The sequence below is a fragment of the Falco punctatus genome (genome assembly GCF_963210335.1).
Source record: "Falco punctatus genome assembly, chromosome: 3".
Lineage (NCBI taxonomy): Eukaryota > Metazoa > Chordata > Aves > Falconiformes > Falconidae > Falco > Falco punctatus.
This window is the reverse complement of record NC_137582.1, coordinates 15703579-15991936: the sequence shown is the minus strand read 5'-3', so window position 1 is coordinate 15991936 and position 288358 is coordinate 15703579. Positions and strand designations below refer to the sequence as shown.

General features: G+C 40.2%; 2 protein-coding genes and 4 long non-coding RNA genes across 17 annotated transcripts in view; 1 reads left to right on the top strand and 5 right to left on the bottom strand.

Annotated features, from left to right (window-relative positions):
- Positions 1-5159, bottom strand: part of LOC308060457 — a 50010-nt gene extending 44851 nt beyond the window's left edge. For all 8 annotated transcript variants that reach the window (XR_013926733.1, XR_013926734.1, XR_013926735.1 and 5 more), the window contains exon 1: positions 1-5159. This exon is cut by the window's left edge and continues 14005 nt beyond it. This is a non-coding gene — a long non-coding RNA (uncharacterized lncRNA).
- A 4056-nt stretch (positions 5160-9215) lies between these two features.
- On the bottom strand, positions 9216-87414 carry CYRIB (CYFIP related Rac1 interactor B). Its single transcript, XM_080379223.1, is given in 13 exon segments — positions 9216-10096; positions 12771-12841; positions 13636-13762; positions 14891-14970; positions 16027-16143; positions 16242-16319; positions 16958-17094; positions 18160-18265; positions 19991-20112; positions 40222-40258; positions 52192-52263; positions 87087-87203; positions 87205-87414. Coding segments are annotated over 13 exon segments (1323 nt in total). The 5' UTR covers positions 87400-87414; the 3' UTR covers positions 9216-10032.
- Positions 86407-98363, top strand: LOC308060460. Its single transcript, XR_013926743.1, has 2 exons — positions 86407-86689; positions 87691-98363. It is a non-coding gene; the product is annotated as an uncharacterized lncRNA (long non-coding RNA).
- Positions 98364-104870: 6507 nt separating this feature from the next.
- On the bottom strand, positions 104871-111129 carry LOC308060458. The gene is made up of 3 exons (XR_013926741.1): positions 108026-111129; positions 105501-106280; positions 104871-105232 (listed from the first exon to the last, which is right to left on the bottom strand). It is a non-coding gene; the product is annotated as an uncharacterized lncRNA (long non-coding RNA).
- Positions 111130-113900: 2771 nt separating this feature from the next.
- ASAP1 (ArfGAP with SH3 domain, ankyrin repeat and PH domain 1) lies at positions 113901-275200 on the bottom strand. Of its 5 annotated transcripts, XM_080379585.1 has the most exons (31): positions 275003-275198; positions 256116-256202; positions 245423-245552; positions 198126-198198; positions 189085-189230; positions 182172-182246; positions 181739-181788; positions 179384-179513; positions 178577-178662; positions 177728-177803; positions 176820-176906; positions 169302-169402; positions 168821-168890; positions 166341-166428; positions 165157-165205; positions 158937-159100; positions 157266-157399; positions 156181-156272; positions 155246-155432; positions 152659-152744; positions 150480-150595; positions 148121-148188; positions 145521-145628; positions 143976-144204; positions 138406-138459; positions 130405-130566; positions 127454-127520; positions 125220-125278; positions 122458-122960; positions 118534-118656; positions 113901-116562 (listed from the first exon to the last, which is right to left on the bottom strand). In XM_080379585.1, exons 2-31 carry the CDS (start codon positions 256172-256174, stop codon positions 116488-116490), a joined length of 3447 nt encoding a protein of 1148 aa, XP_080235711.1. In that variant the 5' UTR covers positions 256175-256202; positions 275003-275198; the 3' UTR covers positions 113901-116487. The 5 variants fall into 5 exon arrangements, with proteins under 5 accessions (XP_080235711.1, XP_080235714.1, XP_080235712.1 ...); XM_080379588.1 differs by lacking the exon at positions 182172-182246 and having other exon boundaries at positions 275003-275200; XM_080379586.1 differs by lacking the exon at positions 138406-138459 and having other exon boundaries at positions 275003-275195.
- Positions 170047-176541, bottom strand: LOC308060630. The gene is made up of 2 exons (XR_013926815.1): positions 171064-176541; positions 170047-171017 (listed from the first exon to the last, which is right to left on the bottom strand). It is a non-coding gene; the product is annotated as an uncharacterized lncRNA (long non-coding RNA).
- Positions 275201-288358: the final 13158 nt, after the last annotated feature.

The window sequence follows — 288358 nt, the reverse complement described above, 5'->3', positions numbered from 1 at the left end:
AGGGGAGGAATGGAAACTTTTCTGAGATAAGGGATAACCTAACTGCTTGTTGCAGAGTTTCTTGGAACACCCTTGGTCCACCCTGTTCTGGTCATTGTCAAAATCCTGGGCTAGAAGGCTCACAGGTCTGAGCGAGCTTAACAGCTCTTAAATTCCTAGAAAAGCAACCATAACTCATACTTTGCTTGCTACAAACATTTGATTTTCTACATAAATTATAGAAATATATTATTACATAAAATCAGATGTTTTGTTACAGGCAAAACATTACCATAGCTACCTTCCCACTTCCCCGTGCCCCCTACCCCCAGGAGCTGCAATTAACAGTTTGTCTGTTACAAACATCTGTTTTTATTTCTATAATATATATATATACACACACAAATCGGATGCTGCAAATTATTTGTTAAAGTGCTTTTCTAGCATATGAGAAAACAGCTTCCCACCACAGGAGACCCAAGCTCACTTTCACAGATAAGCTGCATGAAGAAAACAAGACCATAGTACTTTTTGATATACAATATGATCTATTCATATCACTGAAACTTTTAATTATTATGTGCAGTCTGCTTTACTTCTCTTTCCTCCATAAAGTGTTGGATCTATTCCTTGTTTCTTTCTTTTTTAGGAAACTTTTTTCCACCACCCATTTTGAATGGCCAAAGCAATATCTCTCCAACCTTGACGGGGTCCTTTAACACAAATGTCTTACAACATACATAGCTATATGTACCCAGGTTACTGTCCCTTCTGCTTTCAGTCTGCTGAGGCAGGAATGTGTGGAATGGTTTGGTTTTTGTTTTTTTTTTTTGGAAGTGGCTGGGTTTGGGCAAGTCATACAGAAAGGAAGGCCAAAAAATAATTCTTACAGTGGGAAGGTTGATGGTGGTCCTCAGATCCACGACCTCAACACAGTAACATTGCACCTCCTGCCCAAACGTGTTTTGCTGTAGCAGGTCACCAAAGGAATTCAATGGCCAACCCCAAACTTCTGTCCCCAACACCCAGTGATCATTTGGATCGCTGCTGGCAGTGATGGCGTGCCTTTGGTACAGACCATGCAATGCGATCTGCAATCCTCGCAGTGCCTGCACTGCACTAGGACAGCCTGCCTAACAAAATTCTGCTAGTGATGCAGACATCAAATGAAAAGAATAGGAGGAGGTTGATTCCTGCAGAATATAGCAGGTTTAGCAACACCAATCAGTCTGTTGGGCATTGCTGTTCACTGTGCAAACTCCTCTACGAAAAATTAAAATTATTTTCATGTATTTTCCTGAACACTCCTCAGCGAGACAGCACGTAATGATCAGCAGAGATGATAGACACTGATGGGATGCGAAGCAGCATTTGCTCTGAGTCCCGATAGGTGATGATCTTCCAGTGATGCTACTAAAGAGTTACCAGCCCTTTCTCCTGGGCTGGGATCCAAAGGCTGTGCTCAGAACCTGAGGTTCAGCAAACGCTGATGCTGTTTGCATGCTGAGGAATGGGCATTTCTGCAATGGGCTGTTGGTTAGAAGAGGTGACAGGACTGCTGAGTGGCTGAATCACTCCTGAAGAAGAAAAGGAAGATTCTGCCTCTAGATGCAATTTGATTCACATCCCCAGAAACTACAGTGCCTGTTTGTCTGCTTTCCCCCTCTACAGCTCAACTCGTGCTTGTCAGCATACACGTTATCTTTGCACAAAAATCACCTTTAAAAGGGCATCCCAAAACTCATCAGTAGCTCAGTCACACAGAGATCATTTGGGCTCCAGAGCCCCACACCTCAACGCTCAGGTGTTGCTTGCTTGATCAAAGCACCAGGCTGCACCTGAAGCAGTGCTCAGTGTGGCCGCTCCTCCGGCATGTCCCCCAAAACCAGCCCAGCACTGGGCTCGGGGCAGCCCTCCTCCACCTCCAGCGCCTTTCTGAGAAGGAAGCGGTGCAGACTGACCAAATTCCGATCCCCTTACACAGCCCCTCAGAGCCGCTCCCCGGGCAGCTCGGTGCAGCCCTTGGCTGCTTGCTCAGAACCAAAAATGTGTTGAAGATGCAGAGCGCCAAACTCTTCCTTTACAAGAAAAATCAAGTGTGGGATATTCCTAGCTTCGGGCTAGTCAGATTCCAGAAATTTCTCTGCTTTGGATGTAGTCTCAAGCTGCGTCTGCTGTTATTGATGTTATTAAAAAAAAAAAAAAAAAAAAAAAAACCAACAAAAAACCCCAACAGAAAAAAAACAACACAAAAAAAAAAAAAACCAAAACATTTTGGGAAAGAACGCAGCCAAAGTCCCAGCCCAGGGGTGGGTGGGTGGGAGATGCAGCAGACGGAAGAAATCATTGCAGTGCACAATATCAGCTCTCAGCTCCTCCCTTACCTGCAACAAAGGTTTTATTGTAAACTTATAGTGTTTACAGTAGTGATATAGTAGGCTATTTAAGAGATACATACATCCGCAGACACACAGAGCACTCTTCATAGCAATAGTTGTAAATGCAGATCTAGGTTCAGACCACAAAAATTTCCCATGGTCTGATCTCTGGCTCCCCCAGACTCCAGAAGAAATCTGTCCCCAGTGCAGAAGGGGTAGGCTTGGTCTCCCTTCGGATCTGTCTTTTAAGGATTTCCAGATCCAAGCCCCAGATGAGCCATTTCTGCGCTGGGGGGCTGCTCGGGGCTGCAGAGACCAGGGCTCAGACCCGAAGAGTAGATTTTAATCCAAAGCGTGGGAAGGGGCTGGGAGTTTGCAGAGCATGGAGCAGCCATTTGGCTGGATGAAAGCAGCCGATGCTGCCCCTGCAAACAGCATCATCCCCCAAAGCCTCGCTGATGGGAGACAGCTATCTCTGCCAGAGGTGAAGTGGAACAGATGCTGAAGATGATGGTGCCTTTGAGGCTGAAGGTCCTTCAGCAAAGCAACTGACTGAAACCCTACTGCTCTGCTCTACCTGCTCTGCTCCCCACGCAAGAGCTTCCCGTGCCACAAGGACCTAGACAGGGCTTTCCATAACCAAACCCACCCTGTAAAACTAATTAAAACACTTAATTAGCTTTTGATTAACAGCGTATTTCAAAATTCTTCACAGACTTGCAGATCGGCAGAGGCACAACTTTGGGGTCTGGGGCTGTTCGTTTTTTAAACGAGTTCCCTCCTTGAGAGCAGACACGCAATTACACCGCGGTATCAATTGTTCCTCATTTGCAAGGCCAGAGCATGAAGCAAGTTGTGTTAATGTGTCGAAATGAGGGGAGAAATAAAGAGAGCAATGGATCACTGAGTCTTTGAAGGGAAAAGTAATATTGCAGTAATTTACAGAAGGGAGAGTTTGTGGGTGGGACGGTCGCTCTCAAAGAACAGTGGCATTCAGCCAGTAAATAATCCCTCATTTGAGAAGAGCATCACTGCCATCTTCAGGACAGCCACCGGTTTCTCTTCCCTGCCATGCGGCAGCTTTCCCCCGAGCATTTTTTGGTTTATGCAGTACAAAAGAAAGCGTTTTCTGCAACTCTGGCCACAGTTATATTTTTAGTTCTTATTGACTCTCTGCCGATGATGGTTTGTCCAACTCCTCCCAGCTTCTGAATTTTGACACCTCAAACTGCCCACGTAGGAATATTTCATAAGCATTCATTTCCAGTACAAACTTCAGTTGAAGACAGAAAAGACCTGGCAGCCAGTCTGGCCCATTTCAGCACAGCAGCGTTTCCTAACAGACACCTCTTGCCCTTTGTTCAGTCTAGTTAGGATGTCTCCACGGAGCCATCCTCTTCCACTTCTCTTGCAAGATGCTTACATTAGCGTAAGAGATGTTAGGAAACTCCTTATGACATCAGCCAACTTTCCTTTCCGCGGCATTAAATCATCCTTCTAGCCAGCACGCAGTCAGTCAGCTGGTAAACACAGAACCAACCTCTCGCACGGGTCGCAAAGCGGCATTTCACTCCCAGGCACTACAAGCCATTTCTGAATGTAGAGTGTATCATCTTAAAAACAACAGTAAGGATGCTAAAGGCAGTGGCTTACTGCGAGGAACTAGCACAGTGAAGACTTCCACATTCCTTTAGCTCCAGTCTTTCAAGTAAATGCACTCTCACCGTGCTGTTAATTACACCAGTGCTGATCCGGGGCCACGCAGATGGTTACGGGGCCATCAGTTTTATACCGCAACGTCTCCCTCCACCCTGCAATTGGACACATCTCACGTGTCCCTTCACATGATGGGTCTGTTTCCAGCTGCATGGGACGAGCTGGACGCACACACACACACACTCCTTTCCCAAGCCTGGACACCGGCCCGTCGTTTGGCCAATGTTTGAGCATCACTTTGACACAATAGGCACATGCAAAATCACGCAATGCAGGAAGATGGGGAGCCAGGATAAAAAAAGCAGCTCGGTTTCTTCCTCGCCTGCATCCAAGGAAAAGATGAGCCACAGATCAGGCCAGATACATGCTCTTGCCAGGCCAGCTCTGACTTGGGGCTGTCTCAGACTCCCGTGACCACAGAGGCCACCTCTCCTCTGCCTCAGAGTTCGTGGTGTGCATGGTTACTAACAAGAAGCCATAGAGGACATACAGCTGTCACCTGCAGCAGAAACTCTCCATGCTTCTGCAGATGGGGACATCACTGATACGCCCTGAATGGCGAGGAAGGGGAGAATACGCAGAGACTCCTCCAGAGACCTTGGGATCAAAAGCCATTTGCTGTCACTGAGGAGAAACCCCACGGTAGGAGCCAGGAGAGGGCACAGCTCTCCAATGTCCCACTTCATCATAATGGTCACCAGGTGCTTGTAACTCCTTGCTTCCTTTATCAGACCCCTCTGCCACCTGCAGCCACATATTGGCTTCTTGATACGGCTCAAGCATGAGCCCAGAACATAGCCCGCCTGGGCAGGAGCCTGCAGGGAGTAGCAAATGGCTGTAGTCGACAGCAAACTGCTACGGTGGAGAAAACAAATAACACCTGAGTTTCTCCAATTCTTTTTGCACAAACTGAAGTCCCAGGAGCCAACCCAGGACCCCTCCTCAATCGTTCCTAATCATAGCAGCACATGGAAGACAACAGACAGCACCAACACATCTCCATATACGTTAGATGAATGCTTTTCTAAAGGAAAATGAAGGGTCTTCCATGAGGCCGTAACTGTGGAACATGCAGACGTGACTGAGCAGGGCTGAAAATAAGTGTTGGCCTTGGGAGCTCCAAGGCCATTCACACACAGGGGCAACCTCTGTAAGCACGTTCGTAACACACCAAGTCTGTGTAACTTACTACCAGCCTAACATGCGCTCAGACATTTACTGGTGAAATAATTACAGCACTTGGAAAGCTTTATTCCTACAGACTTTTTAGTAGGGCCTGTAACGATAGGACAAGGGGGAAAGGTTTTAAACTAAAAGAAGAGAGATACAGGAAGAAATTCTTTACTGTGAGGATGGTGAGGCACAGGACCAGGCTGCCCAGAGCAGCTGTGGGTGCCCCATCCCTGGGAGCTCAAGGCCAGGCTGGATGGGGCTCTGAGCAACCTGGTCTAGTGGCAGGGGTCCCTGCCCATGGCAGGGGGGTTGGAACTAGATGATCTTTAAGGTCCCTTCCAACCTAAATCGTTCTCTGATTCTATTCTACCATTTGCCCAAGTCTTGGAACATCCCCACAGCGACCAGGTGAGTTCACCTCTGCCCCACACAACTCCACAAACACCCACTTCACACTACTACAGCTGCAACAAAATGGGACCAGCACATTGCTCAGAATCAAGCGGCAGTCAGATCACACCTGGCTCAATTTGCTCACCAGGTACAGCCCCTCCTGTGTCGTAACTCCGACAGAAGCAATAAGCCTGTCCAGGCACCCTTGTACCACCACCATAAGACCAGCCCCAAAGGATCATTTGCATCAAAGCAGGGAGAAGCAGCGAAGTACTGCTGCAGATCCAGGGCACTGAGTCAGTGCAATCATCCAGTTTTTAAATATCCCATGTGATAGCAATTAATTACGAAATATGCAAATTGATAGCATGAACTTTATACCAGGATTGCTTTAGTCCTTGCTTCACTGTCCCCAGATGAAGAGCTGCCACTATGGATCAGCCAGCAGACATGATACTGGTCTTGGGAAAAGGAGTGAAAAAACTTCACTTAGGCCAGTAAAAAGACCAAAAGAGAGAGCAAGAGCAAACAGCCTGGTAGTTCAGAGCTAGCTCTCTGTCCTGATAGAAGAAGCTGCTTCACAAAGCAGCGTTTCTCAGAATTCTGAGAAATAAGTAACCCCCCAAGCCAGGAAGGGCATCTCCAAACAGGACTTGTTAGCACAGGTATCTGCAGCACCCAGTAAACATCACAGCGCATTTCTGCACAGATGCACTTTTGAAATGCCACAACTAACCCTAAGCCCACGACAACTGCATAAACTACTCCTTGTCAATAATTTACATTTATTTCACAGGTCTAAGCCTTTTCAGGGACAGAAAAACAACACTAAGTCTAGAAAACCCAAAGAAAAGGATGAGCAGCATCCTTCTACCAAAGCAACAGCCTGAAGAGTCACCCCATCCCAGGCTGCAGAAGCCACGCTGGCATTGGCTTTGCGAGTCAGGAGAAAGCAGCCAGAGCACAGTGCATCCAGAATGAGATGTTTGCCCAGGAATGCTCCAAGTCCACCTGCAACAAGCCATTTCAGGATCTCCCTCTCCAGATCTGCTCCAGCCATAACAGAACTACTGGGAAATAGGCAGCACTCTCGGCAAAGTGAAGTCCTGACGTTATAACCAGAAGATACAGACAGGAAAGGACACTTTTTTAGGAGAAATATTTCCATAGTTCGTGTACTTTTTATGTGACATTTTTAGAACCAAATTAGTATCACATAAGCAAGCTGGTACTAAAGAACTGCAGAAAAAAAATCCAGGGCTGGTGAGCCAGCACACACTATTTATTAGCTGTGTGATCAGGAGGGAAACTGAAGCCACTTCACTGTCTGTGAATGGTGACAGGCATCACACAAGCCACTGTGGACACACTTCTCCCAGAGACCCACCTGCGTCCAGGACTTGAGGCCCGTAAGAATGCAGCGATAGCGTTTATACTTCAAGACACAGCAGCACGAGGAGAAGGCCTTCCACCCACAGCAGCCACAGGGTGTTTACACTAGCTCACCAGCAGAGAAGTATGACTAATTTATTTAAACCATCAAGTGCCACCCAGCCCAGTACCCCAAGACTCTAGGGTATTACATAGACCAGAGTGGTGCCACCCAAAGCAGCAATTTTCCCCCCAAATGTACATAAAAGCTGTTTAGTGGCCAATACTGAGCGCTGAGCCCACCAGCTACTCTTCTGTCCATGACCACAGATAACAGAATTAAAACAAGGACAAGATTAAAAAGTGGTCTTCCAAGAAACAAGCACCAAAGCTTGAGCAGTGAACACACAGTGGTTCCAGTTCAAAAATGCAAACAGCTGATGCCTGATGCACAGGAAGGCCTGTTTTCTCCTCCTGGAAAGCTCAGGAGTAGGGATGCACGCAGAGCTGTGGGCCAGCCGACTCAGAGGCATGCCAGCTCTAATCTGCTTTCCCAGCTGCGTACACAGAGAAACTGCAGAACACAAATGCTGGAGGAAAAAAAGGAAAGCTCCAATTATTCTCAGACCACAAGAACAACGATGTTTAAAAGCAAAGATATTGGCAAGGCAGTAGAAAGGAAGAGCTGTCCAAAACAGTCGACTGAAGAAATTCTGTGTTGTTTCAGCCAGTACCCACTGAGGCAAGACAAAGAAGAAGAAATCTGCTCTATGGCTAGTTCTTTCATAATGGCACCCAGGCTGGATTTACTGCTTCAAGTGTTTTCTAACAAGATTGGAAGTAAAAACTGTCAAATACCCAAGCTGTACTTAAAACCTATTCTCTGTAAATTAGGTTTCCTTTAGAAAGCTGTAGTTCTAAAAAATAACACTGGACACGAGTATGATTTGCCCCTCCTGTGATTATTACTTTGTAACTGTATTCACAATAACAAGGCTGAGATGAACTGTTGTTTTGGTTTTTTTTCCTAGAGGTAAAGAACTCATGAGGACAGTTACCCTTTCAGATACATGCAGAATGGTTGGTTGTACACGGTTTGTAACATTTACAATTCTGGGAAAGATATTTTTTTAAAAAAACCCACAAAACAAATCAAGTTTTGTCCTTTCTCAGCTGGATTCAACTGTGATGCTGCCAAAAGAACTAAAGAGCAGTATCATGTCAAAGCAAGAGTATTTTATTCCTGTAGCCAGCATAGCACATGGTTTGCTTTCTCTGTAGCTGGGACCTCTGCTAATTATCTTTGGCAGGGAGGAAAAATGCATTACCCTGCCTCAGATGAGGTACAGGTACCAGTAATACACACTTGTACCTCCTTTGAACTCTTCCTCAAGTGTCATGATTTAAAATCTTGCAAATATCTTGTTTTCAAAAAACAAAGAAAAAATAAAAAGGTGCAGAAGGTCCGTCCACAAGAAATCCAGCATGGTCACACTGGTACCTTATACTGGGAAGCTAGCATGCCACGTAAAGTTACAAAATATTATTTGTCCAGCAAATCAAGCTGAGGGTGTTCACGCTTGCCTGCAGGTTTCAAATCTCCTTTCCAGAATGCTGACAACTCACTTTAGGCATAATCACAACAGCACCACACACACGAGGTGCACTGTTTGCCCACTGATGCAAAACGTGCCATTTCCCAGAGATGCTCTTTCTAGTAATTCTCAAATCTTGTTTTCTCTTTCAATTCTTCCTCTCCCAATACAGTTTCATTTTCTTCACCAACCTTCAACCTGCATTAAAATGCTAGCTGAACACGAAACATTATTTAGCATGCTAAGATTATTCAGTTTTTCTACACAGTTCAAAATATCTGGATCTACAAGAGTATAAACCAGTACAGAGCGAGGGAAGTTAATCTCTGCACCACTGGTACAGGAAAGGCCAAACCGGTAGCCTGATTTGGAACACCATCCCTGATGTACTGAGACATCAGCACAGGTAGCCAAGATGCAGGTTCTTCAGCAACATCCACTGGGATCTGTATGGACTGCACAAAGTTCTTCCCCCCAAACCCTGTATGAGTAATATTTCTGAGAGTGAAGCAGCAGAGCGCGGAGAGCAAGAACCCTGAAACACGCTAGGCTTAAATCAGTGGATTAGACTACTGGTTACTGGTAATGAAACAGCAGAGTTTTCACTATATAAAATTTATAAATTTATTTTTTTGTAAAAATCCAAAGAACACGAAGACATCTCACTCAAAATACTGGTAAATCAAACCACACTTAGAAAAATGAAAGCCGATTTTATTATCTTATCCACAGCCAATCATTTGACATGAACATGCATACGTAATTTTGCTACGCACACACCACAGTTTAACGTTAGTTATTAAAGGTTAAACATACAACATACATCCTTACAAAAATGAGTCAAAATGCAAACGTAACTTTTAAACAAAACAGTTTTTACTCATTTAAAAAAACCTTTGTGTTGGGTACCATTTTGTACAAACACAGTTAATTTAAACAAATCTGCTTTTAGTTTCCTCATGGTTGCACATGAAAATAAGCTGCAATAGAAAATGAAGTCATCAAGGGATTTTTAAATAGCAGAAGTAGGCAGTCTTGCCATGCAGAAGAAGCAATATTAAATATTAGTTTTTCAAAAAAAGAAAAAACCACAAGTTTAAAAATATTTAGTTCAAGTCACAAATCTTTCCCCAGTACAGAGAAATCCAAATGCAACGCATAATTAGCTGCCACTTAGGATGGCTATTCTGAAAAGTAGAAATACCTTCCAGAACTGGTAATTTTCATTGATTTGGCACAGAAAAGAAGTCTGAGCTTACTTAAGAACAAGAAAGTGATTAAAAAAAAAGGTAAACAGGAAGAGAGAAAATAAAAAGCAAGAATGAACGAGATAGTAGTTGCAATCACTAAAAAAAAAAAATAATCTGTGCATCTCAGTCATTGCAGAATACTGTCTGTCTACAGCAGGTGCGGATTCCAGGTAATTGTTATTGCAACATGGATTTAATTTGCTTGGAGGTAGTCTCATCATTCAAATGCTTTGTTGTGTACCTAAACGGAGAAACAAAAATCAAGTTGAGAAAAGCACGGATGTTACTTTACTTCGGCTTAACAAATACACGATTTCTCTGTTCACGGCTCACTCTCGGCCACTTATCACCCCCAGCTCCACAGTTGTTACCCAATACATAGATCAGACATTCTGATCAGAAAATGCTATTATCAATCAGAACGATAACCCAACAGCCTTGCACCAAGGGGCATTCAAAATAAGCCTCAGCTGGATGATGGCATTTGTGCTCTTAGGACATTTCGTAGTAAATTTACGTTTCCGTATGTGATAAGTAATTATCAGTAAGACTAACTCGAGGTCTCCGGTCCACAGGAAACATCTTCAAATAACACACAGCCTCAGAAACTTCTCTTCAAAACTTTCAGTGACCAAACTTTTCTAGATTCCTCAATGGTAATGGGTTTAGAATGGATTTAATCGCTTTTCTGCCTAACTTCCTGCTTGCTTAAGTAACTGTGCTGCTAAAACTAAGTAGTATAGACATTCTAGCAACACGTTTTCAAGTCGCTACAAAAAACTTAGTAATTTCTTATTTTAAAAGAAAGTACTGTATATCCTCAGTGCTGGCTTCCCTGATCTTCCTCTTCTAACTGTAATGCAAAAGCAAGTAAAAACTTATTTTGCAATTTAAATTTAATATATTAAATTAGCATTTTCATTGTTATCCACAACTGCAGTGACATTTTAGTTGTTCACTTCAAGAATATACAATGACTTTTTGATTTGGAAATTACTATCAATATAGATTTCAGCACTTTTTGGCAATTTATACGTTCCACAAACAAAAGGCCTAAGGTTTTCTAAAAGCCTGAAAAGTTACTGCACTTGGTATTCTGCCCATGTGAAAAAGCTGAACACGATTACAATACTTGCATGAATTTCAAATTATAAACAGCTGATCTCTCTCTGAAATCCATACCACCTTCCATTTGTTTTTGAGACACACTTATCTCTTGAGAAAACACAAGAACTTCTAACATTCCTCCAGAATCTAAGACTTAGTTTCTCATGACATCATCCTGAACCTGCTTTCATCACACACACAAAGCAGCTCACCTCTGCATCTCTTCCTAACAATTCAAGATGGCATTCAGACAAAAAGATTTAAATATCCCACCCAAACAAGTAATCAAATTTACGAAGCTAGGCCTGTTAAAGTATGCATGCATGAAATGGGTTGGTTGTGCTGGAAGGTCAGCATGAGAGCACAGGGTGAGTTTACACTACTTATCATAAAACAACACAGAATGGAGCAAGCACCTGAACTACGCTTCCCAGGTACTTGAATAGTGTCAACCATGATGAGGACAAATGAAGTACCAGTAAAGATCAGTGTTCAGTTGCAGCTGCAATCACAATGAATTAGTCAGAAAATAAATGCTAATATAGCACCTTCCTTCTGGAAGCTTGTGTTTTTACTGATCACCATCTCGAAGACTGATCACATACAGGAGGTTCAGAGATGAGTAACAGAATGATTCAAGCATGGAAATACTCACATGAAGTCTCAAATTAAGCCCAAATTTACTTTTGTTCTTTAGCTAATAATGTGAAAAAACTTTGCAAGTGAAACCATTTATGATGCCACATTATTTCACTTCTTACCACATCTCAACACAAGAATGAGGGCAAATGAAATTAAAGCAGTTTCAGTGCAGATAAGAAAAACGAAGTACAACTGCACTTTTAGGCAAGACGAATTAAAGCTTCCGCATTTCAAAGCGAGCCCATGAATAACAACGTTCAGTTACAGTTAACTGTTACCAAAACGACATGATACCTTTTCAAGTAGGGACAAGATGAAGTGTTTAATTGCCCATCACATTTTGGCACTTTTTGACACTCCTCTGATGCCGGACACACATGAAGAACATGTAACTGACTATAGATGCAGCTTTATGATCGAAAGTAGTGGGTTTTCAGTTTCTATACAGAATCAGTGATTTTTCCTTACCCCTCCAACTAATGTGGCAACTTCTCTCATGTAATCTATGGCAGAAAGATTTAGACTGTTGCCCTAGCACTTTGTGGAAGAAGAACAATTTCTAGTTACATACTAAAAAAACGCAAAACAGAACTACCTGCCCTACATGTTTGAAGCTATCTGTGAAACATAAAAATCACGTAAAACTGTTCTTATATTCTACTAATAATAAACAGAATCATTAAGTCACAGTCAAACCATACGCAGCTGAGGATATGGCCAATGCAAACTTCCAGCCATTTCTTTGGTAAGCTGGCACAAGCCACAGTGCGTACACCATGTGGCTTGTTTGGTTGTTCAACCAGTAGATGTGATCAGTTACTTCTACTTAGCTTTTAGTATGTACTAAACGTTGTCATCAGTTTTAACTTCAGGTACAGTGTCTACTCTGGCACACTTACCTCTACAGACTCATTCTTAACCTGCATGCAGTCCAAGTATGCAAAAAGTTATTTTAGAACAAACAACTGCAAGTTTATGACCTGGCTTTTAAAACACAGTAGCTTCTTCTTGCATCTTGCACCCAGACACATGGGGAGAGAAGCCTGCAATAACCACATTCACCTTTTACCTGTGACACAGACTGAATACTTCGCTGCTGAAGGAAATGCCCTGAAAAATTCATGAAAATTCACATAAAAATATTTCAAAAGAAAAAGTAAGAGTACCTGAGAGCATTTAGAAGGCCTTCTACACTGTTAGGAGGCTGGTCTTTAAGAACTTTGATGCATCCTTTCATCTAGGAGTTAAAAAAATAAGGTTTTTTTATGCTAATACCCTCTAAATTTATAGAATGTTTTATATTCCATTTGTCAGAGAGAAAAGTTTAAAAAAGGCAGCAGTGTAAAGACATTTTCTTAATATTAGAAAGGAATTAAGCTTTCCGTATTACATTTTCCTATGACAACGGCTTAGCTACTTAAAAAAAAAATATCTGTGTATCTTTGGACAATGCCACTTTGATGTCAAGCTCTGCTTTATCAGTCTTAGACAAAAAAGGGACAAAAATCTTCATCATAAATCCATTAATGATTACATTCAGCCACTGAAATATTGACAAACTGTACTAATACAACGGGATAACAACTCATTTGAAACAACCACGACGGAACATACAGTAACAGCATCTATTTCCCACGCTTACTATCGAACAACAGCAGAAAGTTAAAGACTTAAGGACTGGTGGATGATGAACCTAGCTTTTTACCAGACAGTGAGGAACAAGCCAGATGCCATTGTTCTTTCTAGTCGTTCTGATTTGGATCTTTCAACACCACCACTGTTTACAAGTATTTCAAGACACTACCTGAATTCCATCAGAACAGATTTTCCCATGACCTAACAGTGACCATTTATGTGTCCGAAAGCCTAGTTAGTATTTCTCGCTACTTATGTATGTGGTTTGCTAAGAGCTACCACTGTGCATTTAGCATGAATACAAAGTGTACATCTGGTACTAGATCCTGAAGGACAAAAAAGGAGCCCACACACAATTTAAACACTCCAAAGATTATTTAGTAACAATAAACTTACATCAATTTTTGAAGTTTTGGCAAAAGCGCCCACTGGATGCACGTGGTCATAGAGTATGATGACACCCACCATTACCCTCAGACAGAAGGATACTGTTTCCTCATTTGTAAACCTGCTTCTATATTCACTGTAAGATAAGAGTACATACTAGTAATGCTCGAAATAACATTAAACAGAAAAATCCTACTATAAATCCTCAGAGGAAAAAAAAAAACACCAAACACCAAACCCCACCAACCCCAGACTTCTGAGTTTTCCTTTTTCCTTTCAATAACCTGCTTACAAGTCAGACTGCTGCTTAGAAAGTCATCTGGAGATTAACAAGGATTCTCAAACCTACCATAATGCCCTGCTGCTACGTGCCATTTCAGGTTTGGGTTTGTGGGTTTGGGTTTTTTCCTCTCTCAGGGGAAAAAATTAAATCAATACATACTACCTTTGCTTTCAATGATTCCTACCCTTTTCCCTGCCGCCATCTGACATACAACCCAAATTTCTGACTCAGGGAGAGGTAAAAATAAAAAAAAAAGGTCAAAAAAGGTAAGCTTAAGGAGCAACACTTAAGTGTTTTCTTGTATGGGAGAGACCATTCCTAAGAAGTTTAAAAATATTTGGGGATCTTGTGCTCCAAAACAAGTGTACTGCAGTATTTAGACATAAACTTAAGTAAGACATATCTCATTCCTGAGTAATTTTACCAATGGGAAACTACCTAGGAGCCAGAAGAAACAGATAAACCCCCAAAGTTTAGTTTGACTTTTTGTTCATACTCCCAGTGCCTCTCCAATTTACAATAGACAAAGGACTGCCTTCATGCCTAAAACTCTCATAATTCCCCAGGCAGAGTGCTGTAATTTTGTTACAGCCATCAGCCAAACCAACTTGCAAGGAGGTACCACCCAATGCGTTGCCCATAACTCCTCTTTCAGGAGGGCCCTAGGCAATCATGCTCAGATAGTATATTTCCCTGAATTATACATGAGAAAACCATTTATAAAGAGTGCCAAGAGGTCGTCTAGCTTTCATAGCCATTCTATTTTTAAATATTAATACGTTCAGAAAAGTAGACCGCATGATTGCATGGCTAGGAAAATGAGACAAGATAGCTTCATGTCAAGGTAATACAACTAAGCTGGTAAAAAGAAGACAGCATAGTTTCTAATTACCCCAATTATATTTCTTTCACCTTATGCATCACAAGTCATGTCATAAACAGAGATGATTCATACACAATACAAGCACTGTTTATACTCACGGGGTTTCCAGCATGACCCTGCACACACTAGCCATGGTGCTTAAGCAATCTGTAGTATTCTCTATCGGTAAATTTTTATTCTGCAGAAGAAGATAAACAGTTTCCAATTCAATTGTTGTGAAATATTATACCATAAAACCTAAATCAAGCCTTCGTGATCTGCTGGCATGGCAATGTGGAGGAACTGAAAACACCAACACAACTATGGTAAGTCAGGTAGCCTTGCACTGTTTTTTAAAAATGTTACAATACAGACTCATGACTTCCAGAGCAAAGCCTATCACACAGGTTTTGCTTGCTTATTTGTAGTTATAGAAATACACCATTGACACTATTGACTTTAGGGAAGTTTTAAAGGAATCATCTAAGCTGTTCTTTAAGACAGAAATTTCTATAGCCAAATACATGCATATGCTGCAATAGTAAAACTTAAAATTGTTGCAAGTAATGAAAATAAGAGGTTGTTTTTCTCAAGGCATTTCAAGTGTAAAGCGTAACTCCAGAAAAAATAATAAAAAACTAATGTATCTTTGTATTAAACATGTAATGTATAATTATTAAGAAATAGTGTGCATGTAAGACAAAAATCACCAGTTATCAGAAGACAAGCACAATACTTGTAGTGACTGTATTTTACCACTAATACTTAGTTAAGGATAAATAGGGATGTGTCAAAATGTTGGAATACTGTTCGGGTTTCTCTCCTCTTTAAGTATACTTGACTTCACACAGCGAAATAAGTATCTTGGTAAGGAAAGAAGGAAGCTATGTTTTAATTCCATTTCCATTTCAACCACAGAAAATCAAGCTGTTTGCCTTCGAAATTTCTGCTCTAAACCACGACCAAAACGCAGGCAACACACTTACCACTTCCACCTCCCTCCTTGAGGAAAACTATCACTACCAATTTGTAATACTTCAACTTTTGGCAACACATCCACAAGGTGGCTATCTGAACTTATTCTAACCTCTACGGCATCCAAGAAAGATATTGTATGTTCCCTGAGGCTCCAAAACCCAAGTTTGATTTCTAGATGTGAAATTAAGCCTGGTAGAAGAGTTTTGTTTTCCAAAACTATGTCTGGCTCTGCAGTGTTTTGAAGTACACTATCCAAGTCACAAATACACACTCTTACCTCTGACACAAACTTTGTTGTAGCATCACTTAAGGTTTTCAACATTGGCGTTGCTTCAGCATAAAATAAAGACATTCTGTTTGCCAACTCATTATTTACTTCATTTTCTCCCTCTGCCTATAGAACAGAAGGAAAGAAGAACTTAGTTGCTCTGCACATGAAAAAGTTAGGTGGTAGCATAAGCCTGCATTTCATCTCATCCAAGGGTTACCTACTGGGACATTGTTAATCCTCATACGGCTCAGAGTTCTTCTGTAGTAGCTGAAGTCATTCTGTATAGCAGGATTTGTCATCTATATAGACATGGAAGCAGAAGAGTTGTAACAAACTATATAAGGACAAGTTTTCATAAAATGTAAGACTGAGAACGAGAAAACATTCAGCCTTCTGAAGTAAAAAGGCCTGTGACATCTTGGGAAGTGATATGTATGGATGTAGAGCAAAGGTTTCTGGTTAAATTCTCAGATTTTTCACAAGATCTAACAAAAACAAGAAAAGCAGTAGTCTCCTAAACAGGAGTTTGAAATTAGTAGGTTGAAAAAAAATGGATTTGCTTCTTTGCCTCCAAGGATCAGACCAGCAAATTAACATCATTTCAGTTTAGTTCTTTGCACATTAGCAAGAAAACCCATGGACTATGGGTGTGCACATACAAAAAGCAGCACCATTATCCCAAGAGATATGCAAAATTCAGATGAAGAAACATGATTAGTATGAACTGAAATAAAATAAATGCCTAAAGCTAATAAGATAATTCATCAGCCTTCCAGTTAATCTAACTCTAGGTCATGCAAACAAGCCAAGCATAGCAGATACTTGAGGATGTGCGGCATGTTCTATCCTAGAACAGAACACAACTAACATTGCTTCAGTAAATAAGACTTGTTCTCTCTTTGCTAGCTTTTGTGATTACAAAATTACAAGTTCTTACCTTGAGCTCATCAAATCGGAGTGTAAAGTGAAGAATTTCTGCAAACTGCTTAGCAAGAGCCTGCTCTCGCTCCAGGTGTTGTGTTGGTGAATATGGAGTGCTTGTCAGGGCTCCCAACAGACCTCGCAATCCTGCCTCTTAAACGAGAGGAGAGTATTTTGCAATATACAACTGCACCTGCTTCTTGTATCTCTACTGACAGATATTCTGCATGCTAGACTTAAAACACACATCTGCCAAAATAGATGGTAATTAATAATAAAGGGGCTTGATGAATTGCTTCTGTGTGCCAGTGTTACTGTATTTACTTACAAACTGCTGTTAAGACTAGGTCTAATCAGTACTAACAGCCATGAAAACCTTCTTGAAAAGTTTTATTCAAGCTCTGTCTGCAACATTTGTGTAGGAAATATTGCAATAACCCATGTTAGCAGACTGCAGCCTTTAAGATAACACAGAATTAGAGGCACACAGCTACCAGTAGAATATATGGGGGTTTGGCGTTTTTTTTGTTTGTTTTGGGTTCTTTTAAGATAAACCTATAACCCAGTTTCCTGCTTATCTTCTTGAGAAGAACATCTCACCTCTTTAACAAAGCAGAATTTACCTGCAAAAAGCTACCAATTTTTGAACTCATTTTTTCATGAGCTATGCTAATAACTGTCTTGAAAAGTGAGGTAACAATGGATGGTTTGTGAAAAAACAAATCAAGTCTAATAGGTTTTATCAGCTTAAGCACATCAGTCAAGTTGGTTTTGTAAAAGGCACAAAGTGCCATCTTAACTATTGCACCTGCTCAGGCGTTTCCAAGACCAAAACACTTCTGGTGTTTGGGTGGGAATTAAGAACTCTTAGTATCAGAAACATTAGCAGAACTCATTGCCAATGAATTAGTTTACTAATTTTCAAAACAATAGCTAGCTAGTGCTTTCCAGAGTTATTAAAGGGGTAGAGAGAGAGGATAACAAGTACACTCCCATTCTCTCTCTCTCCTCTAAGGTATCCACTGAATTAAGTTTGTTTACATGCAAGAAGGTAGTATGCAGATATAAGTAAGATCTATTCCAAACTACTGAAGGAATCTATGCAATATGAGCTTTTATCCACTAACAAGGGCCTGACCCAGACGAGATCACATCTGAATATGCCAAACGTACTAACTAATGAAGACAAAACCCCCAAGTTAATACCATGCCACGTACCTAGTCTTTGAGAAAATTCATAGAATTTCTTTAGTTTGCCTACTAGTGGAACAACTGCACCCCATGCCTTCTCTTGCAGCTTCTCATCATTGGGATGCTGTATTGCCTGAAATTAGACAAAAGAAAGAGGAAAAAAGTATGCTTAGATTAAGAATAACTGATACAGTACTGGGAAAAAAAATAATCTATGCAGGACAATTGTTTCAAGAGCTAGTAATTAAAAAGCCTACCTACTGAGAAGTTTCCAGTTGAGATACAAGCCTGTACTAACCCATGTCTGTTCCAAAAAGCTCTTAAAAACTTGTGTTGAAAATAAGTATCCTGAATAGGAAAACAACTTGCAGACAGTATAAAGAAATTGCAAAAATAAAACTACTTAAATAAGAAAATTTACATAAGTGTACATCAATTAAAATTAACAGCTTTACTGGGGTACCTCCAAGCAAAAATGTTTAGTGATCAAAGCCCTACTCTAATGTTGGTATCTATTTTGAATTTGCAAAGGGGAAAAAGAAAAATCAAAAATATTTGTTGCAAAATTCAGGCTAAATATTAGACTAGGAACATTTAAGCATAATCAACAACATAAAGTGCTACTAAGGCATGGTGTGTAACCAGAGCTTTGAGGTATATATGCATAGAACTTGTCTTTATAGTAAGCCTCCCAAACACATAGAGCCTTAAATTCAATCTCTCCTTGTTTTCCAGATAGAAACTGACTATTTAGAAGCTGAAAATTACTAAGAAAACAGAGATAAAAATGCTCATAACTCTCCTGCTGCACCTTCACGGTCAAGTCCTTAATTCCAAAATCTGTTGCAGTCAACCCTGGGCTGTGACTTGCTGCGCACTCCTCTGTGGTCCCTATGAAGTTTCCTTCCTGCAATGTCTACCTCCTCTCAGGAATGCCTCTCTTCTTTCTCCACAGATGCTGCAGGCTTCCTTGCTGAGACACACACATTTCTGCCCAATCCTACAGCCTCTCTCTGAACATCCTCCTTCCTTGAAGAGCAAGTAAGCTTCACCATCACCCCTACTAAGGGTTGTGTGTGACACAGTCACCCTTCTTAAATATACCTTACAAATTCAGAGAAAAAAAACTCATGGTACTCTAATGAAAGCTGAATAGCTATAAGTACCTCAAATTCATCTGGAGTAAGCAGAAACTCCTCCTATCTAATAGTATTTCTTAGGTGTATTTTAGAGCGAGTAACTCCTCACTTCAGGAACACAGCAGCCCTCACTGCTGCATCTGAGGAAGAGGGAAAGGGGGTTGAGAGAGTATTTATTCCACCCTTTCTTACATGTAAAGGAAAAATGGAGTGACATGCTGTACAGAAACTTCACTTCTGTTCCAAACATCTACTTTAGTAAATAAAAACCAATTAAAAGGGACTGAAAACAAGATGCCTTTTGTGTTAGGATTACCACACATCAGACTTCTCCAATTAGTGTACAAAAAGATGTCAACACTACTCAATATTGTCGACACTACTCACTGTTGTCATGCCATGCTCCTTTCCAAATTCACCACTAACTCAAGAAGAGCTTACATGGCAATATAAAGAAAAAGCAATAGCAATAGTTCCATAGAAAGTTTGAGAAGCATCATTTGCTATTACATATGTGCATTAATATTGTTGAAACAAGCAACATCTGTTTCACTGTTAAAAAGGGACATTCCAAAGCAGAAATTCAAGACAGCAATTTTAATAGACAACATGCTTTGCCAAAACAGCTCCTGCAAGCAAAGTTAAAATCCAGCAGTATTTGGTTAGGATCAGACAATGAACACCCACAGGTTGTGCACAATCGTAACACTCTAGCTCACCTCTCGTATTTCATGGCCAGCTCCTCTATATGACTGCAAGTCTTCCAGTATTCCTTCTGCATCCTTTAACACTACATTCACCTGATTATAAATTTCCTTTTCAGATTCTGTAGGTTGGGCATCTAAACAGTAGAACATATTAAATATATATATATATTTAACAACAATATGGAATTCAATAGGCATATACCATCACCTATGGGACAAATTCTTCATGCAGCAGCTCATCAAGAATTTCCATTCTCTGGGCTACTACAATTTATGAGGAACTCCAAGAGAGTAATTGTATTTTAGTAGTCTTTTAGCTTCATTTAGCACCCCAAAATTCCACCTGGAATCTATCCTTCCTGACTTACTTAAAATTGAGTTAGGAAAAGAAATCCTGACAAGTCATCTTTATGACTATCATATCAATGTCACCTTAGGGTGCAGTACAGGCCTAATGGAAAAGACCTCATGTAAGCGCTCAAAATTTTGACACCCTTCACTGCAGGTATTACAGGAGGTGTTCGTGACTACCATTATCCAGAAACACTGCACCTGATTATTTTCCATCTTCCCTGCCTCTCCTTTTACTGGTTGGGAAAGGAGCCATATCTTTTACTTCTAAATGTATTTACTTCTCAAAACATTATTTATTGCACTAATTGCAAAATCAGAGCTGAGAACAAGAACTATTGTAAACTCAGTTTGTTTCTTTCCTTTTTCTCCATCCTCTTGAAGAATATATGCTGTCTCCCAGTTCTTCTGTAATAAGCTGAAGACTTCCCAAAAACATATTTGATCACCACTTCAAAAAGCTACATGTACATGTTTAGAGAAATGTAATTCAGTAAGAAGTATGTTTTGAGAAGAAACAACAAAAAGGCTTTAACCTTTAAAGATAATCATCTAGTACAGATATCTCAGACCTGGTTTACCTGATAGGGGATCAATTTTTCTTTTAAAATTCTCATGGAAGCTGTAAGGTTAGTTCCTGTTAGATTGATTTTTTTAAAAAATTAGTTGGTTACTGAAGCTGTTACAAAAAAACCCACTTCTCTGTTTACCTGGGTAAAATATGTTATGAAATAAATACTGTGATATTTTAATTCAGGAGTTCCAATGCCAAAAGTCAGGGTATTAACAATAGATACTTTTTTATAGGGACAAACAAAAGTTATCTACGGACAATATATCCTCATGATTTTGTACAGTTCAAAGTCTGGAAAATGTTTTTTCAAAAGTGTTTTTTCCATGATGCATATGTATAACTCCCACAAACAGTAACGGAAGTTAGGTATGTACTTACATTAAAAAAGAAAAAAAATATCAAAATCACAATATCCTAGTGTTGCACACTGGACAACAGCATTAGAAAACAAAATTTGCATTAGGAGAAAATAAGTTTCATATGCTTTGCCTGTCTAGATTTTGCTGTAATTTTAGCATAATACTTTTTATTTTTATGGTTTAATGCATAGAGTGGGCATTATTAGCAAAATATGCCTATATATAGACCTTGCAACAGTTGAACCGTGGTATTTTGAGAACCATCAAGAATTAGCACAGGTAAAAAAAGCTTGTCACTCCTTTAAAAAAAAGTGTTAAGAGCACCACATTGATTAGGCATCGAGTAAAAGTGGCCAGTGCTTTTCAGATCATCACAAAGGTCACATTTGTAATTTTGAAAGCTGCTGAAGACTGCTGTAAGAAATGAAGACAAAAAAAATGAGGGAAAAGAGCAGACAGGTAAGCACCAGGTGACTGGCAGCAGTTCATGCACAAACATGAAATGCTATAGTGAAATACAGACTAAAACATGAAGCTCTGTAGCATTCCAGATTGTGGTGTTAAATAATGCAATCAAGACTTGCCACTTGGATCGTCTCACGCTGAGTACATCTCTTGACTATTTAATTTTTCATGCTGTTTTTTCTTTACCCTCTCTAGTAAGGAGAGTTAGTTTTTCAACACAGGGGGGCACCGCGGAAGGGCTCACCAGAACTCCTCCTCATTTTGAAACCCATCAACAAGCAGAACAGACGTAGTACAATCAGCTTCCAGGTTCAGAAATGAAAATCACCTTTCGGATACAAATTAAGAGGTCTTCACTGAACAGCTGGCTACGCAAGTCAACACCTTCAATACCTCTGTTCGTGTTTCACTTACGATGTAAATCAGCCAGCTACTGTACTTCATTCCCCTAAAATGTTCCAGGAAACCTAAAACGATGGTTTATACTTAATTTTCTGGAGCGGTGGGTTGTGGTTTTTTTTTCTTGATTTTTTGTTTTGATTATACCAAACTTCTACACATATACATTGTAAAATTCAGTAGGCGCTGGATTATTTCTTTTGATAAGTATTTTATTTTGATGCACCTAGTCCTCTCCAGCAGAAGAAATGTGTAAACCTGATTTGTCCCAACTTAAGTTCCTCTCCCGTTTGTAATTCTTCTGCACCTAGAAAAGAGCTCAAATTTAAAAAGTAACCCTAAACTTTTTTATACTTGCTTCACAATACATTTAGGAAGTTAATAGGATAGATTTAAAAGATACAATATATACAATCTTCAAGCCCTAGGACTGGCTGGCTCAGACCAATTGGTTTATTTGTTTCTCAGGTGCTGGTTAAGGCACCGTATTCTGAAAGCCCATCATAGGGGGAGAAAGGGAGAGGTTCCTCTTCCTAATAGGTGCTGCTGTGATCTTGAACAGATGGAGGTAGCACTCCCACCTATCAGTAGGTACCTTAGGGCTCAAGCTACAGGGCTTTCACTTGAGAATCTCCAATTATGGAACTCATTTTCCTTAGCGTGGAGTGCACACAGCAGGAAAAGGAGTTATACTTCTGGAGTTAGTCTTGACAACTAAGAAAAAGCAACCAGCAATGCCAGGCATCCAAACAGCAGGATGGAGGCATACAATTTCAGGGATTTCTCTTTTCTCCTTCCATAGATGTAAATTCCTGCTACGCCTTTATGATGAGGCTTTGCCTTTACCCAGCAAAGTTTTCCAAAGGAAGAACAAATACAGTAAGCACAGCACCGCTCGCTGAAATGTTCTGAGGTTTGATACTGTTGCCAAAGGAGCAAATCCTTGTTTATTCAAGGCAACTTTCCCATTTTTAATCCAATAGTATGGAAAGTGAAGACTGGGATCCCTCAAGTAAACGGGGAGTTCATCTTTAAATTAACTTAGAATTTAATCAGAATGTTACTGCACTAGATGCAATTTACATTTAGAGTTCATAAAGCTCACATGTTAACGTATTAAAGACGAAAGAGTAGACTTGAAACAATATACGAACACTGTTATGTAAACTAAATGCTATGAAAGTATGACAACATTGCATGTGGGGAACACACACATCTAGTGACTATTTAAAAAATATTTGGCTAGCCTACAGAACTAGTAGGGAGAGGAACTTGGGGTTAAAAGTTTATACTGCACAGCAAACACTATTTAAACTGAGATTTTTCCCAGGGAAGAACACATCAAGTCATCTGAAACTGTCTGGGACAAACCTCACAAGCAAGGGAGAGAAAAATCCCAGACTGCTGCAGATTAAATGATTTATTCATCTCTATCATCATTATTACAGAGAATGCAATCTTTGCGGCTCCTCTGAAACCTAGCCAAGTTCTTTGGAGGTAATGCAGAACACTTTCAGCTCTAGCTTGAGATCGCCATCTGCAACCAGAAGTACTCTGTGTATTAGCTACTATTGGTATATTTGAAAAGGATTTGCACTGTGACAGTAATGACACCAACATATAAGTTGAGCTGTAAGTTTCCCACATTGTAGGTGGTGGTTTATTTTAACAACATGGTCCTCACCAAGCCGTGCCTTTTCCTCTGCTCATTTAAAAGTGGCCCTGCAGAGACTTCGGTAGAATACTTAAGACAACTATTTGTTTCAAACAGGTAATGTGAATGACTAAAGGAAACACAAGCATAACCAGCGTTGGCAAGGAAAAGCCAATGGCCCATTACATCATTCATCAGAGGGTTTTTTGCATGTATTCTGATAGTCACACAAATCACTGAAATCTAGCACCAAGGTAAGTATCTGGGAAAAATTCTTGGAAACCAGTCTAAAACCTTTCTAAATGTGGAGTTTGTATCCCTGTAAAGCTTGATGGACATTAGATTTTTAGCTCTTTATGGTATTGTGCAAGAAATGCTTAACTAGTCTGCTCACTCCAAAAATACATATGGATTTAAGAACCAAAACTACTTCGAAGTATTTATTATTGGGCCAGGCATAACACTGAACTGGCAAATTTGTTTTTAATACAGAGCTTACTTGCTCTTCCACATAAAAACACAACGTTAAGTATCACAAGATTAAGTGCCAAGTCTTGAAGAAAGATCTTGACTGTGTCAAAGCCAAGATCCTGTCAAGGCAAGCTATCTGAAACAGAGTAGAAAGAAGCATGGATACACAGTATTGCAGCAGAAACAAATGCAGGACAGGGTCCAAAATGAATAAAGAACAGTCTAACAATTCAGCCATAATATAAGTCACTTAATTTGACGGCATATGTAAACATTTCATGTCAGCAACCTGCTTACTCTCATGCCAAATCTTGTTCATGCTCAAAACATGCACTTTAAAACAAAACTGATAACTAAAGAATCAGAATTTTCTTAACAATAGCAGCAGTTTTTATTGAAATTGATTTCAGAATTATGCCTCTTATATCCAGCTAACCTGAATTAATTTAGTCCAATGAAATGGTCAGTATTTGCAGATTAAGCTGGAGCTACACAACTCCAATGTTCTCCCACACCAGTTACTCCCTACTTCACTATGTTGCACCTATTCTGCCATGTGAGATCTGATTTCTTTCTGATTCTTGAACACAGCCCTTGATTATCTTCCCTTTATGAATAATTTGCATGGCTATCATCTTCCAATATCAATACATTCAGAAGAGACAATTGATAAAATCAACAGCACAGGATAAGGATTTAGAGAAGTTATAACTTCAAACATCACTGAAGCAAAAACCTATTTCCCCAAGCACTCACTTTCATATTAGAACTAATATAACCAACTGCTCCTGTTTTATCAAACAATTGAAAAATAATTTGGGGGAAGAAAAGATGATATAATGAATCTCAAATTATCCATATCACAATACTTCATCAATTTTTTTATTACGCTATTCCACTGTATTTTATTACATGGTCAAAATGCACGAACATTAGTTTTCTTATTTTATGCTTGCTGAAGTACAGCTGGGTAAAGCAATAGCGTATCCCAAAAGAAAGTAATTAAACATGCATAGCAGCAGCCAACACCACTTACCTGCCATTCTTAGGCTATATTGTATCATGCAACAAAAAATAAAAGCAGAAACGCTAAAAATATGTGAACCTTCCAGAATGTTTGGCATTGATCAGACAAGCTATTCCCCTCTTATTTTCAAAAGCAATTTAATCTCTACACTGCACCCCCCTTTTAAAGAGGGATGAGCTTAACTGTCAAATTTCAATGCCAAATTGAATAAGGTTCACATATACACCTTTAACGTGATGGTGTCGGAGAGCTATGAATAACTGTTGTAAGCCATGTTGTGAGCTGCACATGCAGCATTATTCGGTGGCACACTGGGAGTGAAGAAAATCAGGTTTCATATTCAGTCCTTCCTCTAAGGTGCATGTTATGTTCTTGCAATTTACAGTAAGTCTTAAAAAGTAATTCAAATTCTTTTAAAAGTTTTGGTTAAAAGCAGACGGAATTTTGCTTCAAAACAAGAACCGTATCAAAACCCAACAGTAAAATATATTTTGAAAGCCCTCCCTGAAATAAAGATTCTATATTTTAGAAACAGAGGTTATTTTAAAACAGATTATTGCTTTCTACAAAAGCCTGCTAACAATTATCCATAGCTCAAGCATGCAAAGCTGTTAGAAGAATGGCAAAGTGAAAACATACATTTAATACATGACAAATGCAGTCTACTGCAGGCAAAGAGTAATAGATATATAAAATCATCTTCTCACTTTCAAAATCAAGGAAAAAATTTGGCCCCTGCTCAAGGTCTGTGCATGTCAAAACTTTTAGAAGGTTCCCCATGTTAAGGTACCTGCCAAGACAAGAATGAGAGAAAAGAAAATTTTCTTTTTATAAGAAGGAACAGCCCAAATATAGTTGAATGAAGCAGCGGGGGAAAGAAGACCAGAGAATTCCATCAGGCATGAATCCGTCCTTCAGGCTGCCGCCCTGATGGGTGGAGGGAGATCCCCACCTTGAGGACGTACAGCTGGGTGATCCCAGAGATGCAATGCAGCTTTCCTGTAAGAAGTGACTATATCACCAACATCTTCACAGCTGCCCCTTTGAGAAAGAGGCAGAACTCCAACCGAAGGCCTTGCCAGTGACTAATTCTGCAATTCTGTCCCGGTACACCCTAGCACCAGTGTCCTGAGCAGGAGTACCACACGCTGAGGGCCAAGTACCATATTTTGCAAGCATTGGCATTGTAGCTATGCTACAGATTTTTACCTGATGGGACAAGAAAAGGAAAGAGCTTTAATTTTGTCAGCCCTTAGAATTTTGTCAGAAAGCCATTACAGAAAAACTCATCAAGATACATCATTTCAGTGTGCAGAAAGTGCTAACACAGGTAGGCCACAGATCTTTTACACAAGGTGCCCAAAACATCTGTGAAGCTCAGACAATTCTACTCTGAAATTTTGGATGTAAAAAATGCACATCAACTGCCCCATGAATTACCAAGCCAGGATCAGGAATGACTTGGTACTCACTTTCATCTAAAATAGGATTACAGCGAACAACTGCTCAGCACAGATTACTACGGCATACTGACAGAATTTTTCATTTTATGATAACTTGATATGCAGGCAGATGGATGGACATCACTGACCACAGCGACCCAAAATCACTAAGCACAAGGAAAGAAAACGTACACAGTAGCATGATGGTGGCTTGGCTACTACTGGAGGGAAGAAAAAAAAAAAAAAGAAAAAAAAAAGAGGAAAGGAAAAAACACATGCAACTCTTTGAAATTGCAGACTTGCAACTGAGTCCCCTAGCCTTCACTGCAGCAGGTATAAGCAACCCTACTGTTACCACTTTAAATGCACCAGCTGTGAAGGGCTGACAGACTTACTTTCAAAATCCAAGAAAAAATGAGCTGCATTGTGGTCTATGTCCCTGGTTAGCACCTTAATGAGATTACCCATGCCAGCAAACCTAAAAATAAAAATGGCAAAATAATTTAGTTCCAATAACCATTTCCTATTTTACGTACACGCCTGGGGCTCACTGGAGCAGGGATTCCACCAGGTTTTGCACACTGGATTCATCACAATCTAGTGGGAAGCAGAAAACGTGCACTACACGGTGTATTTCCACTCCCCTTCTCAGGGAGGAGTGATTGTTGAAAAAATTAAGAATTATAGCTTTGACAAAAATAAAGATCTGAATTACTGGCATTTTTTCATCTTGTTTAATACATTTAAAGATTATGTTACCTATGACTGAGCAATTGTTTTGTGTAACTGCAGCAATCCACAGCCAACTAAGCCATTATTGCTTAGGACAAAAGCAACCTCAAATGGAATTGGTGTCATCATAAGCCTTATTTTTAACTCTCTCTCCATAATCCAAAGCAAATTTTGGAAAGCTTCTTAGTAATAGTCATCTGTGGCCAATGAACAATGTTTCCCATCAAATCACAAAGTGACAAGTTGAACACAAGTTAGACTTTTCCAAAAACAGGAGATAATCAAGTTTCAACAGTTCTTCTTATGCTTGCTGTCACATCCCAGCTAAAAGAAATTAAGTGGAAGAAAATTAAACAGTCATTAGATTACTCGCAGTCAGATAAATTAAGGAAACAGTTTTAAACACTACCATAATTTTCAGAAATCAATACCTTCTTCAGTAGGACCATCAAAACTGCATTTCATAATAGGGCAGCCTTTGCAAGGACCCTCCCATGATTTACAGAGGCTGAAAATATACTTCAGAACCACTGCCCTGAAATACCAAGAATTCACTGGAGTGCTGCTGCAAGACAAACTCAAGACACTACCCAAAAATCTGATCTAAAATTATTCAAGAATAAGCCGTCAGCAGTCTGACATTTGAATTCAAGCATAAGAACTAAAAAAAATAAATCAAGTTTCAAATTAGCGTAACTATACCAACCTACTAGTATATGACCTTTTTCTTATTTTTACTTTTACTGAATACTGATGTTTACCTGGAGGCAGGTAGCATGACCGTAAGAATCATTAATTTATTAGGAATCAAGAAAACTGAAGCAATGTGAAATCAAACAAACTCTCTGGAAAAACAAGTTTTCAGAACTTGTGTTGACAGATTTCTTGAGTTCCGTAAGAGAAACACAACTGGTGTGTGAGGAAAAAGCAAAGTAAGAACAGCATGCAATTTATGTTTTAGGATACACAAAATTCACCAATAACTCACACAATTAACAAAAGCTAGAGAAGGAAGGGGAATTAATCCCAGATTGTGGAAAATTACTGTCTTTGAGCCAACAACTTCGACAGAACGACCAAACAACAGTTAAAAATCTAGTTTTAGGAAAGCAACTTTGAGTGTAATCAACTGATCACAGTAGATTCTGCACAAAGAACTTTATCACTAGGTATACACTTGCTTTTTTGCACATTCAACTTTCTCCTTGAACCTCAAGAAAATACAAGTCCTGCTTCCTAAATGGTTGAATTTAGTTCTCTGGAAAGTCAGATCAGATTTCCAAGCCTGTCAGAAACACCCATTATTCAAGGAAGTTTCAAATTAGGGTATCCAGTTTAGACACTAATTTAAAAACTAATCCATTAAAACATGTTTCTTCAAAAAGGCAGCTTTTCCAGAGCTTCCCATTCCATAGCTCAGTGAACTCTTCAAATGCTACATGTGCACCCATGCTGTGTAAACAAGCAACATAAGAAAGCAAAGATACTACTTTTCCGTATCTCGCAAGCATGTTCTGTTAACACAGAACCGAGTAAGGCGCTTTGTCCACTCCCCAACAATGAGGATGTTCATAATCTGGGAAAAGCTGAAATACAGAGGCATTCTTAAACAAGTATTTTCAACAGGGGCAATAAAAAGCCAAAAGTACAAACTGCCTGATGGTGACTGAGTCTGTAATTTCAGATTTAAAACCCAAGCATCAATCTCAGAGCAGTTTACTACATATTTCAATTCTAATGTTAACAAGCAAGTAGCAAATATAGCAGTGAATGGCATTAACCCCAAAGACAGTGCTTAACTATACCTACAGTTAATGCCACGCCTCAGCTCTTCAGCTGCACCACTCCCTCCTCCACCAAAATATTCTCAATACCTGAAGTAAATGCCGCTATGTAGGTTTTGATAATAACCAGTTTCCTAACAGTTTACAGGGTCATGCATGTGGTTTAAATATTGGAGAACATGACTTCTGAAGGTCAGAGTAGGGGCACACTTACAGGGTTGAAATATTTTGAAGGTAAGTTGACAAAAGAGCACTTAGCCACTGCAGAACAGATTGTTTAATTGAATCCCTACCACCACCTAAAATGAGTAAAGGGTCACGGACTCAGTTTTACAATACAAATACCTTCATTCAGACCTCCATCCCCCAGAAAAAATTTGCCAATAAGAACATACGGATTCTTTTCTGGGAGAGTTCAACAAACAGAGAAGCACAATAAAAGGTTTGGCACTAGGGTGAAACAGTAGATAGGAAACAAATTCAAGCAGAAGATGCAACTGACCTCATGGTAACAGTTCAGTGAACAGCCTCTCCGAGAAAAGGATAGAAACTGAAGATTATGAGAACGGATTAATTCAACTACAACAGCAACAAGATGATATATGATACAGGAATACATTTCAATTTGCATGAATACAAAGCTGCATGAACACTTGTTTGTAATAAAAGTTTGTACCAGACCTCTTCCCTCATATATTCAGCATGCCGAAAAAAACTTCATAAACTGTAGCCACATCATAGTTTTGCATAAAAGATACACATTCACATTTGCTTTCTTAGCAGCAGAACATTCGCAGATTTTATGGAGAGAATTGAAATCCAGCTGAAGCAGGACAAACACAGTATTTTTGAAACTTGTATCAAGATGAATTCTAACAGTTATTCAAGGATCGCAAGTATTCCTTAATACTGGAAGATCTGCTGTGTTTTAAGAATTGTGAAAATGACCACTCCTTCAGGTTGCAATCCAAAAAGACTTTAAGCTTGAAAACTCAATTTAGAAAGAAGTTGAGAAGATAACTGATCTAGCATTTTTTTGGGAGGACACTTTCTCTCTCCTCAGCATTCAAGGTAACGAATGCAAGATCCAACAATCAGAATTTACTCTTCTAGCGAGGCTAAGCACTACCTTTGAGTCTGAAACGGCCTTCTAGAAATGAGACCGCAGTGTCAGTGTAGGACCTCCCAGATGCAAGGAAGTGACTGTAGGTCAACATGCCATGGCTCAGGTTAGGTGGCTCTACACTTCTGTGCATTATTTTCCTTCAAAAGGTACAGCTAAGCAGCAAAAAGAGCTGACCTGTTGCACTTGGGTGGAATGCTAGAGAGGACAAAATGAAAAATTACTTCTCTCAGAGGATGCTACGTCAGCAGAATATCTGGATCAAGCTAGAGTAAGGCAACCTAGTTCAGAGATGCCTAATGCTCAGAGGTTTACTACAGATTCTTGTTTTGTTCAAGATAGCTCATAATTTGCATTTCTGCTGGGCCCAAAAGACATGAAAAAAGGTCCACTACTAGCTCTAATACCAAAGACCATGACAATCTGCATGTAGTAAAAGAACAGTCTATGAAACTATCCATCAGTTATCTTCAGGGACCTCTTCTGCTATTTGATGCCCTGTGAAAGCATCACCAGCATGGAAGGTTTTGGTAGTTCTAGGCAGACTTATCTTGGTAATTAACCACCACACTGGCATGCCCACTCAGTACCAATTTACCAAGCAGTCTTCCAATTTCCTTGGAAGTCTACAACTTCAGCTGAAGTAAGTAGAAGTCAGTTTACAGAGTCAGATGTAGTTCCAGTTAACTAGCCCTGGTGCTGAGATACCATTGTCTAGTCAAGCACACCTGCCGGCACTAACTGCACCCTTGTTGAGCACTTTGCCACATCCATCAGCCCCAATTCAAGAAAGATTTAAGCCTGTATGAAGACCAAAGCCAACAGCAAGCACTACTGACTGAGTTTTATATCCTGCAGCTGGGCTTTGTCTCAGAGCCAAATAGCTGACTCAGAACACTGGAGGTGACACTTTCGTAGCTGCTAAAACACCTTTTGACCCACAATTGTTCCAGCTCAACTGGAATAAAACCCACATGGAAGCTGTAAACCTTATTGAGAGGAATTTTGCATACTGCAGTCACCAACATCAAAATATTCCTGTGCCCAGCCCTAAGTACAGTTTAGGTCACTTTCTATTTGTACTTCTACAGCTTCAGATTGTCAACCTCTGTCCAATTTTATTTGGGATTCTCATTCAGAATACAGTACACTTCAAAACTTGCAAACTTTTTTTCCCCAGGGGCCTTATTGATTTTAAGATTTCATAGTGAAGTGTCCAACTCATTAGATAAACTGACACTGTAAGATTCAGTAAAAGTGCACTTTAGACCGCCGAGGTTTTCTCTTGCTATGAATTCAACACCACAGAATCAGAGCAGAAAAACCCCACCAGTCTGTCCAAAAACTGAATGTCCCTGTGAAGCTGCCCAGAGTCCCTCCTGGCATGCTCTGTACTCCAGCACAATAGTCAAGCCATGTGGAGCAGGTTATGGGAAATCGGAGCGCAAGCCAAGAACGTGGTTTAAACTTGACCTACTTGCAGAGGAAGACATACGGAACGCCACATTTCATTACAATGATTTGGCCCATTACAGCCTTATGGGGTTGTATGATGTTGCGTGTAGTGTCATGATCAGACAAGCGGAAAGCAAAGGCATATTTTCAAAACAAGTCTTGCACGCATGCCCTTCCTGCTGAAAACATCCCTGACACATTTCAATTTTCTTTTTTCCCTAAGCTAAGCCCAGGGGAAATTTAATAGAAATACATGATGCAATTAAATTCAGCCAAGCACTAAAGAAATCTTCTTCTCTCCCACCTGAAAAAAAACATACATTAACAAGCATTTTGCTTGTAATTGGTGAGCAGCTGGAAAACCTAACTCTAGTTAAAGGTTAAATACTACAAAGACAGTCGTAAGTGGCAATTTTAATTTTGCTTTGTTCTATCAGAATAGCATGCTTTCAAACTAGTTAAAAAAACCCAGTTAAAGAGATGGAAAAAGTGTGTTTGCAACCATTGAAGAATGCCTGCTTCAAGAAAACATCAGCTCACCTTTTTGAAAAGTATACACTATTCCCAAGACAACCTTTAATGAAGCTTAGCACTGCATAGGAACATCCAGAGTATGAAACCTGAACTCCATGAAAACCTCATAGCCATGCTCTGGAGTCTGAAGGAAGAAGTTAAGCACAACACTATACAGAAAGCACATCTAATGAAAGAGAAAACATTTTTTTCCAGGGACTGAGTTTTACATTTTCCGTTGGTCATATACATGTGACATAAACATCCGACTCAAGAGGTATTTTGGTAAAATAGCAAGTGAAAAACACTTATAGCATGAAAAGTGCAACATTACAGTAAACCACTACAGTGTTATAACAGTGAGTGGTGCTACATAAACAAAAACCTAGCTGAACGTCTCCCTAAACTGTTTTTCTAGAAGGATAAACCCATCAGCCTAGCAATTGTTTCAAGGCTTACTGAACATTTTCTGCCTATAGTATCAAGCCATGAAAGGAGCAGGGGGTGGGGTGGAAGGCAGTGAATAGGTGGCTGCCCACATCGCCTGAATCCAAGGCAGCCCTTAGCAACCCACAGTACCACTGAGCGGTATCACTGAGCGCACAGCCTATCACATCAAGCGTCCTTTTCTCTCCCAGTGAAGCAGTTAAGCTTCACAAGCAGTGAGAATGTATCTGCCCTCAACCTTAAAAGCCAGAGTGCTGTGGAGATGGAAACAGGCTTGTAAACCTTTTCACCCTTTTCAGGTAGTTGTTAATATTTTCCCTGGATCCAAACATGTTTTTCCTAGGCTAACGTGCATTTATTTCTCTTCTGAATAGTGCCAGAGAAGCACAGATGACTTCTGACAGATTCTAATTCCTACTACTGATACTGGTGGCATTTAAATTAATAAAGACCTGTCATTAAACAAAATCCCCAAAAAATAACATACATTGTCCAGACCAGAAATAATAACAAAGGCAAGGACTGGGAAAATGAAGAACCACCTGCTACAGGAGAAGATCAGGTTTGAGACCATTCAAGGAACCTGCAGGTGCACAAGTCCATGGGACCTGATAAGCAGTATCTGCAGGTCCTGAGGGAACGGGCAGATGAAGCGGTTAAGCCACTATCCATCACATTTGAGAAGTCATGGCAGCCCAGTGAAGTTACCACTGACTGGAAAAGGGGAAACATAACCCCCCTTTTTAAAAAAAGGGAAACAAGGAAGACCTGGGGGAACTACAGGCCGGTGAGTCTTACCTCTGTGCCCAGCAAGACCGTGGAGCAGATCCTCCTGGAAACTATGCTAAGGCACATGGAAAATGAGGTGGTGATTAGTGGGGCCATGTACTCTGTCACCAAGGGCAAATCATGCCTGACTAATTTGGTGGGCTGCTATGACAGGGTTAGTGTTGGTGGATAACGGAAGAGCAACTGTTGTCATTTACCTGGTCTTCTATAAAGCATTTGGCACCATCCCACACAACATCCTTGTCTCTAAACTGGAGACGTGGATTCGATCAGTGGACTACTCAGTAGATAAGGAATTGGCTGGATGGTCACACTCAAAAAGCTGCAGTCAATGGCTTGATGTTCAAACTGAGGCTAGTGACAGGTGCCGTTCATCAGGGGTCACTATTGGGACAATGCAGTTTAGCATCTTTGCCAGCGACACGGACAGTGGGATCGAGTGCACCCTCAGCATGTTTGCCAGTGACACCAAGCTGTGTGGTGCAGTCAACACAATGGAGGGAAAAAATGGCATCCAGAGGGACCTGGACAGCCTTGAGACATGTGCCTGTGTGAACCTCATGAAGTTCAACAAGGCCAAGAGCAAGGTCCTGCATGTGGGTCAGGGCAACCCCAAGCACAAATACAGGCTGGGTGGAGAATGGATTGAGAGCAGCCCTGAGAAAGCAGAAAAGGACTTGGGGGTGCTGGTGGACAAAAAGTTCAGTGTGGCCCAACAATGTGCACCTGCAGCCCAGAAAGCCATCTAAATCCTGGGCTGCATCAACAGCATCATGGCCAGCAAGCTGAGGGAGGTGATTCTGCCTGTCAGCTCTCATGAGACCCCACCTGGAGCATCACATTCAGCTCTGGGTCCTCCATCATTAGAAGGCCATGGACCTGCTCGAGAGAGTCCAGAGGATGGCCATGAAGATGATCAGAGGGCTGGAGCACCTTTCCTAGGAACAAAGGCTGAAAGAGTTGGGGTTGTTCATCCTGGAGAAAAGGTGGCTCCAGGGAGACCTTAGAGCAGCCTGCCTGTACCTAGAGGGGTCTACAAGGAAGCTGGAGTGGGACTTTTTACGGGGGCATGTGGTGAAAGGACAGGGGGGGATGGTTTTAAATGAAAAGAGGGGAGATTATATTAGACATTAGGAAGAAATTCATTACTGTGAGGGTGGCGAGGCACTAGACCAGGTTTCCCTGAGAAGCTGTGAATGCTCCATCCCTGGTAGTTGCAAGGTCAAGTTGGATGGGGCTTTGAGCAGCCTGGTCTAGTGGAAGGTGTCCCTGCCCATGGCAGGGGAGTTGGAACTAGGTGGTCTTTAAGGTCCTTTCCAACCCAAATCATTCTATGGTTCTAGTGAAGTAATAGTAAAAAAACCTGTTACCCACTCATAGTCTGAAAGAGAGCGAGACACATGAAGATTATGAACTTCAGCTTAAGGAAGGAGAATCTTGGTGCTATTAGCTTAAAACAAGTTAAGAGCTTGAATAAGCTGGTCTCATTTTCAGGACTCATCATAACTATAGTAACATTAAAGGTACCAGTTTAAATACTGACATTAACTGCTGACTCAAACACATATACAATATTACCACACCAGTCACCAGCTGTGCATAAGACACACAATTTGATTCATTACTGGACAAGTTATTCTAGCAAACATAACATTTAATCAGTTTTTACATACATTTTCACGACATACTTCAGTCTAAACCTATGCGAAGACCTGTGCACTGCTTTCCACTCCTGACACCTAGTGGTTATTCTTCCACAAAAACTAATTGCAAATTAATAGCAATAAGAACAGATAGGCAAGCCAAAAAAAAAAAATAAAAATACACCATTTAATTCCTGGGGCTTCAATCATCAATATCTTATCTGAATAGTGGAGAAACAATTTATACAGCCAGACAGAAAACGTTTTTGTACAGGAAAGTATTCAGGCTACTTAAAAGCTGTTAGAAGCTGCCTCTGATGTTAGTTCTTCTGCTAAAGTGACTTTGATACAATGAACTGTTTTAGTTGAAACTGAAGTTACTTTTTTTGAGATCACACATCATTAATAAAGTCTCCTTTCTGAACAAAACTGAATTCAAAACTTGTCATATCAGGAAAATGGAGGCTTGCCAGGGAAAATAGGCTAGTGAAAAAAGGCTCACATTCCTCAAAACCAGTATTGTAAAGTACGGTCAGGTCAGTGTTTATTCAGTCCATTTTTGCACTTAGAGGAAATCAAGGGAAAGGCACTGAAGAATCCACAGTTTCTTTAGAAGAGGCAGTCTTAAAGCCTTGTTAATTCGGGAATATTTTAGTGGCACAGCTGACACTGAATAACTTATTTGACAGGAGCTACAATAAAATAACTAAGCATGCCCACACAAGTCTGGAATAAACCCCAATTTGTCTGCAAGAATTACTCTTAGTTTTAAAACAGAACTTGTATTGAAAAGGGGAAAGACTATGCTCCAAAAATCTGCTCTGATTTACCCTTCAATGAGAACTGCACAATTCTTCCAAGAGTGAATCTGGAGCTAAAAAATAATTAGATATACTTTCAATTTCAAAATGATACAAGCTCAAAGCTCAACATGATTTCTACCTTAATTCTGCATAATTATCTTTTAAATTCAATTACATTGCAACTACCAGGGAAAAAAATACTTTTTTTTTAGTTCAGGGACATAGACATTTGAATCCAATTTACACTTTGCTTTCTCCAAAGTTTGGAATCTTAAAAGCCCTTTGCAGTGCTGTAACTCCTCCAACAGAGGTCAGTACCTTACAATTTCATCTCCCAGAGAAAGGGAAGCTTGTCACAAATTTATTGATACTATCTTGGAGCTTTACAATTCTTGAGAGCCAGCAACTTTCTTCCAGCTCAAATACTGCATTTAGTCCATGATCTTGTGACATGATCATGGAAACACTGGTTGACCGTGAAGCCTGTCTTTTTTCAAAGTAAGTTGAGAACTTTCTATTTTCATCAGGTACATAAAGATGCAAAAAAACCCCCAACCATTTCACAAGTAACAGATTGCTTTTTATTATTTTACAGAAAAGCTTCTTACTGAACAAAAGATGGTATGCCTATTGAAACTGTGCTATACAACCACATCACTGTAAGTTTCGTATCTCAAGAATGTCAGCCTGTAATTTAACAGCTGTCAAGGTAGTCTCCAAAAAACCAAACCTAACAATAACTTGTATTAAGTCCTTCTGTCAGCTTTTCAACTCAGTAAATAAATAAACGAATGAATGAATAAAAACACCAAAAAAAACCCCGAAGCCTTCAAGTTCTATGTAACTGCTAGGAAAAAAAAAATATCAATCTTTTCAATCCCTAACTTCACTATAGTGTCTAGTCCAATTGATCTGCCACCTTTTACTTGGTATTTCACTTGTGAAGAAGCACACTCCTCTTCAAGCCTAATCTTATTTGGAAATGTGTTTTCTTTCGATATAATGGCATTCTCATCTATAAGAATCAGACTCCCACACATTTCGATACCCAAGCTGGATGAAGTTGCACTGAGGCTCTGGCAAACAGCCTTGGTAACACTGCCACCTAATGTACCAGGACAAGGAGTACAATCATCTACATTGCTCTTTAATACTCAGATTCAATGTTTTCTTTTAGTTTGCCTCTGAACTGTTGCACCCCTTCAGTGCCTCGGCTGGCAAATCCTACACTAACAAGTTTATGACAAATTACCTAGTCATCAAGTTAATGGATATAAAGGTTTGTGGCCTAGTGCTGTGACATTAAAAAAAAAATAATCCCTTGAGACAGAATATGTCTCAAAATCACAAAAAACATGTCTCAAGACTACAAACCTTGTGTGTATGAACTTGACACTGGCTGTCCATCTGCAAATTCAGTTTAGTGACACACCAGCTCTGAACTACCAAAGAGGAAAAAGGAAGCCCTATAGCCTTCCAAATCACATAGCTGGAAGGGCTGATTTCCATATTTCAGGTTAGCTTTCTGATTATTTTGTGGGTATTTTTTTGAGATGCCAAAGTATGTTTGTGCAACGTAGAAGGCTAATGAAACAAATCAAGTCACTGACTGTTCAACAGAAAATGACTAGCAGAATAATATTCCTTCCCATCTCATTTGTTTTCAGAAACAGTACCAAAACATACAGGCATTAGGCAGCGCAGCGGGATAAAACTGGTCTCTACAGTTGTTTGCTTTTTAAAGTTTCAATAAGAGATTTCTTTCAAGATCAAGGTTCTACACAGCCATCTTCATTATTTCTAGTTACTTCTTCAGACAGCCTCTGGACACTTTTCTTGTTAGAAAGCAAGTGTAACACAAAAAAAAAAAACAAAACCAACCCAGACAGCACTGGTCCAAATTCCTCTAGCTGTGCTAAATCTTATCTTTTATCTCATTTTCCATCCTTCCCAACATACCTCATATTTACTTTTAATCTTAAAATCAAACTAAAGGCATCCCGTAAGTGTAAGGTATCACAAGACAACTTATTTTCATCCACCTATTGCAAAAACAGAAGAACATCTGGTATTCTCTGGTGATATTATACAACCTGCAATCTGTTAAGATCAGTAGCAAGTATGCAGAGTATCATGCACAGCTGCCTTCCCGCACCAGTCCATCTGTGAACTCTACAAGTCCATTTCATCTCACAAGGAGTTTGCAGCAGTTCTTGGGGAAAACCAGGTACATATGCAGAACAAAGCCGTTAAAAAATACTTGATGCATTTAATAATTTTATCTGGCTCAGAAAAATATTTGACCTGAAAATACTTACATACTAGTAGCAGAACCACCAATACATGTTTTTCCTGTTCCCACTCTTCCCTAGGCATCTGCTCACATTTGAAGGCTCATGTTTTATTGGATATTAAGCTTTTTTCCACATGGGCAGGGCTTCTGTCAGTCCCTTCAAACCCTTCACACTGGTGACACCCAGCTGGTTTAAAATAGTATTTGGCATCTGCTTTGCCTCAGCACAGCTGGAGAAGGTGAAAGCATCAGCAGTCAAGACACCTGAATTTTAAGGCTGCTGAAGTGGACACCACCACCTTGATTTATAAACATTTCTCCTTCAATACCTGAAATACTGTTGATTCAGTTTCTTCAAAGGAAAGAGAAGTTCCTTCCATACGCCGTAGCTGTTTGCTGGGCAGCCTTCCTCCTTCTGCAGGCAGTACCACTCCCAGCAACGCCCCTTGAGTTTGTCTAGCTTTTCTGGATGACTCTTACCTTCCTGAGCAGAAGCAGCACTGTTCTAGTAGAGGAATAAGTGGGGGATGTGAAAGGATGAGCAAAACCAAGTGCACACACACAGAGGGAAGGAAAATGGCAGTTTCTGGAGACTGTACTTGGCTAGATGGCTCCATGGTCTAAGTTTAGTGACTCTTTACAATGTATCCTTTACAAATGCACACAACACTTTAAATAAAAGTTTGCACTAGTTCTAACTGCAACTTTGCCAATACACTTACCCATTACTTTGGAAGTAAAAGCTACCAAATGAAAAAAGTACTACCACTGTTAGCACTGGGTGTTTTTCCATTAGTTTATTGTAAATTTGGAAAATATTGCTGCATCCTTGCCTAGTTCCTGGACTCATTCCATAATCCCAGAGAGGCAAGACAGCAGCCTAGAAGGATTGTTGGTCTGACCCACTATTGCCATAAGCTCTTCTAAGAATGACAAAAAACGTGATATAAATCTCATCAAAACCAGTGATCCTGTGAAGCAAGTATTTTAATACATCAGCCATGGACTAAAATAAAGAACAATTACTTTAGTAATGCATTTACAATGAACATATACTTTTAATTCCTGAATGGAGTATTCAAAGAGTTTTGGACACAGCACTTGAAAATGTTTTCTACTGTTGTCAAAAAAACTGATGACAAATCAATTTAATCAGCTCCCCAGAATGCAAAGAGCTTTTTGAGAACTAATCAGAAAAGGAAATAAACTCCCTACCTCACATTTGGTAGCATTACTTTCCCAATCTGACAGAAGATAGCTAGCTATGCTGGCACAGCACAATAAACATGAACACACACACTCTATGCAGTAGCTCAGATGACAAGCAGCAGGTTACACAACTAAAAGCTAAAACCTTCACATGAGCATATGCTACCTCTTCAGTCTTACAAGCCGATTCAGACTACTCGTTTCTGGCATAAGGCATCTAGTTCAGAAAAGAAGTAAAGTTACACAGTAACTTTAGTAAAGAGACTGAGAAAGAAAAAACACCGAAACATTATCTCTTCATTCATATGTTCCATGAAGATTAAGCACAATCTTTCAGGTTAAGTTTCTTAAGTGTGACCAAACTATATTCTGTGCGCACTAAAATGCCTTTATTGAAAGAATGGGACTCCTCCACATCGCTATAGTGAAGAGTTAAGGTACTGTGCAATCAAAAACCCAAACACTTGCAACCTGGTTTAGCATCTTTCATCACAGAGATGCACAAAATAGGTTGTAGATCAGGACTTCCTAGTGAACACTACAAATTTCAGAAGTTGTAGAAGCAAATGGGGGGGGGGGGGGGGGGAAAGAGTTTTTGAAGAGAAGATTGCTAATATTCCGCACAGTCCCATTTTCTGCTCTGTAACATTAGAATTTTTGCTGCTTATATGTCAAGGGAGTTTTCAAGCAGGTCAAGTTTCAGTTCTTACCTACAGCCAGTGCTGCACTCTGTTCTTGGCCTCCAGTCTGTTTTAAAAGAAAAAGAGATTATGAAAATTCATTCTTCTGCATTGGAAGTCTTAAATGTAATGCTGTATGACCTTGTAAAAGCAAACATGCATCTGTTCCAGACATTGTATTATTCTTCTGGATCTACTTCATAAACACAGTTCTGGATCTATATGTCACTGTGACTTTTGAAAAATGTTAAAGAAAATAGAATCAAGAACTGCGTTTTGTCTCTAGGTGTATAAATAAATAGTGAACACATTTCTTTGGCAACAAACATGCTTCTAGGGAAAAAAGGCTGCTGGCATTAGATAATCCATATGAACACATAGGCCATAATAATTTAATTACTGAAGAATCAAAGTTGCAATAAAATACTAGCAGTAAGTTGTTCCACCTACATTTCACTTTGCTTTAGAAAGAAACATAATAACACAAGATTTCTAATTTAACCACACAAATTAGCTCTTGAAAAAATTCATGGTTTGGATGCTGACCTTCAAAAAAGGCATTTTCAAGTCACCACTGAGAACCATTTGCTTAAAGAAAACAGCATTCTTAGACAGCCTCAATCTGCTATATACATTCTTAACCACCACCTTAAGACTGGTGAAATAATTATTTTAATAGTACAGTTTAAAGGAGAAGAGATGGGATACTACAGTATCTCATAAAGCTTCATTGGCAATAATAGTGTAACATTAGCTACGGAAGGCTCTGAAGATCTACAGCAGCATAGGCAAGAAGCAGAGCGGAGACCCCACAGAACTCAACATAAGCAAAAAGACAACTGTCAGACACCGTTACAACCACAGAAATTTCTTTCTCCATTCTTTCCAGTGCATGCATCTCTCTAGTAGGCTTCCCCCTTGACCAGGATTTCTTTGAATAGCATCCGCTTTCTTCTTTGCCAGTTGGCTTCAGCTTCCTTTTACTCTCTCAGTAGTAAACAACAGCTAGTACTTCAGGACAACTACCTCACAGGACAAAAAAAAAATGGTTAACAGCACTATCTTTGTAAGAGCTGCTGCAACTTCCTTAAAACCACAGGCTGCTCAATTTGTGCTTTGCAACAAAGCAACAAAAACCAAGCACTAGAAAATGTTGGTTCCTGCAGGTCAGGGATAAACATAGCTGATACTGTGACTAAAGAAACCAAAACCAAAGTTAGACCCAAGACTACTTCAAAAAGCCAATTTCCTGAAAAAAATTTGAAGAAAAATTAAGTAGGACAGAACATTTAAGAACACTAAAAAATTCTACCCAATTTTTTTTAAATTATTTTTTTGTTGTTGTTTTGGTAGTCAAGAGCTCTGATTAAAATTTTGGGTAACAGTCCAACATTCACTGAGCTATAAACAAGAAGTAGTCCAAATTCATTAAAATGACCAGATTGTAGAAGTAAGTATGAAAGTAATAAAGAAAAAAACCACTACAGAAGCAAGGCTAGGGATTTTGTAAAAAATGTTTCCTAAAGGTGTTAGTTCACTATTAAATAGAAATGCCTAAATTTCCAACTGATAAAATCATTAAACTCTAGAATTGCTCAGCTCTTCAAATCTTTCTGGACAGAATACTGCACTTACAGTCACAAGCACTTACCACCTGCAAGAAAAGTGTGCTGATGCTCAGGTAGTTTGTCCTGAAGGCTTCAATGAATGAGCGGAAGTTAATTATTAACGAAGTCTTCCAGGACTCTTGTAATAATGAAGGCATAAGGAGAGAAGAGGCCTAGTAGAGCCATTAGGCATAAGAGAAGCAACCAGGAAAGCTGAGAATTATAGGTCAACTGGACTATCATCAGTAACAGGCATAGAGATGTTAGCACGGGAATCCATTAACTGGATTCCTGTCTCTTAGTACCAATGAGGATGCCTTCATGCAAAACAGATCAGACTGAGCATGTTTGATGCTATTAACTTGATTTACACTGGCAAGCTGATAGATATTTGATTTTTGTACAACGTGACTTCACATCACACGGTACTTTAAATGTAGAGGTTAGCACTATGCGATATAATAAAGCACTGCCTAAATGGGTAAGAAATTGACTTGTAGACCTCTAGCAGTCAGCGGGGAATAATCAGGAAACATCCATTAAAAGTGGCCATATGTTAAATTAACAGCGTGATGGATTCCTTACACATTTTTTGCACTTTGGATGCACCTTAATTCAGACACAAGAGCATCTAAACGATCTATCGTCTATTGTCAGGTTCAAAGTGCATTACTTGAGTTCTCCCACAGTTAGTACAGATGATCTGTAAAACATCAGAGCTTCCTTCTGACTGATTCTCAAGGTCTGGATCTGCAGATTAGTATATAAAGAATACCAGCAGGCACATGATGAGACATGTATACGATATAATTTAATAGCTAGTGAAAATGGAATAATACAGAACCAAGCATTTTCTTCAATTGCTTGTGATTCTGAAGCAGTCAAGTATTTAATGTTGTATTACAGAGAGAACCAGCTCTGGGCAGGAAAACTGCCATTTATTCAATGGGTTAACAGCTCGCAGATTTTGTTTAGCCTTTTTTTAATACCATTTTATGGAGTCAAACAGTAGAAGATTAATGCATTCCATCTTAGGAATCTCTGTCACACACCCCTACCCTCTCTCTTGGCTTGCAGCCGAACTCGACCACAGCAGAAAAAGGCCAAATTATATGCTAACATCTCAGGCCAACTACAACAGCAATTCAAAGAATTGTCACAACAGTTGAAGAACAAGTGGGAAAAATGTTTACAGCCATTAGAGAGGGTCAGTGAATCATCTAAGCTGCATCTATTAATTTTCAGAAGAAAACGAAGTATCATTCAGTTTATCAGAGGAAAAGCCTATATAGTAGACAAATCAACTGGTACCCAAATATAAAAAATGTGCTAAGCAAGCTTGGCATTATTGTGGATAATGAAACTTGAAAAAAAAAAATTAGTAACTGGCTAACTACTGAACAAACCGTGTGTTTCGGGCATCCAGATCATCTTGAACTGATGCTCCTAACTCAGCAGTACATGAAAACAGATTTCAGAAGAGAAAAAGCTAACCATTAATTTCCAGTATGAAACCAACATCTTCTGTCCAACCCTGTCTGACCTAATTAAGAAGCCTTTACACACCAGCATAGACTTGTCAGCAGCTGTCAGTCAAGATTTGCTACAAGAATGGTGATTTTGCAGGCTTTCCAACACTCAAGTTCTTCTGCTTATTAAGAACTGAAAACACTGAGTAGTAAGACAGAAAAATCTACAACAACTTTGCAATAACTCTAAATTACTTTCCATGTACTCGATTGGTAACTCGGCTCATCAGGGAACTTCAGAAAGCATTATTTCATAAAGCTTACAATGTTTATTAAGGAAAGCTTGCACAGGATTCACGTACGGCATGCGAGGTATCAGACACCCAGCCTTTAATAGTAATCTTTGGATCAGAATCCACTTTGCTGCCTTCTCAGACCAAATGTTTAAATTATTTGTTTGAAGTGCAAGCTCGCACTAGGATTTCCCTTGGTAAGCATCACCAACTTGAACTCTGCGTGAGCCAGAGGTAGACTACAGCACAGATGTTCTCAGTCCATGTATCTTAACTGCCCTCTGCATACTGCTGAACAGCACAGGACCTAGCTCAAACACTACACTGCTCCGGCAATTTTTAGACGGTCCTGCTCTCTTGCTTCATTTACAGACTTGAAATTAAGTTTCAGGAAACCACTCCAAGACCTGGTTACTCTTAGAAGCACATATTAAAAACAAGCCCAGTCCAAAACAGAATCACAAGTCAAATACATCCCACATCTTGTGGGTAATAAAAAAAAGAACGCTAAGAAATGTTTAGTAATAAAACTTGATTTTTTTACTTTAGTAACAAAGATGGCTCAACTATAAAAAATAAATCATAGCTACGATCATGTTTCAAAGGAAGTTTCAGAGCATCTGCAGATGAACCCATGGTTCAATGCTAAATGGATGGAAACTCCAAGGATAGCATCAGTGATTCAAAAAGAAGATTCTTCTATATCTTTATGATAAACATTAGATTAAGTCTATGCAAAGGTAGTCTATCACTAGTGCAAAGCGGCCTCAGTTCTTTGTAAGAAAGCAAGTCTGCTGGTTGCCTGCTATAAAACCACCTTTTTGACTTCTGGCAGTAGAAAGCTTCAGCTCTAATCTTTCTTCTCCATTCATTTTGAATGTTAACTGTACCTTAAAAGTCTATGTGTCATATTAATCCTTTCCCTATCCTACATAATTTCTCATTGCTGTCTTATAGTATCTTGTATTAGTTGCTTTGCTCAAACCCATGTTTTAGGTTTATAATTTAATAATAGAAATGGTGATCTAACATGAAAGCTTTCTTGACAGTTCTCAACAGACACCTGCCAAGAGCATGCATTACATTTTCTGTCCTTCAGTCACATATTAAAATGCATTTATGCCAATATAACTCATACTACTGTATGGCATTCAGCTCTTCATACTACACATCCAAACACCTAGTGGCACTCTCAGTTCCACGTGCTAAGGTAGAAGTGCAACTATTTACTCAGCATACTCCAAGTGAGGTCCACAAAGCACTGTTTCAGTTTCTCTGAAGCTTAGCCTAAAGATCTGGCTTCAAGAGGAATACAGCAAAGAGCTATCAGGTCTGCTTTGAAGAAAATATTTCAAGGAACTTTAGATGCTGCACTATAGATTAACAAGGGGAAGACAAGGTTATATACAAAAACCCCTTTTAAAAACTAACAAAAAAAAAAAAAGGGAAAACCACAGATCATTGAGAAGCTTGTATGGCATAAGAAAATGTTTACACATACAAACACATACAAAGCATGAAAATTTCTACTTCATCCACTTACAGGCATGTTTTCCACAACAAACCATTACTTTGGCTTAGTGGAAACAGTAAAATGGAACTACCATAATCCTAATTTTTGCATCTCAAAGCTTTCCATAGGAAAAAAAAAAAAAAGCTGCAAGTTGAAAACTAAATACAAGGGATTTTTTTAACCAAATCAGAAAGTTAGTTTAAACGCTTCCAAATAAACTTTTTCACTTCTCAAAGCAAGTGAGAATACTTAAGTTTTGGGTAACCAGAAGACAACTAAGGACTTTTAAGAAAACAGAGATGTGACTTCTTGGGTTGTTTAATTTAGGGTTGGTTTTGGGCGTTTTTTTTGTTTGTGGTGGTTGCTTTTTTGGTGGTGGGTAGAACTGTGATATTTTAGTCCAGGCTACACAACTTCCTCTTTTACTGCAAAGAGGGGAGAGGGGGAGGGAAAAAAAAAGCCTGCAAGAATTATTGAAGCAAGTCCTGTGTCCAGCAGTCAATTATTCAAACAACTGAATTTGCTATTTCTGGTGGCATATTATCTCCTGTATTTCTTCTGAACCTTTATAAATCTACACCCTGAAGTGATTTAATACTGGCATATAACATGAGCAGAATTTTGAAGAACTCTCTAGCATTCAGGCTTTCACTCCTCAAAAAAGTACTTAAGTATTCCTAAGATATACTGCATACCTTTACAACTTGAAATGATACTGCCATTTGCTGTCTATTGCATGTTGAATTTCCCTATGACTACTTAGCATTGCTATTTTTCTGTAGTTGATGCTTCCTTTGATGTTAGGCTGTTAACACCCAGTTGTGAAGTGCTCCTGAATACCAACCAAGTGATTCAACAGCTTTTTTATCTAAGCTATACACATGATATAATTTCTTAGGAATATGGCAGAGTTTAAGACTAAGAGTTCTGACTCAATATAGCATAACAGAAATGAAACCATACCCCATCCCAGGAAGTTTGCCGCAACACTCATCCACTTGCATAATAAAAACAGTAAGAGAAGAAAGGTCAAAAGCGCTTTCCCATTCAGCATTATTAGTAGTGTGCTATCAGCTCTGAGCAACCCCAAGACCCCATAGCCCTATTCAGTGACACTTAAACAGAGGAGTCATTATTTCTTATACTCTAGATTTCTATGCTTAGGGTAAATCACTTTTCTTGGGACTACATTAGGTCAGAGAGAACTTCAATCCTGAAAGGAAACCAGCCAGAGAAGACTAATTTACCACCTAAAACATCTTTTTACTGTTTTTAGCAAGTTTAACCATAAACTGCTTCCTTAAGAGTATTAGAAATTGAGAGCTGAAGCCCCAGTTAATGCTCTGATAGTTAAAACTGTAGAATTAAAAAAAAATAAATTAAAAAAAGCTGCTTATGCTACAGCTACAGAAGTATCACAGACAGCATCTCTGCTGCTCAGAGGCAATTTATTCCAGATTTCAGAACACAGATTAGCTTTTAAATAGCCTGAAAAGCCCTTCCTATGGAAACCAACAGCAGCATGTTTTGCCATACACTTCTCAGAGACTCAAGGGCTGAGCAGGTTACAGGGGATACCCAAGGAGTTTGCTTTAACTCCTGCCACCGAAAGTCCCTAGTACAGCTCCACTAAGCAAGTCTCAGCAGAGGCAGCTCCTCCATACAAGTCAGGAGGTGACTCCATACAAGTGCAAGAGTGACTCCACGACACAGCCTTGGGACAAGCAGTAATTTCTGCCTAGATCGGGGGAGCTCTGCTCTGGCCCCAGTAACAGTCATATAGCACTGAGACTCTTGAAAGTGCCTCCAGCTTGCCCAGGAATGCCTTGGGTGCCACGTACACAGAATGAGATCTGTGATGACTTGCTTCAGATAAATTAAAAGAAGGGGGAGAAAGGAGAAGGGGAAAAAATGTTTATTGGGTAGCATTTAATTGGAAGCATGCACAAAAATACAGAATACAGGGTAGCAAACATAAGAGACCTAATATGGGAGTGTCTGGGCCCAGCTCCTAGGGACCATTGTATGTATTCACACAACAGTGTACTCCAACAGTCAGGAAAAAAAAATAAATCCGAAAAGGTCAGGAGACATGTAATAAAGTCTTAATTCCTGCATTGTAATTCAATCATACCGAGTCTCAACAGCTGCACACTATTTCTGCTCAGTAAGTTCCAAAATTAAATTCCACAATGAGCTAAAAGGAGGCAAGCTGCATCAGGGGAAGTTCAGATGAGACAAGAAGAAAAGGTTCTTCACTGAGAGAGTGGTCAGTCACTGGAACAGGCTCCCCAGGGAAGTGGTCATGGCACCAAGCCTGTCAAGAGTTCATGGAGCGTCTGGATGATGCTCTTAATCATACGGTTTAGTTTTAGGTAGTCCTGCAAGCAGCAGGGAGTTGGACTTGATGATCCTGATGGGTCCCTTCCAACTTGAGATATTCTGATTCTAAATAATAAAACTGCAGTTACATGGTGAAGCAGTAAACTGAATATTAACCAGATCTGAAGGACTATATGTCAATAGTCCAAGTCCCCACAAAGTTAAAAGAAATAACCAACAACACCCCACCCACCCCCCCCCCCAAAATCTAGAAATGTCCTTTAACAAGCATTTGAGAGTCCTTCTGTAAGTCAGGAAGTGAACTAAGTAACTTCTGACATTAACCTAATATAACAGACCACATAAAACATCACACAAAGTCCGATCACCTGTCTCAACAAGCACAGCTTTTCAGGTCAAATGTCTTTGTGATGAGAAAAGTTTACATATTTTCCTAGTCTGTTTAAAAGTGACTTTCTGAAAAGTCAAAACAACCCTTCAATTAATGTCTTTGAATTGAAGGTTCATTGGACAAACAGAATTAAACAGCTTATGTTGCCCTCAGCAGTTATTTACAGGTGGAGAAAAATAGCAGCTTTACCTTCATAAACAAATTGGCAGGGCTGAAATCTCAAGCAGAGAAGTTTACTGAACAAGCCATTAAACCAGATTCACAACTCACTTTTTTTTTTAAACTTACTCTAACAACTGCTGCAGTAAGACTACTGTGTGTAAAGGAAGGATATTTTGGAAGAGCTCTACACTGAATTCTGCTCAATTACAGTAAAAAAACCCTGTCATTGATCGTTTGCAGATTACTACTACCTTCATTGAAAATTTTAAGTAATTTTATGTCCACTGTGGTAGAAAAGATACCACTTTATGTTGCATCAGGACAGGCAGATTATTTACATTCATTACTAATACATACTATTAGACTTTAAAAAACACAGGATTGCACAAAAGCTTTTAGCCCCTCAATCCACCCCGATGCTATTGCAGGCAGCCACATTAAACAAGCCCTAAGACAAAAGATAGCAAATAAATAGGAGCCAGCTCTATTTGTCTTAAAAAATTGTCAGCTATTCTTCTTTCTTGCCTTGGATATCAGCATTAAAACAAAATAAATGCATGCTGGCAGAACATCGCTAACATAATCAGAATTTCTACCAAAATATTTTACAGTGAGTGCCAAGAACACAGAAAGTCCTTAACCTCCACAAACTAAGAATGATTTCAACAAACCCACTTTCATATGGACGACAAATCAATTCAAGAAGCCCTACTGAATTGCAAACAGAATTTATAGGCAAACCTACAGCAATATATTTAGAGCAACACTATCAAAGGAGATTGTTTTTAACTTGTGGCACAAATGGGAAGTAAAAGTGGTTTCAGTTGTCAGAAAGACATTCATTATTCTTCATGTATCCTCGCTGTGACTGATTATTCTTTCACCCTTGATGGCTCCCACATTACCCTACTGTTGGTATCTGGTAAGCTCTGCGGTGAAAGCTTTTCAAGTTGCTCAGAAGCATTTGTAACTTCACCGCTTTCTACACTGGTTAAACAGACTTGCCCAAACAAAAAAATCCTTCTGAAAGCACACATTAAATGCTGCGTATTTTTTAACACCTGTTCCCTTGTTTACTAGCAGAAACATTTAGCACTGGTCAAAACAAAACAGAACTTGGCTTTATACTTCTTGCAGTACATCTGAGTTTACATAAACTTCCCAGACAAAGCCAAAGCCATATGTAAATCCCTAACACATGTATTAGTATTATGGCCTTACTCAATACAGTATCTCTTCTGAATGAGGTACACAGGTATGGAGACAAATAGAAACACTTTCCTGCTCTTTGCAAGTTTAACACATACTAAGCAATTTGCACTAAAAGGCTGAAATCCTTACCAAAGAGATTTTAAAGATTCTCCCCACAAGGAAACAACATTGAAAGATATGTCAGCCAGACAAATGCTACTCTTATAAGAGCCATACTAGCCACAACAAAGAGTTCTCAAAATTAATAAGAGAATGACAGGTATGCATTTGCTTCCACTTTGCAAACATAATACTGGAGGTGTTTTCATATTTATTAAAATTAGCACAAAATGCAAAACCTGTTAATCCACAAACACTGCAGTATCAGTGCTGGAACAGGGACTCTACAACATGTTAAATCAGCTTGCTTGGAACATCTCCCCATCATAATTACAGGGGAACAATTGTAAGTTGCATGGAAAGATTTTTAAATCTTTAAGCATGCAGACAAGTTCAAGCTGCATATGAGAGATAAAGCTATAAAATAAAAATGAATAATTATCAGAGATTATATGCAAAAAGCAGGAGAAAATTATCAAGATCTTTTCCAAATGACTGATATGCTGGAAAAATAACCCATACAAGAAAGTTAACATAATGAAAAAGAAAAGCTAATACAAGAAAAATAGGGCAAACACTGAAGTGTTTTATGTCCTTCAGTGTCTGTGATAACGGACAGCTGAAACATTACAAAAGAAATACCACCTGGATAAAATAGGCATACATGTCCTATACAACCATTTGGACTAGTCTGCCCCACACCACAGTCCAGCCGGTTTAATATTTCTATCTTGGTACCAGTCACACAAGACCCATACACTCTGCCCCAAGGGATGAGGGGTCTGGGCACCACATTCACTTTTCAGCATACTCTCAAAGTTGGGAGCTTGAGCTGAAACCTGGGTCAGATCTAAATCATGGCACAGCTCAGCAGGCTCTTAGCTCATGTATTCCCAGACGAAGGTTAATGTTGGAATCAGTGAAATCCTGATTTAGCGCAGCACTACCCCTGAGCTGAAAAGCACTTCTTGGTCCTAAAGGAAATGCTGATAAGATAACCACCACAGTTGCAGACCAAGAGCTGCTTTCTAGAATTACCCGGGATCACTCAGCGCAGTGATCCTGTTAAACTTCTCTCTCAGAGAGAGAGGAGGGATGATGGGGTGGGAAGGGAAACTGAAGTAGGGAAACCGACAGAGGACCCCTCACTACTAGGCTAACAAGCTTTATATTCTTCTGTACAGTGCAAGCTATGCACTCGCATTTAGTGACAGACATATATTATTTATTCATACCATATGTGATCAGAATAATCCAAGGGGTTAACCTAAAAATTACTACCAGATAGTTACAATGTGGTTCAAAACATGTTGATAATACAGTGCTTTGGTACCTCAAATTGTGACATACCATACACACCACAGGTTCTTTCTCCTGTATACGGAGGGACATGCATTTTCAAACTGGGTATTTGGGAAGGAGGCTCACATGTTTTAGTTTCAGGAGCTGCTATTTTAAAGCCACGCAACAAAGCCCTTTAAATTATCACTCACAAATAGATGTACTATAAATGTCATCTTTATAGGAAAAATGACTACATGAAGTCAAATGCTGTTATCACAATGTCATTTCTGACAGATGCACATTATTGACCACTACCAGTCTTCAAAACTTTCCTACCATTGATCTAGGTTCAGCAGAGCAGCAGAGTAACAGAACAAAGTATTTTAATATTCGCTATGAACCCTTGTTATTAGCAACAGCTACACAACACGACTTCACGAAGTTACACTCCATTGCTTATAAAATTTCGACAAATTAACTGGCATGTGAAGATTAACAAAGCTTCTGTAAATATTTGGGTTATAAATGCTTAATGTTTCCTTACTGGCTAGGATGCTGCTTCTTTCCGTGTTCATCCTTGGATCCAGCTGCATCACCCCATTTACAGGCTAAGAATCCCTTTCCTGACATGAGTTTACTTAGCCCTGTACCTCAAATCGTAGCAGTAAATAGTAGGGCAAGGATTCAAGCTTTATAGAGGGTATATAGTAAAGTATAATCACAGAGGAAAACTGAATGCATACTTAGTTTACAACTTTATGGATGTCTTCCCCCGTATCAAAGACTACTATTTCATTTACAAAAATCAAATATTTGAGAGGTGAGCTGTACATCTGGTACCTATTACCAACACATGTACGCTTTAGCTATGTCAAGACACACTCAGACATCCTAAATTCTCATGTTCCCTTATGATTGCCTTCTAATAGTGTAGCTCAATGACTTAGTAGCTGTTTACCAGCCAAAAAGTCGTCATAGCTCTTCACTGATGATCTATACCTGTGAATCACAATACATCCTTAGTTTTATTATCATACATTGTTTTCACTGAAAATTAGGCCTCAAACACCACAGAATAATTACAAGCACTTTAATGACATCTTCCAAAGCACCTGGACACTAATATTAGCATGCTTAGCCACATTCAACTTCTAACCCAGATTTTGTTAAAGCTTCCTTTTTTTCTATCTCTCCAGGCTCTGCAATATCAGATTTGAAGTTCTAATGTTTGCACTACCACACTTCAAATAGTCTTTATATAGTAAGAGGTACAGACACATTGTATTACCAGTTGAAAAGGCAAACAGACAATGTTTAACATCCCACTACAGCAAAGAGGCTAGTCTTTTTACTCCTACTGTGAGAGAAGGAATTCAATCACTTCGTATTCCTATTTAAATACCCATGTTATCCACTGCTACTAAGCCTTTTATCTGGTAAGCTAGTTAATTAAAAAAACCAAAACCAACCAAAACCAAAAAAACAGTAACATTGCATGAACTACTACTTGCTTTCAGTAGATCAAAATACCTTGTACTCCTTGGCCTAAAATACTATGGAAAACAAAGAAACATTCCACAAGCAAAGACACCTAAGGAAGTGTTTACCAGTTGGGAGAATCGTTTACCAGTTGGTAGAATCTTCTTGCAGTCTTAGAGAATTCCCTCAGATTACCGATGCAGCAGCTTGTCTTCAGAATCTGAACAAATAGAAAAATCTCATTAAACATAAATGATACACAGTATTTCAATTATATAAGCCAATGCTGGAGTAAGCCAAAGTTAAACCTGTAGTGTCAAGGAACCTACATAATTCTTTAGGAATGCAAATAAAACATGCTGACTTTATAAACAGTTGTGATTTTATGGAAGTGACATTACCAGCAAATAGAGGTATCCTTACAAACTCTTCTGTGAGTCAGTAAGGCAATTAGCTATCCATGATCACAAGCATCAGAAATAGAGCATTGCATCTGAGAATTACTGAGAAGTTACACATAGTTACTGCACAAAAAAAAAATAGAGCATTACATCTCTGCATTACTGAGCCAAGTTACGCATAGTTGCACCAGAAAAAAGTAGGTCTGGATTCAAGATTTATTTACAGTGTCATATATATTGCACACAGCTAAAAATGCTTCACTGCTACAGTTTTCATCAGTTAAAGCCAAATTTGGCCAATGGCAGTTTTTTACCTTTCTGAATTCATTCTAGAATTACTTAGATCTACTTCAAAACTAAGTTTCTTGTTTTGAAAACTAGCATATATATGTAGGGCCAGACAGAACTGCATTTCCTAGGGAAATGTGGTACTGAGATCTACTGCAAGCATTCCAAGGGTGTTTTCTTTGGGGTAGGTTTATAAAGCAAACAGTCTACTTTTTTTGGTGCAGTAACTGGATGAACTGGCCAAAACTGCCACTTTTCTGTTGTTGCGAAAGGTTCATAAGCCTCTTCCACTTGGGGCTTTGTAGGCTGCTTCTATTTCAATTCAATTCAAATACTCGAGTGTTGTCACTCAACCTGTCTCCAGTAAAACCACTGTTGCTCTTACTTCAGGTATTGTTTCCAGTGTCATGATTCCACCCTGCCAATACATCACATCTCAAGGTTTCTTTTAAGGAGTGATCTTCCATTTTGTACACCAGTTCTCTTTCTGCTTTTACAAAAAAAGTCAAGCACATTCTGCAATGCATCTGTTTTTAGCATAAACTTGTTTCAGAAATATAAAATCCCTGTCATGTCATTGCAGATCCAGCTGAGATGCATGAAGTATTCAGCATTAATTTGTATTTAATCAGCTATCAGCAGCAGCTCTTACATCAGATAATCCTGATTAACAGGCATTTAACAAAAAATACTCTGCTTTGCAGGGAAATTTCTAATCACAAAGGCCATAGTATTACTGATTTGTTCCACCATGGGAAGGGTGGAGGGAAGGGGAAGAGCTACACAATATCGAGGCTGGGTAATGATTTTAGTTACAGTGAAAACTATCACATACTACCCACTCCCTCCTGCCCTGTCTGCAAAAGAAAAACTTGCAACCTGAACAGCAGCTAGGAGAAGAGAAGGCAAGGTCTCCAAGTTACCATGCAAAATTTAGTTGACAAATAAAATCAAGGGCTCCTATTCAAAGCTACACTGAAGCAAATAGTTGCAATAGAGAGCTCAGAAGTAAAAACAAAAGAGAGTAATGTTAGTCAAAAATATTTTTTGCCAGTTTGTGTCAAGGCAGCATCTAAAATAAGCAGGTGCTTGGGAAATTAAGGTGGTTTTGGGTCTGGTGGTTTGGTTTTTTTCCCCTGCAAATGTTGTATGAAGTACTACTACTCTCTCTTGCAGAAGAGGAAATCTAACAAACATCCAAGAAGCCTTATACACTTTGCTAAAGCATACCCTTTGCTTTAACAACAGTTCCACTACCCTGTTTCAGTCCCTTTCACTGACAGTCCTTTTGCCAAGCATCCGTATGAAATTAACAATTCAGTCAAAAATTTCTGAATGGCAGCCACAACGTCTTATCCTCATGTGCTGCTCGGTAAGTTGCTGAGCAGAGCAGCACTGTCCCTGCCTACATCCCACTAACAGCATTTGAAAGATCTGTCAGCTGAGTGACAAATTATGCAATTGCAACATGCAGTTTCCTTCAACACTCAACAAAAATACTTCCTCCTGCCCTGCTATATTATAGTATGAAAAGCTTCCTATGCAGTACCAGAGAATGGGTTGGTTTTTGGGTTCCCCCCCCCCAGGCACAACTGGTCATTTCATTAAACGGAAAAACTGGGTTACACTTCCACTGGACCAATGCACATATATACCACCATGGTGCCAAATTTCAGTGTTTAAACTTCCTCATAACTACCTGGCATAGCAAGCAGGATTTTGTTTTACTGAAAGCAGTAACTATGTCTGCTGGAGATCGTTCTGCCCCTCTGGTCCCACACTGCTCTGCACCGCTGCCTCTCCTGGCTGCTCAGCATCTCCCCTGCTGTAATTCCTCCCTGACAGCCCATTCCTGCCGACTGGCCTTCAGGTGAGAAAGGGAAGCAAGTGCCAGCAACTACAGCTGCACACTACTTCCATATGGAAAAGTCAATCTGGCAGAACAGCAGTAGGGACAGTGGACTGGAGGGATCATGGAAGCATCCACATGTACAGGAACTATGTAACATAGTCTGATGCGACGGGAGGAACTAGAGAGGAAAGGGGCTGCTGCACAGGCACGCTTGCCAGGAGCGACTGGGCAGCACTGCACATCGAAAGGACAAGGGGCACTGAAGCAGGGGCACACACAGAAAGCTGCAGACGTGGTCCCTTTGGAAGATCTTCCCAGCTTTCAAGGCAACAATTCCTTACATGTGACCTACATTAATCTGCTTCTGTTGACAAAACCTGAACTTTATTCCTTTTTAAATAATGGATATCCTGTAGTATAAATAACAGAGCTGAGAAAAACTAAATTAGCTGCTACCTTAGTTTTCAGTCAATATTTGTTCAAAAATTAATTTTCTTTACTTCAATAGACCTTTGTGGAGTAAATTAACACTTCTTTGACAGGCTAATGAAAATAGCAGGTGAACAACAGAATAGTAAGCTCATTCTCAGGAGATATCCTTGCTTGCCCTCCACACGCTGCGCTGGCATAGCTTTGTAGGATGATGAATTCAACAGAAGGAAGCAGACAGTAAACCTACCTGTATATATCCATTGTTATATTGATATATATATATCCCTATAACCTATGGGTACCTACTAGTATCCATAAAGATAAGTGTCAGAAGGCTTATGGCAGCTTATAACGAATTCTGTTGCCAGACATGTAACAGCACATAAATTGAGCAGTCAAAATAATCCCTGCAGAGCTTCTGACAGGTTACTCTTCATAGTAAGGCAGCTACAAAAAAAAAAAAAAAAAAAAAAAAAAAAAGGCACAAAGCAACATATCCAGTGTCCTACAAAAGTCCAGGAAGTTAGGGACACTTCACCTATCCATTTAGCGACCATCACTGACTTCATGACTTATTTAGGGAGAAGGTGGAATTACACTCTGAAGTACAGCACCTGATTAAATCTTGTTCACCATACAAAATTCATGCTTAAGAAAAGCGTTAACCATAAAGATGCAAAGTCTTCTGTGAATCGCACAGTGTTAATTTTTCTCTGGCATACCGGTTTCAACAGGCAGAATCACAGCCACTGCTCCCCAAGCCTCCAAGTTTTGCACTCATTCGAGCTTCAAGGAAGAATACTTCTGAGAAATTTATTAATGGCTATGTTCTCAGAAGAGAATGATAGAGCCAGTAATTCAGAATCATAGAATGGTTTGGGTTGGAAAGGACCTTAAAGATCACCTCGTTCCACACCCCCTGCCATGGGCAGGGACACCTTCCACTAGACCAGGCTGCTCAGAGCCCCTTCCAACCTGGCCAGGAACACCGTCCCACGGATGGAACACTCACAACTTCTCTACAGCACCTGGTCCAGCACTTCACCACCCTCAAAGAATTTCATCCTAACATCTAATCTACATTTCACCTCTTTTCATTTAAATCCATTCCCCCCTGTCCTTTCACCACATGCCCCCGTAAAAAGTCCCACTCCAGCTTCCTTGTAGACCCCTCTAGGTACAGGCAGGCTGCTCTAAGGTCTCCCTGGAGCCACCTTTTCTCCAGGATGAACAACCCCAATTCTCTCAGCCTTTCTCCCTAGAGAGGTGCTCCAGCCCTCTGATCATCTTCATGGCCTTCATCTGGGCTCTCTCCAGCAGGTCCATGGCCTTCTAATGACAGGGACCCAGAGCTGAATGCAGTACTCCAGGTGGGGTCTCATGAGAGCTGATGGGCAGAATCACCTCCCTTAACCTGCTGGCCACGCTGCTTTTGATTCAGCCCAGGACACTGTTGGTTTTCTGGGCTGCAGGTGCACACTGTCGGGCCACGTGGAGCCTTTCATCCACCAGCACCCTCAAGCCCTACTCCCCAGGGCTGCTCTCAATCCATTCTCCACCCAGCCTGTATTTGTGCTTGGGGTTGCCCCGACCCATGTGCAGGCCTGTGCACTTGGCCTTGTTGAACTTCATGAGGTTCACACAGGCCATGTCTCAAACCTTTCAAAGTCCCTCTGGGCAGCAATCCTCTCCCTGCAGCATGTTCACTGCACTGCTCAGTTTAGCAGTGTCCGCAAACTTGCTCAGGGAGTTAATAGATTTTACGGAGAGATTCAGCATATTCCATGCAAGACTGTTTGCTAAAATCTTGTAGCAAACCAGCTAATTATTGCCAGGTACAGCAGTTTCTACGTACAGGCTTCAAGTTATCTTAAATAATTTTCCAGTCTTTGCCATCAAAGCCAGACTGCCACTCATAGCCCAGGAAAGCCCTGTGTCAGAGCTGGCTGTAAGTCTTCACAAGCAGGTAACAGAGAGGACTCAAGGCTGAGATCCAGAGGGAAACAGGTCAAAGCCTTTCCTGAAATCCTGCACAACCCGCGGCTGCCGAGCCAATAAACCTGTACTCCAGTTCTCTGCCTTGCTCCAGTCAGACAACTCTCCTCCCAAGGATACCACCAAGGTGACCAGCTGGGGTGGCCTGAGATGCCATTTCATTTCCTCTGTGATTGGCAGCTTACACAGCATTTTCTAAAACCCAGATAAATGTAGATTTCACAACTTAACATGCAGTTTATTTCAACTCAAAGGCTTTCTCTAAATTACATCTAGGGCTAACTCCACCTAGCCTATATACCCAACACCATTTTATAGATATGAAGCATATTTAAAATCACGTTGCACACATCATCTTTGCCTGTGCTTGACTTTGCTTAGCACAAAACATAGAAAGTGCAGAAGAGACAGCAATAGGGATTTTAGGTGATGTACGCTCCCCAACACAGGTCACAATGGACTTAACAGCCCATCCAGAGGTTAAGACATATCTGAAAAGCAAAGTATACAAAATGAGTAAAAAAATAAATACCATAAAGATAACTAAGTGTCAGAAAGCTTATGGTAGCTTATAAAGAATTCTGTTGCCAGGCATGAGGCAGCACATAAATTGAGCAGTCAAAATAATCCCCGCAGAGCTTCTGACAGGCTACTTTTCATAGTGAGGCAGCTTAAAAAAAACGACAGGCAGAAAGGAACACATCCAGTGTCCTACAAAAAAAGGAAAACCTATAAATACCAGAATTCACAAATAGCTCCATGGCAAACAAAACTTGAGAAATTTATCCCTTACTAAAACAATACGGACTGATTTTTTCCCTTTACCAACATATATTGCCAAAATTTTAATTTTCAGTTGAAAGAGGGAATTCTCCTGTGATTTGAGGAATTGGTGGTCACAGAACTATTAGGAAACCCCCAGTAGTTCACTTCTACACAGCTTAAAAACTAAGTTCTTATTCCTTTATTTTCAGGACAACAAAGAAAGGGAGTGTTTTAAGATTCAAATAATGACACTGGAACTCAACAGTTTGAGCTTCAATTGTACCTCATACAGTTAATATCAGTGATGCTATGACACAAGTTAAAACTATTTGCTTCCAAAAGACTGTCCAGCTCTGCTTCCATGTAACACCATAGCACTGAAGACATACCCTGATAATTTTCAACATCAAATTATTACTTTCATTCACTAGAACAAGATCAGTTATACTGTGATATTCCTTACAGGCTTGAGCTCAAAAACTTCAAAACATATTCATGTACCAGAAGCTAATTCTCTGAGTAAATTAAGATTGTCCAGTTAATTAAGAGTTGCAAAGATAGAGATGAAAGAGACTCACACATAACCTACTCCTGTCCCCACAGCAAACATTTGGCACAGGTTTAAAGAATTATCAGTACAATACAATGCATTAATTGAAGTGTAATTTACCAAACAGAACACTGACCAGCTTTTCCTCTGTTAATTACTCCGAAGTCACAAAAAGGATTTCCAACTGCAAACAATTACTTCTGTCAGTGCCATATCTCAGTTTTCAAACACTGGACTTGGTATTTTGAGCTCAGTAGTGTCATATGGTTTAGCAACTTCCCTTAAAAATACAGGCTTTCAAAAGAACCAAGTATTACAGAAGGACTGAATCTTAGAAGATGACTACACTTATCAGCTTTTTAAAAAATTATTTAATTACAATTGGGAATAGTGTGTGCTCCAGATTCAGAAGAGCTTGCTCACATTTCCAAAGTCTGACTATCATCAGACCATTTCTCATCTTCAAGCCCTCATTCACCCAGCATCTTGGAGCTCGAGAACCTATGCCTGTATTTATTGTAGAATGCAGCAGTAGGAAGAATGTAGTTCTTATGTAGGACAAAAAATGAAACTGCTAAATACCCATTCCATTTAACCATACAACAAGCACATTCCTTGGTTTCAAAAACAAATGTGGAAGCCAGTCAAATTACTGGCATCGTAAGACAGACTGTTTAACTATGGGCAGTCAAGAATATATTTGAGGCAAGACTTGAAAAAAAGATAACCAATATTTTCTTCAGTTCCCTTTTAAAAAAGGGCTACTCCTTCGAGAGCAACTCAAGCCCTTACAGTAACTCAACTCAGATGAAAAGGCAGTACACAGAGGACGTGTTCTCCAGATTAGTTATGGAACACATTTCCATAGCAGGGTGAAAAGGGCAGGTACATACAGTTACAGGCAGACTGAAAGAGAAGTAATCTTTTCCTGCTCCTGGTGACAGAATGTTGTTGATACAATATAAAGGAGGAGAACAATTAAGCTTGGCTCACCCAACCTATAAAAAGTTGGTCAGAAATGTGCAATCTTTGCAAAAGCTCTGATAATTTTGGCAATCAGATGTCAGGAGTAAATTACTGATATGTATACTTTGACTTGCAAACTTTTAGCCATATAGAGAAACAGGCAGATCTCGGAAGATTTCTTCATTCTGAAGTACAGATGCCATATTAACTGAGATACAGAGTCAAAAGATACATATGCTCACTCTTTGGATACAGAACACCTGACCAAGGGATGGAATTACATTGCAGAAACCAGGAATTAACCCATGGAATGAACATTGGGCCAATCCTTATTTTCCTACTCTCTACAGAGGCACAATAGAAGGAGGACCTTGTGTGACCAGAACCAGCAAACCAGTAGGACTGCTTTCAAAGAGCTACTTCTACTGTTAAAGGTACGAGCAATTTACATGAACTCTTCAATAAGTTAAGACATATAATTGTAATGACAGGATAGAAGCTGCATATCCCAACTACAAGAACTGTAGTAAGATTTCCATTGGACAAAGATTTATTGTAAGCAAAGATCAAACCTGAAGACTTTCCCACTCCATAATAATTCCTTCTTATCAGGTTCTGTTGTTGGTCTTTCCTGGATCAAGTCCTTATCCATAAAGTGTCTCAGCTTCAGCTAAGTGAAACACCAGCCTGGCACACAAGATGTTGAATTAAAGACTCTTCAATAGAGGTTAGAGTTTTGTTTCCCTTATGCTACAATCACTGGGTTACTATGCCACCAACTGCCATTTAAAAACTCTGAAGGGGTGGGGGTGTGTGCGCGCAATATAAAGTCCTGGGTATGGATAGTTGGTCAAAGTATCCTTTTTTTCCTGTTCCCTAATGAGCTGGATTTAGATAAGCTTGTTATCTAGTCTGCAGAGAGGCAGGCATTACTTCCAGCTCTTAGCCACGTTTGCAGTACCTAACTTACTCTATCTGATACTTACTCTATCTGATGTGTAAATAGTTTAAGCTTTTAGCTTAAACAGCCTGAATGATCTTTTCAGGATCCAGTATTTACTTTTTTTTTTAAAAAAAAAAAAAAGATACTGCAGAGCTTAAGTTTGAAACCTTGAGTAGAAAGTCTTACCCTCAAGGTTGTCTGCAGACTATCTCAGCTTTTACATCTGCTTCTCACTAGAGACTTAGTAAAGGCAACTGGACTCCTATTTCTGCACAGGAAATACAATAAATTTTAAGCTATTCTTACACTCCCACATCCTCCTGTTTATGTCTGTATTGAGAGAGCACAAGATCTTTGTTCAAAGTGTACTTGTAGACGACATCATCTCCAGAGGCATTTTCCCTACATTTAATGTGTATGCTACAACCTCAGTCAAAATAGGAGTGTAACGATTTTTACTTATTACCCCATATTTTGAGTCACAAAGGAAGCATTTAAGAACAAGTCTTATATTTTTCTTCTGAAGTGCAATAAAACCCACCAACATTCAAAGTCACATACATGTTCTAGAGGCTGCAACAAGGGAGTCAGTTCATCCTTTTCAAATGAAGCTTTACCTTGGAACAGCAGTCAAGTAGGGAAAAAATCCAAATTTTTTTTGTCACACTGAAACCCTTTTTTTGCTACTATTAGGCTACAAAGATTTGAAGACTACAGAATCTGAAGTACTGTTTTACATGGAAAAAAAATGCAGCCACAAAACTTAAGTTAAATACCCACATGAAACAAAGGCACACAAAAAAAATTACAGAAAACTCACTTTGAAGAGTCATGTCCAGCATAATTCCAGTAGACACAAAGCTGCTCTACAGAAGTAAAAAGTCCAGCAACAGACACACTTACATGGCAGCTTCCCTTCATTCACTTACCATTAAGTTTGCAAGCAGATGCAACAAGAATTATCATCAGTACAAGCACTCCACATACTTTGTCTCAATGCCTGCAGGTCCTAGGAGCACAAATTCCACCAGTAAAAGAATGACAGGGATAAATGGTAGTAAGAAGTGTAACCAGACTTGAAATTAAGCTGCCTGGCTTCTGCATATCTCCAAATTCAGACCAGGAACTCCATCTGCAAAGTGCTTTCAAACCATGTGACAAGAGTTGCTCTACAGGTGGAGCATGCTTTAGACTGCTCCTTCATGAGAAGCCCACAGGGCCCTCACCACAGTGTGCAACCAGAGCACAGTCAGTGCCACATCTGAGGTTTACCTTCAACAAATGAAAGGCAGAGACTCCAGAGCTCTTTAGAAACATGGCATGTGGAAAAATATTACATGAATTGTGTAACACAAGCCCTGAAGCAACTACCTGAGAGGAGGTTATAGCAAAGTCGGTGTCTTAACCAAGTAATGAGTGACCTGGCAAAAGGAAACAGCCTCAAGTTGCATCAGAGGAGGTTTAGATTGGATATTCGGGAAAATTTATTCACAGAAAGGGTTAGCAGGCATTGAACAGGCTGCCCAGGGAAGTGGTTGAGTCACCATCCCTGGAGGTATTTAATAGATAGGTAGATGTGGCACTTAGGGACATGATTTAGTGGTGGGCTTGGCAGTGCTAAGTTAATGGTTGGACTTCGTGTTGTTATAGGTCTTTTCCAACCAAAATGATTCTGTGATAAACAAAACTGCGTGCACACACACCATAGATGCATACCTTCTAGGAAGAAACTGGATCTATCACGTGATGCTGTAGTACTCATCTGTCCAAGGCCTATGATTCAGTGTCTAGAGAGATGTACAAGGCCTATGATTCAGTGCCTACAGGGCGTGTTGGATTTAGTACAGATGCACAGATTAATTGTACGCACATACGTGTCTGGCTGCTGACAGGAAAAGGCTACACACACACACACAAACTAAGAGCACTGAAGAGGAGTTAAATCATCTGCTACAACAGGACTGATTAAAGCATTCTTGGCCCCAGATTCACACAGTGCAACTACAGGAATCTAAATCTCCGTTGTGACAAGTCTCAGAGTAAGTGAGGTTAGTTAACTTTCACAATAGACAGCATTTAGTTTGAGGCTCATCATACCTAGCATGGGCTAGAACAAATATTACCTACTATGGGATTATTTGCATTGCCATTCATGAATTTACGCAATTTATCAGGGACATTTCATGCAGCAAAGACACTGCCAAAGAACTGGACGATTTATGGATGTTCTTATAGCAGAATCTCCTATAGCAGCACCTTTCCAACACAGCATACATTTGCCAGCAACCTTTGAATACTGGAATATGACAAAAACAAGACAGAGAAAGTGAGAGTACTTACATAACGATAAATCTCATTAATAAAGTTATGCTTGTCACTGTGGCTACGCTAGAAAATTACTCTTGCCTTACGGTACTGTGATGAGCATCATGGAAAGCGTATTAAAACAGGCCAACTTCATAAGCAGTAATGCAAAACCCCTTTGACTGATCAAGAAGCTTTCAGTAGCTTTTTTGTCTTTCAGTAAAAATTAATGTCGCTGGCAAAGATTTAGTAACAAGACAAATATTAACTGATTCAATGTCTTATCACCCAAATCTAGAAATGGATGTTGGCCTTCTGGGCCTCCATCTCCCATATTTTGGTGGAAATTCAGTTATTTGCTTAAAAATACAAGTACCAGCAAAAATAGAATTAAAAAATACCCAACAATGACTGAGATCTGGTAGATCTAAAGAATGAAAGTTTTTCATGTGGACATACTTTCAGTCAAGGTATCATCACAGAGTGGTTTCTAGAGTTCCATGGGCAATTATATCCTCGCTTTTATCTTATAAAAATGTTTTATTAGGTTATGCAACTACAGAAACTCAGTTTAATGTTGCAGTAAGTACAGAAACATGCATTTGATCCCCTTTTTTAACTACAGACTTCCTATTTCCTTTCAGGTAATTAACACTGTTACACCTCAGTTTCTTATCTGTAATGAGGCAAAACATGCAACACCAAGCATAGCAGGACTTCAGCCAGGTCTGTAGTCTTTGAATTCTGCTACAGCAAGAGCCAGTAAGGATGAATCTTGAAAGGGATAAGCATAGCAGTGGCTATTTACTGACCTTCAAGGCAGTCAGTGAGAAAACACTGGGTGAAGCACACGTACAGAATACTTGGAAAATCTCTGCACTACTTCACATTATGAACAGAAGTTGCTGAACCAGTACAGACTCCAAAAATCAGATACTGCATTCCTATCTGGCAAAGATATTAATGTTAAACCCCCACGTGTCAATCTGGAAAGAATGAAAGTTACTGTTTTACTACTGAAAACTTAAGCTTCTTAGGCTTTACAGATAATAAGAAGTTAACTAATCATTTGAGACAGTCCAATCTAATCCTGGGCATAATAAACAGTAACTTCACTTCAGTATGTGGATTATAGCTCTGCCCATAAAATCTTCCATTAAGACTATTTTGAATCAAAAACCCCCATGCAGATGTTCCAAATTACTGATCAAGTCATCCTTTCACAGAGATTAAAAAAAAGGAAGAGATGCACATGTTAAACACAACATGCTTCAGGAGGAAAAAAATATCTAAACAAAACAATCAAACAAGTTTAATCCAGGCCAACCAACTACAACTCTGGTTATTGTTGGATTATTACAGTCAAGTGTCATAAAATGTACTGTAGTTAGAATGTACTTGTTAAAAAAACAATATTGAACTTAACATTAGGACAACTTTCTAAGATGAAAAAATGAGTGTAAGAGTACAATTTGCTACTAGGTAGGTATTAAGTACTAGGTGTACTTAAATTTTAGAAAAAACTGTCCCATAGGGAAGCCTTAGATTCAAAGACAAATTTGTGGTCTTGGCAATGCAGAGCTAGACTCAAACCATTAATAGATCCACAAATTCTATCATATCTCATACACCAAGAGTCTGAAGAATAAACCACCCCTGGAGAGTACAACCAACTCCTTGGTTTGTTGGTCAGCCAGAGTTTTCTCAAACATCACAAACACCATGCTTATGACACGACAGAGAACACATACAATAACAGAGAAATTATTGAGTAGTTCATGAGAATGTGGAAAAAAAGAGTTTTCTCAAGAAACTAGGCAGGAAAACAAGGCTAGTTCAGAAAGGTGGTATCTCTCTAACTCTTAGGTTCCATGTCATGTTCCTAATAGATAGCAGAGGGCATTAGCAGCTGCACTTTCTTTGCCAACTTAAAAACCTGCAAATAAAATGTACCATTCCCACAAGAAACATGTCAAAACCTGTAATTTTTTAAATATTTAATGTAGGTATACTGAACTTGCCCTAGATGGTATCACATCCTACTGATACTGGAAAACGGCAGCAAACACGAAGAACACTGATGAGAACCAATTCATGCCAGTTGTGAGAAACACCGTATTTGAAAGGCAGTTTCTCAAGCCTCATTCACTGCCTTTGCACACATACACTGCTCTATATAAGCAATGCACAACAGGAAACTGAAGCCATTTCTTCATTACCATAACCCCCTGTACACACACTATCAAAGTTCTGATTATCATAAGGAATTACCAAACAGTATTTTACAGACATTTAGCTTCTGCCATTGAGCACTTTGCCCATAATAGGAAAGAGCTGCTTCAGTACTCATGTCAAGGATCACTATTCCAAAAAGGTACATTGGGATAGTGCCAAGCCACTGAAACAGACTTATTTCAGAAAAAATAACCATAACTCTTCTACTAGCCAATAAAAGCTACTACCTAGAAGGCAGTGACTCTCAACCTCCTTCCAGCTGCAGCTCTTTCTACGTTTAGTCATAAACCCATACTCCGTAAGGCCAAAGGCAGAATACTTAAGTTTGAGATGTCTGTATCATTCATAACAGCTGGTGAATGCCAAAAGGGATCATTCCCCAGCACTCAAACTCAAGTAGAATTAAGGCATACCTATGCATAATGAAAAAGACACATAAACTGAAAAGGACAAGTGTACTTAAGTCCAGACAGGGGCAAAAAAACAAAACAGGGTGGGGTGGTGAAGAGGGGGAGAAAAGAAAAAAGGAGAGAGAGAGCAGCCCACTGATGGGTAAACCTGATCTATTCCACTCTTCAGAATGTTTCCGTTGATGAAAAGTTTTTCTGTATGGTTGCTGTACTCTAGATTACACTGGGCTCCCACAAAGCTGCTGTCTCACACACACAAAAGAGCAGCTCTAAAATTCCAGGTTTAAATTGAATTAATTTTTTATGCTATCAATTTTATGTATATCAAAGTTCATTTGTGTGTCCTAGTAAGTAAATAAAATGCTTAAATATGGGATATGCATTTCACATCTTACACCATTTTAGTTTTCCAATGGGGGAGGGCAGCGAAGTAAAGAACCTGAAACAACTCGCTCTCTTCACACAGGAATTACCCTATACTTAACTCAGCCACATCAATACCTTTCACAAGTTGACAGTCAGAAACGTGTTCTACAGAACAATGTCACAGTTCAGTATTTTAATCTGAATTTATCACTGCATTTCATCAGATATCAGAACTCCCCAGAATAATTTTTAACAATAAAACATCTTGAAAGGTTAAGAAACAAGTTTTTAGTAAGATGTATTATTTGTGTCACTGTTCTTGATTTTGAATCTATTGACAGCGAATTTCATCTGCCATCAAACTGCATGTTTACGGACCCCCAACAGGCTTCCCCGATATGCAAGCATTCCTATCAGAAATCAATAAAGCACCCAGAAGCACTGCAACACAGTTCAAAGTCAGTACTATAAACACCAATGCCAGCATGCAAATTCAGTTTTCAGCCTTTTTCTTAGCCTGTAGCCCTGTGTTGAAGAATAAAAACTTATTTTTGGCCTGTTTACACTTTAAAAATGCTTAACTCTGTACTTTTAGGAAAAATAAGCACTTCTACAATGACTGACCTTTAAGACTGTTTCTGCTTACAGAAATTCTAAACAAGTCTACTTTCCCCTCTTTACAAAATAAGATACTCAGAGACTGAAATAGAAACTATTTTAAGTTAGAGAAACCAAAACCTGTCCATATGCCTAGATTTCTTTTTACCATTTCTGAAGGCAGAGAGCAAGCAGTTCCAGATGCTCAGCCTAGGAAAGACGAAAAAACCTGTCCTACAATTATCCAAGTAAAAGAGACCAGGCCAAAATAATACACTACTGGGAGAAATCTCTGCATACGGAAGCAAGTTCATCAGCAAATTATTCAAATATGAGGTCAACTTTGAACTTAACTGAGGTGCTAGGGAGAATGAAGAAGTATCTGCAGCTACTAGCCTTGCTCTTATAAATCTCTTAACTCAGAACTATTCAAAATATTAATTTATACAGCTGTATTGCATTAAGGTTAAGTGCAGGCAGGCTTTCAGCCTACCACTGTTACTTGACTAAAAGGGGAAGTTAAGCAAGACCTCTACTATCTGCTCTGTCAGTCTAGAATAATGTACTACTAGTCTTGGCAGTTTATTCCTTTCCATGGCAGAAAGGAGATAAAAATCTACGACTGCCATTCCTTGATGCTTTCAATGTTGAGATAGCATACAAACTACAAAAGGAATTTTGTTGTACATATATGAACAAGCATCTGCAAAATAAAAATGTGAATGAAATACCTCCTTGTAGGTGAAGGGAGTTTCCCATTATACCCTAAAGTACATCCAAAACTATTATTAAACAAACTGGCACAAATGTACAGAATTCAAAGGCAGGCATCTACACAATCAATCCCATGTTACCTATGAATTCATACTGACTGCAGAGATTGTCACAAAGATCACAGGATTATATCTCCGAAATTATTTAAAGCATTTGCCTTCACAATTTTGATGGAAGAACATCCTTTGAAAGGTATGTGCAAGACAGTAAGTGGTTCCCAGCTTAAAGACCTGTTCTGTTATCATACTGGAAAATGCCCATTTCTCTTCCCCACAAAAGACAGATCAGTTAGCCTGAATGACCAGGGTTGGGTTTTTTTAATTTATTTTTTTCTTTTCTTAGAAAGTCTAAAAGCAGGAATGGAATTTCATAAGATAGTTACAGACATAACCCTTTCACATCCCACATGAGTAACTTGTCAGTGACAACAGTTTATTGAAGCTGGATTAGCAAGAATTATTGCCACTTCTTTACAACCCTGATAACATCAGAAGAAAAGCAGTGATATACATTGACTTAAAAACCTGAAAGTGAAAATGAACATAATGAACCACAAACATAAATGAGAACTGCTACAAATGTATTTAAGCTTAGAGGGAGTAACTAGACAAGAGGTAATGGTAGGAGGTAATATTAACAATTTTATCACCTGTCTCCATTATCTCCCGGGGGAGACAGGAAGACACATCTTTTATTGCTGTTCAAGACAAAATGGTTAGCTGTAAGAAAAGGCAGAAAAAAAAAAATATTTGTAAGAACTGGGAGTAGGGGAAGCCTGTTGTGCCAGGAACAGTTAGAGCCATGCTGTAAATGAAAACAGAACTGTAACTGGTTCCAATAAAGCAGCTGTAGTTACGGGTTATGTAGCAGCCTGTCTTTTTACTGAACTCAAACTTTCATCAACTTCTGTGTTAGGACAGAAGAGTCCTGCCTGTCAAGCACTTGCAGGATTTAATATCCATATACACTTAAAGCTTTCCTCTGTCTAACCTTTAAAAAGAATCTCAACTGTTCACAGGTTATAGAGTCAAAACTGTGATTTTTTCATCAACGTTATTTTCCTCTAATTTACCATTCATATAAATAACCATGCTACAGAGTAGCTCCAATCCCAAGAATACACAGCCCCCAATGCAAAATTAATGTCAGTCAACACGTTACTGTTATGTACTCAAACAGATTTCAGTTTTATTTTGCATGCTTATTCAACACAATTCCTCCCAACTCCTAAGAATAAATGAAGATTTGTCTGCCATTTGCTTTACTCTTAGAAGGCTGCAACAGCACCAAGACTGTTAAGGACTCAAAAGTTCCCTGGAAAACTCAGTTCTGCCACTATGAACACTACACTTATGCAGTGTGACTGTCTTACCTTCTGAGTTTACAGACCAGAGATTTACTCTCAGTGAGTTTTGGTTTGTTTTTTTTAAACCTGCCACTCTGTTTCCCATACGGCTGAACCTAGTCTTTCTATTTAACACAGCTTCCAGGTATATCACAGGAAGAAAAACACTGTCCACTCTCATGAGATGGTTTTAAATGTAGCCATCTGAAGTCAGACCTAATCAAATGGTGCTTAATAAATACTGAGATATCAACAACAACAACAAAAAAGACTCTGTCCATGCATAGAGAGAACAGCAAAAAGAATTTGCTGGAATATGTAAATTTTTTTTCATTTCCCCAGACACCATTCATAGCAGTATGCTAGTTATTTGAACAGCGGCTAGCGCAATAATCCGCTGTACATGTGGAGCAGCACTCATTTCCTGCTCATCTTTGAACACTTGCACAAAAGCTGCTGCTCAGCAAGCAGAATTCTTTTAAGTTGTAAAAAAGTCATTAACAAATATTTCTTTTGCTAAATTACTATTTCAGTTGCATAAACAATTTATGTCAGTTTTATACTAAGCTCAGAATTTTGGGTTTCTTCATGACTGTGAAGCCACTAAAAACATTAGCCTCCCAATTACCTTTAAAAAAAGCAGTTTGTCATAACTGTCTGAGAAGGCTAGTACTTATGTAAAGTTTGCTTAGACACAGCAGTTTAGTAAGACAAGCTCTTAAATGAACACAGTGCAGAAAGAAGTCACGTTAGGAAAAGAATTCTGAAAGAAGCAGAAGTACAAAATTATTTTGAAACAAACATGTAAGAATATCCTATTTAACTCTCTGGTAAGGATTATGTTTAAAATGAAATCTAAATTAGCAAAATTTGGGATTGTTAGAATCTTCCACTAACTGCCAACACTACATATGCCTACAGTTTCCCAAGCTAATTTCACTAGCAGCATAGTGTCACAACAAAATAATAAGCATAATTAGCATATGCAGGTGAGATAAATTCTAGCTTTCCTCAACAGCATGCACTGACTCCTTTTTGATGACCACCAGATTAGGACAAACTGTTCATAGTTTTTAGCTAGGAAAAAAGTTAGAGCTCATTTCAATTTTGCTGTTTGAGCAGGTTCAGCTACGCATTTGTGAAGCTGCTCCTTCTTTATTGACGCTAAAGGAGGCTAAAAGCTGCTCAAGTGATTAAAACGCTCACAAGTCCAAAAATTAACCTGCTCGAAGTTGTTCTTCTGATGCTGATGAACCACTTGCCCATAACAGAGCAAGGTGGAAGCATGCGATTCAGACCATGAACGCATAAAAAAGCGCCAACGCTTTCCAATCACCACATCAGAGAAACACCTGACAACGGGTCTTCCCAAGAAAAAATGACTCCTATTTGGCTGCCGAATAGCTCCTCAGCGCTGGCATCCTGTCTGGGCGATCGGCGGTAGACATCCACTACAACATCTTTTGTTTTCCATCCCCCTAATCCTCATCCAGAGACTAAACCACATCAACGCTAACTGTAAAGGGCTGTACAACCAAACCTCTCCCTTACGGACAGTGCAGTATCTCCCACCGCGCCTGCCCTGCCTACCCCTCAGAGCAGTCTGTCACCCTCCACCCCAGCACTCCGCTCCTGCGATTCATATCACGAAGTCTCACGACCACCAATGACATCGTATCGTAGCTCTGGTGACTGACCAAGGCTTCCTTCTAGCAAAGGCATTTGCAGGCACAGCGCCCCACAGCCGCCTGCAGCGGGGGCCGCGGGCAGCCCAGCCCCGCTTAAGCCGTTGCCTTCCCAGAGCGCCCCGCGGAGGCCGCTGGGGGCGGAGCGGAACGCAGCACGCCCCAACGTTCCACAACCGGCAGCCCCAGAGCCCTTCGCACCCCGCCGGCGCAACGGGCCATGGCGCTGCCACCGCTGAAGCTCTCACTGCGAAGCCCCGGGGCTTCCCCCACGCCCCAGCCGCGTCAGCCTCCGGGCCACTCCAAAACCGTCTACCCGCAAGGTAGGGACCAACCCTGACCCCTGTGGCCTGGGGACATTCTTGGGGGTGAGTGGAGGTGACCACCAGGGCTCGCTCATCTCTCTTGAGGCTCAGCCAAACTGTGCCGCCCGTGCAGGCGGGGGCAGCCCATCCCCACAGCCCGTGCGCCCACCGCAGCGCTGGCACTGCGGCCACCTGCAGTGGGCACGGCACCCCCGGCCACACAGCATTTTTGGCACGAGGGTTCAGCAATCCTGTGTGAATGCCCCTGCCTCACCTGGGTACTGCGTGGCCCAGTAAACACAATTTACAGAGAATTTCCCAGATACCTGGGGACATGTCTCCTGAAGCCATCTCTCCCATAAGCCAGTTTCCTCCCCAGCCTGCAACCCTGTCCCACCAGCACGGTGGCTCACCCCATGGGGGTATGCTGGCCACAAGCTCCTCACGTGCCTGGTACAGACCCGGGCATGTCAGTGAGCGGGGCTGGCTCGGCAGGTGCCCCGGAGAGTCCCCCAGCCCAGCACGCTTCTCACTCGCCCACACAGGTCTGCTGATGGCTCCATGTGGCTGCTTTTTTGACCCTCAAGTCTTCTGTACCCAGTGGACGGACACCAACCTGCCTCCACCAGCCACCTCCACACTGAGCCATCGCGCTGGGTCTCCGCTGGGCACTGCCCTGCGGGGCCCCCTGGGCTGCGGGACACCCCCAGCCTGGGCAGCCCCTGGGACCCCCCAGGGCCAACCACAACACTGTGCGCCTTTCAGCCTCCAGGGGAGAGCTGTGGCCTCAGCCCCCTCAGTGCTGCTGCCGTGCCTTCCTCAGTACCAGGACATGGAGAAGCAGTTGGCACAGCTCAGCCTCTCCGGCACGGCCACCCCCGTGGGGGCAGCCCTGGGCACCAACACCCTCCCAGGCACCAACACCTTCAGCCACGCTGCTGCCCACCACCACCAAGCCATCGGGGGCCCAGCAGATGATCTTCTGCTGCTCCAGGAGATGATGCAGAACTGCTCCTTGGTCAGCCAGGAGGAGCCCAGCAGCATCCCTGTGTATGGGGACGATGGTGACACCGGCAGAGCCATCTACCGCTTCGCCATCAGCTCACTCTCAATGCCCGCGGAGATGCTCAGCCCAGACCACAGCGTCCCTGAGACCACCACCACCATCCCGAGCCCACAGCAATTCAAGACCATCGTGACAGCAGCTCAGGATGTTGCGGGATGTGGGGCCAGGCGTGCCACTGCCCCAGCCTGGCAGGCCAGGAAAGCTGGGGCAAAAGTGCAAAAGCGCCCTTCCAAGCCCATCCAGGAAGCGCAGGGCTTGTGGGGTCAGCACTGGGGTGGGATGGTAAATTAAACCCACAGCAGGGATCGGAGAGGGGAGTAGGAGGGGGGTAGGAAGTGGTGGTGTACTTGGGGGTGAGGAGGGGGTGCGGGGTGTTTAATAGCATTCACAACAGCTTTGCTCTTATTTTTTCATGTGGCCCTTACCCAGCCCACCCTTGAAGTAGTACCTTGAAGGTATCACTACAGAAAACCCCTTCAGCACTAATTATATAATAAATTGACTAGCAAGACAAAAGTGTTTGGCTGCTTCATCTTCTATTCCTTAACTAGCACAACATTTTTAGAGACAAAAAAAGTCTACCATAAACCAAGAGGTTTAACACTGATGCTTGCCACTCTGGCTTCTAAACTTGTACTGAGCACAAATTCGTTTTGGATCAACAGGTAACAGGAATCACCACAGTCAGACCTAAAAATGACAAAGGTGTTCAAGTATCTATAAAAATGGAGGACTAGCAGCATGACTGCCTCCTGTCCACATCCCACTTGTTTGCACATCAGTGTCAACAACCCTGATTCCACCCAACTCCCATCTCATACCAACAAGGATACACAGCATTCTGTTCCCACAGCCCAAGAAAGGTCAGGGGATGGTGGTGTGGGGGGAGAACTGGACTTCACACTCCTTTGCACTGAAATTATTTAAATTAGGGGCAGGTTACCTTTTGGGGTTGTTTGTTTTTTTTTTTGGCCTTTTTTCCTCCAACTTACATGCAAGATGTCATTAACCACAATGTATTTTCATAAAGCCAAGAACACTCACACAACTACACTTTCCCTATTTTCCATGCGCAGCACAGCAGTTCTGCATTGATTTAGTAACAATGTGAGCCCTCTGCAAAGGTTTGCTCTAAGTTCAGAACAGGAGAACAACCTATATTTCATTTCTCCTTCCTTCTGCAAGGTTGAGTCACCTTTCAGAAAGGTAACCAGACACATTAGAAGAAGAAGAAGAATCTTTAATGGAAAGCCTCGTGTTCAAGAGAACATGCGGCACTGACACAGGCCACAGTTCAATTCTTTGGCTCTCTTTCTGCAGCGACACAGACAAGAGAACTGCACAACTTTTTTCCTGTTAGAAGCAAAATCTATTGCTACCCACAGCCAAACAACTTTGACAAAGGATTTCAGAGATAAATGAAAGGCTTTAGCATTTATGAAGACTGAATTAGTGCAAACAAATCCCTCTAATTTACTGTATTAAAAAAAAAAGGAAAAAAAACCCCAAACACCACCACACACACACACCACCCTCACATATGGGATAAAGCAGAAAGTTCAACTACCTTCAAAGACAAAGAGCAACTTCAGTATAAAATTGATATCTGTATTTGTTTCCTTTGGTCTCTCTAGAACTTCAAATAAAGCTTTTATGCTATTATATTTTAAGCCATGACTGCCAGAAGAGACAGTTCTTGCTGTATTTCTTGTATTGTACCAATATGAACACCACCAGATTAATGTGGGTAAGTTCCCTGGTTAGAACTACTATAACCTCACAAGTTGTTGGTTTGAAATCTATACCAGCTTCCCAAGTCTGTTTTGCACAGCCCAACCAGTACACAGGACAGAGCAAGCAAAACTCAAGTTCAAGCTTTAGATAGCTACTTCTATTTGTGTAACGTACTACTACAGTTCATCACACTGAAATGGACGGACCTCTTTAAATCATCTATCTACATTACACACTTGTATATCAGAACAATCAAGCAATTGGGATTAGAGCACTCAGTCAACAAAGCCAATGAAGTAACACCCCAGGTCTGCTGGTATGGTTAGTTTTGTCAGTGCAACTTTCAACTGCACACACCATCTAGCAGATTCTGAAACAGTTACTCACATATCACATAATATTTAATATTATCTGTTTAAATACATATTCTATATTGAGATATTATAAATAGTTACGCTTATACGTACTACACATTAGATTATTCATTACTATCCATGCCTTCCAGTGAGTCAGAAGCTGAGCAATAAGGCAAATGCAAATGTAGTAATTTTCTTACAAATATGATAGTTTGACAGAACTGATCCCTTGTTACCAGGCAAGTAGACTAGACAACACATTTCCATCCCTTCTGCTCTGGATAGGCTAAAAATATATATATAAAAATAATATATATTATAAATATATGTACTGTTTCAATCCTGGTATTTACTGTAGTTTTCTATAAACACAGGTTAGATAAAACTAATACACGGAAGTCAACTGTAAAATGTGCAAGTCTCATTAAGCATGGGACAGTTCCGGGGCTGTAGCTTTCAGAAATGTTTTCCAAAATAATTACTTTGAAGACTAGCTAGCTATTAGAACAACACAGCATATTTTAAAACCATGACTATACCATTTCTATTTAAAGATTAAATCAGTGCTATTTTACAAGGTACAGAATCAACTGTTTGGCACAGGTGCTACAGAGGAACTAATCTGTAAGTTTCTGGGCTGAGGACATGGCTACTGTGTCAGAGACACTTCCCCAAAAGGTTTTCTTTTCATAACCTACAAAATCTGGAGGGGGGAAATGGGGACCCCATCTGTCTAAGAAAAGATCACCTTTTTCAAACTTGTTCAAGTCAAACAACATAAGCCCAGCCAGATTTCCCATATAACTAAGAAATGTACGCCATGATAAAGTCTCAGGCAATAACAGACGCTGACAAAGGAGAGTTGCGTCTTTCAACAGGTATTATCTGCTGCCTATGATAAACACTACTTATCCCAGTCAACAACAAAAAAAATAATAGGAGATGCTGAATTTACTACTTCTGCTCAAATGATACTAGAAAAGCTTGAAGTATGGACCTTGACGATCAGTTTCACTGCAAAAGTAAGAATTTGATCCTTTTTTTCTGGAAGCGCTGGTTTGGAAAGGGTAAGAGTAGTGCTCATAGCTCTTCACAAAGATAAGTTTTCTTTTGCAGTGTAAACTTTACTCAGACCCAAGGGGAGTATCTGTCAGAAAACCAGATACTACAACAAGCACACAGAGTGCCCCAATTACAAGTACTGCGAAACCTTGAGAACCACAGCATAAAGGGAGAAATAAAAAAAAAGCCATGTGCTGCCCAACAAGCCACCCCAACTCCAAAGCACAGTTCAAACAAAACCCAACAGGACTTCTGGTATGACTGGCCCTACCTTCAGAGCTGAAAAACAGATCCCAACAAGTGTGCTTCCAGGATCCCTGAACCTGATCAGTCTGGAGTAGGGTTGGAGGGTATATAAAAAAGTAAAGTTCAAAGACAAAATTCAAGCAAGCAATTTCCTTTTCAGGCAGATCTACCCTCAACTTTGTAGAGATGATTACATGTATTGATGATGCTAAATGACTGAAGCATTTAGGATAACAAACAGAGCTATTGTACTACTGAATTACATGCTACTAGTAGCAGCTACTCTAAACATTGTTCTTTTACCAGTATTCAGGGGAGAATAAAGCAGCGAAAAGTACGGTTGTTAAAAGCAAAAGAAAACACAAAGAATGTTATCTATGTCAGATATTTCCTGAAGTATGAGCAAGAGCTTTCTACACAAATGTCAAATAAAATAGGATTAGAAAGGACAGAGCAGTAACAGTGAAACTAGCTGAGCAGCTGTAAAACAAGAGCATCAACCCTACCTTCCCATTACTTCTACTACCATGTTCACAGGCAGGACGCAGCCTTTGCATTTCCGTCGCAAGCCTACCCTGTAATGGCAGTCTCAGCAATTCATGAAGCAGAGCACAGCTGACAGTAGTAAGGAAGAGATGATGTTACACACAATAACCAGTTGATGAGAGGAAAAAAAGCAAACTTTTATGAGGTGCCCTCTTTCAGTGAAGGGCAGCAGATGAAGTGTAGAAATCTGCACTCTGGGACCTCCCCTAAGGCAAGGGGGGGAAAAGAATAACTTAACTAAACCACCTTTAAATCAAGCATAAAACTATGTAAGAGCACAAGTACTTTAAATAATTAGGTTATTTATAATATATATATTTTTATGAAATACTAAGATGACTATTCAGATGTATCTAACAAGGCTTTCTTCACTCACCATCTTCAATTTTTTTTTTCTTTTCTCTGGACTTCCAAAGATGAGTTGTAACACTAGCTGAAATTAAGACTGAACACTGTCCTTGACAAAACATACACTTAAGTACCAACATAAAATAGCTTATTTTTCTTATCATTATGTTATTAAGTATCTTGAACTGCTAAATCAAATCTGTGTTTGTTTACAACACAAGATAAAAATGAAACATCCAATCCTTTTGCCAAGTACAGCATTTTGTCAGGACTAAAGTAAATACATTTTTTCTAATATTTTGATCCAGAATCAGGAAATAGACCAATTCTAAGTGCAAACAATTGTGCTTTTTATTTTAAGTAAAGCATTTGGATTTCAATTATTATTTTTAACATGCAAAAATACTAAAACCGAAGATGACACATTCTGAGGAAGTTAAAGTTATGTAACTGTGGAAGCTAAACACAAATTACTTGAAGTTAGTAAGTGATTTTTAGTCCTTTTTCTGCAGCTACTGCATATATACATCAACAACACAAAATTAAGCAGCACTGAATCATTCCGGCAGTGCTGTAAAGCCAACACATTGTAAAAACTGAACTATATTGTTCTTGGTATTTTTTTATTTCCTGACAACTGTTAGCAGCACACAGTGTGCCCTGATGAGTGAGTGCATGCATGCTTGTCCCCTGGCAGGGAGGATCTGCCCTCAACAGATAGAACAAAAGCATAAGCAAAGCCTGTATCACTGGTATACCATAACAGAGGCTTGAAAATCACTTAAGTATTTTGGCTAGCAATTAAAATAGTTTCTTAAAAATGCATGTGGGTTCTACATCAGCTCAAATTTGCTTGGGATACAAACTGCCCTACTTGAGTACTGTATTGAGATATAATCTAGCTAACTATACTTAACAGTGTGTGGATGCACATGCAAATAAATAGGTGCACACGTGTTTTTATAGATATATACACACATATGCATGTGAAAATCTATACACATAGAGAGTAACTATAAGATGCAAACTACATCACCTTATTGCATTCCCATCCTCTGGGGACAGATGGCTGTTGGATTGTTGGGGTTTTTCTGTGGCGGGGTTTTGTTGTTTTTTCCTTTTTAAATAAAGTCTTATTATGACTGTACTTCCTTTTTTTTTTTTAGCGCTGCTACTCACAGCTCTCTCCTGACTCACCCACACATAGCTATGCTTCAGCATGTTGCACTTCATGTTCTTTTATGAAGTGTCACTATAATTCTTACTTGAACTGAAGATACTTGAATTGCTTATATCCACCCACAGAGGTAGAGGTGGGCAGAGCTGACAGATCACATAACTAAATACACAAAAAGCCTACATAAGGCCAGAAAACAGCACCTGAGGCTCTCATTGTTTGAAGTCTGTGTGTCCTTTTCCACGTAAAAGTACCTCAGGTTTGAACACCAATGTTTGTCACATACCCAGTATCACATCAGAAGCCAGCTGTGCTAGAACTAGAAACCCAGAGTACTGATTGACTTTTCAGATCAAAAGCACTCCTGTGATCATTCCCCTCCCAAACAAGGGGGAAACATCTCTACCTTAAGACCCGAAAAGAGATTTGCTATCAACAAATGCAAACCTTTCAAGAGAAAATAAGTTTCCACCAAATTTAATCCACAGCAAAAGTGTTCCTGAAGTCCTGCTAGCTGCAAAGCTGATCAGCCAAATATTAACTGAACATAAGCCAACATAGTAGGCCTGGCAAGAAAAGGCAAAAAACCACAGCTCCATCAGTGGAGGCTGCTGTTCTTTTCTTTACCCAGGAGTAAACACTTTTTTTTCTTTTTTTATACTGTTTTCTAACCAGCATAAGCCTCATTCATAGTATTTCCCTTAAAAAAGAAGCTCCCAAGAAAAACTTTAGAGTGACAAGCTAGTAAGAGGATTCAAAACAAACAAAAAAAAAAAACCCAACCCATCAGGGTAGCAAAGGCTTTTTCCCTTCCTTCTAATGACAGAAGAAATAGCAGTTTTATACCTCTTACACTGGTTGATACAGTTTGTCTCAAAGAGAAACTTGGGATGCCACAAGGCTTTACAAAACAGAACGAGCTTACGGTTCCTCTCCCTTCCAGTGGCCACAGCAGAACAGAACTATCTGTCAAATTAAACATCTAAGCAACAGGAACAATTGAGAGACACCCAGCTGAAATAGGAATGAGCTCATTTTTTCTTCCTTCACCATGAAGGAGAGAAATGAATTCATTGCTCACAATTCTGTTAATAAAGCTGCAGCCCCACTTTGACTTTCTCATAACATTTACATACCAAAACCAGTGCCATTTTATAACATGTGGCAGTTTGGCCCTTTAAGTCTGGCCTCAAAGCTGTGTGAATGCAGTCCAGCTAAGGAATGCATCAATCTGCATCAATACGAAAAGTTTGTGGGAATTACTAATACCAGAGTATGAGTTCTTGAGAGTCACACAATGCCAGAATTAATCCTTCATTTCTCTGAACAAGCGACATATTTACACAAGAACAACCTAGAAATAACTTTGCCTTTTTGACAAAATGAAATGGCCACATTCTGCTGCTGCGATAAACAGATTGACCTTGAGCATTGCCACATTCTCCAATTCACTTATGGGAGCTACATGTCCAAAGAGACTAAAAATGAACACAAGAAACAACTGTGAAGTTAGAATATAGTGTTAAAATGGAATCATAGCAAGAGAAAAGCAGCAAGTTCAATGGGGATGTGGCTGCAATATGTAAACTAGCCTAAAAAGACTCAGTTTCCAGTAATTTCTAACCCATGCAAAACTGGCCTAACTTCTCTTCTTCGTGCTTTTGCCTCTCATGTGTAGAATAGGAAGCAAACCACTTCCTCATCTCACTAGACCATTCTGATAATAAAAACTGTACAGAAAGCAGTACCAGACTATCCAAGAGGAAGTTAATTGCATCTCTGGAACAATCTAGCAAGAGCATGACACAATATTAAGCAAGGAAGACAAACTATTCAGCACTTGTTCACTAAACTAGCAGCAGCCACTCCACCTTTGGGATAAAGCAAGGTTCCTAATGGAAGAAATGGCACACAATTAGGTGTTCAAGGGTGCTTTCTTTCTGCAGTTTCTTTACTTTTGAGTCCTGCTTCACAGCCTAACAGAAAAGACCAAGTATAAACTCTCAACTAGGAGATCAGCCGAACAATCTATCCTTGTAGTTATACGACACATCACCAGAATCAGAACCATTTGCTTATGACACCAATTTCTACCACTTTGATATATGTCAAGCTACGATGGTGAAGACATGATGACTACTAATGGCAATGGACCAAAACTCTGTATGTTAGGTTTCATTGTAGCCCCTTCCTTACAGTTTTTCTGATTCTACCATCCTAAGTTCCTTGTCCAACAGACCCATCTGCCTTCTTTATAAAATCCCAGCTTCTACTCTGACTTACTCTGTCCAGCCTTCTCCCCAGCAGCTCTCTTCCATGTATTTTCTTTGTTCAGCAAGTCCCCATTTCCCTTAATGTCCCCAAGATGCCGGGCATGAGGTAGCATCATTTCCACACCGTCCCTTGGTACCTGACTGATACTCTCCACACAGTCAACAAGCTTCCAGCCCAGCCTCTCCACTACTTTTATAACAACTTATCCCCAACTCAAATTCTAATTAATATTATTTCCTGCTTTCAACTCAAAGCAAGCTGACCTTCCTCCTAGTTAATTGCCATCACTCCTCATCTCAGCTGTCCTCTCCATCCAAACCTGTTTCTTTTCCCATGCTGCCCAGCTGGATACATGTTTATTAGAGCATGAGTTTTCAAGGGACTGTAATGGGGTCAAACTGAGGCCCACTCTGGACTAGGGACAGGGAGAGAAGCAAAGCAAGAGGCACAAGCCCTGCAATAACCTCCGCTGTAAAGCTGAGCCACACTAAAGCTATTTGAAGAGCTGTCAAAATTTTAAGACTACACTGTGTTCCCCAGCCTCACTTTCGGCAGCTACTTTTAAGTAGTTTGACTGAAATTCCTTTGAAAACCTGACACAACAGCAATATTATATAACATTATTTGCTCCAAGTATTAGGTCTTAATCAATAGTATCCTACATTGCCTTTACTGTCAGTCCCACCTACAGTAAGTTCCTCACCAGGACATGATTCTACACCATGTTTATTAAGAAGTCATAGTTATAGAAAAATGGATAGTTTCTCCATAACAAGTTTGAATGCTGCTAAAACCAGGAACTTCAGAAAAGGCAAGAAAACAACCTGGATTTTGTTCGGCTAGTTGAAAGCTCTTATAAGGTCATCCTCTGAACTTCGAGTTAGGAGATACCAACTAGGTCATGTTATTCTGTTACTACTTCTAAGAAATTAATTTAGCTCTGAACTCTGAGATGCAAAGGTAAGAACAGTTAAAGCATTTAAGTACTACTTTAGTATCTGGGAGAATATGACTTTAGCCAATTGCACGTGGTAACAAGCAGCAAGTAATCTACAAGTAGTTACCCAAAGCAAAAAATTTGGAAACTACTATTAGAATTCAACTGCCTGTTCAGCTGACAAATTCACATCTCCCCACATAAGGTTCTACACACAAGCAAAAAGTCCAAACTCTTAATTAATTAACTACTATCCATAAGTAATCCTTACATAACACACTGCCTTGTCTGTATGATCTTCATTTGTATAAAAGGTCAGCAATTTTATCTTTGAGATGAAGCCTTATGAAGTCTAGTGGTTACATATTTCACTTCCACATTAAGAAGGAACAGTTTCAAATAACCATATGTCTCAGCACATAAAAGGTGCAAATATAACAAATAGAAATTAACTGGCTTTTCATGCCCAGAATGCATTTTGTCTGAGAAGTTTCACTTTCAGGGACACTAAAAAGGAAGGTTTTGTTTTTAACAAAATTAATTCTTACAGCTTTTTATTTTCCTCTGACTAGCAATGCTAGAATACAGAAAACCACCACCTTTTTTTCTTTTTGCAGTAGAAAGGTCAAACTGATTTGTACATCAGAAGCCAAAACAAACACCTTTGTTGTCCCCAACAAAAAGAATTCGCTTTCCCTGTGAGGATGTTCCCTCAAGACTGATGTAATAAAAAGGAGAACCAGCCACCATCCAGTGCCACACCTGACTGGAAGAATACAGAATTAGATCTAACTTACGAAGTTACTAAACTGCTAGAGCTACTAGTCACAGAAACAGGGTTTTCCAGTCAGCTAATTTACAACTAGGGCTGCTAGGAACTCATCTATTACCTTGTATAGTACACCAGGAAGAAGTTACTCACGCTAACACTCCATTTAATTTAATAATCTAGTACTGAAGGAGAAACAGAATTGCCTCATGGCTGAATTTAATAGTCTTTTGAACTACACCAGTTAAACAGAATTTGCTCACAGGACAGCCTCCTGCTACTGGGGAATGGTTAAGTCTCATAGTCTGAAGTAAAAAGTGCTTTTAAAAATTTATCTAGGACAGCATTCTGCTGCACTTTCTTATACAGAAAGTGATTACTGACATAACACTTTTTTGCCTGGTGGTCACCGATTCAGGTAAAGCATTTGCTGATGGAATCAGCCTTCCAGACAAACTTATTAACTGCCTACAGGATCAAGCTTTAGGTTTTGGTGTGGGTGGCAGACAGAAGCCCTGTTTTGCAAGGCATGCTATTTCCGTAGCTACAGCCACACCAAACCGAATGCACTCAACCTCTCAAGCTAAGCTGCCCCAAACCCAATCATACTATATGCACAGGGACCACCTGTGAATCCCAAGTGCTGTAGATATAAGCCAGAGAATCGGCCAAACACTTAGTAAACAAGACCAAAAACCACAGAGCATTTCCACTGCAGTAAAAGAATAAAAATAAATCCTCCCATATAAACATTATTAGAGTAAACCAGTTTTATAGACTTGAAGATTGTACGCAAGTACAATCTCTTTGTTTCAGAGACAATTAATCTCCTTTTTTTCCTGCAGTCCCACAACAGTTCTGTGTATTAGAAAAAAGGTGCTGGGTTTGGTCAGTCACACAGCATTCCCCAAATGCAACACTACAACTTCAGGTCAGTGCAAGTAAGGCAAATAATCTTTCCTGACGCACATACAAGTTTGCCAATACTTGTCTAGGTACTAGAAATGTAAAAATTATTTTTCTAGGTGTTCAAAAAGTAGTGTTAAAGAACACTTAAAAATAATGTCTGGTACCAAAAGTCTATGGCCAGTATTGACAATTGCAGAGTTGAAGAAAAATAAATTACTAAACATTTCACCAAGACCACTTCATTCTGTAGCAATAGTAAACTAAGATGATAGCATAACCAGATGACAAAGGTTTTAACAGATGCAAGTTCATAAGCCACATACACACACAGCAGAACACTGTCAGCCTTTACCTCACACCTACAACTAACTTAAAACCTACCTTGAAATTCACAGAATCATTTAGGTTGGGAAAGACCTTTAAAATCATCAAGTCCAACTGTTAATCCAGGATTGCCAAGTCTACCTCTAACCATGTTCTTAAGTGCCACATCTATGCATTTTTTAAATGCTTCTAGAGACTGTGATTCCGCCACCTACCCCTGGCAGTCTGTTCCAATGCCCGACCACTCTTCAAGTGAAAAAAAATAATTCCTAATATCCTATCTATACCTTCCCTGGTGTAACTTGAGGCCGTTTCCTCTTGTTCTATGGCTTGTTATCTGGGAGAAGAGACTGACCCCCACGTGCCTACAGCCTCCTGTCCAGGAGTTCTAGGGAGCTGTAAGATCTCCCTTCAACTCCCTCCTCTTCAGGCTAAACCCCTCTAGTTCCCTCAGCTGCTCCTCACAAGCCTTGTGCTCCAGACCCTTCACCAGCTTCGCTGCCCATCTCTGGACACACTCCAGCACCTCAGTGTCTTTTCTTGTAGTGAGGGGCCCAAAACCGAACACAGTATTTGAGCTGCAGCCTCACCAGTGCTACAGGGGTCTGTAGCCAGTCCTGCTGGCCACACTGTTTCAGATTCAAGCCAGGATGGCCTTCTTGGCCACCTGGACACACTGCTGGCTCATGTTCAGACGGCTGCTGACCAACACCCCCAAGGTCCTCTACCCCCAGGCAGCTTCCCAGCCGCTCTGACCCCAGCCTGTAGCGCTGTGTGGGGCTGGTGTGACCCAAGTGCAGGACCCGGCACTGAGCCTTGTTGCACCCCATACAACTGGCCTCAGCCCATCGGTCCAGCCTGTCCCGACCCTTCTGCAGAGCCTTCCTGCCCTCCAGCAGATCAACACTCCCCCTCAAATGATCATTCAAATTATCATGAATGAAAGGCAAAAGAATGCACCACTTTACTTGCACCTTTCAATATGCTTTGTCTATAACTAATTTCACTATTTCCACAGTGAAGGTATTCTCTGGTCATCAGACTTTCATGTGACAAAGACAACAAAATGTCATTTCTAAAAAGAAGAATGCAATTAAAACCACAGGAGATGGGGAACACAGGAGAAAGTGCTGTAACTAAAAATACTTTCAGCTCTACCTAGTCAATCCTAAAACTGCTCATTGTTTGTTGTTGGTTTCTGTTAAGCTCTGCTGTTTATATAATTGCAATACACATATTTCCAGTAAGCACTGGGATTGCAAATGTAAAACAGCGCCTATATAAGAAAGCCTATTACTCTCAGCAAATTTTAGACAGTTTGAAACACTCTGCCAGCTGCAGCAGCCAATTTGTGGCACTCGAGAGAACATTGCTGAATCACAGAAGGGGGGAAACTGAGGTGAATTTATATGAGATCCTGAAATTAAAGAAAATCAAATAAGCTCCTGTCTTCATACACATAAAGAGAAAAGTAGACTTCTCCACACTGGGTATAGGTGTTAAATATTCCAGTCACAAGGAAGAAAATAGTAACACTCTTACATAAAGTTTACATGTCCATAGATATAATATCAAAGGAAGACATAAAGTTTACATGTCCATAGATATAATATCAAAGGAAGACTTACAAAGTATGCAGGAGGACTATCTGTTTACTTGAAAGTGCTCTTGATACATGCAAACGAATGAGAGTAGAAAAGATGTCCAAAGGTACATGCAACTGGCCATCATTTACAGCTGGAAAATTATCTGAAATAAATCTTATCCTGCCTAAAAGATGTATGTATTTCAGGTGCCACGGCTAGCGAGCAGTGCCAATGCTTCACGTTCCCCAGCATTTCACTGCTTTCAGCCCAAGCATAGCTTCCTTCGTATCCCCAGCCCCCTTGCTCTCCCCACCTCTGAAGCCATGTTGGTAAGACTTGATGGGATTCAGATGGACCAAAATGACTACCATGATGACCCTCTGCATTACAGTACTAAGCACAGGAGTTGGCACTGACATTCAAACCTCGTGTGGATTCAGCACATACATTCACTTGGGCTGCATACCTCGCCTGCAGCACATTTGCTTGACAGCTGATAGTCCATGAGATGCAATTTGACAACACTCAAAACATTTCAGCGTTAGAAGATGTATTTTCAAACACTTTTACAATGAATAAGTCTCATAAAATTGATTTATAATACCCTTCAGGGTAGTTAACATTACCTTAACAGACAAGAGTCATTCTTCTCAACTGAAGCCCATCTACATCAGTGACTAAAACTTGGTGTAATTTTAAGAGCATGCTTTTAGGTAGGGCAGGCAAAGTGGTAACCTTGATTTATACTAGCACCATTATTTCTTTAAAAAAAAAAGAACACGCAAAAAAACAACAAACACACCCCAACCTAAATGCTTAAAAAGCAAATCTGACTTCTTGCAAATAAGCCTTAATTTTGCCTGTCTCTACTACAGGGTATGCATTAGTTCCATCTATGCTCCCAGCTGGCAGGCAATAACAAAAAAAAAAAAAAAAAAAAAGGTACCGCTGGCTGTTTGTGTATCTGTATTCTCCTAGATACACAGAGAGGGGAAAAAAAACCCTGCATTTAAGTTCGCCATGCCCAAGCAGCTACAGAAATCCAAAGTGGCCCCTACATATGCTTTTCCAAATGACAGAGCCAATTTCTGCTACTGTATCACTCAATTTAGTAGTTAGCAATATAAATATTCCCCATCCTTCTGTCTCTTTACAGTATTAATTCCAAGTGTCTCATAAGCATCATTACAATTCAAGTTGTCTGTCACCAGACTTAAGTTCCCTACATAACTGCCCCAAAACTAGTTCAGCTACTGCATTCAATTAATTTCAAAATTAATTATTCTGCTAAGATGTATAACTACCGAAAGACATAATAAAAAATTGTTTCCTTTTTATCCAGACATTAAGACTCCCACAAAACTCACATAAGGGGACAAGACAGTTATGTATGCAAGAACAGAACTGGCTAACATGATATTTCTACAGTCTACTGACGTTCCTGCAGGAACGGTTTCAATATGAAGATTCAGAGAATTTCAGAAGACATCTCTTCAACAATCTGTCACCTCAGGTGCTCTCAGCTAAACTGCAAATAATGAAGAAAATCTAGAGCACCTGAAGACAAATGGAAGTCACATAACAGATGGGATCAAATTCATTCCTTACTTTCATACAACCACAGCACTTCTTGACAGGATTATTTTAAAACAGATTCTGGGATCACTTCTTTCTACAGCCCCTACTCTCTGACAGTGAATATATGCAGTAAGAAAACTGACAGTCTGACTTGGACAAAATGCTATCTGTTCCCCCACTGAAATCTTCCATTTCCACAATGGAATACTTACAGTATGCCAGACACAAAAAAAACCCTACTTTATGGAACAGCACTGCCTTATTCACATGGTTTAGGATTTTGCTGGTAAACTTGCTACAGAGAACTGAAGATGTGTTTTGCAAAACAACGCACCTTGCTAGACAAAGATATTTGTCAGGTGGAACCTTCTAAGTTTGGATTCACATTCCAACCTTGACAGGAGTAACCTCAGATCAATTACTAAATGTCTCCTGTCCAACACCCCTATCTATCACAACCTACTATAGAAAAAGCTCGTTAATTTAAAAGATATATTTAAAAGTCCAAGCAGTCAGAGCACAAAGCAATCTCTTTGTGATGGGGGGGGGGGGGGGGGGGCAGGGGGTAAGTATAAGCAAAACAGACTTTGCCGTTTTTAACAACAGAAATGGTAATAAGAAGGAATACAGATTATTAGATCAATCTAGAAAATGTTTTACTGGTGTGAGGATTAACATACATGCTAATCAATACTTTTATTTCCATACTACATTACCAGAAATGCGGAATGACAGATTTTAAACATTGTAAGACTCCGCTATCACAGCGGAGAGACAGCTGTCATACTGTCACTGACATTTGGATCCAGGATGCTGATGCAATGGAACAGGAAAAGAAAAAACACTTCAAAGACCTTCAAAACACATACTCTCTATTTCTTTGGTATCTGAAATGTTTCTGTGAAGAAACTTCTTGTGTTTCATTACTGCATGAGATACGATACCAGATTTTAAAAAGTAACAAAACAGAACTGCATTGCATGTGCCCTTATCCTTGAATCGCACAGGAGAGAATTAAAATCCCATTAAAATTTGATTTTATCAGCTATTTAATGAATAGGTTAGAAACAACACCCTCCTCTTACAGCTTCTGAATTCACCTTAACCCTACCTGTAACTGCAGTCCCAGCATCACAGGTACCGCACACAGAACTGCAGGATACACCCTAACCACGACAAATTCGCACGGATTCCTGTATTCTGCTTAACTCGCTGCGTGTCTCCGCTACAGTCTGAAAGACGGCAGATGTCCCTTCAAGAGGCGTGCTCCTCCCGGTTAACCATTCACACTGTCACTCCATCCCGCGGCACCGACCGCACCCGGCGGGGCCGGCGCGCAGGGCTGCACCGCGGGAGGCTGGTGGCGGCCGCCGGGGCGGACGGGCTGCTCCGGCCCCGCCAGCCGAGGCCGGGCGCCGGGGAGCACACCGGCTCCGCTGCCTCCGACCCGCCGCCGCGAGGGGAAGGAGCCCCGCCGGAGAGCCGGGGAAACACAGAGGAGGGTTATTCAGCACAGGGCAGGTCCCTGGCAATTCGCGTGGTTTCCCCCGGCGAGGCAGGCGGCGGCCGCCGCTTCTCCCCGCCGCGGGAGGCCCCGGCGGGCCGGCAGCCCCCTCCTCGCCCAGCCGGGCGCCCCGGGGACGGCGCTGCGGGGGCGAAGCGGCGGCGGGACGGGGAGGGCAGGGACGCGGGGAAGTTGCGGAGGGCTGAGGGGAGGCGGGTTTGGCCCGGGGAAGGGGGGTGGTGGGGGGTTAGAGCAACAGATGGGAGCCGGGGCGGGGGGAAGCTCCGGCTCCTCAGGGACGGGCAGGGCCCCAGCGGGAAGGCGGTGGGGGTCGCGCCGCTCGGGCTGAGAGGAACGCGGGATGAAGCGCGGCGCCCCGCCCGGCCCCCCGCCCTCCACACCGCTGACACTCACCGAGCCGCCCCGCGGAGGGCGATGCGGACGGGAGCGGGAGCCGGAGCCGCCGCCTCCCCCCGCTCGGCCGGAGGCAGCGACAGCAGCAGCGTGGCCGGAGCCCCGCGCAGGGGAGGGCGCGGATGGCGACAGCGCCGGAGCCGCCCGCGCTGGGGGGAAGGGGGGAGGAGGGGGAGGGGGAGCGATCTGCACAGCACCACAGGGGACTGGCCGTGCGGGCGGGCGTGCGATGACCCGGATGTAGGAGCGGGAAAGGGGGGGGCGGTGAGCAGGTGACTGCGCAAGCGCGCCAGGCTGCCAGCGCACTGCGCATGCACCTGCTTCGACTCTGAGTGTCTCGGGCAGGGGCGGGGGAGCGAAACAGAGGCGGGCGGGCAACCGAGACGGCGAGTGGGTCAACCTCCTTAAAGGGGCCGCGGCGCAGCCTGGAGCCCGGGGCGGCTCGGGGAGGGGGCAGCCATCTTCTCGCAGCTCCCGGGGTGCGGGGCTGAGCCTCCCCGCCGCCTCCCAACCTCCTCTAACGACTCAGTAAAGCCACTTAACAGTATGGCTCGTTGCTTAAGCCAGTTGTGTGATTTTGTTGGGTTTGTTTTTTTTTTTTAAGGCCTGACTCGGGGGCTTTAAATATTTGCAGTTGGCAAAGCTGGGATGGGAAAGAAAATAAGGCTCCTTCTGTGTGAAATGCGGGGTTCCTGACTGAAAGACGTGCATAAATTTCGTACCAGGTGGATCGTGTTGTAAGATTTAAGAAAAAAAAGTGGGAATAAGATCCCTGGGCAAGCTCTGCAGTGCCGGAGCCCCGCACCAGGAGTGTGTCCCACTGCCCTAATGGCTGACACCACCCTGCTCTCCCTCTGCCCTAAAATGCAACAAACCATGGCAAAATGCGTTAAGAAACACAAAAATACATTTTAAGGGCATTTCATGGACTCACTTATGGACTTCCCCTTCTGTGCGTGCATCCCGTTAATGAAGGTTTCGCCTCTTCCTTGCCTGTATCACACCTTGGATTGTGGTGCCATTACATTGGGACATCGCACGCCTGCTGGTGTGGATAGATTCGCCAAAGCAGAGGGATAGCACCAATACCTCGTTTTCAGGCTTGCTTCTTTAGTAAAATTACATGCATCGACGCAGAAAGAAAGAACGAAAAAAGTTCTGCTCATCAATTTTTTTTCTTAAAATAATCTAGAACCTAGACAACGCTTTTCAAAATTGCGCTGTGAAGGCCCATCTGGCCTTGGCCTTGGCGCTGAGCGGCTCCCCAAAGCCGAGGGGCAGCTGCGCCGTGCTTGGCCGAGCCAGGTAGGAGCGGCTCAGCAGCGTGCGGGTACAGCCAAGACAGATCTTGCAGCCTCACACGGTAGAGCATGATCATTGGCAAAAGTGATTGTTCAATCTGAAAGAGGCAAACGAACCACTTGAAAGTCTAACCACTTCTGCTACTTTCTCCTTAGATGCTTAGCACCAGTTTAGTAACTGCCAAATATTAGTGGATACCAAGTTCCTCCAAACCCACTTTGAGAAAGAATGAAAATGGAAAAGACCTCAGCAATCTATTTATTTGTCAACATGTTTATATTTTTTTATTATTTTTTACCTGAATATATGTTGACTTAAAGTGCTAAGCTTTGTGCCTCTTCTAAGTTGGTAGGATTCAAGCTGTATGGATTCGCTACACTAGTAACTTTGCAGTATTCTAGGTAAAAGAGTCTCCTGGAATATAAAGAAGCCATTTGTGAGTATAGTTCAGCTGCAAAACCTGCTCGACGGACTCAAAGGATATCACTGCACTTTAGCTTTGGTCCATGGGTAACATTCAGGCAAGACCAGGGCTGGTACGCCACATACCTGCCTGCTGCCATCACCTAAGTAGGGAAAGGGGAGCACTCAGCGAGCCATGCAGGCTCCCAGAAGTTTGCGTAGATTGGAGCAAATAGAGATGTCCAAGAAGATACCAAAGAAGATTTTCACAGAAGCAGCTTGGGCAGAATGACAGAGGAAGAGAAGTCCCAGTTCTGCTTCTGCTTGATTTGTCTAAGTGGGTAGGCTAAACAAAGTGCTTGACGTAACTTTTCACTTCTGCTATGGCAAGGGCTTTTTGCGACTAGCAGATACAAACTTTGAGGTGTGGATCGATGCACCCTCCTTCCTGAGATGATGGCAGGTCACTACCACATCTCCTTCTCTGAAGTCCTTTGAAAGTCTGTGTGCCAGGCAGGAAGCGATGCAGGTCCCACTGAATTGAATTCAAGGGAAGCAGAATTATGCTCTGAGTTCATGCTGGACTCATTACTGTGTGGGCTTAGAAAAAACTTGGGGGCTCTCACCTCTCACACTACAGAACTTCACCCTGTTACACAGAGCTAAGGAAACCATCAGTGATGAGCGATTTTTGGTGCTCATAACATTATAAACTGCTTGGGACTTGGCAGGGCGGGGTGAGACAAGGGGGATTTCCTATTGCAACCATAAGCAGGTTTATACTACTGTTTACTCTTTAGGGCTCTTCAGAATTGTAAGGTACCCTTGATTTGGATCTCTCATCTTTCAGAAGTACAAGTAAGAAAGGCCAGACCCTGAACATCACTGATGCTTTAACAGCAGCTGCCTACTAAGAAATCCACATCCCACATAATAATTGAAGCATGAAAAATTACTGAACACTCTGGAAAATGTTGCATGACTAAAAAACCCACCAGTTTTCTATTAGTTCTGCCTTCACTTTTAATTTCTTAATTGCTTCTTCTGAACAGAAAATTATTTTACCAGGTTATTACTGTAATAAAGAACAAAATTAAAGATTATATTTGCCAGCTAGTATCATAAAGTAGAGCAGTAACAGCACATAACTGCTTTTGTGCTGCTAAATGCCCATGGACTGTTTTGTTAGTAGGGCTGTGGCTGCCAGGCAGGTATAGCTGACACTTAGGAAAGAAAACAGGTCAGAGCATTTTCACGGAGCAAAGATTATTAAGCTCCAAATGTACTACTACCAGATGTATATGTAGTGTATACATGTGCATATATCCCGGTGACAAAAGATGACTTTATTTTATATATAGATGGCCGGACAGGTAAGTAAAACCACAGAAGCAAACCTGCCCTTAGGTGCCATACACAGAATACTTCGGCTACTTTGAAGCCTAATGGTAGCCTACGGGAGAAAGTTCAAAGGAGAAAAGGAAGTCATCCTTATCCTCTCCCATTTGTACTCAGCTGGGACAATAGGGCGCACTGTCCACTGGTAACAGCCCTGTTTGTCTTCGGGGGGAGGACACCACTAACTTTCCATTACATGGATGAAAATAGAAAGCAAGCATCCTGTACCCAAACATTCAATTTTTAGAAAATTTTCGAGGAGATTTCTTACAGCAAAATTTCAAGAATGAAAAAGAGAGGCAGCTTTGCAGACATCCCTTGTTACACTCTTGTGGTTCATAGCATCTTTCACTTTGGATAAAGCTAACATCAGGTTTTGCCCCCCCCTTCCAGATTTCTCCACTTTCTGAAGTGCACGGCTAGTAGATGAGGGACTGCAGAAGCAGTGTCCTTTCCGGCTTTCATTTTTGATAGTATAAACCCTCTGATATAAATGTAGCTCTTCAGAAATATAAACAGTTGCAAGAAAATATGAGTGATCTACATACATGTTGAAAAGCACAGACAAAACAAAAAGCCAAGGTCAAATCATTGGATGCTTTCAAGATGCCTGAAGTGCTTCCAGATACTGTAATGCCAAACAATTACAGTGTTTTATATTTGCAGGGAGACAGGCACTCGCAATCTCAAAATGCCTTTCCCCCCAAAGAAGGTCACTTTGATATTTAGGTGGCAAGTGGGGAAATCGAGGCACTTCAGAAGTTCATTGGTTTTACTCTGCCAGACCTGATGAAAGTCTGTCGTCTCCTCGTGCTGTGCCCCAGTCGCTTCAGGTGACTAATTACATTAGTCATCTCATCTTCTGCCATTACAAAGTCTGAGATTATTTTCAAGTTTGCTCATCTGTTGATGCAATTGCTCCCTGCAAATGATCAGCATGGCCTCTTCGTACAGGGAGCCTGAGCTAATATATGCACCATGCTTTTGATTGATGAACACTTCTTTAAGTTAAATGATGCAGGAGGATTTAGTGTTGGACCACGATCAAAGATAAGGGTGATTTTACAATATAAAGCTCTTTTCACATTTTGCTGCCTTTCCTCAACAGTACAGCTCACTTGTATGAGATAGGAAAGCAAAAAAAAGGAATAAAGAGAAAACGGCAGCCTATTAAGGCTGCATTAGAAAGAAGACTGCAGACCAGTAAGCATAAGGGAAGGTGGAAAGAGGAACTGCAGCTATTTTAATCATATTTTATCTCTACTGGAAAAAAGAAAGATAAATTAGGGTAGTAGAGCTGTTACAGAATAGAGCAGAACATGGTATTAGACACCAAGATCTTTAAGCCACTTATTAAAGTTTGCAAAATACAGAATTTCCTCAGCAACCACCACACAGACACCATTGCACTGAGAAGTACTTCCACGAATTGCAGTGGCAAAACCTATGCTGCTAGCAAACAGGTGAGCTGGACAGTTAGAGAAAAGGCCTGCTAAGCAATCCAGATAATCCAGCATTACCAGGTTCGGGAGGTCCTGGCCACAGACCACACTTCCAAATTTATGGCACTCAGGTAAGGAAAAACCCAAGATGCACCCATTCTTCAGCAGAGGTTTTCTCAGTGTAGTGGAAAAGCTGCAAACACTTCAGCAGGTGCTGGATCGTCACCTCTGCTCGTATGAAAGGCACCTTTCTCCAGCAAAGCTCCTAAGTGACACTGGACTTCCTCACTTGTGGTAGCAGTTAGTGCCTTTAAGTAAGGGCTTCACTAAGTCAGGGGAGGCTGCAAATTGGAGAGCAATGCAGAGTGGCAGGCATTTTACTTGACCTCCCATTAGCCCTCCATCAAGCCAGTTTATTAAACACAGTAAACCACCAGGACCACAGTAGGAAATAAACCATATATCCGAACTGGAACTTTCTCACAAGCCTCTTTCCTCCCCCCGTCTCAATGTTTCAGATCAATCAGCAGCATAATAGCATTCCTGTTAATGGACAGAATCAATGTTTCAGAGAACAGGGAAGGCAATATTTAAGAGGACTAGCCTGTTTCATTACTCTCTGGAAGAGAACGCAAATTTGTTTGTTTCTTTCTTTCTTTTTTTTTGAGCAATCACAATTGTGCTGCCCTGATGGAAACAAATATTCATTGATTCACTGAGAATTCTGCCTACTTCAGGAGCATGAGACTGGTATTTTACTTTGCTCACATCCTTTGTCGCGATGTAATCATCGGAGGGTTTCTCTTTATTGCTTATTTTTTGCCTTTCCCCCCAAAGTGCTTTATTCATTTGTTATTAGAAACCCTCAGAATTGCATTTGGCTCCTAAGAGATTTTTGGGCTGTGTTTAGGTGTTGCCAAGGGACATTGTCAAGAGACCGTTTCACTTTGTCTCAGCTGTTTCCTTTGCTGCAGTGGTACTTGGTTTCCTCTTCAGATCACAGGGGATGTTGCAGTTTTTTAGTAGGGAAATAGGTAAGTTAATTAAAGCACCTCAGGGAAGGGCTCTGAAGAGTGTCAGTCTCAGGGGCCAGTTTCAAAATTCAGTGAACAAACATTGACTTCACAGAACAACCATGTTAGGCATCGCTGGGCGAGACATGAGCAAGGATAAGCATCTCAGGCTGCATCCCATAGGATGTGTTCCTCAATCTCCGGTGGCACGACCACGAGCTGACAGTGCTTAGCACCCCACAGGGCTGCAGCATCACTGTTGCCACTGTTCTGAACTTGCACCACTAGTTTGGTTTGAAAGGACCTGGCTGTTTACTCCCATCTAAAAAGTAGAATTCAATTTAGCTGATCAAAACCTGGACTGGTTTTGCAACATTCACTTGAACTATTACAAACCAAATTAATCTTTGTTTGTGATCTGTGATATACAAGGCTACGGAATAATGGGAGAAAAAAAAAGACTATGATTTAGTTATTGGCTCACCAACTACATCGAAGTCTTTAAAATAACACTGTTATGACAGAGTCATCTGCTGTATCCCATTACACTGCTACTTTCATGCAATTCCATCAATATGCTCCAAAGAACAGCAGGCATTAAATTAATTTTAGCACACCCAATTGCTGAACATAAAGAACTTTAAAGAAACGCTTTCCCCATCAGTATGTGCATTTTCCTGTAGACCATCCAGTGACCTCATATGAAGTGGGTAGGTAGCACTCCTTTTCTGTGCAGTAAGAAATTCCCAGTCACCTGTCACTCGCATGGTAGGTATATTTGGTTTCCAAATTTGGTCTTCCAGAGTGATCACTTTAAGCAGCCTGGGTAGCTAGAAGGACAGAAACAGTCCTTACTGCTCACGTAAGCAAAAGTCTCTCTGACTGCAAAGAATAGTTTGCTAGCAGAGGAAATGGGAAGCCAGGACTTTTCCCCATACTGTAATCTGTGAGGGACAGACTGGGTGCAGATGAAGGCTGCCATAAAACAAAGCGTTTAGGCATGCACTTAAACACTTCCTTTGCTGAGCAACTGAAACACTGACGTCTTTCTCTTCCTTTTTCCTGAGTATGAATATGGCACCTAGGACTAAATCTAGCACCAGATGCAGCTGTTTAATATTCAGTTAGCAACAAAAGGAAGTAAAGCTGACATTGCACACTGCAATTACTTAAACTTATTCAGAGCTTACCCCACTGATGAAAAGATAGTATTTTTTGTGTCCAGCTGATAAACCCCATGCATGAGCTAGGAAACATTCTGTGCCTGTTTATACCAATCTGGATACAGTCCCATTTGAGACACCTGGGTTCCCGAGTCAGAGCTTAAGTGCGTATTATGTTAGTGATCAGACTAGAACAAGCAGCTTCCCACCGTGACCTTGCTGCCTCTCAGGAATGCATCACAAACCAGTGCTGTTTTGTTTTTTTTTTTAATACACGGTCATATATTCCTTACTCTAAATGATTCCTGTCTCTGGCAGTGAACATGCTAAAAAGTGGAAAGAAGCAAAATAGTCTTCTCTTGTGAGGTAATGGGTTGTAACTCTGAGAAGCTTAGACCATGTTTTTGGCCTTGGACTTCTTGTATGATGTTAAGCAAGATGACTAGGCAGCCTGTCAGTGGTACCTCCCCTTCTGATAACTTGTAAGTGCCTAAAGTGATACAGCTGAACTTCAGTAACTTAAAAAAACTAAGTTGGAAAGATTTGTATTGTGCTTTACAGAAACACTGGTGCAATTCCTGCTTCGAGCATCTCACAGTCTAAGTCACAGATCAGAGGAAAACACAAACACTGAGATCAGTCGTACACGATGGTTTTCTATCACTGCAGCGAGGTGTCCCCATAAGGCAAAATAGAATGTCCTACAGCAGTCACCAAGCTAGTCCTAAACCAACTAACCTGAGTAGAAAAGATGGAGCAGTACAGCATCTCTACTGCGTGCTTCCCAGCAAGGCTGACCATTTAGTGCTGTCTCTAGCTTGTCTGTGAGCCCTTGGCCCATGCCAGGCAGCAATTCTCCCTGTCCCAGGACTTACAGCCTGCCTTCCCACGGAAACCCCGTTTATGATGCTGGACACTAAACAGCATGTGTGTCCTGCCCAGTCAACCTGCACGTGTCATCTCTTGCCCAGCTGGCAAGATGTAGGAGAGAGACTGGGAGGAACTGCAGTGGAGGCTTGGGGAACACAGCAGGGAAGAGGAGAGCTGGGAACAGGGAGAAGTCTGGAGGTGTCACACTGAGAAGGCCCCAGCGGGAAATGCAGGGCACACAGAACCCAAACCAGGAGAAAATTAGGATTCATTAGTTATGCTGTTCACAGGACTCTCTTTTTCAATTACATCTTCTCTTCCAAGAAAAGGCAAATGGTACCTGCTTCTTCATGCTCCCATTATGTTCCAGTTATTATTTTAATCTTAATTGTTTACCTGTTAAATTTTATTTAAAAGGATGGTAGGGGCAGATGTACAGAATATAACATTTCCATGGCTAGTTCAAAGAAGACCATCTTAAGCAGGGATGTGAAAGGGCCTGAGGAACCATGATGGAGCAGAGAGAAATATAAAAGCAGCGAGACAGTCGTAAGTATGCATGCTTCTAAAATGGTTTTAATGGGGTCACTTCTGTCCTAAGGCATAACACACTACCATTCAGATGACAGACTCTGGCTCTGAGCTTGTGAAAGGTTTTGTGGATGAGTGTGACAAGCTTGGGTTTAGCACAGAGGCGATTGCACTCAGAGGACTTGAATGTGGCCAGATGGCAAAGAAGGGGCATGTGTCCCCACTGGAGACTGAATGGCTACCATGAAATATGGCAGAGAGTAGGAGACTGCCGTGCAGGAAAAGACCTTGTGTCAGACTGAGGCTTGGACAAAGGTTTCAGAAGAAATGGATGGGTTTGGAAAGGCTGCAGAGGGATTAAATTACAACATGATGACAGTAAGAAGGAATGGCTGCAGGTTTTTTCTGCAAGAAACCTTTAATTTGTTCAATGCAGAATCTTTTAAAACCTTCCTCATTCTCCAGAAGTACAGCTATTCCACCCAATGAGTCTGTTTTTTCTGGTCATGTTCTTCTGTTATTGCAGAGAAATAGAAAATATACTTTTAAATTAGGAAACTGTAATTGGGTAGACAATAAACAACATGGGGCGGTTCAAACACATAGCAGTTGGGAACTGTCCTCATTTAGAGCCTTTCTTACAAAGGCATCTGTGGAACCCTGTTCTCTCTGCACTACCGTCCATCCCTGCCATGAGAAATTGCAGGCAGCCCTGAGAGAATTTTGTTAGAATTAATCACTGATCAACTTCTTGTAAAGGCTTATTTACTTCTGAAAGGTGCTAAGGGAAAAGCAACACATGCACCCAGAGCTTTAGGATAAAAGAATTGAAAATATGGTCATATGAGTTTCTCAGGAAAAAGTAATATATGCATTTACTTGTCAATAGGGGGTTACGGGTTGGGTTTTTGTCTGTTTGCTTTCTGTAATCTTTAAAAATGCTTAATACATTGCTTGCGAGCTGCATGTTTCACTTTAATGCAGAGTTAACCATTGCAATTCATTAATTGACTTTTATGTTGCCATTAAATGTTGCAATCAATTCAGTCTCAATATTCTACACTTTTATCCCTGCTATTAAAAAAGCTCTATTAGCTTTACTTGGCTCAAAAACAATACAGTGAACTACCCTGAATTATTAATAATCTGCTTCCCCTTCAGTGAAGCTTTCTGGACCTTTACTACAGCCCTATGATATATTTATTTGGTGTGTAGGGTTCAGAGCAATACAGTGCACTCTCTCTGGGAAAGAACCCAAAAATAACTATCTACTTGGTATCAGCCCAAGGGATTTCCTAAGGGAATGGGAGTATCGTTTCAGGGCAGGTCATCAGTGGTTTAGGGGAATTAGACAAATCTGTGCCTGGGGAACAGATGCCTCAGGGTCTGTAAATGTGCGAGAGAACCTTTCCCCTCTCAGTCACCAGTTCAGGTCCATCCAGCACAGCAGTGACTGGAAGCTATTAAACATCTAATGAACTTCTGGGGCCTCCTGAAACAAGTGGGATTCCTAACAGACACGTCTCAGAGCCGCTCCTACTCAAACTGCAGTCTCAACAGTAATACATAGACACAGAAATTGGGAATAAGCATAGTAGAGTGAATAACATTTTAGCTGCTACATGCAGTAAGTAGGCTGCTTCTGGGCCAGCAATCCGAATTTAAGTTTACTACTGGCACTTTCTTGTTCGTTCAAAGAAACAAAATAATGTAGTACAAAGCACTTTGTTATCACCTTTCCACACAAACTCCATCAGAAGGGCCCAGAAGACTTAGAAACCCACACTCGTGGTGTCTCAGGCCTTGGGGAAGATAAAGGAGTAAAGCAGGATTGGATTTCATGCTCGGAGGCCATTTCTGGGAGTCCTGGGAGACTCCCAGAGTGCTACATGCTGCACATTTAGCTTTGATGCAGGTCTGCTAGGAGAAAGAGGAGACAAACGCTGAGCATTACAACCACAAACCACAGCTGTTGATGGGAATTGGCAAGAGACCAGGGAATGCCGGGAAGCGTAGATGGCCTGCAGCAGAAGGTAGGGCTGAGCAGGGCTCTCTGACACTTGAAGCATTTTTATTCAGCTCCTAGTGCTTTTCCATCCTGGCATCTGGTTTCCATGATAGCGCAAGGTGGGGACAGTATGGTGCAATTTTATGGTATGTTCTCCTAGGTTATGTTGGCACTTCCTTTGGTAAACACACCTTAGCACAGGCTCAGGTTCACCATGGCCCTAGGTTCCAATTATTTGCAGCTATACTGTCTGCTTTAGCTTGCTGATAGCTCATTCCAGTTGCCTCCGTATTTCATTTGAATAGGAGGGGGTTGAGACCTGCCAACTGTCCTCTTCCTTTCTTCTAACTTGGGACAGAGCCACACTGAGGAACACAGACAAGCTGTGGCAAAGCCCTGTCAGTTGGCATTGCTGCAACCAGAACAGCGTGTGGTGGGGCTCAGAGCTCTGTGGTCCAGTGCAGGAACTGGTGAAGCTGGAGCCCAGCTTTGCAGCTGCTGCTCAGGTACAAGACCTTGAACATACCCTGACGCTCCCATTTCTTCATGCCCTTTTGAATGGAAGCTCTTCAGGGCTCTCTTTATCTACTCATGGTACGTGATTAAACTGTGCCCAAATTCAAGTGCAACTGTCTGAGTAGTGCAGTAATATGAATTGCAAAAAGCATGCAAGTTTTGATGGCTGAAAAAGGAAGAGGGGGGATAAAAAAAAAATAAATAAAAAAAAAAAAAGGAAAGGTTTTCTGTAATGGGATCCACTGCTCACCCGCTTTTATTACCAGCATGTGCAAATCCATCTATTCCAGTCCATTATATTCAAGAATCTTATAGTCAGCGGCAGGTGAAATGTCATACCTCAGGGTAAATTTTCACTGCAGTAGGCAAAGAATTTGTCCTTTAAACACCCTTAGTATTAATGGGAAATTGATCCAGCAATTTAACCTCCAAGAGATACAAATGCCTCATGTGGGACCATTTTCAAATGTGTTGACATTTTGATTCACAAAATGAGATGCTTTAACAAACAAATGCAAATAAATTTCATTCAGGATTTGAGGTCAGCTGGGTACTGGAAAAGAAATGTGCAATGAATGTTTACTACATTCATCAAATATCTTTTAAAGTGGCATCAGAGAAAGGAAGGGCAATTTCTAAAATTCTCTGTATGAACTGGTACGTTCTCTCATGGGGCTGGAACCTAAATTCACCTACTGCATTTGCAATAGCAGTGTCTAGGGCAAAAGGAGGCTTTGGGACTAGGGACCAAGTTTCAGTGACCTCTGAAAATCCATCTTTCGCGCTATCGGATACGCTTTCATCTCCAAAAACTATGGTCCTGCTGAGCTCCACCTGGGGGAGTTGTCAATGTTTTACTGAGGTCAGTGAAATTCATGGTAGGACTGAAGCCCAACAATGCAGTGCAGGGAAAAAAACAAAAGACACCAAGACACCAAGAGGGGGTAGCTTGCCTCATTCCCAGGCAGAGGCTTTGGCCAGTCTTGCAGCTCAGAAATTTTTCAGCACACTGTGAGAAAGACAATCAAAACAAACGTTTAGGACACATCCACAACTGCCTAACAGATAACAAGCTCCTGGTAAGTCAAACCTTAACGAAATCCAACAAAACCTAAGTGTTGGTTTGGGCTCCATCCTGCAGAAGAGGGTAGGGCAGGCCTGGAGCTTCTTCAGAGAAGGACCAACTTGGCATTAACTGCTACCACCTGCGCTTGGACCAAGGCTTTCGATGCACTGGCATGGCTGCAAGCAGGGCTCTGGGGGCAGAAACAAGGCTCACCTTCCTCCTCTCCTGCCTCTCCAGCGGCTGGTACAGCTCCCAACAGAGGGGAGCAAAACGGGCACGCGCTCCCCATACTGCCCCTGGCAGGCAGGGCTGGTAGGGGCTGGCTCTGATTGCCTCCAGCAGCAAGGACACCTTCTGGCTGTCCCCCGACGTCTCCCCAGCAGCAGGGCTGACGAGAGGCCAGGGCATGCTGGACATGTGGGTAGTAATTCGGATGGGGTGTCTGTTATTATTTCACAGGGGGATTTCACAGGAAGCCCATGGCTCCTCAAGAGTGGACATGAGCCCCCCCTGTTGCAGAGACCCCAGCTGGTGAATGTCCCATGACAGGGAGCATGAGGATTCAGGTCATATCATGCACGAGGAACCAGGGGAGGAGAACAAACACAGGGGAAGTTCCTCACTGAGGTCCCCCCACAGAGCAGCCTCTGCCCTTCCACTTCCTCAGCAGGGCTGGTGGAGAGGGGGTGGCATTTCTGGGAGCCATTGCCCAGGGGAAATCGCACCAACATGGGCACTGACTGACAGCGTGACTTCCCTCACAGACACACGCACAACACTGCCCAACAGAGTTAAGAGGAAGAGGAAAAGCTCAAACGCTGTGCAATATGCAAATGACTGTATTCAGCTCTATGAAAACAACTGCCCAGGAACAGCTCCAAACCTGCACAGTGCTGGGCAACGTGCTGATAAGCCACGACCTTTTAGGTGGCCTTGTAGGAGATGGTCCTCTCCAAGGACTCTGGGTAAGTGCTCCAGCATGCCAGTGGGATCAGCAGGCACACAAGGTTATCAGGATCAGTCCTTTCCTACATGCTCACTCCAGCACAGTATTTTCCTTCTGGGCCCCTACTCCCCTCCCTTGCTTCCTCAACTGACTGACATGCTGCAGGAGTCTGGGAGGGGGAAGAATTTACTGGTCCTGTACCAGCTACATGATCTCCTGCGAGCCCCATGCAAAAGCATGCAAGGCTTGGCAATCTCCACCCCGGGTGGCGCTCCCCTGCAGAACAAGAGTTCTGAGTATCCACCAACTGCTTTTCACATCGATTAATTTATTTTTTTTTAAAAAAAGATGACAGACCAAACAGAACCTCAGCAACTTTAAAGGACCTTTGTTTTGGTACGAACAGCAGCAACAAGTCCTAGGCATAATCATACCTCGAATGAATAAATGTGTTTTAGAGGTGGTGTGATTCATGTTATATCCAGGCACAGAACGGGGTAGCAGCAGACCTAGAACAGGTGTAAGTGGACCTAAAACTATTTTTGCTCATAAATGCAATGACAGCAATGCCAATAACCAGGATGTCTGATCAGCTGTGGATCCTGGGCACAAGAAATCCGAGTTTTACAACTCAGAGCCACTCCTAAAACAATCTCCTTTCAAAGCGATAATCCTGGGAAAGAAACTTGGTCCCAGCCCTTAAATAGAGATGTGACTAGCTTCTTCATTCACATTTGACAGACTGCTGTAGGCCACTGCTAGTGGCTATCTGCAATAGAGCACACTAAAACAAGAACACTGCTGCACACAGTAAATATTTCTTCACTCCTTAACGGAAGCAGGATGCAGACAGATGTACCAATGCACAGAAGATCATATTTGGTCATACGCTAGTCCTTAAGAGGGGGTTAGGATTCACAAGCAGGAGCATCTGCCCTCCTCAGTACTGGGACTGGCAGAACACCCTTAGCAATAGAGCTCCTATTTTCTCCCTTTAAGTTTTGTTCATTAGTCCAGACCCACCACCATGAAAATCAAATCACCCCTGCAGTTTGCAGACTGCAGAGATACTCCCCATCACGCTACTCCCTGTCCCCACATCTCTGGCAAGACACTGAGTTGGGGGGCAACATAAATCATCCATCATCTAACTCTAACCTGACAGCAGCTAGCTGCCCACTGCAAGGAGCACGCTGCTGGGCGATGCCTACAGAGACAGGGCCTGTTGTCCCTCCATGGGGCAACTCGAAACAAGCCAACTCCAGGTCCTCTTCAGGCTGCTGCAGTCCTCCAGAGAACAACCACATGGCTGTTCCCGTTTTGGGACTGTCCCTCAGCACTGCCCCTTGCCTGCAGCAGCCCAGGCACCTCACAAGCCCCCAGCATGATCCCTGCCAGAAGCTGCTGGGCAGCAAGATGCCTGCTGCAGTCCAGCCCTCCCTGGGCTGGATGGGAGCAAGGTGAGAGGGGCAGGACTCCAGCCCTGCCACCGTCACCGCTGGCTGCTGACAGCCAAACCAGGGCCCACTCTCTTGCACTGTTACAAGAGGGAGGTCATCAGTTTAACCGCACTGGAACACCACCAGCCCTCTGAGTAAACTTTTCAAAGATGCACTAAGGCCTTGTTTAATTTGGATTTCCAACTGACCTCCAATTCCTCTGGACATAAGGGTGGAAGACCACTCACTCCCAGGGATTTATCTCCGGTGGTGGGCAGAGGGCCTAGCACAGCAGTTCTCAGGGGAGGGGGGAAGAGAGGCAAAGACCCTTGCTGTTATCCCCTCTCTTAGACCCATCACGCCCAGAGATGAGCAGCCGTATGTCACCTCCACCAGCAGGGCTGAATAACTCAGTCACCCCTCCACTACTCCCTTCTCCATTAACTCAAGGTCCTTTTTGCATATAATTTTCCCTCCTACCAGCAAGTTTCCACCCTTTCCCACCAGTTTAATGCCCACTTCAACTTGTGCAAATAAACCTGTTTGCATGGGTCACACTGCAAATTAAAACTATGCCAAGATGTAAAATGAAAAATGGATCTGCAAAGCAACCTATAGTTATTCTTGCGATGTGCATTATTTCAGCGACTGGTTTAAACTGCAGCCCCATTAACAGCAAAACAATTACCGTGGAGCTGTAAACCACAGCTGGGGAGAGGGAACAACAAGAAGTGTCTTGGGGGCACCTATCTCACTGAGGAAACAGTGGGTGGACCCTGGCCCCAGCATGGGACTTGGGCCACATCCAGGGCTCTAACATGAGCGTGACCTTAACACGATGCATCCAAAGCTGCATTCATGGCAGCCAAGCAGTGAAATTAAAGGAGTGTGGTAAAAACACTCTGGCTATTGCTAACATTTCATGGTGCTGAAAGTAGCATTGGTATTGGCACAAAGTTAGCGGCATCGGTACAGCCCTCTGCTAACTAGTGACTGAGCCCTAAAGGGAAGAGAAGCTGCAAGGACAGGTATGGGACAAGGTGAAGTAAGTGCAAGCTGCAAATCTCTGCTTGCCTTGATCGGCATCAGATGAATATTAATTCTCTGCTGGTTTGCACAGCCACAGACAAGCCTGTTCTTACTAATTTTAGACCTTGCCTAATTTGAAATTTCAGACATGCTATTTTTGTGGTGAGGTTTTTTTCCTCTCTTTTTAGCAGGTTGTAAGCTGTCAGATGCACCCTGCATGGCTGAGAAACTGGTGTTCTCCAAGGGGAGATAGGAAACTTTTGTTAGAAATAAAAAGCAGATAGAAAAACCCTGCACTTTAAAACATGCTATTGAGCTCCAAGAACAAGTCTTGGAGGCAGAGCAGCCTGTCTATGCTGGGCTGAGAAAGGGAGCAGGGCCTCTGGCCCAGCTGCATTCTAGTCTGGAGCATGAACCTTCCTCAAACCTTGCACATGCACCAGCCCTTACGTGCCCTGCCACCTCCCAGCTCCATACACGCAGACATCTCACTGCGCCCTACCCCTGAGCATACATATAACTATCCTCCCTCTTCTGTCTTCATTCCCTCCACCTGTACATCCACCCTACTTACAAGCCTTTGCTCCTCTTGCCCCAAAATACACCTGCACTCAGACCCCCTCTCCCTGCCGCTAGACCTTTCCTCCCACATGTGCAGGCACCTTTCCCCTGCTTCTGCTCCTGCTCTCGCACACCAATCTGCTGCCCGTCTCACAGAGGTGAACAGGACATGAAGTTCTGAGCCTGCCTGCAACGGGCAGCAACCCTACACTAGAAACGCATGTGAAAAAGTGGTGAAGTGAGGAAACATTTGTAAGAGGAAGTGAGTGGGTGGAGGGAAAAGCCTGAAGTGAACAAAAATCAACAAACACCACATTGAAACTTGAGCCCTGAGTGCCCAGGGTGGATAAAAGGACAGTGAATTTACAAAGTACTATACAAATGCGTGTGTTTTACGCTAAGGTACACCTACAACATGCTAGGGAACAAGACGTGTACAAGTACTGAAAATAAAGAGGCGGCTCAAAATAAAAAGAGCTAATGCCTTAACAGCAGCACAGGTAGCCCCTCCAGGGTGAGCAGGGAAGGCATCAGACCGTAGATTATGGCCTCATTTTGGACATGCACCTTACTGGATCCTGAACACCCAGCCAGTAACTGGGAAGCTCTCAATGTCCGAACGGACTGATGCTGTCATACTATGCACAAAGACGGGTATTAGCAGTAATTAATAGACTGCATACCCCTACCCATTTTAATTCAGTATTTTCAAGTAAACCACTTTAAGGTAATATTTATATTAAAAAAAAAAGGAACTTATTTCTAGAACAATCAAACTGGAAGCCCAGCACTGCAGTTTGTTTCAGATAGAGCTGTAGTTCCTCAGTTAAGATTTCTCCCTCTCAGATGTAGCAGTGCAAGGGACTAGGAATATGATTCCCAGTTCTTCAGCCTATTTCTGCATTCCCAACCATAAAACCCTCCTCCCTTCTCTAGCCTTGCAGAGCAAGATTGGCAGCACTATGGTTTCAGTAACACACCACAGAAGATCTTGGGTTTTTTTCCATAAAGGACAACAAACTTGGCCCAAAGGGGCTCTACCAGATGCCAGCCAGTTTGTCCTCTGAGAATCAGCCCATGAAACCTCATCTCACATTGGTGAGAAGTTATTCAGACAAGTCACTCCTCTAATCACTCACCCAGTGAGTTGGTTGCATCCAAGTTGTGGCCACCAACAAGGGGAATGGGTGATTAACAGGTAAACAGCTATTGCAACATACATAGAAAATTACCCAGCTTTGGTTGCATCTCATTTTCCTTCCCACACGTTTCAAACCAGCCTGTTCCACAGGGATCGCCTGCAGAAGAGGTTCACTTCCACACAGAGTAAGACTGCCCATGACACTTTCATTTTGAAAGAATAACAGAAGTGATCTGAGAGTTGTCTGTATATTATTCCCCAAATTTGGCAGTGGAGTAGCCCAGATATACACACTGGGCATGACACTGCTCTCTCTGAGGCTATGATGAGCCAGTGCTCTTGGAAAGCAGGCAGTGAGTCTGTGCCACGGGTTACAGTGATTGCTACTGACAGGTTCTTCATGGTATCACAACAAATTAGGTCACAGATTAGATTTTCATAGCACAGATTACAACTAGTGTCTATATTTTTTTCTTAAATAGAGATAGTTGTGGCCAGAAGGTTTGACCTCAAGACTGGGAACAAGGCAGATGTTGGGGGGTGTCCCGAATTCTGGCTAAGACAAAGCCTGTCCTAAGGAGACTCAGATAGAATTCCTAGTTTTCTGCTGTGGTCAGAAGATTTGGTATTTTTTCCCCTTCTATCCAGCAAACCTTTGAGAAAGTTTTTCCAGTAGATACCCAGGAGTAGATCTTACAGCATTTCTGCAAAGCAGCTGTCAAACTCAGCTTTTTATTAAAATTGCATTTTTGGTGATAGAAAAGCAGCTTGCACCATGTAAAAACCTGCTGGGAATGGAAACCAAAGCTATTAGACTCATCCCACCTTATACCACAAGGTCACACATACACTCAGTTTCTAGACCTCTGGTGTAGAAGGATCTTAAGGGAATAAATTCACGTGTGCCATACCAAAACAAAACAAAACAAAACAAAAAAAGACCACTGAGAGGAAGAGTTTTAAAATATACCCAGCAAGGGCATTAATAGAACTCAGGCACCAAAAGAAGATCCAAGATACATCAAGCTCCACACAGAGCAGCGCAGAACAAAGGTTTCCAACAGCTGAGTAACTACAGACACCATGCAAAGTGCTTTCTACGCATTGCAAGATACAGCCTGACTGCAGATTTGAAATCCCTGCTCCAGCAACTGTATTCCAGGAGACTGCTAGGCCGCCTCCTCCTCAGAGCTGTGCTGCTGCAGGGGAAAGACAGCACCTGGAAGCCAGTGAGCCTGATTCAGCTCCTGGTGGGACCCTGCAGGTCTGCATGAAGGCAGCGATCCAGCAGATAAGCAAGCTCATAGCCATGGTAAGCACTAAAGGAAAACATAAACCAGATGGTTAGGAAGGTAAGTCTTGGACTGAGCTAACCTCAGAGTCAAGCCTTTCTAAGTCAGCATTGAGAGAGCGCTGCCGGAATGACCTTCAGCTAACAGAAACAGTCCTGATACCCATGATGGGATCGCAGTCCTCCATGTACTTCGCTTGTGCGGCCAAGAGACACATGCTGGGTCTCAGCTGAGCCTCTGGAGCATGTATTCAGTCGACCAGAGCAGGCCAGTTTACACCTGCAGACAAACCAACCTGTAGCCTCTAATCAAGTTCTTCAGGCTGTTTGCAGGCAGAGGACGGACACAGCCTCTCTTCCTGTTCCCAGTGAAGCAAGAGGAGCACATGATGCTGTGCCTGTTCCCCACTTGCAGGTTTTGACTGGCCAGTGCTCAGTGCCCTCCACTCTGCCTCAGACCTGAATCACCACAGCTATGCCTCCAGCTCTGAAACGATCTCACCCTCCACTTCAGCAAAAGTTCTTCACAGGAAATAAGCTTTTACTTTCACAATGCTCTTGGCCTTGTTCTTCTCCAACAAGCACAGGAAGTATCTCAAACACCAGTCTTTATTCTTGTGAGCCATTATTTATCCTCTGATACCTCTGAGTAAAAAGAAAAAGCAGTTAAGAGTGACTGTGCCCTCCCATGCTCTAGAGGAGGCATTAAGCTTTCAACTACTCTCAATGCATCAGCTTCTTCCACTGCTCTTACTGGGCACACTCACATCCAGAGACAGAACAAGGCCCAGTTATTTTTTCCTCAAGCCTGAACTGTGCCATGCAGATTATTGAAAATCTATTGCACATGCTCCTTGCTAAGCAGTCTGAACTATCGATCTCAGCTAGAGAAACGGATGCTTTAGACTTTATTTGAAACATTTTTAAGGTCTTGTTGGTATCTGTTCCTGCTGCATCCTGAGCACTTCCTAGTCTCCATGCTGAGCACTGCCTCAGACCTGCTCAGAAACTCCATCGTGCCAGAGGTGCTTCTGCTGAGCCATGGAGGATACCAAACCACCGACCTGGGCCGCGCCCTGGGAAAGCAAGTGGTGACAACTGTCAGAAAACACACTAGGCAAGGCCTCTCAGTCTGACCTGTGCTCGAAGTGAGCAAAGGCAAGTAGCAGGTAGGAACTGCTGCCTGCAGCAGCAGCTTGAGAGCATCCTGCTGCCCAAAGAGGCACAGGCTCCCAGTCCCTGCTGAGTGGGGGGTGCAGCAGAAGCCATGCACTGCTGCCTCTCACTAAGGCAAGATGATCCCAAGCAGCTTTTCTACGCAGGACTGAGCACTGAAATGACCCAGGATGCCTGTGTGCACCCAGGAAGGTTCCTCAGAGCTCACACAGGCACCCTGATTGCTTCCCCTCTCCTCGCAGCAGCAGTACTGGCATCCTCGACATTACACAGGTGGCAGCCTGGTGCCAGGCTTGGTTTCAGTCAAGCACAGAGACAAAGGCAATGTTACACCTCCAACAAAATCCCACATTTCTTCAAAACACTTCTTGTTTCGGGGTGCAGATATGGGGGTTTGCTTTGTTTGAACGAAAAAAGGGGCCTCTCTACTGTTTTAATCACACACCTAACAAAACATGGAATAAATAGTATACCAGTCATGGCTTTCTGGGTCATGTATATTAAAGAATGATTATTAGGGATAAGAATTCCTTTTTGAACAGCAAAAGGGTAACGCTGCTCTAAACCATACAGCCAGTTAATCCTCACGGTTTACGTGTTGGTGTGCGCTATTTCCTCCCTATTTCACCATTTTTTGAAACGCTACAACTTGCTTAAGAGAGGGGCAGTTTTCTTGTGTAGTCACGATCACAACCACACCGCCGTCCCTGCCCAGACGGGGAAGCACTGGGTCCCCCAAAGCAGAAGCGCTCACCTTCTTGCCAGCCAGCCCAGTGCATTTCTGGCTGCTGGGCTGAACTTTGAGATGCAAGTTCGCATGAACCATGACAACTGAAAAGTCTCCAGCCTGGCACCTGTCCGAACATCAGAGGACAGCCAAACGCAACGCACACAGCTCAGTGCAAGAAGCAGCCAGCTAACATCGTTGCCGCTGCTCCCAACCCAAGCCGGCCGTAAGCAGCACTCGTCGTGCACAGGACGCAGCACCAAACCGCGGCTTCCTCCTGAAGGCAACCGCTCCGGCTCACTGCCGCTTGGCTTCAACCTGGCCATTGCTGGAGATCGCGCCGGTTGGCACGAGGGCTGTTACACCACTCGCTGGATCCGTCCCCTCCGTCCCCTGGTCCCAGAGGATCTCCTGTGCCCAGCCTGACACCCCCGCGCTCCTGGCAGACACGCGTGAAGCGCCCTCAGCACCTGCCGGCTGGGGCGGCCTCACGGCCCCGTGCGCCGAGGGAAACTGAGGCGGCGGCTCCGGCCACAAGGCCGAAGCGGGGCCCGACGGGGGCTCCCCCGGCTGCCCGCGCTGGCTCTGCCCGCGGCCGGACAGACGCCCGGTGCCGCGGGCAGCGGGCCGGGCGGGCGCCGGGCTGCCCCGGAGGCAGTGAGCACCCACCGCCGGCCCCGCGGGGCTGCGCCTCCACGGCCCTACGGAGGGGGCAGGGGGGAGCCTTACCCCGGCCCCACACGCCGCCGGCTGCCCCCAAGTCTCCCCTCAGCCCTGCTCCCTCAGGCGACCGCCACCTCCCCCAGCGCCCACCCGCAGCTCCTCTCGGGCGACGCCCTCAGGTGCCCCGCCCCGGCTCCCCTCAGCCGCCGAGGCAGGCGGGCTCCCGCCGCCCCGCTCCCGCCGCCGCCCCCTTACCTGGCGGCGGGCAGCCCGCGGGCGCAGCCTGGCCTTCCGGGTTGCCGGGCGGCGGCGTCACGGCCGCAGGTTGGCTGCCGGCGGCGGGCGCGGTGCCGCATCGCTATAAAAGGAAGCGGCGCGGGAGGAGGGAGAGGCGGCTCCGGCCCCGCCACCGCACCCGGCCCCGCTTCCCCCCGCGCCCGGAGCGGCGGGCAGCCCCCGCGGGGCAGGTGGCGCTGGGTGGGGTGTCCCTGCCCTCTGCGGCCGCGGGGGGAGGCCCGTGTGGCCGGGGAGCAGGTGGGAGCCTTCAGCCCCCCACCCGGGTCGGGGGGCCCGTGGCCAGGGCCCGCGGGGCGCGGCCGGACCCTTCGTGAGGGGCCAGCGATGCCCCCGGCAGCGGGGCAGCCTCGGGCAGGCCGAAGCATGCGGCAAGGCGGGGCAGAGCACGAGTGAAGCTTTGGAGAAGCGGGAAGGTGCCAGCGACACCCAGGAGCACTCAGCGGGCTTCAAACGGTGTTATGCACCAAACCCAGCGGCCTGGGGGCTGCAGGTGCTGCCGGAGCATGGCCTGGGGACGATGGGGCTGCCAGCGGCTTCAAAATGGAAGTGCCGCTCCCAGCATGGCCCTTCAGTGTGTGGGGTGGGCCTGGGTCCTGCGTGGGGCTGCTGCCAGGGGCTGCTCCGGCCGGGCAGCAGCACCTCCGTGCGCACAGCCAAATGGTCCCACGCACCAGATCGTGGGCACGACCCCTGCGTGCACAGCTGGTGCCTTCTGCTCCTTCAGAGGCCCTGGCTCCCTGGCCTGCCAGCTAAACCACCTCAGCCAGACAGCCCTCACCTTGAAGACCCATCCTCCCAAACTAAAGAAAAAACTTCATCAAAGCTGAATTTTAGCTTCACACCCCAACAGCTCCTTCAACCTCTGGAGCTGGCGTCCACACGCTGGAGCTGCTGTACCATCCCTGAGGCACCTTGCTCGGTTTCTCCCCCATCATATGCTGATGACCGACAGCATCTTGGTTGAGTAGCAGCGAGGGTCCCCGCGGGACACAGCCTCCCCATCCCTGCCTGCCCAGCAGGAAGCTCTCCCTCCAGCAACAGATGCTGTTGCTCCCCTGCAGCATCAATCCTGTTCACGAAGGGATGGGGATTAGGTGGGGGTAGCATGTCTTAAGGTATTTTCTCTAAGTGGCATTTTGCTGCCCGGCTTTACTGTCGGTCACTGGAGTGGGGGCTGTGGTGCTTCAGCTTACCCTGCAGCCCCACGCCATGGCACAGGCCTTGCTGTGGCGACTACAAGTCCTGTCTTCAGCTCAAAGCAGATGGAGATGCGGGCAGCAGTGAGGCCAGGGCACTGAGATGTCACGTAGGCAATGGGACCCCTGTGCAGGGTGTGTGTGCTGCCTTTTGTATTCCACCAGGCAAGCAGCTAAAGCTGTGGATCGTGGGCAGACCAGGTGCCTGCTACACATAGACACAATGACCCCAGGCAGGTCCTGATCTAAATAAACATTACCAGGGGCCACATTTTGCATGAAAAAAATCCAGGCAGAGCACTGCCATGGATGGGTGAGAGGAACAAAATCCTCCTCTCAAAGTTTTTTTTTTTTAAGTAGAAGGGGTTTTCCACCCTCACATTTAATATTTTAGTTATTTCAACTTTTCCTGCATTCCAGCAAGGAAGGGATAACAGAAGGAGCTTTTCTGCTGGACCTGGCTGCATCCCACTCAGACAGACCTGGTGAGAATGCAGGTGCCAAGTTAAAGGATGATCCTGAGCAAAATCCATCCCTAAGAAAGGCGTGGTCCAAGTAGGTAGCGGGGGTGCCAGAACCGCGTGTGAGGTGGACTGGGGCCCTGCATGGGGCTACTGCCAGGGACTGCTCTGTCCAGGCAGTAGCACCTCCTTGCTTACAGCAAAATGCTCCCGCACACTGGATCTTGGGCATGACCCCTGCCTGCACATCTGGTGCCTTCTGCTCCTTCCGTGGACCCAGCTATTTGCATAGTGCTGACCAGATGGTCTGACTGCTCCACTGCCTGCCTTCCCCCATCATCATTTGCTTAGATCTTGCTGCTTCTTGTGGCCAAGGGTCTTCATATCACTTTAGTTTCTGCATCACCTTGAGCTCCAGGGTGAATATATGGCCCACCTATAGGCAGTGCTCACTGGGGAGCCACTGACTGCTTATGATTGATCTTCGCATCAATGATGAAGTCTTTCATACTCTTTCAAAGGTGTCAGAGTTGTGGTTTGTGTTGCCCCCATCCCCTACTGTTCTCACACCTCCACCTTGTAGTACAGGTTGAGTTTAGATTTGCTCCCTTACAAATCTTCTGCAGAGTAAGTCCCCATCTTCCAGTGTCACTCAGTGTAAGTTCACTTCGCGCGAAGCTCTGTGCTCCTTGCTTTCTAGATGTCAGGCTGCTAAACTTCCCTTTTAGGCAGGCCAACAGCTCTGTGCACCCTATCGAGGCAGGTTTAGCATTTGTCCTCCTGTTTCTTTCTGCAGAGGTTGGCCCTGTTCTTGTAGGGAGGATAGAGACTGAGGAAACTCTCAGATCACAAATTTGCCCTTCAGCCCCATGCTTCTATCCACAGAGGTCAGAACTACTGCAGTGATCCTGGAGTTGCTCCACAAGGCTTTTTTTCCAGCTCCTGGGTGGGTTTCCACACAATAGTCTCAGCTGCAACAAGAGCACGGGGCTGGCTGCAGCTCACTTACTGCTAAGCTACCTGGGGCTCTTGCTTTCCTGCCTAGAGTTCCTGCAGTAGAGCTGTGGTTCTGAATTCAAAACCTACAGTGAATAAAGGGAAGGCTAGGGCATGTGGCTGTGTGGGTCTAATGCCATGAATGGGATGGCTTGCAGTACAGACAGGTGATTACAGGCAGTATTCACCTTTACTAACTTGAAAAAAAATGTCTGCTTTTGTCTTTGAAGCAGTGTGTGGCTACTGGTGTCACCAGGTCACTAAGGAAGTCTGCAAGCTCCAACGGAAAACCACTGCAAAACCCCTGCTTAACGAACAGACAGCTGCTGACCTCTTCTGTGCACGTTCAGCTTAAGAGGTAGCTTGTCTGTCTTCAGTCTGAAGTTCAGGAGCACGTTACAATCCTTTCCAATAAGTAACTTTTTGATTTTTATTTAAATATTAAGAACTGCAGCTCAGAAGCGTGTTGACACTTACTACCATGGCAGGGATGTGGGAGCAGGGAAAGATGAAAAACATTACTGAACTAGAGAGCAGCTTCAGACAAGCTATTGCACGCTACTCTGTACTCTTGTAAGTTTGCAGGCAGCTGTAGTAAGTTACTCCTGGAGTATTCCTCAGGGAAGAGAGTAAGGAAATTAATTAGTTACTAAAAAACCAAGCCTAATGCTATTGCACTGAACTAAAGTAAGGTAAATACAATGAAACAACCTCTAATGCGGCCATTCTATAGTCATCTAGTTTGAGTGTTCAAGGGCGATTCATCTACACAATGTGTCTGTGAGTAAAATCAGATTTCTAAATTTTGTGTGGTAACTGAAGCACAAGAAACATCTTCAAGTCTTGGGGGGGGGGGGGGGGGGGGGGGAGGGGAGGGGAAAGTAGTCCTGTGCGGGAATGAACTTAGCCCCACACCACCTTTCAGCAAAAAGCAACAAGCACAAGAGAGTGGATGTTTCTGAGCAGGCACTGTAAGAATCAAGACAACATTGCTAAGAACTGCAGAGCAGTTTTAACACTGAAATTCCAGGTAGGCTTAAAGCTGGACTTTGAAGAATGTTCAAAACATTCTTCAGGTGGTACAGCAAACAACCGATCAGCTTCTCCTCTGTTCTGACATGGTTAGCAGATGTGACAGGCAGCTGTCACAAATTGTTTGTCCCCTGCCCCCACTATTATAAAAAGAGACTAGAGCAGACATCCGCCTCACTGCAGACAGGAGGATCTGTTGTGTACTTTGCAGAGGAACAAGGCAGAGCCTGTACCGTGACACACTATCGTTTTTAGTGTTACCCAAACAGCAGCTGATGAGAACTAGTCAAGACTCGCAGGTTTTGTGCATGCGGCAGCACAGGGTGCACACATGTGTGTGTAAGCTTAAGTACAAGTTGACAAACAGCACTTAGCTTATCTCAAGAAGAAACTTGAGCACTCTCTCAGCAGATGACTGAGCTGTAAATCATGTTATGTATAGCCCCCCAAAGTATCGTTAAAACAACTTGAAATAGTTAGTTTGCATTAGATAAGAAAATTTTTGGCTTGCAGCTATATAGATGAAAACATCTTACAGTCCTGTGTGCATTCTGTATCCATCTGAAAAGCCTCCAGCTGTATTATACAAGAGCTAAAGTGTCTCATAAAAGCACCCCCCAACAGCCTTAAACTCAAGAAGGCTAAGTTGAGAAGTTGTCTGCAAGAATTTAAGGTCTGAAGCTGAACTTTATGTACTTAGGGACATTTGCTCCTCTGTCATATTCTGGTTTCTTGGCACAGGAGGGTTACTGGTCTAGGCTGTGAATGGCATGAAACTGTGCAATAGGTAAGCGTGTGGGAAGGCTGGTTGTTGTTGATGCTCAGGTGAACTGTCACAGAGAACTACAAAGCCTGGGGAGGGGGAAGCATCTGAAAACAATGACATGATATTTAGAGGGTTGGAGCGTTTGGGGTTTTGTTGGGCAGAAGGGAGCTGTTTCTGAGCTTCACTAATTGGTGTTTAAGTTTGATACCACTTTCACTGGTCTTGATTACCCATCAGTCTTCTGTTTATAAGCTTTAAGTTTGCCAAGAAAAGGGCAAGCAGACTAAAACTTTGAACAAGGGTGTTCTTTGGGCACACAGTTGTCTTGGTCTCTTCTGCTCCAAACAGCATGTGATACACCCACCTCAATTTTGACTTGCAAAAGGAAATCAGTATGTCACTGAAGAACAAGTAATACAAGTAGGACAGAGAAATGGGGATATTAGAATCAATGGATCCCTGAATGCTGTTACTTGAAACACTGTGACAAAGCAGAAAATGAGGAAGAGCAGAATATTCAACCACTCTTTTCCCTGCCCCATGTCCTTATTTCACACACCCCTCACCCCAAATGTTTAGTCCATGTAAATTTAAAAGCCCAAAACTAACCAGGCAGAATATCCCACAACAAACCCAGGCTATGGGTTTGCAATTCAGTATTCAAGAAGCTATCTTATCACAGTGGTCTCCTGAGCCCTGCACTGTTGCAGTTACTGTTTTTGATACAAACCAGATCTGATAAACTTCACACTCCAGCTTTTCCTCTGGCTAAAGGATGTTCTCATTGCTTTCCAGCAATTTCAAGTGACTTGTTCTTTTTGGAGCAGTTTTGATAGTGAACGGGTCTTAAATGAGAAACTTCCAAGAACCGACTCGGGGAGGGGGAAAAATAACCTCAGCAAGGTGGGTCAGAACTGAAATTCTAAGCAATAAAGTCACTGCATCCAGGAGAAGTTAGTACTGCTTAAGTCGCACCGAGAGCTGTCGTGGTGTTTGGCAATCCTGCCCACCGACAGAGGAAGGCCGCGAACGAGACAGAGGGCTGTGCAGAGCGGTTCTTTCCAACCCAAAGGGCCAGCTGTAGAAAACAAGACACACCGGGCTGGCTTTGCATAGAGGCTACTGAAGCCAGAGAGAAAGGAATCGAAACTCATGGACAAGATAAGTGTTTTGATGCTAACTTTAGTAAGTAAAGTATTCCAGATAAAGGCAATTGCATCCATATTTAACAGCTGTTAAGAGTTACACACATTTACTTGCATTATATAAGGGGTGCTTTATATTCAAGAGAAAACATTTCAAGTGTTTTAGTTCTACCTGTTTGGAATCCAGACTTTCTCCCTAAAAGATATTCCAGTTGACAAAAGGGCCTTGTTCAGATATCTGGGATCAACTGAATACATTTATTTAAAAGCAATTTTAAATATTAAAAAAGTAGAAATTAACACATACAGTACTCAAAAACTGTCACATTAAATACATGTGAATAGACAAGTGTACTGATGTTTTACCTTAACATTCAATGAGAAGTCAAGATTTTAACTAGTGGCATGATCAGATCCGATTTCTGTACACGTTGATGTACTATGTAATAAAAAAATAAATAGCAACTGTTGTTCAACAGTAAATAAGACATCATCTGCAAAGCATACTTCCCCCTCTGGGGGCACCTTCCCCTGCCCCTCCCCCCCAACCCTTTATCAGCTAGTTTTCCATAAAGATTTAGACTTTCCAAATACTATGTCATATACAAAATTGCAGACAGTGGCTCATTGAGTTCAAATATAATACTGTACTTAAACTCAATCAATATCATACACTTTCAGATTTCTTATGACCCACAATAAGCCAGAATAAACAGAACTATTGTTCCCGAGGGAACTAATTTAATTTTATAAAATGCATATGTATACTATTTTAAAGAGTGTAGAAAAGAATAGACATTTGACTCTACATAATTTTACATGCCTAGGGTTTTTTTTTATATGATTTGCTTTTATCAGTTTATTTCAAGATCACTTAAAAATACAATTGACCACAAAAGTGAATAGGTTTTGTTCTTTAATGCAACTTAAAACATTGTAGTAATGGATAAAATGGAACGCTAAATAAACGCTAAACCTGATATCCATTCCTTAAAAAACAGAATAAAGTCTGAAATACTGGAGCTGGTAATACTGAAGATTAGATGCCAGCAGGCTTTGAATAAACTTTTGTTATAAATGATAAAACCATTAAAAGTTGATAAATGTTTTGCATTTTTTCCATGTGGGGTTTAGACTGGTATTTGTTTCTATATTAACCACAAACAGAATTAAATATTCACTGACTACAGTCTTGTAAAACCGAATTAAAAATGAAAGCCCTCAGAAAGGCTGAGATGTGCTTTTGTGAAATGAAAAAAAAAATCTCTCCATGCAGCCAAGACAATCTGCTTTGAAACAGCAGTACTAGGTACTGAAGCCAAAATAACATTTAAAGCAAGTAATACAAAACTACATATGAAAGTCATGGAACCTGCTACAGACAAATCATGAGAAAAACACAACTGCATTATGTTTCAGAAGTTTAAAAATTATGTTGAAAGTCACATAGGAAATGAAAGTTTCCAGTAATACATTTAAGTGTTTTCTGGCAATGCAACTTTATACACCAACTTTCAAGAAACCTCAGGTCAAATGCAGCCTTCCAATGATTTTCTTAGAAATTAGTTTTATAACTGTATGTCTGTTATTTGGCGCTTTGAATTAAGACTACTACAGTTACAGTTTAGTGAACTCTACTTAAACCAGCCTGACACTTGTGATCAGAGTTCTGTCATTAACAGCCTGATCAAATGCATGAGAAATCATCTTAACTTCCACTTTTTGGAGCAATTAAAAATAATTTTAAATTTTTTCCTTATATCACCACTGAAGGAATTTTATTTTAGGTACCTAACTTTTAGCAAGGTTGAAGACAGAGGAAAAAAACCCCCACAAAATCATTTTTCCAAGAGCCAATTTAACTATAAACAAAGACTGTTGCAAGCTCACATTAATCTGAATAGTAATTAAGTTAAAATGTTCTTTTCCTCAAATGTAGCTATATCACTACAGTACTACTTTGTACAAAGGCAGGTTTCAAGTAAGCGTCTAAATGCATGCATAATGTCAACAGTTAACATTTTCTAGAAGTCCTTGGTTACTAAGGATTCAGTGAAAGAAACCAGCAAATTTCACATATATCTACTAAAGAACAATATGACTAATTTTCATTAAAATAAGTTTTCGAATGAAATAATTTTTTAACTTTTTATAGTGAGGTAATATCACAGGGGAACTGCAATCACAGTTTGGCATAGGTCCACATAATATAAACATGAAATGCTGTATGCACGCCATAAAACATTATTGTTATCTGTAAAGTCAGTGAATATTTGTCTTCATAATTACACTTAACTGAGCACTATATTAAATAAATACCGAAGTGGGTTTCATAGCTGTAAACTGCATACACTTATAAACTGCAGACTGATTTTTAAATTGTCCAAAACCATTCACCCATTCTAACTTTCTGCTAATTGTATATTGAGAATACCAAGTTATTAGGAACAGTCATTTCTGTACAGTTACATGGTTGACGGAGACCATCTATGTTTGGAAAGCTGGCAGTTCATACGTATTTTTAACAGCATAGACAGAGATGTAAGTGCTAGATGCCGAGGATGGCTTCAACAAACCCAATAAGGCGTGCCAGGTTCCAAGGCTACCATAATACTGGCAAAGGCAGAATAACACAGTATATTTACAATACATATAATTCAACCTCATGAGGTGAAACTTAAATGAATTCTTAATTTGTAACAGCAGCTATATATACAGTTGTGCACAGGATTACAGGGAGGCAGCAGCGTTCGCTTTTGCTAAAAAGCCCGTCTTGCATGAAGAATGTGCAATGCTCAAGTTTAGGATTTTTTGTTTGTTTTTACTAGTCTGACAGAATGTGCACAAAGGACACTGGAAAGACCCCTTTCCTCTCTGGCTGTCCTTCGATGTGGCCAATCTGCAACACAGGAGAAAAATGTACATATAGATTACACGTGTGTGTGTGTGTGTATGCACAGTTTGTAGGCTGCATTTACTTCCCTCAAAAGCAGCAGATCCGTGTGGATCCTACAGAGCCCTTGCAAGTTCTTGGACGGTTTAAAGCAGACCTTGGGTAACATTTGAATTTGTGTAAAGGAACAAAATAAAACTGCAAAAACATAAGTAAGACAAATTAAGCCAACTAAATCTAAAGAAAACAATTTTATTTGGAAACCTGCATATACCACTGAATTTCAAGATTCTCACCAAACAGAAGACTGATTTTCTTTTGCCTGACAAACTAACTTTCAGCAACAAGACGGGTATCTCTGAAAACCATTCATCTTAGTTAACTGAATAAACCCTAAACATCTCACTCACTCAAGGGAAATGCCTGCTACAGTTGTGAAGTTACTCAGGATAATCTCCACGTTTCACTTAAAGTGATAAAAGCCCTGCTATTGTCTCATTGAATTAGTATGACTCCTAATGATTTATGTGCATACCACTGTTTATAACAAGTCATAATATTGTCTGATTAGGTATCCTTCACGTACAGCTTCTCACATGTTTTGCGTAATAATAACAACTTCTAAAGAAGTGGCCAAGGAACCCCTAAAAAAATTAGAAATAATGGCACCTTCTGTATGAACTTTACATGTTTAAAACACATAATTATAAACAACTGTCAAACTGACAGCACTGGAGTAGCAGTCTTGTCTGACCACATAATGCTCTTCTCATCCTGCTACAGCGCTGATCACCACTTTCAGAATAATAGTGTGCCTCCTTCCTCTTCCACAAGCTAACAAAATGGGAAGGGGAAACATACAGGGCTGGCCATTTCCTCTTGCAGAGCCAAATTTTTGAAGCACATGAGTCAACAGCTCTTGTTTCCCTTCTCAGAAATACTCAGACTGGAACACTTCATGGAACTTTTGGGCATGTACCCAAGGATCTTAAAAAGCCACTTTACAAAACAGATTCAGCAACTAATGCAACTATGATCAGGGACTGGACGATACAGTTAATGCAGCAGCTTTTCACTGGGCATTGCTCTTTCAACACCATCTTTTCAGCTGAAAATCTTCCACACTTAAATGAGGAGTGAGAAGAAACCATGTAGCTAGAACCAAAACAGCAAAGGTTGCCCTGCGCTTGGATTAGGAAATCATAGGCAGCATTGTGATAAGAATTTGTTTTAATCAAAATGAAATCTGTCTCATTTTCCCCAGTAAAAATTCTTAGGAAGGGAAGTATGATGCAGCAGGGCTTTGGAGGCAAGAAGTAGTGTGTCAAAGGATGGCTGGAGCCTTCAAGCAGGGTTGGGAAAAACCTGGTGTTAGGACTCAAGAACTAAAGACAATACGCAGTCCAGAGTGGTGGTGGGGGAGTATGATACAAACCAATGGCATGGGAGGGAAGAAGGGAAAGACAGTGTTAACTACCTCTCATATAACGAGGAAAGCCATCAGCTTACAGCCCCAATTAGAAAGTTTTTCAGATTTCCAGCAACCCCTGTAGGTATAACTTCACATTTCTGGTGAACTAAAGATAATTACATCTCTCATTTTTCATGAAGGGTGTAAGCATGCTAAACAGAGTAAAAATCACCACTCACCACTTCTTCATTTAATGAAAGGTTAGTGTGCATTACAAAGAGTGACACGTGTAAATACATGTTGTTATGAGCCAGTAATAAAGCCAAACCTAGTCAGGAAGGTTCTGGCAGACTCTAAGGAAGAGCCAGACCCCACCTACCTACCAGAGAAAGGGGGTCTTCTCTAACACGGGTTTAAGAGCTGGATGTTAGCTCAGGCAAAACCCTCCCCAAAACAAAATCCCTCCCCAAAACAAACAAAATAAAAACCCACCACCCAGAAACCAAGTAACCACCACCACCCAGTTTGGAATAAGAGGCTTTCCTTTAAAAGGAAAAGATACATACCCACCACTCTTGGTCCTCTTCACCAGTTACAATAATTACTTCTCCTTCAACAAACGTGAGCTCATCATCATTATCTGCCTGACAGTCATAAATGGTCTTCACTCGCCTAACTTTGTTTTTCCCCTAAAAATAGAATGAAGTTTTAGATGAAGGACATGAGGAACAGTGAAAACAGATCTGATACTCATTTTGCCTTTTAGTTATGTTTTATTTTACAAGAAGGTGAAGACTATCAAATTGCTTTCCCTGCAGTCAGGGGCATAAAATCAAAAATCTCCTTCAAGGATATTAAGAAAAAAAAAATACCTACACAGATGTAGGTTTTCTTTTTCCCAAGATTCAGAACTCCCAAGGGACTTTAATGTGTAGCGCATGGCTTAGGTTACCTATGTTGTTTAAACTTCCTTTACCAGTGGAAGCAGCTTTACATTGTTCCAGTCCACAAACACCCTCTTTCTCCTTTAACACACGCTTCATTTAAAAAGCCACCATGAACAGAAAATGAAAGCCAGTCTCCTCTGAATGTTACAAGAGAGGTAAGGGGCGAGGAAAATGCTGCTTTGAAATCCCAGTATTCCTTACAGTTTTGGTTTTGGATCTAGTGTAAATCCTTTGATTTCAGATCTCCTTACAGGACTTGAAATTATTTTTTGTGTGATTTTTTTCATCCAAAATGTTAGCAATTTCTTACTAGAAGAATCTTAATTTCAGATGGCTATTTTCAGTACTATTTTGTGATGATAATTCACAATAGATATCCTCTACTGTTCTGAGTCCAAATATTTTCTAGGTCATACCTTGCTGCATACTGCTAATTCATATGAAAAAGCCTGAGCCATGGACTCCTCCCCAAACATATGTTTCTCACAGCAAGGAAAATGCTTTAAATTATTTCCAAAGAGGGTAAGGAAGCAATATTCACAGCAAAACACTCCTGCTGACTTTATATTCCTGTATTTTCATACACACACTTCTTCCAAAACTACAGGTCCTTCTTTGAACAGAAGCAGTCGGTAACAAGAATGCAAAAAAACAAGAAAAGCACAAGGAGATGAGAAGCAGAAGGGCCATGAAGGAAAAGTCAGCAGGCTGAGAGGAATTTGAGCCAAAAGTAACTTCACAGAGGAAATTTCCTAGGGAGCCTTCTCTTTGCTATTACCCTACCCACTTGAAACTCCTCCATGTTTTGGCAAAAAAAAATTCCCTGCAGATCAACGACTGAACAGGCACAGCAAAGAGCACTCATACTAAACGCATGGTACATAAAAATAACAATTACAGATGCATCTAAGGGACAAAGCAGTTAACAACTGAAGTCTAAAAATCCCCCATACTCAAGGCAAATGAACAGAAATACCTGAAGTGAAGTTCATATGAGATCAAAGGGGTTTTTTTGCCGCAAGGGTTTGCTGCAGCAAGAAGTTACTTCAAAGAATGCTTTCTCTTTTTAAACAAATTTATCTAATTTGAGCAAGAATCTCAGCTATCACTGGGGACTGGAATTCAATATGAATGGGTATTTGGGGACAGCCTCAGCTTTCAACTCCAGAGAACCTTTACAAACTAAGAGCACTTCCAGTCAATTCTCCAGTCATGAAGGGAAGCAACTACTTCTGCCAGATAAAAATTGTCTCATTCAATAAAGACTAAATAAAGTTAAATTCCTCTATACTTAGATAACTGTATGCAACTCAGCTGGTAAGAACACATGAAAAACTACAGCAATTGCTTCTGTTCCTTCAGATTCGTACCACTGATGACATTTTCATATTCTATTCCTTTCACTTCAGAGAGTGGTAAAAAGCCGAATTCAGGACTGAGGTGTATTTAATCTTGGGAAAGTTTAAAGAAGGATAGCTCTAAAGAGAGTATATATTTTCCAGAACATAATTTGGGGCACTGGTGTGTAAATAAATAGAAGCAATTCCAGAAATGTAATTTGTAACTATAAAACAAATACCCTCTGCCGCGCCGCCCCCAACTCCTTGTATCCAATATTACTACATATTAAGAAGAGACTTTTATGCTTAAGACTGACTAATAATCAGCTGCTGTGGTCATGAATAATCCCTCCATACTCTTATTTATGTTCAACACTTTTTTTGTTTAAAAAGTATTTTGTCTCCTTTATAGAAAACACTCACACACACACAAAAGAACACTCAAGCTCTCTGTGTGACTTTAGAAGCACTCAGAGCAAGTTTCATTTCTCTAAAAATACCCTTTTGAGTCCTTATACATTAACAGCATTAATAATTTTTAACCTAAGAATTCTGAGCAATTGATTTGCTAAAACTTCCAATTAAAAACATTGCGCTCATCTATTTAGTGGCTAAATAGCCACACCCAAGAGTGAAGCACCCACAAGTACCAGTGTCTGCTCTCAGGGGTTTTACTGTTGCACTGTGATGCAGCACTTCACCAGTTTCTGCCGAAAGGATGTAGCCAGAGGATGAAAATGGAGGCAAGATACATTTAAGAGGAATTCTTGCACATTACTACTTGAGCAAGAAAGACTGCAGTGAACAAGAAGAGATATAAGTGTGCATGCCATGACGTGTCTGTAGAAAACTGGAAAGTAATTATCACAGATATATATCATACCACTACAAAACAGTGGAACTATTTAATTTACTGCACATGTGAAAGTGGCTGAATTTGAAGGATACCGATTTTTCCCTCAGAATTTTTCTGTGTAAAGGAGGGTGAGAGCTTGAAGAAAACAAAACAAAACCCCAAGCAAACAACTAATCCACTATTTGTTTTCTTTCCTTCTTAATAAAATGAGAAATAGCTGAGATTAAGCAGGCATATGATGCTGGACATATTAAAAAGTACGTAAGTCAAGAAACTAGTTGCAGCCACCTTTTGACCAGATCCCTCCACTATTTTATGTAACCTCCAGAACACTCAGGAAGCCCAAGCAACAACCCTGCCGTTCTCAGTCCAGGTAGGAGTTTACAGGCAACTCCAGGACAGAGTAATGGCTCCAGAGAAAGTGTGTCCTCAGACAAACACAAAGGAGACTCTCTGCTTTCACTACAAGAATGGAAGTCTTATTTACTTCTAAATAAGTGCTCTGCATAGCCAACCTGACAAGCAAAACCATCTCCTTTTTGATGTATTCTTAATGGTGAAAATCTTAAGAGAGCTCTGGAGTTTCACAAAATTATTTCAATATGCATATGCATGAAGAATCCTCTGTTGGACAGAAACTGCACTGGTTAGCAAGATGAACAAGATGAATTGGGGTTTGAACAAGGAGACTTGGAATCGAGTTATAGTTCCAACTCTGCTACTACACACCATCCAGTAACATCAGTTTTGCCACTTCAGCAATATATATGTGAACCTTTGTTAACCACTTAAGTACACTGACATTAAATATGACAGGAGCATTTACTAGTCTGTCACAGTTGACTTCAATTTTTTTATCTCACAACAGGTGCTAACAACCCTTCTTAAAGATTACAGAAGTCAAATATATAAATATTCTAGTAATCTAAGGCATACAAAGCAGTGAGCAAAGACAACAGAGAAAACCACCAATTAATTCAGAATTACAACTGGCACAGATAAAAACGTCCGAGTTCCCTAATAAATCTAAACAGGCTGTCATGCTCCCAAGGCTATCGTTTTACGTTACTAGTATTTGTTCCAGTGTGCAAGAGGCCTTGTAAATGCCCACCATTTGCTGAAGCTGCTTAGGAGCACAAGGAGAGCCCCATCCTAGCCCGTAACGTTATGTTGCTTTGTGTACATAGCTCAAGGGTGGGTTGTTGGTTTTTTTTGGGGGGTTTTTTTTTGGTTGTTTGTTTGGGGGGGGGGTGTTGTGGTTTTTTTTTTTTTTTTTTTGCACAGATAGTTCTGCAGTACCTTCAAAACTGCCCATGGGTACTTTCAGCTAGCTGGCATAATACCTACCATATTTATTTTCCTGGGAAGTGGCACAGGGGTTTCTGGCAGGGTATGTGTTATGTCATTAGACTCTTCAGATGCTTGCCTTTGGACGGTGTCTCTAGCTTGTACATTTGGAGAAAGATCCAAGGAGTGAGATTTTTGATTTGCCTCTGAGGGCTGAGGCTTAGGTGATGCTTCTCCACCTTGAGTTTTACTCAGCAGCTCTCCTAGCTGAGGTTTTGGAGGAAGGTCCTTCATTTGCGGCTTTGGAGGTAAGTCTCCAAGTTGTGGTTTTGGTGGCAAGTCTCCTAGCTGAGGCTTTGGGGGTAGTTCTCCAGGCTTTGGAGGCAAATCTCCCACTTGAGGTTTCTGAGTTAATTCCAGAGGCAGAGGCTTTGGGGGCAAGTCTCCAGGTTGTGGTTTCTGTGGTATATCGATGGACAGTGAGGGCTTCTGAAAGATTTCCGTGTGCTGATGGGATTTATCTATTGAAAGATGATGACTGGTTTCTATTTTTCTTAGTGCCACTAAAACACAAAAGCATAAGAATAGTTTTTCACAATCTCATTTTAGTATTAAAGGACTTAGGCACATATCAAAACTGTAATTGTGTAAATGACCACACGTTCACTGAGCCCCAAGAACTGACAATATGTCCTCCTAGCCTATGAAAAGTGCTAAATAATACGACTTTATGTAACCCTCTTTCACTGAGGTCTCATTTCATTGCTCCTCCTGGAGGCCAAGAGTGCTTAATCTAACAGCTACTAGGTGTCAATTTATGGATCAACTAATTAAAATGAAATATAAAGATTAGCTACTTAAAATGAAGTGATTGCTTTTTGGACCTAAAATAAAAAATATAAGACGTATTTTGCAACCCACTCATGTAACTGCAATGAAAATTCTCTGACATGACAATTATTCATATATACAGTTGAACTCCATATAAAAAAACCCCCGAGTTTCAGGATTAGTATCTGTAAAGTCTCAAAGAGAGTGAGTGAGTATGTATGTTTATACAGTGTATAAAACCCTGTATTATAGACATTCAAACTAAACCTAATCCAACAGTATTATAAAAATTTACAATTTAGTAAAGATGAGAAGTTTTAAAATGTGTATTTCACAGATTTTTATGGAAGAAAATTGAAAATATCTTTTCAAGTGCTTTTTTCTCAGTGTCATGTATTGATTCTACTGCTAAGTTCTGGAAGAAAACTTGACAGAAATCTGCCTTAAAAACAAAACCATAAGAACGCAACAAAAACCCCACAAAACCCTAAACCAAACCACCCTATTTAAAACAGATGAAGGGGGTACAGGAGTGAAAAAAGTTACGGCCCATGATGAAAAGAACATAATTTGACTAGAAGGAATCATTTCCTATTGTATTCATCATTGTTTTAGTATCATACTCTACCAGCCAAAATTTTACTATGAAAGCGACCACAGTCGCCTTAAATATCACCTACTGCAGTAACATTTCCATGCTATATTTATTGGTTATTTATAACAAAAAAGAAAACTTTGCATAATTTCCATGAAAGAAATTGTATAGCTACTATCAGATGCCCCATTAAAAAAAAAAAAGTCTGTGTTGATACCTGTACATGGCTTTGTCTCCTAGACTTACCTAGTAGCAAATGTACAAGCACTGATCATCCACGTTGGTTTCAGGCTTAAGTAAATGATATGAAAAACCTGATCGTAGCCCTTATCAAAATGCTTTGATTGAGCCCATCTTAAATTTTCACCTATATAATTTTAAATCAAGGAAGTGTTGACTTCCTTTACAGTGGTACCTTACTGTGCCACTGGTGTCTCTTTCAAAGGATAATACCATGTCATAATAATCAATAAAGCTGGAATTTCACATTTGCATTTTCTGTTAAAATTATCTGCACTCTCAGTCATCTAGCTTCAGAGGTTTGGTCAGGCATCATTTCTTGATCTTCAGGCTCTATAGTGATCATCCACTCAGTTACAATGTATCTTTAATCGAGTCTGCATCAGACAGAGCTACAAGGTAGGGTCTACTTTCAACTTTATAGTCAACTTCTGCAAGAACTCAGAAAAATAAATAAAACCTGCTGTAGGAGTTTGAAGAGAGACTAACCCCACATTTCCAAAAAGAAATAGCCGTAAGGTGGTCACTGGGATGATGTTCTCAGCAAATCTGTCACTGATACATAAGCGAGCATGTAACAGTACTCTATTCTTGTCGAAGTAGTTATAAGGACAACAACCCCGATTGCCAAAACATGGCAATAGACACAACTTGCTTCAAGGGTATCAGGAACCTGGACTTAGGGGTATTAGGAAGAAAAAAAGAATTTACCAACAGGAGTGGTCAAAGATAGAAACGGAAGCCCAGAGCGATTATCCATGGAGATACTCAGCACGCGGCTGGACATGGCCTTGAGCAACTTGCTCTCACGTCACAAAGTTGGTCCTGCTCTGAGCGGTGGATTGGACCTGCTGATCTCTTCTGGGTTGGATCAGAGACCTGAGGCTTCTTCCAGCTTCAATTAGTTTTGGGGTTTTTGGTTTTATTTTGTTTTGTTTGTTTGTTTGCCTCCTTATGTTCCATAGATCTGACTGGGGTTTTTACTTTAATAAAACCCCTCCCGATCTTCCAAAATCCTTTCAGTTTTGCTAAACTTCCATGGTTTGTGGCCTTTTAGAAATAAAACTTTTACTGAGAAGATCCATATATTTAAAGCAAGTATCTACTTTCACACATATTTGAAAGATATCATTATGAGAATAAAGAGAACTCTTACCTTTTTGAGGTAGTTTGGGAAGAACTCTAGGGCCAAGTGCAGTCTTTGCAGTCCCAGTGCTAAATCAACAGATGTGAATTATTAGTGCTAACAACTGTTACAAAACACACTTTTTCTTTCTCACTTTTCCCCTCGACACATCCACAATTTCAAAAATAATAAAATACACATTTATTTTCCTTCTTTTGTATAATCATCTTGTCTGTGAGTCAATCCCAAAATTCAAAGCACTATTAGAGAATGAACTGCTTTTTTCAGAGAAAAAGACATAGATATCCCACACAGCTTTGATGCTACAAGGCAGATTTATTCTATGAACTATGGAATGTGCAAAAACGTACTCTGAAAGTAAGTGAAGCTGAAAGACCAGCTCAGTGGGTTATATCCTAAACTTTAAGGAAAATTCAAAGTAATTATACTGAAGCATCCAAAACATAGTCTGTCCTTTATATGTCTGGTTTGAAGTTTTCCAGGACTGAGCCTATGCCTTGTAGCCTACCGCATAAGCACGATAATTGTATGACATACAAACTGCAGCTGCATTAGGAGATAAAGTCCCTGCTACTCCAAGGAAATATCCATGATTCTGGGGAAATAACATGTTTTACTCTGTCAACCTGTGTTACAGCCGTGTTAGCTACTCATAGAATACAAACAGGACACTTGTAATTTAAGTACAGCATAAAAATCTGAGATAGTTGCATATTGCCAAAACTTTCTATCTATGCTTTCTGTCTTAGACAATTTTTTTTAGAATTACCACCAGGCTGGCTCAAATTTGCAAACGTGGCATGTGAGGACAAAACATTACAAGTTTCAACAAAGAACTATCAAACTTTTTCCACCAAAAACACACACAAGTTGCTTTTCTAGAAAAGGATCCGGGCAGAGAAGAAGAAAGCCAACTGATTTAAGGCATAAAAATCAAGCAATAAATAATCAAATATCAGTTATCACATCAAAATGATTACTCAAAAACCAAGGAAAAATAAAAATGAGTGAGGAAATGGCTAGAGTATGTTCAAGTGAGCAGAGTGAATTCCACATCAACAGCCTTGATCTGGTATTATTTGCCTCTGAAGCTAACATTTCAAAATTAGTATGACAAAAGACTTTTAATTTCCTACCTTTTTTATAAATAGTCAAAAAATATCATGACAGAAAAATGAAAGAACAGCCAAGCTCAATCCTAATTCAATAAATAATTACCTCAACCTTTATCTCATGCCATGAAGCAAGAATGCCACAGTTTAACCCTTGCCTTACAATCAGCAACTACAGGACCAGCTCTTTGTGCTGTAGAACATCACCACCCTTTCCCTGAATACCCAGTGCCACCTGGATGGATTCAGCAAACATGGCGAGTCAGCTGTGATACCAGCACCACTTCCACTGCCTGTCCTGATTACAGACTGAGGAGTGTCCAGAAACTGCCTACACACCTTCTACTGTGATTGGTGTGATGTTACACTTCCATCGCCAGCCATGGCCACATCACACACCCCGGTGGACATGCAAGGCCTCTGTTACGTCGCCTGAGGCACATGTTCATTAGAATTACCATACTTTGAACCTCGGGACCTTGGAATCACAACGCAGATGAAGGAGTAACACTCAGTGAAACACTCAGTGACATGGAGGTATGGCTATCCTTACTACTTCAGCTATTGAAAAAGTGACTTGTAATGTATTGACCTGATGAACTACGAGCTAACAGCAGTTTGTGATATGACTGTGTGTCAGCATGTAAGCTCGACAGACTGGAAAACAGTTAAGCTGGAAGACCGAGAAGAATTCTCTCCCTTACAGAGCTGTCTTTGATGCCAGCCCGTACTCAGAGTGACAGTTCTGCAGCTACAGGCACAAGACCTCACGCTGAAGCAGATAAAATGAAATGCCAGGAGACATGAAAATAAAACTTTTGTCCTGCTGGACTGTAGTCTGAGGCAACATTCCGCAGCTCAGAGAGCACTTCTGTAGGAGCGGTAGATAGATTCTGGTACAAGTTGTTCTGTCCATCCTACTCAAAGGATGAATTGTGTATGGACAGCTATGAACAAAGCGTAGGAGGCTCAATGAAGCCAAAGTATTTGTATGGTAGTAAGGCATGCATAAAACTAATGAAGAAACATAGCTAGAATTTTACTTCATATGAAAGGCAATTTTTCTCTAGTTTACAAATTAGTACTGTTTAGATACATTTGCATCTTTGCCTTCATATACAGAGATTTTACCTTGACTGCTGAGACATGCCCTCAAACTTGTTTGCAGCCTTAGTTGAAGGTGGGCCCAAATCATTACCTGAGGTGAAAAAAAGCACAATTAAAAAAAATAATATCATTAGGGTAGCTGAAATATAATCAGAAGAGGAGGCAACTCAAAGTGAAGTACACATTCTTCCAAGTAACCTCTATACACCATGTCTAAGGATTTTAAAGATCATTCATTATTAATTTGTAACCGAAAAAACAGCAGGGACCATAATAATCCAGCTTGACCTTTTGTATAACACATTTTAAAACAACCCACTGGTAGCTCACATCTGCTGGCAAACAAAGATTAAATGACATTGCTGAGTTACTGCTGTAGGGCATTTGTTTGGAATATAGTGTTTCAGTTTTCTCTGAATAGAAGGAGATACTGCAGGCCAGTATCAAATAAATTTATCACAGATGTTTACATTTTGCCTTATGTGACACATCTTTTTAGGTCCACCACGAATTTAATTTTATTCACAAAACATCACATTGCTAAGGATTGTTATTTTATCCTACATGAAGAACAGCCTTTGCTGATTTAATGACTAAGTCAGTATGTTACCATAACCTGAATGTTAACTGCTGGTGAAGATCCTGGGTATACTCAGTTCTGTCAAAAGGCAGCAAAATCCAAACCCAAGTGCTTCCGCTCCTTCAGCAAAAGGCTTCTCTTTCATCAGCCATCACCACTCCCAAGGTACAAGTACACTAACTACTTTGTGTTACTACCATTACCATTCCCCCGCTTCTGTCTTCTATTACAGCATGTCTAAACAATCTTAGAAACAATTTCCACAACCATTCGTAAATGTTGTCACTGAAATAGATGCGAAGTGACATTTAATGATCCAAGAACGCAAAATACTTCCCATGCAAAAGAATGACATATCTGCCTAGATACCATGCTTACTGCATTGAAGTCTAAATGAAACAGCAGAAAAGGCTTATGCTGAGCCTTGCTGAAAGTATGTTTATATTTAAAAGTGTGTGTGTGGGAAATATAAAGGTAAGAGAAACAGCAAACCCTTCACATGTAGATCCTGTGGATAAAGCAAGGAAAAACACATCATGGTTGCTATGGAAATCCAAAATAATCTAAACAGCTTTTCTAGAACATCTTTGAATAGTAACTTTATTTGCTTAGACATAAGCTAAGGGTTGCTTTGCTTGAAACTTCAATTAACGCACAGATTAGAAAACAAATGCTAAAATTCAACAGAACAAGAAATATAACAACACAGAAAAAAAAGATTCAGAAAGGCAAAACGGTGAACATCTGACAATATTCTTAAAAACACAAAGGCAAACAGAAGAAACTCCCTCTTTTAAAATCCAAATGGACTTTGAAGTAAGTTTTTGTACAGATCTCAGCTAGGGAAAAAGGGGAGAGGAGGCCCCTCTTCCACCCACTGAAGTTTTGACTGCACGGTACAGCAGAAAAGAGACAGAACAAGCAACGCTCTTCTCTGGCCCTGCTTTGGAAAGGTGTTCTACTGCTATAAGGTAGCACATCTTCAACTCCGCACCTGCACCTTTCCCATGTTTTCCTTTATCTATCTATGTTTTAAAAGAAAAGTTGGCACTAGCTTAGAATCTGCTCCTACCACGCTTTCCATTCTACTACTTTACATTGTATAGTATACTAGTATATGGTATTTTAGGTGCTGGTTAGGACTTCAAATATTTGGGCTTTTTTTAATTTTTAAAGTCCAAACTCTTAAAACTGTCTTTACTACCTCTGAAATAGTACAGGGCCGTTAAGTCTCCAGAACACAGGAAACTTTTTCCATATCCCAGACATCTGAAAAGCAGAGAACTGAAAAGACTGCCATTATTTGTATTCCTTGAGAAAAAGACTTTGCTTTTCATTGGACTCTGTACTTCTCATCGTATTAAATCATAGATTTAAATCACATATTCTACATGAGTACTGCATGATTTACCACATTGAATTCAATTTGCTGGAAACCCCACCCCAGTGCTTTTAAGCCGGCAATTTTTCTTCAGGCTAGTAATTTTGTGTTTATGTTAGAAGAGAGAAAGGACACTCCTAACATGTAAGTAGCGTATGGATGACCCCACTGTGTAAGCACTGGATTCCAGTTCACAAGTTTACAGATTTATGGAAATCCTGCCACCAAGACTAAAATTATAGAAAATCACATGGGGCTGAGATTTATAGGTACCGGGAGAAGCTGACTGCATAGAACAATGTTTATTGAAAAGAGGAAGAATTTGTGTAGTCTGGAAAATAGTTGCTAAAAAAGCTTCTGTCAGAAAGGTATCCTGTTTAAAAAAAAAAAAAAAAAAAAGAAAAAAGGAAAAAAAAAGAAAGAGAAAAGAAGTGCTGTTTCTGTAGAACTTCTGCAGGTAGAAGGATGCAAGCCTATCAGTTTTTGTATAGGTACAGACAACATCACAAAATCCAAGAACATATTAAGACAACACACCCGCAACTAGCTACAGGAGACGCCTGGGCCAGAGCCCGAGGAAACAAGCTCCTCCGGCCGTCAGGAGAACCACACAGGTGCATTGAGGTCTGTCTGTCCCAAATCAAGACCATCTAGAGTAATGAGCTGGCCAGAACAGTAGCAGGGTGAGGAGGCAGGTGCAGAGTAGATGCAGCAGATGAGGGGGCTGCGGCGAAGGCAGCCTGGGCAGCTAGGGTAGAGGGAGGGAGGCAGCAGAGGAGATTGAATTGGGCCCCAGGGGAGCAAGGAATATTTTCAATTTTCTCAAGTGAGACTCAGATACAGAAGCCTGGAAGCCAAAGCGACAGAAGATAGAACTATTGATTTATCTGAGCTGACGTTACATCAAGCTGCAATCATTGGAAAGCAAGCATCAGGTAAAAAGAAACCAGAGATCATGTATCATCCATCATAAAGGTTTTCCCCTGCCCTTTTGTTTTGCATTTCGAAACTCACCCCAAGGAATTGGGCCCTTATTCTGGGGTCCATGAGGTAGTGGGCTTGGTGGGTCAGAGAGGGTTCTTTTGTGTCCTGGGGGTGGGGGAGGTGGTCTCTTCTTGGAAAGAGTGGAGCTGCCACTAGAGGTTTGAGTGCTTAGAGGGAGGGTTGAAGGTGGGCCTGCAAAATAACAAACAACCTTCTTACAAATACATGTGCATAAACGTCAAAGCAGCACTGAAAAAATCACAGTCAGACCCACAGCAAAGTGCAGCAAAAGACTAAAATAAAAAGACAAGCCATGCCAAAACACTGTTTAGATTAAATGACACGTTCACCACATTTTTAACCATCTTAGCTGTGGGAATATAAGCAACTTTACAATAGAATGACATGTGTACTTATGTTTAAAAAAACCCCACATGTTTAATCACTCCAGGCTTTCTAATTTTAGGCATTGTTTAAAAAAAAAAAAAGCATGACATCTTAAAATTAAGTGATATTTAGCATGTGGGGTTAAAATTACTATTAATTTGTATCAGAATGAAATAGCTTTCTAGATGTTCAATTATGTGGGGATTTCCCCCTGCCCCTCCAGAGCATCCCCTATGAATTCTATTAATAAACTGGGGTGAGGTGGGGAATAGAAATCTACCTACAAATTTTCTCTGCATTTTGAAAAATCTGATTGTAAGCTTAGTACGTTTTCATATCATTACTTTCCCTTTTATTCCTGTGAATTAAATACATCAGAGTATGCATTCTAAGAACAAGCTGGGATTAGATATTTAACAGTAGTACTGCTTGTAAGAACTTAGGCAGTCACCCACCCCTACCCTTAAACACTTTATTTCCCCCTGCACCAACCACAAGTATCATTGAACTCAATGCATGTTTTACAGGATATGGGAACAGGTACAGATTAAAAGACAAAATAATCCTGAGCAAAGACAAGAGTTTTCCCTAATCAACTTCACCATTCACCATTAAAAAAGTCTTTAATAAGAAGCTCAAGGAAGCAGGCAGTGCAGGGCGCAAACATGCTGTGAGAGGGACAACTGCTCAAGTCAGCTGCCATTACGACCAAAGGAAATTACTTGTAACACTTCTCTGAATTAGTTCTACATTACCTTAGAACAGCTCTAAGGGTTTTGTTGCCAGGTCTTTTTTTGTTGTTGGTTTGCTTTTTCTTTTATAAATTTAACCAACAAATAACACTTCACTGCAGTCATGACCTCCAATAAGTTTTGCATGTAAGAGAGCTTTGCCAACACAGGCTCTGGATAAATCCAGAAAATAGATACAAAATTTTAAAAGCGAAGTTTATTTATACTTGAAATTTCAAGTCTATCATCACATATTTTGCGCACTATAGAACCAGCGTGCTAACCTATTTGGAACAGTATTTGAGATAAAATCTTCATGTTGTTAATTAGCATAACCCTAACCTGCACACAGAACTAGAGCTGCCTCTTTAAAAATATTTATTACCAGCCTCTATAGGTAGACTGAAAATTACCAAAGTCTGCGTTTCTTCCCAAATTGCCACGTATCATAAAAATATTTTAATCAGTGAAGAACAATCTTTGTTAAAATTCCTTGAGCGAAATAGTAAACACTGAAAAAAGTAAACTATGCCATAAGCATGTGCAAGTTTGCAAGATGTTTTCAGTGGGTTATCTCCCTCTTTCTTCTAAACCCCAAAGAAAAGATTAATAAAATTGTCCAAAATGATTTAATGATTCAATCTATTCTCTTCTAGATTCAAGCCTGGCAAGCCTTTTGCTGCACAGGAGAATCTCTCGACCACAAGCCCAGCAGGTATTTCGGCCCTGGCTTTCCATTAATTACTTACATTTGTAAATCAAATTACATATTTTGCAATTGTTCCTTTCAATTTACTTCCGAGTTCACAAAACCATTAACTGACAAGAAGTCAAATGTTAGTGCAAATTAATGGTTGTTCCCCAATTTGCATCCTTTCTCATTTTAATCTCTTCCTTGAGCTTAAGAAAACAAGCTAAATTAAACGATGCATTGAAATGTTTCTGTCACCAAAAATAAAACCCAAAAACCTTTCTCATGCTAAGTTTTGACTGACGATCCCCTAGACTTCCGCAAGTTATAAATTCTTTAGTTCACTTATAATACATATGGATCAAAGGTTGTTGTATAAACTGTATCTCAGAGTATATCTAGCAGCGGCAAGGGGGAAAGGAAAATCCAAGATCCAGTGTTAACAGTTACTTTTTAGAGCCTATCAAACACACACACTGTATGTCCGTATAGTATTTTTCTCTTGTCCAAACCTCTTGAAAAGGAGTTACACACTTGCAAAATGTCTGCAAGTGGGAACGGCCGTCGTGGCAGAGGCTCTGTCCTACCACCACCGTGTGTCCTGCTGTTTGTACTGCACTACAGCTTTACACAGCCCTAACACAGCCTCCAGCCCTGCTGCAAGTGACAAACAGTTCAGACTTGGCTAAGTGGAGGAAGTGTACTCAAATAGTTTTGCACAGTTGTCACAAAAATAAAACTTCAGACTTGAATTAAAATTTGTACTTCCTATTGCCAATAGAATGAAGAATCCTTCTCTACAGAAATAGCGTTTACTAGGATTAAAAACTCCTTAAATGTGGTTATGTGGATATATTTTAGATGTCATACTACTGGTGTAAATCCAGACATCTCGAAAGAGTTGAAAAACATTATCACTTCACAGATTTCAAAAGTTCAAATGGCACACAACAGTTAAGAGAAAAAAGGTATTAAAGTATTAAAAATAGTACATCTTTTCAGACTCCTAGCATTTGTTCCTATATTAATTTCACAGAAGGAATAAACATGAATTTAGAAGTCATACACTAATGAATAGATGGCTGGTATACAAAATAACTTACTTTCAAATAAACAGAAAATAGATGAAACCATCAAAACATCTTTTCAGAAAGAGGTATAAAGTCACAACGTGTTTTGAATAAAGTAAACATGGGAAACATTCTGAAATCTACATCAGTTTATGGGAACAACTGCTGAAACAATACAATGATCTGATGATGTACGAAGTGTTGGTAAAATTATGAAATACTTTGTATTATAGAATCATAGAATCATTTAGGTTGGAAAAGACCTTTAAGGTCATAGAGTCCAACCATTAACCCAGGACTGGCAAGTCCATCAGGAAACCACGTCCCTCAGTGCCACGTCTGCGTCTTTTAAATACGTCCCGGCATGGTGACTAAACCATGTCCCTGGGTAGCCTATTCCAATGCTTGACAACCCTTTTGTTGAAAAAAATTTTCCTAATATCCAATGTAAACCTCCCTTGGAGCACCTTGAGGCAAATAAATCTTGTATTATCACTTGTTAAGCGGGAGAAGAGATCGACCCCCCCACCTGTCTACAGACCCCTGTCAAGGAGCTGCAGAAAGCAATAAGGTCCCCCCTCAGCCTCCTTTTCTCCAGGCTGAACACCCCCAGCTCCCTCAGTTGCTCCCCATCAGACTTGTGCTCCAGACCCTTCCCCAGCTCCGTTGCCCGTCTCTGGACACGCTCCAGCACCTCAGTGTCTTTCTCATGGTGAGGGGCCCAAAACTGAACCCAGCGTTCAAGGTGCGGCCTCACCAGTGCTGAGCACAGGAGGACACTCACTGCCCTGGCCCTGCTGGCCACACTGTTTCAGGTATGAGCCAGGATGCTGTTGTCCCCCTTGCCCACCTGGGCACACAGCTGGCTCATGCCCAGCCGGCTGTCAGCCACCACCCCCAGGGCCTTTTCCCCCAGGCAGCTTCCCAGCCGCTCTGCCCCAGCCTGTGGCGCTGTGTGGGGCTGGTGTGACCCAAGTGCAGGACCCGGCACTGAGCCTGGTCGAACCTCATGCAGTTGGCCTCAGCCCATCAATCCAGCCTGTCCCCCGACCACCCTGTGGAGCCTTACTGCCCTCCAGCAGATCAACATTCCTGCTCAACTTGTCAGCATCTGAAAAATTCCTAAGGATTCACTCAATCCCCTCATCCAATTAACTGATAAAGCTATTAAACAGAACTGGCCCCAGTACTGAGCCCTGGGGAACAGCTCTTGTGACTTGTTGCCACTGGATGTAACTCCATTCCCCACCACTCTTTGGGCTCGGCTGTCCAGCCAGTTTTTCACCCAGCAAAGAACAAGCCCATCCAAGCCACAAACAGCCAGTTTCTCCAGGAGAATGCTGTGGGGAAACAGTGTCCAGTGCCAAAGGCTTTACTAAACTCTAGGTGGACAACATCCACAGCCTTTCCCTCATCCACTAAGTGGGTCACCTTGTCATAGAAGGAGAACAGGTCAGTCAAGCAGGACCTGCCTTTCACAAACCCATGCTGACCAGGCGTGATTGCCTTGTGGTCCTGTACATGTTGTGTGATGGCACTCAAAATGATCTGTTCCATAACCTTCCCCAGCACAAAGGTCAGGCTGACAGGGCTGTAGTTCCTTCGATCCTCCTTCCTGCCCTTCTTGTACATGGGCGTCACGTTGGCTGACCGCCAGTCAACTGGGACCTCCCCAGGTAGCCAGGATTGCTGATAAATGATGGAAAATGGCTCAGTGAGCTCCTCTGCCAGCTCTCTCAGTACCCTTGAGTGAATCCCACCCAGCCACATAGAATTGTGCGTGTCTAAATGGTGCAGCAGGTCGCTAACCATTTCCCCTTGGATTATGGGGGGTGCATTCTGCTCCCCGGCCCTGTCTCCCACCTCGGGGGGCTGGGTACCCAGAGAACAACTGCTCTTACTATTAAAGACTGAGGCAAAGAAGGCATTAAGTACCTCAGCCTTTTCCTCACCCTTTGTCACTATGTTTCCCCCCGTCCAATAAAGGGCAGAGACGCTCCTTAGCCCTCCTTTTGTTGCTAATGTATTTATAGAAACATTTTTTATTGCATTTTTGTGGCGGTAGCCAGACTAAGTTCTAGTTGGGCTTTGGCCCTTCTAATTTTCTCCCTGCATAACCTCACCACATCCCTGTAGTCCTCCAGAGTTGCCTGCCTCTTCTTCCAAAGGTCATAAACATTCCTTTTGTCCCTGCCAGCCAAAGCCCTCTGCTCAGCCAGGCCGGTGGTCTTCCCTACCAGGTCATCTTTCGGCACATGGGGACAGCCTGCTCCTGTGCCCTTGAGATTTCTTTCTTGGAGAATGTCCAGCCTTCCTGGACTCTTTCGCTTTTCAGGACGGCCTCCAAAGGGACTCTCTCAACCAGGCTCCTAAACAGGCCAAAATTGTCCCTCTGTAAATCTGAGGTGGCAGTTCTGCTGACCCCCATCCTTACTTCTCCAAGAACTGAAAACTCTTACCATTTCATGGCTGTTGTGCCCAAGACTGCCTCCAACCATCACATCACCCACAAGTCCTTCTCAGATCGCAAACAGGTCCCGCAGGGAGCCCTCCCTAGCTGGCCCACTCAACAGCTGTTCCCTTCCAAATGCTGCAGGAACCTCCGGGACTGTTTCCTTTCCACTGTATTTATTTCCAGCAAACATCTGGTAAGTGCAAGCCCTCCATGAGAACAAGGGCTAATGATTGTGAGACTTCTCCCAGTTCCTTATGGAATATTTCATCTGCCTCTTCATCCTGCCTGGGTGGTCTATAACAGACTCCCACCATGATATCTGCCTTGTTGGCTTTCCTCCTGATTCCTACACATAAGCACTCAAACCTGTCATCACCATCATTAAGCTGTAGACAATCAAAACACTCCCTGGTGTACAGGGCTACCCCACGCCTCTCCTTCCTTGCCTACCCCTTCTGAAGAGTTTACAGCCATCCACTGCAGCCCTCCAGTTGTGCAGGTCACCCCACGTTTCCAAGATAGCAACAATATCACAGTTTTCCTGCTGCACAGTGGCTTCCAGCTCCTCCTGTTTGTTGTCCATGCTGCGTGCATTGGTGTAGGGTGCACTTCAGTTGGGCTGTTGACCCTGCCACCTTTTTTGCAGGAAAAGCCCCAATTCCTATGTGATTCCTCTCAGGCACTTCCATAGTTTCAAACACATCAATAACCCTTGTGTCTTTGCTGCCACATGGATCTCCATCCTCTACCTCCACTGAGACAGCAGGCCAAAGGACCTTGCTAGCACACCATCCCTCAAACATTGGTGTGCTGCCCCCAGGCTTATCTGTAGTGAACCTGTTTTTATCCCTTTCCCCCTTCAAATGTCTTCAAAAAAAAGCTCTTTCAATGAGCCCTGCTAACTCCTGTGCCAAGATCCTTTTCCCCCTTTTGATCCAAGTGTAACTCCCCATCTGTCGCCAGCAGGCCTGGTGTCACAGAGGCCAACCCATGAGCAAAAAACCCAACATTCTGCTGGCGACACCTGGCTGGGAGCCAGGTATTGAGCTCCTGGGTGTTCCTGTTTCTTTCCTCATCATTCCCTGCAACTGGAATGATAGGGGAGAACGCTGCTTGTGCTCCTGATCCCTTAGAGATGTCCCAAGGCTCTGAAGTCTCTCTTGATTGCTCTTGTTGCAACTTCATCACTGCCTACCTGAAAAATCAGTAGCAGGTAACAACCTGAGGGCCGCACCATGGTCGGAAGCTTTGCCTCCACATCTTAAACCCAGGTCCCAGGGAGGCAGCACACTTCCCTGATAAGTGGGTCTGGCTGGCACACTGAGCTTTCGGTTTCCTTCACAAGGGAGCCTCCTATGACAATGAGACACCTTTTTTTCTTTATGGAAGCAGTTCTGATGCAAGGCATAGGATGACTTAACCTCAGCAACACCTTCATGCTAGATAAACCATCATCCTCGTCACTGTTCGGTTCCACTTGCAGAGCCTCATACCTATTACGCGAGGGCACCTGGGCAGGTGGGGTGGTCACAGAATTCCAGGCAGGAACTTGTCACCATGGCCCCCAGTTCCTTAAGTCACTGTCTCTCTCTCTCTCTCTCTCTCGGAGCAGTTCCCCTCCCCGGGCACATCTCCCACAGGAGCGCAGCCCGGCACCTGGGTGGCTGCGCGTTCCCACCGCAGCTCTGTCTGGGTGGCTGCATCTGTCATGGTGGGTGCAGAGCTTAGAGAGGCCGTGGCTTTCTGCCGGGTGGATACCATTGCTCCCTGCTCAAGCCAGCTCCAGTGCCCTTCCTGGACACCCTGCCATGACACCTGCTGTGCCACGCCAGGCCCTGCTTGCCCACCCTGCTGGCAGCACTCCTGGTCAGTCCTGGCCCCTACAGGCTTCTTTTACAAGGGGCCGGGGCAGGGGGGAGCTCTTGCCTGCTGTTGCTTCTGGCCCTGACCAGGTCCCCATAGCTGCTGTGGCACAAACGGTAGGCTTCTGGTGAGTCTCTACACTCCATGGAGGTTCCCATGGTTTGGGAACCCCCCACGTGCCAGGCCGGAGTGCTCTGCTGCCGATTGTGCTGGCAGAATGTATGTATGTATGCGTACGGATACACACACATATGTAAACAAAATCTCAAAAACAATTCTTACATGATGTTTTTAAATATACATGGCTAGCTATGTACTTTTAAGCAATAATCAGAGAAGTTATTTTTCTAGATCAAAGATATTTTGTGATTCTAGTCAGGCACCAAGGAAGCCAGCCCTTTATTCTCCAGTCATCCGAATGACTTCTCACATAGTTGCGAAGTTTACATCTCATGAAGAACATTTTCCTCACATAAGCAAAAATATTTATCTTTACCTAGAATTTTTTTGGATTTTGCTTCCATTGGGCTCCCTTTTCTTCAGTTAGCTGGGGAGCAGTTGTTTTCAGTACAAACTGCTGTCATCTTTTATCACTTTTTCATATTACAAGGGTCATGCTTTCATGTGTAAACAGACCAAATAATCTCAAATTTATTGTACTAAGGTAAGTAACTGGAAAAGATTCACAATTAATAGTGCATTGCCCTTCAGCTTTTGTGCAGTTAGTATAGTATCTATTAATCTGTGTACTTGTGAAACCATGCAAAGCTGTCACTATCCACTTAAGAAATGGTGGGTTTAGACTATAAAGTGTCACATTTGTATTTTTTTTACCACTTAATGAGAGATATGGAAGAACCAGTATTCCAGTTAATGGCAGAACAGGTACTGCAAAGGAAAGTTTATATTAAAAATGATATTTTCATTAACAAGTAGCATCGTTATTTTTAACGTTCTTATGAATGTTTTTGCACAGATTTTACTAAAAGCCTTCTTCAGTTTGTCTTCAGATCATTTATTTTCAGTACTGAGAATAAGATCATAAAAAATATCACAATCACTCTGAATAAGAAAACTAATATACCTTGAGTCAACATTACCATTTGAAGCACATTCTATAATTAATGTTAAAAAATGTCCTGTTAAAAAAAAAAAGACAGACCCCAAAATTATATTAAAGAAGGTTGTATTTTGTATGCATGACCTCAAAGGCTGAGGTAATGGAAATGAGATTAAAATCAAACAGTATGCTGGATAACATTAACATTCTACACTAAGGAAGCATTTGTATTATAAATTAAGGACTCCTGTTGAAAATTGCAGTACAGTCTGCATAGTGCCTTATATGCCATAGTATGATGGAATCATGAAAAAATAAATAGGATGAAAGGATGTTTTGATGTAGCATTCCTATCGGAAACAGCAAGGTTTTAGTGCTGTCCCTACACTTCCAGTCACTTGTATCTAAGAAAGCTGATTTAAACAGAAAAGGTATAGAGAAGGGCTAGTATGATGAAAAGGCAACCTGAATGACAGGAAAACAAAAATACTCTTCCATCAGAAAAGGTGAAATATGCTTGGTTTGTTTAGTCAAACAAAACAGACGTGGAGACCTGTACGACTGCTTTCCTGGTAGTGCCCCGATACAGACACCAATGACAGACAAATCAGCAAAGGTAAATGACAATGGTGGTACATGAACAAAGTCATTTAGTGGACTTGAGAAGATTTCTAACCTGTGAGCAATATAGTCAGACAACTTCCAGAAGTTACTGGTAAACGCAGATAAGCTAGTTTGGTTAGAAATTGAGTCCAATCAAATGAAGCAGCAGATTATATGACATGGTGTCTGCAGTAACAGTGGACTGGAACCACAAACGAAGTACTTTTGAGTTTACATACCTAACACTAGAGCTGTGAAAGAGAGTATAACATATGCAAACTTCTACGTATTGAAGGCCCAACTTAACTTCATAAACTTGATCCCTGACCTCTGTGTTCAGCCTATATGTGAGAAATAGGCAGAATCATTAAAAAAAACAGTTAGCAATACTGCTTTCACATTGGATTTGCTATTAAGGTCACGCAAAAGTTTATTTAACTACTGTGCTGAGTTATGCAACTACTTAAATACTGATTATTTTTTTTTAAAGCTTTTTGTAAAATAACACACAGAAGACCTGTTAGATGTCCAGAGCCATAACACAGATGTACACTGGAAAGACTAACAAAAAAGATGATTCTCAGAACGTTACAAACTAAAGACTTGACTGACAGCTTGAGTAAGCTGAACCTGAGTAGACACAGACAGCCCACTGGAAAGGCATACAGGGGTTGGCTTACACAGCTACTGTACTCCTACTGTACTTTTCATTCCATTAGGATTAACTAAACCTGTAGCAGACAGCAGAAAGTAAGATGTATCCACAAATAAGCTAGTTTAGGATAGAATACACTACCGTTCCAGCATTTTTAGGAATATTTTGAGAAGTTACCAAACTGGAAAATCTAAACTTCCACTGTAATTCCGTATGAAGAAACTGGAAAAAAAAATTCCCATATACACATTCTCCATCAATTGTACCTAAACAATTTTAACGATGAAGCAAACTAAGTTTTAGACACCTTATCTGCTGAAAAACACGAGGAAGAGTGGCGCGTGTTATGTAAATTGCTTTAAACTTACCTTCTCTCCCCAACACAAAGTTCAGACTTGATGGCTTCCAGTCCACTGTGGCATCTCAGCAAACACCATGGAACCTGCTACCAAGGAACTTCACCGGCAAATGAAGCCAGCTTACAGAGGGCTAAAGGGAGGTGGTTTTGTTTAAATATACAACGTGTTTTGGAAAAGAGTTTTCTCTGTATGCCTCAAAGTATAAAAACCACAAAACTTTAGAAGTCCTCTGCCTCCTTCTCAAACACAGATCCCACCAGCTATGTGCTCCCTATAGACTGTCTCCATGTTCTAGCAGGATCCCATGGTATCTGCTGGAGCCTCACAGCAGAGCAGGGACAAAGATGAAATGATATTTCGGGACAGAAGGTAAGTTTAAATTTAATTACAGATTCAATGCTCTTCTCACTTTTGCTATTTAGTATTATATTTTGCACTAAGTACCCTAAGTTTTCATATAATTTTAAATCTAATAGGTAGCTATTAAAATGAACTTTTCTAACAAAAAAAGGATTTTGTAAGTAAGCTTGTACTTTACACTTTGTTGTAAGGGATATACTCTATTACGACTAATCTCAAAAGAGCAGATAAATTCCAAAAGATTATTTTTTCCTACAGAAATAAAATTAACTCAGACTGTTTCAAAATTAAGATGTGCCTTATGGAAGTGGAGAGTCTCTGCTTCTTTTTCTTGTAAGCAATCTGTTTGGGAGCCAGAAGCAGGGGAGATAACAGTGTGTAACAAAGTTTATAATGAAGCATAAGTGCATCTGCAGTGATGCGTCTAGAGTGACTTTTCCACACTGATAAATTGTTCTATGCATTCGTCACTTTGTTCCCCTGTCCTTTTGAGTCTTAAATTGCTCCTGTAATACAATTGCACTGTAATACAGTGTTTAATGGAAACTTCTAGAACTGATGTCCTGGTTTCAGTTGGGATAGAGTTAATTTTCTTCTTGTTAGTACAGTGCTGTGTTTTGGCGCTGATGTGAGAACAGTGTTGATAGGACGCTGATGTTTTTAGTTGTTGATGGGTGATGTTTATATCAAGTCAAGGACTTTTCAGTTCCTCAGGCCCTGCCAGTGAGAGGGCTGGAGGGGCGTGGGAAACTGGGAGGGGACACAGCCAGGGCAGGTGACCCAAGCTAGCCAAAGGGATATTCCGTACCATATGACGTCATGCTGAGTATATAAACTGGGGGAAGAAGGAAGGGAGTGGGGTGGGGGTGGTATTTGGCATTATGGTGTTTGTCTTCCCGAGTAACCATTACACATGATGGAGCCCTGCTGTCCTGGGGATGGCTGAACACCTGCCTGCCCATGGGAAGTGGTGAATGGATTCCTTGCTTTGCTTGTGCACACAGCTTTTGCTTTACCTATTAAATTGTTCTTATCTCAACCCCTGAGTTTTCCATTCCTTTCCGATTCTCTTTCCCATCCCTCTGGGTGAGGGGGGAGTGAGCAAGCAGCTGCGTGGTGCTTGGTTGCTGGCTGGGGTTAAACTACGAAAACTGATTAAACACTTTACAATATTACTCAATGAAAATGAACCAAAAATACAGTATCAGTCACTGACTGCAAAAATTTTAGCATGTTTGAAGCACAGAAGCCTAGTGACTTCAACATAACAGTAGTTCCATTTGACCTCTCACTCAGACTTACACTGTGAATCTGGCATTTTCCACTCATTTTAATGTAAAGTTACATTACATTAAAAGGCAACAGTTATCTGTATTTTGTGATAATATATTATTTTGTTGTAATAGAAATAAGGGTTTCTTTTGCATAACCCTTGACAGGAAACCACACAAGAATTTAACGCTTCATTTCTTTCCTAGTAGCTTTGATGTGTTGATTCACTTGTCTAGGAGTTTGCACAAACACCTAGGAAAATACCTGACATTTCTGAATCTTGAATACATACTACAAATGAAATAAGCATGTAAATATTCCCCTTCCTAGAGAAAAAGGCAATTTTCTGAATAACTCAATATGAGAGCTACACTATATAATGACAAAGAAATAACGTTCGTTATAATCCATTGAAAGCTGACAACATACTAAGTACTGCACAGATACAAGACACAAGCTCCTCAGCCTTCTTAAGGAAATGGGATTCATGATTAGTTTCCAGGTCTTGCAACTTCATGACAAAAAGAAATTATCCTAGATCAGACTGAAGGAATGTCTAAGCCAGTATACTGCATCTGACAATTGACAATCAGCAGCAGAATGTTAGAGCATGTAAAAAAGATGGGGGAGAGGAAGGAAAAAGTTAGAATCTTGCAATGCCAACAGGAAGGTAAACATAGTAAAATTACAAGTAATACATGAGTCCCCAGTGAATCCACTATAAAGAAATGTGGATTATGAAATCTCATGTGAAAAATGTATACCCTGGCAAAATCTCTTGGCCTCTTAATGAAGAGCAAATTCTGTTGAAACAAAGAGAGAAGAGGGTTTCATTCGAAAGTTGCCAGTACATGAGAAAAGAACTACTGTTCCACTGTCAGTTTAAGCGCAGCATCTGAACCATGTAAAAGCAGACATCCGATGCCAACACTCTGTTATGTCCCTTTTACTCCTTCACATTTTAGTGAGAGATTTTCTTCTTTTTGTGGTGTGTATGGGGGATTTTTTGTTGGTGTTTTTTTGTTTGGTTTGTTTTTTTGTGTTTTGTTTTTTTTTTTTAAAGCAAAGTTAACCACCGTTGAGAAAAAGTATGATGTTATAGCAGTGCTAACAGAAGGGAGTATCAGCATAACTGCTGAAACCTTAAACTATGCTATAGCCTTCATCACAACTAAAGTTTTCTCTAACAAGTATACCATAAAAACACAATTTGGCTATTTCTAAATTAAACATGTAAACAAAGGGGAAAAGATGAAGAAGATTTTTGTTCTAAAAAGTAAATTTGCACAAATTACCTTAAACAGGTTTTGTTCCATACATGCATCCTCTAAACTTGAAGTTTGTAGCTATCTAGGTCAAAGAACCACCATCCACTACAGCTGCAAGACTAAGTCTCATATGAAGTAAGTTCTTCCTTTTCAAACACTACCAAGAATGTCACTGCTATTACTAAGAAGAAAAAGCATCTGATTAATTTCAACTGTGAATGCAGATTGCAAAACTGATTGATTGAACTGTAGTGCAAACCTTCCTTATGGATAATTTGACATGGTTGTTTCACTCGGGAAAGAATGGGTATTTAGTTTAGACCTTCCATGCGTCAGTGACTTGTTAACTATCCTGCAGTAGGCTTGGCATTTTCTTGAGAGCCCTCTAGCACTCACTACAATGGAGGAGAGTGCCGATGCACTGAAAGGGAAGGAACTTTAAATACCAACCTGCTTAGCACTTCACAGGTCATCTGGGTATTTTTCTTTTTCTACACTGACTGCAAGGAGAAGGAGTCTTCTTGCATCTCCTCTCCTCCAAAGCTTGCTTTCTTCCTCCTCTCTGCCAGACACTACACAGCACATGATCATACAGCACTATGCACCATCAGCCTTTCCTAAAACAGTTACACTGTTACAAGTGAGTTCATTACAAAGTGCCCCCATCTATTTTTTTTTTTAATAATGTTTCAAACATACATTGTACCATATTACCACATCAGTAAGAAAAACAGACTACATCCTGAAACACTGTAGTGTACCTGGCTAAAGGAAGGACAGCTGTGGAAAGATTACTGCTTGCAAGCGTAGTTTGACGACAGACTTACCTTTACCAGCATTTCTAGGAGGAAGAGGAGGAGCATCTGCAGTCGGAGAGGTGGGTGAATCTGTGCTTGTAGATGCGAAGATCTGATTGGTAAAAGCTCCGTAGGAGAGTCTTTGCTTGTCTCTAGGAGTGCTAAATGCAGGATGGGTCATTTTGTCTTGGGGAGAAATGCTCGAAGAGTGACAAAAACTTTGGGGTCTTGGAGATCGTTCTTTTTTTATAGGACTAGGCTGTGAATAGAAAAAACAAATATATTATACAGCTGTGTAAATACTAAATATAATTAATACGTTTGGGAAAGAAAATAACAGAACATATTCCAATGACCACGAGCAGAGTTTCTTTATTGGACAAATAAGCCCACATTCCTCCCTTTCTCAGGGATCAAACCTGAAAGATCCTCTCCTCTAACTGAAAAATCAACACGTACACAAAGCCAGGATTTGTTCTTCAAGCAGTAGGTGCACAATAACAACATACTAAATAATACACTAATAAAAGCCTACTAAAGTTTATAGAGTATAAGAGTAATTTTCAGTTCAAATAGCTCTTTACTCTGACCAGATAGTTATTCTCAAAGATCAAGTATATTCCCCCATTGACGCATATTAGAAATAAATAACCACTTCTGACACATCAGATTTATTTGTTGATTGAACTAGCAATATATTCATTGGTACGGCTCTTTTAAATGTATAGAATTGCTCTTTGAAGAAATTTTACACAGCAATTTTTGACTGCTGTATATGAATAGCTGCATATGGAGCACGATCTGTTTCACTGCAGCTCCGGTTCAGGCAGGCTCTTCTCTCCAATGCAGCATTAGTCATCCTCCTGAGGCTCCTTGCACAGATAATCTTTTTGTTCTCTACTGTCCTTGAGGACATGTTAATTATTTTGGTTTCTGAATTTTTCAGTCCCAAGTGTCACAGAAAATGAAAAGCTGACCACTTTCCCTTCTACAGAACCCATATAAAATGGGAGAGGTGTATTCGCATTTATTACAGAAACAGAGCACAGAGTAATTAACTGACTTGCTAAAGTAGGACACTGCGGCTACATTTTCACATGTTCTAGGATAGCAATTATCCTATGCCCTCAAGTTTTGTCTTTCTGTTACTTTTTTCAATCAGCAATAAAGTGCACAGCACAGTGTGAAAAACAGTTACTTATTCAACAACTAGGTTTTTAATTAATTTATGGAAAAAATAAGTATGTAAGCTTTGTATTTCCTCCAGCTAAAAAGTAACAACCTAGAGTCAGAAGTGGATGAAATGACAACAGTAAAGTGCATGTATTGATTCATATTATACTGTATGTCTTGTCAAAGCAAAACTTCTGAAACTCAAATCCATAACAACTAGGCTGATCAAGTGCTTTCAAAAAGCACTTTGGCAGTCTTTAATACAGGCTGCAAAATCAGCTTCCCACCCCACCCCCCCCAAATCTGTATAGTGAAAAAATTGGTTAAAGTGGGTCTCTAATTTCCATAGAACAGAAAATTTGACAGTTTTTGTACAAAGTCACATCAGTAATTCATGCTTACCTTATCATCTAAGTCATCGTCACTTTCATCAATTTCTTCCTGCCGAAGATTCCATTCATACTCTACATGGACATGTGGGTTTAGCTTTCCTGCCTTGGCTTGAGAAAGCTGAAAGAAGTAACAATTCATGTTAAAATATTTGCTGTTCCTTTGGTGTCACTGAAGTTGGTTTTGTAACAGCAAGCCATCAACCGAAACATTTAGAGGTTTAAAACTTTTGCAGACATTAAAAAAGAAACAATTTCAGGGCAATCACACAAATATCCTTCATTTATTTGAGGTACAGAAAAACTGCTAAAAGGCAAAAAAGGAAGATTTTCTCAAAATGGGTAGAAGTTGCCATGTTTTGAAAGCATTGGAAAAGATGGAATGAAGAGAAGGCATATGCACAAAAGCAGAATGCATCTGGAGCCCTCCTTTCCAAAACGGAAAGGCAAAACTTACTTATGAATTCTAGCACATATAACTATTACCCCTCTAAAATCACAACCCTTATGTTGGAATCAAAATAAAAGGTATTTATCCTTTATTTAAATATCTCCCTCCCTCTCACTTGACAAGGCCAATTTATCTTAAGCACAGAATTCCTCTACTTTGCCAGCCCAAATAATGTATTCACATTCTTTAAAGATCTACTACTTCAACATTCAGCAAAAAAAGCAAAAGAAAAATGCAGTTCATGGATGGTTATCCTGAGGAGTATTGAATTGAAATTCCTTGAATTTAATTCCACCTGAATTCTCCTTTTCAATGCTTTGACTTTCCATCTTTATTTATTCCTTCACATCCTCTGAAATGCAGTCTCACTTGGTACTAGTTGATTCCGGAGAGCCTTTAACCATCTTCCCAAAATAAAATTTGGAAGAAAGTATTTTTAGTCTGTTATGTAAGTATTAATGAACCCACTTGAGTTGAAATTGAATTTAATTACTCAGTTAAGACTCCAGCTAGTACATCTACCATATTCCAAACATGTAGATATTTATTTTGTACTTCTTTATGGGCCATGATAAAGAATACGCTCAATCATACTTCTTTTTTACTCAACCTTATCTCATTGCCACTTTTCAGAAAAATGCAGAAATAATTTTCCTCTTCAAAAGCAACACAAGAGAAAAGGTGTAAATGTTCTATTATAAGTTAACTGAAATAATCAGTGAGGTATTAGTGGAATTTCAATTACTATAATCGAAACTATTAATTGCTAGATAAGCTCACTGATAACATCCACTTGTTTTGTTTGTTCTACAACACAATCAGTTGGTCCACATTAATGGCAGATATTACTTTATTAAATATATACTACAAGGAAAAAGCGATCCATACAAATGGCGTGTTGCACAGCTGATCTGTTTTTCAGCAGACAGAATACTCAAAACCACTGGAAACAGCCCTTACTTACAGAGCAAACATGGGAGCAATTGAGAAGTCTGTGAGAGTACCACTTTAGCAGCCATAGCAGAGTTGACTTGCACCCCCAGAAATACGGAAAATTATGACTTTTGAAAGACAAGCTCTGTTGATTATGCAATCATTAATTAATACATAACAAGAACTTTCCGTTGTCAAAAGAAAGGTACTAAATTACCAGCTGCAGAACAGAGCAAAACTAGATACGCTCCTTGGATCATCAAGAAGAGGCAAAGAAGTTCTGATGAACAGAATTAAGCAGCAAGTAATAGCTCTGGTAAATTCCTCTGGTTTTGTCTTGAAACTGCCACACTACATGGACTTTTTAACCCCTTGATAGTCCTTCACTTGCCTACTAAATGCACGCTGGTGAGAGGAACCTTAGAGGATAAAAAACAAATATGGTTGTTGGTCTACCTGGATAACTGCTTCAGAAGAGTACCTAGAAAAGTCCTTTAACTAACTTGGTTATTTTTAAAATGGGAATCATTTTTCTCGAGTGGCATGTATTAACATTTCTCATACATTCTCAAAATTCCAGAAAGTTTTGGCTTTTGATCACGTTCAGTAGAGGGACAAAGTCCCACAGAAGCTGGTGTTCTACATTTTTTCATACCCTAACTTCCAGACATTAAACTTTTCCTTCTTTCTCCTTTGAGGAGGTTTAAATTCAAGTTGTTCCAATTTTCCTTGTAAGAAGACTTTCACCATCTCTGAGCTATCTGTACCGTTAAATCATCTGTAAAAAGCCGAAGCACGGAAAGTCAAACAAAGATCCAGACCTAACTGGTCTTGACAGATGTAATAGTTCAGGGGTTGTTTTGTACTCCTGGTAGAAACGTCACAAAATAAAACGTCTGAGGTGCTGAAGCCCAAATATCCTAGAATACCAATGCATCAATTGGTATTCAAATACCTGACCCTCCAGTATTTAAGGTCTTCAAACATGCTGGTTAAAATAACTACGTACTTTTAACAGAAGTAAGATCTTTTACCTGAACTATTACAATGAAAATGACTGTTCTGTTTTGCTGTTAGAAGACATTCACCTATAGTAGGGCCTTCGAATCAGCATATGGCCAAGCTGGCAGCAATACCAAGTTTGAGATACAGGGGCAATATGATCTTAAGTAGATCACATTTTTAAAGTGGCAAACATCCTCCCCCTGCCTCCTGCTCCCAGTTCTTACCAGTTCCTCACACTGGACAGCTTTCACTCTTTTTGCTGTGTCCAGAGCTGTCTCTCCAGCTTGGTTTACTAGAAAACAAAAATTTAAAAAAAAGAGTGATTCTTTGAGATGTCTAAAGCATCAATTCATCAAATTTCACTATTTTTATCAGAGTAACTTCTAAAAGTGATCAAAAACGCCTATTTACTCTATAGCAGCTGCAGCTCTTAAGATTCCACTCTAAGTGCCCATTCATTTCACGTATCATCAGGTTCTTTCTGAACAGCAGCATCTGCTGGGACAGTTCCCAAATCCCTGCTAGCCATCCTAGCAGAGAATATAAAGAAATTTAGTCATTTCAACCTGCACTCAACTCCTCCTTTGCCAGTAAAACGCTTACATAAATAAGCAGGAAAAGCAAGGTAGGATAGAATAGTTTTCTTTTTTAAGCTAAGTTGTTGTTTTGTTTTGTTTTTTTTTAAAAAAGGCAAAAGTTGATCCAAGCACGTTTTACTTTGACACATCTTGGTTTGAAGCCTGAATTTGAAGACAGAAGTCCTATTCTAAGATGACATTTGAGGAAGAATAATTTTAAAATGTTCTAATTTTGTCTTTATAAAGGATATCAAGTGGTTTACGTTTTAAAAATAATGCCTGATCATAAAAGAAGGTTGTATCTGAGCACTCTGGAAAGTTCTCTGACACCACATGTACTGGAATTCTTCCTAGATGCGCAGCAGCAAGTCTCAAGAAACAAAACCAACCCCTACATCCAAACCTTATGTGGACAAACCTTAGGTAAAATGTATTGTTACAGTATAGCAGTGAGTGCCACGGAGCTGGCACAGTACGCTCTACATTCGATACAGATGGTAAAAATGTCTGTCATGGGGAACTGAAAACAGTCAAACAGAAATGTTTGCCTATCAGACCTCAATGTGTAATATTACATATTGGAATTCCAGTCATGAATTCAATAAACTACAATGCAGTCATCTAGAAAGGCCTATGAATTTGAGAGTATTAAGATCCCTAGAAGAAGAAAGGCTCCTTATGGGAAGATCTATTTAAGACCGTTCAGGAGTTTTAATACAAAAAGGAATGAAAATACAGTATCTCTTAATGGAAGTTAACATACAGATAGCTTAATAGACTACATAAATTCCAAACTTTTGACATTTAAGTATAAATGTCATGTTTCAAGGCCTGAAGAAGATGCAGTTCCTATGTGAAAGCACTGGGAGGGGTGAGAAGACCCCAAAAAGGTAAGAACACTCTTCTGACATCTGCCTAGGGGAGAGTTCAATGGAAGCACCAATAAACACGCTTAAGCTTATTCAGACAACTTTCCCATTTTCTTGATTAGGGACATATTTTCTAAAAAAGGTCACATAAAATTCTTTGACTTATGATAATATTAGAACATATTCTAAGGATGTATAAAAAGGCCAGCCACGGAAACCAATGACTTCTGCCACGGAGCTATGAACTTAAATTTATGCAACATTTTTTTTTTACTGGGCAGTGGAAGAAAATCATGGCGATGAGGAAAAAGGGAGAAAAAATATTCATATTCCTCAGTTTGCACCAACTGTTCAGAAATATTCCCTCCTATACCAAGAACTGACAGAACGCAGAAGCTGATGAAACTTGGCTCCTGAGCCTGACAAGCAGGATTCATGGAATACCTTCCTACCTCTCAAAATACGGCAGGGAAAGGAGAGCATCAAGGAAACACAAGATTATCCTAAGTGTGAGCAAACGGTTTACAGAGATTCTATTTTTAATTAAACTTTTGGTAAGCCATGATGAAAAACCGACTGATTTAGGTACAGCAAGTGTTATACCTATCTCACACATCTACATGGCAAACAGAAGAAAGGCAGCTGAGAATGCGAATCCCTTCCTTTATCAGCTGCAGTGGTGGCTAGCGCATGCTGGGTGACACTGCAGTGACAACTGATATTAATATTAAAAGAAGAATTAACTTTTGTGTACACAAAGGTCACATACTTCTAGAGTGGAATAAATGTGAGCAGGCATTGGAAGCATTATAACAAACAAATACTAGATAAAATCTACAATATAAACAACAACCCACATTCTGGAACATTTATAACACATCAGAAATAAAACTCTGCAGAAAAACTACGGTTTATCATTAGTATTTCCTATTAGAATTTTTTTGTCACTATTATATTCTAAGAATTTAAGTTCCATTTTTAACTGAATGCTTCCGTTTAGGCTTGTTGGTGGTAAAGTTTTCATCTTCCTAACACAGTTTTATTTTTCCTTTTAAAAGTTTATTTAACACAGTAAGACATAAATAAAAGTGGTTAAAATAATGGATAGAAATTGTAGTTTTAATTAGTTAACTTACCCACATCAATAGTTGGCTTCCCCCTCAAAAGCAATTTCAAACACTCAGGCTTATTATACATACTGCAGTAGTGTAGAACTGTATTACCCAATGCTGTTTGCTTATCCAGGTTTCCACTAAACACAGAAGAAGAAAAAAAAAAAAATCAAGAAAAATACACTATGCTGTGCTATTTGTTCCAGATCTACAGCATCCCTATAAACAATAAATGCATAAATCCTTTACTGTACAAATACAAAGTAGAAAAAATATTTTTAAATTAAACATTACTTTCAAAGACTATTAAGAATAGTTCCAAGCATACTGGAAATTCCTGAGCGGTGGCTGAAAAGGACTAAGCATCTACAGATGCTCATTAAAAAAAAAAAACAACCGGTGTGACCTTACAAAGGATTAGGTTCAAATCTTTCACCTAATCCTTTGTAAGGTCACACCAGTTGTCTTCCACTTGCCACTTTGCTGGAATTTCTTTTTCAAACATACTACATTAGCCCAACAGAAAAATAACTGAAACCCCATTTTGATACAGGTTGAATAGGATAGTAAGTCCCATGCATTCAAGGAACGATGAAGAGGGTGGCTGTGAGGATGCACAAGCGAGTCACGTGAAGGAATGTAAGGATACACATGGAATTAAGGCAAGACAAACTGTGCAAAGGGGTTCACAGGGCTTTTTAAAACTGTACTTTCTTCAGTTTTCAATTTCTAAAACTATGTTTCTCAAGAAAAATTACTGACATATTAGGATCAGTATAATACATTTATGAAAATGGAAAGAAAAGCTCAGAAGATGATTGCTTTTCTTCCACTCAGTATTACCCATATTGAACAGTAAGTGCAAAGCCCATATGGTGCTGAAGATGCTCTAAAATTTGAGACTGAGACAGAAATACAGACAGCTGACAGAAACAAATAAAAGACTATAGTTGTCTGAAGAAACTATGAAGCTTTAACTAAACAGAATAGGTTTAAATAATAATCCAAAATAACAAATCCTTTAGTAATGATCAAAATAGTAAGTTGGGCTTCTATAACATTTTTCAAATTATGATCTCAAACAGCTTGCCAATATTAGTAGCTTATTTTTTATTTTATTTTTTACTTTAATAACATCCCTACAACAGCATTCCATTTAACATGAGGGAGTAGTGGTAGAATAAAGTTTATGTGAAAGTTACACAGCTAGGTCACACAGCTCATGAGATAGTGTTAGGAACATGACTCCAAATTTATGCTGTTCCCAGAAGACCAAATTACTCTCTTAACACTCCCTGTATACATCAACTATTAGAGGGGGGAAGGAAAAGAAATAAGTATTCACTGACTGCGTTTCAGTAACAAGTATGATTTGCTATATGCTAAAGGAAAAACAAAACTTAAAACTGCCCTCAAAGCCTCCCCATGACCAGCTCAACCAAGTCGTGATGAGTCTTCTCTTTCCCCAACCCACCTCTCACCGTTCTGCAAAACCCACAATCTGACACAGCAAGTGACTGCTGCTGCTTTCGCTTAATGGTATATTACACAGGTAGACTGGAACTGATCTCAATTAGTCATTACCCATATTGTGAAACCTATGAAAAATAACGCTGTACCATTAAAACATTTTTTAAAAATATGTTTTCATTAAGGTTTTCACTGTCAGAAGTGTATCCCTTGACAACAAAAGACTAGCTCAGCCAATAAACTAGATATTGAAAATTACTAAGATGACTATGCTCTCAAGAGCTTTAATACAGTTTATTCACTATTAGAATGCTTTTCGAAGTCAGTCTAGCTTCTGTTCAATTTTCTGAGCAAGATACTTTTCTACTCTTATAATTTCTTTACATGCATCCTGTATTTGAAATGTTTCCTTGTCACCCCTCCTCTACCTGAACTATTTGTTTGCATTGTTTCATGTTATGTGTTCTAAAATAACGCTCTCTTTTGCTCTACATAGTTTTTCCTTTCATCTTGTTTTTATGTAACTGCTTGCTGTGTTTTTAAATCTGCACTTCTTTCCCTCTACTCATTAGGAACAAAGGTCAACTCACAGGTATGTTTCAAAATTACATAATTTACTATTTACAGAGAATGATTCTAAGTGATGAGCAAACACTGACCAAAGTACTGCAAGAATAGCTTTGAGCACATATATTTTTCATGCACAATTTAATGAAAAATGAGCAATCCATACCAGTTTTGTACAAGGAAGTCAACCAGATGGAGAGAGGTTTGGTCAGCAGTCCGGACTGCTAAATGAAGTGCTGTTTCACCTGGCTCCTAAACACATGGAAATAGAAGTTAGATTTCTGGAAAGCTTATAGTATCACGCCTACCGAGATATATGTCACCCACTCTTTTACAACAAGTCTTTAAAAAGAAAAGTATTAGTAGGAAATCACAATGTTATTGCCTTTCTGATCTCTAAAAGACCACATGCTTCAAAGGAAATGGCATCACGCTTTCTGAGATCACAGCTTCTTCAAAACCAGTCTTCCTTTTTTCCCAGCTGGATGGAACAATCCCAAGGAGCCTTTAACCATTTTAGCTACTAGCAACTAATAGTGATCCTGTCAAGGAATACTGAGCAACTTTACAGTACTCGCTTTAAGACAACATGGTGAGCACCATGCACAGCCACAACTCCTATTTCCTACAAATCCAGGGGAAAAAACTACAAAAAAAAAAAATCATAGTCCTACACACATTACATCACTTGCAGAATCACAGAATTGTTGGAGTTGGAAGCGACCTGAGGAGGTCATCTGGTCCAACCACCCTGCCCAAGCAGGGTAGGCTACAGCCAGTTGCCCAGGACCACATCAGGTATCTTTTTGACTATCTCCAAGGTCAGAAGGGGAAAAAAAAAACCCAACAACAAAAAACCACATTTCCTGGTGTTCGAAGAGAAGCTCCTGTATTTCAGTCTGTGCCCACTTGTCTCTGGCCCTGTCCCTGGGCACCACTGAAAAGAGCCTGCCTCCATCCCTTCGCACCATCCCTTCAGGTATTTATATACATTGACATGACCCCCCTGAGCCTTCTCCTCTCCAGGCTAAACAGTCCCAGATCTCTCAGCCTCTTCTCACGTCAGGTGTTCCAGACCCATAAACATCTTTGTGGCCCTTTGTTGCGCTCTCTCCAGCATGTCCAAGTCTCTCTTGTACTGGGGAGCCCAGAACCAGACACAGTACTCCAGCTGTGGCCTCACCAGTGCTGAGCGGAAGAGAAGGATCACTTCCCTCAACCTGCTGGCAATAGTTTGTCCAGTGCAGCCTGGGGATACCATCGGCCTTCTCTGTCACAAGGGCACACTGCTGACTCATGTTCAACTTGGCGTTCACCAGGACCCCCAAGTCTTTTCCTGCCAAGCAGCTTTCCAGCTGGGTGGTCCTCAGCAGGTATATATTGGTGCATGGGGTTGCTCCTCCTCTGATACAGGGCTTCACATTAACTTCTCCTTCTCTTTCCTTCTCCTGAACTTAAACTGAATCATACTTTAATTTTTTTTTATATATATATATATAACATATGCATTGATGTATTTAAATGAAAATATAAATGCTGTTTAATTCACTTTAAAAGTTGCATGAGAAATTAATCTAAAACCAGATTTCATTAACTCCTATTGAGCATAAAGGGCATTGGAAAAAAGCGTATTACAGTACTTATATTTAGAACTAAAGTCACAAGTTTTTTTAAAAAATACAACTTTATTAAACATCAGGGAATTTACAGTGGAGAATGTTGCTATAAATGTCCTAACTGCAGAGCACATTTCAGCTGGTGTTCATACCTTTCTAGGTATCACCAACTGTAATAGCTAAGAAATGCTAAGGAGCTAATTCTGTGGTAACTGCTATGGATGACAAATATAGCAAGTTTACCTTTAGTTAGAGAATTTGTAATGTGTTTCCATAATAAGCACTTTGTGATATCTCTCAGGTGCTGAGACTATATTGAACTTGCTCCCTCCACTCAGTACAGACAGGTATTCTGTCCTTTGCCAAGTTAGTATTTTCACAGAACTTGTTGCAAACATTCTCTGGACATCTCTCCAAGTTAGGTTCAAAAGTAATAGGAGAAACCAAGACTGACCAAGTGGTTACAAAGCATCAGTTACCTATAAAAACAGGTTATGTTGCTCCTAAGCAACATTACTACATAGATATTTGAGGTCAACCTGGACTGATTTTTCAAATAAACCCTGTTACTGCCTTCAAAAGGAAGAACAAGTATTCAGAATTTCATCTAAACAAAATAACCACCAAAACCCCCTCTCTTCCTAGTTGAAAGAAATTGTAGTTTTTTGTAAATGTTTCCACAGAAGCTGAGAAAGCATCGGATTTACTCTTTTCTAATACAGAGTGAAGAGACACTTGCATACAGTCCATAATGTGTTCCTTCAGCAATTATTTAAAAACATGTATGATACTGTCTGTGATCTCAGATGACTCCAGGTTATCAAGTCAAGGATTCTCTTCTCTGGGCCTTTTCCTAAAAAAACATACTGCAGAACAGGTACTTTTCAACGTATAGTTGCACCTAAACCAACGTATGATATTACATTTCAGACTCCTTTAGAACAACGGATGACAACAGATACAGTTGCCTTTCTCCATTCCACAAGGATGCCACATTAAGGAAAGGAGGAAGAAACCTCACCTTTTTAATCTGTTATTTATTTTGTTTTAGCATATAAGGTAGCAGCCCCGGGTCCTGGACATTTGACAAATACACATTATTTAAAATACTCTGCTTTGTTTACCTGATAAGCTTACCTGTCCAGGCTCTAACAGTGGCTCCATTAGCTCTACCCCCTCTGCATAGACTTGAATTAGTGCAAGTAAATCCCTGGATTTGACAGCCTCAAGTAATTCATTCAGTTTAGCTGCTGCAGATGCACAAGTCTTCCTAGAGAACTTATGATCTACATATTTAGCAGTGATAAATTCCTTACGTGCAGTCCTGTGGGGTGTGAAAATAGACCTTGGTTTAGAAATTTTTAGAAAAAAAATGGGTCAATGATTTAAATTTAAAATCACCTTGTCTAACCCAGGAGTTGAGAAGGGAAGAGGAAAAAACTGATACTGTTATTTATTATTATGATGCATGTCTTTCTTGCAAACCAGCCTGAAATAAGGTACATATGCAATTTTATCCTACCTTCTTGTTAGATACAAAAATTACTCTGACTCTGGGGACTACGACCAAATTAAAAACAAAATCCCAAAATGTGATTTTTCTTGGATCTACATATCTACATGTTAAAACAGGACAAGCATTAAACAAGCTAAAACCACAATAAATAGGTTAAAAGGTCTTCTGTGGCAAAACCACATCTGTTTGCTCTAACTCCTACACCAAGGAAAAGAAGAGAAAGCTCATCACTATCTCAAGACAGTATCTGAAAACAGTGTCATTTAGTCCAACTCTATTACCGAAAAGTATAATACAAAACTCGAATACATTAAAGATTCAAAAGAATGAATCTTTAAAGTCAAATGTAACATTTTTCTGCACTGAGAGGCTGAGGTAGCAAAAATGTGACCACATGACAAGAGACTGTACTGAGAAACTCCACAGTTGAGCAAAAAACCCCAGTCTTCTGCCATCCCAGCCCTCCTCTGGCTCGGTTACTGCTTAAGGCATTTTACATCATATACATATTCCACAGTAAATTTAATGTTAAAGAATTTAGACAGTCAAAACTTACATATCACTTGATGGACTGGGTTTAGGTGAAGGACTAGGTAAATTCCCTTCCATAATATCATTAAAACTAGTATTTCCTACATTCTTGGCCAGCTGCAATGAGAGGAGAAAAAGAAGTTTTTTATATTTATATATAAATATATGTAGGTGGTGTTTTTTTGGATCTAACAGCAACCTAAACACTGGCTATTAATGTGCATTTTCCACACTATTAATAAAAGATGGAACACACAGGACTGCAAAATTAAAGCACGATAATTACATTTAAATATAAAGCAATTAAAAAATACTTTAAAGTGTGAAACCTATCATCCCAGAACTTGTACAGCAGGCTTCACTGTCACAGCTAATTATTTATACTTCAAGACAATCTGCCTCCAATACAAAAACAGAATGAGGAACTAGCAGCACGAAAATTGAAACAGTGGTAGTACACTGACCAGGAAGCTACTTTTGGAAAGAAGCTCAGACCTACTGGAAAGTCATGCTTAGTAAAATTTGATTTAAAAGAGTAGTACCTTTGCAAACAACTCAAGATTTCAAAACAAGTAGTAGTGCTAATGTTAAACCTACACACAAATCCAGAATTGTCTCCTATCAATTTTCCCACACAAAGTTTCTGGAACAAGTGTCTTCTCACAGGCCAAACACAGCTGAGGAGATAAAACCTGCCATAACTGTATTAAAAGATTCATCCAACATTTTTCTATCGAAATTAGCAATGGTCATTCTCACTTCTCAAGTTAAACTAGCTTTCATTTTTTTTTAATCACGAGATTTTAGTCTGCCTTGATTAAGGGTTAAGATCAGCTAATGAGGCAAAATTCTGATGGCACTAACCACAATGGACGTCAATATTAATTCTGCAAAACCTCAAGAAGCAGTAAGGTCAAAAGCATCGATAATACATAATAGTAAAATCCCTCCCATAAGATACATACAAAATTATCAAGACAATATTCTGCAAAACCTATAACCTGAAAAAAATTAACCATCAATTATATACCTGAATGTTACCTATACACAGGTTAATATTTATATTTGACTTTAAAAAAAAGAACATCAAACCAAATTAAAGAAATTTACCAAGAGTTCAGACGTTCCTAATTTGTCTAATTCCAAAGACTGGATTCGAGAAATATGGACACCCATTTCTCTGTGTATTCCAGAACACTCAATGCAGGTTAAAATGCCCAAATTAGTTGATAGCCATGTGGGATCTGCAGAATTGAAAAACAAAGTATTTAATCAAAGTCCAAGCATAGGTTTTCAAATGGTGGTAAGAAATTCCAATGTATTCTGAAACTATTCTTCATTTAATGTTTTAACAGATGGAAATATTCCATACCTTTCTTCAAACTGCAGTGCAAATTCTACCACAGATTGCTACCAATGGAATTAAGTTTTTCAGATTCAGGGACAGTCCCAAAGGCACTGAATTTAGACTTATAAATCCATAATAAATGATTCTATTTGAATAAATTTAGGATTTGTTTCTTGTAGAAATAAGGCAAGGTTTTGTTTCCTGTTTTTAAAAGGAACAGATCTCCTAAACTCCACTGCTGGCAACCTCTGAAGTTTTAATCTTTAATTTTTTAGCTTTAAACAGTATTCCTTCAAAAAGATTAACCATAGCACTTTCCAAAATGTAAAATAGTAGGAAGTCGTAGAAAATTTAAGGAATGATGGGGAAAAAAATAACTGCTGTCATAGAGGAGATCTGCACATAATATTAGCATAGAACTTGTACTATGAATGCTACATAGGAAGCAGGACCAGTTTTTAAGGAAAAGAAAAAGCTCCAGACATATTTTGCACACATACAGGTCTTCTAATTAATCTCTTCCTTGATCTTAAATAGTAACTGATAAATCATTAAATCAAGAGTTTTAAAGCAACAAGCTTGGGTGCAGGAGTGAAGCTAAAATAAATTAAAAGATGATTGAGAACTATTAATCCACAGTATCTGTAGCTTTACATGATGAAATAGTTGAATGAACCAATTGCAGGATTTGACATAATTATATTCCATTTTATATTTTTATCTAGGTATTTCTTATTTGATCAGTGCTGCATCAGTAAGCATTTTCAAGATACATGCTATCTCCTGAGTTCCAAATGAACATCACCTTCTTGAAGTGTCTCTTTAGATGTGAAAGCTGTAACAGCTGCCAACTACCATGTCAAATTGTCATAGCACTACTGAATTGATGCTTTTCAAACTCTAAGTGACATATAACTGACCTGTAACTCTGTACTTCCGAAGATATTATCTGATAGGATTCCAACTCTGGATCTCATTCTTTGCACAAGACTACTTATTTAACCTCTGAATGTTTTTGGTACTGCAATCCCAGGAGTCTTATGCCAAGATAAAACCTCAGAGTAGGATCCTGGCCAGGTCAATTTTTCCACAATCATTGTCTAAGCATTACTCACTTCTACTTAGTAGCATGCACAGGATCAGTGATGCCAAGCAACTTCCATTCAAGTGCAACAAGCATCTAGAGACAGTGCAACAAGAACAGTTCAAACTCCAGAGGGGCTTGAACTGCTGGAAGTAAGCACAGACAACACAAAAATATTTTAGTGAATTAAACGGAACTAATGTATAAAAATTGTATTTGTTCTTTTAAAAACAGGGTGAAGACTGATCAACATATCACTTAGAAAATGAGTTTGCATTCTACAAACACTTATTTAAAGAAATTACTTTGCTCCCAACAAGAAGTTGATGACATTAACAAATTGAGATACCTGGTGAGCCACAATCACAACAGACTTCATTGCCGGGTAATCTCTGTATGTCATCAATAATGGCTTTTGTCAGATCCTCTAAACTGTTTTCCCCTGTGCTCTGCTCTCCACGGAATGCCATATTTAATGCTTCTTCTTTGCTGTTAGTCAATACTGATATCCATCTAGCACAAGATAAAGACCTTAATGAAGATCTGCATTTGCAAATACAAGTTAATCTATAAAAATGTAGAAAGCTTGCCAGGAACAAAATATTAGTGGGAATATAGGGAAGGGCTGTATTGTGAGAGAGACCAAGTGGGGAAAGAGGGGAGACTGAAATGACGATGTGAGAAAAGGTAAGTAAGAATGAGAAAAGAGAAAGGAGAGAAAGTCTTAATTCTAAAGTCCTTTTGGTGAACAATTTTAGAGCCAAAGCAGCACAGTTCTCAGGTTCCTCAAATAAGCAGAAGCTGTGGAAGAGAAAGGGTGCAGTTAAGCTCCTGTAAATTGAACTGCTTTAAAAGTAGGTGTCCAAGATATTCCTGAAGCCTACCCCATTATTAAGGCAGAAAATTATAACCACTACTTTCTCCAGCATGCATCTCTCTCTTCATAGACAAGACAGCAAGCACATTTTCGAATGTGCCGATGTCTAGTTGCCTTTCAAAATGCAGGTCTCAGTGTGCTAATCACTCAGACAGTAATGTCCAAATTAATCAAAATTACCATGGCAACAAATGGGGTAAAGAAGAGAAGATGACAGCAGAGTAACAATGCTGATAGCCTACATAAAATTTTAAGAGCAACTGTTGACTAAAATAAATCAAGATTTTTTAATGCTATTTCAGGCACTAGTTCACCCCACCCCCCAACCACCCTGCAAGATTTTTTTTACGCAACAATGTTTTAATTAAAAACAAAAAAAAAAAACCTCTCAGTGGCTGCTGCCCTACAGGTGGAAGTAAAGAGAGGAAAGCAGTTACACTAAGAACAAGCACACTGCAGATGCAGTGTTGTCTTATTTACAAAAAAGCACAAGTTAAAAAACAAATAATCCTCCCAGGTATAGTGATTTTATATATTTTTAGATTCCCCTGCAAATACACATGTTTTACACAGAAATACTTTAAATTGGCAGTGGTGTCAATCCATTTCCTGTTCACAATATCCCAGTTATCTGCAATCTTCAATCTTCTGATGCGCTAAAACGGCTATGGTCACCTAAATAAACTAAGAAAACCTCAAACTGAAATCCCTGATTTCTCACTGAAATAATAATGCAAAGATTAAAGGACCTGAGGGAAATTTATGTATATAATCTTGTAATACAGATTCAGATCCTGAACTGGTACACTGGCACTGTGTATTATATACCTGATATGCACATGTTTTTGAAATTTTTATGGGCAGAGAATAATCTGGGAACTTGTACTTAACAGAAAATGCCTAAAAATACTGAAAAATAATCTTTAAAAATAAAGAAGAAACCGAAAGATTTGAAATTTGCTCCATAGTTTACAGATATATTTATATTAATCTCTGTCTCTCTAGTTACATGATAAAATATAAGAACCCACACTAGATGGCATTCTTCTGCAATTTTTCTGATGAAATCCAATGTTAAAGAAATAAGAGGCGGCAGTGTCTTGTTTCTAATACTGTACTAATGTTGGGTTAAACACACAGAGTAAAATAATCATTAAACTCAGACAGACAACATTTATTCTGACATTTGTTGACAACTTCTTTCAGGGTTACAATTTGATTAGTTTGTTAAGAAGTCAGAATTTTAATAAAACTCAACTATGCAGTAACAATTAGAAAAAATATTAGATGCAATTAAAATAAACACAACATGACTGAGCCAGCTGTTAGTTTGATACGGATTTCTGTATTACAAGTTTCTAAACTGTAAGAGCAAGAATGATTTGGCTTGCATTTTCCCAGCTAAAAGGAACTTGCTGTAGCCTTGGGGCTGCCCATCATTGGTGTCATCTCTGAAACAGTCACAGCAAAAAGCATCACAGTGTCAGCTCCTCCCAAACATCAGGAGCAAGGCCAGTTTAACACACACACATCCTTAATCACTGGTATTAATTATATAAGACGACCCAGTTGGTCACCAGGCCTTCTTGGCAGGCTGTACACTAAAAAATAAGCAATTCAAATCAGCAATTACAATATATTAATTCAATGTTGATAGCTATTAAAAAGTGTCTTATGACTGCTGCTCTTACTCTTTGTCTTATCTGTACTAGTCTCTCCCCCTCCTTGCCCATCCTTTTTTTTTTTAAAAAAAAAATAAAAATAAATAAATAAATGTATTTGCTCTATTTCACAAGACCACCAGTGTCAAAATAACAACCAAAAAGCTTCTGGTAATACTCTGATATTTCAAATAATCTTTCAAATAATTTAAAAATTACTCAAGTCTTACAGAATCACTCTGTCTTCTATATAATACAATAAGACAGGTTGTCCAGTCTTCTACTACACTTCTTTTTCTGGATCTCAGCAGTTTCTTGTGATCCTTTAAAGCATTTTGTTTGCTGGAGATCCTCTGTTTTGAAGAAACTCAATAGGCTAAACAAAAATCTGGCATCATGGTTGACTTCTGGATCCAACGAATGAAACAGAAGTCTTCATTAATCTCGGGTGGCCAGACTCTCACTCAGATTCCTCTTATTTTTCTTCAGTATTTCTAAGCTAATAAAAGACCCTTCCATCTCCCCCAAGAACAACCACCAGTCTAATAGTTTTTTGGTTTGCAATAATAAAAAAAAAATAATCTCTGTCTCTTCTGACAATTGCTACTGCAACATTGCTGTTGCCAGATAAATGCATAAACAGCACAAGAATACCATAATATTTTTTCAAATATTCAGAAACAATTTTTTTGTGAAGCAACAGATAGTATTAACTCAGTCTTCTTAAAGTAAAAAATGTCTGAAGACTGTTGCTGAACATGAGACTGAAGTTAGACGTGTGCTTCTTCATAGCAAAAATTCCGAATCTAGCTTTGTTTATAATCCAGGTATTTCCTACAGAAATGGATACACTCTTGACCTTCAAAAAAAAGGATAGAAAAGAACTAAAAGGTCACATCTAGAATTTGGCCCTATCCACAATTATAAAAAAGCAGAAAGCATCTATTATTGTATGCATTAAAAAAAACTAAATCTGGTTGTTTTAGAAATCTGAGGTTATGTTCCTTATAATATACACATAAATATATTTATGCACACACACACTTTCCCCCCTAACCCCCGCACACACCTTGCTTCATCTACTAGAGAAACTAATAATCCACTGAGAATTTAAGGACAGTCAAGCAGTAATTAAAAGGTCAACAGACAGCTAGCTGGATAGAAATCAAGAAATGCACTGGACTAAAGGAAATGTTTGAGGGGAAGCAGCACTAAAACCTATAGCAGAATGTAGGCTTCAGTGATTCATATTTTAAACCATCTGCTTATTTTAATTATTATTTTTAGGTAGCTTAAGGAGCTATTTATGGAAGCAGTTTAAAATGATCACTAGGAAAACATGTGCAAGGTCAGTTGAACTAGTGTACGAAGAAATGCATCTTGCTTTTTCCTCTATTTAGATACGAGCCTGGAAGGAAAGCAATTTGAGAATCTATGCATTTATTTTTTTACTGCTGCATGAAGAAAACAAAAGAAAGACAGAACAGAGGCAGCACTAAAACTGGGTGGACAAAACACAAGATGGAGAAGAAAGGGTCAAGAGAAAGGCACACATATACAAGTCAAGTGGAAACTGGAACAAGAGGATGACCACTCTGAGGAGCTACATCACGTAGTTCCTGCAGAACACTCTTAAATCAATAAAGGACAGAAGTAAAAGGGTGCTGTTCACATGACACCTGAGATAATAAAGCTATTTAGGACCTACTCAGTGACTGCACAAGAAAAACAGAACACTTGGTTATATTGCAGTTTTTCATATATTAGCAGTCATTATGATTCGTGAATTTCAATTAACTGAAATTACTGCAGAAATTTTCCTAAAGAAAAAAAAAGTTGTGCACTCAAAGTACACCCCTCTGAAACAGAACACTTGTCTCAGTAGCATTACAATACCTTTTTGTTGGTGACCTACGGTGCCAATACAGAAAAACGCACTTAGCATCTATTTGTTTGTCTGTATGTATTCCAACACTTGGATGCAACTCGTATCTTTTCAGCTAAATGGAACTTTTCAAACTTGCAACAACATAAAAGTACTACACTCCACACTGCAGTGGTGTGACTCCACCTTGAGTTCAGAGTGTAGTTTTGAGCACCTCAATGTGAGAACGATGTCAAACTATTAAGGTGTGTCCAGAGCAGGGCAACCAAGATGGTTAAAGGCCTCAAGCACAAGACTTCTGAGGAGCACCTGAGGTCACTTGGTTTGTCCAGCCTGGAGAAGGGAAGGCTGAGGGGTGACCTCGTGGCAGTCTACAACTTCCTCAAGGAATGGGGAGGTGCTGATCTCCTCTTTCTGGTGACCAGTGATAGGACATGAGGAAATGGAATGAAGCTGCATCAGGGGAAGACCAGATTGAACATTAGGAAAAGGTTCTTCACTAAGAGAGTGGTCAGTCTCTGAAACAGGGTCCCCAGGGAAGCGGTCATGGCACCAAGCCTGCCAGAGTTCAAGCAGCATCTGGGCGATGCTCTTAGTCATATGGTTTAGTTTTAGGTAGTCCTGCAAGGAGCAGGGAGTTGGACTCAATGCTTATGGGTCCTTTCCGACTTGAGATATTTTATGATTCTGTATTCCAGTATCAATCATTTTCTCAGCCATTGGACTTTAAAGCAATAAACCAGACTTCAGTGGTAAACAAATAGGAACTATGCTTCTAATGGGAAACAAAACCAGCCTGGCACTTCAAACCGTTCCAACAGGCAGTCAGCTAAACCAAATTTATTGACCTGCCAATCACAAAAAGAATGTTATTAACATATTCTTCCCCTACTGTGCTCACGAGTTAAACCAAAAAAACCCCAAACAAACAGAAAAAACCTTCACCTTTTAAAGCAACAAATATAGTAAAAACTAATTCATGGCAGAGACACAAAAACTTCTGACTCATCAAATGCATTACTGGTCAGAAATGAACTGTATTTTCTTCTCGACTGAGAAAATTACTGGAATAATTAAGTTCCAGAATGAATGCAGTAAGGATGATTAGCGAGTCAGCTTTGCACTCTAAGAGACAACATAAAGCTGTTGGAGGCTCTGGAAGGAGGCAGCTGCATGACGAAGAACTCTCCAGCCTTCTCATTTCACCCATGCCTCCCAACACTGAAATGTCAATGCCATTGCCTCCCAACACTACCAAACACATGAAATAACTACAAACATTCCCTGTACCTTTAAAACACACATGGAGCAGCAGCACAGCCTTCTGTTAGAACATGGACATGTAACAAAAGAGTGCAACAGTGCTGAAGAATGAAGCAGCCTGGGAAGGCTCAGGCTTGCTGCCCTCTTCACTAGTATCTTTACTCCCCAAATTGTCAGGTGATTGTAACGTTCTGCACAACACATGTCTGATGACACCAGGAGCAATATTCAGGAGGAAAGAAGTGGTACATGGTTCTCAAAACAAGAAGTAGTTCTGAGGTAGCAGGATGCAAGATTGTTTTAAAGGAAATATGGTTGGAAACATGAATTAATGAAGCAAGTTACTGGATTCTGAAGTACAAATCTCAAAGAGATCTGCTTTGCTGTTTATTTCTAGGCCTACAGTAAAAAAGATGCATTACCTGTAAATATTTTTGTGTTACATGGAGATTTTTTATCTATTTATTATTTTTAATTTAAAGGACAAGGTAGGATCAGGAGGAAAAGTAGTACTGCAAAAGAGTAACTGCAAAAGAGGGTTGACACAAAAGATTTAAGAATTTTAAAATATTTCATTTGAACCCTCATAACCTGACCTACTATATCATGCTAATATCAACTGCACACGAACCACATGCTGGCAGGGTAACACAATCTAAATGGTTTTTTGGGGTTGGGTATTTGTTTTGTTTTTAATGTTACAAGGTTTTCAAAGAGCCCTGTTGCGTGATACAAAATAGTTTGCATTTCTAGATTAACAACAGCAGAAAAAACAGACAGTAGGCACTACTGCATTAACTGAGAAAACTATTTTAAACTGTTATGTGTGATTTTATATATCTCTATTGGCAAAATAAACTTGATTAAATGTAAACATTCTTACGCTACGTATTCCTGTTCGTCTTCTGCTTGAAAGTGGTATGTTCTGTTATCTGAAATAAATAAAGACATCTTTTAATTTAGCACATGATAAATTTTAAAATATCTACATATTTATTACTAAAATACATTTGGGAACTAAAGCCTTTAAGAGCAAGTGCTCTTAATCAGCAACATTAATACTTTACTCATAGCTATGGAAAACGATTCCAAAAAACAGAGAAAGAGGAAATGGTGAATTTTGATTTACAGCAAAAGCATGTATTTCAGAAGTCTTTATGTTTAGAAATATTAAAGAAAAACAAGCATAAGAATCAAATTCTGCCCTGAATTTCAGTCAAATCTGAAATATAAGTAGCAGAAAAGAGCAAAAAGAATTTTTTTCTATTATATACTTTTCCCTCCATTTGGGTTAAGAAACTTCTTGTTACTAACCAAAGGATGAGATATGAACTGCGTATTATGACTCACATTCAAAGGTTTCATAGACTGTCCTTGTAAATATAGAATATTGGAACTGTTTGCTGTTTAATGCTATACATGCAAAGACTGAAAACAGTAAGTTGACTCGTTGACTGCAAAAGTGGTTTAAAAATTAGACTGCATAGGAATACCTGTTATACAAGACCAAAACAGGAAGAAAGGAAATCACAGGAGCTTTAACGCTGAGAAGACAAGTCACTATCAATTTTAGACAAACAGAAGCATGTTTTAAAAGGAGGATAAGAGAACAAAAGAAATTGGCTCTTTCCTGCCTTCCTCAACTCCCCCTGGCCCTCCCCAACAGCACTCAAAAAGCAGAACAGACAATGAAGGAAAACCAAGATGAGGCCAAAGGCTTGTCCGCCTCCTGGTGGATATAGCTCCTGCATGTTCCACTAAGCTGTTAAACATCTCTCTGAACTTCGGGGAACAGTACATACGCTGCATTTCATGGCTGGTCACAAATGAACGGCATTTATGTCATACATACACACACAAAAAGGTTCTTTATTCATTTGTCCATTCAATCCATCTTCAAAACTAGAAGGATCTGAACATTTGTGAGGTACTGCATGTATCTGGATACAGCCTGAATTTTGAATGGTAGCTTTATTTTTACTCAGATTATCTTGTAATGACATTTTTTAGAAATCCCACATAACGCAAGAGGAGGAGGAGGAGGAGTACGCTAAAGTTGCTACATACGTGATATTAGGTCAAAAGACTTCTTATCTTCAGCATTTGGCTTCACCTGGCAGGTCAATAAATTCAGTTTAGCTGGTTGCCTGTTGGACTAAAAGGAAAATTTGTTTTACTTCAAAAATGTCTTGATTTAGGACTATTTTTCCTTTCTGGGGAGTGGGCGAGTGTAACATGAGAGCATGGGCATGCATACATGTACATCCCCAAAACTTCTGAGACCAGCATGACTTTGTCTGACTTGGTCTGTCAGAATGGACAGATGGCTACTTCTAAACGAAATTTAAAGCTTCACGGAAATTCTTCCCGATTATTTGAAAGGTATTAAAAGAGTAAATCTTAACTTCGAATATGCTAATACTTAAGGTTTTTTATTATTTCATAAACAACAGTAAAACTATTATGCAATTTTTCATTACAGCATGCCCATATTCCAATTTTCCTCCCATTTTAAATAAATTAAAGATATAATCCTAAAACTTAAAAAGAAGTGGGAACCTGGAGCTCTAGAACTTGGAATAAATACAACTACTAATATTCTCTGCTGTAATTATGTTACTTAAGACATGATAAATCAATGTGTCTTTGAAGTATTTTGGGTTTATACAGGTTTACCAGAAACCATAGAGATACTGAATTAAAGTTAATACAGCCAGCAGATATAAACTGAACATGAGATGTCAGTTATTCTGAACTGAGTTTTGGAAGTTGTTCATGTTACAAATTGTAAACCAAATATAAAAGTAACGCAAAACCAAAAACCACAAAAAAATAATCTCAAAGTACATTTCCCACATTGTCAAATGTTTGTCAGAACAAGCTCAACACCACAGTATTTTTCACACTTAAGGAGCAAGAATTCCTTGAAGGAATAAATAGGCAATTGGAGTCTCAGTTTTCCAAGTTTAGCCATGAACAGACTGTCAAGACCTGAACTTTTCATCACTGAAAACAAGAAAACTACTTTCCCCTTAGTACTGCAAGAGAAAAGAGCAAATGGCCTGCTTTTACACAGCTACGTACAGGAAAAGGAAAACGACAATCAGTAGTGTAAGTCAAAGAATTCTAAACTGCTTAGTCTTGAGATTGACAATGCACTATTTTTTTTTTAATGGATATAACCGAACCATTACTAACCTAGGTATAATTTGACTGACTCCTCAAAGGAGGTGAGAATTTCTTTCTTCCTAACCATTAAAAAAAACCCTAACACTCCAGTAAAAAATGTAGCGACTTCCCTTTAACTTGCTTAAGGCAGTTAACTTTAGACACTGATATTGCATGGTCATCAGTGGAATTTGGGGCGAAGGGGGGGAAAAATGTTGATGAAATAGGACTATTTCCTTCAACAAGTGTAACCGGAGTTACTCCTGTTTGCAGCAAGTGTGTGTCATACCGCTGCAAGACAGTTCTAGGACTGCCTCCACTACAATAACATTGTTGCTTTCTTGTGATTTAGCACTCCTAGGAAGTTATTTCAGAGACATGCCCGATTCCTAGAAATCACCATGACCAAAACTTTCCAAAATTTCAACTTGTAGTTGAAAGCACTCAGAATATTAATACATACACTCATCTGTCAGACTATCAATAACACATAATAACAAACGCTTCCCAAGCTTCCAAATTACATGCTTCACAGATATACCGTGACAATCCTTATAAGCAAAACCAGTTAAATATTCATTGAAAAGTCTGTCCAATATATATGCCATTTTCTTATCAAACTATTGATAAATACATTTAAGTATTAAATCAACTGTCAAGCTACAGCATTGGGAAAGGAAAAGAAGAAAAATTTTAGAAAGCTAAGGACGAGTTTACGTACTTCATGCAGTCCACAGGAAGTATTGAAATTAATTTCAAAGTAGCCTTTACTCCTGTTTTCTCACTCTGATCAGATGAACAATTTAATTGTTTTTACAAATTTAATGTGTATGCATTAAAATATTTTAAATACTTAAAAACCTATGTAGGAATAAAACATCTGTAATACAGACATCTACGTATGAGCTAGTTATTGGTCTTCCAGCACAGTCAAGAGCCAGAACTGAGCTTATAACAAGACACTTGACCAATTACCCAGACTCCTTTGACTACACTGACCAGCTCTCCAGTGGCTGAGAGGAGCCTACAGGATCTTGCTCTGATGCAAACAGCTAAACTGTAGACACTTCATTTTATTTGGATGAATCACACATATGCCATATCCCGAAGGTACAGTAAGAACAGGTGTACTGCTCTACTTAATCTGAAGCACTGTTCCCACCAGTACTCAGTAGCAGACAACTAGGAAAAATTTTAACAGAGCAAGTATAACAATATTTCCGTAAGTCATTCTCTAACTTCTGATAATTGATAGAACTTCAACAGTCAGAAGCAGAAGTGTCATCTTTTTTGCAACAGCAGATTAACATCAACAGATTCACCAGGACAGGATAATATTAATGTTATTATTTTAGTAAAAAGGTATAAAAATAACTTACCGTTGCATGTGATATGGTAAGAATCCCATTTTTAACAGTGCACTTTCTTCTTTGCCATACTTTCCTTAACCTACATAAGAATATCAAAAAATTCAGTAACTAGACATGAATCCAAAACACGTTAATCCCATTAACGTTTTGAGAAGATTAGTCTTGAGAAACAAACAGATGCAGTCAAAATTTTATTAAATGCCTCACCAAAAGTAACTTGGAAATCTACGACAGGTCTTAATCACCTTTTACAGACTTAAAGACAATAGCTTTCTTTTTAATTACTTGTATATTTATGATTGCTTGTTATGCTTTTTATGATTACTGTATTAAATTTAGATATGTGTTCAGATCTGAACTGCGAAATCCTTGAGTGCTTGTGGCACATGCTTTAGAAAAATGTGCCTTAAGCACTCAGTAGAAAACAATAACAATCAGTGCATGAACACAGTGATAGTTCTCACTATGTATTATTGCTCCAAGAACATACCCATCACTCTTCTTTAAAAGATAACCTTTCTTCTCACTGCCATATTCCTTATTGCCCTGAAGTTGATGCATACTATATCCTCCTTGCCTGCTCTGTGAATCCTAAAAAAAGGGAAAAACACCATTAACATTTCCTGAGGTGCACAGGAAGTTTTCCTAACCTTCAGGCCTATCCTACTTTACTTCTCTACCACAACTCCACAAATTAATAAAGATTAAAAAAAAAAAAGAGAACTCCTAATGCTTGTTTTACATTCACACATTTGATTGCTTTCACATCATGTGATCTTGAACTAACTGCACATTAAAGATTCAATTACTTCATTAGGCCTTGAAATATAGCATGGATTCAAATATGCATCTCAAAGTGACTTTTTAAAATACAGGAATTTAATATTGTGTAATCTTATAACCAAAGAGTAAAAAGGCTAAGATAAAATTTCATAAAGAAAGCAACAGAATATAGCATGCATATATACAGAAACACACATATATAAACAAACAAAACCAAATGCTAATTTTTTAAAAAAATCCAATTTAAAATATGTATAATTCAGGAATTTTAGTGAATAAAGTCAACTGAAATAACTTTTGGCCTGATCTAGTGGAACAATTAAGTGAAACTGATTAACTTGTTAAAAGTATATCAGAAAAAAAAAAATCCCCAGAAGTTCATTAAAACATTGACTTACTCTCCTAGACTTCGATCACGAAAGGCAAAAGCAACAGAGGAAAGAGAAAGCAAATAGTTTAAAACAACAATTACCATTTTATTTAAAAACCATGTTCCTCAAGCATAAATTTCACAGCCCCCAGATCTAGTAAAACAATGTTTCCCCTTTCAAATTACACTACCACAAAGAATACTAAAGAGAATTACTTTTTTAGGCACACTGGTGCTTTTTCTCATGAAGTAACAAAACATCATAACAAAATTCTGCACAACCTTGCATATATGACATTGGCTCCAAAAAGCAACTAAGATGACTACAGGATCAAATTTTACTAAACGTCTTCCAGTCTTTAATACATTTAAATTGTCTAAGGTTATAGCTATGTTGTGTCCTCCACCAAACTGGAGCAAATTCTGAATTTCCATCAAAAAAGATCAGGCCCAAAGTTAATTTTTAATTTTTTGCAAATCTATATTAAAAGGTATAATTAAGAACACATTGGTAAAGTTTTAAATGTAGCTGTGAAAATTATCTGCAAGACATCTGACAAATCCCACAAAAAAAATAATCAAATCAGAAGAATGAGAAGTTCAATCACTCCCTTGGCAATAATCTTTTCTCTTTCAAAGCAATTTCTTACAATTAGCACAACCAATACACATTTACAATTACTCCCTCCTATTTTATTTAGGGTCCTTACAACTGTTTTTCATTTTGTAACAAATTTGTCATAGGAGTTTAGAGAGAAATGCTTTGGTAAAACTGGCAGTTGTGGTTGGAAGCAGCATGAAGGCTGCTACATGCAATCTGCTGTCAGCAGTGTTAACACCATCACAATAAGGAGCTAATTTGTTATAAGTAAATTTCAAACCCCCTTTGGAATTAGGGTCCTATTGGTATTAGCATAGGAGAGTATGTAATGAGATGTAATTCCTGTTTCAAAGAGCATATCAGATGGAGATTTGGGGAAATTAATGAAAACGTAAAGGAATAGTTAACAAAACAGACACAAAACATGATTCTGAAGACTTAACTATATTCACCTTAAAGCTGTTAAAAACATGATTCTGAAGACTTAACTATATTCACCTTAAAGCTGTTAAGTTACATTTGTACCAGTAATTCATATATAAAACCAGGGACTAGAAGTCTGTATTAAAGGCCTGGTTTCCTTCAAAATTTAAGCTGCTTTACATATAAAGATTTTTCAACATACAAAATAAATACTTCACACATTTAAAGTATTTTTCCCCAAAAGCTTTAAACCACAATTATTCTACAAAGTCAGATAATTTTTGCACAAAGTAACAGAAACTGCTGTCACTTGGTACCAAGCCAGCACACAGTGGCAGTAAGAGACATTATACATAACAGAGCCACCAAGTAAATTGTACTTCCCGTAGCAAAGCTACGGCACCAGCACTTCTGCACCACCCCAGGAGTCAAAGGCTGTCAAGATCTGCTCTTCTAAAAAAGAGGCAATTGCAAAGATTACAGTAATAGTTTTTTTCACTGATGAAAGGACAGGTACCCCAGCAAAATGTGTAAGAGCATTACAGGTGTCCATAATGCTAAACAAACACCTTGAACGTATGCAACAGTGAAGTAACTTGCATTATGAGAACTTGAAAGTGTAGGGAATGAGCTTTGCTCATTTAGCATGTTAGTGTGTTTTCCTCAACAGAAGTATGGGTGCCAAACAGTAATTTTTCCATACATATTATTTGAGATTCAAAACAATCCTAAATGCTTTAATAGATTTAACAGCAATGCAGGAATCTCTTTTGTCATCTGTGAAAGCAAGTCAGTCAGACGAGCAGGCAGCCTCACTTACCAAATGGCAACTCCGCAGAGGTTAAAGGTAGCATAATTTACAATCAGGAACCACCAGTTCCTTCTCTTGCGCAAAAGTGCAAAGAAACTTAAAACTACACACAACCAGAGCCTCAATTTTATTATTTCAAACTGCTTCCCTGCCAAAGTAATTTTTAGTAAGTGTACTTCTGAATCTTTACAAATCCACCCGAGAAAATCTCATTCATTTCATGTTTTTCAATATCACCATTAATCCAAAAATTTTCCATGGAGAGATTATAATGCACTAATATAAAGGGGGTGCGTGGGGGTGTAATGTATTCTTAATCACAACCAACCAGGCCATCTGTCACAGCAATAAAGCCCAGCTTTATAGAGTTGAAGAGTCAGATACACACAAAGACGGAGAGCTGACGGATGAAACTCAGGCCATGTGTCTTCAAGTTTTGTTGTCACTTAACTGAGGACTAATGAATGCTGGCATGCTACTTCTGGATTAAACTACTGAATATCTAAACAAAAGAGACACTGTTTTATCAAGCTCCTCAATATCTGCCAGCATCATTACGCTCTGGCTCATGTAACATGCAGAATCACAAGCGAAAGGCCTCACGGTGATTTTGAAAGAAACACTTGAACATCAATGTGATCAAATGTTAATTCTTCAAAATCAATCTCTCCCCCATGACTTGCCCAAATATCTGAGAATCACAGCATTGCTCCTTTCCCTTCTAAGCCACAATTTCAATTCTCTTCAAGACAAACTATCTTTATATCGACAACTTTTAATATAGATATCATACATAAACACACACAGTTGTTCAAGAGTCCTAGGACTTGTCTATACTATGAAGTCAGAAGAATTGCATAATTTATTGTGGTGATACCTATGAAGCTACTCTTTATTACAACATGTATCTAAGTTTCAGAATTTGACTTGTTAAATTTTTGTGTTTTAAATAAGGTTACTTCCCATTGAAACAGAATAATTTTTACTACAGATCCAGGAAATAATGAAAAAACCAAACACTGTATTTCATTTAGTTATTCTACATCATAATACTCTGTGAGCAACTTTTGAAACTTGACTTGTACTGTAGGCAGCCACATATGTACAATACACAGGACCAAAAGAAGAACAACCCATTCAGCCTACTTTATTTCCGAGAACTAGATGATCACCAAGTCACTTGAACTTAGTAACATACACAGCAATCAGAAGAGTAGGTATTTGTCTTTGCTTCCCAGATAATCAGCTTGTGGAAGAAAAAGGTACCTAAGAAGAGAACAGGTCTTGCTCCGCTGTGTGTTGGGCATCTCTTCATAAAATCACTTTAGAATTTTAAGATATTTCCAAATAGCTTTTAAAATCTAATGTTCTCTGTTTAACTTAAGGAAAACAAGCATGAGTTATGTTCAGTTCAGAATGGTCTAGATACTAGGGAGATTACATATGTAATGCATGTATGGGAAGTATTATGGAAGAGATCTATTAGGTCCACAAGCACACTGGAGATGGAAGGAAATATATATTAAACAGAACCTGTAGACTATGAGATAAGAGAAAAGTGAGTACTAGAACAAGGTGGCAGGTCTTACAATAAACTGGAATCTGTTCAAAGGTGCTCTATAGTGCTCCTGTCATCATTTGTAACATCTGAAAAATTCTAAAAAGCATGTATAGTGTGTTGTAAGGTTGTGTTGTCCTTCAGAACGATGGGATTAAAGATGCAGGGAGAGGAACAGCCTTCTGGCCAAGGTTTATCTGTCATAACGTACATCTACATTATGAAAGCACACAGGCAAGTATTGAAAAAAAGAAAACAACCACCACCACCCTGTAAGGAATAACTAATCAATCATTCCTTATTAACTGTGATTTCACCTGAAATAATTTACTAACTTCAAGCCATTTATCTGCGTGCAGTAGCCATGATCCCAATGTGCTACCTACAAGATTACATGAAAGCCCATAAAAATACTTAGTTGTCCCAGCTATTAAAGTATTATTTTTGAAGAAAATCCAGAAGAATTCCAGAAAAGTAAAGATTAGTAAACTTCACGCCACATAAGGCAGATTAATGAAAACTACCTTGAAGAGTGGAATCATGTCACAGGATGGTTTGGGTTGGAAGGGACCATAAAGACCACCTAGTTCCAACCCCCCTGCCATGGGCAGGGACACCTTCCACTAGGTGTCCTCAAAGCCCCATCCAGCCTGGCCTTGGAACACTGCCAGGGATGGGGCATCCACAGCTTCTCTGGGCAACCTGGTCCAGTGCCTCACCACCTCACAGTGAAGAGTTTCTTCTAAGTCTAATCTAAATTTCCCCTCTTTTAGTTTAAAATCATTCCCCCTTGTCCTATCCCTACATGTCCTTGTAAGGAGTCCCACTCCAGGCCCCCTCTAGTTGCTAGCAGGCTGCTCTAAGGTGTCCCCAGAGTCTTCTCTTCTCCAGGCTAAACAACTCAACTCTCTCAGCCTATGATCATAGGTGAGGTGCTCCAGCCCTCTGATCATCTTCATGGCCTTCCTCTGGACTTGCTCCAACAGGTCCATAGCCACTTTCTGTTGGGAACCCTAGAGCTGAACACAGTACTCCAGGTGGGGCTCACGTGAGAAGAGAAGTAGAGAATCACTAGTAAAGAAGTAGGCAGAATCGCCTCCCTTGACCTGCTGGCCACGCTGCTTTTGCTGCAGCCCAGGCTACGGCTGGTTTTCTGGGCTGCAAGTGTACATTGCCAGGCCATGCTGAGCTTCCCATCCACCAACGCCCCCAAGTATTTCTCCTCAGGGCTGCTCTCAATGCATTCTCTGTGCAGCCTGTATTTGTGCTGAGGATTTCTCCAACCCACATGCACCACCTTGCACTTGGCCTTGCTGAACTTCATGTGGGTAATTAACGAGTCTTCATGAGCACATTTAGCATTACATATAGTGGAAAATCAGTGCAGCTGTTGTAGAGAAAGGTTACGTCTCAAATATCTCCTGGGGTTCTCTGAAGGAATCAATAAGTAGATACACATGAGAAATGAGACTGATACAGTGTACCTGGACTTTCAATTGGCACTTCTGTGTTCCTTATGAAAGGGGAAGAATTACACTGCTGCAGGGCAAGAGGAAAAGCCATCAGATGAACTAACAGGTTAAAGTAGAAAATAAATGAGTTTCACAGAAAGCTGTGCCACCACACGTAGCGTCTTAACACTAAAACAATCTGGAAAAGGATAACAGGAAACTGTCAAAGTTTGCTAGATGGTATTACATTATTAATGTTTTAAGGTTACACAAGAAAGGGTGACCAAGGCATTTTTCAAGGACCTCATGACAATGAGTAACTTCACGATAAATGACAGATTAAGTTCGGCATAAACAAATACGAAGTGATTTAGAGGGGGGAAAAGAAGAAAATGAATTGACTAACAAGATTCAGAAACAGGATGATATGGTTAAAGCTTTACAGCTGATTAAACATTACACACCTCCTCCTCCTCCTCTGCAATAAGCACTGGTCAAAAACGTCAATGTCAGGACATTTAAAAAAAATATCAAAAACGATCTAATGATGCTATTGTAAATATACAAGCACTCACATCTTGAGTAGGGTCTCAAGATCTAAGAAGTTAAAAAAAAATAAAAGGAAAAAGATTTTTTCCACACAGCACATAGCAATGGTAGGAAAGATAAAGCAGTAACAGAAGCTGATAGTGTACACTGCTTCAAAAAGCAACTGCACAAATTCAAAGACAGTAAACTCACAGGAAGGTGGAGAGATTTCAGTCAAACTACTAATGGGAGGATGTTCTGGGGAAGTATCAGTGCGTTTAACTCTAAATATCCATTATTGATTGCTATTGAAAAGTTGGATGACCCAGTACATGTGATTGTAAATGACACTCTTACGTGTATTTGATACTAGCAATACTGCCCAGTCATATGTGGATGCTCATATACATGCAGCAGAATGGCATCTAATATTTAATTGTAACAATACTACTAATTCATAGGTATTAATAATTATTTAATAAGATGAGTAGTCACCTGGAAAATACTAACGTTTTATTTACCAAAGAGAAAACTGAACAGAAGATAAGCTATCTTTTCCTAAAGGAAAGGTACCTCTCTACCCCTGCCCCAACACTGGTTCACCACAGGATATTCAGTATCTCTGACTCTCAGGCACTATGATGCCTAGAAAAAGTCACATTATCATCTTAGGTAGAAGCTGTATATTATTTTATATATATATATGTGTGTATATATATATATCCTATCTCCTAGTTCAAGGATTACTCTAAAACATCTGCAATGGACACTGCATGTTCCCCCTTCGCCTCTGATACCAGCACAGCTGATCATATATTTTCCTTTTTAACCGCCCTGTCTCAGGCACTGCTATCAGGTTAACATACAAATTTTCTTGCTTATGATATAGTATTAGCAAAAGGGGCTTGCAAAGAAGAACAGTAGCACAAAACCCATGTGAGTTGGCAGTTGAATAGCAGTATGGAAACTGTATGTAAAGGCAAGTCTCCCTTTCTCATTCTGGCTCACTGAGGATCATCTAGGTTAGAAAAACCCTGAACACAATCTGGCTGCAGGATGGCAGGACATAAGAAAGATGTGTACATCCCATTCTTTTATATTTTTCCCTTAACATGTATTCTTTATCATTGTCAAGAACAGGATATTGGGTTAGATTAAGCATTTATCTGACACATTACAACTTATAGTTGTAATAGTACATTAGTACTATAGTTCTTATAGTACATTAAAAATATAAAATTACACAAAAAAGTATAAAATTACAGAAAAGGCATACATTTTCACACAAACTGGAAACAGCATATTAATCAAAGTCTTATTTGTTGATATGTAGTTGAATATTCTAAATATACAACTTAATTCTAAATTGTCATTATGTTTAATGTTCAACTCTTCTGAATCAATAACGAAACAAACTGAACATTTCTTAATACAGAATTCATAAATTCACATTATCTCAGAATAACATGTCTAAATTATTTACCTCCTTCTGATCAAGCTGCAGGGAAGATTTTATCAAATCACGAAGAGCAGTAAGTTGTTTCTTTTCTTCATCCTGTGTCTGCTTTATCTATAGAAAGAGATTGCCATTATACGCTTTATGGATGCAACTTGAATTTTAATTTGTTTATGCATCCCAATACACCATTGTAGATGTCCTGAATAACCAGCTCAGCTATTCTGTGCTTCTGTAATATTTATTTTCATAGATTAGTCCACTCTTATGTATTCGTCTTCTATGCATGTAGTACTTGAAGAGCCAGCTAAAATAAATGTACAACTCTGCATGCTCTATTCTGTTAGGCTTTAATGGTTCACTGTAAACAATACAACTAAATCAGTCTCTGAAATATGAGTAACTCAAATAAGCTTGACAGATGACTTAAGCAATGAAAATACAGTTTAATTTAGCCACAGACTACAACAGCAAATGAGATTATTGCAATTCTGATTATAAAACACAAAAACACTTGGGTGACAAGTGGGCTTTGATTCAACATTATTACTTGCCTTCAACGATCATCACAAGTTAATTCATTTAAAAGCTGCTATCAACAGGCAGTTTGGTTTTGAAAAATAGAAGTGGTAGCTAAAATTGGTGATAATAATGCAAGCTGATTCAAAGATTCCCACTTTAAACTAGTTTTATTTTAAAGCAGCACTAAATTAGTAGAATGAAAGCTACTTCTCCTAATAACTGTAAAAACAACACAAATTTTAAGATAGTCAAGATGTTCTTTCCTCAGTCTAGCTACATTCAAATGTTTCAAACACACTTTTCATTTATAAGATACAAATGAAATATACACCCTTGCCGTCATATCTTAAATGTACTCATATAAACAAAATATTTCTATTTTCAGACATTAAATTACTTCCAAGTAAACTTACATTATACAAGTCAGCAGCCAACTTTTCAATATATTGTTTAAGTTTATCAGCTGTTTTCAAACCATCTTGGAAGAAACTATAATGAAAAATACCTGTGATTTCTCAGGAATACATGTAATTCATAACACATAGCATATAGTCTTGTGGAGAAAAACAGCAAAACCAATAAAACATATCCCATTCCTCCCATATTCAGGAACAATAAGAAACACAAAAAACCCCTTCCACCCTCCAAAAAACCCAACAAAACACCCTTTGTAGCAGAGTTTTAAAGTATGATATCTTTCAGCAGTGGAGATACACCATTGGGACTTTTAACAAATATCAAATTAGAAAGAATATAGCTTAGCTTTTTACCACTGTTAGTCAACATGTTTCCCCTTAGTAATTTCTAAAAGAATTTTCCTGTATTTAAGTACAAGTTTCTACATGTTTGCTTCTGGTTCTACTGATGACAAGGCCAGTTTCACTCCAAGGAATTTCAATGAAATTACTGACTTTCACAATGGTTTTAAAGTTTACATAAAGACCTAAAAGCTAATAAATAGAAAAAAAATCAGCTAGTTCTAAAATCACAATCTAGATCTATGCCTCAGGAACTAAAATTAGTTTTGTACACAACAGACAAGGTTTTCCTTTGGCCTTTTTCTTCTCCATCACTCCCTTGCCCCACTCACATTCATACTTCACTGAAAGACTACAGCCTATTAACATGAAGTTGCAGACACCTGGCAGATTACAATTATAATAAAAATTCCTGATGCAACCAAAACAAATTCAAAACAACAGAAAACAAACACTTGTGTAAAAAAGAAAACTGTAAATAAAGCTTAAAAGCATTGCACTTACTTGCATTGTGCATGATAATACTTAATAAGGTTCTGCAGAAGGTCCACACCTTTTTTTGTCTTGATTTCATTAACCTTAATAAGATACTGTATAGACAGTGAAAAACATGTTGATAATCACACTTCACAACCTTCAACAGTTTTCAATCAATAAAACATCATTTGCTCAATGAATTAATTATCTCTGTGTTTAACCTGGGTGCTGACTCATAACCCATCAGTCCACCACAGTCAAGTAAAATATAAAACAGGTAACAGTTTATTTCATCACTCCTAAAAAATTCAAATACTCCAAAACATACAACAAATCAGGACTGTAGTACTTACTGAAATATTCTAAAAATACAAATACTATGCAATTTAAAGTAATTGCCACTAAAATGAAATAAAGAGAGCTATTAATATAAAAAGCAGTTTTATGGAACTAACGTATCACTATCATTTATCACTGCATTAGAAATTTTAGAAGGCTTCAGAAAGCATGTTGGAAGAAAGATATCAAAAATACTTCCTGAACTGCTCAATCATAAAAATGATAAAACAGAAATATTCCCATAGTTTATTTTCAGCCCAAGAACCTTAGCATAATAATCTAAAAACAAAGAAAAGGAATAACTCAAAAAGGAAGCCCAGTTTTGTACAGAATTGCCAGAATAATTATCTTTATATTGTTGTACTATGTGCCTTTTAAATCATTTCTTCCCTCCACCCCCATTAAACAACGAAGCAGACTTCACCCCAGGTGAAAGGCCCACAAGGTACTTTTAAGTTATGGTGTCTTAATGAAAAGCTGAAACTTGTTTCTTACTTCACACATCTGTAGCTGAAATAGACGCCTTTCCTTCTCCATTTCCTCTGCTATCTCAGCTCCTGTTATTTCAGTTCTTATCATCCCATGCTGTTTTGCATGTTCTCTTTTTTCCTTCTCAATTTTTGTACTGAAATTTTAATTAGAAAACATTTTAGAGGATGTTTTTTTCCTACCATCACATGATTTAGTATTATTTAGGAAAAAAATAATCAAGAAATATTAAAGAAGCCATTCTGAAGATCAGTTCATTTATGATACCGAATTCTATTTATTTTTAATCATGAAGCTCCGCTTCCTTCCTCTCATCCTGTAACTCTTTTCTCTAGTTTCTGTGCTACTGGGGGTGGGGGTGGAAATCTCATTCATTCTATATGATGTGCTCCATAGCCTTCATCTCTATATACTGCAGTGTAAAGCACACATACAAGAAACTACTCACTTGGCAGGAAAATAGCAGAATAACTTAATCAAATGTTTCATGCTTGTGAAACAGGAATTAAGAAAAACAACCAGGCAGCATATGAAGCTTACCACCTACACTAAATGAGAAGGCTCGTAGTCATCACATTCTCAGAGAAGGCCAACACTGAAATTCTGAAATAGTGAAATGCAAATATGGAACAAAGAGGCCTGAGACTTCAATTAGAGCTCTACAGCGTGGCTGTCCTTACGTATCTACTTTGCAGAAAAACTGGAAACTGTATTTGTAAGCAAACTTAGACTTCCAGTACAGAGTAGAAAATTCTAAACAATTTTCTCATTTTTTTAAAAAATAGTTTTATTCTCTTGAAGCCTTTTTGAGAAAAATAAACAAGCTGTACTTCTGTAGAACAGGTGACAAAACACTGTGGGGTTATTAGACTGGTACTCCTTGTGAAGGGGGGGGAAATAATTAAGAAGGATTAGTTCATTAATTTTTGAATTCTGCTTTTCTCCAAGAAAGAGGTAATGTTTGCACACAGAACAAAGCACTTTTCAGCACTGTGCCACCAAACTTGATGATATTTGGTCTTGAACAAGTTCAGGGAAATGGGGTTCTCTCAGAAATTTAAGGGATACTTTCTTGGGCTTAGTAAGCCCAAGTGAAATTTGCTCACCAGAGTTGGGGGTGGGAGGGAATCATAACAAGAAAACAGACATCTGTAAACTTTCCGAAGTCAGATGATTCCATGTATTGATGGTATATATGAGATACCTCTGTCTCTTAAGTTGTGTTTAATGGCATTTGATATAAATAGGCTGGCAAAGACATTCCTTGATATTTTTAATATCATATAGCAATTACATATAGCAATTTGACAAGCAGAAATATTTATTTTTTCAACCAGCTTGCTGCCTACAGAAAACTGTTCAATATTTCTGCCAAAACATGCAATATCTGTAAGAACTAAATAACTAAACAGGAAAAAAAACCCCACAATTCTGCATGTAAATCTGAATGTTTAACTGAGTATGACGGTGCGATTTTAGGACAGGCATCTCCTTTCTGCCCTTCCATTATTCGACCTCATCTGCAGTTCAGTTGTTCACACGGATTTACCATTGTAATGAATTTTGAAGGCAAAAATTACTACATTACGTTAAGAAAATAGTGCTGATAATAAATGTTTTAGCAGTTCTTAAGTGGCCTGACTTTTCTTTCAGTGTTTTTTTTCCCTTCCTGGTTAGACATAAATGAAAGAACTAATAATGGGATTAAAAAGGGAAATAAATGAAAGGATACAAAATAATTAACTCTTGAAAGCTCTGGAATGTTGATAAAGGAACGGCCCATCACTTCCTTGAGAGCATTCTGAACCATTCCAATAACATTCCTGCAACTATGATAGTCCTCGTTTCCAACCTTCTACTTTTATAAATCTTTTATATCCACTGAAGACAGGTACTATAGTAAGAAAGCATTTTTTAAACCACAGATATTTCAGAAATCATACCAACTGCACTACAATACTTGCCTCTCAGAAACATGCATTTCCACAATACAGGGCAACAGATAAATCTCTTAACTTTTACTATTGATAGAATTTTATGCATGTGGTTATAAGAATGTGTAAATGTAATCTGATATCTCCACCATTCACTTTACAATGTCCAGTATCAAAGCATTGAAGTACCCTCCTCTACACTAAAGAAACACTGGGCAGTCATTTAACTACTTTACAGAGCATAAAAGATATTTTCTTTCTATTACTGCAGAAGAGAGATCCACAGAACAGATGTCTTGTTCATATTCAAATTTACTTGCAGAGATACAGTACATAGTTAGGGACCAGGAAGGGGAAAAAAGAAAACACACACCCCCACACCCGCCCCTCCAAAAAAATAAAGGTGAGGTAGGGGGCAGATACTTACAATTTGGTTTCATAATCCTTCCAGGCTTTGTCAAAAGGCTTTTTTAAGTCCTTTAGGAAACAGAAAAATTACTTAGAACATTTTTAAAATATTGCCTTTGTAGTTAAGATATCACATTATAAATAGCAACAAAAAATACAGTTTTCTTATAAAACTTTTCAGAGAGCTGTTGGAAAAAATACTATTTTTGAATCTTGTGAAGTATTGCTTTCCTGTGCACATTAAGACAGGGATTTACATTGAAATTCTGAAGAAGTATCACAGTTACACCAATTTTTAATTTGTTCTTTGGACTACGTACAAACTATTAATGGATGCCGATATAATTATATATTATATATATTATATAATATATATATGAAATTATATCTCATGGGTAAGTGGAACACAGCTGAACCTTTCCCTAAATAAAAAGTTAGTTTTCAACACTTACCCCTTTAACACCTTTTAAGTCTCCTTTTAAGAGAGAATCCAAAGTGAAAATAACATTGTGGCTTAAGCCCTGGAGCTAAAAAGAAAAGCGTTAAACTGTAATCATTCAAAAAAAATTATTATGATCTTATCAAATTTGCCAATAGGTCCTTGAGCTTCACTAATGAAGTTGCAATCATGTCAAAATTTCTATTTCTATTAGTAACCTTCCAACCCAAATACTATCTCTAATAGTAAATTTAAGTCTGGGAAAAATTAATAAGCATTCACAGACATAGAAGCATCATAATTAATCTTTGCTAATATATAGAGTGATACAAAACCACAATTATTAAACCAGCATATAAGCAAAGTACCTCAAGGTAATCTTCAGTCTCTCAAAGCAAGTATTTGAATGCTGCTTAATTACTCAGGAAGCAAATTAGGTTTTGGAACAAATGTTTCTTAATGGCCTCCTGACTAAGAAGCAAGAACCTGCTGCGCCTACAGGCAGATAGCACAAGGCACAAAGTTAATTCAACCACAAACAAAAGGTGCAAGGAGAGTCACTAGCTCCTTGATTATTCCCAGCTGTTTGGAAAGACTGTTCCTTTCCTTGAGCAGTGTGGAAATGTGACGTCTCCTTAAACTCTCGAGAGTTAAAATTTCATGCTGTTAAGTTCATGCCTTTTTGACTGCTTATCTGTGGAAACATTCTGTTTGTCTTTGCCAGTCTGAGGGCAGAAAAACCTACTGCTGTAAACCTATCTGAACACATATGGTGTGTATGATTCCTGAAGAGTCATGATCACAGGAAAGAAATGTGTATCAGTATTGTCCCAGTCTAGTGAGAAGTCTGTTGCCTCTCCTACCTTTATCCCTCCCTTTGTTTCTTCCCCAAAATACTCCATGAATTCTTCAGTTCCTTGCTAAGGAAGGACAGGGAGAACAACAGGAAAGGTGCAAGACACCACACCATCTGCTTGTAAACCAAAGGAGTAGGGAAGTGTTACATTAGTGTTTTTAATCTGCCATATATATATATGGCCACATTTCCCCTCTCCTATAAGGTCTTTTGAGCATATTTTAGTCCATGAAACTAATTTTTAAGGGATTTTTATGAAATAGGTCATCTACACAGAAGAGAATATATAAATGATCAAACAGGTTCTCTATGTATTAAGTTCTGTTCACAAACTCCTTATATATTCAAGACACTTATGAAAAATTAAATATTCAAATGCAAAAAAATTCTGTTATGCAACAATAAATACAAAAAGTAAATACATGCACATAAAAATTTCAAAAAATCTCACTCGTATCATGGTTTACTTCTTCCATAGGCATAAAATACAGTCATGATGAAACAAGGTGCGACCTGTGTGCATTTGCTGCCATTTTAAGAGCCAGGGGCTCTTACCAATTTACAAGCAACTTCTTGTATCACGTCATTATTTACAAGAACTACATCACCTATATGTAAAATGGCGTATTTTCCTTCATTAGAGTCACTATCAGTCCTTAACTGAAAATAAAAAAAAAAAAAATACAAACCCAGACTTGCTTTGTTCTCCAAACATCCTGGGCAGAAAGGTTTACTGTTCAGGTCCCCTCTAGATTACCAACAAACCTGGCCACAAAGATCTTGAGCACAGTTCAGCTGCCTGCTGTTCTAACAGACACAAAGCAGTCCTACAAAGCACGATACTCGAACCTGATGTGCATTATCCTCTGGAAAGCACTGGAGTCTCAGAATGGCAGTGGGGAAAGCAGATCTTTTGAACACAGGCTATTATACAGCTACTTAATTATCACCTGATAGCTTGTCAGCCACCCCTCACGTGTTTTTCTTTTGGAACGGCTTGCAGATACCATAGTTGATGAGGGCTGGAGCACCTCTCCTAGGAGGACAGGCTGAGAGAGCTGGGGTGGTTCAGCCCAGAGAAGGCAAGGCTCTGGGGAGACCTTATTGCAGCCTTCCAACACTTAAATGGGGCTTACAAGAGAGACCCGGGACAGACGTCTTAGTAGGGCCTGTAGCAATAGGACAATGGATAGTGGTTTTAAACTAAAAGAGGGTAGATTCAGACATGACATAAGGATTAAATCTTTTACAATGAGGGTGGTGAAACACTGGAACAGGTTGCACAGAGGGATGGTAGATACTCCATTCAAGGTCAGCTTATATGGGGCTCTAAGCAACCCGATAAAGCTGAAGTTGATGTCCCTGCTCACTACAGGGGGATGGACTAGATGACTTCTAGAAGTCTCTTCCGACCCAAACCATTCTGTGATTCTTCTTAGTATGAGATGGATTCAAATTCAGAAAGCATGAGACACACACTTGTATCTTCACATTTAAGATAACTTGACAACTGTTTCAAGTGTCAATATTTTGTATTTTTCAAATTCACAAAATCTTATATTCAAAATTTATTCAAAGCAAGATGAAGGACAGCCACTAGAACATTTTGAGCTGCAGCCTCAAACAGTAACATGAACACTGAGCAAAGGTTCTTCATGGCTTAAAAGATCAAGATTTGACAATGGAGTTTTTCCCTAATTACAACAACATAAGTAATGCTCAAATATCGATTTTACTTATAAAGCGAAAAAGTAACCTGATCACTTTTACTGATTAAAACCACAAAAGATTTTTTACTTTACTAAAGGAGTTTACAGTGGATAGTCTAAGCTATGATTCTATTTAAAGAGCTAGGTTCTGCTTTTCTTTCTACTTGGCTTAAACATTTGCATATGACTGCAACACGCTATTTCGTTACAGAAATAAAAAGGAGCCAGGGAATTTATAAAGGATTATGCCTTTTCACTATTTGTCCTCTGTTGGATTTTTATCTCAATAAATCACAACTAACAAGCCCTTAATAATGTCAGTTTTGTTGGAGGAGGAAAATTACGAATACTAAACCAGCAAGTGATTAAGGTAATACCTGCTTTATCTTTTTCTTTATTCTCAACCATTTGAATGTTTCCACTTAACAACCTAAACTGAAATTCATATCTCAAATGTGATTTTTGAGAAACAATATTCAAGAGATTTTAATCCCAGCCTAGTTCATAAGAACAGAGAACAGAAATTTCTGCAATATGGGGGATATGGCAGGCTTATAAGCAGTTATCAAAGCAGGTATGAACAAGAATACATTGCTGTAGCCTTTTTCATTTTTCCAAGTGTATCTGTTAAGGATAACCAAATCAAGCCATTAATACTTGGCTTGAAATTACTGAACAGTAGCCAGCTAGTATATCAGCTAGGAAAAAAACCCCTAAACTAAATAGCAGTTTATTACTCCAATACGGTAAGATTTTGGAATCATTTATTTTATCAAGTCTTTGACAATGTAACAGTAACACAAATGAATTAGAAACACATCTTAAAGTGAAGCAGTCTCATATCTAGAGCAAAATAAGGGGACAAAACCCACCATCCTCTGATAATTTGTGGAGAAGGGATGTGAACAGAAGATAATTTGCCTGCAAAGATTAGCTAAGGAAATTTACAGGACAGAGATATGGGAAAAAACAGGTTTTACACATCTGGAAAACGCAAAGTGCCACACAAAATTTAAAAACAAAACCACTCCAAATAATCCACAAGTGCTCAAAATGTTTTTCCAAAAATGCCAGATTAATTCAAAAAGATAGCGACACACTTGATTTCACATACTGGGATCATACAAATTTTTAATACGGTATTATAATGAATTACTGCATAAAGAACGAAACCTGGAACAGGAAAGGAGGTAGAAGTAGTAAAAGACAAAGAAACTGATTCTGATGGGACACTCAGAGATTGCTGAAAACATAGGCCAGTGTTGACAATGGCCAGTCACAATGCAATTATGCATGCATTTGCATAATGTTACAGAAGTTATCATTGTGTGTCATTCTTAACATAATCTTAACAACGAAAACTGCACCGTCAGAAATATAACATATTTATAGGTTTTAATTTTCAGATATTATATTTAGTGGTAACATCAAGAGTTTATAGTAAGTGATCATAGTAAGTGAAGATGACTTTTAAAGTTATCACTCTGTAATTCCTTCACACAAGAAAATAAAATTATTCTGTACCTTCCTTCTAATGAAATATACATAATATCACAATTCATAGGAAAATATTCAATGAGTCATAATTAAAGTTCAATAGGTTTAATAAAAACATTTTTGAAGGTTTTTTTTTTGTTGGCTACTATGTAGCTCTACTCCTTATTCATCTTCCTGTTTTTCAAGATAATTCATTATTTTATTGTACTTTTATTAAGTAAGGCAGCAATCTGCTTTATGTAAAAAAAAACCAAACCAAACCAAAAAAGACTAATAGGTTGCCATTCACCTTAATACCTATGGCCATTTTTTGTATTAGATTTTATTAACATAAGCCTCAGTGTCTACTGTGGTGTTTTATCACTGACATTATGCAGTCCTCTCAACTACTTTTTCACTGCATCTCAACTTCTACTTTGATATTATAGAAAAATTTTCTTTCAGTGTAGTTATATTAATCAGAACGATGCTTAAGAACAACAGTGGGTCAACAAAGAATTATCATTGAGAGAAGAAAGGTGAAATTAAGTGTTTCTAAAACACTGACATTTGTGAAATAACCTTGTTGCCTATTTGAGACTGCTGAACAAAATAAACTGGGGAACAGCCTGTTTTAGATCATATCAACAAGAATTGAGATCGATAATGCATCACAGTCTAGCTGAAATAGTATAATGTTTTGAATGAGTGCAGCTTCTTAATTTAAAAATGTTTTTTCCTCTTGATCAGCACTACTTTAAATAAATAATCCCCCCTTTCTGTTTGCCAGTTGAAAGAAGTTAAAAGACTTCTGTTTAGGCTCTGCAAGGAACGATGAAGTCCTGAGAGCTTCCAACAAACCTGAGTTCTAGTCCCAAACTGTCCTCAAAGTGCACTTTAACACCGATCTTAAAATACTTCTTTTTGTGATCTAAATTAAGATTAAAGGAGACTAGAAGAGCCCAGAATGACAGAAGTCTTCACAGATAAAAGCAGGTCACTTTGCATATCCTACCGCTCTTTAAAACTGCCAACATTGAAACGAAGGATGATCCAGGTAATTGGCCAGAGCAAAGCCCTTTAAAGCAAGCTTTGTTAGGGTAAGTGTGACCATCCTGAGATAAGTAGGTGATGAAGAGGCAAGACTCAGAAGGCAGAAATAAGCACCAGCATGAGAGGCCAGAAGTGACACTTCATTCTGAGTGTTGTTAGGGCCTTTGTAGTCCAAGAAGCTTGTAAGTGAATTTCAGAGGAGTGCAGAGAGTCGGGTGAGAATACCTGCTAATACTAAGCTATTCTGGGCAGTAAAGCAAAAGCCACATATGAAGAGTTGCATAAGAACCTTGTAAGACTTACTGCTGAGAGAATGAAATTAAAGATTGAAGTCTATGCTGGAATACCGAAAATGCAACGTGACACTTTAAGGAGAAAAAACTGCATACAGAATCATGCTTATGAAATAACAATCATCCAGGAAAATGGATCAGGGTAAAAATACCTTGAAAACGTCAAGCTCAATGCTCAATAGCCATAAAGCAATCAGCTTTCAGAAAAGGCAGTAAGAAATGGGACCATCTTCATGTTTGTCCCCTCTCATTTCAGAAAAGGGTACAATAGTAGTAAGAGAAGATATTGAGAGGACCAACAAAACCAAGTCAAGTTACGGAGTAACTAAGACTCAGCTAGAAAAGTAACAGAGGAAGGGAAAGGAACAGTGATAGCTATCTGCAAGTTTCTGGGGAAAATAAGAGAAATTCTTACACATCTTGTAAGAATCAGGGAACAATAAATGAAAGGATCAGGTTCAAAAGAACTAGAATTGACAGAGCAGTTCATTTTAGCACTCTGGAAGAATCCACTATATTCTGTGCCAAGCATAGCATACATTCAAGAAATCCTAAAGACAAGTTCATGGAGGTAATACTAACAAGGACTACCAAGCAAGGGATACTGCCTCCAACTCCAATGTCTCTGAGCTGAAGACTCTTTTAATGACCACAGTACAGAAGGTACCTCCATGTATTTGCTCTCTTCCTACACTCCTGCCTAAACATTTACTCCTGGCCAACTGTCAAAGCCAGGGTACTGGCTACATGGACCGTTGATGTGACCTAAAGCAGCTGTGTTCATCCTAGGGACTCTAGGAAAGAAAGTCTGTAATATTACTTATACTTTACACACCAAATAAGCTTCTATGTAAGAATGTAAGAAAAACACAAAATTAAAAGATACAACTTTCAGAACACAACAGCTATCAAACCCATGAAACATGATTTCCCTAGAAATGTGGCTTTGTTACTTTCAGTGTTGAAAGATACTTGCTATGACTAAAGTTTTATTATCTATCTTTCTGAAGTAAAAGGCATGAACATCAGATGAGACAAATCTTTAAACCACCTTCATCAGCCTAGTATTTAAGCAATGGATGCTTTGTATACCACAGGGAGAATGGACTATTAACACCATTTAAGCATGCTGGCAAATTATTCTTTTTCCTCCAAAACGTGGAAGTTTCTCTTTCTGAGGTAAGACAAAAGACTAATTGTATTGGATTTTTAACTGGAAAGATTTCAAGTCAGGGAATGATTTAAAATTTAGGTCCATAAGGAGATATAACACTGTCAATCACTTGAGAATGATGCTTCAATGTGATGTCTCAACATTTATATCTTTCTTCTTACTGCCAATTAACAAACACAGTGAGTGTGTAATAACATCATTTAAAAATAATCTCTGCAAAATTGTGTTGGTTTAAAAAAAAAAAAAAAATCAGACAAAAAACCCCCAGAAAGCATTTCAAAAATTACCATCAGTCATCAGGATCATGCAGTTATACTAAACTTTATTTTGGAAATAAAAAACTAAGAAAATTTGAAAGTCCTCACCAGGTTCTTCAGCAGCGTTGATAATTCTTTAGTGAGCGTGGAAAATTTTACAAAAGCTGTACCAAGATCTGGATTATCCCGACTTAAAAAATTACTTCCAAATTTATCTAGCACTTGTGCATAGTTTTCTTCATTTTGAACATGATCTGCAAGGAGAAATTTAAAGTCAGGAAATTTTTCTTGTACAGTCTGTTATTTTAAGCTTATGTATTGCAACATAGTGACAAACCAACTAACACACAGTACTTTCAAAAAAGCGACAAGTTAATGCATCTACTGAAAAACACATTAATTTTAATATATAAAATAACTACTTAGCCATAGAAATAGGTATACTACTTTTAAAACCGCAACTTGAATTTGTAATACATCAATGAAAAAAGCTCTGTAGTTTATAAATAAAGTAATAAGATCAGTAAAAGGTCAATCAAACAATACAAACACATTTGCTCATTTTGTAAACAGGAATTTTTCTTTGTCTACTGTAATGCAAACTTGTTTTTGTTATAATGCAGCACACTTTTACAGAACAAACAAGTCAATAGTATCAGATACAAAACTAAGATGACCAAGTCTGAATCTGACCGCTAGTTTAAAAGAAGAAACATGTCTTACAGACAAAGATTCCTTTTTCAGCAGCTTTAAATGAGTTGCCCCACAGAATGAACCGTACACTGGTACATAGTCAAACACTTGTTTGAATATATTTAACAGCAAACTGGCCATACAGAGAGGTCAGAGCCAAGAAGATGAAACTGAAGCCAGTGAAAGGAAGCAAAATCCTTAACTCAAGGATAAAGGAAATTCTGATAACAGACCATTGTGCCTGAAATGCTTTTCCTGCTTCTATTACCTTCCATTCTGGCATCTGTTTGCATGGTTTTTGTTATTTGCATTTTAGCTTCTTTAAGTAGAAAATTTGTCACTACAGCCCTTTAGGACACATTTTATCGCCTTCATCTCTCTTACAGGAATGTTGTTAGTATTAATTAAATCAACACTTCACTTTCATGATTTTCCTAGTCTTACTATGTTTTTTTCTGTAAGCCATAAACACAAAACCACACAGCTATTACAAGTAGAACAAGTTCTGTGCAATGGAGGGGGGGCGTGGGGAGCCAGGCATGTAATACTTACCAATAGGTACCATGTTTTTCCCCTAAGACTTACAAGTTTTATATTCCTGAAGTTATCATATTGCCTGAAAGCATGTGAATTACAAGGGGGCCGTGTGTGGGTGTGTGTGGGCACACTGATAAAAGAAGAAAAATAATAAAAAAAGAGACAAATTTCAAACAAGGCTTGTGGGTAGTGTCCCACAATGCATGGATCTACTTTGACGTTACCTAAGAGTTGATGAAGAGTTAAACAATAACCCTTCCAAGGTATTACAGGTATTAGAAACAACAGTGCACTAAAGCTTCAACAACAAAAAAAGTGCAGACCTCCTGGAGCACAAAAAAACCCCACCCATAATGCTTATTTACCAAAAACAACCCCCAAACCCCACCACACAAGTTACATTCTAAAATCGCACATTGAGTTTTCAAAAGGCCAAACATTTAATCATATGTTAATACAGAGTTGTAATTCAAAGAGTATGTTATCAATAAAACTGTTCCAAAATAATACAGGTTTTAATCGAATACCTTAGCATTAAAAGCAAGGAAGCCACTATATAATAATAAAATATGCATTTTGTTTTGATGTAAAAGCTGTTGCATAAATATACACAGAAGACTATGTAAGAAGGAGCTTTGGCTTATGCAGTCCTGAGCTAATAAATCTCGAATGGACCCAACTGTACTGAAGGAAAAGGAAGGATAATGGAACAAGGTCAGGAAGTCATCTGCTAGATGATGGAACCTCTGTCCTTGCCTATGGAGTACTTCTAACCCCGTGAGACTTCCTAGCATTTTGATTTTAAGTACTGTGTTGTTTCATAGAGGATTTTAAAAAATGATTTTGTAAAGATACTGAAAAACAGGTGAAGACAACTGTTTCCTTTAACTGAGAAAGGCAAAAGAAATTACTCAAAGGAGGATGCAAGAAGCAGATCATTGTCCCAAAATGATATATAGGAAATCCTCATGAAATCCAGATTACGAATCACCTAAATCTAGAAACAAGGCTTTGATTACGACGTAAAAGGAGTACTTGTGTAATTACCACACACACCTCAAGTACTGTGTAAGAATGTATTTTTGATTTTTATGTAATTATCAATGAATATCTAGCAAAAGAAGTAGTATTTTCCACTGAAGAGTTAAGATAGTTCCCTACTTGACCTTAAAGGCACATAGATGAGAAATTAAAGCTGCAGAGCCTACGCTAAAATGCAACATATGAAAACCAATATGCTTAGAGCAAAGAACATGCTTTAAGCTCTCTGTAGGTACGTCATGGAAACACAGATTCCTTTGCATAAAGAAAGCTCTAACGTGCATGATGATATTTACTTCCTTAGTTACAAGTACTGTAGGAAGGACTTTGATAACCCTAGACAGCGACACACAAATACTGCCAACAGTACATACAAGAGATAATGTTTGTCTTCTAGAACTTGCTCATGTCTGCTCAGTATCATAAACAAAGCTCAGTACTGTGATGAAAATAGAACAGCATCCCTTGACAGACATCCTCCTCTGACAGCAGCTCCCCAAGAGGTGCCAGAATCACGGACAATAGAGGATGGGCTCTGCACGCACTGCCAAGAGCAGCTCCCTCCAGAGGGGCTACGGGCAGGGCAAGGGGCCTCACCAACCATCCCCTCCCCGATGGGGTGCGGCAAGGCAGCCAGTACCTGAGCCCCTGTTCAGGACCTCCCTGCCGACTGGCCGATTTAGTATAAAGCAACTTACTGAATGGACTGGATGCAGCGGTAGTATTTTCTGGAGCTGAAAGATACGCATCTTCTCCACAACTCACACCTTCAAGTCTTGAGAAAAGCACAGCATTTACTATTGTTTTGAGAAAACGCTGGCAGGGCCCAGTTACGGGATCCATTATTTCTATACTCTAACATGTTTATTGAGGATTATGTGTAAAGAGGAAATACAAATACATCTGAAGATGCAGCTCCAAGCAAATGAAGAAGGAACAACAGCCACAGTAGCTTACAGCAGCCTTTTGCTCCACAGCAGTACCCAAAAGCAGGGACCGAGCCCGAGCACTGCAGAGGCTCAGGCTTAAGGACTCCCAGGGCTGAGTCCCACCTTGTTCTGCTGCCCCATGCAGTCACCTTAAGTTGTCTATGCCTACCGTCACTTTGTGGTACTATGCTAAGTATTGTTAAGTATGTGAAGTCACTGCATTATGTATTATGTTTATTTCCCATACAAAAGTGACCAGAGTCTTAGCATATGCTTCTGAATCTGGTGAAATTCATCTCTACTTGTGCATATTATGCAAGGAAACCGAAGAAAAAAATACTGTGAAGAAAGGCTAAAGAACTGCCTTTATGTATTGGAGCTAGAAAACACATCATTAAAGTCTTAAAATTTCCTTTGCCTAAAACAGTGGTGTTCAGATAGGTTACCCTGCAAACATGGAAGAACAATAAAAAAAAAAAAATATTTAAATAGTTTACAGAAGAAAAAAATGTACAAACACAGCTCCTTCCTGTCACTGACTACGTAGTACAATATGCCCAAAGAAACCTGCAGAATGTCCAAATTACTGAGAATTACTTCTGCCTATCTGGTTAAGTCAAAAAAACCCAAAAGCAACCACCACAATCACAAAATCACAATTCAGAATCCTGATCAACTTGAAAGCACTTTTAAGGTTGCACTTATAAAATGGTTTTGTTCCCCAGGTAGCCAGAAGAAAATTAACCAAGATCAGAGCCAAGCTGTATTTATGAAAGGGAAAAAAAACAAAAACCCCAAACCACACCACACACACATGAAAAGAATCAGGCTTTAGAAAAAGCAAGAGAACTGGCAAGGTTAAAAAGAATGGCAAAAAAAGTTATTTGAAAACAGAAAGCATCCTTTCTCATTTCATCCTTCACAAAGCTGAAATCTAATGAAAATATAATAGGAAAAAATATTTGACCACCATATTCTTATCTGGACTTGATAACAACAATGCCTTCTGGACTGAGATTGCTCAAGGGAAAAGGGAAAATCTCTTTCAAAGATTTCCAGAGCAAAGAGCATTTCAGCAAATCTGCAAGGTCCTCTAGATGACTACACTACAAAAGCACCAAGAGATAAGCCAGCCGAGAAAGGTAAATGACTTCTTTTTGCATCTGTAGTCATCACTGACATGTTTGAGGAAGTTCTCATGGAAGAATTTTCTTTCAGCTCCGCTTCAGAAGGTTTATACCAAATCTAAGTACTAACAGCAGAATTCATAAAAGCTGACAAAATGAGCAATGCCAAGTCACTTAGACCCATATATAGAAGAATAAAATAGTCAAACCGTACAGTTGTAAAGTAAAGCCTCTTATTTATAAGAAGCTCAATACTACAGGAAGAATGAGAAGCAAATATAATAGCTATTTTTAATAAGCGCTCCAGAGAGAACTGAGAATTCAAGTATGCACCAGCACAGCAGTAACGCTTATCTATTCCTCAGGCAATCTGTAGAAACTGCAGTGCAGAAGAGAATTGGTGGACATGTGGATAAATACAAAATGCTGAACAGGAAACAGGTTTTATAAAAATAAATTTCTGCTTCGAGAAACTCCTTCCTTCAAGGGATCAACAAGCATATGGGGAGAGGAAATTTAAGTCAAATGATCTGTTTGGATTACTGATAATTTCTGTCCCACTCCAAAACACTAAAAGGAGCTAATCAAACTAAGAGGGATGAGCCTCACACAAGAAAGACAGGTCTAAAAGATGGGGGTGGAGGAAAGAATAAAGAATTTTCTCAACAGAGGAAGGTCCCCAGTGAAGTCCTATATGAAACAGTGATAAAGCCGTCATCACTTAACAACATATAAATGAGTTAGGAAATAAGATTCACAGTGATAAGCTCTGTTCCTTTCACATTCTATAAATTTCCATATTATAAATTAATTGGGGTGCAGAAACAAAATCTGACTCTAAATGTGAGATTAATCTGTTCAAACAGATTTCTACAACAAAGATATCCACACAGGAGCTTGGGGTCTGCCCTTCCCCTTACATTCAGCATTGGAAAAGTTCCAGCTCAGCTTACCCTAAAGGCAAATGCAGTGGAAGTCTGATGTATCTCACCCTAGAAGTCTCTACATACATCCTTTAATTGTGCAGAGTCTACGGCAACAGGCTCACATCTGGGTAGCTCCCAAGTTAGATGTGGAATGTCATGGTAAGTGTCCAATGTGTGAAAGTGTGCATTAGGTAGCGTAACACATAAGGGAAAACACTCCTAACTTTAGGAAACAAATGCATAACTAGACATTATAAAGCAAAGTTCTGGAGTTATGGGACCTCGACATTCAGTACCAATAAAAACAAAGCTGAACGTCAGCAATTATTAAGAAATACAGCATGCAATAGAGCAGATAAGCACTGCCATAGCATGCTTAAACCCTTAATATCGTGTGCAGCTCCTGTCCCTGTTGCCCAAAATTCACTCCTCCTCTTCCCTGTTTTAAAAAAAGAAAGTCTATGCTGCTGCTTTAGAGAAACAGAGTAAGGATGATTAAATGTGACAGTTTATGTAACAATCATGCAAAAAAACCTGCACCCTCAAAAACCCCTAGGGCTGCTGAGTTCAGAAGAGAGATATTGTGGGTGATTGTGGAAACAACTCAATCCAGAAACCTATTTCATGACACAGAATGGACAACAATGAGTCAAGTTTGGATTCATCCACCAAAAAGTCCTACGTTACTCTAGCAAGCTTTGGCACTTCAAAGCCCCCTACCAACTCTCATGCCCCAGAACATGGAAAACTCCCTCAATTTCCCGTCAAATGAGTCATTCTGGTGGGCTTGAGGCCAATGCTCTGAGATGTGGACAGGGCCAGTCTCCTTCTCAGGGGACTTAAAGCCTGAGGAGCATGCACGGGACAACTTCGCAAGGGAGCATTTAACTAGATTGATGCAAAACTATGAATGATGAAGATCTACATGAAATTAGATTCCTTAGACAAAATGAATCATAAAAGTCTGTTAAGAAGTATCAAGCACCATGATATCAGTCATGACTCAAGTAATTCCTGGCCTTCACATCACTGTGAGCTGAGAAAGTCTTAAAAAACAAAATTAAAAAAAATTCTCTCCAATTTGCACTGTTCTTCTATGCACACCTCAAGCATCTGCTGTTGATCATTGCAGGAGACCATGTGAACTGCTGGTCCAGCTCAGTACCTTTGGTCTGATATGGACTTTATGTTTTTATTTCTCCATTGCATACATTCTTTTGACTGTACTTGGGAGGGGACTAATGAACAAGATCTACTGAGCAATCTACAACAAAACTAATTGTGCCATCTACTGTTTAAATTCAATTCAAATGTTATGGGAAAGCTAGTCAGAACAGATTCTCCGTTAAGTTCAAGCACCATTCACTAAGATGGGTTCCCAGTTACAGATGCACTCTAGCATGCCAGAAATTAACAGCAAGCCAGATAAGGAGAAAGTGGTGAGAAAGTGGTATCAGTTTGTACATCTCACTGGATTTCATAAACAGTACTTTCACAGAGAGAAAAAGGGATGGGACCTTTCTAAGGGATTTCCACATTTCTGTGGTGGTATGTTTTCATTTTTTCATTTCAACAGCAGTAGATCTACATCTAAATACAACAAATGGCTGAGGAATGCACACAAAAAGCAAAATGTATCTGGATGACACTTAAGCTCTCTTTGTAATGGTAAGAGTCCCTTGCAGTTCATAACTCATCATCGAAGAGGAACAAACCGACAAGCGAGAGGGCTAGGGTTTTCTAAAGAATTCTGCAGGAGACATTGCATTACATGAAACGTCACTGTTCAAATGTTACTTGGGAGTGGGGATCAAACCCCCCAAAACCAAAACCCCAATACAACCCCAAAAAATCTTATCTATGACTTTTGGTAGAGTATGAATTAGATTACTGAACTGAAAAGAATTTCTCCGGCCCTGAATAACCGTTTCTCACCAGTCCAGATACAGTTCTCAAAAGGAGATTATGAACAGGGGAGTTTAAAAAGCCCCACCCATTTCCTACTCTAGTGATTTAAATACGGTCTTATCTGCTAACAAAATATCAAATTCGTAAAACAAAGTTCCAGTTTTGAGTTGTCAAAATATAGTTAGAAGCTTCCTTCTGAAATAAAAGTCACCCAATTCTTTTTTTAACTGATAAAATGACAATGCATTTTTACAGCTGGTTTCACTATGTTTTATGTTAAGTTAATTATCAACAAAATCCACTTTCATCACTGAAGCATAAGAATATAGCTAGCTGAGCAATTCTTTTTGTACAAGCAGGCAAAATGAGTTTGATTTTTAATTCAGTCACTTGATTTTCTGATTCATTTTTACAAGGTCTCACATAACACATGTAGTCTTGCTCTTACTAACCCTAGTTTATATTTATTAATTACTGCACAGCTTTTCAAATGAGAATGTAGCCTATCTATCACACAGCATTCTGAAGAGGGAGCTAGAGTACAACGTACAGTGCTTTCTTGAGCCAAAAGAATTCATACTAACTTGTACTTTTGAAACAAGACTTGTTAAAAAAAACAAAAATCAAGCCATCTACTTAACTATTTCTGGTCCTTTTTAAGTGCAGAAGCAGCCAATTAAAACCATTAACAAACCTTCTACTGCTTTTACTCAGCGTAACTAGTTCATGATAACAGTATGGTCTACAATATTTTATTATAAGACTTAAATCAAATGGTAGCTAAAATCTCTAGTATCATTTATATCTTTCAAAACAGGAAGAACATTTTTCACGTGTTCTACAGTTTTCATCAGTTTTGAAATTCAATAAGTAGGTACTTTCAAACAGAAAAGCTACTTGGAGGTTCTGAATACTTCTAAAAGCATAAAACTAGGCAAACATGTACCAAACACTATTCTCACTTTTGTATCAGGCAGTCTTCACAGTCTATTGGGAAAACGTTCATCACCCACCAATATTACAGAAAAGCTAATTAAAACATGGTGCTAATAGGGCAACAGTATTAGTGACTGGCAGAAGAGACAAGAATCTCCAACACATCCAAACATGAATTAATGGGACAACACTCAAAACAACACAGAAACTAAAGGTCACTCAGAAGTGGCTCTGCATAAAGAAAATATTTGCTAAACTGATTATTATTGCTAGGGAAGAGGAACCGGGATTTTTCTAAAATCCAGTATTTACAGCCAGATGGTTATTGGAAAGTATACAGTTCTGGTACCCTGTCTGCCTTTGGCAGAGTTTTTAGACTTCCAAGAGAAACAGAGGCAGAAGCCAGTTATACTTTATATTTTAAAAATCTAATTTGTATATTGATCTGTGCTTGATCATAATCTGTTTCTGAACTCAAACTGATTATCAGTCCATATTCCAGCCACCTATCCTCTCAGTTATTACTATAGCTCCAATAAAACATCAACAGTATCTTGAAACAAGCAAAATAATGATAAATTTTTTACTACTTTAGGTAAGAAGGAAAAGACATAAATTTTTGTTTTACATGTTATGAGAAGAGCATGTGTTAAAGAAAAGACACATCTGTCTGTAGGTATCTGTTTTATTAATTTATTTATTAAACTTTTGAACAAGTTCTCATTCTTATTTCACTTAGAAGTGCACTCCATAGATTCAGTCCAGGAGACTGTCTCATCACTGTTCTAGTTGGAGGTAACTGAAATATTACAACAGCAGGAAAATTTACCCATGGGAATTCTCCTAGAGGCTTTTGAGAAGGAATACAAGGGCAAAGAACTGGAGAGCACATTAATCTGACGTATAATCAGAAGCAAACAAAGACATTTTTTAAGTTCAAACACTCTTAAACAGGTGAGCATCTCTTGTTCTATACACTTCAACAGGATAAATTGCAAGAAACCTGAATCAAATGCTTAGGTTCTCATGCAAAACCGAAAGCAATGTCTTACCTTGCCCCGAATTATATATTGCTTTCACAGATTTTTTCACCTTCTGTAGTGCAGTTCTGTCTTGATCCAATGCCTACAATAACAGAAAATAAACAGACTTTAAATATTTACTTCATTCATTAACAGAATACATAATAACATTTCAAAAGAAACCCCCAAACTAGAGTAGCCTCTCAGGCTGGAGAAAACTGCAGATACAATATAATCAGCCTGCAGGAAGGTCTGTGGTCATTCAACCCCTTCAAGATGAAATAAAGAACTGAAAATGCTCTGAAGGCAGAATAGAGCAGTAGTGACAGTGCTAAAAGGAGAACATGTTCGTTTTGCAAGGAACAAAGCATTTATCAAATTGTATTATATTAAAAAAAAAAAAAAAAAAAACAAACCAAGAAATAGTCAGTAGATGTTTCTACTATAGCCCTATATTTTCTACCACAACTAAATTACTTAACTTCTATGCTTTTCCCATAATAGCATTCCAACTATAGACATAGATTATCACATTAACCTCTTGCACCAAACTCCACAACAGAATTTTATAAATACTGAAGATGAAAAGTAGCAAATCAAAAGAAAATAACTAAGATTTGATATTGTGCAACATAATGTGACTGAAGGGAAGTATTTATAATAACAGTATTCAAATACGCATTTTCAGGATTCCATCATTCTGAACTTCGTATTTCCTGCAGTAGTTTCAAAATCCAGAATAAAATGTTGTTAAGTAATGATGAATTTAGGATTAGATTTCTCGGTACTTTCTTTTTCAAGCAACATAACTTCACCCTACCCATTCTCAATCTAGTGTAAGAAATCAAACTAATGTGAAAAAGAACTACTATGATAAAGCAAAGAATAAAATCAAAATAAACATTACTCAAGACTTGTAGAATCAAGACACTTAAAAAACACATAATGGTACTGCGTGCAGTGACACAGTTAACTTCACTTAAGCATGAGTTTTGAATATTCTGCTTACTTAACGTGTTGCACATGGTTCCCCTGCAATCTATGGAGAACATACGTTTAAATTATTTCCTATATTTTTTCCCCCATTTAGATCATAGGCAATTTCCCATCATATAAGTAACGTTAGATCAATAATCTCATGTTTTAATGAAGCTGAAAGCGTTTACCACATTACATTCACATTTAAATCACTGAAGACTGGAGAACCTGTACTCAGAACTACCATCAGTATAGCAGTCCAGCTGAACCCGTCAGCTATTGCAGACCACAAAGTTCACATTGCAGAGACCCTTGTGTAGCTGCATCATCCAAACACTTACAGCTTGAGGTTCCCATGGGTCTGATATCTGAAAACTGGCAGACAAAGGCAGAATGGCAGCTATTCTTACAGCTGGGTGTACCTCAGAGAGGGTCATCACCAACAACGTGATGCCAACCTAACCAAAAAGCAGAGGTTTCACTGTCAAAGCTGAGATGACTGAAGTATACTGCACTGGGTTTGAAGCTCAAAAAAACAAAAAACAAAACAAAAACAAAAAAAACCACAGAAGAAGTTCCAGGTCAACTAGAGTGTTAAGTACTGGAGATAGTCATACATGAGGGTACCGGCCCTACCTAAGTTTGAAGCACTGAGCGTTTCAGTGTACGCGCACTTACAATAGGAACCCGTATACAGATAAACCAATTAATATATAATAGTTCCGGTTTGGAGCAGCCCAGTTTTAAGCAAGCAAAATGTTATAGCTGAACACTACATGAAAGTCTGTAACAAAAAGAAAATGTAGTGTTTCTGTGCTTTAACTGAAAACCACCATATTCTCAAAGCACACTTCTGTGGTAGCTAAAATGAGAAAGTTTGGAACCGCAGAATTTAAATAGTATTAGGAAGCACGTATATATCTCCGGTTTCGTTTGCACCAGAACAATGGATTCAAACATTCAGAACTGCAAATATTATTTCCTTTGCTCCCCAGTAAAATAGTGGGTTTTACTTGACTTTCACTTGCAAGAAAGAGTTACAATTTCTAAATTTAATAAAATATTCAAAACTGTGTTCCTTTTCAAGACAGTGCACAGCAAGTGATTCTCCTTAGGTTCCTTTGTGAATGCTGTCAAAAACATTTGTTTCTGCCTGCATGCTATGCCAGACAGTTGTTATCATTTTCTACCAAAGTTCCCTCCACCTTCAATGACCAGAAAAAAAAAATCATGATTCATTTGTCTTACCAAGAGTTTGAATGTAGGATAGTATAAGAATTTGAAGCCATTATTTTTGAAGAAAGACAATGGTTAACACTGATGAGATTCAGAGAGAAAACGTTGTACCTAACTTCTAATATTGAAGCAAACTGGACACTCAGGAGGAGGAAAAAAACCCCAAACCAACAAAAACTCCAAGAAAGAGGTACTTATTCCTAAAGTTATCAATCTAGAAGGCTAGGACAAAGAGATTAGAAAACTCTTCCAAATTGGATTTGATATAGAATTAAATTTAATCATTAATGTGGAAGCAGGAGGGAACATTCATTATTTTAAGAGAGCAATCACTGAGTAAAGCAATATACAGAGATGACATCCACTGCCTGAAGGAGCCAGTGATCTAAGTCAGAATGACATCACAGTCCAATTTTGTATTTTTATATTTGCAAATACAAGCTTTATGTGAACTAGTCTACTTAGTCCAAAACTCCCTACATAAAACAAATCCACGTGCACTTTTAACCGTACACCAGGGTAGAGTTCAAAATGCCTCTGCACAAGGAACCCGATGCTATGTAGGATTCTAGGTACACAAAAACTGTAATCTAGGGGGTTTTGCGTGGGTTTTTTTGGTTTGGTTTTTTTTTGTTTGTTTTATAAAACTGTAGGTAGTTTGTTTCCAAATATATTACATTCCTCTTGAATGTCTTTAGCTAATAATTTTTAGCTGTACTCTTCTGTAAAGGAATTAAGCTGCACTCAATACCCAATTCAATTATTATTGCAGAGTAACATTACCTTTTAACTACGTTAAACTAGACAGGAACAGCCTTGCTTTTCCCCATTAGGTAAAAGCATGCTTTTGCAGTATTCGTTAATTTTTAGAATACTAAATATTTTTACTCCCATCTTAGAAAACACAAAAACTGATCTTTCAGTAGAAGTGACATACATTTGTATTATTGAAAGCTACAATGCCTCAGAGAACCCAGGAGTCTCTGTGACAATCTCTAGGTACTCAGATGCACTCTTTCCTACATACTAAACTCTTCCTCCTCATCACTCATTCCTGGAAAATGCTTTTTTATTTTTTTCATTCCTGTAATACCACCTCCCAGGAGGCCTTTTTAACTTCCCTGGGAGAATGTTTTCTTACCTTCTTACGCATTCTGAAAAGACAGATTATTTACTAAAGGTACCTGCAACACACATTTGCTGCCTCCTTGGCTGAATAAAGCTTTATTCTTGAAAATGGTCATTTTGAAGACAAGCTCCATCCTGATTCAAAATAATGCAAAATTAGTGTTCACAAAAACACCTGAGGCATTAGTGAAGAAATGAAGAAAAAAACCTGCCAGCACCATATGTAATCTGTTTTACATAAAATTAAACAAGGAAAGCTCCTTGCTTCTCATACTCGGCAGATTTGCAGTGCATGGTGTTTGACATATGCCCTGTCAAGGCTTTGTGTTCCTGCATTCCCTTGTATTCAAGCTTACGCTCAAGAAGAAAACCTCCCTATCACGCAAGATCAGCTCTTCTAACCAATCCGTTTGGAATCTTGCAGACAGGCATCCCAGATTTAATTTCTCCTTTCTGCTGAAATTTAGCTACTTTGGACCCAGCCTGCAATTCCAAACCACCAACCTAGTTCAAATCTATACTATTGAAGAAACCAGTGTCTCCTTCTTCATACCAGTTCAGGAGCTGCTGCGGTGACCTCAGCTCCATGAAAACCATGGGTTCCTTTTAAGCACTCTGGATCTAGCTCACCTTCCATCAGTGCATTGCACATTGACAGAAATTGGTACTTACAGCTACCGTTTCACATTCAGAGGCAAGACTTCTCACAGCATCCTCCGTCATAAGATGTACATTTACCAGTAACTATTCATACCAATATAAAAATTTCAAAACTTGTCCACCTGAGGAAACCAAATTAATTTTGGGGTGAAGGGAAGGTGAGTCCTCCCAATGGTTCGTTTCACTGATACAGATCACTGGGTAGCTGCACACACACTTTTACCAGCATAAGACAGCACACAAGTCAGTATCAGGTCAGAGAGGGCTTATGTTGACATCCCATAACCACACCGTAGTCCCCTCCACTAGAAGAAGCAGAGCTGTGCACTGCAGTTCGCACAGACCCTCTTCAACCCTCTAGAACCTGATCCCTTCTCAATAAAGGGTATTTCTATTTCCCTTCTCAGTAAAGGGTATTTCTATGTTTGGGCCATGCTCTGTTTTAATAGCTACTAATTTTTAAACCAGAAGTTATACCACTATGTAGTGTGTTAAGTGCTAGATTCTGGATTGCTATCCGTCTTTAATGTCCTAAAAACGGCCAAACACTCATTTAGACAGACAACTGTTTCTTTAGAACCTTGTGTCCTTTTATTCTTATAGATATATTTGTGTGCATGTGTGTTTATGTAAAAGTCTATATAGTGGAGAACATACTTAATATTTGATATACTAATTGCTGATCAACATGAAAAGCATGGTTTGAGCAACACAAAAATCTTCCTTTCTTGACTGATGTAAAACTACTATTACAGAAACTGATCACAGAAGTGCTTAGTCTTCATATTAAATTTAGGTCTTCTAGAAATCAGCATCATCCTAAAGGCACGCATTTGCTCAGAGGATGCTATGGCCCCTTCAGTCCACTAGATCTACTAAAATATCAAAGGTGTTTTGTATACCTTTCAAACCTTCAAAATTTGAAGAGGAAAGAAACACCACTGATTTCTGTTTCAGCCTTACAATAAAAAAAGAGGGGCTCAAGACACTGACAATCATATTAATATGCCAACATATGTTATTCATCCCTTCAAGTAGATTATTATCCAGACGAGATTAGTTTTCCAACTGGAACAAACTGTTCATCCTAATATCAGAGAAAGTTTAGAATTTAACCCCCTTTGTAGGAGGTTTTCTCTAAAAAAATTCCATGTCCTACCCACTACCAAAATCCATCCACAAAAATTATACCAAAAGAAATGTTTTAAACACAGGTTTGTCGTGTTTAAAATACTATGACAGAAGCTTGAAGGCTATTAGAGCATGCACAACCTACCCACTCATGACAAACTGCCTCTATATATTTTAAGAAATTATTTTTGTATGTTAAAAAGCAATCCATGTGAAGTATAAAATATTTGAGGTTATATACACAAAGGTACAATGAACGCTTGGTAGTCACATGCACGTGTTGTCAGATACAAGATTAATTATTTCACAGAAAATACATGGATGATATATTGGTTTCAAGGGACTAAAAGTCCCTTAAAAGTAGTCAGTCTTTCACTTATCAGTTTACATACTAATCTAACCTGGCACTGAAGTAACTGACAGTTACTATTGTCTGTGCTAGAAAATAGGCTTGCCGTCTGCTCAAGCCCTGGTCATGTAACAAAGTAGAGCAATGGCACCTTACAAAGTTACAGCTGTTCAACACCAGTATCAGTTTTCTTCTCAATAAAATCCAAACTTCATCGGATGGATAATAAACGCAGGCTAGACAGGTTAGTAAGTTATTACATGCCAGTGAAATTGCAACAAGACAAAACGCCAGACTTGCCCCAGTGAAATATAACCAGAAGAGTTGGTAAGAGTCTCCTGTAGTTTACCTATTCAGAAGTGAGCAGACTACCAAAATCACTTAATTCTGTACAAGGAGATGTGATTCAAACCACCCTTCCTGTCCTTCCCTCCCCGCTCCATTTGTACCAGCCCTGCCAGTCACCACTGTGAAATCTGTTTCCGATTGTTGGTCTCCACACATATCTGGAGGACAAAAATAGAGGAGTAAATAATTTTCTAGAGACACTTAATCCCTTTGTGCAAAAGATTGATATAGACAGGCACAGTCTGAACTTGTCCTGAATTACTTAAAAACCCAAAGGGTCCAAATAAGAGAAAGCAAACCAAAACACCACATCAACACGCACGTATCACTGTAACAACTGCCACCAACATCATTTTGTACCCCATCATGTACCAGCTACTCCCAAAATAAGACAAATTAAAAGATAATGTTTTTTTAATTGTGATTTTCTTAAAAATTGGAAGCTTGAAGTATTTTAACCATAACTAATGAAAATAGCATAAGTAATCAAGTTTAGGAAATATGTTTTTCCAGAAAATAATTTTTCCAAGTAATGCCAAAGCTTAACAGAGATCCATCCCATCAGATGAACTTCCCTCACATCTACTGTTGGTTACATGGCCTGATGCAACGCAGAGCCTCTCTCCAAACCAGCATGCACGAGAAAACTCATCAGCCCTACGGTGCTGTAAAGGTCACATTAGATGAGCAAACTCATTTGTGTGATCTCTAAAAAGGAGTTGCAAAAGTAACAGTCACTGAATTATTCTTCCAATATTACTCAAATGGAAGCCCAGGAGATACTGCTTGTAAAATCTCTAAGTCATCCAGCATTGCTAATTGTAATTGTCTTGACAATTGGTCTATTGGACCCTTCTTTGCAACCAGACTCCTTTTCTGCAAAAGCATGAATGTAGACACTAATTGCTATCTATGTAGGATTACTCCTAGATAATAGGAAGTTAGCATCGCATTCTTCCTAATGAGCGTGCAGCTGATATTTGATCTTGTGCACACTCTGACACATCTGGGAATATTTAATAATATTTTGGGCAGTTACTTCCTTTAAGTTGTCAGTTGAGTTACATTAGTATTTCTGAGTTTAGCTCATTTTGTGCATAAGGTATATTTAGAGATAACTGAAAAATAAAACTATGAGATTTGTTTCCAGATAGGATGATGACACAGATCAGATTCATTTCCTAACTTCTATTGTGCAGGAGATGCTGAAAAGCCCACAGGTAGTGGCAACACCTGAAAACATCTAGTTACAGATATAAAATTTTCTTCCACCGGCACTGGGTCTAAAACAGCTGCCACTGGGTTGAAACTAATCTCAGTAATAAATAACACAGAAATGGTTTGGGGTTGGAAGAAACCTTAAAGACCATCTAGTCCAACCCCTTACCATGGGCAGGGACATCTTTTACTACATGAGGTCACACATAGCCCCATTCAACCTGACCTTGAACAGTGCCGATGCTGGGGCATCCACAGCTTCTCTGGGCATGATGGGGCATCCACAGTTACTTTAGTGCCAATGTTCTTACCTTTAAGCTAGCAACAACATACAATGAAGTAACACGGTATGTTGAACAGCTATCATTCACTATATCCAGACTCACTTGATTATACTAGTCAGCTTTACTAGTACTAATTAGAAGCCTAAGACAGCAAAACCAGTGAAGAAGATTCACCACTTTTCAGGTCACTGCAGCACAATTTTACCTATGTCTTACTCCAGCAGCAGATAAACACACTGGCATGATTAACAGGGTAATACACAGTTAAAGCTCAGAAACCAGCAAACCCATAGCCAGGCCCCCCATAGCTCCTGAAGATACCACTGCGTCCAAGATTCTCAAGTTGCACACACCATTTTTGCTAGCATTAAAGCTGCACAGCACTAGCAAGTGGTTGCACAGAACACAAATAGAAGAGCCTTCCTACATTACAAATGCTTCTGTGTTTAAAAATAAGTAGTACTGTTGTGCTCTACTTTTTAGCAAGTCATGGCATATTGACAATCTTCCCCCCCACCCCCACCCCGAGCTGATTCTTCTTGTGCACATTAGCAATCTACTAAATACTGCTTTAAAAGCACAAAGGGAATGATCTAACAAACAGAAGCCTATTCTGTACCTGTGCTCTCTCTCGCAAACCTCTCCTTACGCTTTTTTCAAAGTCCAGTGGAAATACATTACTTCGAGTGAGAGTATTGGCTACCAAATACTACCCTACAAAATCCTTTTTTCCAGCATACAAATATACAGTTCCATAGAAATAGCATCTAAATGAAATTTTTTATTAATTTATTGAAGATGCTTGTAATTTGAAAACCCAATCCACTATAAAGCGCCATTTTCATTCAACAAAAATCTAACTTAAAAAGCTTATCAGCAAAAGACAACTAAATGCAATTCAGAACAGTCCAAAACAGAACAAGATTATTTATTTTCTAGAACAATAAAAAAATAAACACATCAGAAGACAGCAAATAGTTGAGGTAAAGTCTTTCACAAGGAAGCAAACTGACGAGAACATGACATGCAAGCAACAAACAGAAACGCACTAAATAGATGTGCTAGCAGACCTAGATTTATTAGAAAGAAATGTGATTCTTAGCAACTTGGACCAGAAAAAAGTGCAAAAGTCTCTGGAGAATTGCTCCCCCCACCCCCAGATTTGACTGTATATTTCACTAACAGGAAAGCTCTCCAGTTACTGCACCAAAGTTAAATACCATAAAGTATTTTCCTCCCATGTTAACTCTTTCTTCTTCTTTTGAAATCCCAAATATTTTGCAGTATGTTTGGTATTTAAGCTGTTATCCCAGTAACTCTACTCAGGGAGGGAAGATGCACTAGATCAGGACTCTTAAGATAGAATTATTACCACCTTCTCAAGCAGCAAAATTCTTCAAATCTTATACAGCGATTCTATGAATGTTACAGAAGCTCAAAAGTGACACTCAAGGACAAATAAAGTACTCCCTCACTCAGCCATTGCCAGCTTCACAGTGGTGCTGCAATTACATTGTACACTCACATCTCCTAGCTCTCTACATTTCAATCAGTATTGTTATTTATCAATACCTGGTATCAGCTAGCAGCAGAGACATGAAGGACATCAGAAATATATTCATGGTAGACCAAGCCATTTCAAAATTATAAACCCTTTCTTCTTTAAAAATTTGCATCATTGGATGGGTAGGATGGGTGGGTGGGTTATGGTCCTCTAAGAACAGAGGCAACCCATGTTCCTTCTCCTAACCCATGAAGAAATACTTAAATGCATATACTGATGCATGACTGCAATATTCCATTTCAGAATTATTCCGTTCAGAGAGAAAAAGCAGCTATATTAATGTATTAAAATTGTTTTATGTAAGAGATATATATATTTAATTGTGTCTATTTGTTCCAAGCTTCAGATTTCAAGAGTGTCATTAATTTAAAAATAAAATACAATAAATGGGATTTCCATTACAACACAGACCTTGAAGACAACTACAGTACTCTGGGACACTGCTTACAGCTCAGTTTCATTCTGTTATTGGAGAACACTATGATGACAGACTTGAGACTTCACCTTACATCATGTTAAACCTGTAACCACCACCACTTACTATGAAATTTAGAGCTAAACACCAATGACCAGCTAGGAATCTACCATCTAATACTTCTTACAGTGTATAAGGTAGGCTGCTGCTCTAGGGCCACAACAAAGGGAGAACAACAAATCTAGAAACAGTCTAGAAAAATTCTAGAAAATAAGCACACATTCAATTTTTTTTTGTTTTTAAGGTGAAAGTTAAAAATGGAAGTAGTATAATATACAACAGGAGTTCTGTTTCTAATCATTACGATTAGACTTTGGCTAGAGATTGACAGAATGCACAAGGAGGGGTTTGAGTCTCCCTTTCCAAAAGGAAGAAGAAAATAAAAAGACAAAAGCACAATTTAGATATGAAACATGAGAGTTCATTTTGTATTTTAACGTCATGTTCTTTGATACAAACACATTCTCTGAAAATACTGAATTTAATGGGGGATATTACAGGAAAATAAACAATATAATCAGAATAGTCAATTCTATTATTATAACACAAACCTCATCTAAAAACCAATACTTTGTCCTACATTGTCTTTCGTTTCTTTTGATCAAAATGCAAAAATATCATAAGTGTACATTAGAAAACTAAGATGCACAACTCATCTTCACTGTGGTACAGAAACCCAACAGACCTCTAAAAGCAATATAGGCTGAAAAAACCCAACCCATTAACATGTGTATAATACATAGCATGTAAGGATATAAATCCTTTAATTAGTAGAATAAGTCTATATATAAACTTAATACCAGAGTGAGATCTGCTTTCTCCATCTACAAGTAAAATACAGTGAAATGAGAAAGGATATCCAACCTAAAGCAAAAACCTATAATCTAGTTAGATTCCCCAGGGTTTATTTTGAAGGTGCTGGCACACATTTTGACCATTAGCAAACTGGTTAAGTCTGGAAAATAATTTCTGTCTACGTACAAACACATAAGCTATAGCAAACAGTCAAGGGTGAAAGAAAAGGATACACTAACACCACTGAAATCCTACCACGTAAAGGTAACCTTAATTTGCCTTAACTGTGCCTATGACCTGACAAAGTCATTGGGACAACACAGAAGCTACCACTTTCCCTTCCATAGGAAGAACACTTTACAGTCCTGATTTTAAAGGTATTGTTTTAAAATAACAATGAAACTTAAAAGAATTCAGCAGTAATTTCCAGTACATTAGGAAAAAATATGAGTGCTTTTCAAGCAAACTGCTACTTCACGGCACCTGTTAACATACTATTGTGTTTGCTAAGAACAGTCCTATGTTACTTCTCTTTTAAGATTGCATTAGAGAACAGATGCCCTTGGAGAATATTCTGTAAGTTTTCTTAACAATATTAAGCTTCAGACATAACTTACAGCCAAGATTATAAATACAACTAAATTACACTAGCAACAACTTTCTTTAAAATACTGTCAGATCTAAAAATAGCTGCACTGCATTCCATTTAGAAAATGCAACTGATTGGTCTGATCAGGTTTAATTTAATATTAATGTAAGTAATGCCACATTTATAAAATGAGTATACAGTCATGCTACTAGCCAAGCAAAAATACTCCCTAACAAAAGAGTTATAAGTGCCAAAAAAATAATCCCAGATTTATGACACTTTTCAATTACATTGTTTAATCATTTTTGGAGGCGCAGTGATGCATGTACATTAGCAAAAACACAGTAGTGTTTTCAGGAAGGGAAGAGTTTTAGGAATCAGCTAGAAGGGAGGTGACTGAGGACCTGGGGCTTCTAAAGAATTCAGATTCCACAGATTCAAAAGCAAAAATTAGTCGAAGATAACATTTTCCCCAGATATGCTGCAGCTAAGTAGAAGGTTCAAGTTCAGTAGAGAAGACCACGCACCGTCACCCTTCTCTTCCTCAAGCTAGGGCTTAAAAAGACTTTTGCTAACATCTGTGCTAGACTCCCAGGCATACATCCTCACTGAATATCAAACAACTGTGCACCAAACTCTACTCTGTAAAATATTTCAGCACATTCTTGTCAGATAAAACACAGGCTTTGTACATAACTCACATATAGTGAATCATAGATAAAAAGGACCTTAAACACAGCAATAAGTATTAACTTCTTGGAAATCAATATTCTTGCTCTACTAAGGGCACCAGTAGTTTATGCAATAACAGCCAGATGCTAGATGACTTTTTAATTTATTTTGCTTGGAGAAAAAAAAACCCCAAACAATAAAACCAAAACACACACACCCCCACCCCAAACCAACAAACCTCCAAAATGCTCACAGTTTATAATTTTCTTGTGATATTAGATATTGTAGGGAAAGAGGTTTTCAGTCTGTTTACTCTCACCTCCCTCTTTGGAAGGGGCATTCCTACATCCACACTTCAAATAATTACTACTTATTTAAGGGGATCATACAAACACCTAACACATGGGTTCCTGGACCCTGTCTTCTCCAAGAAGCAGCAAGGAAGGTGAAAGTAGAATCAGCTGCAGTAAATCAACAAACAGTATTTCTGGCAGGATTAGCTACAATATAAAGTAAATCACTCCGGGCAAAATAAGTTTGCAAACAACACTTTTGCTTACAGGAAGAATCAGAAAACACCAGTGAAAAGGAAAATACTGTTGGGTTTTTAATTTGTTTATTTTGCTTTGGTTGTGTTTTGTTTTGGTTTTTTTTTAAATAGCACTGACAGCTGAAGAGGATATATATCACTTTGAAAGAGTAAAGGTTGGCAATATTCTTCTCTAAAAAAAGGAATATAATTTATGATTCAGGATCAAGAAAGGAATCTGGGAAAGCTAATGAAAACCATGACTGCTACCACAGGGTAACAAGAGTGCATGGACAAAGCTGATCATTACCATGTAAGCTTTTCATACTTGTATAATATGTAACCAGAAAATATAGGTTACACTTAAACATAGGACAAAGCAATGGCATAATTTAAAACCCACCCAAAAGAGCAGTAATTACATAATAAAGTATATTTAATCAGAAACTATGTTATTCATATTTTAGGCCAATGATTTTTTCTTTTAACTACACAATCCTCTCCCACATGCACAAAATTAAGACTAATACTAAAATCACTAATTTATGACATTTATATTAAAGTTAGCTTGGTTCTCAAAACCAATTTATTCATTCCAGCTTACTCTAAAAATTATATTAGCTAATCCTAATGGATGCAGTTAGTGCTTAAGTAAAATTAACATATCAACATCAGTCTTAAAGATACTCAAGAAGCTTACAAAATTGACAAATGATTTTACATAAAAACTAGACAGAGATACTAGAACAACAGATTAATAGGCTGTTATTTTAAAATTAAATAAGGGCACAGTAGCTCTCACAAAGTTGTAAAGAAGCAGCTATGAACAGAGCAAACTTCTAAATTTATGCAACAGTGTACTCTTTTGACAAACACCCTTAGACTTAGATGTTATGGGATATGACCTAATGTTATCACCAATAAATGCAGCACCTTTTCATGAACACTTCTACTTAGCCACAAAGATACTTTCTTCATTTTTACATTTCTGCAGTTTCTTCATTGTGCTCATTAATACAAATTTAAAACCTCTAAATGCAATTTAATTTAGCAAAAGCATATGAATGAAGGCCTTTTTCCCTCCTTTTTCTTAGGAAATAACTGTTTCAGATGTCAACAAAATACAACAGATGTCCTATATGCTACATGTGTACGTATGGTTAAAAGACTTTCTGGAATACAGAACGAATGTATAGAAAAAATGGTAAGTAATATCGTGAAAATTTGGACAGGAAAGTTGAAGTGGTTAAGCAAATGAAAGTTAGAATCAACAGCATTCCACATTCCAGTTGGTCTAGTATGACCAGAAGCAACAGGTCAACAGGTATTACGGCAAGTTTCTGTGGAAATCTCTGTTGCCCCACAGGACCTAAAAAATGGGTTTCCTTGTTTCCCTCTACCAACCACTCATTCCCACTACCTTGTCTGTGCCAGCACGCTAGCGTTCAGAAAACCACAAAGTCAAGAAATGACATCAGATGAAAATTGCCTTTTCTGTGCATTATGGCCGGCACAGAGAAGGGCAACTACACATGTGGGGGCTCCACCCCTTTCAATGGATGCACAAGTTTTTTATAACAGATTAAAATTGCCATGTGACCATAACCTGAGAAAACAGATGTTATTTAATATTTTAACGACATTAAGATCTGTTCCATCTCCCTGGCATCCCTTGCATTCCACCTACTTTTGATTTGTGAAGATACACTTTGAGACTGCAAAACTTAGATCCCTCGAAACCAGCCTTGCAAAGCTGCAATATTAATGCATGTAGGAGTTAAATTCAATTTTTCTTTTGCCAGCAGGGGTGACTGAGACTACAGATTTCCTTTTTTAATTTCACATTCTTTCTCTTGACTTTAAAATAGTTATATCCTTCAGAAACTCAGTCAACTATCTAAACTAGAGTAACAAACTGGAGCTCCTTATGCCTTTTCTCAGGATCTTCACAAGTGCATAAACCATTGCTGAAGTACGGACTGAAGTTTTGAATTTGCAGCTATAGAGAATTACTCCCCTTGACGATACCAATTGAACAAAATCTACAAAGCACTTCATGCAACTTCCAGTGTGCTGTATTATTAACTCTCTAGTAACCTAGTTTCAATACCTCCTGCCCCTTTTACAGGGCCATTTATCCCCTGCACCACACATCACTCCAAGCAAGCAGCACTTGCTCTCAGCACACTTCTTGCCCAGAGAGAAGGCGTTATTTAGTAAAGGCACATTTGGAACTAAAGCCCAGAAGCTGGCCTGGATAGACAATTAAGCAGAAAGAAAACACTAAGTGGTGCAACAGAAGTTGTAGAAATTGACAGTAGCTTTTCCAGAAATATTTTACCTTGAATTTCCTTTTGCAGAGCAGCCCCTTCAAAAGTCCCACCCACTCCTCCTTATCACCTGAGAGAGTAAAGCACAACCCTTCAGATCTCTGCAGAGAAGCCACAGCAGGCATAACCTACACCTCTGGAGATGAGCACGTGGCAAGGTAGAGACCAAGAACCCTGCCTGACCTCACAGGCCTGTAAAAACCCCTAATGGCAAACTGGATACCCAATGGCTGAACACAGCCTATTCCAACACAAAGGGCAGAGGACTTTAAAACAAACTAGCAGGTACCAAATTCAAAATAAAAGTTAGAAAAAAATAGAAGTAGTATAGTGTAGAAGAATGAAGCTGAGTTAATTATCATTGATAACATACAGCTGTGGGTTAGTTTCAGGGGCAGAGGGTTGGCCAATGTAGATAAGGTGCAGGTGTGGCTGGTTCTGTGAAGAGGTTGGGCAGCCACGGAAGAGGGAGGAGGAAGAAGCAGAGAGAAGAGAGGAGAGAGAACAAGCACCCTGGGTGAGGGGAGACCAGGAGAAGGCAGCAGAGGGACTGGCATAAAGAGATGTTGGTATGAGATGGTAAAAGACCATGTTGCAGCCAGCTGGTTTGGAGAGTGCTGCAACAGTATAGTGCTTTGCACTGCATATGGTAAGCTGTGGATCTCCTTATGGATCCTAAAATTTTATATACCTCAAAAAAACCCTAAAAACAAAAACAAGGAGGACAAAGTCATAGAGGAGAAATTCAACATGGCCATTAAATATAAATTCAACACCTTTGTTCTGCCATACCCTGAACTGCAAGTTACTGGAGACTGGGAGATTACATTGGAGAAGGTACCCCTAACACGTTTGCCCTTTTCCTACACTCTTCACTTGTCACCAACAGCAGATGGCATCAGAAAAGATCATAGGCTTTTATCAACTTCTGGACTATCCCAGCACAGCTGTTCTTCCACTCACTAATGGTATTTCTGTTATGTAAGCAGCAAAGTGAAGGAATTCACCAGTAAATAACCATATAAGCACAACACCAAGCAACAGACAAACCTCAGTAAGAAACTGGAAAAAACCCAAAAAGTCCTGTAGCAAACAAGGACAACTCTTCCTCTTCCTTCATACAGCTTTTGTTTTCTTCAGATCTGAATACCGGCCATCATTGCAAAACCCCCAAAAGCTGTTTACATATAAAGGGGGAAGATCTGCTGAAAGGTTTAGCAATAATTAAGTAGTATGGTATTAACTGAACCATTACGTTCACTGGACCAACAAAACACTTTATACATTTTGGTTTCTAAATGTACATAGCCCTTAGACATTAGTCCATGTTTCACAAACTATATTGATATGCTCTAGCAAAACAAAATGGTTAAACTTAAAGTGAAAAATTTGTTCAAATGTCCATTGTATACTTTACAGTATGTCTTAAACTCAAAAGAGAATGAAAGTCGATTGTTTCTTGTACAGACCACAGAATGTTTGTTTTCACAGACATAGAAAAGCTGTGATTTACTGCCAGTCTTACAAGGACAGCTGTTTGATATTGTATCTTTTGCCCTATACCCATTAAGAGTGAAATTCAATTAACTTTACATTATTCCAGAACATCCAGTCTTTATGCAGTGAATGGAAATTTACTAAACTAAGGCATCTAATTGAAACACTAAAAATATAAAGTCTTTTCAGAAAGCCATTTTGTTTTAATAAAATCTACAAGCCTTTACAGAAAAATGAGCTATTATTAAGCTAGCTCCTAGCCTTTTAAGATTAACATTTTTAATACAGATTCTCTTTATACATATAGTTTTGAAAACAATCTTGGTGCATCAGACACTGAAGAAATCCACCACGTTGAGTTCAGCCCTTTTACTGATCTCTTTACCAATGAGGACAACAAGGTATGCCACATTTGAGAAGCATCTACTTTGACACACGCACAAAAAAAAAAAAAAAAAAAAGGAATATTACTGGTGAATATCTACCAGGCAAACCACAACAAAATTTCAGTTTACATCGTCACAGGTTTGGATTAAATTGAGGTTAGGGAAAACAGAAACAGTAAAAGACATGGTAGTGATGTTGCCTTTAAGTCAGAAAGCCTTGGTTCAATTGCAACAGCTTTTATGGAACTCCAGCTCAAAACGTCCCTGTTCATAAACCAGTGGAACAGCGTACCAAGATAAATATCACTGCACACTGTTCCAACGCTCTTTCCATAAGCATCCATTTCTCACCTTGGTTAGAGACAGCCATGGGCCAAGCAAAGACACTTACATTCCCATGACCATAAATCTTCCCTTGTGAATTCACAAGAGAATATCGTGGGATTCTATTTTTGTCTTGGTTTATTACAAGTTACCAGTGGGCAGCCAGAACAGAGTAAATCCTACACCTGGCAACTGCAGTCTTTCAAAGCTTTCATGAACGTCGCATTGTTTGGCTCTCTGGAAGCTAGTACTGCACAGAATGCTAAAGGCTGTATTCGAGCAAAGCTGAAGGCAGGACACAAATAGAATGGAGCAACAGAAAAGGAAGCTGTGTGCAATGATGCAAAAAAAAAATCCTATTGCTGATTTGTATTCTGCCCGAATACCAGGAAGAAAGTAAGAAAACCTTCAGCTCATTCACATGCAGAATATAAATAGAAGGTTCAGTAAAGAACTATTTTTCTAAGCATTCACATTTGGAATATATTCGAACTCTAGTTATATACTGAATAAGCATAAAAGGCAACCCTTGTTAATCACAAAATTGGAGAGTTCCAAAATTTGGAACTAGAGTGATTTAATGCCAACGTTACATATAGTTTGTGTAACGTACACAAATAGAAGTCATAGTTAAAGACACATAATACAGTAGTTGATAGCAACTGTAGATTACTATCTCCCATGGTGGATGCAATTGTATGGTACATTTCACAATAGTTATAAGAAGATGAACGGCTGAGTTTGAGGACCATAAACAAGGGATTATTTTACAGGCATTCAACTGACAGTCATAGACACTGAGGAAAAAATTGCCATTAAGGAAATAGTACAAACAGTGAAGCAAAATAAGCAGCACAGTGGAAAAGCATTTAAATATACACCATAATAAGGAAAAGATGAAGCAGATTTGCAATCCAGAATCTTTTCAAGGGGTATGTATTACTTGTAGCATCCTCATCAGGATGGTGCACAAAACACAAAGCCCCCTTAGACAGCCAGGGAAGGCAACTCCTCCTAGGTGAATCTTTGCTGTTTAAAGGAGGAAAAGCAAACAACCAACTAGTCCACACCAGATAGATCTGTGCTGCTCCACAAAATAAAGACCACATCTATAGCCACAAGTAAAGCACAGTATTAGGATAGGATCTGTAAAACAAACTATACTTTATCCACATAAGGTGCAGCATTTCAGACAGGTTTACTCCAGACCAGATCTAAACCAGCCTGTGCACTGAATGCTCGGTAGCAGTTGGGGGTGCATCTTCAATTGTTTTCATCTGAACATAAGCCAGTTTTGTCTACCATAAAACTGTTTCATGACATAAGACAAAGCATAATAACAGGGATAATTAGGAAATTCACTTCAAAACAATACTCATGCTCCAACCTAGAACACAACAAACAGTGCTGAAAATTGAGACCACTATCAAGGACTTGTTGTTGTCAGAGATGAGTCTGATTTTTCAGAAGGCAGACTACCATATGCTTCCTCACACTCCAGTTCTTTAGATTTTGTGCTTATTTTATACAAAAATCTATCCATTCATTATTCCTTAGAAGTGGGAACTATGGGTTATAAATTGTCAGAAAGGGGCTGCTATCACTAGGCTACCATAGGAAGAGGCAAGAAGCCCTCTTGATATTAGTTATGATCTTCAGAGGGCTCCACCAAAAAAAACCAGAAATCTAAAGCCAAGAGTGATACTTGTTACATCTCAATAAATATTTGCTATCTTTAGACTCATAATTTGGTAAATTAACTCTTTTTTGAATCAGAATCTATAAAAAGCCTCATTGCCATGTTGGATATATCCCAAGAGTCTACCTTGTACTATTTTTTAAGCCACACACACACACACACAAAAAAAAAAAGCAGCAGAGGAAAAAGACCACCACAGGTACAAACTCCATCCAAGTAGGTTACGGGTTGCTGATTCCAGTAGCTCGGTAAGAGGTGAGGTTCCACATTCCTAGTTCCAGCCAGTACTGGTTGAGCATGTATTTCCAGCAGAGACACAAAGCACAAAGGGCTCTCATCCTGGTCTCCACTACGGCTGACCAGCACAAAAGCATGTTACTGCAGTCTACGACACCTCGGGCACAGACATACACATGCAAACAGGTCTCTCAACCAGCCCTGAGACCTCACCATGTCTCCAGTTGTTGGCTTGGACCTGCTGGTCCCCCCCAGCAGCCAACTGGCAGACCTTCTGTTCACTCAGTCTCTCCTGGATTTACAGCAGCTTCAGTATCTGGCTCCCAAGTATCTTACCTACTCATCAGCCTAGTGACAGTCCTGCTTAATATTGCACACTGATATACATATCCCCACAATATGTATGCACTCCAGTTGGTGGCACCCCAAGATGTGCAGGCCCCTATGACACAATGGTCTGACTCCAGTCTGGACTGTGGTCTAACACTGCCACTTAGTGCTCTACATATACATATGCATATAGAAGAGAGCCCCTTCATTCAGGAAAATATGAGTAGCCCCTTTATTCCCCTATTCTTCTGTTCTATGCTTGTTCCCCTCCAAACCACCTCAAATCCTCCTTTTACCCTGCCTTTGGCGCTTCCCCTAAACATTGCATAATGAGTCCTAAACAATTCCATGATGCTCTTTCCCTCCATCCTGTAATGAGTCTCATGCAGCTGATCACCCTTCTGTGGCATACTCAGAAACAGCCAGGTCAGGGTGCTCCATTTCTCACATTTTTAGGATTTCCCCATCTTTCACCATTCCACTGGGTCGCTTTGTATTTATGGAGATGAGCCTTTTACCACACAACCTAACCTCCCCCTGCACTTAAAAGTAAAGCCAGAGAGGATTCCACCGTGGTACACTGTGTACCTCAAATCTCAGGAGCCAAGTGCTGTGGTATGAAAAAAATATTACAAAGATTTATTTTAAAGCCTGCAAACCAAGTCAGAAACTTACTCGAACGTATATGCCATTCCCCATCCACTTAAAAATGAAAACAAGAAATTAATTTGTACTGGCAGTAAGGACTTGCCGTGACCAATTAATGACAGCTTCCCTCACAGATAGTACAGTCTAACAACTAAAAAAAAAAATAAAATTGAAGTTAAATTGTCAGCTTCAGCAAATGCTAAAGTATTCTTACTTATATTACCAAAGCGCCCAAGCATAACCAAAGTCCTTTGGGGTAAGAACTCTGCAAATACTAAACAAAGCCTCAGATCTGACAGAGGCAACACATGAAAGAAAACAAATCCGCTTTCTTACACAAAAGAGTACAAGACAGCACTTGATAACATGACATACAGCACTCTTCTTCAAGTTTCTACTGCCATCATGAAAGAGAAATATGTAACATTGGAGCACGCTAATAGGGCGCCCCTAGCAAGCATAAGAGGTATCACAGAAGTCAAAGCAGCTCCCTTTAAGTTTACGAGCAATTGGGCACAGAAGGCCAGAGTCAAGGATGGGTGCAAGTGGAAGACAGCAAGAAAGAAACAACAGGTTAAGAAAAAGTGGAAAGCTGTAAGGTTACTCCTCCTCTCAAAGAAAAACCAAACAGCTGAAGGTGTACATACAAGCCATCACCGCTATTTTGGAGGAATCATATGACACCCAATTCCCACAAGACTACTACTAGAAGATACTACTTCAAGATAACACATATTCTTCATCTGTATCGCAGAGATCAATTAATTTGTCAAGGACTGGAATAAAAAAAAAAATCCACATAAAAATCTCTGCAAAAGCAAAGAATCTTACTCTCGCCAAGTTCAGACCTTGGCAAGATCCACAAGCTCCAAGATGCTGCATTTCATGCACCTCTGAAAGTGCCATGGTTTCCTGATGTCTGCCTTGCTGCACGTTGTTAAAAATATACCCCCTTTGGTAATATTTGTTTTAACTTACTGACCTGAGAGATCTACAGCCCACTCAAGTAACATTTGGCATCCTTCTCTCTGCCTGCTCCTAAGGTTCTCTGGGCTCCTCTCTTTTCTGAATCCTTGTTTGTCTAAGCTCATCCAGCTTTCCTCTAGTCTGTCTTCTGTCTAGTCTCTTTTTCCTCCCACTTGCCCTTTGAGAATGTCAAGGCTTTTCTCCTCAAGTCTCCATTATTCCCATTCTCTCTTCATGTTTGTTAATTGATCAGTGGTTTGCAAATAACTTACAAAATGCATTTAGCTACAACTGTTCTGGCTGAGAGCTCAATGAAAGTTCACATCTTTAAAAAAAACCCACAAATATGTATTTAATTCCACTACCTAACCAAACAGCTAACAGACAAGTAACACATGTTAACACACTTTAAAGATAACTACAAAAAAGGCGAAGAACACATCACATATTCACAGGGTAACCAAACAGTTGAGTGAATTCATAGATTAAAAATTCATAGACTACAAATTTAGAACAAATTAATATGATAAAATACAAACCTAAAACCTGTGCAGTTAAAAAAAAAAGTCACTGTCCCAAGGTGCCATTATAGGCACTAGTGATTAAATAAAAGGGGAAAATGCAGAATTTCTTCAATTTTTATACAGTAAATGGTTTCCCAGTTACACCACCCAAATCCATACTGCTGCTGTGCCTTCCACATGCACGCCAGCATGTGGAACAACAGAATTTGCAGCCCAGGGCTAGAAGACAGGCACGGACTGCACCACTCAGTCCACAAACCACTCAGGCTCCTGAAGAGAGAGCACCTCCACCTGGCCACAGTGCCCGTCCCTGCAAAGAACAGATACTACAGAAACTCTGTCTGTGAAACCGAAGAATTGTTGATTTAGGTTTTGGCCTGTAATTATGAGTTCCACAAATAATTAGTTCACACTTGCGTTGCATACTGCTAATATTTATGGTGAGACTTTTTTTTAATAACTAAGAAATTTAAATTCCAAGGATTCTTTCAGATTGCTTATTGCACTAAGCTACCTTGAGTTACTTCCTCATGACAACAGGGTAAGACTGCATGGTCACTCAGGTAACAACACATGTTCACCTACTGCAGCTACTGTGTGCATGCTCTTACATACAGGGCCTGTGAAATTTAGAAAGAACTTCACTGCAACATCACTATTTCACAGCAATTCATAGCAACTTTGCTTGTCTTCTTAACCTTGTAGAACAATTGAGAACTAAAACTTCCTGGGCAATTTGTGGTAGTACGTAACTTTATTTTGGCTATGTTACTTAATTTATAAAGTGTTATTTCTATGACGAAGTGTTACTGACTTCAATTGATCTGAAGTAATTCAGAGAATCGTCAGTCTTACAAGAAAGCAAGCCTACCATAGTAGAACAGTATTTTCAGATCCCTATGCATGTCAATTTTAATGTGAAGTAAGCTATCGCAGACTCCTAGAGTTAAGTATGGGATTATAAGGTGTGTATTTGATGTCTTGGGAATCGGGGGGGGGGGAATAAATAAATCTTAGTTATATTCTAAGCTTTGTGAAACTGAAAGAAAAAGCATACCAAAACAATTAGCTGGAGGCAGTTTTCTACTGTAAACAGAATATCCCAAAGATGCACTCATGAAGCTACCATAGGATACTCTTCTAGTATACATTTCCAAAATCCACAGCTAAAACACAAACACCTTGTGTACTGCAGTTTCACAGTTGGGTGGTACATCAGCTAATCTAAAACCTCAAAAGTAAAGATTTTTTCCCCCTAGTTCACACAAGTCAAAAAACTCGATGCTGGTTCTGTTGTTGCAATGAATCCAGAGTACCTTCCTGGTAAGAGAACAGCTGATATAAAACCGTCACTCCAAAACAGACTCTTATTAAAACACTTTGCATTTCAAAGGTTTGCAGTGGAAGGGACAGTCACATGGCATCCTGCCTTTTGAATATGGAAACTTGTACAGACCCCTTATTCAGAAGCAAAGCTGTCAAAAACATACCACTATTTGAAATCAACTTCTCCCCTTAATGCCTTATAGAACACAGATGTCTTGGCAAGGTTGGCACTAAAAAAACCCCAAGCTATTCAACCAACTGCTTTGATTTTGTTATGCCTGAACAGTCACATGCTCAGCTGAGACCTCTATTCTGTTTATGCCTTGAGTCAGTATAAAGCTTTTTGTTGTTTATTAGCATGAGCAGCAGTTTTCAAATGATTTCCTGTGATACAAAGAAACAAAAACAACTCCTGTAGAAATAATTCACCCAAATTAATAAAAATAAAAGCAAGTCTTGAAAAATCAATAAATTAGTAACAGTGTATGAATGTCCATAGACCATACAATAAGCGCTGGGTTTTTTTTCCAAACCTTAAATATATAACCAACGTAGTGTCTTAACAAGTAAAGTGAAATTGAACCGTTAATAACTACCCCTGTGCGTGCTCCTAGCCTGCAGCGAACACAAAGCAGCTCAGACTACATTTTTACAAGTTACTTTCCATTAACAGCACTGCCCAACCATTGCAACAACCTAACTTACAAGCACCTAACTGCATCTGCACCATAGATTACAAAGGAGTATTATGACTAGAAACATACTTTCCAAATCCCTAGTGGCTTCCAAGCAACTCATTTGTTAGGAGAAGCATTATTTTCAAAAAATACCAGGAGAGACAGTAAAACATACCCACCTTAAAGGTATCTTTTAAGCACTCCAAAGATGAAACATAACTGTCAGCTTGGAGCCCAATCAACCCAAACTACCGACAGAAGGGGATGAAAAACTAGCTGTCCACTATTTTGCTTTCCCTGTAAATACTATCACCTGAGCCATCACCTTTATCCAGGGTACTGAATGGGGTATGATCACTGCTGTATAGAGAAACAGAGTCTGTTCCATCAGAAAAAAGAAAAGGTTAAATCAGAAAGACTTTGCAGCATAACATACTTAGCAAGTCACAGAAAGAGACTGGAAAATTTTACCACATTCAGGCAAACATCTGTTAATCAGACTGCCAAATATGGCAGGCTAGTTTGCAAGATACCTTGACCCATATCTGCATCTCCAAGGAGGAAAGAAAAAAATGGAGAAAGATTAGAAGTCTAGACCCCTCCCTCTTTTCCACCCACAACTTCAAGGAAAAGATTAGCCATACACACAAACACTCTACACCAAGACTGGCTGTGCTTTCTACCAGGTGCAGCAGGAGGTAGGATGAAAGAAAGAGTCCAGGACAGACAGTTCTTCAGCTGACTCCATGTGCTAACTTGAGAGAGGGAGGAAAAGCTCTAAGTGGAGTCAGGTGCAACTCGATTAAGTATCATTCGCCCATTTTTTTCTGTACATCTTTTAGAAACATTTGCAACAGTGTTGTCCATTCTCAAAGTCATGATGAATACTTTAAACTTGCACTAAATTTTATCCTGGGTTTGAGTTGAGTGTAATTTTTAGGTAAAGAAACCGTAATGAATTTTTTGTTCTACCATGTAGCAAATTACCAAAGAAGGGCATGTTACCAAACACTCCGGCTGCCTATTATATCCTACAGATCATTCAAGGGGTTATCAGAAGCTCCCATTACAACTGAATGGTCTAAGCAGTGAAGTGGTATGACAGGCTAAGAAACTCGGCAATTGTGCCCACACACGCTAAGGATTTTCTGCAGCGGTCTGGATTTCCAGAGGTTTTGTGACCCAATGTAAGTACTGGCTCAAAACACAAGTAGCAGAAACTCCTGCTGGTCCTGTACATACTCAGGAATCTGGACTTCAGCACCTGCTCATTACATCCATTCTGCAAAGTCTACAAGGCACGCACAGCAACTCCTAAATGCATTGCATTTATTATACTCTTTCAGACCAACTGCATTGAAAGCCTAGTTCTCCCAAAACTGTCAAACTTGCTATACGTGCAATAATCCTCAAGGACTGATCTAACAATCCTTTTGTTCTGGTTTAACCCTAGCCAGCAGCTAAGTATCATGCAACCACTTGCTCACTCCATACCCCTCCACAGTAGGATGGGGAGGAGAACTGGAAAAAAAAAGGTAAAACTTGTGGGTTGAGTTATTAATAGTTTAATAATTGAAATAAAATATAATAAATACTAATAATAACCATTTTAAGGAAAAGGAAAAAGAGAGAGTGGAATAAAACTCAAGAAAAACAAGTGATGCACAATACAATTGCTCACCACCAGCTGACCTATGTCCAGAGCAGTGACTGGCAGCCCCTGGCCAACTCCCCTCAATTTATACATTGAACATGGCATTCTGTGGTGTGGAATATCCCTGTGGCTAGTTTGGGTCAGCTGTCCTGGCTGTGCTCCCTCCTGGCTTCTTGTGCACTTGCTCACTAGCAGAGAATGGGAAACTGAAAAGTCCTTGACTTAGAGTAAGCACTACTTAGCAACAACTAAAACATCAGCATCTTATCAACATTACTCTCCTACTAAATCCAAAATACAGCACTGTGTCAGCTACTAGGAAGAAAATTAACCCTATCCCAGCTGAAACCAGGACACCTTTAAGTACACTTATCAGTCTAACTAGTTCCTGGCAAATACTTCTAGGCAATTTCTTGTTGGGATCTTACAAAAAGCATTACACTATCAAAACGCATGCTGATGTCAGGCATGTTTTGATCAGTCTTTCACTACTCTGTTTGCTAATCAACAACCACATCTGACAGTTGTTGTCACCACAATTTGGGTAAGGACATTTTCAAATTCAATATTAAAATAACTTTACTGCTAGGTAGATGTCCTACTCGGCATATTGGGTTTACGTGGCAAGGTTTTGGTAGCTGCAGGGTAGGGAGGCAGAGAGGGGCTGCAGGGGTGGCTTCTGTGAGAAGACACCACAAGCTGCCTCCATGTTGCACAAAGCCAGCTCAAATTCGACAACAGACCCAACAAATTTGGCAACATTTTTTTAGTTATAAGGGACTGTTGATTTAGTCTTTCATCTTCGGAGTAATTTAAAAAATATTTTATAATTTCATTTCTCATTTAATTTATCATTCATTCAACTTCAGCATGAAAATTAATCACTTCCATGAACTGGGTTAAAGCTCTTCAGGTATGTTCCTTACAATCCCTTTTAATGAAACGCTGTAACAATCAGTAAATGCTGTTCATTAACAAACAGAAAATACTACACACATGAAAGGCTAATGAGAATCCTTAGAAGACATGACTTCTCTTAAGACAACCTGCAACATCTCAGTGGTATCACTGGTTGAAAACAACTGTTCCCAGCTGCCGCTGCAGTGGTGCCCTGTGACCTATTAAGGCCGGCCTGGGTCATAACACCATTACAGAACAGAAATCTAGTTTGTTTATCAACCTTCAAACAGCAACTCTCCTATCAATCACACCTAGTAATCTTTACTTCTGGCCTTAAGCTGAAGCCTGGTAACTTCATATACATATTACATAGGTGTTTCATTATTATCACAATACTCTGACCTTCTGTGCAAGCTCCTTTCTCTGTTTCAGCGTCTTTTAATCTGTTTAGTAAGCACGCATGACACCTGGCTGAAGTACTGGCTTACCCGCATTATTTCATATAGAAATATTCATATTTCTAGATTCTAGAAATATTCTAGAGAGGTTTAAATGTATTGAGACTGAGGAACACAGTAAAAAGCAAGTACCAGACAAATCTATGCAATCTAAAAATATAGTAACAGTTGTCATTTGCTATAGTGATGGCTTCCAGGGAATAACTACTCTTTTTCTTCCTAAACAGTAATTTAGTTTAATTATGACACCAAATATAAGTTCTGCTAATTTTGTGGAGTTGTCTCTCAAAACTGTGAAGAGATTCCATTAGACTTAAACCCCAAACATTTATTTAAAATTACCTGAAAAGGAAACACTGAAATACTCAGAACATAAACAGGAAATAAAATTAACTTACAATTTACTGTCTATCATAAGAAAAATAAAAATAATTAAAAAAAAAAAAAAAGACCAGAGCATGACATGAAGACTGTAATATTTTACATACTGGCTTTAATGACCATATGGGGATAACCTATCCCTTCATATGCCACTTAAATACTAACATGCTGTTAAGTAAAAAATTAGTCCTTTGTATAAAATAAAAAGAACACTAATAAAATTCCATTTTCCCTTGCATTAAATTGAATTCCACAGAAGTCAAGATAACCAAGTTTTCTAAAGCCTAAGAGCTTCTCTGGGAAAGAAAAGCAAAATAAGAAACATTAGCAGATACAGAAGAAAGTAAAGAAACAGTAAGACTACAGTTTGCAAAGGAAACAACAAAAAAACCAACTGGATAAAGTAAACATTGCCTGGCACAGAAACAGAACTACTCCCTAACGAACATCAAAGGCTCCCCAAAACCCCCTATACTCTCAGTACCTTCAGGCCTCAAACAAATTCCTAGTTAAATCTAATGACACATTTTGCTATCTCTATATAGAAAAGAAGAAACAAGATGAGGAGCATCCCATGCTGAAGATAACGTAGAAGTATATGGCCCCACCAAGCATAAAGAACTTTATCTCCCTTTTCATCCCTTTTTCTTCTCTCAGAACTGCATCATTTTGCATTTCCAGCACAATGCCACCTGGGGGATAGGTGCCTTCAGGTATTTTTTTCACCCTTAAAAACCAGCAGCCAAACATCCAGCTCAGGAAACAAATATCCTATTAGAAAAGAACTACTAACATCCAGCCAACAGGAATAAAAGCAAGGAGAGGCAAGCAATCTCATTTTTTCACAGTAAGAGCCAAGGAACAAGCCCCTGCTACTGCACAGCAGTCCAGTGCTGCCCACTCCCTGTTCTGGGCACGCAAGTCAAGAAAAGTAGGCTGGGGAAGAAGGGCAGTAGAAAGGCCACTCCTGCTAAACACTGCAAGTAGAAGGGGAATTGTGTAACACCAGCACAGTGGTGCTCTGATCTCTTGATTTAAGGATGCGTATTGAAACAAAGAAACTTCTTAGTTACCAAATTAAACTTGGAGGACTACACCTTTTACTTCTTCCATGCCTACTACACAAGTGATCAAAACAAAAATACCAAGAAAAACAACCCCAAAGGCAACATGAAAAACCAAAGTTACCCTTTTCTTCCACTGTTAGTTTACTGTTAAAAATATGTCTGCTACATAAAAATATGTCTGCTACATATTTTTAAATCCTGAACCGATCATCTCTACTTGATGCTTGGTAACCTGACTTTTCCCCCATCTCAAGCCCATTCCGGAGGGGAGCAGAGAAGGCATGTTCTTGCTGTTGAGAGGCAGAACTTCACACCAGCCATGCCACCTACACAACCAATGCCACAACTTCTCTTGCAGTGCATGCAAGAAAGTTTCCATTTCCTGTGCAGGCACTCATGTGGTTAATGCAAGCTCCAGCAGCGCCGCAGTAAAGACTCTGCCTGACAGCCATGTACTGAGGTAAAAAAAGCAGCCAAAATCTTCTCAGTAAAGACAGAAGGACAACACTGTAAAAAATAAAGGGCTTTGGTTTATTTTTAATTTAACTCGTCCAAGCAGGTAAGACAAAAAGCAGGCACACCGTGAACTTTATCCCTCATTTTACTAAATTAATTACTCTGGCTTTAAGTACTTTTCATTCCTTTGAAGCAAACATCTGCCCAATTCTCATATGATGTAAGAAAGCACTTAAGACTTTTTTCTCTGTAGCAGGATATTCTAATATTAGCTTTCCCATAGAAATGTTGTCTAATTTTCCGCAGGGAAAGAAGGAAGTTTCCTGACATTTTGAATATCAGCTCAATGGACAGGGCCAATGCATGGAAAACATGATCACTGATCCCATTTACCAGCCAGTGTCAGAACCTCTTCAAATAAATAATAAAAGGAAATTTAGATGCTGGTGTCTTCTAATTAAAATTCCTCCATAAGTGTCTCATACATGCTTTTAGCAGATACCAGCTGTTTAAAAAGGTCTTTCGTCTTGAAAATGTACTACCATAGACATTATTAACCCAATTGTAACTTTATTTGGAAACACACTTTTCTGAAAATACATTAAAATTCATGTGAGGCAGTCTCCTGAAACATTATAAATATGTAGCTGTACCCAATTAGTATTCACATATAATTTTCTAATATTATAGTGTTTCAACAAGATATATTGAAGGAAATCTTCCCCCAATCTCCTTGATATACAACCTCTGATTTTTGACAATGACATGGTAAGTGACTGTACCTAAGTAAATGACAGCCTTTCATTTAAGAAAGGCCACAAAGACAAAAGAGCCAGTAAAGGAGATTAATAAAAGAAGACATCCTTCAACAAGCTGAAGTCACGGTCAAATAAGGAAAATCACACAAGTACTCTGCAAATTAAGTGTAAAAATAACAAAATAGGAGACTTACAGTAAAGAAATTTCTAAATGCATAACACCTAGTATATTTTTCAAACACCTTCTAATCAAAAAGCTTGTCTTAACTCTGCTGTGTCTCCCCTCTCAATCATATGCCTCAAATCTACCATTTCCTAAGAGAGATGGGGTTAAACATACCTATGCTAAGATTCTTCAACATCAAGAAGAAATGACCGATGTAGAACATGGGAAGTCTACAAGTTGAAAGGGACAGAAGATATGTACAGGGAATGATTACTTATTTTCTCATGCTATTGAAACTAATGACACAAATTATATCATCAGGATGCAGGCTTCATTTAGAAGTCTGGGTTTTGCCCTAAACACCACCTAGGTAAGCTGCAAAATTTACGTTTCCATGGATGCTAAAAAATTCTTTCTGAACTCACGTAATTAATAAAAGGGATATCCAAGACATCTGTGTGTTTAATAGTTCATCACCTTCAGCTCAGAAAACTTCTGAGCTGCAAATTGTTGGAATAGTATCACAGCAAGTTGCCCTGCTCTTAGTGATCTCCCCAAGGAAGCTGCTATTGATCGTGCCTGTTAAAAAGCAAGATACAGGGTTAGGTGAACTTGTGGTTTGACTCATTGTGTTGGTAGTTTCTGGTGAAAGAAACTGACAACCTAGAAAACTTTTGAGAATATCTTGTGCAAATAAACTTTTTACTGTTTCAACCATAGAACATAATTCAACTACATTTCTCAACCCACACATTGTGTTTCAATTTCTACCAATCCACATTTCTCGTTTCACAATACAGACTGTCATATTCACATAAGCCAGGGAGTCTGAGAAGTTTTAAGTTAAAACACCTACAAAAAAAGGATAACAGAATAGAAGTTATAACTAGTATGGTTTAGAGGGACATTTATTGTCTTTCAGAACAAACTACCCAGCAAAACAGAACCTACTAAGTTGTGAATAACAACTGCACTTCTGCAAAATAAAAGCACTTTTATAGGAAGGGCTGTTAAGCAGGTCTTTTGGAGATCTTACTACAAGCAGCAAGCATTTAAAAGCCTTTCACACAGATCTGGTATCAGTTAACATCAAGCCCCTCAAGAAGGGACAAGATACAACAGAAAGATGGAAAACTGGGTGGAAAGCATGAACAACAATGTAAAACCTGAGTCAGCAAAAGAAAGGATTTTTCTCCTTGTAAGAATTTAATAGTCAGTAGCAAATAAATCTTAAATAAATCTTCTAATTAAATTTTTATCTGTGGGTAAATTGTTCGCTGTGGGCTACAAATCAGTACCATCCAAATGTTCTGCTCGAAGTCAGAGCAGAAATTCATAAATTCATTATAAAATACTGCTCAAGTTTAATACTGCTGAAGTTTTTAAACATCACTTCCTCTTTCCTCAGTTGAAACTGAAAAGTTTTCTGCCTCCAACATTCTGGAGCAGTAACAGGATACGTCAGAGCTTAAGTACTAAACTGTATCTGGTCCCCAGCAGTTCCTGAAGCATGAACATAACCTTTCATGATCTACCTTTTGCTTTATTCTTATCATATGGCTCATGCAATTTTTTTGAAAGAATGTCCAAGACAGCAAATCCATCACAACAATATATCATATGCACTTCAGGAGCATATCAGTTTGTCTGCCTTTGACCTGTCATTCTCCTGTCTGCATTTTCGTTTGTCTAGACAAACTATCTTTTCAACCAACATATCTTTGAATTCCATTTTTTCAATCCTACCATTAAAAGGAAAAGAAAGGGGGAAAAAAATGCTTCAAAGGCTGCAAACTCAGCGTGACAGAACAGTAGATCCAAACCATACTGTAAAGGCCATCTACAATGTAAAAAGTATGTGTTTGACCAGATTTACTTTTAGCAACATAGTAAGTAAGGCTTCTTCAAACTAAACGGAAAGCTTCCTAAGAATGCTCAAAATGGATCTGAACATTAACCCACAAAATCAAAGCCCAACACAAATATAATCAATGATTACTGGAAGCCTGTTTGGACTACACTGTAGTCCAAAAAACCCAAGCACTGAATCTGGTCTAGTGGAAGATGTTCCTGCTTGCTACAGGGTGTTGGACTACATGATCTTCAGAGGTCCCTTCCAACCTGAACAATTCTATGATTCTATACCACCCTAAACTGATCAACTATCTTAAGTTTCAGCAGAGAAGTGATATGCTCTGGGCAATGCCTATTCTTTATGCATCAGCTCGATTCAAATGAAATGCCTATACTGCTAAAGAAAGAGCACCATTTCTCTACATGCTACATCTGCCTTGCTTAGTGGGCCAAAAACTATAGCACAGAAACAGAAAAGAAGCTCCATTCGCATGACAATTTTGCACTGAGGTATGCTTATATTTTTTTTCACTGATATGTGTGTATACACCCTCACACAAAGGGTAAAACAGTAAGGTTAATACAGAACACAGAAGCCCAACTGCAGGCTCCATTCACATCTTACCATGATACCATAAGACACACACCTCTATACTGTGCCACTAAATGACCATGAGTCTCTATAGCCTTTTGGTTTAACTCATTCTGGCACATCTTGTATAAAGGCTGTGTGGTGAACTCCTTTTTAAAGCATTTTCAGCCTGCTCTGATCATACACTTCTAGGCTTGCATTGTTTTTCCTTCCTGTTAAAAATACATGCTGGTCAAACCCCACTCTGACCACAGAAATACTAAATTTCCTCTTGGAGTTTTACGAGGCTCTACTATAATCTCAGAGCTTTACAATATGAATGAATTTGCCTGCACCCCTGTCAAAAGCAAGATGACAGCTTAGGGTTAAAATCCTCCATTAACGTTAAGTACACAGGACACAAGCATTTTATAAATTTTTTTATGTTCAATGAATAAATTGTCTTCAATTGGAGACATCAATATTCTTTTAATTCAACTAGACTACTCAACTTCAAGGCAAACTCTCAAAAGCTATGAAATCCCAATTACTGGTCACCTGCAAAATGTGTTGTTTACATAACTTTTCTAATATCTCAAGCAGATTCATTAACCAGACAGGGATGAAACTCACTTATCTAGCATTCAACCAACAAAGACATCTTCATTTCTTTTTACTGCAATTGCTCACTTTGCATACAGGTTTTTGCAGCTGGACAGGAAATAACACTAAAAAGTCTTACAGCCCGTATAAGCAATAGTTAAAAATTCACCTTATCAAAACATAGGTTCATCTAGAGTTGTTTTAAGAGTGATCTAATCTTTATTTAAAAATTGTCAATCATGGTCAAGCTGTAACTTCTTTGCAAATTCTTCCAACAGAAGCACCAGAAACTCTTGATGTGGTGTAACTACGCAGCAGGCTGGTAGCACAGTGCATGTCCACACTGAGTGGGAAGTCCTTCAAGCACTGCACTGCACTCATACTCTGGAATCACAGATAGCATGTTTCTTGCGCCTAATGTGTTCTCTACAGGTGCATCTACTTACTTTTAAAGTCTCAGGCAAAGCTCCAGCTTTACTGTGCATTGCTTTATGATGAAAAAAGTTCAGGTTTTCTTCCTCTACCACAGATTATGGGATTGTTTCAGAATTAGAGATTCTTATAGCAACTTGATGAAAGATATTCCAAAACGCCTTGTTGAGCAAGTCATAAATCACAGCTTTCTGGTTTAACTTTTGGCAAACGGACAAAGGTCCAGCCTGCATGTTTATAATGGGCAAAATCATTCTATCAGAGAAGAGGCATCCGTTCAAATATCTTTGTACATATTGTACATGTGTTTTCAGCACACTACAACTATCAGCAGAGTATCATCACTCCATCCAGTAATTCAGTCCTTTGTATTCATGAGTATGCATTCATTCTTTTGTATTCACAATCAATGATTTCACACTAATCCCTGTAGCAGTCGTAGTTTCCAAGGTTTATAGTATGAACTATGCTCTGCACCTAGCCAGATTGCCTGTACTGACTTTCCCTATTTCCCTTTGCTTTAAGGCAAACACAGACATACACACACAGAGTTTCAAAGAAATAGTTGTATTATTATAAAAATAATCACACTATGCAATGTTCACTGCAAAAATAAATGAGACAGTTTTAATAAATACTTCTACACATCAATTTTATTGTATAATTATCTTAGGATAGCAGTACACACATCTGGACCCAATGAAGTAGTACCATTACTTGTAGGAACAAGTTATATGACATGCAGCAATAAAGGTAGTGACTGGGGAAAGTATAAGGTAGAACAGCTCTTTATTGTTACCATCAAAAGACAGCAACAGAGAACAAAAAATAAATCCAGTGAAATTGAAGAGGAATGCACAGAAAGGCAGGTAATTGCTTATTTGCAACCAAGCTTGGCTTTCCATGCAAATATTAAAACTATAGAAAAATATCCAATCATTTTGTAAGATTCAAAGAGACATTAGTTGTTTCCATATTTAGAATATGCACAATATTCACTGACTCAATTTAAAGGAAGCTGCTTTGCTGCAACTTGTTGCCCAATTAAGAAAGTTGAGAAAAATAGGAAGCTATACTAAACTACAAATGATTTCTGTACATAGACTAGGCTTTGCTGAAGTACAGCAACACTGTTACAGATATTTTAACCAGAAAGTATCATACCCAGGGACAACACTATTTTTGAAGAACTTATCCTAAACATGATGGAACAAAGCAAGTAAGCAAGCATCTGAAGCACTTCAGATGAAATGAGGAGATAAGGAAGGGTAGGCAGTGAATTTGAGGGTTTAAGTCAGTATCACCTATGACAAAGAGCTTCACCAACCTGCAAAGTGTCAGCAATGAAAAAAAAATAATGCATTTCTTCTCACATTTTCTCTGCCAGTTTAAACAAGATCTCCTTCCAAGCACTTCCTGTGAAAGCAACACTAGCTTGGCAACAAAACCACCACTAGAGGACTATAAACATTTTTAAAAGGGCGGTTTTAAAGAAGGCTCTCTTTCCCTGTAACTGTACTAGTGAGCAGACAATACTTTGGGCACTCAAGCTTCTGCAGGTGACCCCACCCCACAGGGCATTACATCTCTTGCATGCTTAAATCACATCAGCTACGTAATCCCACCATTTTTTTCAAATCTGCACACCAACACCCTTGGTATCATAACACTGAAAACTAATTTAAGTAGGTTTTCACAACAAAGAGCCTCTGCAGGCTTTTTTCATCCCTCCCTGAAGACGCTATAAGGGGGGGGAATTACCAGAAGAACTCCCACAAAACACCCCCAAAAAAATTACACTGATACAGATGCTGCAGACATTACAATATACTAAAAAAACTATAATACAACCCTATGCCTTACAAAAATCATAATTATTTTGTCTAAGTATTTTTTCCCAAATTACATCATAAAAGCTTAATTTTGGCAAGGCCTCCCTCACATGAAAAACAATTTCCAAAACAAATCAAAGCATAATTTATAAGGTTAGAAAAACACAGTGTGCAAGATCAGTTTTACAGTAAACACAAACAGCTTTGTCAAAATGTTCAAGGCAATTTCATTCACTTCTCTCTTTATAGTTAGCCACACTCATTGTCTGTTATGAGTTCCATCTTAATGACTAATACAGATAGTATAAGCATTCCTCTAGCATAAAAGCTTGCATTGGACAACAGACATAGTCAGGATACCCCACTTGCATTGTCACAGCATCATTACTCTTGGTTTTATAATTTTCACCAGAATTCTGACACTTAGTGAGGGAAGAAAAATACAAAATAAAACATAACCAACAAGAATGTCAGTATATCTTACATTTAAGCTTCTCCATTAAAAGCCACCCATTCCTGCTCATCTCAAGAACACTTACCACCACCATTGTACATCACATTATTAAGAACACAGGAATGGACCATCATGATAGTCCTGCACACTTACAACATGGCAAAGGCTGGCACAGAGTTTACACATTCTGTTATACTTTACAGACCACTTTTCTTGAGTTCCCAGACAACAACATGCTAAGCATGGAAGGGACTGCTCAACATGTCAATGGACTTAAATTTCCCAGACCCATCCCAGCATCATTCAACTTTATTAAAATTCAACAGTTTCATAAATTGACAGTTAACAAATAAATAGTTCTTGAAGGTTGTAAACAGGCATTCTATCATCACTGAACGAAAGTGTCTAAAGTTTGTTTTAACATCACTGTTACATTTTTCTAACAGTTGTCTTCACTTCCTTGATACACACTGGATAAAACAACAGCACAACTACTTTCATAGTATTGTACTTTCAAGACAATGACACTGACATGTAGAAGTATTTATTAAAATGGCCTTGTTTGTTTTGCCGTGAGCATCACATTTACATACTTTCATGTCATCTGCCTTGACTTCTGTAAGGCCTTTGACATACTCCCACACAACATCCTCGTCACTACCTGAGAGAGAGACAGGTTTGATGGATGGACTATTCAACGGCTAAGGAACTGGCTGGATGACCACATCCAAAAAGTTTGAATCAATGTCTCAGTGTCCAAATGGAGACCAGTAACAACTGGCGTCCCTCAGGAGCCCATACTGGGACCAGTACTGTTCAGTATCTTTATTAATGACATTTACAGTGGCATTCAGTACAACCTCAGGAAGTGTGCAGATCACACCAAGCTGAGCGGCACAGTTGATACACCAGAGGGAAAGGATGCCATCCAGAGGCACCTTGATCAGCTTAAGGAATGGGATTAAGTGAAGCTCATGATGTTCAACAAGGCCAAGTGCAAGGTTCTGCACCTGGGTTGAGGTGCAGGTATCAAGAGACTGGGGGATGAATGGATTGAGAGCAGCCCTGAGAAGGACTTGAGAATACTCATGGACAGTTATAAAAAAAAATAAAGATCAGACACGAGCCACAAATGTGCACCTGCAGCCCAAAAAGCCAGCTGGGTCCTGGGCTGCATAAAACAAAGCATGGCCAACAGCTCGAGGGAGATTATTCCCCCCCCCTCTACTCCGCTCTCATGAGACTGCCTGGAGTCCTGCATCCAGCTCTGGAGGCCCCAGCACAAAACAGACCTGTAAAAGGAGGGTCAGAGGGCTGGAGCACCTCTCCTATGAGGACAGGCTGAAAGAGTTGAGGTTGTTCAGCCTGAAGAACAGAAGGCCCTGGGTAGACCTTATTGCAGCCTTTCAATCCTTAAAGAGGCCTTATAAGAAAGATGGGGACAGGCTTTTTAGCAAAGCCTGTAGTGATAGGACAAGGGGGAATGTTTACACTAAGAGGGTAGATCCAGACTAGATATAAGAAATTTTTTTTACAATAAGGGTGGTGAAACACTGGAACAGGTTGCCCAGAGAGGTGGTAGATGCCCCATCATGGGAAGTATTCAAAGTCAGGGTGGGCAGAGCTTTGAGAAACCTGATCTAGTGAAAGATGTCCCTGTCCATGGCACAGGGGTTGGACTAGGTGATCTCTAAAGGTCCTTTCCAACCCAAACCATTCTACAATTATTAGCAAGCAGTGCTACTAAATGTGACGTAGTGCTACATGTCACTTTCACGACTTAAGAACTACCAAAAACAGCTCTACAAAAATGCCATGCAAGCCAAATTTGAGCGCAGCAAAAGAACACTTTTCCAGAAAAGTGTAATAATCCAAATATTACTTGGGCAAAAATAGTCTTCATTAACTGAAACCCTGAGTATCTCAGAAATCCAAGTTTCTACACGCAGCAGTAACACAACAGTCTCATTCTAAAATGACTGGAATACAACAAAACCTAATTCTCTCAATAGCATCAAAAGCATACACACCGAAATTTAAATACTGAAACACTTTCTCAACAATATGCTTAACATGAAAATTTCTGAATTCTAAATTAGATGTAAATAAAATGTGAAACTTTGACATAACTATCAGGAGCAAAGTATAACAAAAATGTTAAGTGAGTTTCATGCAATCATTAGGGGGGTTCCATCTTGTTTTAAACAAACTAGCCAACTCTGAACTTGTTTGAGAATTGCTACTCCAGCTGGTTGTGCTTAAGTCTCTGGGGCCCAACAGGATTCATCCCAGAGTACTGAAAGAGCTGCCCAGTGTCACTGAAGGACCTCTGTATTATTTTTCAAAGGTCTCGGGAGTCTGGAGAGGTCCCAATCAACTGGAAGCTGGCAAATGTTGTCCCAGTTTTCAAGATGAGTAAGAAGGAAGACTCTAGTAATTACAGGCCTGCCAGTCTCACTTCAGTGCCTGGTAAAATTATGAAGAAGATTGCTCTGGGAGTTATTGAAAAAACACTTGAGAGACAACACAGCCATTGGTCACAGCCAGCATGGGTTCACAAGGGAAAAGTCCTGCTTAACCAACTTAATTTCCTGTTATGACAAGACCATCCATTTACTTGACCAAGGGAAGCCAGTGGATGTGGTGGTTTGGGATTTTATTGATACTGTCTCTCACAGTATTCTTCCGAACAAAGTGTCCAGCACACAGCTAGGCAAGTCCACTATACACTGGATGAGCAATTGGCTAAGGGGTCAGGCTCAAAGAGTTTTAGTAACTGGGTTACATCAGGCTGGTTGCCAGTCACCTGGGGCTCAAATTTAGTGTCAGCACACTGATGTTTCTATAAATGATCTGGATGCAGGAATCAAATGTACATTAAGTATGCTGATGATACTAAAGCAGGAGGAGCTGTAGACTCCCTTGAGGGTAGGGAGGCCTTACAGAAAGATCTGAATAGACTGGAGAGCTGAGCAATCACCAGCTGTATGAAGTTTAACTTGAACAAGTGCTACATTCTCCACCTGGGTCAGAGTAATCCTAGTTCTACATACAAACTGGGGGACAGAGGCTGGAAATCAGCCCCACAAGAAGAGATTTGGGGGTCTGGGTTGACAGCAAGTTGAATATGAGTCAACAGTGTGCTCTGGCAGCCTAAAGAGCTGACTGCGTCCTGGGGCGCATCAAGCACAGCATAGCTAGCCCATAAAGGGAGGCAATTGTCCAGCTTTACACTGCACTGATGCAGCCCCACCTCAAGAACAGTGTCCAGTTTTGGGTGCGTCAATATGATGACATTAAACTATTTGAATGTGTCCAGAGCAAGGTGACCAAGTGACCTCAGCCACTCCTTGGAAGTCTTGCCCTAAAGGATTTTCACCACCTTGGTTTGTTCAGCTTGGAGAACCGAAGGCTGAGGGGTGACCTCATGGCAGTCTACAAGTTCCTCAAGGGGGGCAATGGAGGGCGAGGTGCTGATCTCCTCTCCTTGGTGACCAGCAATAGGACATGAGGAAATAGAATGAAGTGGCATCAGGGGAATTCCAGACTGGACATTAGGAAAAGGTTCTTCATTGAGAGGGTGATGAGTCACTGGAAAAGGCTTCTCTTGGAAGTGGCCACAGCACCAAGCCTTCCAAGAGTTCAAGGAGCATCTGGGCAATGCTCTTAGTCAAATGGTTTAGTCTCACAAGGAACAGGGAGTTGAAGATCCTTATGGGTCTCTTCCAACCTGAGATATTCTATGAAATGAAGTCTTAAGAATCTAAACAAAATAGGATATCTAAATCCTAGTAGTTTCATAAACTCTTCTGGCAAAAATACCTGTTAGACACTATTCCTTCTCATCTCTGATCCCAAAGAAGTTTTTTTCTGAAGTGCTATGGAAAAGATTAAGTTTAATATCAAGAAACATCATATTGTTTCCCTCTTCAAAACCAAAGTCTTGCTTTATGAATCAAAAATTTGAGAGATAATTTACCTGAAAAGTAAACTATAACATAAAAGGAAAGGAAATCAGTGAACTAAATACAAGGCAGGAGCTCTAGAACTTACAATTCAGATCATCTTCCTCACAGAAGTAAAGTTAATCCAGCAGAGACATTTAAATTGTAATACAGTCATTCCTTTGCAGAATAAATTAGCTGACTTTCCAGAGGTGCACGTCGATCATTTAGAAAGAACTGTATCTTTGTCAAACAGTAACTAAAGTTATTCTTAAAATTCATACAAGACTCCAAATTTGATAAACATTCTGAAAAACAGACTTGTAAAAATGCTAGTATCCCATTTCCTCTATTAAAGAAGTCTTTCATTGAAGAAAAAAAAAAAGTTATCTACTTGATTACATCAGTTTTATTAGGTTTAAATGCGCCAGTTTGCCAAGAATAACTTCAGTGCAGCTTTTAACTGAAAAAAAAAAACCAAACAAAAAACACATTCATGAAAGTAAATAACCACTTTACTCTGTCTGCATATCTTTTCAAAGATTAAATTATGCAGTCCAAACTATTTTAAGGACTACTTCTACAGTCAAATAGAGTTCTGAATGTCTCTGTGGACAGAGGTTCCACAGTCTCTCTGGGCACCTGTTCATCAGACTCATGATTCAAAACAAACAAACAAAACCACCCCCAAAATAATAATAATAAAAAAACCACAAGCACTACACACACAAACTCCCCTCAAATCATATCAGAATTTCTGCCTTCTCAGTTTGCTTCCATTACACACTTGAAGAAAGCAGTATAACCTTCCCTTAGCTTCTCTTCTAAGGTTGAGGAAATCCTGTTTCCCCTCCGTAAGTGATGTGTTCTAGGCCCCTATTCATCTTGGTGATCCTCACCTGGACTTGCAGCAGCATCTAATTTCTTTCATGTATTGGCAAACCCCAAACATAGTACTTCAGACATGGCCTCACAGTTGCTGGATGGAGGGGAAGAACCATTATTTTCCAGTTGCTGGCTGCAGTCTTACTAACACAGCCCAGTTCATTGCTGGCCTTTGTCACCATCAACACATATTCAACTTCTCATCCACCCAAGTCCAAGGTCCTATCCTGGAAACCTGTCTTCTAGCCAGCCTGTACCACTGCACAGGGCCAAACCTGCTCTGGCAGAAGATTTCATATTTGTCTCCAGTGAGTCCCACAAGGCTCCTCCTGTCAGACCCTTTCTCCAGGTCCCACTGAATGATGACCCTGCCTGCCAGCATATTGAGCAACTTGGTATCATACAAATATACTCGTTGAGATCATACTCCAGCCCATCATGCAGACAATTAAAAGACACAACACAGTACCGGCCCCAAAACTGATACTGGAAGAATGCCACTTGCAATCTGCTACCAGCTGGACTCTGCTTCAGTGATCACCGCCCTCTGGGCTTGGCAACTCAGTCAATATCCCACCCACACCGCAGGTCACTTATCTGGTCCATCTCTTACCAACTTGGAAGAAGGCTACCAGAGCAGACCATGTCAAAGGCCCTGCAGTCCTACAGACTTTAATTTTGCAGAAAGTTGTGTCTAGCATCATATCAGATTTTTAGTTCTTAGGCAAGGAAAAACCAACAAAAGACAAGACTATAATTATGGCAAATATCTATTTCTAAACCAGAAAGACTTCGGTATTTCCCCCGATAACAATCGTTACAAGAACAATAAAACAAGTAAGATCAAGACTGAGATGGCTATTAAAGAAAAAATATACACCCTCTGGCTCAACCATAATGAGTATGCCCATACGCACATCTATGTGTATAAAGGGGGAAACAGGATCCCAACAGCATTTTGCTGCTTTTTTCACAGGAGCATCGAAGGAAAAGTTTCCCAAGATGACAATGAAACCCACTGTCCTCAAAAATCTTACTTGCCACAACGCTTATACAAAACCTCAGCATTAGCCCACTGGTATTTAAAACCCAATATATATAAAATGCAGATCAACACTGTCTCTTTAGAAATATAAAATAACTGTTTGCTGCACTTAGCCATAGTCCTTCAGCAAAGAAAACTCACACAATTATCTCCAGAGTTTTCCCTCACACTCACCAATAAACTTTAGGCCTCCTGGCCAGTATCAATCAAACCTGACAGAACAGTCTCTAGGAGAAGCAGCATGATATATGCTATTAACAGGATTCTGAAAATCTTCCCATGAAATACAAAAATATACTATTGGTTTAGGGCACCTTTTTCAGAACATGCTTATATTGCCTACCTCTGCACTTGAAACAATACTAATAATTAGCATTCTTGGCACGATTCTGTCTAAAAGTTTTATTGCAAGGTACTATTCCATTCAAAATAAGATCTTACGATCTTTCTTACAGTTCTCCTCTATAAATTTGTTTCACATCTGTTTTTAAAAATTATTAACAAGCACTCTCATTCACATCATTATAAAATAGTTCTGAAAATTGAGTTTTGCTCACTAGAGTGAGAAAAATACAGGAAATGAAATTAACAAATTTAACTGTTCCAAATCACTCATCTGCAGTCTTTCACTGATGCCATGTTGGATTACAAACATGGCTTTGTGGATTGTTTCCCCACACATACTTTTTTTTTTCTTCAAACAACTTACTCCCTTTTATTGCTTTTTAACTACAGAAGATATCTCCACAGAACTCCAAGCTAAACGCCAAAACCAACATTAAGTCATGTCACTTTAAGCGTCTCTCTCTTCTCCATCAGGGCCCAAGTTCCCATGACTACATGGCACACACTCTGTTAGGATTTATCTGAATGGCATACTGAACAGAGTACACCAAAGAGCACTTTCACAGTTTCCTAACTGATGAGCAAACATGAAGCAGCCTGCTGGGAGTTCAAAACAAGAAGCACTACTTTCCTAAAAAACCATGAGCTACCAAAAAGCAGTAAGTACTTTCAAAAATGTCTTAAATGAATACAAATTCTCAAAAAGCAAAGCTAACCAATCTACCATGACTGAAACTTTGAGGTACCAGTGAGTATTTTTTTTGGTTTTCCTCTCATCAGTCATGTTTCTGTAAAAGGAGATTGCCTGCTTACTACAACCATGTTTTGACTACTATCAAATGAAGGGTAAAAACAATTACATCCTAAATTAATAAGTACTGTAGCAAGTAAATGTAAAAGCATCCTCAACTGCGTTTTTGTGAAACATGCTATTGTAAATACAGGGTATTGCTGTCAAGTCTCCTTCTTCATCACATTTTCAGTATCATGATAAAGAGTCACCCATGAGCTGACACTGGTATCAATTTTAGAATGCTCATGTACCCATTTTTACGTCTTTGGTGCAATTTGCCATTCAGTGTAAGAACAGCAATAATTATCCTGAGTTTCATTTACTAGGCAAAGAACTTTTCTTATCTGGTTTTTTTTAGGACTGTTCGCTACCGAAAAGCATATTTCATTGAAAACTGAAGACTCCCTGTGGTATATTACATAAGAATCAACTCCTAAGTACAAAGCTCTCTGATGCAAGACTGCTTCTGACTACCATAAGTCACGGGTCACAAGGTTAGGAAAAGCTGGTTTTAAAGTCCAGTGCTGCTGGAGTCGCCTGGATTCCCTCCACAAAAAATAAAAAAAAATATTTTAATTTAAAAAATAAAGACAGATAAGGAATAGAATGTTACAATTTACCTGCTGTAATTATATAGAGGTGACACTTCAAGGGAAATGAAGTGATAGAATCAATAGAAAAATTTCTTCCTCTTCAGACACATACACGGAATAGATCTTATCAGTTTTCACAGTCCAAGCTAAGGAACAAAGTCTGTACATATGCCAACTGAAACAAAAAGTTCATTTTAAATGGAAGTGCTCCTGCTCTCTTCAATGGTTTCACCTGTCTCTCTTGACAAAATACTTTGCCACTGCAGAACAGTCTTGTGGTAGAAAAGCATATGAAATCACTATAGATGAACTGATTGCATAGCAGTTTCAGTGCTACACAAGTTTCTACAAAATCATATGGAGGAAAAACCCCAGACCCTTACCCTTGTCCCAGAATTCCTTCCCCCAGCAGAAAATGAAAAATTCCTAGAAACTGAAGCATGAAGGGAAAGTTACATACAGGAAACTGAAAATGATTCATGCACAACTTATTGTAAAAGAAAACAAAAAGGAAGACAAAACAGAAAGAACAAACAAACATACTTTCCCCTTTCCCATCTCTAACCTTATATAAGTGTCCATGACAGGGTGAGAAACATTGAGAAATCTTCCCCTTTCAAGTGATCTTAGTTTATACCAGACTTACACTGACAACAACAAAACGTATGCGAGGCTGAGCAGGAACCAGTCAGTCATTCTTTCACTGACACAGCATGCACGCATCTGTTACAGGACCTGTCTAGACCAACAGACCTCTAAGCTTGAGCAAATCAACACAGTGAGACACAAAATGAGCAACACTCATTGAAGGAATGGTGCTTTGGGTTGTTAGTTGGTTTTGGTGGTTTTTTTTTAAAAGAGCCCAAACGTATCTGTAGCCATATTTCATTATACTCATCAGTTTAAATATTTATTTTTTAAAAATTATGCATATGACAAGAGCTAATTGTCAAAAAGCACATTTTGAGTTTTTAACTTCTCCTTGAAGACCAAAAGAAATAAATAAAATTTAATAAAGACGCCCAAGTAGTACCAAATTTTAACAGCAAAACAGGCATCAGAAACAACTGCAGCTATTCTTTATTGTATCATCAGCTTCTAACTGTCCCTTCTTATCTACCAGCCTGCCTAAAGGGAATTTAAACATTTAAGCTTAACCTCTGTACCTCAAGATAGTCCTGCAAAACATCTGCTGCTGCAGGAGAAAGACTCAGAACTGCCTGGTCATGATAACCAAGTTATCCCTTGAGTGCAAAGATGCCCTTTCAGCTGGAGCTGGGACACAGTGGAATGGCAATCAAGACAGTCTTGCGGTGATCCCACATGTCCACTACTTATTCTCAGAACAGATGTCATCATTCCTTAAAAATTCCAGCTAGCTCACACAGTAATATCAACTAAAGGATTAAAATCAACTCTTCAAAATCTAGTTGAGTAACACAAATCACAGAGTTATTGTGGATATAAAAAGCATGTCTGCCCAGAACAAAGCTGAGGCTATATTTTAAGATGCTGTAATCTGTGTACAATCGTAGGATTTAAACTTTTTTCTCAAAAAAGTAATTAACCACCCACCTACACATGCAATAATCCACCTCTTCACATGAATATTATTAAAAAACTTCTCCCAGTTACATGCAGAAATACGAAGTTAAAAATGTCTTCTTTGCATGAACGTAACATTACACTGAGGAAATCAACACATAAAGGACTACAGATTGCAACTTCTCTCAAACTAGACCTAGCCTACAACACAATGGTTTTGTTCCTTCCCATCAGTTAACAAAAAAAAAATAAATCATTACTTTAGCAATAGAGTGAACCTTAAAATTTGTGTCTACTGATGGCCGTAAGATAACACTCATGCTTTAGAAAAATTATTATTAAAATAATCTTGCAGTTCTTTGATAACTATTGTGCAAGATTCCCAAGCCTGACTACGAAGATGATAGGGTCTTTTTTTTTTTTTCCATCTGATTTTTCGTCTTATAAGGGAAAGAAACGCAAATTTACAACATTTTCACTAGTTTAAATAACACAGCATGAAACCTTTCTAGTCAATAAACTGCTACATTGCAGCATGTATTTACTATTTTCTCCTCTGATAATATTCCAACAGGTTTAAATAAAGTTGGGGGTGGTAGTGCTTTTTTAATTATTATTATTAAATAAGTCAAACACACAGAGAAGTCCTTCGGAGAATCTTTCCTAGGATTCCGATTTTTGCGGGGTATGCCTTTGCATTTGGTTGGGCTTTCCACTAAAGACTTAGAAAATGCCAAGTCATCAGAATCGGTAAAAATACCTGCTCTGATTTTTCACCTAAAACTCATCCCAAAATTGCATCTAAGTGGTTCCAAAGTCTCCTCTGAAAATAATTTTAGTTATAGGAGAAGAGTCACAACCAGGAGAGAATATGTATCAATCCAACCGCTTTAACTAACTGCACTTCTACTGGAGGACAACCAAGTGAAAAAAACAGCAACTGAGTTCGTCATCTACTATATTATTTCAGAGAACTTGTTAATTGTGATTAAGGAACAGTAAATTCACAATTCTGCAATACCTTCATGCAACTAGACAGACACAGCCACATGCAGAACAGCCTATTTCTTTCTTTTTTTTTTTTTTTCTTTCATTCTTTATGAAAAGGTAGTTCTGATCTAACCACTGATCTAGCTATGGCAGGAATTACACCAGACTGAGAGGCTATGAAAATCTAACTTTCATTAAATCTGTTTAATTTACCTACCATTTCTGTTCAGAAAATAGTTCCAGTTCTCAATCTTGTTTAGAATAAAGAAAATAGTAAGTTTATCCACAAACTGGCTTATAGCCACTGAGGTAGGTACAGGTTGTGTTGAATTAAGTTAGCTTTAAAATGACCTAAGATACTTCAGGCTGCAGCACCATAACAGTGCTGAGCCTGACAATGCCTGCAAAAGCCCATTGAGGGCTCCAACCCACATGCAACATTAAGTTAAAAATCAAACAGCTGCAAGGATGGGATCAACCCCTTTGCCTTAATATAGTGGGCTCAAAACTGATGTTCAGGAGCTGCTTGAAGAGCTCTTCAGTCATCCACGATGCATGGGCAATAGCAGCAGTAATAAGAGCTACATAACAGCCACTTCAACCATTCAATTTCAATCTCCTGCTTCATATGAATCACAGCCTTAGGTAAGCAGATGCACAGAAACCAACCTTTCTTTAAAGCAGCAGCAGCAGAACCGCGTATGCAAACTACAACTACAATAAAAACGCCAAGACTAACAGAGTACTTGTCCTGCCACACTCTGACCATCTGTATTTCTCCATGAAAATTAATAAAAAAAAATAATTGGTAGAGTTGCAGATCTTTTGCAGTATGTAACAGTAAAGCATATTTATATCTTTTTCTTCCCCATCAAATAAAGCTTTTTTTACTATTTGCAGATAATAAAGAAATACAAAACAACTCCACAATCATTTTAAACTGCGAACAGTTTAAATAGGGCACATAAAATAGTTATACAAACAGAAGACATTCAAGAAAAAGTAACGCAAGCACCAGAAGCACCCACTATTCTCTATTCTTCTGATTTACTGCTTTCAAATCAAACATAAAAGCTTTGAAAATATACACAATCCACACAAATAGTACAGAACACTGTGTATTTATCATCTATATTTTGATTTTCTTTGCACAGGCATTACCACACTCAGACTGTACTGATTTATCTCCCAAATCATGAAAGCATTATACTGTATTTTTACCCTAGAAGTCACCAGTGATGACAGAATACATATTTTTACTTAATTCTATGAACGCTGTCAACTGCACTAGTAAGTATATCAATGGCTGTACCTATTCCACATTGTTAAGACCAGGGGGCAGCAATACTGTCAAACACAAACCAAAACAGGTTGATTTCTGACAAATCTATAAGCAGCCATGCTTGCTTACATGAGGAAAAAAAAAAGGTACAGTTACATAAAAGTTACAGAAGTTAATCTAGGTTACATACTAAAAATAAAACATATAATTTTAAATGCAATCTTACATTCTCTCTATTAACAAGTTGATTATTGTAAACAACAGTGCTGTTAAAATTTTGAATGTAGACTCTTTTTCTACTAAGCCAACATTAAATAATTTTAACCCTATGGAATTATATTTTCCATACCCAAAACTATCAGGAGAATGCCATGATTAATACTCTGCCCTTGCATACCAAATGCTTTGCTCATGCCAACACATTCAGCAAAACTAAAAAGAATCTATTAAACCCATCTCCTACATACCAGCCAGCTCCTGAAGGACTGACAAATACTTGATGAACTAAGTGTATAAACAAAACCAACAGCTAACTGCAATCGATGAAACAACAGCAAAAAACTGTCTTCTTTCAACATCATTATGCTAGGGCAAAAGAAGACCTGTATGCTGTCTTGTTTTAGGGTCGGTTGGAAGCTGTTTCCTCGTAACTGCTGACCCAGTCCATAGGAAGTCACACTGAAACCTCAAAGGGGATGCAGTGGACTGATACCCCACAGAAACCAGCTCTGGAAGTTTACATGTTTTCACACTCCAGTTTCTCAACAGCAAAGCAGGATGAACATTTAAATGACACAATAAGCATTACAACAAACCCAACACTGAGGCTTCAAGGTTGAGGTGCCGAGTCTGTATAACTGCCTCTGCTGCACTATTTTGCTCCTCTCCTTCCACCATCTATTCCGTTTTATTATTTTCCTCACTCCACATTCATCCCTTCATCCTTACCTCATTTGTTAAGCGAAGTCTCCTTTGGCAGGTTTCTGCAGCCAGAGTTCTGTGCTGACTTGATCTAACGAGTGGCTGGGGAAAACCTCTGCTAATGCTCCCAAACAAAACCCAACCTTCATCTTCCCTCTAAAAATCCCAACATTAACGCTTTTTTCTACTGCAACAACTGCCAACACCAAAACCACCAAGAAGTGCAACACTAATATTAAAGTTCAGACAACTGCTTTACGCCCTAATCTTTAAGACGCCAGGGCAGGAAAGCTTTCTGTAACTAGCTCAACACAAGAGCAAAGTCCCACAATTAAAAGACCAGATTACATGCATACCAACGCCTCTAGCTGCCGTGGATTGGAGCGGGTGGCCCTGATGCTCTTTCTCAAAGACAAAAAAAAAAAAAAAAAAAAAAAAAAAAAAAGGAACAAAAAAAAAATCCGCGGGGATTGGGGGGGGAGGTGGAGGGTGATTTACCTCTTCCAGCAGTGTGACCGTATTCCTGCAGTTCTGCAGCCGGGTGGTGAAGCTGGAGGTGGTCGGGGAGTTGTAATCCTCTGTGGTCTCGGCGATGAACTCCGACACGGTGATCTGGTCCGGCATGATCCTGCCCCGCCGGTGAAGCCCAGAAGGAGCCCAGCACACGGATCCGGAGGAGAGAAAGCCAAGTTTCGCCGGGGGTGGGGGTGGGGGTAAGATGAACGGATAAAAAGGTGGGGAGGGGTGGGGGTGAGGAAAAAAGCAGAGGGAAGATGTTAACAGCCAGCAGAGACCCCCAGCATCAAAGCAGCGGAGCCGCAGACAGGCTGAGGCTTCGCCCTCTACATCCAGCCTCTGCCCCGGCCGCCCCCTCCTCCTCCCGGGCAGGAGGTGAAGGGGGGAGAGGCCCCGCCGCGGCCCCCTCGCCCCGCGCTCGGCCCCGCCGGTGGGGAGCGCTCCCTCGGCTGCCTGCGGCCCCCCGACGGCTGCGGGGACGGGGCCGCCACTGAGGAGCCCGGCCCTGCCGCAGGCGCTGAGGGGAGGGCGGCGGGAGGAGAGGGGAGCGGCGCCCGCCAGCCCCCACCCCGCCGGGCTCAGCCCCTTTCCCCACCCCGCCGCCGATCCCCCTCACGCCCCTCGCCTCCAGCGCCGCTCCCACCCGCCGCCAAGTTGGACACTAACTTGTGCGGGCTCCGGCTGCGCCCCCCGGCCGGGGGGAAGGAGGGGAAGGGCCGGGGGAGGCGGCGGCTGACCGGGGCTGGCAGGGGCTCCCGCCGCCGCTGACAGTCACCCGGTGACTGACACGCGCTGCCCGGCGCCCGCCCGCAGCCGTTACGTGGGGCCAACGAGGAAGTGCTCTGCGCAGGCGCGGCCGCCCGCTCCTCCTTCCCCCTCCCCCGGCCTCGCGCACCGCCCCCCCAACCCCCCGCTCCTGCCCCGCGGGGGGCGCGTACTGGGGGGGCGAGGGGGCGGCGCGAGAGGGGGGGCTGCGGCTGTGCCTCTCCTTGTCTTTTTTTTTTTTTTTAATTTTATTATAAAAAAAAAAGGGGTGAGGGGCTCCAGCTCTGTCCCCAGCCCGGAGACCGGGGCTTCTCGCGCCGGCGGCCGTGTGGCAGCGGCGGCCCGGCCCGCGCCTCAGCCCCTTCCCCGGCCGCAGCCCCTTCCCCAGCGCCAGCCGCTGGCGGGTACACCCCAGGGCCAAGCCTGCGGCGCCGGGTTGTTTTCCTTCTCCGAGCCCCTCAGCCAGCCGCGGCCCCTTTGCTTCGAGCCCGTGTGCCACAAGCCCTCGGTGGCGTAAAGCCTGACGGCTTCTTCCAGCCACCGCTGGTAAAGTCATCACTCGAAGCAATCTGACTAGGTAGATTTTTACCCTCTTTCTACTTAGGTAATGTTTAGAGAAGTCCTGCTATGTCTCACTGACACCCTTGAAGCTGCTATTACTGATGCTGCTCCTGAGCCCTCCCAAACAGCTGTGTTACTGCCCAGACGGCCGGACACCCTCGTACCACAGAGCAGCAGCAGCACAGGCTGCCACCTTCCTCGCATCCCTGGCATGCTCCACGTGGTTTAACAGTCCAGCATCCCCTCACAACTAGTATTTTTGACTAAGTTAACATATCCTTGATCTGTTATTGGATCATGTAACCCTGGGAATTGACAGACAGCACTAATAAGTTTTTTTTGGGGGTTGTTGTTGTTTTTTTTAGTTTAGATTTTGGTGCCCATATGTGCTGTTCTAAAGACAGCTAGGTCTCAGGAGACTCAAGTAATTATGGTCATCTGCTGTTTCAGTCTGATTTATTTAGTCATCCTATGTGTTTTCCTTCTCTTTGCATTTGGGATTCTTTCCATAGAAACCAGGAAATTCAGGAATGGTAAATATTCTCAAATCTGAACAATTGAAAATGAGCAATATTATATGGCTATATCCATTCAAAGGTTTTAATGTTCTGTATATAAGGACCTACTGTATTAGAATCCACTTTGGCTTTTACATGGTTTTCACAGAATCACAGAAGGGTTTGGGTTGGAAAGGACCTTTAAAGATCATTGAGTCTAACCCCAAGCATATAACTCTAATAAAATGCCTGCGCAGCTCAAATAAATTTGAAAATACCAACTAAAGGCTGCAATGCCTGAGTAAGCATAAAAAGGAGATACCTGATTTGTGTATACCCATAAAAAATGATTTGCATGCAGTTCTGCCAGCAAAAATATGACCAATACTCCTGAGAAATGGTCCTGCCTGAACATGTTTCTTTGATTTCATTGCATTAGCAGAAGCCCTCCATATGGCCATGTGATTGCTGCTGCTACTGCTTCACGTGATCCCGCTTTCCGGCACAAAGGCTCTGGGCTCATACAGATGATTGTTAAACGTCATGAGACTCTGAAAGGTAGAGTAGGCAAGAGGAGGAGGAAGCCAAGAAAAGAACTGCGTGGGAGTTGCACTGAAAAATGGATTTGGGCGAAAAAAATTGAAACACTGAAGAAGCGACTGGAGGGGTGGGAAGGAAATCAATTGAGGATCGTGCTCATAAAAGCAGTGGAGGAGGTGGCGAGATCAAGAAGATAAAAATGGCTGGTAGCATCCAAAGCAGTGTGGAAAGGAGAGTGAAGAACTGTGTAGGGGTTTAGGCTAGGCAAGAGCCGTTGGCAGCATCAAAAAGAGCTGTTTCAGTGTGCCTAGCCTGCATGGAAACTGGATGGGTGAGCAGCTGGGATACTGCCTGAGGGCCAAATGGGGTCTCTGTGGTCATCCCCTGTAATTTCCTGCAGAACATCAATCATAGGCTGTCACACAGCCATTCCTAAGCCAGACCTATCATCTGCAGGTCAGCTATGGTGTTCACATTAGGAGGAGTCCCGATCGCTCTCCAGCAGATTTCAAGTGAGGATAAATCCATTGCACTGATGGGTAGACTGGTTTAATTAATTGACTTCTTTCACTGTTAAAGTTGAATTGTTCTTCAGGCTATTGAGCATGAACAGTAGTCTTTGGATTGTAAAATAACCTCATCTGGTATCCTAAACAAATCCTACCCCAAAGAGTGTAGACAGAAGCTGGACATGTTGCTAGAAACATAATTTCTTTAATATTATTTAGAGCAAATTTCAACTGCAGAATTTAAGAGCATGTTCAACAAAGAAAGGGAGGGGGCAGGCCAGGGAAACTGGAGCAGTGAAGAATGACAGAAATGAAGGCACAGCAGAGAGTAACAGTAGCTGCACTTCTATGTTTCCTCATCAGGAGAAAATTTTTTTTTTTTAAAATACTGAATATATAAAACATAGAATACTGGGAAATAAAAAGAACAGTGCAAAACCTAAAGATTAAATAGGAAGATCAATAGCTCCCAATCATAATTGCCTATTAGTCTGGTTTTTCGACAGTTCTGAAATTGTTTATTAAAGAGGATATGGTACTCAGTTTTGCTGCTTCGAAGCAGCATTTCCTCTTCCCCTATACAAATGCTAGTGGAGAAAATAGCCCTATGGGCATGACCTCTTTAGGCTTGGATTATCTTCACTTAAATCACTGGAAGCAAGATTAGTTAATTAATCTGATATTAATAAAAAAAATGATACCACTTGCCTGTAAAAGTGTGCTTACATTTAGTCAAATTATATAAGTGTTTCAGATAGCTTTTCGTGGATTTCAGATTTAACCATGCTTCCTGTTTTGAATTGTGATCAGTATCTGAGATTCACTTCTAAATTAGTAGGATGCACCTCCTTATAAATTGTCACTATCTGAAATCACTGTTTCACTTCACAAATGTCAGAGAATAATCAGCAGAGTGTGAAAGTTATATTTCACGGCGTCTGCTCTAACGCTGTCTTAGTCTGTGCAAGATCCTGGGGGAGGCTGTGCTGCAGCCTTTTTCTCATGTAAGGCTTGCCAATAGAAGTTATGCCTATCTCACTCCTCTTGATATTCTGATGTGAAATGCATCTCTATGTCCACCCTGGGACAAGCTAGCGTGGGTGAGGATCGTGCAATCAGCCCTGGAAAGCACACTCCTTACTGATGACACACTGTAGTCAAGGAAGTTGTGCTGCCTTGCCATCCCACCCAGTGATTCACTCTACAAATCCATTTGATTCCCTGTCCTTTTTTACTGTGATTGCCAACAGGAGAGTTAATTACAGCCAACTGATAATATTTCTGCAATATTGGTGATAGTCACCATGCTTAGGGAGAGGCTAAGGAACACAGCAACAACAGCACAAACTACTAATGCAGGTGTTTGGCAATAAGCTGAATAGCAAGTATGGTATTTTTCATTTTATAGTACTCTAGTCATATTTAGATTGAGATCATCAGTTCATTCACAAGAGCTGAGCAGTACTCATCAGGTGATGATGACTATTGTCATCATTGTGAACTTTCAAACATTACAGGTATGTGCCAGAGGTGAAAAGCTACATTGCACTTGCATAGCTCTTCATGTCCTCGGTGCAGTAACTGTTTAAACGAGGCAGCGGTGAGGTAGAGAACAGCAAGATTATCTTTCTATTGTAGATAAGGAGACAGACAGGAGGCTGTGGCCCTGCTGACCAAAAGCAGGGCTGTATTTTTGGCTGTCTAGAGTTAGTCATGCAAAGTCAGCTCTTCAGGGTATCAGCGCCTCAGCTGTGCCGAAGCCGCCGGTGGATCTCCGGCACGATACAATTAAACTACCTTGCAGAGAGCAGCCCCAGGATCAGCCCTGAGGCCACGCTTGCCTGCTGCGCAGATAGCGAGTGCACAAACACAAACTCAGGTGTGGTTGCCGCTTGATTTTTGGAAACAAGCTTGACCCAGGTCCCTGGCTGTGCACCAGATGTGCTGTCAAGCATGCTCAGACAAGCTGCCTTCAGGGCCGTTTGCAACCTGTCAGTGTGGCAGTGAAGTGAGTTGTTAGCTGAAGAAGGAAATCACTGTGCACATGGCTACTGTGCAGATGACTCCTCTTGATTAGCACAGACAGAGTAATGCCAGGATCTTACATGTCAAACTCGTTTGTTTTTTCCTCTTCAGTATGAACAAGATGATGCCACTTTGCAAATCTGGGTTTACACCTACACTCGTTTCTTTACTTTCAATGTCCCCATCTTGACTATTACTGCTGATAGGAGTGGTATGGGTCAGGCATTAGTGTTTAATTAAAACATCAAATCATTGAAATACACATGCTTTTGTTAGTAAACCATATAGTTGTTCTTTTTATGCCCCTTAGAATCTTGGAAACATGGAGAGTATCACCAGTTCAGCAGCAAATAGCAACAGAACTAGTGACATGCTAAAACTCATCAGAAAAATATCCTTAGGCTATGCTGCTCTACTATACTGCTATTCTGAATAATTTTGTGGTTTGGTGTTATATTCATCCATTTCAGCTAAACACAGCAGTCAGCATTGCTTCCCATCCTCCTTCCTATCCTAACTATGCCTAATGGGATCACACTACATCATAAGGCAACCATGTCATTTGATACCCAATATAGTTGGTTTCAGATTCCCTGAGAAAACATCTATATGCTAAATTGCTGTTGTTACATTATTATAATTTCATTTTCAGGCTACTTTTGACAAAATTAATGGGAAATACTTATTTAAATTTATGGCCATAAGTGCTAGAATATCCACAAATATTTCTGAACAACAATTATTCTCATTTGAGTTGAATGTTGGGCTTAGAGGAAAAAAGGAGCTTCAAATCAATAAGAATCTCAGCAGGGTGAGTTTGGCTTCCAGTTTTGGAGTATCTCCTGCTAAAACTCCGTAATAAAGTTTTTCTGTTAATGGAACTCTCATGATTTTGTTTTGAAAAACAAAACCACCCCATTTATGTAAGGGCACGTAACATCATCACTTTGTACTTCACTGGGAAATGTTTAGTCAGGAGGAGTTTCACCTCCAGGAGCAGTGCCCTCTCAGAGGATGATCCTGTTGGCTGACTGAGCCTTGTACAAAATGTAACAACTACATATTTTAACCTGCAGCATGTTTACACTTTTAAGATCACGTAAGTGCATGATGTACTCACAGGAAAAGGCAAAGTCTATTTTAAACGTTTAAGCCTACATCACACATAGTGACTGGTGCTAATTTGCTTTAAGGGAACTTACATGGTAAACTTCAAAGTGTTTCTGCTGGAGAAAGAAGGCTGTTGGATTTGACATTTGCAAACAAATCTTGGAAATGATTGTGTTATTAGCACAGAATTGTCAGGTAACTTTCTGGTCAAAGAAAAATGTTCTTATCTAAATGGTATCACTGTACATGCAGCAAACAAAAATCCAGATCCAGCAAACCAAAATCCACATCCAGCAAACATGCTGATTGCAATTCTGTATTTTTAAGCAAGGGTATCTACCAACACGGCTTATGGAGCACATTAGCTGCATCAACAACGTGTCTTACTGCTGTGACTGTTTCGAATACAAGTATCAGATGATTTCAGTTTTAATACTGGCATCTCTGACCATTTGTCTTCACTTGGTATTTTTAGTTAGATAAGAAAACATAAGCAACTGTCTTAGAAACTACAGTATTAGTTTAAAAGCCTTTTAGCACTAGCATAGTGGCTTAAACAAAAGGTTCTTTTTGCATTCTTTCAATATTAATATGACAGCAAAAAAAGAACCCATTGTGTTCTCATGATAAATGACATTTTGCTAACATTAAGGTCTTGAGGTTTTAACACTATATGTACCAAATGAAAAAGATTAAATCAAAACATCAGAAACATTCCACTGAATTATATATTTTGCATCTTATTTACTTGAATGTCCTGTGTGAGAAGTTTGACTGAAAAATAGGTAAAGCTCAAATAGCCATCTCAAAGGACAACTGAAAATAACAGCACTGAAAATGAAGTGCAGCATTGAGTTACACAAGATTAAGCTGACTAATCTGCTGATTCAGTTTTGCCTTTGTTTTTTGGTTTTGTCATGCAAGATCAAGAGTCATGCAGGCAAACACGTAATGGCATTCCAGGCTCGAAGTAACTACAACAAGCAACAGGCTGTTCCCCTGCAACCCCTGCATCCTCCAAAGAGAAAAATGGCAACATGCTCACTAGCAACAAGAGGCAGCAGGCTCAGGATGGGAAAGGCATGCTCTTTTTTTGTCACAGGTGTGCTGAAATTGGTATTTTTATTGCATGAAGGTTTTTTGTTAGAGATGCTCATTTAAAAAACCGTACTTTCTTTCATAGAAGGTGCAATACTGCACGTGTTGGGAGAGATCAGATTCAAATACAGCCCTTAAAACATCTACAGAACATAAAACCACAGCTGTATATTCATTTATAAGGACCATATTTTGGACAGTCCAAAGGTATCAAATGCTTGTGAATGCTGATGGATAAGAAAACTGTCAGTGGAGCCTCTGGTGAGTGTAACCCCACACATTGCTTGCAAAGGGAACAGTGGCACAAGGACTGCCGACCCCACAGGAGCCGCTCTCCCAGCAGTACACACCATTGCCGTGTCACTGAGGGTGAGGACCAGCATGGGGAAAACCTGTTTGTAGCTGTCCTTGCAAACCTTGGAGGATTGCTGTGAAGGTCACAGCGGACACATTAGCATCAGAGCAGGCCATGCCAGTGGGATTGCAAAGCACAAGACAAAACCAATACATCATGAAGGAGTACTCTGAAACAAGAGAAAAAAGAATCCTTCCAAAGCAGGAATCATAGTATCTGAATAAGTTGGTTTTGTTTTTTTTTTTAATATGAGAAATGGCAATGACTAAAATCAGAGAGTGATACTGCAGAAATGAACATGTTGCAGGGCAGCTGGTATAGCAGGCTCTCCAAAATAAAAAGAGAATGAAATAAAGCTTCAGCCCGCACTGCAAACATTTCAATATTTTCTCTTCCCCTCTGGAAATGATAAGGCTGTGTCATTATCCAGGCATGTCTCTGGTTCTACCTAAGCTACTGAATGTATGCTGATGGCAGCATGCATCTTGCCTGCAGTGACACTGGAGGTTCAGGCCAAAATGAATCTTGGAAGCAGCTTACGAATAAAATAAAGGCTTTGTGGACCTGGGATCACGTCCTTGAGCTACCACTCATGGCTGTGACATGGCATTTGAGCTCTGTGTGCATTGTTTCTCTGTCTGTGGAATGCAGGCAATTACCTTTATTTTTCTAGGTGAAAGCATGGTGGGATTTTCCAGCTGAGTAGTGCTATATCAGAACTAATTTATTTTTATTACACAGTTTATTGTAAGAGTTTCAAAAAATAGCTTAAGGATGAGAAGCGCTCTCAGGCTAAACAATTTCATCATCATTTTACTGGTTAGATAAAAAGGATTGGCAGGTAAATGAAAGGGTTTCTTTCTACTGGTTGTTCATTATATGACAACATGAAGCAGAGAGATCTGGTTTTGTGAGGGTTTTTTCCCCTCTGTGTTATGAATTTATTAGCATTAAAGCAGTACTTAGTGGAAGAAGAGGGACTGAGACCCCATCATGCTGAACAGATACATGGAAGTAATTTGTGGCTTCGTACAAGCTTTTCTATGACAGTTTGCAGACGTGCACATGTATGGGCTTACTGAATTGAACTCAGAAACTGGCTCATAGTGTTGACTGAACATACTTAATTTCTTAATTTCATCTTGTTAGAGAAATGCTGGAAATAAATCTGCAGATGTTGGATGTCATAAAAAAGGCCCTTGCAACCACTGAATTTACTGGCACATCTGCATTTCCCTTATACAAGCCTTTATTTTGAAGGATGCATCACTTGGCCACACTCTAGGCTTGAATTCAGCATAGGAAATTTTCAATTCAGGAGTGATGTCTTTGGGGTTTTGGTGGGGTTTTGTTTGTCTGCTTGTTTGTTTGTTTATTCAGATCAAGAAGTTTAACAATACGTAAGACTTGATATCTGCTTTAATGCTCAAAGTCTTGTCACCAAGCAAAAGTTACTCAAATTTAAAATTAGTGTCTGAATGTTTTGTTAAAGTAGACTTTTGAATGTTGTAGTTGTGGGATTCTGTTAAAGCCCAGGACATCAGACAACCATCTGGAAGTTTTTGGAAACTGGTCTTGCTGCATGGACCTAGTCTCTGTTCAGTCAGTGTTCACATGGTACTAAATGAAGTAAAGTTCAGAATTTTGTTCTAGAAGTCCATCACAACATCCCCTCTCTCTGATTTCTCATTTGCTTCTGCTTTTAACCACTGAAACTGATCTTGTTGCTTCCTAGGTTAATGGGCTCTTACTGTTGACTACAGCAGAGGGTGATCATACGCTCATCTGTCCTGCCTCCAATGATTTTTTTTTAATGCGTCGCGGGTCTCAGTAAATTTGAAAGGAGGGCAGGAAAAGTGTAAAAAATCTTCAGTTCCTAGCAGTTTTGTGGGAAAATAAATAAATAAAAAAACCAGAGGAAGAAGATGTTTATTAGCCCTATGGATAGAAAAGGCTCACCTTCATCTTGTTCTTTATCAAGGTAAGCAGTGTATGAGAAAGATCCTGTAAGTGTCCCAATCATGGGAAGAGTTTCACTGATAGTTTGCACCTCCATAGGAGCTGCAGTCAAGACACAAATCTGTAGGAAATTAAGTTTCATTAATTTCAGTGATCTTACCACTATTTATTCACTTGGTGGTGGTTATGTTTTATTTTATTTCTCCAAGAAAATTTAGGAGCAGTAGGACATAAAAACTTAAGTGCTGTTTTAAAATCAAATAGGAATATGCAGCTTAATAGCTTCATACTTTTCGAAAGATGATTGTTTGACTTCTGAACTCTTGCTTATTTAAGGCATCATGGACTTAAAAAAGAAAAATATGTGTAGCCATGTGAGAAAGCAAATGCACCAAAGGAAGGTTTATTCAGTTTTCAGAAGATCTGAAATCTACAAGTGATTCACCCTTCTTGGCTGGGCTGGAGTGCAATATGGTCAACCATTTCCCCCAGGGAAGAAGAAAAGATGAAAGTCCCACACTGCTGCGATGGCCACGCAGGGAGCAGTGACCTGTGCCAGGACAGCTCCAGCCAGTGTACCAGGTACAAAGAAAATTTCAGCCTTAACCATCAATGTTGTTCTGTAGGGGTTCAAGTCAGGCAATCCAAACGTAGCTTTTAGTGGTTCAGTGAAACACAGTAAAAACTTTAAAACAAGAGCATTCACCATCCAGAGACTGAATAAACAAAAGCATATTTAGACAACTGTGTGCTGTTCAGCACTTTACATCACAAGAAGAGAGTCCCTCCTCTTTCAAGCCCCCGCACAAATCTTGCCATAGATTTTTCAGGCTGATCTCAGAGATTTGTTGTTTTCAAAGTTAAAACAACATCAGTTACCAGATCTAGATGAGTTGAATGGAGTTACAAAAAGCGTCCTTTTTATACCCTGCCCCCCATCCAGCTTTAAAATCTATGAAAGAAAAGCAAAATACTTAATAAATGTTACTGTTTGTCCTGGTACTTGCTCAGGCAGCCAATACTTTTTTAAGGATTTTTGGAATTTTTGATCCTTGGAAGGATCAATAGGTTAGAACTTATCTGAAAAACACCCCCTGTAGTAGTGTCCAAAGTGGCCAAGGAAAAACCCACTGGCACATACTGCAATTGATAAAACAAATTTCTTTTAGGTTTTGCGTTGTTTTTTTTCCATAGATTCTGACCTGCTTTTACTCTTTAAACCAATTATTTATATTTATATCTTTCTTCTTTCTTACCGATTCCATAGTGAATCTCTTGAAGAAAAACTTGAAAGCCTGGAAGCTGAAGATCTCATGTCTCATCTGTCACAACCAGAAACCTACCTAGATGTGGAAAAAAGATGAAGTAAGTGAAACTGACCAAATCCATGCGTCTGACAAGAGCATTTACTCCAACAGTCAGTTTGAAACTATGTCTATTAATTGTTCAGTGATGGCAATTTATCATATCTTATTTGATTGCTGCATTTGATATTGGGATGAAATCATTGTGGTAAACAGATCCATTAGAAACAGCCTGAAAATACCATCCTGTTAAAAATTGCTACAGAAGAGCTTCATTTAGCTGACTGGGAAAACTCTTCATTTAACTCAATGTGGCAACTACTCACTCAGCAGCACTGATTGCAGAGCTGGTAACATCACCTGTCCAAGTTGTCTAACACTTCAGAAGACCTAGTTTTCAGATATAACTTCAGTCTAGCCATTCAGGCTGAAAATGTCCATATCAGGAGTATGCACCAGACTGATCTTTTTTGGAAGATGGAGATAGAATTTGAAGGATAAAGAGACTGGAAGCAAGAAGTGGCTGGGTGGGGTGGAATCCTCCATGGAGGAGAGGTGTGGGGAAATGGTCATACCAGGACATGGACAAGTGGTTTCAGAGTTTTTCATCAGACTTCACCATTACATTGCATACTATTTCCAGTTTAAGACTTATGTTGCTGTGGGGGAAGGAAGCTATCACCGCCTCTGGAGGAGGTGGGTAGGACTGGGACATGCCTTTTGCTTTGGGGCCTGCTGGGCTGATCTCTGTGGTGGGTCCAAAAGGACAAGGTGGGAAAAGACTGATCAGGGCTTGGGGTGAGATTAAAGGATATCTTGGGGAGAAAAAGGGTGCTGGGAAAGAGAAGACTACCCAGAAGCCATTGCCTTTTAAGATGAGGTGGTAAAACAAGGAAGCTGGGACAAGCTACACGACAGAGAGAGATATGTGGACCAGGGCTGGCAGAATGGGAGGTCTGACAAGGACCTGACAAGGACTCATAAGGATGAGATCGGGATCAAACAGAGGGGCCAAGGCAGAAGGGGAGAGGGAGGGTGGCCACCTCCAGATCACATCTTTGCTTAGCTAGTCTTCTCATTTCCATTTGAGCACGCCATCTGATTCCATGAAGAAAAGCATATCTCTTCCTCTGTGAGCTGGGGTTTTTTTAACCTTCTCTCTAAGAGAAGTCTTGTTGCTTCTGTTGACCTATTTCCCCAGAGACTCTGTAGTTTGTTTATGGGGTTTGTCCTGTTTGTTTTATGTTTCCAAGTATGTCATGTGGGTCTGGAGGGTTGCCAACCTTTAACATTAAAAATAACATAGAATAATCCCAGTCTCCAAGACACTCGGGATTTCATTAAAAATTGTGACATAAAAGTTTTTGGAAGGGATGTTACTGTATCTCTTTCCCCTTCTGTTTCTGAGCCCCTGGGATACTTTCCAGTGAGGTCAGGAGTTCTTTTGCCATTAGGAGAGCTACACATCTCTCAAACCAGCAGATTTCAGATTTGTACATACAGGCTGGAAAGCATCTAAGATTCTACCAAGTATGCCACCAGCTCGGCAGCACAGGAGAAGAAATGGTTACAGGCTCCGTCTGTAAGAAAGAGGTGTGTCCATTTAATACTAAGGCAAGGGTGTAAGAGGAGAGGTATCTACCTTAAAGCAAACATATTATGCTTGCTATCACCTTACATGCAGGAAAAAGGTGTTATAAGAAGATCCGGACACTGCACTGGTTTTTGTGGACTGGGAAAGGCCTCCACCAGCAGACAACCAAGTACCACTGTCTTACAACAAAACCACAGCCACTGGCAACCCTGGATCTGACTCAACCCATGACATGTCTGCTTGCTGTTCAGTTTTACAGCACATCTGTTCCTTTTAATGATATTATCCATCTCCTTAGGCAAAACAGTCACCTTCATGATTATAGGTTTATGCTATTCAAATCAAAGCAAAAAGAAAAAAAATATAATGGCTATTGCTTTCTAAATTGAATGCTGACCTAAGTTCACAAGTAACTATGATTTACATTAGATTATGTTTTGAATTGATGGCAATTTATTTTTCGTAAGTCCAGAAAGTCACAGAATCTTCTTATGTCTCCTGTAATAAGCTACTGAATGTTATTTAATTACTCATTTGCTATAGGCAGTGTTGCCAGCATTTGTGGTTAGATCTCAGTGGATCAGGTTGATTATACTCCCTTTCTAGGTCTCCGGCTCATTTCTGGGCCTCTCAGTACTACAGCAACCAGCAAATAAAATGAAATATGAAAGAAATCCAGAAAATTATTTATAAAGAAATCAAGCTGGTTGAAGTTATCAGGATTGATTGATGAGAAATAACACTACAAAGGAAACATATGTGGCTCTCCTAGAGAGAAGAAAGGTGGTCCGGTGATGCTTATGCTCATGTGGGTTCAACTTGGACAAGTTATTAGGGTATCATTCAGATGGCAAACTCCTCAAACCTTATGCCCATGTGAATGTTTTGTCTGGGTAGAGTCTTCTGAGGCTAAAGAGAGCCTCATGGAACTCTTGACCCAAGGACAAATTTTGTCTGTGTCAAGATGGCATCTTGGCTTTGTTTCTCACCCCCCCAAAAAAAACCCCAGAAAAACAGTGCTTCCCAACCATCTTTGGCAATGAGAAAGTAATGCTCTCAGATTTATGTAAAGCCGTTATATACAGCAGTATGTGAGTGGGGGTGGGGAGTGAATAGGAAATGTAAAACCCCGGAACAGATAGGGAACAAGGAAAACCTGCGGAAATATGATTGCTTTTTACCTAGGGACACCTACACTTCAAAAGAGAAAGACTAGTTGGGGCTTAGGTAAGAAAGAGGCCTAACTGAGAACCGAGTGACATTAATGGCAGCTGGGTGACACTTAAATACAATATAATAATACAATAGCAGATCCTATTAGTCCATGAGGAAATAATCTGTTCTTGTGCCTGATGATAAACACACACAATCATAGTGAAATAATTGGTACAATCTAAGTGCTTGACTAATCCTAGCTCTTAACTAGTAAGTATAATATGTTGAATCCCTGTATTTTTAAGCTTTTAGAACTGGTTAAATAGTGTAGAAAGCCAATGGATTCTCAGGAACAGAATACAAAAATCGCCAATATACTGGATAATAGTAAGAAGACAAACCTTATGCACGGATTTTGCAGAGGGAAGGAAAAGATCAGGAAATACTCTCGCAATCTTATTACTTGCATTTGATATTGCTTACACTCTGTGTGATTTCATGCATAAGTCATTTAATGACCTATTTTAGTTTGCTTTTTATTGTGGAGGATTTTTGCTTTCATAATAGAATACACAACCTGAATAACATTAATATAAATACATATTTTGCACATCTAACGAATATTTTAGGACAAATATTAACCAGCCAGTTTTCATGTATGCCTGAACTGGAGTTAACCTAACTACAAAAACTCAAACAAGCAAAAGTTAATATTGTTTCTACAGTCACTGATGTAACAATAATAGTAGTTGTACACCACCATGCTGAAAATCAACTCCCTTTATGTCCAAACAATAGCGTGAATCACAGAATTCTGACCTTGATATACAAATGTGATCATGTAGTAATTATAGCTCTTGTGCTTTCTGTATAAACAGACTACTTCATCTGGAAATGCTGTAGGGTACTGCTTCATTCTGCAATTTACAGCTAATGACTGAGCAGAAAGCCTTTATATCCCAATGTCCTAGTTTTAAAATAAAGCAGGTAGAAGAAATCTTATTTCCTGCAAATGAAAAAATTAAGCTGGTTATTTGAACTACAGGGTATCAAATCATTGCTCTATCTATATTCTGTTCAAAAGCATATCTTACAAATGTAAAGATTGTCTTCAAAATCATATTTTTTTCAAAGGCTATTGAAACTATTTTCATGGGCAAAATATAGAATTCAATTACTCAGTCCATGTGATAACTGGCATGTTCTGGAATAAGTGTGAGATTAAAGAAGATGTCTTTCATTTCGTGCCAAAATCTGCTTGTTCTGTTTGTATCTGCGTTGATATCATCCAAACAGGATGTGACGAAACATACATTCTTCAGCATCACCTTAATCCATGATTTGGGTAACGCTATTAGGATGTGGTCTAACAAACTTCAGTGAAGCAAATCCAAGGATATTTGCCTGTGGACAAGTCACCTCCGGCTTGATTTTAGTATGTCCTAAGCAACAGAAGCTCTGTCCTGACCTCATACGTTAGCTGTATGTGTTTTCCGTGCTTCCATAAAAATACACGATCAAAATACTAGTGTGCTTATAGGCACGAGCTGAATCTTGAAAGAAGCAATAATGGAAAAGCCGTCACTGAATTGTACTAACTCAGCACAGAGCTCAGGAGTGACCCTGAAGAGCTGACTGACATCCTCTTGATGATGAGTCCCTATTTATAATGGTTTCTGAGAAATGTCAATTGCTCAGTTTTTAATCTATTAAATAATTACAGTGATGACTTTAGGTAACTCTAATTTCTTAATCAGGATTTTGTTTGGTGCCCAAAGTTCTACCAAAGTTCACAAGTATGGCATCAATAGTATAGATATTTTTTTTTTTTAATCAGGAAAATTTAAAACCTCAAAAAATATTAGGATAGCTTTCTTGAAATAAAATATATTTTTCTTAACTACATACTGGTTGGCATAAATTGCATTACTTTTCTCTGATTCTTTATGAATAGTGCCTGGAATTAGCCATACCAGTGTTTTACACTGGATTGATGGCAGGCTGAGAGGGTTATTAATCCTCAGGTCATTCCACTGAACTTTTAAATGTACTGGCAAAGTATCAGCTTTCTTCCACTGATCTTGAAATACCTATGTGTTTGAATATGTATGGAAAATCAACTTAAAATTCAGATAGTTTCATGTCCAGTACTTTTAGAAATAACAACTGAATAAAAAACAATCTAGTTTTAGGAGATGGCATTACTGTTAGCAGGGGAATTAGTTCGCTATCCTCATCTGTAATGATCATCATACGATTATGAAATGATCACAGTAAGATGTATTGGCTGTGCAAATGATATAGAATAGTTACACTGGACAGCTTAAATGTGGTTTAGAATTCATGCTGCAAAACATGATAATTCTAAGACTCAAATTTTGTAACGTATCACCATTGTGTGTTGTTACGACACATTGCTATAGAGGGCCAGAGGGCTTAAGTGTACTTGTTTGGTAATTTTCAGCAGTGTCATTAAAAGGTAAATTTTCTTTAAAACACAGATATATGGCAAAGAGATTTGTGTAAGTACTTAGACTGAAGGACTCTAGTCTTTGAAGCCTGTCTTTTGTTATTTGTCTATGGGCTTCAGGATGATCGTATTGTGAGTTAAATCTCCTTGTATCCACTTAAGAGTGACCTTTTTATCACTCCTGACTGTATCCATCATCTGTTTCTTGGGCTCAAGGAAGAATTTTCATTTTGTGGAGAGAGCAGCTAATCAGAATGTCTGCTGCCCAGCTTCAGACCTCTGGAGAGCTTTCACTGATCTCATCAAGGGTATTATTTTATATTTGATGACAAGGCTGCCATCCACAGTCCAACATTTCTGAGTTACTTACAAGCCACTTCTGAGGACTTTCAGGGGCTAATAACACATGAGAGTGCTTCCCATCTTCTCTGTAAGGTTAGTCACTGCTTAATTTACTCAGTACATAGTCTATAGCAAAATAGCCTGTACACAGTATATAAATAATAGATTAATAATGTAATCTGAATGCAACATCAAGTCCTCTTGTCACTGCCCCCACTTAATAGCCACTGACTGTGGGCTGTATTCAATATCAGCCATGTGCTGGATGTATTTTTAGGAAGGAGTCATTATAAAAATCAGAAACTAAACCTGGCGTAGCTGTGCTGAAGATGAACTTGTCTCTGCGTGAAAAGTCTGGTGTGTCTGAACTTTCCATGTCCTTCCTACAGCAGCTTTTCTGTGTTGGCAGCTCTCAAGCAAAGCAAACAGCACACCTCCTGCTTCTAGCCCTCATTGATTAGTCAGGCACTAGTAAGGTTTTCATTGCCCTTTGTCTGAACACCTCACAGAACCTGATGAATAGATTTCATAGATACTTGTAGGATGGCTCTATATTGTATGAAAGACTGGCTCTGTACGTGAGACCCCAGACTGTGGCTTCTGCCACGAACTAGAGCCCGATGTGCTCATCTTCAGTCTGATGTCTCAAGTACAGAGCCAGTCTTTCATCACAAGGATGACTCCACAGTGCCTTCTGCCAGCCCCTTTTGTCTTGGTACTGTTCTGCCCTTCAAAGTGCTGTGTTTTACATGCCTTCCTCTTCAACGTGTACCAAGTAGTACCACTCTCCTACTTAGCAGCCCTGTGAAAATGTCACATATTTTGGCTGATATAATACTGCTAGCCATCCTGTCCTTCAGCTGAGTGCAGAACGTTCAAAGCATCTCTACAGAATATCCCAAAATACAAGGCACATTGAAACCTCAATAAAGGAATACAAAGATGTTCCTAAATATACTCTTCTTTTGTTCTTCAAGTCTGTTTCTACCCCTACAGTGAGTCATTCCCAGACCCATGAGCATGCTTTTTGAAATCATAGGTACTATCTACATAGGAAAATGAGATCAACTCGAAGTAAGTGACAGAACACAGCCTTTAAAACTTGATCCAAACTCAGTCCATGTAAATGGCATTCTTTACATCCACTGTAGTAAGCTCTGACTCAACTTTTAGACTGTAAAAATGGGATATATCTGACAAAGTGTCTTCGCCTGGGCTCTATCATTATCGATGATACAGTCAATACAGACAACTGAAACTAGGCTGCAGCTCACCTCATCCTACAAAAGTAGATGTCTAAAACTGAGATGCTAAAGTGGATGTCTACAAAGGTCAGATGAATCACAGTCTAAACTGCCTCTTTCATTCTACTGACTAAAAGAGAGAGACTAGGGTGCTGAGCCCAGAGGTAGACACCTACCCCTAAGTTGCTGCATGCCCTAAGTGTGCTGTGCCAGGGCCGTCTTATTTCTGCCTGAAACATACTATGGGCAGATACAAAACCATACCTCTAATTGCACATTCAAGAAGCGCCAGGAGGAAGAAAACAAATAATAAAAAAAGAAACTTCTAATGGAAATGCCTAGAAAAAAAAACCTATTGGTGCACTAATGTGGATGCTGACATACTTTATGCTGGCAATCTAATGGGAAGTTGTAATGATCTTTAGATTTTCTTGCATAGAAGAAGTTACACAAATAAAATACAACAAAATTGTATGGCGTACTATAAGTATATTTTTAACAAGAGAAGAATGATACAGCTGAAAAACAACTTCCTTTTTTCATTTTCGTTTTTATCAGTTTCCTGATCAAGCTTGATGTGACATTCCTTGGACTGCCTTTTGTGCTGACAGCATGAATTTATACTGAGACAGAAGGAATCAAATCATACCATTGTCAAGAAGGTGGGAAAGTACTGAGACTGAGTGTCTCCAGGCCCTGGTGGTATTTAAAAATACTGAATAACTCACACATTACACTCTCTAAACATCTCCTATTATTTAACAAATCACTTCATAAATAAATTAATTTTAACAGTGTATTAATTATTTAAACTGGCTAATGAGTTGCTAACATCTTGTCAAGTGACAGTGAGATGACTATTTTGGATGCCCTTGGATATGGTTGGCTCACATTATAGAAAGCAGAGATGTGCATGGTAGGAATCTTGAGGTTTCTTCTGCCCCTCTGCAGCTGTGGAGCTGAGCTGCCTGCTCAGTGAATACTTGCCAAGCGGCAGTGTTAAAAAAAAAGGGAAAAACAACTATTTCAAGGGGCAATTATCTAAATGAGATGGAGAAACCTGGGATGACTAAGTCCTCAATCTCTGGAGAGCTTGTTCTGAGCACTTTGATGAATTTTAAAATGGTATTGCATTCTGGGTTTTAATAATGTAGCCTTGCTTTTCTTCTTCTGGCTCTAGGCAACTGTTGTTAAGTCTGTTTTTTACAAAAGCCTAAGGAAACCGAGTTAATAAGGCAAAGTCACTAAACCCAATGCTGAATTGCTGTCCGGTGCCTGAGAGCAGACAAGAAGGCAGGTGTGTGTGTTACCTTCAGCATTGTGCCTACCAGTGTGGGCCTTTCTATCTGTCATATTATGGATCTGTTTCAGTTCAGCAAATAAAATTAATTAGAGGGGGAAAGAGTTTTGGTATCTCCAGCATGATCAGTGGTCATGCAGCTTTAGTTTCCTTCCTCTGATATACTTGGGAACTGAATCTGGATCTTGACAAAACAAGAGACGTCTCTGATGAGAAAAAACACCAACAGCCATGGGAAATGTCAGTCTCTGTCATTGGTTTACAGTTTTAAGTTGATTTCTTCAGTGAACAGTGCTAGGAGCACAAAAATTCTGCTGCTTGAGGTTGGAGTCACAAGCAAATCTGGCACTGAAACACCGAGCAAAGTGTAGGTTTGGATGCCTTAGTCCTTGGGAAAATTCAAAAGCCTGAGTCAGCTGCCTATATGTCTCTTTATCCAGCATCTGGAAGGCTGGACACTTAAAAGGGTGTTCACAGAAGAAGACACAGTAAGAAGGAGGCACCTAAACCACCTGACAAGGAACACAAGAGTTGCAACTGGGCTCTGATGACAGCCTTTGGGAATGCAGGGCTGTCTGCCTCGGTAGCAGACCTGTAATCATGAATCTGCGCCTGGAGGTGGGAAGTAAAGCCAGCCCTTCATATCTTGTAAAAATACAATGCCCCCTGTTAACACCTGAGCAGCTGGTGGCATTGTGTGCTGGGGAGGCTCCGTGGTCAGTTCCCTCCTCTGCCTGAGCGGGACCAAGATTCCCAGGCAGCGCCTGTCTTCTCCTGAAGGCCCCTACAACCACTCTGCAAGGCCTCGAAATTGTTAGTTGTTACAAAACAATCAAGTTAAATCTTCCTTTGTGAAAAACAAAACCAAAACTACAGAGCACTGTGAATCTAACTCAGATTTTTTCCAGGGAACATCTGATCCGACTTAATTCAGTAAGTCCCATTCCAGTCATTAATCTCCAGCCAAATTTTGCTTTTTATTGTATTGCACATTATGATTTACTGCACAGCTCTCTGTTCATTATTACTTAGAGAAGCAGTTGCTCACATCCTCTTTTTCTTGATCTCCTGATCAAATGTGAACAGAAGTAAGACTATTACTCCTCTGAGAGAACTCTTCCCCAATTAAAAATAGTATCTGTGAGGGAAATTATGATCTTGCAAATAGCTTCTGCTTCTAAGAAAGACTATGTTAACAGCACAAACGAGGCCAGTTTTCCTTACATCAGGTCTACTGTTTGCTGCAAAAACACTGCAGTAACTGACACAATTAATATTGCACAAATATCCTGGGAGGGCGTAAAAATGTTGAAATCCCACATTTGCATCCTTCAGTACTTAGAAGAACCTTATCTGCCCAGCACATTCCAGAATGAACCTATTTCATTTTTTGGAAACAAGTATCTTGCTTGTTTTTGTCATGCACAGGGAAGGACAAAGCAGAAACGTATTTTCTTGTGATAACTACTGTCAAAATCAGAGGGTGTTGCCAGCGTTCATGCAGATGCTGCCTGGTCACTGTGTTCCCACATTGTATCTGTGGGAACCAGAGCAAAGCCCGCCGCAGTTTGCATCTGGAGTAGGAGCTGGATATCACTACTCAGTTCTGGTGACCACCACTCATCTCCTGCCAAACCTGGTAAACCAATATACATTGCAGATGGCTGGAGGTGCCAAGGAGAGAAAGCACTAACCTGCCCTTTCTGGGGATCTGAGCTTCTTTCCCGTCTCAGTTCACATACTGGAGGGAGCCCAGTGCCTTTCTCCAAGATGCAAATCAACTGTCTGGCCCAGCTGATGATTTCTATTTAGAAAGGGCCTTTAATTATAAAATCAAGTGTTCTGCAGCTCAAGGCTGAGATACACTGTCCTGCACTGGGAGACTCAAGGGGAAGCGCTGAACTCTTGCCTACCAAAACCCTAATTAGTGGACTGAAATAACCGATGTCACTTTCGAAAGGACACTGAAGTAATTTATCCAGGACTTTGTTACGAGCTAAGGCTCTGAATTTTAGGCAACCAGCTTTTGAAAATTACTGATTTAAGCTTTTATCTACAATGGCCTGCTTTAACAAACAGTCCTCTCCTGGTATCGCTTGTCTAAGCAAAATGTTGCCACTGTACTAGCAGCCAGCGCTAGCACGCAAGCAATACTGATGTCAGGATATTATTATCCCCAGGAAACGTTTTTTGCATTAACATGGCAGTTTAATGGCTTGTGATATTGCAAGAAGGTCTTTCTTCCAAGGAGAGAGAATTTAAGTACTGGGATAAATAACAACAGGTGTCTTTCTCCTGACTGTTACTGCTTCTGAAGCTACGCTGGTACATGCAGGTTTGCATGAACACCAAGAGGACTTGGGAGCGCTGAAACCCCACACAGGCAGCCCTGAAGGACAAATGCCTGTGGAAGCTTTTCCCCCAGTTCGTGGTGAGCACAGCACTGCACTCATGGAAATTCACTTTTTGTCTTACAGTAGTTGTGGCTTCTCCCTTGGGAAGGAGATAGTCAGAGGTTTCAAACATTGGGGTTTTTTCTTCTAGCCATCTGCCCATTTTTACAAAATGTATAGGAGCACTTGAGACTTCTGTTCCTCCACCTGTCTTGGTTGAGAGGGGTTCAAAGTCTTGGGGGGACACATGCACACACAGTGCAATTGCCTCAGCCTCACTCATAGAGACCAGGCTACAAATATTGCACAGTTCTCAGTAACACATCATTTAGACTCCATTTAAATGTTCTGAATTTGCATTAAATAAGTTCTTTTTTTTCTCCTGGAATGTAAATCACAACATGAATAAAGTTCCCTTAAATAATAATGTGTTCTTCAGTATCCAGCATTGTGAAAAAGTGTTGTGTAAGAGTCTTTGTTTTCCTTAGGGCCATGCTAAACTTGGTATCGCTGGTTGGGGTCATGTTCCCTCTTGTGCCTGACGGGTTTAATGGTGCAAATCTATTGTAGGAGTTTACTTGGAAGTCTACCTCTCTTGCTGAAGCTGTAGCAATTGGAGGACTTTGCTTCGGACACTGCCAATATGTCTGACGGGACGTGGGCTTATTGCAGATCCCAGCCTTGAGAAGGAAACGAAACAGTCTTAAAATGGACATAGTTAGTGTTGTAAATGATTCTTGGGGAAGGAGGATTCTGGCTGAAGAGGAACCTTGCAGCCAGGCTGTTGCCTACACTTGAAGGCAACAGAAGGGCCGAAGCATAGGAGTTTATGATATACCACGTGCATACATGTATATACCACCCTATAGGAGGGGCTGCATAATTACTGTTCTGAGCTTCCTAGGAACTTTGGGAAGAAAACCATAAATCTCAACAGCCAAGAGATTTTTCTAATTCAGACCAGGTGTCAGGTAGGCTGTCGTATGGCTCCAGCATACAGGAGCAAAACATGACTTACAATCACCTTTTTATCCTTGTTCCTGCTGCTACTGACGCCCTGTAAGTCTAATATTCTCAGTGGTAGAGGAAATTTGTTTCAACTGAGACAAATCCCATTTGCCTGTCTAGGTAGCGAGAATAAATAGCAGTTGTAGATCATCTTGGGTCGGAAGTAGGTTTTTAACCCCTTCCTGGTCAACACATGAACATGACAGCTCCTTCTCAACCACAATTTCATAAACATAGAACATAAAAATGATTAAGTTTAAATGACTCGTGAGATAGGCTATGACCTATCTTACCATTTGTTTAATCTGGAGTCAGATTGTGACATTAATTTAGGACAGGTGTAAGATCAAAATTATACCCTGCTGGTTGATATTAATTTGAAAGCTCTACATTTAATGCAGAATTCTGGTACTCTTTAGTTTTTATAAAATACCTTCAGAAATAATTCTAACAAGGGAGAGATCCTCTTTGTTCATGAATACAGATAACTACTGAATTGTAGGAGTTTCTGATCCTGACAAGCTTTGCTAAGTGCTCAGCTACTAATTATGAACAGGAATAAAAGGACAGCTGCTGAAATAATTATTAAAGGATATGCAACTACAACCTGTCTCTGATCAGATGGATGGAGCCAGTATCCTACATCAGCAGAGAATGCAGTCTTAACACATTTTGTGACAAATATACCATTAGGTAAATGATTACATCAGTAAGCATATTAATTTAGGTGACTAGCAAACTGCTTGGATTTGAATGCAGAAAGAAAGCAGCAATATAGTTCCACACTAAATTATGTAAAATAAACGTTAAGAGTTCCATGGTGCTGGCATAGATCTTGTTTACCCACAAAAAAAACCTGGAATATTTCCACAAAATTCAGTTTGTAGCATTACTATAAATCAGATAGGAGAGTAGGGTTGGACCCTTTCTGTCAGTAATGGTTTAATAGCTGTAAATTAAGGACAAAATTCTCCATGTATTTACCCGTCCTTGTCTACCAATTTGTTGTACCCATATAAGCCTTTTTTTTTAATGAACGCTTAAAATGTCTATTTGTTTAAGTAGAAAAAAGTGTACAAAATCATGTTGCAAATACCTGCAGGACAAGAACATACTACATACGAGCTCTGGCTCAAAAAATCCACCAGGTGAGATCCTGGAAAGCTGGGGCCATAATCCGGGGAAATACTGCTACATGTCCTCCCTGTTCCACTCTTGCATCCTATACATCAGTCACTGCTGGAGACAGGATCTTGAAGTGTTGGCTCAGATGGTTTTATCTTAGGTAGAACCCTAGTATTATGCTAAGGGCTTGGTGCTATTACGACTATAGATACCGTACGGCTTGTCCTAGGGCCTGAAACATCCTGCTGCCCCTTTGGCTGGCAGTTCTGGCCAGAACAAAATTGCTTTCTATGCATTTGGCCAACTGCTGCAAAAAGGCTGTGCAGCTGTGCCAGCCTTAGCAGGAGACATGTCCCTCTTCTTACCCCAGTAGTTTTGAGGAGCACATCAACTATGTGCCCTGCACGTCCTACTTACGTGCTCCCTTCTGGCTATTCCAGAGATGAACAGGACCAAAGCAGGAGCCATCCATGCTTCTGCTGCTGCTGGTCTGGGTAGTGCCATGCCATGACTTGCCTGTGGCTACGCTGTAATTCGGTGCCAGCAGGTGGCAAGCCCACAGCTGTCTAAAAGCTGATTACTTTTCTCCAACAACTGGATAATCAATATAGAGAAATGCATGTGGTTGCAGATTCTTCCAGGACTCTGGGGCACAGCTTGGTTTCTCACTGCAATCCTACCCCATCCCCATGCCACAAGGCCACAGCTCCAGCCGCTGTAACCAAGAGAGAAGACTTGGCAAGGCCTTATTTGCCCTTTCACCAAAGCAGGTTGAATTTTCAACCTTAAGGCCACACTCCAAAATCATTTGCTTTCCTAGATCAGGGGCCACTCTGGTGACTGTACAGATATGGTATTTTTACTACTGAATTACCAATGAGGCTCGCTGATGGGCAAAGGAGATTAATTGCACTATTTTATTTGCACAATGAACACTTAGGAGCGTGTCTGTTTGTAGCCAAGGAGAAGTCCCCTAATCACAGACTGAGGATGCACTGGAAACTGGTGGAAATTAAAAAAACTTTGGGAGTCACAAACCACTTGCAGAATGTCTCACAGGCATCTCCTCGCATGGGGAGATGTTGCAATCTTCAGTTTCATCGGTTTCTTTAAGCCCAAACTGCTTTAAAACTGGATGTTGGTATAGCCCCATGGCTCTGTGATAACAGACACCATGGCACCATGCAGGTGTTGGGGTCTTTACCCACACAAGCATGACTGCTCATGTCTTTTTCACACATACACTCCCTCCAGACCTTCTTCCCTGCCCAAAAAATTCAGGTTTGAGGGGTGGAAGAGCTCGAATGGGGTGTTTTACCACCCTGAGCAGGGTTGCTCCTTGCCACCCTCCCCAGAGCCTGGCTCTCCAGCCCCACACCACTCACCTTGCACCACCTTCCCCGCGGATTGCCCAATGGTCCCAGTCAGGCTCGGCTTCGCAGCAGAGCTTCTCTAATGTTTTGGGTTTTTTCCTCCATCTGTATTTATGAAAGCTGTGTGCCAAAACGCCCTCCTCCTCATAGCCACCCCTTTTCTCTCCGTTTTGTTTCCTGCCAGGTATTTCGCCCTGACACACCAAAGACATGAAACAGGAGGTGGGGAACATCTGGCCCTGGCTGCAGAACATCAGCAAGAGGAGAAGCTCCTATAAATGAAGTCAGAGGGCTTTCCCTCTTTGTGGGACCTTGCTGTGGGATGTTCAGGGCTTTCTGCTGCAGCCCCCAGGGCAGCCAGCAGCCCCCGGCCAGGGCTTCGCTCTCCCTAACACAATTGCAGTCTGCAAACGTTTACAGGCAGTTTCTTTTGAGTTAGCCACATGCTTCAAATTGTTATGTGGTTAACCACCGAGAACAAACCCCCACACAAATACCTACGGATCAACTTGCTTGAGCCAGGGTGGCAGCGGTGGGGGCGGAAGGAGAGGGGGGAGGTTTCCTCATTTTGCTTTTGATGAGAAGAAAATAGTTTTCTTTCGACTTTTCCAAACTGCTAGCAGCCGCTGTGTCATGGTGCGTGCTGGTTGTTGCCGTTTGCACATTTGTTCACGTTTACCGCTGATGAAAGGAGCCTTGTTCAACAGCTATGGCCATGTATGTTGTGGGCCAAGTCCTCTGCTGGTGTAAATCAGCTTGTCTCGTGAATGTGAACTGAAAACGTGACCTCTCTGTGCATGCCATACAAATGCTGAGCCAGGGGAAGACTTCTGCACTTTGACATTGCCCTATCCCATGTCCCTTAACTCTTATAAAAGCCGAATACTTTTCTGCTGACTCATAAAGACAGATGGATTTTGTTAACTCCAGCCGAGATAAAGGAGGATACACGAAAAGCATCACTGCCTCTTGGCGGGACTAAACCTGGCTTTGACGTTCAGGGAGGACCAAGAGAGGACCCGGTTCAGCATAGATGGAGCTTGGCTCATGGGTACCACACGGAGGAGAGCGATAGGAGGTCCAGGCTGAGCCCTGCAGCTAGCTGGTGTCTGCAGTAATGAACCATCCTGTCATTCCCTCCCCCACCTTGTGCCCTCTCTCTGAAACACTGCAGCTCCCCAAAGCCCAAGAGGGAGACTTAGAGAAACAAGCAATGAAAAAAAAAAATACCCCCAAACAAGCACAGAGCTCAAAACCCCTCAGTAATGCCATTGCCTTTACTTAAATCTTCTTAAATTACAGAGGTTTTTAGTGAAATAAATTAACTTCCGTTTGCTTGCATTTCCTTTTATTTTTGAGGAGTATGAAGCTGCTGAGGAGGAAATTGTCTCACAAACCCAGTTCTACATGGGGAGAGTTTCCAAACACAGTTGGCATAGCTGTTCATGTAGCACTCATGAGAGTGGACCCAAGTGGAAATATAGATAATTATTTTGCCATGGGACAACTTTAAGATCCATTTAAAGTTTATTTTCATTTATAGAATGGCCAATTAAAGACTCTACAAGGTGGCTAAAAAAGTCTTGAGGGGAAAGCTTCAATTCAAATGTGACCTTTTGCTCAGGTGCGCAACGAAATTTCATTCTTTGCTTTTTGCAAATCACAGTGTGAAAAGGAGGGGTTAAAATCTTTGGATATGGGGAACACTTCAGTGAAAGTGGTTTAGTTCTTCTGGTCCATTTATCATCTGAGCAGAGAAACATTGCTGTGTGTATGAAGTTAGCTCTGCAGGACTCTGCCTGTCAGAATTGTTTATCCATACTTGCCAACAACAGCAAGAGAGGCAGGAGGACTGGCAGTCATGATGGTGAATAAGTTGGACACATGGAGTGAGGGTGCATGAGGTGAACCTCCTCACTGATGCAGAAAGGGAAAAAGAAGGAGGCAAAGAACATTAAAGTATGAAGGGTCTAATCTTAGAGAGTTCAATGGTCCAGTTGGCTACGCCAAAAAAATGACCTTTTGCAGAACTTCTTCATAGGCAACTGAGTAGATAGCTCTTAGCAGGCAGTTAGTTCTCATGCTGCCGAAAGTTCAGGGGTAAATGCCAGCAGAAACATCTACTGGGGGTTATTGGTACATTAACATCATTCATAGAATTATAGAATAATTTATGTTGGAAAAGACTTTAAAATCATCAAGTTCAACCATTAACCCACACTGCCAAGACCCTAAGTGCCATGTCTATACGTCTTTGAAATACCTCCAGGGATGGTCACTCAACCACTTCCCTGGGCAGCCAGTTCCAATGCTTGATAATGTTTTTGGTGAATAATTTTTTCCTAATATCCAATCTAAACCTCTCCTAGCACAACTTGAGGCCTTTTTCTCTCATTCTAGCATCCTTACATCCACTTGTTACTTAGGAGAAGAGACCTACCCCCACCTGTCTACAACCTCCTTTCAGGTAGTTGCAGAGAGCAATAAGGCCCCCTCTGAGCTTCCTTTTCTCCAGACTAAATGACCCCCATTCCCTCAGCTGGGGGTAGCTGAGTTGGGAATACTGCACCTAGATAATTCAAAACTAATATGGTAATCACTTATTAAGGAACTATTTAGTGCTCGGTATAGTTATATGAAGAAAAATAGAAAATTCCCAGCCTAAATCAAACAGAATCTTAATCCTATGTGAGGGCTATAAGGACAGGATAAGGGGAAAAAAAAAAAAAAAAAGAAAAAAAAAAGGGGGGGAGGGAAGAGAATTCAGGTTTATAAAAAGAAACACGTACACAATGAGCTGAAGGTTGTGTTTCTGCACTTCCTGGTCTGGGTGTGAGCAGAAGAGGAAATACCAAAATACCACCAGAAAAACTTATTCCCACAGCATTTCCAACCTGACTGAAACCAGAAAGTTCTGACAGTCGTGCAAAAAAAAGGAGGGGGGGGGGGGGGAACCTCACAATCGACCCAGTCCCAAGCATCGCACTCATCAGAAAGCCAACAAAATTTCCAAAGCTAGGAGATTTGGGTAGTCTTTGTATTTCCCCTGAGTCCTCATCTGTGTTCTGTATTTTCTGTGGTTCACTGATCGTTGGTGATATTTGGACTCTTCTGCCAACTTTGAGAGAAGCACATTTCTGCTATAGCCAGTTTAATCGCATCTGCGGCCACAGACCACCAAATTCCATGTTAACTGCAAGGCAGAGCACCACAGTCCCGTCTAACCCAGGTGACGGGTTCCTTGTCCTCCCTTTCATTTTTTGAGGGTCAGTCCCCTGCAATGAGAGTACAAACCTGCGTACACAGCAAGATCTGACATTTCAATGCATAAAATGCCCTTTTCCTCAGTGTTGCCCCATGTTAGTAAGCAAAACTGAATAGTTGAAGGCTTGCAGGCAGAAAAGAGTTTGGCCTGGCTGGTCTCATAAAAACCTTCCACTGATACCAAAGAAAACCCTGAAGAAGAGCAGCAGGATCACATTCAAAGGGTTGCGTGGAAAGCTAGCACATCAGGCAATTAGTTTAAAACTTCAGATATGGAACCTCTCTAAAGACTCCGGAAGATGGCTCCTTCCCTTTATCGGCATAAAAAAAAAAGGAAAGTATTCTGTCCTGCTAAACCCCAAGAATTCAATGTTAGTCTCTTCTTGATTGACATGCAGTGTTGTACACGAGAATTCAGGATATATTCAATAGTCTAAGGAAAATGAGAGCTGAAGTAGAATTACTGTAGAAAGCTGTTTTTCCTGCAGATGTTTCCTAACATCTAAGCAATTTCTGCATCAAACTTTTTTCCCCTAAAATTAGAGAATCGAATCCCTGGAGCAGCTCAGGAATGTTCAGCGCAACCACAGCCTCCAACTATGGGACAGAACAAAAGTTGCAATAGTGATGATGCTTTAACTTCCACATCTTACTCCAGCAACACTTCCATGGGTGCCAGCGAGGAAAATCTGCTTCAAAAAGGTCTGGAAAGAAGGCTTTTTCTTTTCAAATGCTGCGTCACTAGTTTTGAGACTAGTCAACTCATTGCATGTGTGACCGTGGTTTAAATAAAACCACCTAAGGCTAATAATGCCGTCATAGACTCCCACATCCAAAAATGAAGTTAAAACCTTAGCTAAGCCTCATGTCTGAATGCAGCTTTCCAGTTCATTCAGAGCAGCATAGCACTCAGCATTTTTCCCTCCAACAACAGAAAGCCCCTTTCTGGCCTCCTGGAACATTGCTGCATGAAATACATTGTCACTCCTACTTGCAAACTTATTTAAGAGACAATAGGAGAAATAGCTGGCACATGGATTCCTCTTAAAACCGAAATCTAGATCAACAATAAAACATAAAAGGCCAAGGAAACATGCAGAGACACTCATAAAATTCTCATTTTTCTTTTAAGATTAATTTTTGCTGAGATTGAGACATTGCAGTTTGCGCAGTGGGGTCCCCATTCTGCAAGTCTTTTCTTACATGAGCTCTTTGTAAAGTCACTGAGGTTGTTTACATAAGTGAAAGTTCCTTACGTGAGTAAGGACTCACAGAATCTGGCCTTACACATTTTGCTAAAGTAATGTTTGCCTCGACATTATCTGGGGTGTAAAGCAGCATGGATTTTTAGGAATTAAAAATGGACTTCAGCAGTGGGTTTTTTGCTTTTGTGTTTGGTTGGTTGTTTTTTTGGTTTTTTTTGTGGGAAAAAAAAAGTCCTAACTTCAGCTTCACCCATCTGCTTTTTGCAGTTTACTCAGCAGCCACACTGAATGGACGTGCTCAGCCTTTGTCCCAGGCTCAGAGCTGCTCATTACAACCACGCTCAGCCCCAACATGCTGCAACTCACCAGGACGCGGGCAGTCTGAATTCCCATTCCAGGTTTGGTCCTCAAACTTAAGGCCATTATTTCATCTCAGACTAAAACATATTCTTCCACGGGCAGCTGCAAAAGAGCATGTTTCTTCAGGTTTTCTTGCCACAAAATGATAAAATAAAGTGAAATAAAATAATAATAAAGAAGGAAATCCAATGTGCGGCGATCCTCAGAGTTCTGGAGTCTTAAGAGTGTTGATCTGCATCCATAAATGTCCTGACCGGTGAGGAGACACAGGCACTACAACTGGAAAAAGAGCAGGAAGGAAAACCTACCATGTGAGCAAAGTAAAAAAAAAAAAAAAAAGAAAAGAAAAAAAAAAAGAAGAAGGGGGGGTGGGGGGTGGAAAAAGAGAAAGAGAAAAAGGTCTGCTCAGTGGACAGCACTTGGACTGATAGCAGGGATTTCAGGAAATCCAAACACTCAGACAGGAAATCTGAACACTGGATAAACATGCCATAATCTCCGCAGATCGAGCGGCCGCGCTGCGGCTCCCGTTAACCCTTCCCCTGCCGCGGGCAGAGCAGGCGCAGCGGCGGGGGCACAGCCTGCCCGCCCCTCGCTCATCTACACCCTGATGCTTGTGTTACAAAGTGTAGGATTTTCCTCCCCTGCGAAGGCGATGATGTTGCCCCCCCAGCCCACCTGAGCACCTGTGTGCTGCCTGCCTGCCTGATGGTCCTGAATTCGTTTCTACCTGTTTTTTCCCCTCTTTTTTTTTCCTTTATAGGGCTGGATGATTTACCCCAGGGCTGGTGCAGCAGGGGTGGGGGGCACCTTAGAAATTAGAGGGAGAGGCTTCTTAAAGGAGCAAGGGAGTTTGGAAACTCTTTTCATGCCATTTTGTCAAGGAGTTGAGGATCAAACTCCACAGTCTCAAAGAAATTAAGGTGAAGCCTGTTTGGTGGCTTGTTTCCGGAATGTAGAATATGGTCTTTGGGTCTTGTGGTTCACTCCACATAATTTAAAACATTCCTGCTTTTTTTGGTGTTTGTTTGGGTTTTTTAATTTTTTTTTTCATTTGCAGCTTCTTAATTGACTTCTTTATATGATCTACCTTAGTTAACTTATCAGTGTAAAACTCTCAGCTACAAAAGGAGGAAGAAGCCGTAATATGTTACAGAGCTGACCACTCAGTCCCACAGATGTAATTAATACAACATGAGGGTTGGCCAATTTAAATCCATAGGACTGTGGTACCCCCCCCCCCCCAGAGTTAAGCCCCTGCATGTTGGCAGGGTGGGGACTGCACCCTGTTGTCTGTAGGACAGTTGCAGGCTTCACTGCCTTTCAGAGGTTACTGAACTCCTAAGTTCTCCTAAGGCAAGGGCCCGCTTCCAAAAATGCTTCTTCTCTCTTAAAATTGACTCTTTGGGACAGTCCTGCCTAAAGCAGGTTGGAAAGCAAATGTCGTGTCTTTCAATTTTCTGGTTCTTCCAGGACTTCATAACGATTAAAAAAAAAAAAAAAAAAAAAGATAAAAATTAGTAGCTTGAATTTCCCTTTGCCATTTGCTGGTGGAAGTAATTAGACACAGAGGTAATATCCACCGACTGGTGCCCTTGCTTAAGGCATTGGCAATTAGCTCATCTGAAATAGCCTTAATGTAAGAAGTCCCACATGCAATATTAACCTGTAACATTATGTTAAGGTACCCACCAGGAACAAATTAGGAGCACTATAGCAAAAGGCTTCCTTCAGCACCTTCTACTACTTACAGTGTGTTTCTGCTTATTATTTCAAAGACAGAAGCTCCGGCAAACCAGCATCGGTTACAGCATTCCCTGGAAGTGGCCAGGCTTGGAAATCGTACCTGGTCTACTGGGATAGGTCACGTTGGCCAAGCAATGCCACGGAGAGCCTGGCAGCAGAGCTGGGGTGGAAAACAAGGCTTTTGGGGCATGCCTGCCTCAGGAAATCTCCTCTGGTCTCCAGCCCAGTTCTGAGTCAGGAAAGAGCTTTCAAGTTGGGTCCTCACATTTCCAGTCATTCTCCTACTGCTTTTTAGGATGCATGAGGCCAGTGGTGGAGGCTGGTCCCTACGAGTGTGGCTGGAGCACTGGCGGCCGCATCTGTGCAAATAGCTGGTAGAACAAAGGCTTGACTTTAGAGGCATGAGGTCATTCACCTTGCCGAGCACGTGCTACATGAAACAAGTACCAAATGGTTGCTTGATGATGTCAGGAGGGAACTGGTGGAAAACCAGGGAAAAATTAAAACATGTCAGAGTTGGATTTTTTTTTCTTCTTGTTCCATGTGCTTTGCCAGTGAGCTATTTCAGTTATTCACTTTTTTCCATAGAAGTTCTGTTGTCACGTTTTTTTTTCACCTTCCCTTCTCTTGTATTTTCCCCTTAGTGCCACACTTTCCAGTAGCAAAAAGAAAGCAAAAATAGAAGAAAATAATAAAGCACTGCTTTTGCTTTTCAGTATAACCAGAAAAAAGAGAAAATACTCATAAACAGTCAAAATATGCATTTTGGAAAAAATAACTTTAAAAAATACCTTTTACCATTGAGAGACTTTTCATTTGAAAACATTCAAGCAGCTCTAGAAAAAAAGGAGCTGGGGAAGTGGAATATAATTTATTACCACTAACATCTGCTGTAAATCAGTTAGAGGTAGGCAAACATTCCCTGCAAGGGCACAGTTAGGTCAAGGTGAGAAGGGATAAAGCAATAATTAAAAAGACCAGCGTCCTCCAGCTACCTTCAATAGGCTGTAAGCACCAGAGCAAGTGCTTGCTGCAAAACTGTGGGGTTTTTTGTCTAGCAAAATTTCAAAGTGGGAAAAACATTCATTGGTGTATTCAATGGAAAACAATCAGTTTATAAAACAGTTCCAACAATTTCCATACAGAACCACAAAAAGTTACACTTTTCTGTTTTTCTAGTTAAAAATAGGTGGAAAAAAGGTTGTGCTTATTATGAAAAGTTTCATTTGATGAGAAATTTCTGTTGAAAAGCTCTACAGAAAGGTGTTATTGTCAGTCTTGGTGAAAGGGAGAACAGGGACAGCATGGTAGGTAGAATAATGAAGCTGACAAAAATAAACTATACAGAAACAGGGAAGAGAGAAAACTTCAAACTCAGGCCAGCAGAGCTATCAAAGCTAAAAAGTGGATAAAGATTCCTTAAAGGGCACAGCAGCTGCAAAAAATCCACCATCACCTGAGAAAAAAAAAGCCAGTGGCCTAATTCAATACAGATGTGAAGATGCTTGCTTTTAAGTTGGAAAAAACCCCTCCGCCACATCCACCCTTGATGCACGCACAGCGGCTGAGGTTTCTGCTCACTTGCTTTATATCCCCAGGATGTAACGTTGTATAGTCCTCAAGCTGATAACGAAATTCTCACCCCTTCCACAAAGAACTCTGTAGCTACTGAATTAAGACGAATCAGTTCATTAAAGATTAAAAGGGTTTAGCTATTTATGTGAAAGATAAAGAACATTAAATTATAATTGAGATTGTGAAAAAAATGCTCGAGAAAGAGTTATTATTAACCTACGAGTCTCCAAGCTCTGTTATTTTTCATGTTTCAATGACAAGCCTTGGCATTACAAATAGTTAGGAATTTTTTTTTTTTTTCAGTACAGATTTGAAACAAGGATCGGTCCTTTAATTTTCACCGCCCTACTTACTGGATTTGGAGAAGTCTTCAACAGAATAATTAAAACATTTAGAGAAAGAAATTGCATATCTCAGTTTTGTCATTCTTCACCCTTCAGTCACCTTGTGGCTTTATATCCTTAAAAAAAAGACTTAATATATTCATGTGAAAATAATTTACTTTCCCTTTAGAGCATGGCCAGCCCTGTGTGCTTAGCAATGCCAGACCTCTCACTAGCTACCAGAAACTGGATGCCAGAGAAATTTTGCGACACACTTAAACAAAGTTCCCCATTCACACTGTGACTCTATCTGGATTTACAACAACATATGCTAAAACTTAGCAAATGTTAGAGAAAATGAATAGAAAACAGTAACCAAAAGGATTTCATAAACACTGTCACAACTTACCATAAGCTATAAGCACTATTTTTCTTGCAAAACGTCAGGAATTAACAGGTTTAAAGACTTCTTGCTGCTCTACAAAATGTATCTCTTTGTGTATTGGCTTTAAATTCTAACATTTGCATGGAGCTCCCTGCCACCTTTATTACTAGTCCGCTCCTTCCTAAATGAGCAGTCAAGGAGGTTTACTTTTGAGATCAGCATCCCTGCTGGCAATGTTGTGTTAGGAAAAGCACCGAGCCCCCTTCATCCAGCAACAAACCATGTGCTCTTACATTACACAAGAAACGTTGCCACTTGCCCCACTGTTCATTCAGTGAAATACAGCAGGAGCTGTGTTCGAACAGCTTTAACGACTTGTTTGTACATTTATTAAGCAAATAGCACCTCTTGACGTTACGAAAAGGTCCAGGCATTAGAAACTGCCTTGACAAGAAGCACTTGACCCTTGGTGGTAACTACAGGCTGCACCAATGCGCAGGAAGCTGTGCACATTTCATTTGCAACTGTTTTTATATTTTTATAGTTTTCATTTTTTAATAGGAAAAAACCCCACTGAAACATTTCCTTTTTTTTGCCTCTCCTTTTTATTCATTCTTTCTTGCTGCAATGGCAAAAAAAGGGGAATTTTTTCATAGTCCTCTTTTTCTCCCTGCTTTTGTTTTTCCAAGGTGGCATGTGAAAAGAGGAAACCAAAGACATGTCCAAACTATATTTTTTTAACCAGCTCTGCTCAAAGTATGCTGTATAGAAATACAATCAGTAAAGGGTACCGAGGAAAACAGCTGTCACCTAAAGACATCCCCATGGGGTGAGTGCAGCTTGCTGGCTTCATCATTTGCCAGAGTTTGTGGAAAATTCAGATAACGTTCAGAGACAACTATAAGTTGAATTATGCACCACAGACACCAGTAGTAATGAAACACTGCTGTGGGGGGAAAAGGCTGAAATTTGAATGTCTGAGTCTTTTTACATCGTTCTCTATAGGTTCCCAGGCTGTCAGTTGTGAGGAAAGGGCTGGGTTAGGACACCTTGGACATGCTGTGAGTGTCACACCAGGCTTGATCTCCCTTTGCCATCAAAGCCTTCCTCAGCTTGCTTTCTAAAAATGAGTGAAAAAAGACGCCTCCTGGGTGTGTTGTCATTAGTTTGTTGCAAAAAATTTAAATGACAAACATAACACATGAATTCCTGACATTAATAAACACTATGACAAACACCCACATGATCACCAGATTGGTTTAGCAGTTATGGAATTTTTAAAAAAATGAAATGTAAACCCCTCATGATCTGAGTCTTTGGAAGTCATATGAGAAATAATTGTAAGCATTTTTTACGAAGACTAGACACATACATAAAAATTAGTGCTAAAATTCTTGTCATTGCCTTATCACAAGGAGCTGAACATTTAAAAGTATGGATGGGTGCCATAAGACTTGTCATAGACATGTGAGAGTCAACACTGTTACAAATGCTGCAAACTTCATTTGCTACGAGCACTGTATATTTGTATACAGCACAGGCTGTAGGACAGCCGGCCTAGGGAGCTTTAGTGGGATCTGGAAAATGAAAGGCCACAGGAAAAAATAAAAAAAAAGTTATTTCTAATTCCACATACGGCTTCTGTAAATAAGCGATGATCATCATGGCAACATGTCTACAGCAAGGAAGATAAACTCAAAGCCAAAATTTCCCCCCTGACTGTGATCCTTTAGGCCTTTAGATTTTTATGTGTATACGTATGTATGTGTAGTTAAAATCCAAACCCTCTAATGCTGATGAGGAAACAGGACTGAAAAACAAAGCAGAAGGGTGAAATACAAGCATGGCCTGTTATGACCCTGAAGTCTGTAGATGAGAATGAGATGGCCCACCAGAAGATTGAGACTGCTGCAGAAAGGTGGGACTTTCGCAGGGAGAAGCCAGGACAGTGGGGAGCAGGTGGCAGTGTTGCCTCCATTAGGTCCAATGGGTCAGAAAGTGCTGTATCCCATGCTCAGAAGGGCTGCAGCTCCTGTCCTCCACTGCCAATGCAGCTGGGACCATCACTAGAGAGGTCTGATAGCTCTTGAGAAAAACATAGCGATTAGAGAAGAGACTCATTATTGTCACAGAAAGACTGCAGCCCTTCTCTGAAGGAGGAATGGGCACTGCAGATGTCTCGTTTCCATATTTCTTCCCATCACACCTCTGTTCTGGCTGGTTGTGTTCTGGTTATAGGCTTCTCCTCGGGAGAGGCTCCTTCAGCTCTTCTGCAGGAGGTAGTGGCTGCCCTCATCACACTCTTGCTTGCTGCGAGTCCCTCTGTGAGTGTTTTCTGGCTGAAGCATTCATCCTGGCTCAGTCAGGGTATCTCACTTGCGCTCTGATACCGTTATCAGAGGTTACAAACGCTGCAGTATTATGCTGACTGCACATCTGTTTTAAGGCTACACAGCACGTCCATGGGGGAAGGTCATATGACACCAAGCATTAATTAATCCTCTGAGTGACTCTTCTTGGGTTAAGCATCTTGCTTTCCTACCTTTCACTTGCAGCACACACTGCCTCAGTAGCTTTGTACTTCAGAAGAAGCTACCCATATCTCCTGGTGCTCAGGGCAACCACATAGTAGTGTTTGTCTGGTGCTTCTCATACAAATGAGGGATCATGGCTTTTCCTCACGTGGAGGTCAGATGAGTGATCTGCTATTCAGTCTTTGTTTACTCAGTGACTAAATGCCAGGGGTTTATAACCTATTCCTAGCACCCTAAATCAGCCTTTCTGCTGCCTGGGGCTCAGAACATGCTCTGCCCCAGTGATGGCCGTAAAGTCTGGTGTGGGTTGCCCCTTCTGATCCCTTTACAGTCCCAGGTAGCAGATTGAGTTGTTAATGAAGATTCAATAAGCAGATTCATGGATAATGCTGAATTCAAGATCTTATGCTGACTTTGGTCAACTCACCCAGACTTCCTTTGAACTGACAAACCCCAGGGCACTTCCAAACTGCTGTCTAGTTGTGTTTTGGCTTCATTCCAACCTGGAGCTGGACCCAGGGATGTGCACTAACCCCACTCCCCTCATATGCTGCCCCACACCTTCTGCTCAGGCAAGATACAGCCTGGGTCTCTCTGACTGCATAGCTGTGCCTCAGGGTGGGGTCCATTTTCTTGTTAGGTGCTTTATGTTGATTGTGTTTGCGCTGTCCATAAGGACTGCACCTCGATTTGCAGCTCTGTGCCTGAATTTCTCGTGAGTGGTGAACCCATGGTCTTCCCCAGACCAAAGTGTGAGTGGAGGCCGATGCCTCAATGATGTACACGATCAATAGAATAGACCATTCCCGTTGGAAGTGACCTACAATGATTATCTAGTTCAACTGCCTGACCCCTTCAGGGCTGACCAAAAGTTAAAGCATGTTAATAAAGTCATTACTAAACACTGACAGGGCCGGGCACCTCTCTAGGAAGTTTGTTCCAGTATTTGACCACCCTTTTTGTAAAGAAGGATGTGCCCCTCACTACAAGAAAGACTAAGGTGCTGGAGTGTGTCCAGAGAAGGGCAACGGGGCTGGGGAAGGGTCTGGAGCACGAGTCTTATGAGGGGCAGCTGAGGGAGCTGGGGTTGTTTACCCTGGAGAAAAGGAGGCTAGGGGGAACTTTATTGTTCCCTACAGCTACCTGAAAGGAGGTCGCAGGCAGGTGGGTGTAGGTATCTTTTCCCAGGTAACAAGTGATAGGACAAAAGGAAATGGCCTCAAGTTGCAGCAGGGAAGGTTTAGATTGGATATTAGGAAAAAAAAATTTCACCAAAATTTTATTAAGCACTGAAACAGGCTGCCCAAGGAAGTGGTTGTGTCACCATCCCTGGAGGTATTTCAGTGATGTGTAGATGTGGTGCTTAGGGACACGGTTAGTGGTGGACTTGGCAGTGCTAGGTTCATGGATGGACTCAATGACCTTAAAGGTTTTTTCCAACCTAAATGACTCTGTGATTCTATGAGTCCATTAAATGATTTCTAATGTCAAGTCTAATCCTCCCCTGGTGCTGCTTTGAGCCATTCCCATGAGTCCTATCTCTGGATCCCAGGGAGAAGAGATCAGCACCTCCCTCTCCACGTGTCCTCCTCAGGAAGCTGCGGAGAGACGACGAGGTCAGCCCTCAGCCTTCTGTTCTCCAAACTAAACAAACCCAAAATCTTTAGCTACTCCTCACAGGACAGGCCTTCAAGCCCTTTCACCGGCTTTGTTGCCCTCCTCTGGATGCATTCAAGGACCTTCAGATCCTTCTTAAATTCTGGGGCCCAGAACACACAGAAAAGTATAATGCAAGCTTGAGCCCTAAGCCACCACAGAGGCACAAACACATGTGCCTCAATTCCCTGTGTACAGATGGGGATAATCACAACTTATGACCTTACAACACACGGCTCGGATACGCTACAGGCCACAGGTTGCACAGATGCTTGAGGGATGGGATTTGTAAGGCCTAAGCATGAGCTGTAAGGATGGGATGCTAACATTTCTACCGGCGCAACTCTAGTGGTCAGATTGAATTCCTCACTGTGTAAGAGACTAGAGGAAACGTTGTACAAGGCAGGCTGGATGGTATCAGTTTTCCCTCTCTTGCTTCAACACTTTATATTCATTCAACATGAAAGCTTCATTTTGTCTCATAAAATGTACAATAAGTTTAAAAGAAAATAACATTCTTGTCTGGGGGAGCTCCAAATTAAATGATTTCTAAAATGGGCCTGAAATCAAGAGCCACTGCTGTTTGCTGTGTGAAAAAGGAGAGGAATATTAACTTCTGTGGGAGGAAGAGCTGTACCTTAAAAAAACCCCCGTTGCTATTGAACTCAGAGCTGGTATGGAAAGCTCAGATAATTGGAAACACATGTTCCTGGCTGCAGGCATACAGCACATAAACTGCAGAAGAAAAATAATAATAGGAAAGACATACAGTACTTGAAAATACAGTGAGAGAAGTCAACATTTTACAACTTGTTAATAGTGACTACACCTGAAATAGTGTTTTACTTTCCTATTAAGCTTAACACAAATTTATCTGTAGACTTTCCAGTGTACACCAACTTTATAATAAAACAGAGACCCCAGGTACTTTGGATGATAGTATTACGTAAGGAGAATATTTTAGTAAACTATCTGAGCAAAGATGACTCATAATGATACAGATGAATATTTTATTTTAAACACAAAATGTTGTGAATTACTTAGCACCTAAAAATAACACGCCCCCCTTTTAACTTTCAATGAACTGTGTTGACGTTGCAGGAGTTTCTAACTTTTTCAGTACAGCAAATCACCCGTCTTTTGTAGTCTGTTAACTCAAATATCTCTTTTCAGGCCAAAGCTTCAAAACCAAAGCACACATAAACCCCCTCACACCCACACTCCCTTCGCTTTGCAGCTTTTTGTTCCACCTCGCTCCCTTCTTGGGTAGTAAAAATCACAGGAGGAAGGAAAGGCTGTGAAAATCTGCTCAGAAAAATGAAAATTCAGTGTATACTTTAAGACAGTCTATGGCATAGCTATGCTGGGTAAGGGAGCACAGATCGGTCACTTAAAGCCTTGTGGGCAGAGCTGCTGCAAACCTGCCTCTTCCCCATCTTTGCCTATCAAGTTTCTTCCCATCCCTGATGGATTTGTGGATATATGTTTCTCTATCCTTGAATAATCCCTGATTTTCCCTCCCTCTCTTAGCAGTGGTGAATTTTGCAGCTCTCAGATGTCTGTGCACTGGCCCAGTTGTGGTCTAGACCAGTCCTAGTCACCTCTGGGCTGGCATAGACTGCGTACCAAGGGTGTCTTGGGCAGTTTTGGTCACTGAAACCTAGATTTGTCTGTGTATGTGCTGGCTTTCAAAGATCTGAAAGCACATCTCTGTCTGAAAAGCCATTTCACTGTCAAATTTCAAGTTCTTTTAATGGAGGGAAGGAGTGAAGTTCCATGAACAAGGCCCCCACAGTGCTGTAACGTGGGGGCGGGGAGAGGGGGTGGAAAAGGAGCTTTCCCTGCAGCTTCATCATCTCAAATGACTCAAGCTTTTAAACTTCCAGAAAGAAATAATTATTTCAAATAGATCATCATCCTGATACAGCCAGCTAAGGTAGAAAATGTGGCAGGAATAGATACAGTTAAATTAACTCATTTTTCTCAGAGTTTTGGTATGGTGGAGGCTATTTAAGTAATTGATGGTGCTTCCTGCAAAGGATTGTCATTCAAAGGCCACTGGAGTCAACAGGAAACTTTCCCTCAGCTTCTGTGATCTTCAGGTCAGACTTCTGCATCATTTGGTGCCCTGCCTTATATTAATGACGAATACAACACATATGGTGCATCAAAAGCCAATTCTAGCTCTGCATCTCAGGATTAGAGTATTCTTGTGTTTCACGTGCTTTATTTCCTCACTTCACTAATGACACTCAGCTTCTCTTCATCATGGGCCACCTTAACTATAGAGTTTAATGTTTTTTCTTCTGCTAGAAGCCAGGTAAATTATCTCATCTGAAAAAAATGGAAGGATCTTTAAGAGGACAGACAGAAATAGATGTTGTATGCTGTGGGATCAAACCCTGCAAAATGACCAGGGTATATTTTATTCCAGTAAGAGCAGAAACTTATTCCCACGCCTACAGGTGTTTTCCAGCTTTTCTGTGATGAGCTCCACATCTCAATAAAGAAATTGCCTCATGGGCACTTATCCTCCCAGTCGTTGTGTAACAACCCTGTGGCAATTTACATTACATGGAAAACCATACTGAAAAAGCATTTGTGCCTCTTTTTAAGAGGTCTTTAGAGGAATATGGGTATTGACCTTCCTGTAAAAGTTGACCATGGTTTCTGCTTTTGCTGTTTATCTCATCTCTTCTCCTTCCCTTGGCTCTGTTCCTCTCAACTGAAGTTCAGGACGAAAGCCAGCATACTGCAGGCACAGTGAGCTCACCAGTACGCTTTGGACCACAGCTAAGGAATCTCCATCCCAGTCCTTTTCTAGCGTGAAGCTTCAGTGTGACATGCAAAGTGCTAAGGATCACAGATCATATTTAATAAGCAAAATAAAAGAAAGGCAAGTCAACACACCCAGTGATTACTTAAGAGAGAGCTTTACCGCCAAGTATAACACCTCTCCGTGATGCATTCCACTGTATTTTTCCAGGGTCATTTGCCTTGTTCTTGCAGAAACAACAGGATGGCACTGGGACCTGAACTCTGACTCTCTGCTGTTTCTGCTGTTCTAGATGCTGATGCTGCTCTTTCACAACAGCTGAGTTGGATCCAGATGGAAATGTAAGTTATCTTTTCTCTAAAGAAGAAACATTGACAAAACCCCTGACACTTTTATATAGTTAAGAAGTTGCTTCTGTCGTTTCTTGGCATGATAGATTGTAGGCTATTAACATATTCTAATTGCTTATGGAAATACCAGATTGTTTCTTGTTAAAGTAACAGATTCACATCAATCCCCATTCATTATAAATCCATGATTTTCAGCACTTTCATGTAAAGAATGTGCAAAGAAAAGGACTTGTAGGGTTGGGCATGTTGGAAATTTCAAAATGGAATAATACGTAGAGTTGACATTAGCTATGACTGCCTGGGAAAAATATTTTAATACATGGAAATGTATATACATGTGGTGAACATTGTTCTTTTCTTACAGCAAAGACAAATCTATAAAGTCTGGCCTGTTCTAAAAGGCTTCTTTAGGATCTGTCAGACATCAGCTTCTATCATGCCATGTAGGACAATCTGGGATAAAAAAATAATATGACAGTGATTAAAGGTAGAAATACATGTATTAGCAGCAGGAAATTCCTATTAGCTGATGTCTACCCCAGCTCTCCAGCTACTTAATGTCAACTTTTGTTGTCAGATTCTTAATATTTGTTTATGTTTTCAGAAAGAGTTATTGAACCAGTCAAAACATGTGTCTGCATGGGTGGCATAAAGCAAAAGCTGAAAACTGAATTGCTGGGAGAAATCGTCAAAGCTTTCAATTTGGGACATTGTCACTAACTGAAAGGACTCTCACAATTTCATAATAATAATAATTATTATGAATAATATGCAAGGGGGTCATCTGAGTGGTCTTGATCTAAGAAATGTTGCGACAACTGCCTTAGAAGGAGGTTACAGAAAACAGGAAAAAGGAAGGAAGCCATGGGTAGCCTTCACTTCAGATAACCTAGGACTTAAGTGACTGATTCCTTATCTGAGCTTTTCCTTTCTAGGAGCTCCTGATGCTCAAGAGGGGGTGTGCCACACGGCATCAGGTGATGACAGTGTTGACTCCAGAGCAAAGGAGGAGGTTGGCCAACACCCAGGAATCAGAAGCCTCTCAAGCACGCTGCAGGCTGATAAAAAGATGCAGTGGAGAAATTTTCCTCTCTTACATCCATAGGCAGGAGAGCACAATGCATGCCCTGCTCACATGAAATGCCGCACCGTGTTCTCAGCTCTGCTTTGAGCTCAACTTTAGAGGTGAAGCTTTTGAGGGCTTAAAGGGAACCATTTGCATGTAGTGAAATCTCTGGTTGTTTCAACATCAGTGAGTGCTGTGGAGCTACTTTGCTGGAGTCAAGCATGCTGAGCAATACCTGATTTTAATACAAACCAAAGTGCTCCTCAGTGCAAGTGAAGGGGGCAATGTCATTTCCTCACATCATGCTCCTTCTCTGAGGGTTCCTGGGTCATCTGCTGTGTGTATGGAGACATCTTCCCTCACCTGTCAGAGCTGCAGCAGCTGCTTATTGGTGCTCAGAAATGCAACCAAGGTCGCAAGAGAGCAGGAGCCTGTGCTGGTAGGGTCACCCATGAAAGTTGAAATTACAGCAGTTGGATTCTGGCCAGAAACACCAGGGTGAAAAACCGAACTCTCCTGAAGAGCTGCTGATACCTTACGTGGTGGTCACGGGCAGGATATTTGTTTTCCGTCTCCTCCAAGGGACGACACATCCAGCTGTAGTTTCCCATCTTGAAGCCGTGCTGGGACTTTTGTTCAGTACTGACTCAGAGGAAAGGGTGCCACTCGGTGAATCACGGTGTGACTTCCCCCAGTTTGGGGTTTTTCCTTGGAGACCTTATAGCTCACTCTGGAGCAGTCCTGCCCAATGGAGCTGCTGGGACAAGAGCACAAAGTGTTGCCACAGGCAGGGCGCTCAGCAAGCCCGCTTGTCCCTGGGGGCCTGCTCCAGCAAACGCATACACATATGCTTAACTCTACACTTCTGAGGCATAATCCCATTAATTTAAATGGGATTACTCATGGTCTTAAATTCCTGCAGGATCAGCACTGAGGTCTGTTGCTGCAGCT

Coding starts and splice junctions, on each gene's coding strand:
- ASAP1 (XM_080379585.1), bottom strand. CDS start 256,174: ATGAGATCTTCAGCTTCCAGGCTTTCAAGTTTTTCTTCAAGAGATTCA. Junction 156,273..157,265: donor TAGGAACGTCTGAACTCTTG/GTAAATTTCTTT, acceptor CTCTCATTGCAG/CTGGCCAAGAATGTAGGAAA. Junction 118,657..122,457: donor TTCCCAGGAAAATAAATATG/GTAGGTATTATG, acceptor TTCTATTTTTAG/GGGAAAAACAAAGTTAGGCG.